Source organism: Piliocolobus tephrosceles, chromosome 11, assembly GCF_002776525.5.
Source record: "Piliocolobus tephrosceles isolate RC106 chromosome 11, ASM277652v3, whole genome shotgun sequence".
Classification (NCBI taxonomy): Eukaryota; Metazoa; Chordata; class Mammalia; order Primates; family Cercopithecidae; genus Piliocolobus; species Piliocolobus tephrosceles.
This window is the reverse complement of record NC_045444.1, coordinates 113,576,190-113,864,547: the sequence shown is the minus strand read 5'-3', so window position 1 is coordinate 113,864,547 and position 288,358 is coordinate 113,576,190. Positions and strand designations below refer to the sequence as shown.

The following is a 288,358-nucleotide window of genomic DNA, read 5'->3' as shown; positions in this document are numbered from 1 at the left end:
AATAATACATGGTCTCTCGCCTGGAGCTGTGAAGGGTGGAACCTGAGGAAGAGATAGAGGATGTTTGCCTTTGGAGTGGAAGCCTGCAAAGCAAACTCAAAACTGGACCTCAGGTCCTGTGACCCAATAGAGCAAGAGGCCGAGGTACAGGAGAGAGGACTGAGAAACAAAAAGTAGAACAAGCAAAATAGAAAGTGGGCTGGCACAATGCCACAGGCATAGGCGATGCCGTCTCTGGCTTCATGCAGGGGATGGACAGAGCCCGCTCCCTGGGGTCACCAAGACCTGGCCTAAAATCTCAGCTCTAAGTCACCGCTTGGGAAGCCTTGAGAAAAGCATTCAAACTCTTTGAGTCTCAGTATCTTCATTTTCAAGAAGGAATACCGGAAGTCTTCATTATCCAGGGATCATTGGTACAGGTTTGAAAAAAAAAGAAAAACTTGAAGTGACTCTGAAGAGGAACTACAGTTTGAGATCAAATAATTTAGGAGTGTTTGGTTACAATCCTAGCTTTAAAAATGAAACTCACAATTATAAATAAAAATTATTTTGTTTCATAGTTGAGAAAAACATAGGTTATAATTACAGCAATGTGCTGATTTTTAGAACGAAGAATGGCTCAGATTTATTTGCAGAGCACTGGCATATTTTTCCTGACAGCGTTCTCATGCTGGAGGGCGTCTTCCATTTTCCTAAGCGTCTCTCCTAATGCTTTCACATGCAAAGAATTCTCTTTCCGTGATGTGACATCCTGGTGTCAATACATTTCATACAAGAACAGACAGGGAATGAACCAATATAATTGTTTTCCATTTTAATTTACTTTTAACTTTACATAGGTTTTTAAAAATTACAGAAATCATTTTTATTCCTGGCAATATGGTAGACTAGATATCTTAAAAAGCCTTCCCTCTCCACAAAACATTTAGGAATTCGAGATAAAATAGAACAAACACCCCTTTAAGTGCAGAGCTGGCTCAGAATAAAGGCGGCTCCCAGAAGAAATGGATAAGGGCCATAAACTAGATGCTGCAGCTGCCTTGGGCCGGGCAAGGGCAGAGCTGCAGCAGAGACATCTGCAGAAAGTGCCAAGCTGCAAAAGCCCCTGAGCTTCAAGGAGGGCTTGGAAAAAAATCCACCATGACAAAATGAGATATTCAGTATCTGCTGCAGCTTGTGGTGGTGGGGATATGGTAAATAAGTGCGAGATTTGCAGAAGAATGGTTTGGTGTGTATCTTTTCAGACACACACACACACACAGTCATATATGTTTATATGGTTCTACAACATTTCTCCTCTTCCTTTGTCTTTGAGATCTTTTGCACTGTATGCATTTGTCTCATTTTTTAAAAATTTGTATAACAACATATATTATGGACATGATTTCATTTGAAATTACAGAAAAAAAATGCTTTATACTTTCAATTTTCCTTACTTTGCTGACATTTATGGGTGATTTTCTGTTTCCTGCAGTGAGCGTGGAAGCTTCAAGGGGGAGAGATTTGTGTTGAGTTTTTTCACTGAGCTATTCCATATGCTTAGAAAAGTGTTATCATCTGGGCACGGTGGCTCATGCCTGTGATCCCAGCACTTTGGGAGGCCGAGGTGGGTGGATCATTTGAGGTCAGTAGTTCAAGAGCAGCCTGGTCAACATGGTGAAACCCCGTCTCTACTACAAATACAAAAATTAGCCAGGCATGGTGGCATGTGCCTGGAGTCCCAGCTACTCTCCTCGGGAGGCTGAGGCAGGAGAACTGCTTGAACCTGGGAAGCAGAGGTTGCAGTAAGCCGAGATCACACCACTGCACTCCAGCATGGGCAACAGAGTGAGACTGTCTCCAAAAAAAGAAAGGAAAGTGCTTATCACATAGTAGACTCTCAGTGAATATTTGCTGAATGAATTGAATGAATAAGCTATACTTGAACCCATCCCCCCAATGACTTGTAAGTTTGTATGACTCTAAACAACACGGCAAACATTGTCAGGCACTGCCACATGCACAAAACTGCAGTCAAACATCCAAGTCTACACAATGGTGGCCACTAGATGAAAAGCTGTATGGAAAATAACTTCTGCTAAGAAACAAGCAAGACAATTTGCTACACCGCTCATGGTGATTTATTGCAGATACGTAATACGTGACTATTGGAATTGCTACTCAGATGTCTTCCGGGAAGTTTTAATATTGCTCTGCTGCCGAGAGGGCCTGGGACTCCAAAACAGCCCCACATTCCCTGTTCTTTTGCTGTCGCCCTAATTCATGTTCTTCCCACAGAAGCATATTCCTTTTTCCTGTGGGATAAAGAAGGTAGAGAGGCCAGGAGCAGTGGCTCACACCTGTAATCCCAGAACTTTGGGAGGCAGAGGCAGGTGGATCACTTGAGGTCAGGAGTTTGAGACCAGCTTGGCCAACAGGGTGAAACCCCGTCTCTACTAAAAATTCAAAAATTAGCTGGGCCTGGTGGCGGGTGCCTGTAGTCCCACCTGCTCGGGAGGCTGAGGCAGGAGACTCGCTTGAACACAGGAGGTGGAGGTTGCAGTGAGCCGAGATCGTGCCACTGCATTCTAACCTGGGCACAGAGAGGCTCCGTCTCAAAAAAAAAAAAAAAAGAGAGAAAGTAAGCTCTTGGCTACTTCCCTTTTACTGCTTGAAGTTGAGCCTATGGGCAGAGCTGAGCATTTTGAAGAGATGGGAAATAATAAATGCCAAGATTCATGTGAAATTCAGATGGAAGTCAGCATCCCATAAATTTAAATAAATGTTTATTTTCAGTCAGGCAATGAAATGTGGAGTGTGGCATCAGATCAAAAGAATGACCACATAACGGAGACACAAGACCTGAAGGAGCTTTCGTTTGTTTGTTTTTTGTAAGCCATGAAGTGAGAGGGACCTGCAGAAGCCAAATACCTGGAGGGACTGCTTTGCACCTGCTGTGCATTTTCCTAATTCACCATGACTCTCCTTCCAATTTCACATTCAAGAACATTTCCCCAACAGTGTCCTACCTATAGCATCCCACGAACAATAAGAAGGAATGACCAGATATCTCATTTTACAGAATGTGCTCTCTTTTATCTTAATATTGTTCTTCCTCAGGTGATTTGGGGAAGGAAAATAATCAGTTCCCCACACCACACAATCCCCCTCTTTTTTTGGGGGGGGGGACAGTCTTGCTCTGTCACCCAGACTGGAGTGCAGTGGCATCATCATCCCGGCTCACTGGAACCCCCGGCTCACTGGAACCCCCGCCTCCCGAGTTCAAGCGATTCTCATGCCTCAGCCTCCCAAGTAGCTGGGATTACAGGCGCCGCCATCACGCCCGGCTAAGTTTTGTATTTTTAGTGGAAACGGGGTTTCACCATGTTGGCCAGCCTGGTCTCGAACTCCTGGCCTCAAGAGATCCACTCCGCTCGGCCTCCCAAAGTTCTGAGATTGTAGGCTTGAAACACCACCCCTGGCCTGTTTCCTTTTTCTAAGTGCAGTGGCACCTCCTTACAAAAGTTAGATTTGAAATGGTCCTACCGCCTATCCAATGACTGAAGGGAAATAGCATCTCGGGGTTTCCCTCCTAGAAGGTGTGGTTTTTGAGCATCGTAACTGACTTCCCTGCAGAAAGAACAGTTCACCTGCTCCTTGGGCTGTTGGGATTTCCTGTCCCCTGCCTAAGCCTTCAGTGATGCCAGTCCCCCAACACAAACATCTGAGAGCAGCTTTTGAGCCGCCTTCCTAACCGGCTTCATCTATCACAGGGCTCCTCCCTCCCCACTGTGTCCGATGCCCTCCATTTTTGTTAGAACGTAAGCACAGCCCTGTCATTTGCAGGACTGAGGTTTGAGTACAAAGGGAAGCCTACAGACGATATGTTCAAATATTTAAAGGTGATACATCATGTTAACGACTTTTAAATAAAATGTACTCTATCCTTGTGCCTTGTCAAATACAACTTTATAACAACTAAATGAAAAACAATGTGTAGGCCGGGCATGGTGGGTCATGCCTGTAATCCTGTCACAGACACTCGAACCAGAGCGACTCCATTTTGAGTGAGGGCTGGAGAATGAGGCTGGGACTTGCTGGGCTGCGTTCCCAGATATTTAAGCATTCTGGGCCTCTAGATGTTTACGGTTAAGGGAACAAATTAGTAACGTTTACTCAACAGACTCAGACTTAGGAATGTCCAGATATTCCAATATCTGGAGAACAAAGGCATTCCTAATTTTGCTTTAAAGATAATATTATAGATTCTTGCAAAATGTAGTAATTAAGAAAATTAGTTCTTTATCACAAACCCTTAGAGCAGAGCACATCTCCCCATATACATGAGTATTGTACCTAGGGTGGACGCATTCCTCCTCTTACTTTCAGGAAGGTCCTACTCTGTCTATGGGAGTAGCTGTTCTTTCACCACTTTACTCTCCTAATACACTTGTTTTTACATTGCATTGCGGACTCGTCCTGAATTCTTTCTTGCAGAAGATCCAAGAACCTTCTCTTAGGGTCTGGATCGGGACCCCTTTCCTGCAACAATCCCAGCACTTTGGGGGGCCAAGGCAGGTGGATCACTTGAGGTCAGGAGCTAGAGACCAGCCTGGCCAACGTGGCAAAAAACCGTCTCTACTAAAAATACGAAAGTTAGCCAGGCGTGGTGGTGGGCGCCTGTAATCCCAGCTACTCAGGAGGCTGAGACAAGAGAATCGTTTGAACTCGGAAGGTGGAGGTTGCAGTGAGCTGAGATGGCGCTATTGCACTCCAACCTGGGTGACAGAGCAAGACTCTGTCTCAAAAAAAAAAAAAAAAAAAAAAAAAAATGGAATGAAAAGAAAAAGAAAAGCAGTGTGTAAATCTGTGATTTTGGGCAAAATATCAAAGACAGCTGAATTTAATCACTATTGTATTATGGCTAGATGTTCTGCTAATGGAGCAGGATGTTCAGACGAGTAATAAAATAGAAATATCCGTAATTCATAAATTGTTTGTTTCAGAATATTTTTCTTATCTTCATTTCAGCAAAATTCTTAAATATTTATAAAGAATTTAAAATAATCTGTATTCTATTGACATTATTTAAAAGATTAAAAACAAAATGTAACAGTGTTCTAACTATAAAATTTAAATGTATTCCATCCCTGTTTGAGACATCAGCGTATACAGATAACGTTCACTGAATGTTTAGCATGTGGTAGGCACATGCTAAAGTGTTTTCCTTGCATTAGTGTATCTAATCTTCATAGTTATGAAACGGGTGCCATTGTTATCTCCATCTTATAGATGAGGCAACTGAGGTTCAGGGATAAAGTCATAAAATTGCCTGTGGTCACCTCCCAAAAAATCTGACTATATTTTTATTAAGAGAACAAAATAAAGGAAGTTAAAAGTAACAAAATTAAAAGTATTTTTCACATCCTTAAGAGTTAACTTTCTTTAAAAAGTCTTCAAAATTTTTAAAAATTCTTGAAATGTAAAGACATAATTAAAAAGCAAAATTCAAATTATAAAAAGTGAACATCCAAATTTTAAATAAAGTTATTTAAAGGGAACTGCAATATTTATTGACTCTTTAAACACGTAAGTGCATTTAAGAAAGTATATTATGAAAGTAAAATTATTCACAAGCCTAGTGTTTCATGTCCATTTATTGCCAACGTAAAGAATCAGCCTATTTCATGCATGCTATATTTAGACCTAGATGTAAACAAACCTAAGAAAAATACAAATTGTTTCATGGTGCAAACATTGCTGAGTGACGGCGTTCAATTTTTGTAAACATCATACTAGCACGTCAGTACCTCCAACAATGGGCAGAACACCATGAGCAAGAAACTGGATTCTCGCCACTACTTACTGGAAATATTTTATTACACAAGAATATTGTTTAGTCATGCCGAGAAGAAGGATTTGACAAGTTAACCCATCTTTTCTCTTAGGTGTTTTCCAACAAACTCTCGTCACACTTTGAAGGAATCAATCCACAAACCTCTATGGCCTGGAGAAGCTGGCAGCCCTGTTTTGAGGACATGGGGCAAGAGACATGAAAAAGCAGGTCCCTGAGTGGCACGAGTCCCAGCTGCACATATTTAGGCTTCTGGGCTAAGCTCTGGGTCCTAAGTGGTGGGGCTGGGTCAGGGCTTGCATTTTTTTACATAGATTTATTTTTTGGTACTCTTATGATATGTGGGATCCTAAAGTGCAGGGCCCAGGGCTGGGCCTAGATCTTCCTTAGATCTGAGGTTGGTACTGGGAACATGGAAAACTCCTGTGATGATGATGATTATTATATTTGAGACAAAGTCTCACTCTGTCGCCTAGGCTGGAGTGCAGTGGTGTGATCTCGGCTCACTGCAGCCTCCGCCTCCTGGGTTCAAGCGATTCTCCTGCCTCAGCCTCCTGAGTAGCTGGGACTACAAGCACACGCCACTACACCCAGCTAATTTTTTGTATTTTTAGTAGAGACAGGGTTTCACCATGTTAGCCAGGATGGTCTCGATCTCCTGACCTCATGATCCACCCACCTCGGTGTCCCAAAGTGTTGGGATTACAGGCGTGAGCCACCGTGTCTGGCCACTCCTGTGACTGTTGAAGTATCACCGCCTGTGGAGACCTCCTCTGTGAAGGAGGGCTGACAGCTCTAAGATAGGGCTCAACGCATGACATTGAAACTACTTGTTCCTCCTACTTGGTTTTACTTGATGACCCTATCTGAAATTCCTGATGCTTTTACTCAAATGCAGTCTCCTTAAGGACCTCCAGCTTACAAACAAGATTTACCTGTATCTCATTCTCTGTCATATTTCAAAGGTAATACATGCTTAATTCAAAAGCGTGATGTTGAATAGGTTTTTCTGACTCCTCCTGCCATCCTGTTTATGTGCCGCAATGGAAAGCCACTATGCTACAGGGAGGGGCGGTGGTTCACATGACTGTGGGATGCACAGGCCCAAGGGCAGGCCCGTCTCGGCACACTCATTTATGCGTGGAGATTCTCACAGGGCTTGTAGTGCACTGACTGCTTCAGGTCTCACCCCTGTGACCCAAAGTCTTCAATTCTGAAGATCCTTTGCCAATTTTTAAGCTGACTCTCACTCTACCTATTCTTTGCAAAATCTGAGGATTAACCAGGGACAACAGGGAGCCTAAAGCAGGAAGGGAAAGGCCCCACAGACCCTTCTCCTTGAATCTGGCAAATGGGGGATTTTGGAAATGTTGTTTTGGGGCCTCTAATGGGTAGAGACGTCTGCTTCCGAAGGTATTTCTTTGCACCATCGCTTAAAGGATAAGCAATGACATTGAATAAACATGGGAAGGGGTAGAGGTTGCAATTCCGATAATGATTACAATTCATGTCAAGGCTTCAGAGCTGGACTTTTATTAGTTGTGCAGGAAGTAAATATGATAGAGCAAAGTATCTCATATTCTTATAGGTCCATTGTAAATGTCTTTAAAGCAAATGAAATCAGAACAAAAATAAGCTATTTATGAGGTCAAAAGTTCCTCAGAAAGAAGTAAAGCACAGGTGTTATAAAATTCTCCCGAGGGAACTGAGATAAACAGCAAGGAAATAGCCATGTGCTTGGGTCAAGTCCAAGCCAGAGATGGTATATAAAGGCTTCCCCGGCAGAAGGAGGCATCAGACTCCCCTCAAGTCTCCTGAATCCTCCCTCCTCACTTCACTGGAGTCCTCTCTACTGACAACATGGGTTGCTGTGGTTGTGGTGGCTGCGGTGGTTGCTGCGGTGGTGGCTGTGGTGGCTGTGGCAGCTGCACCACCTGCAGGTGCTACCGGGTGGGCTGCTGCCCCTGCTGCCGTGGCTGCTGTGGGGGCTGCTGTAGCACACCTGTGATCTGCTGCTGCCGCCGCACCTGCAGCTCGTGTGGCTGTGGCTATGGCTGTGGGAAGGGCTGTTGCCAGCAGAAGGGCTGTTGCCAGAAGCAATGCTGCTGCTAGGCGGGCCCCTGGCCTCTAGGCAGGTGCTCATTCCTGTGCTTGGATTTGTAGACTTTGTGTGCTTTCACCTCCTCTGGTTCACCTAAATATTGAGTTGTGTTGGCCGGGCGCGGTGGCTCACACCTGTAATCCCAGCACTTTGAGAGGCCGAAGCGGGTGGATCACTTGAGGTCAGAAGTTCAAGACTAGCCTGGCCAAAATGGTGAAACCCCATCTCTACTAAAAGTACTAAAATTGGCCGGGCATGATGGTGAGTGCCTGTAGTCCCAGCTACTTGGGAGGCTGAGGCAGGAGAATCGCTTGAACCCGGGAAGCGGAGGTTGCAATGAGCTGAGATCTTGCCATTGCACTCCATCCTGGGCAACAAGAGTGAAACTCCATCTCAAAGAAAAAAAAAAAAAAGAAAAAAAAATATATATCACATGGCTCTCTCTAGAGAGAGCGAGAGAGTGAGAATGAGACAACCATGTGATTTAACATAAATACACCTGATTAGGAGTCAGAAGCCCAAATTCAAGTCCATGCTCTGCCACAGCGGTCAGCCACACACAAGTCGGTCAGCCACACACAAGTCAGTCAGCCTCCCAGAGTCTTGCTTATTCACCTATAAAATAGTAAGTTTGAACTAAGAATGAGTAAGGAACTTTTCAGTTTTAACAACATGTGAATCTACTGAGATCTATTGAGTTCACAGAACTAAACTCACAGGCTCTCCAGCCCCACACTCTGAAGATTTCTCTTATATATCTTATGCTTTTAAATATATATACCTTTGCTATAGTGGGCATTAAAATTTGTTAACACAAAAAACAATCACCTTTAATCTAATATGATTCATCAGTTATAATCCACACTGCAACAAAAACAGGCCATAGCTTACCTGATGACAGTTCAACAGTTTACATTAATGAGCTCAGCGGAATGAAATAATGATTACTAATATATTCCATTCTTTTGAAACATTTACTATCTGTGGAAATTCTGTACTTATATACCTGCTTATATTCGTTGTATACTATACATTGGTTACAGCTTCTAGTGTTCCCTTATCTTCCTAAATACAATTTAATGAAACACTAGAAAAATCTTGTATTTCACTGTGTTTGTTTTGATTTGTTTTTGTCGTTTTTGAAGGAGGGGTGAGTGTGATGAAGCTGATGTTTGGTAACACATGTTGCAAACTTTCGAAGGCTGTAAGATGAAAGAGAAGGGATACTCTGAATTTATTGGGGGTAATGTTAGCTACAGCAAAGCTTTTCTTATTGATGTTAACTGATCCTGAGCAGTTTTAGGTGGGCAGGAGGGGATGAGGATTCGGGAAGCTATTCTTCACTCAGTCATTTAGGGATCTAGGTTAAAGAAAGCACTGACATTTTCAAGATATGGCTTCTAAGATGGCTTAGTGGTCCTCAGTTTATAGTTAGAAAAGAATAGATAGCCCATTGCTTCTTAAGCGCTGTGGCTTGACAGTGACACAGCTTGTCATTGATGGGAAGTAACCACATGGTCCTGGCCAGGGTCGGTGGCTCGCGCCTGTAATCCCAGCACTTTGGGAGGCCGAGGCAGGTGGATCACCTGAAGTCAGCAGTTCGAGCCCAGCGTGGCCAACATGGAGAAACCCCATCTCTACTAAAAAATGAAAAGAAATTAGCTGGGCATGGTGGCACGTGCCTGCAACCCCAGCTACTCGGGAGGCTGAGGCAGGAGAACTGCTTGAACCTGGGAAGCAGAGGTTGAGATTGTGCAGTGAGTCGAGATTGTGCCACTGCACTCCAGCCTGGGCAACAGAGTGAGACTCTGTCTCAAAAAAAAAAGGAAGTAATCACATGGTCCTATCCAGTCCATAGCTAGACTGACATTTCCCAGCAACAACCTTGTCATATGAAAGGCAAAAGCATACATTTTTCCTGGACAGTTAGCTGTGTCTACCATATAAAGCTCATGTTCTAGTAAAACTCCTAGCTGTTGACTGCAGTGTGTTTAAAAGGGGATACCCTGAGGTAACTGGTGGGTGTTTAATTCCCATTTGTATCACATGAATTTCCCCTGGAGTAGTGAAACTGGTCCCTGCAGCAGATCATTCTTCAAAGAAAAGTTTTTCTCTTTTTTTTTTCCTTTTTGAGATGGCGTCTCACTCTGTCACCCAGCTTGGAGTGCAGTAGTGTGATTACGGCTCACTGCAACCTCCGCTTCCCAGGCTTAAGCAATTCTTCCACCTCAGCCTCTTGAGTAGCTGGGACCACAGGTGTGTGCTACCATGCTTGGCTAATTTTTTGTATTTTTTTTTGTAGAAACAGGGTCTCACCACATTGCCCAGGCTGGTCTCAAATTCCTGGGCTCAAGCGATTCACCTGCGTGGGCCTCCCAAAGTGCTGGGATTACAGGCGTGAGCCACTGTGCCAAGCACAAGTTTTTCTAATACTGTTAACACTGTTCTCATTTGAATTAATCAGATAGTTTTAATTTGTTTTTTAAAATGTTACATGTCATTCTAGAGTTATAAGCACAAACATCGTTCAGATTATTTAAAAAGGATCTAGAGTTATAAGCACAAACATCGTTCAGATTATTTAAAAAGGATCTAGATATTCTAGAGAAAGTTTTCTCCATACCATTTAAATGAGATCATAGTGATGGCTATGGTGAGCTCTCTTGGTCAACAGCCATTTCTATGTCCCTTTAGTATTTGCTGTTTTTCTGTACAGCAGAGGCTGAGATGATTAGAAATTACATTGCACAGAATCCTCTGCATCTGGGATCTGGATATTGCAAGAATTAGATCAACCTCTGAGGGGTATAAAAGGCAGAAATGAGGTGAAGGTCATTTTCCTCCACCTTCTATCTGTTGCTGCTGATAAGGAAGATTGGGGTGGAGGAGTTGAGTTTTCTGCACCGCAGCAATGTTTCTGGGTCCAGATAGTGTCATACAAGTTAATAACCAGTTACAGAGGCAGCTGTAGTCAGCTGGGCACCCACCACTCCTCCCGGCTAATTTTTGTATTAGCTGGGCGTGGTGGTGGGTACCTGTAATCCCAGCTACTCGGGAGGCTGAGGCAGGAGAATCACTTGAGCCCAGGAGGTGGAGGTAAATTCAGTGTTGCAGCATTCAATCACTAACCCGGGGTGTGCAGAGTGGTGATGACAACAGAGGCAATGGTTCCTTGGTTCCTCGACTACAGCCATAGTGGGGTGTTCTTGAACTTAATCGTTCCAGAGGTGGCTTCTTGATATCCCTGCTTTTTTTTTTTTTTTTTTTTTAACAGAGTCTCACTCTTATTGCCCAGACTGGAGTGCAGTGGCATGATCTCGGCTCACTGCAACCTCCGCCTCCCAGGTTCAAGTGACTCTCCTGCCTCAGCCTCCCAAGTAGCTGAGATTACAGGCGTCTGCCACCACACCTGGCCAATTGTTGTATTTTTAGTAGAGATGGGGTTTCACCATGTTGGCCAGGCTGGTCTCAAACTCCTAACCTCATGATCCACCCACCTCAGCCTCCCAAAAATGCTGGGATTACAGGCGTGAGCTGCCGTGCCCAGCCTTCCCTGACTTTTTGGCTACTGCAGAGACAGTGGCATCTCCCAGGGCCAGTTCAGCAGTCATGACCCAGGAAGCATTTCTGCAGATAAGTCTAGAGCCTGCTTTTCTAGCCCTTCCAGCAATTTTGTACACATGATTCTCCCACGACATCTCTTCCCAATTCCATAGCTAGAATTTCAGTTTTCTGCAACTAACTGACACTAGTCTATGAAACGCCCTTCTATCTTTTTCTACCAAATTCTAGCCACGCTCCAAAGCTGTGTGGAATCCTGGCTCACAGCCCTTCTTGATGGAATCTTCCTTTTTCTGAACTCCGAGGCTTTTGCTGTTTTGGCATGCCATGTGACAAGTTATTTGCATACTTTTCTATCCTTGGTTTTAGCAACTTTTAGTTTTAGCTCTTTTGGTTGCAAAAAAATAGAAACCCACTAAAAACAATATAAAAGGATAATAATATAGGAGCATCTCACAGAAAACAGAGTCTGCAGTCAGTTTTCATAGGGTAGAAATTAAGATGTAAAATACCATTGAGAAACCAAACAGTTACCCTTTCTCTGCCACACTCTAAAGCTGTTTGGTCTCCTACCTCCTCTTCCTGCATATTTCTCCTCTCTGTCTCTCCTCCTCCTTCTTTTTGTACAGATTGGTTTCTCTGTCTCTCCCAGCAGAGTTCATGAATTCATTGTATTGTATTGTATTTGTATTATTTTTATTTATTTTTCTTTGTCTAGAGAAGGGTCTCAGTCTGTTGTTCAGGCTGGAGTGCAGTGACATGATCATAGCTCACTACAACCTCCAACTTCTGGGCTCAAGCGATCCTTCCGCCTCAGCCTCTTGAGTAGGTGGGAATTTTAGGTGCATGCCACTATACCTGGCTAAATATTTTTGTGGACATGGGGTCTCCAGGCTGGTCTCAAATTCCTCACCTCAGATGATTCTCTCACCTCAGCCTCCCAAATCACTGCCATTACAGGCATAAGCCACCGTGCCTGGCCGTTATTTTTATTTTTTGTTGGGATGGGGTCTTGCTATGTTGCCCCAGCTGGTCTTGAACTCCTGGCCTCAAGCACTCCTCCCACCTCAGCCTCCCAAGTAGCTGGGATTATAGGTGTGAGCCACCATGCCTGGTTAAGCTCATGAATTTAAATATGGTAGAGACTTCTAGTTGCCTACCCAATACCCTTGGTCTCGTTCTTCTCCCCAGTTTTAACTGGGCACAGATCACTTGGAATAAATACTACCTTTCCCATGCTGCTACATGGCTATATTCTAGGCAACGAGATGGCTCTTTAAAAGAAAGAGGGTGAGCCTTTCTCCTCCTTTATCCTCCTTGTTATTTTGTCTTTTCTTCCTTTATCCTTCTGAGTGGAGAGCAGATATAATCGTTGGAGCTATGGTTGCCACATTTTGAACATGAGAATAAAGAGATCAAAGAGACGGTGGATCCATGCACTGAAAGGATCTCTGAGGAAGTGGAGCTGCCACTCCAACTCTTGAGTGCTGTGTTAGTCTGTTCCCATGCTGCTAATAAAGACATACCTGAGATTGGGTAATTTGTAAAGGAAAGAGGTTTAATCAACTCACAGTTCAGCATGGCTGGGGAGGCCTCAGGAAACTTTCAATCATGGTGGAAGAGGAAGCAAACACATTCTTCTTCACATGGCAGCAGCAAGGAGAAGAATGAGCAAAAGGGGGAAAGCCCCTTAAAAAAACCATCAGATCTCGTGAGAACTCACTCACTACCAGGAGAACAGCAGCATGAGGGTAACCAGCCCCAATCAATTACCTGCCACCAGGTCCCTCCCATGACACTTAGGGATCATGGGAACTAAAATTCAAGATGAAATTTGGGTGGGGACACGGCCAGACCACATCAAGTATTTACCTCTCGACTTTGTGAATAACTTTCTATCTTAAGTCATTTTTATTTTAAATTTCTTTTTGTGTGCAACTAAGCTTAATTTTAACGGATACATGTGCCCTTCCATTTCATTCATACTAGGGAATAAGTTGTTTCTCTTGGTTTCAATTCCAAGCTCCGAGAGGGATTGGAAGAGCTTAGCTTCTGTATCTACTGGTATTCCAATCAACAATGACCAGGGGAGCAAAATTCCATAACACAAATGGGATACAGAGGATCTATGCATGTAAGTTATGGGGGGGGGGGTTGTTTTTACAGAAACAGGTATGTGTGTTGGGCAGATACTAAAATGTTGTCATCATTCTCCTCTTCAGTTATCAGCTAATTCTCTTTTCAGCTTTATGCTGAAATATCTTCCCCTTCATAACATATGGATTAAATTTCTACATTTTTTACAGAATTCTTCAGATACTTCCTTTTAGCCACAAATGTAAGGAGTTCCAAACCCAAGTGGAAATGTTATGCCCACTAGCAAAAGCATGCAACTTACTCAGTTTTGGTCAAATGGCAAAGACTCTGGATGTCAGACACTTGATTCTCATAGTCAGGTGGAGTCCAACCGATCCAGTTCCCTACATATAAAATGATTACCGAAACAGTTCTTCAATTCAACATCTAATGAAGACAGCAAAAAGATTTGAAATGGCACAACCCACATTCTAAGATAAGTAACTACCACCTCCCACTCATTCAAGTCAGTAATAAATATATAATTTGTTTATTATAATATATAGTTATAGAATGATATAATTTATGTGACTTAGTGGAAGGGTACATTTTAGTTGTTAATTTTTATAAAATAAAAAATATATATTTTTAGATTATATAATTGTAGTAGAAATCTCAACCATGCAGGACTACATAAACCATACAATGGAAGTGTCTTCTGTTTCTAACCCAGTTGTATTCTTTCAGTTATTCTCGGTGTTTTGCGTGTTGTGTTGATAGGTGGGTGTTTTTTGTTTTTGTTTTGAGATGGAGCCTCACTCTGTTGCCCAGGCTGGAGTTCAGTGGTGCAATCTCCGCTCACTGCAACCATTGCCTTCTGGGTTCAAGTGATTCTCCTGCCTCAGTCTCCCGAGTAGCTGGGATTACAGGCACCTGCCACCAAACCCAGCTAATTTTTTTGTATTTTTAGTAGAGACAGGGTTTCACCATATTGGCCAGGCTGGTCTCGAACTCCTGGGCTCAAGTGATCCTCCCACCTCGCCCTCCCAAAGTGCTGGGATTACAGGGGTGAGCCACCATGCCCGGCCCATAGGTGAGTTACTCTTAATCCTTTCATACAAATCCTTTCATACAAAGGATTTCACATTTCACTGGGGTCCAGTAACTGGATCCCAGTCTGGAGCTAATGTTTTGGTGTCCATTACCAGGCATGCCCCTTGTACCAGGCTGTGTGCCCCCTGCTGCTGCAGAGTGGAGTGCTGCTCCGTAAGCCTACTACGCCTGAGCTTTTGGCCCACACTGACTGCACCACTGCATGCACTGTCTCACCATTCCCAACAGCACTCACTGAATCTATGCTCTGGGCTGAGCGGGGGATTACACAGAAGCAGAAGGAAGGCATTGTGGAGATTAGAACTGCCTAACATCCCAATCTTTTCTCCTAGACATATTGGCTTGTATTTCCACCAACTTGAACTCATGCATAACTGAGTGACTTTTTTGGCCAATGAAATGTGAACAGAAGTGATGTGGGTCGCTTCTGGGCAGAAACATATAGATCCAGTATGCAGCTCACCACATTTTTGTACCCTGCCCCGTAACTGTGGAAGCCTGGATCAAGATGCTGACTCTGCCAGTCTAGGTCTTTCAGGAACTACCATGAGCACGGACCCCATTTAGATCAGGATGGTCAGTTAACATAAGCAAGAACTTTTGTATTGTTTTTGTTTTTTGAGACGGAGTCTCACTCTGTCGCCCAGGCTGGAGTGTAGCGGTGCAATCTTGGCTCGTGGCAACCTCCACCTCCCAGATTCAAGTGATTCTCCTGCCTCAGCCTCCCAAGTAGCTGGGATCACAGGTGTGTGCCACCACACTTGGCTACTTTTTGTTTTTTTAGTACAGATGGGGGTTTTGCCATGTTGGCCAGACTGGTCTCCAACTCTTGACCTCAGGTGAACCTCTCGTCTTGGTCTCCCGAAGTGCTGGGATTACAGGTGTGAGCCACTGCAGCTGGCCAGAAATTTTGTATTTTAAAGCCTATTCCAACTGATAGTCTTTTCTCAAGGAGCTCGTAAGCTAGTAGAGAGGCAATGTGGAACCACAGTCTGGAGATGTAGTACTGTACATGGCCAAGTAAGTGTTCAAAGGCTTAAATAAAATACGATAACCTCCTCATCCAATATCTCTCCTATTGCTATCTTTCAGTCTGGTAGCATTAGCCAAAACTCTCACATGTCTTAGGTGGGCTATCTCCAAATGGATTAGTCTGCAACACTAGAATAATATGACATAAACATTTTATTTTGTGTATGTGAGCATACAGCTTGAAATAAACTCTAATATTTGCAGCAGAAAAAATACTTTTCTCCGCATCTCATATGTGTTCATTTTCTTGTTGAACAATTTCAAAGAAAGAAACTTCCATAGCTGGTAATATCAATAGAACAAGAAAATATAGTTTAGCTGGATATTTCTGTTTTTACTTTTTACAAGCCATACTAATAAAGGAGTATATTAAAGGAGCTTATCGTAAGCCTATCTTCTTGCATAAATTTATCTCATAGATTTTCTTTTTCTGCTTTCCTTCCTTCACCCCATCATAATATAGAATTATTTTCTCATTTCCCATCATAGTCGTCATAATAATGTCCTACCCTATTGGACTCTGAACTACTTTCCACTATTCATTTTTTATTAGCGTTAAATTTTAACCAGAATATCGGGATAAAAGGCAACACAGTACCATGCAAGCATAGCCACTTTGACAACGTTTCTAACTCAGCCGGGGTGACTATGACCTGCTGCGAGGGATGGACATCCTGCAACGGATTCAGCCTGCTGGTTCTACTGCTGTTAGGAGTAGTTCTCAATGCGATACCTCTAATTGTCAGCTTAATTGATGAAGACCAATCTTCTCAAAACCCCATCTCTTGCTTTGAGTGGTGGTTCCCAGGAATTATAGGAGCAGGTCTGATGGTGAGTAATAGTCATATGAGTTGATGTGAAAAAGCGCCTGCCTATTTCACCACAATCCTAAAAGCTATCTTTCAGTCTTGCAGTTAACTATGTCTTGGCTTACGATACAATTTGGAGCAGTGGTATGGCATTAACTTATATTGGTCATCAGTGAAGAATGGTAATTTAAATAAAGTACACTATGTGGTATAGGATAGAGAGCTGGGCAAAAAAATAAATAAATTGATAGAAGTTGGCTGGGTTATTATCTCTCACATTTCTGCACAGGTAGGGCTGCTCTTCCAAGCTTTATGGTTAGAATTAGGGACTTTCTGAATTAGTTCCTTCAACTTTCCATTGCTCCATACCAGTCTCTAATTATTTACAGAAAATGCAATAGGAGCGAGAGGTTGCTTAATAGGAATGAGTAGAAACATTCCCATGTATGATGACTGGCCTGGGTGATGGTAATTACGAGCCATGAATGTTGCATTGCCTGTACCTGAAGGGAGTTGGGCTAAGAGACAAGGACTTAAAATCCTGGGTCTCTGGTCTCAAGGACTTTTTGACTCAGCTATTACATAGATCCTAGGACATCGAGCTTGTTGAATAGTTTGATGATTGTTACTAGGTCTACCTTTGTTGAAATCTGCAGCAGAGCAGTGCAGTATGGAACTCCTGAATGTAACTGACATGAGTCACCTGAGGCACTTGCAATAGTTAGATTTACGGATTTTCTCCTGAGAATTCTGGTGCAGTAGGCCTGGGTAGGACCCATTTGTTTAGGGAAAACTGCTTTCAAATCTGGCAGAATACCTCAGCTATGCTTCTGCCTCCAATATATCACTGCAAGCAAATCATTTATCCTATGGTTTTGTTTCTATATGTGTAAAATGGGGATGTGGATGTTGAAGTTGATAATTCGGCATCCAAGAGGCGTGTTTTTGTTTGTTATGCCACTATGGGGTTTAGTTAGTGCCAGATAAATGAGTGTATGTGTGTGTGTGTAAGACAGACAGAGAGAGAGAGAGAGAGAGAGCAAGCTGTAAGGACTGACATTATCAGTGTTTTAGAGATAATAAAACACGGAGGTGACTTTAGTTTAACTTTTTTTTAACTTTTAAGTTCAGAGGTACATGTGCAGGTTTGTTACACAGGTAAACGTGTGTCTTGGGGGGTTGTTGTACAGGTTATTTCATCACCCAGGTATTAAGCCTAGTACCCATTGTTTATTTTGCCTGATCCTCTCCCTCCCTCCACCCTCCACCCTTCAACAGGCCCCAGTGTGTGTTGTTCCCTTTTATGTGCTCATGTGTTCTCATCATTTACCTCCCACTTATGAGTGAGAACATGCGGTTTTTGGTTTTCTGCTCATGCATTAGCTTGTTAAGGATAATGGCCTCCAGCTCCATCCACGTCCCTGCAAAGGACATGATCTCATTCCTTTTTTGTGGCTGTGGTGGTGATTTTTTAAAAAATTCAGAACGTAGTTTTCTACTTGAATCACTGATTCTTAATTATGATCAGTTACTGCTGCTGGTCTTATCCCCAGATTTACAAAAACCCTCTTCCTTTACCATCACAAGGAATCTGTTCCTCTGCTTTAGGTAGAAAGATCTAATTAAAGCAAAAGCTTTTGGAAAGTTTTGGGCTATTTCTTCACACTGCCACGGATGCTCTCTTCCAGGCTGAGAGACAGAAAACACGTTGCAACTCAACAGCGTGAAGCAACCAGACATCCGTGTGTCTGTTTTCTCCCCTGTAGAAGGCGTCTCTCTATTTGAGTAGTAGAAGCCTCTTTTGCATTTGCTTACACCAGAAGCCAGGAGCAGCTGGCTGAGCATAACTTAACGATAGCGATTTCCATGAAGCTCCTAAAAGTTCCCGAGTTAAGACAATCCACTTAGAATAACTCATGCAGCATTAGATATAAATTGGCTCTGCCACAAATCCCATGAGATAAAAAAAAAAAAAAAAAGTATTAGCATTAAAGGAGTCTGAGGTGGTGATGACACATACCTACATCTCCTGTATTCTTCATTTTAGGATGGTGGCGGGTGTGGCAGGGAGAGAAGAGACAGAGAAAAACAGAGAGAAGGACATAAGTCTTCATTTATTGGCCATCTGCCAAGGGCCATCTACTGGGTTCATTCATTACCTTGTTATCTCATTTAGTCTCTATAATAATGCGTGTATTTATTATCACTTGTATTTTACAGGCCAGCACACAGAAAGTTAGGAATGTTAACAAGGTCACCTAATGGATGTGAAACCCAGTTCCAGATACATCTGACGTCAAAACTCTGTTTTTCCACTAGTGCTAGTACCATAGTCCTCAACACCTGTCTCAGGGTTGCCAGAGGTGAAAGACATAATCTATAAATTAATCCATAAAGTTAAGTGACCAGGAAACTGAATCACAGAAAGATTACAGAAACTTGTGGAACAGTTTCAGAGAATCTGAACTTCCTTGTTCTACAGCTAACTTTACTTTATCACCTTCAGCAAGTATTATCGAAGATATCCACATCAGACTATCTCTATTATTCAGTGTTATAGAATGTCATTAAAGCATCAGACAAGTCTTTGAAAAGTCCATATGAACTTTAGACAGAGGCTAAGCCCACAGGCGAACAGGTGGGTGGTAAAAAGGGTTCGGACTACAGGTCTATTTTCATGATCCTCAGATAGATACAGAATGCGGAAGAAAGTCTTTTTCAAAGGGACTTATTAATATGTCCTTTACAACATCCATGAAAATACCCACTGGTTCAAAATATTGAGCTTTCAATATACTTGTAACCACACAAAAAATTATTAGAGAAGAAATCACAGCCCGTGATAAGCACTTGGGTCATAGTTCTTGAAATCTTTCCAAGATTACTGTAGTGTTTCAAATTAGTATTGTTACCAAAAATGGGATTTTGCAGGAAGTAGATAATTATACAAACTATGGAATTCATTATTGATTACATCATGAAATCTATTCATTTTATGGCTTCATTACTTACTTAAAACAGAGGTGAACTTTTCATCTTCTAAAACCATGACTAAGTAAAAATGTGATGTACTTAACTTTAAATGGAAAAACTGATACAAATGTTATTTGTCTGAGTATTTTTAAAAAGACCTCAAAATGTTTTCTTGAAAACCTATAAACAGAAAGGCCATTTTATTTTATATAAGGTTAATTGTGAGCCTGATCTTAATCATGCTTATTCATTGAGTTCACTTATTTGATATGAGCAACTCATCAAAGTCAGTTATTAAAGTCTTAATAGAGAACAAATTGTTGAAAGTTGGCTGGGCGCAGCGGCTCATGTCTGTAATCCCAGCACTTTGGGAGGCTGAGGCGGGCAGATCATGAGGTCAGCAGACCAAGATCATCCTGGCTAACATGGTGAAACCCCATCTCTTCTAAAAATACAAAAAATTAGCCACGTGTGGTGGCAGGCACCTGTAGTCCCAGCTACTTGGGAGGCTGAGGCAGGGGAATGGCTTGAACCCGGGAGGTGGAGCGTGCAGTGAGCTGAGATCACGCCACTGCACTCCAGCCCGGGCAACAGAGCGAGACTCTATCTCAAAAAAAAAAAAGTTGTTGAAAGTTAAACAGATGAGAAGATTTTACGCATGACAAACATTTGTAAAATATACTTTTGTGAGTTTTTTTTTTTTTTTTGGTCATTGTTTTTGAGACAAGGTCATGCTCTGTCACCCAGGCTAGAATGCAGTGCTGTGAGCACAGCTCACTGCAGCCTCAACCTCCTGGGATCAAGTGATCCTCCCCCTTCAGCCTCCTAAGTAGCTGGGACTATAGGCATGCACCACGATGCCCAGCTTATCTTAAAAACCTTTTTTGGCCAGGTGTGGTGGCTTATGCCTGTAATCCCAGCACCTTGAGACGCTGAGGTGGATCACCTGAGGTCAGGAGTTCGAGACCAGCCTGGCCAACATAGAGAAACCCATTTCTACCAAAAAATACAAAAATTAGCCGGGCATGGTGGTGCATGCCTCTAATCCCAGCTACTCAGGAAGCTGAGGCAGGAGAATCACTTGAACCCGGAGGTGGAAGTTGCAGAGAGCCAAGATTGTGCCACTGCATTCCAGTCTAGGTGACAGAGTGAGACTGTGTCTCAATTTTTTTTTTTTTTTTTGTAGATAGGGTCTCACTATATTGCCCAGGTTGGGGTCACACTCCTGGGTTCACGCAATCCTTCTGTCTTGGCCTCCCAAAGTGCCAGAATTACAGGCATGAGCCACCAAGACTGGCTGCAAAATATAGTTTTGATATTTGTAATGAGCTATGACTTTGTGTGTTACTCTCATGTTCAATTTCTTAGAGGACTCCCAAAAGTCTGAATTTCATCACAGAATTTTTAATAGTCTAAAGTTTTTTTGTACTTCATTTGTAAAATCATACAACTTCTAAAACTAAATACAACTATGGGTTTCTGTAAGAAAAAATGAACAATATTACTTTTCTTTTTAAAAACAAAAGACTAGCAAGACATTTAATTTTACAAAAACTCAGGCATTCAAAATATGCTTAGGAAATGAAAAAGCGTGTTCTCATAATTATTCATTTTGGCAGGAGATTATCTGGTAAATTTATATATAATTCAGACATACACACACACCATTCACAGTTTTAGCGTCTGTCCTCTAAAGAACCCCTCCAATTTCCACAGCTCTGAATGGGAAAGCGGTTGAAACCACAGTGAGTTGTCAAATTACCAGTAACAGCATTACAAAGATGTGTTAACAAGCCTTGAAGTCAGTGGGGTGGTGACTAATGCACTGTAAGTAATTGTCCCTTTACAAAACCCCTCTGTAAGCGAATCATGAAAGTAAATATTTAGCAACTCTGAAATAAACTTATCTTCATGAAAGTTAGCAGAGTTCAGTTTGCATCAACAAGGAAAACAGAACAATTTATTCATTTAAGTTGCAATGTCAATCCACATTTTTTTTTTTTTTTTAAGACAGGGTCTCGCTTTGTCATCCTAGGCTGGAGTACACTGGCACTTTCTTTTGAAAGAATCATTATTTTTCTAAATCTGTGGCTGGCAAACTGTAAATATTCATTGAATATTTTAGGTTTACAAACCAGCCTCTTCCACACAATTTTTTTTTTTTTTTTTTTTTTTTTTTTGAGACGGAGTCTTGCTCTGTCACCAGGCTGGAGTGCAGTGGTGCAATCTTGGCTCACTGCAACCTCTGTCTCCCGGGTTGAAGTGATTCCTCTGCCTCAGGCTTCCCGGTAGCTGGGACTACAGGCACGCACCACCAAGCCCGGCTAATTTTTTGTATTTTAGTAGAGACAGGGTTTCATCATGTTGGCCAGGATGGTCTCGATCTCCCAACCTCGTGATACGCCTACCTTGGCCTCCCAAAGTGCTCGGATTACAGGCATGAGCCACTGCGCCCAGCCTCTTCCACACAATTTAACTCTACTGTTGGTGCACAAAAGTAGCCATAGACAGTATGTAAATAAATGGATGTGACTGTGTTCCAATAAAAAACTTTATTTACAAGAAAGAGGTGGTGGGCCATAGTTTACCAATTCCTGTTATAAATGATTTGTCCTGTAAGCTCAAAAGGCAGTATAGCTTATGTGTACAATAAAAGATGTTTAGTGCATGAATACTGACACCTATTTGGGAGCTAGAATTTCTTTTCCCTTTTCTTCTGGGCTTTCAGCTATGCTCCAAGGTGGCTGGGCAGCCATATACACATGTGGCCTCTAAATAAGAAGTGTGGTGGTGTTCAAAGCAATGTGTAAGCAAGCTTGATAACAATACAAAGTGACATGGAGGCAATACATCATCAGATGGAGAGTGTTTTGTTAGGAAAGCTGCCTTGTAAAGAGGCATAAACTTTAAACCTGTGCTGAAAGAAGAAAGGCAGATGTGGCCTTGAATAAATGAATCAGAGAGGGAGTAACTGGAAGGACAATGAGATGGGCAAGGGTGAAGGCAGCAGGGAAGATGAGAATGAACAAACTCTAGGTAGGAATAGGGGAGAATGGTAAGACTTGAGTCAGTGTGGAATAGGGATTAAGAGTCCTGGCTGAGTACAGAGGCTCACCTGTAATCTCAACACTTTAGGAGGCCGAGGCAATCACTTGAGCCCAGGAGTTCGAGACCAGCCTGGGCAACCCCCATCTCTACAAAAAATGCCCCTCAAAATAAATTAAAAATAAGGCATGATGGCATGCACCTGTAGTCCCAACAACTCGGGAGGCTGAGGTAGGAGGATCTCTTGAGCCCCGGATGCTAAGGCTGCAGTGAACCATGATCATGCCATTGCACTTCAGCCTGGGTGACAGAGTGAGACCCTGTCTCAAAAAAACAAAACAAAAAACCATCTGGGTTCTGCACCCCAAATGACTAGGTTTTTTTTGTTGTTGTTTTGAGACGGAGTCTCGCTCTGTCGCCAGGTTGGAGTGCAATGGCGTGATCTCAGCTAACTGCAACCTCTGTCTCCCAGGTTCAAGTGATTGTCCTGCCTCAGCCTCCTAAGTAGCTGGGGCTACAGGTATGCACCACCAGGCCCAGCTAATTTTTGTATTTTTAGTAGAGACGGGGTTTTCTCATGTTGGCCAGGATAGTCTCGTTCTCCTGACCTCGTGATCCACCCACCTTGGCCTCCCGAAGTGCTGGGATTACAGACATGAGCCACTGCGCCCAGCCAAATGACTAGTTTTGAATCCCAACCCTTCTACTAAGAAAGTAGAAGGACAATTTGAGTCGTTTGTCTAAGAAAGACAAATTACTCAAACTTTCTATGCCGCAGTCTTCTCATTGGTAAAATGGGAATAATAATAGCACCTACCTCATAGGATTATGATGAAGATGGAATAAACTAAGGCATGTAAAGCGCCTGCAACAGTGCCTGGCATGTAGTCAGAGCTCGGGAAAATGTCAGAGAACAGGAGTAGAAGGAGAGAGAAAAACCACTCAAGGGCAGCTGTGCTGAGATGGCAAAAAACCGAGGCCTAAAATTTCTCAAGTGGAAGGAAATAACTTACATTCTACCCTTCAATGATACAAAACTCCTTCCAGTAAGAATTTCTAGTCATAGCTGCTGCCTAGATATGACTAAAAATTGCAACCCAAGTCCTGAGAATATGGTGTTCTTTCTTAAAGCTTTCCTTGGCAACATGTATTTCCCTGAAGACAGAATGTGATCTATAGATTTCTGAGCATCAATGTATAAAGTGAGATCATTACATATCATGGATATAGGAAGAGAAAGGAGAACGTGGAACCAAAAATAATTCTCAAATATAAGGTTGGGGAAACCAGCAAGATAGCTGGGATCTTGGGAAAAGAAAGGCTAGTGGGAGTGGGTGGTGACAGAATGATTCGTTCCCAACTGCCAGGCAAACAAAACCTCAACTTCTTTTCTGCAGGTTTGCCAGAATAATTCATACAATTTCTTGAAAATTGGGTCAGGTGTGATAGCTCACATCTTTAGTCCAAGCACTTTAGGGGCACAAGGCAGGAGGTTTTCTTGAGGCCAGGAGTTCAGGACCAATCTGGGCAACAGAGTGAGATCTTGCCTCTACAAAAATATTTTAAAAATTAGCCAGGTGTGGTGGCCTATACCTGTGGTTCTAGCTACTCAGTAGGCTAAGGCAGGAGGATTATTTGAGCTCAGAAGTTTAAGGCTACAGTGAGCTATGCTTGTATCACTGCACTCCAGCCTGGGTAACAGAATGAGGCCCCTATTCTTTAAACAAACAAACAAACAACTAACAGAGTTTGGATGATGCAGCCAATTCTTTCAGAAACATTTCTTCCAAAAATAATATATAAATAAGTCATCCTAATCTATTCAAAATCTAGTTCTCTGCAGATGACTCAGAGTGAACTAAGAATGTAGATAGAAGACTTCAAAACTGCTGTCTTGAATTCCCCCATTCCCGCCACCACTTTTAATCTTTCTGGTTGAAACTGGGATGACAAGGTTCACAAAACCACGGATATTGCCAAATTCCCTTTTTGTTCTTTGAGGCTTGATTTCCCACAACTGGTGGTAAACAGAAGGTGAAGATTACTATTTTTTCTTCCGATGAGAAGTAATAATACTCATCTTTTCTGTTGATGTCATTTCCAGGCCATTCCAGCAACAACAACGTCCTTGACAGCAAGAAAAAGAGCATGCTGCAACAACAGAACTGGAGTAAGTATGGAGCAGACGGCATGGAAGTAGAAGTGCATAAACAGTTACTGCTATCTAAGCAAAGCCACACTGAGTCGCTTACATCCACCGAATCACAGTGGGGCTCTGTTGACAGAACCACAGCCTTAGAAACATGCTATTTTTATTTATTTATTTAGAGACAGGGTCTCGTTCTGTTGCCGAGACTGGAGTGCAGTGGTGCAATCTCGGTTCACTGCAACCTCTGTCTCCCGGGATCAAGCAATTCTCCTGCCTCAACCTCCTGAATAGCTGGGACTATGGGTGCGCACCACCACACCCCAGCTAATTTTTGTATTTTTAGTAGAGATGGGGTTTCAACATGTTGGTCAGGCTAGTCTCAAACTCCTGACCTCAAGTGATCTGCCCACCTCAGCCTACCAAAGTGCTGGGATTACAGGTTTGAGCCACTGCGCCTGGCCTGAAACATGCTATTTAGGATGATGATATAGAAATAGAAAAAGTGAGAAGGGTTTTTTTGTCCCACAAACAGTTAGTCGGCCTTCTGCCCCTTCCTCAGTCTTCAGTGGATTGTCCTTTCCTCAATTTAAAGGTTTTCAAAGAAAGGATATTTATAAGTCATACCCACAGCTGCAATCAGTTTCATAATACTCAGGTGTGATATTTTTGTGGCGTATATAAAATACTCAGGGGAAATGTACTCAGTTCTCTCATGCAATGACAGACTGGTTTGCTGGGATTAGAATGACAACTGCCCTTATCCAGTTAAATCAAAGGAGCTGCCAGGTTTTCTTCCCCCAAAACATTTAATACCTACCCACTATGTATAAAGTCGTAATGAAGTTAAAAGTAAATTAAGATTCATTAACCTGAGTGTCACTCTGCTCAGAACACCTTCAGATATGCTCTCACAAAACCCTTAAGTAGGAAAAAGTAAGATGTATGTTTTATTCATGAAAGAACAGATGCTCAGAGAAAGTAAATAATTTGCCAGTGTAGCACACTAGTAAGTGGATTGTTATCCAAAACCACTGGAGCACCCCACAATTCACAATCTTTATGCCCTGAACATGGCTATTAAGCAACATAAGGGCTCTCATAGTTCCCTGTGGAAGAGGTAGATTGAAAGCAAGCAGTCACAGTAAATCTGCTTGGCTGAGCTTGAGCTTTCAAAGCAATGGTTCTCAGATGGATGGGAATATTAGGCCGGGCACGGTGGCTCACAGCACTTTGGGAGGCTGAGGTGGGGGGATCACTTGGGGTCAGGAATTTGAGACCAGCCTGGCCAACATGGTGAAACCCCGTCTCTACTATAAACACAAAAATTAGCTGGGTGTGGTGGCCCATGCCTGTAATCCCAGATACTCAGGAGGCTGACGCAAGAGAATCGCTTGAACCCAGGAGGCCAAGGTTGCAGTGAGCCAAGATTGCACCATTGCACTTCAGCCTGGGCAACAGATGAGTAAGACTCTGTAAAAAAAAAAAAAAAAAAAAAGACAGGGATGGGGATGTTAGAATCATCTAAAGAGATTTAAAAAATACCAATGCCTGGGTGGCCCCCAGAGATTCTGCATCAGTATTTTTCAAAAGCACTCAAGATAATTCGGCCAGGGGTTAGAATCACTGCTTAAAAAAAAAAGCCAGATATTTCTATCCATAATGGAAGACTCATATTTTTAAAAATTACCCTTTTTTCTGACATTTGATATTTATCTAGGATTACAATAATTATGCTAATTAGTTCTAGTCTATTTTTGTTCTGCATACATTTTAGGTATTCAATAAACACTAATTTTCAGTTTCCCTTCCCTGTCACTTTTCTTTGTAAATGATAACAATTTGGAATTTGACTTTGTATCTTTTCTATATGGTGCTCACAACATTCTCGACATCCTGAGACATTTCTGAATTCCTGAAATCAAAAATATCAAAACACTTGCATAGGCTTTTCCTATGGGTGTATCCTCTAAGAACTGGTGTTTAAGTCCTACCTGGTGTCTTTGAAGCCTAGATAAGACCAAAACATGAGACAAGTGGCAGAGGCTACATCTTGGGAGGAAGGGAAAGGGTTGACCAAGGCTTGTCCCCTGTTTTAACTGTTCCTTGCTTCTTCCCTTTTTCCAGTTCTTAATTTTGCTTCTGAATACAAAATGGTTTTGCTGAATCATTTCAGTGAATCCCCTTTAGGGGAAATACAGATGCCTGAAATCACTTTCTAAAGCCAGGCCTTTTGTCAAGTGATGAGAACTCAAAGATAACACGACCAGGCGCGGTGGCTCACGCCTGTAATCCCAGCACTTTGGGTGGCTGAGGAGGGCGGATCACTTGAGGTCAGGAGTTTGAAACCAGCCTGGCCAACATGGTGAAACCCTGTCTCTACTAAAAATACAAAAAAATAAAAATAAAAATTAGCCGGGTGTGGTGGCGCGCACCTGTAATCCCAGCTACTTGGGAGGCTGAGGCAGGAGAATTTCTTGAACCGGGAGGCAGAGGTTGCAGTGAGCCCAGAGAGTGCCATTGCAGTCTAGCCTGGGAAACAAAGAAAGGCTCCGTCTCAAAAAATATATATAATTATGTATATATAATATACATTATATATAAATATATAATTGTATATATAATGTATATACTTATATATATAATTGTATATATAATTATATATTATTTATCTTATATATTTATATAACATATATATTATCTTATATATTTATATAACATATAAATTATATATATTTATCTTATATATTTATATAACATATATATTATCTTATATATTTATATAACATATATAAATTATTAGATATATATAATAGATGGCTAAAAATAAACACCATGGCACTTCTCGATGAGTAAATTTAAGTAACTGCACAAGTCACAGTAGCATGGAAGAATCAGGATTTGAAGTAGACTCCAAATCCATCATTGTGAACTTTTGGCTGCAAGAAGTATAGTGATTAAAGTGCTTCCCAGCTGGGAGAGCCTGACAAATTTCGTCCATCTCCATGATACACAATTTTCTCATCCATAAAATGGAAATAATAATAGTATCTATCTCTTGGGGTTATGAAAAGAATTAAATAATATATGTAAAGTACAACATCCCTCAACACAACTCTATAGGTAGTCACCTTATTCTGCACTCATAAAAGGCAGGTCTCAAGAATACAACCCACAAATCCTGTGGGAGTTGCATTATTCCCGCAAAGGAAAAGAAAAAGCATTCCCGCACTTCATTTCTGCTGATTTTGAAATAATCATTAGTGACTAACAACTTCACTGAAACAATACAAAAGTTTCCTTTTTTTTTTTTCTTTTAGAGATGGGGTCTCAATATGTTGTCCAGGCTGGTCTTGAAGTCCTGGGCTCCAGCAATCTGCCCCGCTTGGCCTCCCAAAGTGCTGGGATTATAGGCACGAGCCACCGTGCTTGGCCTAAGAGCTTATTTTTTGAAAAACAAACACTAACTTTCATTCCATTTCCTATGCCAAATTCCATGCCTTCTTCTGTTCTCATGACTGACTCATGAAATAAAGATGTGTACGATCTTTGTAACACAGTGGTTCTCAACCGGCGGGTTATTTTACCCACCCACCTCCACCCCAAGAGGATATTTGGCAATGTCTGGAGACAATTTTGGTTGTCAGAACTGGGCTGGAGGTGGCAGGGGTGTGTTGGGGGGGTGATATTGGCATCTATGAGGTAGAAAGCAGGGATGCTGCTAAATATACTATACTGCACAGGAAAGGCCCCACAGCAAAGTGTGCAAATGTCCCTGGTGCTGAGGTTGGGAAGTCCTGTTCTAACTCTATGCTGATGACTGATCACTGCAGGATGCTGGCCACTGGCCACTTAAAGCATCAGGGTCAAATTCACTTAAAGCATCAGGGCCAAACACTTGGGAGCCAAGAGACCAGGCATGAAGATAAAGGTAGTTAAGATCCAGTCAAGGTCGGGCGCGGTGGCTCAAGCCTGTAATCCCAGCACTTTGGGAGGCTGAGACGGGCAGATCATGAGGTCAGCAGATCGAGAAATCTGCTCCGTCTCTACTAAAAAATACAAAAAACTAGCCGGGCAAGGTGGCGGGCACCTGTAGACCCAGCTACTCAGGAGGCTGAGGCAGGAGAATGGCGTGAACCCGGGAGGCGGAGCTTGCAGTGAGCTGAGATCCAGCCACTGCACTCTAGCCCGGGCGACAGAGCCAGACTCCGTCTCAAAAAAAAAAAAAGATCCAGTCAAGATTTTATGAAGTAGGAAGTACACAAAACAGGGAGGAACTAGATCTCAGTGATCAGAAGAAACAGATGAGGCTCGGGAACATGAAAGTTTAGATTTTTCAGAGACAGTGACAGGCCAAAGCATGTTTTTTTTTTTTTTTTTTTTTTTTTTTCCAGATTTTTTTTTTTCACCCACCCAGGCTGGAGTGGAATGGCGCAATCTCGGATCACTGCCTCCCGGGTTCAAGTGATTCTCCTGCCTCAGCCTCCCAAGCAGCTGGGCACCCGCCACTAAGCCTGGCTAATTTTTTTGTATTTTTAGTAGAGAGGGGGTTTTGCCATGTTGGCCAAGATGGTCTTGAACTCCTGACCTCAGGGGATCCACCCACTTTGGCCTCCCAAAATGTTGGGATTACAGGTATGAGCCACCACGCCCAGCCCTAACCATCTTTTAGTGAGTGTAATCAAATAGAAGAGACTTTGCCCTCTGCCTTCTTGTATCATTCACACCTAATCAAACTGTGATCTTAAGATCCAGGATTTTAGGGTAACTGGATTAAAAAAAGACTGCATATGCTCCTGAAACTTGAAACAGATCAGGAACATGTAATAATGTGTGCAAATGGCTCTATTTTATTTTTCAGATGTTTCTTTCATCACTTTTCAGTGTAATCACAGTCATTGGTGCTCTGTATTGCATGCTGATATCCATTCAGGCTCTCTTAAAAGGTCCTCTCATGTGTAATTCTCAAGGCGACAGTACTGCCAATTGTGAATTTTCATTGAAAAACATCAGGTAAGTAACTTGATTTTCACAGGCTTACTTTCTTACACAGTTGAACTAGTTTGATTAGACTAATGCAGTACTGAAACAATGCCATGTTTTTATTTGATGCAACTGCTGGGACAGATTCTTAGGAATTTAGTACATTAACGCCAGTTAGCATAACCCCACATAAAAATGGAGGAATCATTAGATTTACAATGCTGTAAAAGGACTTTTAGATATTGTCTAAAAGGACTGGCTGATCTCAAATGGCTTATGCTTCTCTTTCAAAAATCTACAGTTACATATGTGTATGTATATTAAAAAATTATGCAAATATACACCAGAAACTTAACTTTCATCCATGGAGAATGGAAATAGGGGACTCCCTCGGAGAGTAAAGAGAACATTTACTTTCTACACTTCTGAATTAAATTTGTAAACCATAAGCAAATATTACATTTACAATTTAAAAAACTTAATAAAAACACAATAAATAAAATGCAGAGCCTTGCCTGTAGGCCTAAATGGAACAGAGCAACCAATGGATTCATACAGACATGCTATAAATATACTGTATGCATGGGAATGAATCCAAAATTTAAGTCATGTAACAACAAATAATACTGGAGAGTTACATGTACTTAGTAAGTGGCTCATTTTAGTCTTTTGAGATCACTCTGTGACTGAATCTAGACACAATTTGTAAAAACTGGAAGAAAAAAACTAATCCATTAGCTATCTGTATAGGCTGCTCAGTTTAGCAAATAACCAGAATTTACTTTTGTAGTTACGTAAAAAAAATTGTTTTTTTTTTCTCCTTTTCCCTTACCTTGCTACATTACAAAATAAAAGCCCCTCAAATTTTGTGTAGCATATTTGTTTTGAATCAAAACCCAAGGAAGGCCAGGCACAGTGGCTCACGCCTATAATCCCAGCACTTTGGGAGGCCAAGGCGCGTGGATCGCTTGAGGTCAGGAGTTTGAGACCAGCCTGGCCAACATGGTGAAAAAATACATCACTACTAAAAATACAAAAATTAGCCAGGTGTGGTGGTGCATGCCTCTAGTCCCAGCTACTCAGGAGGCTGAGGCGGGAGAATTGCTGGAACCCAGGAGGCGGAGGTTGCAGTAAGCCGAGATCAAGCCACGGCACTCCAGTTTGGATGACAGAGGGAGACTCTGTCTCAAAAACAAACAAAGCCAAGGAAAGTCTCCTTACTCAAAGACTTGAAGTAAAGAGTTAAAGATTTCTACCACAGATGCTATGCACATTCAATCCCCAAGGAACGACAACAGCCCACAGTGTACCAGGCACCAGGCTGAGCTCTGCAGGTAGCAGCACTCAGATATTCCCAGCCTAGCTGGGGAGATGGGTTAGGCTAGCAAAGTGACAAGAGAGTGATCCTTGGCTTACTACACATTTCACAAAACACTCACATTTCATGTGCTGAAAATACTGTTGTTTTCCCAGGGTGAATGTCAGTTGCTGGTATCCAGCAATGCAAACTCCCTAAGAACATTCAATTTTACTCTACAATAGACAAAACAAAAAATTATCTTGGGATAGACGTGTTAAGGCTAAAAGTTTCTCATTTTCCATAGCCCTGTTAAGAACAGGCACATATCACTTTAATCAGACATATTTACTCAGTAAAAACTGCACATCTGGTTGAAGAGCGGACGCCAGGTGCAGTTCTGCACTAAGAACTGAGCTCATTTAAAGGGTGGCAGGGGAGGCTCCTTAGTTTTTATATCTAGCAAGTAGAAGAGTACCTGAATAAATAAAATAAATAGGTTGAACCGTGAAAAACTGTTGACATTCAACTATTTCTGACATCCCAAAACAGCAATTTCATTCTGTTCAACCTAAGAGATGTACTGTAGAGATGCTTGTTAAATGATGGGCTATATAATAGAAGTTTTGTAACTAGTAGAGTATATGGACACATGGTCAGACATCCTGATCTGTTATTTCTGGGCACAGTATTTCAAAAGTACATTCTGTTTCACTAGTTCTTTTACAGGCACAATGCTACATTCCTTTGGTCAGTGATTTTCTGAATACCTGATTTGTATCTTTTGCTTTTCAGTGACATTCATCTAGAAGCCTTCAACTTGCAGTGGTTTTTCAATGACTCTTGTGCACCTCCTACTGGTTTCAAAAACCCCACCAGCAACGACGTCATGGCCAGTGACTGGAGAGCATCTAGTTTGCACTTCAATTCTGAAGAAAACAAACACAGGCTTATCCACTTCTCAGTATTTTTAGGTCTACTGCTTGTTGGAATTCTGGAGCTCCTGTTTGGGATCAGTCAGATAGTCATTGGTTTCCTTGGCTGTCTGTGTGGAGTCTCTAAGCGAAGAAGTCAAATTGTGTAGTTTAATGGGAATAAAATGTAAGTATCAGTAGTTTGAATAATTTGAGAAGTACACTTGTTTTCCAAGTCATCTTTGAGATGATTTAAAAAATCAACCTTTCACATAGAAAGCATGTTGTGAAATTATAGAAAGCATAGAAATGCATAACACTCTCATACCGTGGTTGATTTGGGAAAGGTGGAGAGAATTTTCCATTAGTTTTGTATCATGCTATTCAAATTTTTTACCTCTTCATTGTGTGTAGAGAAAGGAGAAGGGAAGGAGGATGAGAAGGAACAAAAGTCATCCTGAAAATAAAAGTACAGGACCTTTTTTTTTTTGAGGGTCTCAAAAAAGGCCAGAGTACAGTGGTGCTGTCTCAGCTTACTGCAGCCTCAACTTCCTGGGCTCAGGTGATTCTCCCGCCTCAGCCTCCCTAGTAGCTGGGACTACAGGCACGTGCCACTATGCCAAGCTAAATTTTTGTATTTTTAGTAGAGATGGGGTGTTGCCATGTTGCCCAGGCTGGTCTCGAACTCCTGGACTCAAGTGATCTGCCTGCCTCAGCCTCCTGAAGTGCTGCGATTACAGGCGTGAGCCATCGCACCCGAAGTACAGGACCTTTTTATTGTATTTCTTTAAAGAATAAATATATAACCTGAATGTAATCAAATCTTTAGATCTAATTCTCAGCTTGCAGGGAACACAAGGACAAATCAATCCAAAAAGTGGGTCAGTAGGCAGAGAATGGCCCCTTTCCAACAAGAAAACGTTATAAAGTATTTTTGAGGAAACTGTTCTAGATTAAGAGAATAGAGGCCTATTTCAGCTAAACACATGTAAACTTTGTCACAGATAATTGGGGGGAATATGTAGAAGAATTGGATCAGATGATATTAAGGAATTATTGTTAATTTTGGTAGGTCTGATAATGGTTTTATAGTATAAAGGCTGAGTATCCCTTATCCAAAATGATTAAGATCAGAAGTCTTTTGGCTTTCACATTTTTTTGGAGTTTGGAATTTTGCCTATAATAATGAGACATCTTGGGGATGGGATGCAAGTCTAACCACAAAATTCATTTATGTCTCATACATACTTTATACACCTGGCCTGAAGGTAATTTCACACAATATTTTAAATAACTTTGTGCATGAAACAAAATTTTGACTGCATTCTTACTGCAACTCATCACATGAGGTCAGGTGTGGAATTTTCCACTTGTGGTGTTATGTTAGTGGCTCAAAAGTTTTAGATCTTGGAGCATTTTGGATTTTGAATTTTTGGATTAGTGATTCTCAACCTGTATACAGAAATGTCCTCATTTTAAAAAAAAGAAATGTATATTTATATGTTTGGTGAGAAAATATGTTTTAAAAATACTTCAATGAAAAGCAATGGGAAGATGTTTACTGTCATATTTAGGTGATAGGTATATGGCAGTTCATTATACTCTTCTATTTTCCTATGTTTACATTTTTCATTAAAAAAACCATACCTAGAAAAGCCCAAGTCTTTCAAAAGCTATTTTCTATATGTGCCAATCTTTAAAAAACAGGGTAACAAGTGTATTTATCACATTAAAATGTTGTCAAACAAAGCTAAAAATCTAAAATTTTCTGAATGTTATTTCTATATTTTATTTCAATTGTTTATGTTCATTGGGCTTATGGTTCTATAAATAATTTGCAGTACCTATATTATAGCTGCCTAGATTTAGTAACATCGAGAGCTTATAAGCCTATTTTTCTGAACATTTACTATATAAAAACATTTTCCCTACACCCCTACAAATACTTACTTGTCCTTAAGGCCTAGTTTAAATACCTCCTACTTGAGGAAGCCTTCCCAGTGCTCATGATCCAATAAACCAAGTTAGCACTTACCCAAGGCTCTATTATCATTCCTGTCATAATGTAACATACATGTGCTTGTACGTCCATCACTAAAGCATTTAGGAGCACAGGAACCACGTTCATCAGCCCTCTCCTCTTCAAGTCCTTAGCAAGGCTCCTTGTTTCCTCACCCCCAAACCCATTCCTACCCCCACCTGCCTGATCTCTGGCAGCACTCTTTATCCTTGACTTCAGCACAGATACCACTTTTTTTCTGAGAGGCTATTTCTAACCGTCTAACGAAAACTAGGCTTCCCTTTCCTCTTTTACCATGCTTTCATTTACAGCACCTATCACAATGATGACTGCATTTTCATTTGAGCTTGCTTCTTAAATTACACTGTCCCCCGTTAGACTATAAGCTCCAGGGGTACAGGAACATGTTTATTCCTTCCTGGTATAAACAGTACTTAGTACAGTGCCTGGTACAAAGCAGAAACATTGTATTTAGTTGAATGAATTAATGAATCCTATCTTCAGTACCCAGCTTTTAGTGAAGACTCGATACTTATTCAATGAATTGTCAAACTGCTAATAGTCATGAAATTAAAACAAATATAAGACAGCTCACTGTACTCTACTGAACAAGGATCAGCAATGGTGCTTACAAATTTTCTCATCACCCCCCCAAAATACTTATGCCATGTACTTTCCCCCCGAATGTGACTTCATTAATTCAGCTAGTGAACAAGGTATCCTCAGATCAATGAGTAGATATAAGAACTTTATTGGAACAGCATGTTAGCAGCAGTGAACAGAGGCATGGCTGCGGAAGGTTTCCAAAACAAGTTGAACGTGAAGGATGCCATATGCTGTTGCCAACGCCTAGAACACAGTGACTAAAGACACGGGTGTAAATGCCCAGCACACCCTCTGGCCTGCAACTATGTTCAGTGATGATGATAAACAAGGTGGTGACTTGGAAGGAATCCCTATGTCAAGTGAGAAAAAAAATGATGTCTGACCTCCTTGTATATGCAAAATATATACCTTTAGAGTCTGTCAGTAAGCTGGAAGAAGTGGATGTTGAAGTTTTTCACATCGATAATGGGTCTCCAGTTGCTGATCAACCCATGGTGAAATAGCTGAACGGTTCTGAATCAAAGGTGATCATAATAGTGACATTAACATTGCAGAAAAAGTGCCTACTAATGACATGGTGAAAATATGTGACGGGTTTCTTGAAGGACTAGAGCAGTGTGTATTCAAAACAGAACAAGAAATCACGTCAGTTCATAAAATCAAAGAGAGGTTTCTCAGACAAAAACATTGTTCATGAGGTAGATGACTCTGGAAGAAATATTTTAAAAAGCCACCTAGGAGAATGCCTCGTCTCTACAGGATCCACTTCGTAGCCTCTCAACTGCTTCTCATGTTTCTTCTCACTGAAAAAAATAGTGTCCAGTAATCTTTACTCCAACAGCACCGCCGGTGGGGACAAGAAACCTCCCGTGGCTGTTGCTGGCTGTAGCTGTTGTCTAACAGCTGGTGCAGGTAAAAATTTTTTTTTTTTTTTTTTGAGATGGAGTTTGGCTCTGTCGCTCAGGCTGGAGTGCAGTGGCGCGATCTCAGCTTACTGCAACCTCTGCCTTCCAGGTTCAAGTGATTCTCCTGCCTCAGCCTCCCAAGTAGCTGGGACAGCTATTGCCACGATGTCTGCCACCACACCTGGCTAATTTTTGTATTTTTGGTAGAGACGGGGTTTCACTGTATTGGCCAGCCTGGGCTCGAACTCCTGACTTCAAGTGATCCGCCCGCCTAGGCCTCCCAAAGTGTTGGGATTACAGGCGTGAGCCACCACACCCAGTCTTGAGATTTAAATTCACCAGTATATATATATATATAATTAGCAAATAAATACCACAATGAAAAAAGTATATACAACTCTGGCTGGGCATGGTGGCTGTAATCTCCGCTCTTTGGGAGGCTGAGGCAGGCGGATCACCTGAGGTCAGGAGTTCGAGATCAGCCTGGCCAACATGGCAAAACCCCGTATCTACTAAAAATACAAAAATTAGTTGGGTGTGGTGGCCAGCGCCTGTAATCCCAGCTACTCGGGAGGCTGAGGCAGGAGAATCACTTGAACCTGGGAGGTGGAGGTTCTAGTGAGCCAAGATCACACCATTGGACTCCAGCATCAGCAACAGAGCAAGACTCCATCTCAAAAAAAAAAAGTATACACAACTCAAGGTATTTAAACCTGAACCACTTTATAGATATTATAAATTAGAAAACCACCTACAATGCAACCAACAGCCACTAATACCAGGATGAAGGTCTGAAAGGAAGCATAGTAGGTTCTTGCGACCTACCATGTCATTAATTGTATTACTTGCTCCTGAGACAGGAAGACTCATACAAGGTAATACGATACAAAATGTAGCTGATCGCACAAATGATGAAATAAAATCCTCCAATAGACAAATACTGCTTTGCTTGACAGTTTATTAAATACACTACATTTGTACCTTATTCTGTAGTTTTTTAAATTGTTCACACATGAACTGAGTAAAAACGTACTTTATAGAAAACCAAGTGCAAAACTAAAATGAAAGAATGCACATATTGCACACATATTAAACTGCTGAAATGTCAGAACTTAATCTGTACAAGTACCTAATGAAGAAGGTTATGAAATATTAGGTGGTTCGAGTTTCTCAAATCTGGCACCAGACCATGACTTTGAAAGTGTTAATGTTGAAGTGTTGATGCAAAAATGTCTATTAACAAAACTGCTTAACAGTGTTTGAGAAACAGGACAAAAAAATTGTTTTTCTTTCACAGACACTTATCTAAATCAATTCTCTACAGACTCTCTGCCATTCAGAATCACTTGTGTGGACTGATGAGGCAAAAAATAAATTCCTTTTAAAAAACAAAACTGGAGCCTATTTACAAAACATGCAAAGGGAGAATTTTAAGCAGGTGTTACTGCAGAACTGCTCAAACGTGAATACAGCTAAGTGACAGAATATACCTTTACTTCTACAAATCTAGGTCCTTCCTCCAGACTTTCTGGAAGAAATACATTTTCAGGGTGTGGACTATAAAATGGCATATAACACAGAGACAGAAACAAAGAAGTTTGCAAATCTTTTATATTTCCAGTTGTTGAGACAATATTTTTGAGAGCTGATGTTACCTCTAGCGGCGAAACCACAGCCAGCTATTAAGCAGCCAGAAAGCTACAGTAATTGAATACATGATCATTTCTCTTTTAGCACGTTCTTTGTTCTCCTCTTCCAGAAGTTGTAGACGTCTATTTAGTTTGATTATCTAAGTGAAAAACAAACACACAAAAAATACAATATAGAGGATTTAATGAATAGAGCAATCAGATTCTTATAAAGTAGTATAATACTTTGTCAACAAAAGTATTATTACAAACATGGAAAGTTTCATCTGGAGCAAAATAAACACAACTACATATAGAAAAACATGTCATTCATGACAGCTCAAATTCACTTAAACATCCTTTCCCTTTCCCTTCTTCAGATTTCTGAGTTAGGAAGGGTGTATTTCCTTCCTAACTTGATTACAAAGTGAGGTGAGGAAGCTGTTAGCTACTGTTATTGTGGCAGGAAAGACTCAGTATGCATTTTGGCAGGCTTACCACAGCACAGAGAACACGGGCTCCTTTCCCTTCCTATGTCTCTCCTATGAACTTCTTGTCACTCAGCCTCAGTTGTTCATCTTTAACCTGGCATAACTGCCTTCTCTGTCCACCTCTGAATTACTGACACAATCCAATGAAATAACCTACTGTAGTGGGCCTTGGGATATGACATCCAAACCCTTCGGGCCTGAAGGCTGATTCCCCAGCTGCTGGAAATGCTGCTGGCTGACAGTACAGTACCACCCTTGCTGTTAGCCCTTACTGTGAAAAGCCCGGGGCTGAATAACCAACCGCCTGCTTAAGCTCATGTTCTCCTACTGATCTTCACCTAAAAACATCTTATTTAATTCAATGTCCCTCTACATCTATTTGGCATAGACACAATGAGAAAACCAACTATGCCTTCTTCACATGTGTGTATGTCTGTGTGATACTCGAGGCTGTGGGAGTACATATTAAAAAATACGCATGTGCAACTGCAGTTCTAAGAAAGGATTTATTCCAGCATACAAGACATACATATGCAGAGACGCTGTGCAAGCTGCAAGGAGCAGTGTCCAAAATGGAGTTATTAAACACAGTAACAAAGGTTCCAAAGTGATTGTTCCACATTTCAAAAGCCAAACAAGCAACTTATGGCTGTAATGGTTTGCTAAAGACTCTCTGTTATCGGCCAGAATTACATTCATCTATCTTGGTAATACCGTTTCATGGTGACCACAACATGTAAATGGTAGTTTAATATATCTTTAATCAAAATGAGACAATCAATTATGGCTTACTAGCTTGACAGATAAAATAGTTCAATTCATGGGTCCCACAGAAGAGAAAATGATAAAATGTTGAGAACTATCACTTTAAAATACTGTATGAATTTAACTGAGAAATCTATCTTATTTGGTACACTAAATACCTGCCGTCTTAGTGAAGCTGCATCTACAACAGTCAGGTCATCTGATGTTCCTTCAATTGTTGTATCTATATTTGAAATGCCATACCTGCAGATAAGAGACAGAAAGACAAATGAATATTAAAGTAGAACTCAGAGTAACTGGCACGCCATGCCATGCTTTGTGTAATGCTCAAAGTAGTATTCAGAAAACTGGTACTAATAACATGAATTACTAAAATATTTTACCACCTGAATTTGTACTAATAAAGGAAAGGAAAAAGCTTAAAACGACAACTGTCTACAATATTGAATAGGGGCACTAAAAATTGGAGAATGAGAAAAAAATCCTGACTAAAGATACAAATAGAAAATTCTCAAGCCAGAAGGATTGGCGATGCTAAAAAGGGTCCCTGGCTGAAAAGGTCCGAGAGCTGCCACTTAGGATAGAACAAAATATAATTCTTACACAAACTTATATCCATATATAAGCCCATAGGCACAGACTCACGGGCAGGGAACACAAAGTAGACTAACTCTAACTAAAAAAAGAAAGACTCATCACCTCTTCTCTTACCATTTTTATTCTTTACTTCTTCTTCTTTTTTTTTTTTTTTTTTTGAGACAGAGTTTCACTTTTCTTGCCCAGGCTGGAGTGCAATGGCGCAATCTTGGCTCATTGCAACCTCCACCTCCAGGGTTCAAGTGATTCTCCTGCCTCAGTCTCCCAAGTAGCTGGGATTACAGGCACCCACCACCATGCCTGGCTAATTTTTGTACTTTTAGTAGAGACGGGGTTTCACCATTTTGGCCAGGCTGGTCTCAAACTCACAACCTCAGGTGATCCACCCGTCTCAGCCTCCCAAAGTGCTGGGATTACAGGTCCGAGCAACCACGCCCAGCCTATTCTTTTCTTCTTATTTCTAATTACTTAGGCTCTACTGTGTTCTCCCGCAGAAACAATTATGAAATCTCCTGAACACATCTTGCCACTACATTTAGCTCCAGAATTGGCCCAATAATGAATAAGAGGCTGTGTACAAAATAATACTGAAAAACCACTAAGACAAAATCCAGAGAAAGCATAATAAAAAAGTACTTTTTGTTCCAATGCAGTTACTTCTAAAGGGGAACTACTTTTTAGGTGAATGACACTAAACTTCTGAAAAATAAAGACAAATGCCATTCCCCTCCTTTGCCTGGATTTCCACATTTTAAAATTTAATGAATAGCTTCATTAAGCTACAACTTACACAACCACACAATTCACCTCCCATATATTTTATATCCTAACTGGTTATTTTAGTAAAATGGCACAGTACTTTTTTTTGTTTTTTTGAGACGGAGTCTCGCTCTGTCGTCCAGGCTGGAGTGCAGTGGCCGGATCTCAGCTCACTGCAAGCTCCACCTCCTGGGTTCACGCCATTCTCCTGCCTCAGCCTCCCGAGTAGCTGGGACTACAGGCGCCCGCCACCTCGCCCGGCTAGTTTGTTTTTTTTAAGTAGAGACGGGGTTTCACCTGGTTAGCCAGGATGGTCTCCATCTCCTGACCTCGTGATCCACCCGTCTCGGCCTCCCAAAGTGCTGGGATTACAGGCTTGAGCCACCGCGCCCGGCCTTGCACAGTACATTTTCTAAATGAGCAGAACATAAACAAACTGAATTAAAAGTTACTCCTGTGTAGTACACAGAATCAGCACATGGATCATGGAAGGCACTTACTTAGAAAGGAAATTGAGTTTTAAGCATTTTTATCATCTGTTGATTTAAGGCCTTCTCTCTTATTTTTGCCCCTTTCACACTTTCAGACATGTGTAGACTGTGTTCCTTTCTTCCTGATATGCACAGGGGCTGGCAGAATGGCACATACAAACACATACAATTCTCAAGTGCCAAAATCCCCATTTAGTTTTCCCATAGTCTGGAAAAACAAAAGCTCATTGGTATCCACAGACGCTACTACTGTATAACTTTTTCAGTCGGTTTTATTCAAGCAGAAATGTATTATCTGTAGCAGTAGGTTTAAAACTGGCAGCATCATTTCTGTGCTTAGAAGAAGCTGGTGCATTCATCGAAGCAAGAGAAAAGGGAAACATTAGCTGCTCATTAAAACTGAACTCATGTTGGAGGAATATCTAGCTCAGCAAGTCCCCATACAAAAAGCACATACCCACAACAAAGGATATGAAGTGGAATCACACGTTTCATCCAGATATGTTAAAGACAAGTCTATTCAGAAAATCCTTTTGTTTTAAATATTGTTAAAAGTAATAATTTAACAAAGTATGCAAAAAACCTTAAACAATAGATGGCGTGTACTGACCCTAGATAATCTACAACCATCTCCAAATGTTCCTTCTATGGCTAAATTGTCTTGTTTTCTCAGTAACTGTCCCCTTGTTTCCTGAGAACACAGTAAACAACCTGGGGCACTGAGGGAAATTTTACCAGTTAGAGAAGTAAACTTCTAAGTTAGCAGATGCTGGAACTATGGGTTTACAAATTATTAGTGGAAAAAATAAAGGTTGAAGGTTCCCTTTTCCTTCACTTAATCCTCAAAATAAAACTCTTCTCTTTCTCTGAGGCCACATAACAGATGAATAATTAGAAAAAAAAAAATCCAACAGAAGCAATTGTTAAAGGGATCTGAACTGAACATAGAGAATGAAGTACAAATGAAAGCGATTACTCACAATGTATATCCTGAATTAACTAAGGTTTAGATATCTGAAAAGGAAATCTCCATTTGCAAAGAAATATAAGGATATGACCAAAGATTTTACCTATATAATTCAATTTAAAACAAAAATATGTTACTTTACATTGTGTTTTAAACAAAAACCTGCATTTATTAGAACTAAAAAACTCTAATGCTAAGTTAGACCACTGGCTGAAAATACTCTGACAGGAAGATAAAAGGATCACAAACTTAGAGAAAAATATAAGGGAAAACAACAATGAACTGAACGAAGATTGTAAAAAGAACAAGTCAGCAGAGTGGTGAGGGATTACCACAGTCACGCTTTCCAATTCCTCCAACATGAGTTCAGTTTTAATGAGCAGCTAATGTTTCCCTTTTCTCTTGCTTCGATGAATGCACCAGCTTCTTCTAAGCACAGAAATGATGCTGCCAGTTTTAAACCTACTGCTACAGATAATACATTTCTGCTTGAATAAAACCGACTGAAAAAGTTATACAGTAGTAGCGTCTGTGGATACCAATGAGCTTTTGTTTTTCCAGACTATGGGAAAACTAAATGGGGATTTTGGCACTTGAGAATTGTATGTGTTTGTATGTGCCATTCTGCCAGCCCCTGTGCATATCAGGAAGAAAGGAACACAGTCTACACATGTCTGAAAGTGTGAAAGGGGCAAAAATAAGAGAGAAGGCCTTAAATCAACAGATGATAAAAATGCTTAAAACTCAATTTCCTTTCTAAGTAAGTGCCTTCCCAAACTGTGGAGCCGTTAATACTGATTCCTCCCAGTTTAAGATGATGCCTTACAAACAAAGAGGTTTGTTTACACACCAGAAATGACATTCCAGATAATTAACAACTTAAAAGGAAATGCTGGGCACAATTCAGGCAACCATTAAAATGATGTACATAAGATAAGATTTAAGATGTTTTTTCTGTTTTAGCATGTCAATTATTACAAACCACCTATAAACTATTAACACTACACTTAAATAAAATAGCTGTTTACATCGTACCATAATTATTAAACATTTTCCCTCATACTAATTGGCCAAATGTCATGACTGACTATTCATTGTTCTTAGAGAGAAGCAAGATGTACTCATCGAGGAAAGCTGTAGAAAGAAGTTCAGCTACAAACACAGGCGTGGCTACGACATGCATCATGCCCTGCAACACACAAATTCCGCCAACCATTTACCCTGGTAATTACAAAGTCTCAAAATTTACCTGACGTTGTCATGATGAGGATTAGAAGTGGCGGCAGCAGACCCACCACGCAACACAGGTCTAAGGCAGGTGTTTGCGGGAGAAGGCACAAGACAGAATCAGGAAACAGAGAAGTAATAAAATAAAAGCAAAAACAAGACAAATAAATGTCAAATAGGATTATATTGTATATTTCAATACAATATAATATCTCTCAACCACTTTAAAAAATCCTTGTCTCATGTGTCCTCCATTTTATCATTTTCATAAACTCAACATTACTATCGATCAAAGAAACAAAGGGAATCTATATTTACATGACAAAATAGCACCAACATATAAAATAATTTTCTTGGTGCTTTACATTATGAAATTTAAGACAGAAGACAACTCTGTTTAAAAAGTATAATTCCTTTCTTCTAGTTGAAAAAAAAAAATCTCTAGCACCTTTAAAAGCATATCAGGACCTGGTTAGCTGCACCGGTATGACCACGGTTGCTCATCTGACATCAACAGCTCCATCTCAAAAACTGTATTCATAAATTTCAAGAAACTCCATTTCCCACAGTTCCTTCCCTCCCACCTTATTAATTCTGAGTAGTGCCTGATGTCTCATTGCGGCTGTGTGTCATTCAAACTCTCAGTTCTCCAGAGTGAAAATGCAAGCCTCCACTCTGAAGCTGAGAAGATCAGGAGATGTGCTGGAGCACATTACAGGAAGCACAATCCACAATTTGAATCCGATCTTGAGACAACCAGGAGTGACATACAGGGCCGCTGGCAATGAAGACTAAGGTGCGCTGGGAAACCTGGTGGGCATTTCCACCCATTCTCAGTATACACTTTGGCGCTAGAGGAGTTAGCTTTCTACCTTGATAAGCAGTAAGCTTTCCAGTGAGTTTTATATTTTAAAATCAGAAAACAAAAGCTTCTACCTGTTCACTGGTCAATTCCCCCTAAAACAGTCAGCAATATTTACTAAGCAGAGAAAGGAGACTGGAGTATTGGATCCATAAAAAGATTCGAAGAATTATTAAATCCTATTTTGGATATCTAATTCTCTAAGTAATTGATCTGGTTTTGCTTGAATTTAAGTATCAAGACAACACTGAATTATATAATGGTAAATGTTTAATACCAAATGCACTAATTTTTTCTGTAAGTTGGCACAGCTGTGGAATTTCGACTATAATACAAATCATTATTTTCTGATAATTCAATTTATGTAAGAAAATTCTAATGTTTAACTTCTACATGTCTTAAAGGTACTAGCAGTGCTTAAATTTCTGGAGCCTAGATGACAAGGGATTCAAAGAATTTTTGGGGAAACACGTTTGACTTTTATTTTACTGGCTAAAAAACATGGAGAAATCATATACGCTTGAGACAAGTCTTTAACTCATCTCATCTTACTAACATATTTACTCTGTGGTATTAGGAAACCTGTTATTTAACTACAATCTTAAATTACACTAACATGAAAATGGTTAATTAGATGAAGCCATCGCTGTGTGCTTCTTAAAGCTTTTTAAACTGCACACAGCATGTTCAAATGGATCTGTCATATTCAACATATTCCACCACAGAGATTTCCCTTTTATAATGCAGAGCCAGAAAATAATACAGTTACCTTTCACAACGTATTTCATTTTGTCTTCTCACACTGGCAATTGACACATATAATATAAAAGTAAATTAGACAGGTATTTGGCAAAATTAGAAACTTCATTCAAGTACCATTTTCTATGATAAGTATGATTTAATACATAAAATCTTTTCAACAGTATGTTTTGTAGAGTGGTAAAAGGAAAGAAATCCAAGGCTACCACCAAGCTCCACCATTAACTTGTGTACTGACGTTCTTTGAGTAAATATGCTCTGACGTAACAGAATATGTGTTTCTTTGCTATAAAAATGTAATCTGCTACAGAAAATAAACAGCTTAATTGGGAATCAGGAATTATACTTTTTTTTAAAAGAGAAAAATTATAAATAACAAACATTGTATCCACTGCAACTCTGGATTTCCAGGTCTTCCAAGCTGTATATTTATAGGGATACTTGCCAAAAATATAAATTATTCACACATTGGTTTCTTATTCTATTCACTCAAAGCTGGTACAGTCTGTTACGGAAAAAGTGTACAAAAATAATCAAGCCCCTCCTAAAAATAAGAGCTAAGCATGACTCATCTATCAATATTCAAATAATGTTCTTACACAGGAACTAAGTTTCTTTTTTAAGATGTTAATATTTGACATTGTAAAATGAGGCACATAGCTCTAACAGATGTAGGGAGAGACGGGCATTTTCTAACCAGGTAAGGACCAAATCATAACAGTATTTTAATTTCTGCTGCACCTGAGCAAATAACACACCTGGTGTTTTGGTAAATTTTCAAGATATCGGTTTTCCAAATGCGTAACACTGACCTGTGTAAATAAAGTTTTCTAACATGTACCTAGGATTTAACTTGGTTTTCATGTTGAGCTTGGTTTAGATCATCTACATGCTTGTAAGAAAAAAATATATAGCACATAAACCTTTTGACAGCGTCCTTTAAAATGTAAACTGAAAATAGTTCTTAAGTCAAGGAATTGTGAATCTGCATTATTTCACAGTGATAAAGCAAGCAGAAAGCGTTTTTCTTTTTCTGCCAAATAGTTCTAGCTTAAATTAACCATACCTAATGTGATGGCATATGACGAAAGATAAAGTATTGCATTAGCATAATAGCCAAGAGTAATAAAATAGAAAGGAAAAAATGATGTACAGAGCAAGGAACACAGAAGCACTTAAAATTTTATAAGCAGTATTATTTTATAATCATGCAAGTAGAACATTATCCAAATTTCACATTCTTATTTCTTGTATCTGAAAAGTCATGCCGGATACTTCTCACAGAGGAAACAAAAACTGATTTGGCACTTAAAATTCTGACCAAATCTTGCTCAACACTGAGATCCTAAGTGAATACAACTTAAAAAAATCCTTTCAATACTGAAAGCATCAATTAGACTGATGAGAATCTACCCCTCCAGGCTCCGAGGTAACAACTACTGCTACAGACCTAGCAGCAAAGCATTATTAATATAACTCCTTCATGAACTTTTAAAAACTTATTGAAATGAATGAGAAAAGAGAACTCCTTCCCAGAAAAGGGATTTTAGAGTTATCAATTCATCACAATGTAAAAAAGTGAAATAAAATTTCACTTAAAGTCCAAAATATTTTTCATTATTAAAAAAAATACAAAGTTTATACTAACACAATTTTTGATTTTATACATTTGACTCTGAGGCACAATGTTTTTCCATTATGGAGGAAAAAATCCATTCTTTTTATAAGTTCCACATGACTGCAATGAACTGTGTATATGCTGACTGTGGGGGTTGAGACGAATCATTTTTTTTTTCTTTTTTTATTTTTTTTGGGACATATAATTTTAATGTACTGTGACTTTGCCATCTAGCTATTATTACTTTTTATACAAGATTTGGAAATATCTCTCTCATTCAGATATTTTAAATATAATAGCATTTGATATGACATATTCGCACCTAATAATCTGGTCTCCACTAAGGACTTACTGTAATTAAAAAGTTAAACAAGTTAGCTGATGGACAATAAATGTGTTTTAAGGAGGGAAGAGAAAACAGACTCTTGTAAACATTAGTTCTTAAGTGCCAGCTACTTTATATTCAATATCATTTGAAAGATCTCCTACCACACTAAATAAAGAATTGGAGGCCATTATCCCATTATAATTAAGGGTGGGGGAGGGGAGAAGATCCTCACAAGAATTCAGAAAGGTAGATATTGTTATACTTCCTCTCTAGTTTTCAACAGATGACAAAAATGAGGCCAAAAGAAGCTAAGCAATTTGTTCAAGGCCATTATGCAGTTATGCACTGGGGTGGATCTGGGTTAATTCTGACTGACTCCCTGAATCCATGCTTTTTGTTCTGAACCTTGCTGCTTCTTATAGCTTCCCAATAGTCCAAGAACGTCTTTGAAGCTTCAAAAAGCACAAAAGGGAGTCTAAACCCTTGGGGAAAAACAAACAAACAAAACACATCTATACATATACATGTAGATATAATTCCCCTCCCCACACCCTCATGCCATGAGCTTTCTTTTTAAGCTCTTTTCAGTGCAGCTTTCAGTCCTTGGGCCCAAATGCATAGCACTAGGTCAACTCTGGGAAGGCCCTGAAGGCCCTGGATTCAACAAGGAAAAGTAGCATGGACAAGTGCTTGTGAAGTATGGTGACATACCCAGGGCCTGTGTGAGGACTACAAGCACTCAACAAGAAAGAGTTTGTTCAGTGCAAGCCAGAAGTCACATTCGTTCCTAAGGTAAGAAACAGGATTTATTAGAAGGGCCAGCTTAATTTATTGTGAAACCTTCAAAATGTAAAAAGTAACAAGTAAATAATCATGAAAATTCAAACCCTGACTACCAGAAGCCACCAGATAAATGTTCAGAGTAGAAATGAAATTGACTCTATCTTTCCCACAGTATGCCAAAAAAGCTCCCTGAATTTCCTTTAAAACATTATGTAGTAATAAAGCGAGGACAAAAAGTACTTGAAATAACTGCAAAAAAATTATTTCTATGAATAAGTCTAAGTTTACTACTGATGATTTTACCTGGAGATGTTCAAAAGTAACATAAATTATCAACACTGAAAAATATCAGTATTATCAAAAAGATGGTAGCACCTGGAATTTTCAAAACAAGCCTAGAAATCCATAGTTGGGAGGAAAGGAAAAAAGTGTCCTGGCAGCTGCACTGACATTACCTCCTCAGATGTGCTTTATTAATCCAATCATATAAGTAGCATAAATGATTACATCAAGATTAATTAAAGAGGACTAGTAAGGTTCAGTGCAACACTCAATCCAACGGGACCCCTTGGCATATCCCCAAGTGGAAACAAGTACTTAGAACAGGCTAGAAAAGCCTTTGAAAAAAATCACTACACTTTCTACGTATACTCTCCCTGACAGAAGGAAAGGTAATGTAATCTTATGAAATGTGAATTTTGGACAATAATTTCAAATTAAAAGAAAGTAAAGCAAGCTGTTTCAAATCATTGCATCTTAGAAAGAGGCTAGAAGGTAAAAACAGAAAAGAAAGACACCACAGTCCACTAAACAAGAGGCCAAAAACTATGCAACAAAGCTGGCAAGAGTCACGGATGGCCAATCACCTGCGATTTTCATCCAGCACATCCAAGATCTGCTGGTATGCCCTACGGGTAGAAGACTGGATAAGCGACAAAATGCCACGAGCAGAGGAAAGATTAGCTCCATCTTCAGGTAACATATGGGGAGGACAGACCCGAGCCTGTTGTGGCGATGGTGTCACACTGTTTACACAAGCACAGCAAATGAAGAGAAAAACACTCAAGTCAGATTTTTATAAAACTTCTGCTGAGCAGTCTTTATCTTAATTTTCTTAGTGTTCTTGCCCCGCTTTCCCACCCTTCACTCTCCCCCAAAAAAAACAGTCAAAGAATAAACATTTTGAATTGTTTTCAAAAACGAGCTATAAGGGAACAATTATAACTTTGTAACCCTAAACATCAAAATAAATAAATTGAATATGAAAGAACTGTAGAGAGGGAAGAGAACTACAGCAATGAATGTGTTCAACTCCTCCCATTGGAGAAGCAGCATTCTCTACTTCGTGTTTATATTCCAATTCAATAAACCAAACTTCTAAGAAACAACACTGCTGTCAACTTATGGATGATTAGAAGAGTAGGACAGGGAATTCTCACATGCAGATGTCAAAGTTTAAACACATGAATCAAAAGTGATTCCATAAAAACACCATTTCAAATACTTCATAAAGCCAATGAAACAAGTTGAAGTTTATGACAAGTAAATGACACTGATTTAAGGATGAATTCGTCTTAGAAAATGGTAACAAAGCATTTTGATTGTTTAGTTATAGAAAGCATATGTTTTCTAGTTAAATGACTAAAGCATAAAAATATTGCCAAATCTGTGAATATAGTGAAAGAAGGCAAGGACACTTCTTAAATTATCAATGGCCGGTAACCATTTCTGGGTTTCTTAATGACAATAATCTTAATCGTTCTTTCATGTGTGGGCTGAGATTCATAATTTCATTTGGCTCCCCTGCCAGTGCTTTCTGAAAGCTGAATGAACCAGTTCTTGTGGTTCTAACCTAAACTCTTAAGATCTGTGTCAGTATTTTCAGGGAGCCATTTAATGTTACAGCATGATTATGTGAGGTATTTAACTTAACTGACATACGGACTTGGCAGATAATTTGTTACAATAAGAGGACTATGACAGTGGGATGAGGGTTCAACATTCTCAACGTCAAGGCAAAGCTAACATCAGGCTAAACGTCATCCAATGTGTATTACGTCTAAAAGAATAAAAACAAAGCAGATGGTAAACAATTGAAAAAAGAAAATCTCTTATTTTGACTATGTAATCTTTTCTAACAGCATGTATTTGTTTGAAAACTACAAAATAACTGGGATAATTTTTGACAGGATAGTTACAGTCATCTAATATTATTCCCAGAGTCCCAGAAAATTAAAAAACAAAATCTCCTCCACAATTTTATGAATAACTTTGAATGGCTTGGCGATCCAAAGAGAGAAGTACCATAATATGAAAACCATGTTTTTCAAAGACTGCTTAGAAGATCTAAGCCAAATCTTAACATACAAAGTAACTAATCTATCAAGCCTGATTCACCATAAGATTTAGGCCTAATGGTGTCAAGATAAACTCAAATTTTCTGATGCAATCTCATGACTAGTGACCTTAAATGTCCATCCAGAGACTGGTAATCTCTGGGAATACATATAAACCAATTATTATCTACTGATCCATGGTAATTGGCAAAGCCCATACCGGGCATTCCAGAAGGGTAAAAACAAACAAACAAAAAAACCCATCCTATCTGTGAAACAAAACTATACGTTAGTCTTACACTCAGAATTCTCTTTAGGCAGCACTGTGAAAACCTGAAGCTCTTACTGCTTGTGAGAATTAAAAATGGCCAGTTCTGCACCAACATAAACAAACAATTCATCTGACACTCTTCTTGATAGAGCAGTCAGCATAACTGCCTAAATTCACTTAAGCAAGTTTTAAAGGACTAATCAGTACTTTGCCTCTGCATTTGGGGGTTTAAATTGAACACTTTGTGTATCATTCTGTATTGATAAATAAACTAGCTACATACTAACATATTAAAGGCTCCAGTAATCAATATTTGGAATTATAATCTTGGGGCAACAGCAGGAATGAACGAAACTCAAATCCATGAAAAAAACTTAATGGATTTTGGTCCATTAAAAATTAGAAGTGTTACTTCTCTAAAAGAAATCCTTTTGCTGGAAACAAACAACAATGAATTGTTTACTTAAACTGCAAAAGTACAAGTATTTTCTGTCCATACATAGGAAATGAGGATGTCATCTTATAAAATAGTCAAACATAAACTTACTTCAGATTAACTGCGAAGAGTTCCTAAGATGGAATGCGGAAGGGTAGATTCTAAAACAATCTATAAGATCTCTCTCAATTCTACGATTTTACGATCACATGAAATTGGAATATAATGGGAAAAAACCTTACATGATCCTCAGTTGTAATTTAATATGAAAAATACTTATGTAGAAAGATAAAAGATGAAATTAAGTTTTTATCAATACTAGTAAAGATATTTATTTCATCAAAAACCAGCATCAAAAACATAACTTGAGGTTCTAGTTGTTTCTCAAAAGAAATGAACATTTCGAAGATTAGTAAAAAATTTAGCTTTTCATTCATGTGTATGGCAATCCTCCATAAACAGCAAAAACAAAATTGGGAGTATTCTTTTTTTAATTGATGACTACTTTTGCCAGTGTATGTATAGATTAAATGTCCTTGTTTGATAACACATAATTCCATCTACAGACGAAATGAATCACCATAAGATTGCCAAAACTACATCAGTAATTAGAGGCAATAAATAATTTAGCAATTCTCTTTCCTTTTTAAAACTTTAAGCAGTCTCGTTGGTCTTTTTTACAAATAAATGTAAAAACAAAAAAGAATAAGCTACATTTTAGCAATCAGTTTGACAGGAGCTAAAATGTACTACACAGGTATCAACTGTGGAGGGAAACAGTGCTTTCACCTCCGTCTACTCTTGGACCCAACCAAGGTTTAGTGACTTTCTGTTTCTGCTGTTTTGACAAGTGAACTATTGTGAAAAATAAAAAAGTAAACATACTGCAAAGGCTCTGAGAAGATCAAGTAAATGGCATTATATATATTAGTAATTTAATAAAAATGTTCTTTGATAAACTGATTCCAGTGAGATTATAAAACAGCAAAGTCCCAACATTACCTTTTTAAAAGAAAAGGTTAGAAAAATTTGAAGAAAGCACTGATGTTTACCATGCTTCATTAGTAATAGCTCTACCTCATGCTTACACGAAATCTTATTACATAAGAGTTAAGTAAACAACACCAGGGCTGGGCGCAGTGGCTCACGCCTATAATCCCAGCACTTTGGGAGGCCAAGGTGGGCAGATCACTTGAGGTCAGGAGTTCTAGACCAGCCTGGCCAATATGGTGAAACCCTGTCTCTACTAAAAATACAAAAATTAGTCAGGCATGGTGGTGTGTGCCTGTAGTCTCAGCTACTTGGGAGACTGGGGCAGGACAATCGCTTGAACCCAGGAGGCCGGAGGCTGCCGTGAGCCGAGATCATGCCACTGCACTCCAGTCTGGAAGTCACAGTGAGACTCCGTCTCAAAAAAACAAACAAAATAAAACAGCAAAAAAAAAAAAAAAATCAGCCAATGCCAGAACTAAAATTGAAATAAAAATTTACTTGGCATAACTACGTCATTATTAAAAGTAAGTTCAGAGTCAGGTACCTCTTTCTCTGAGTTTTCACAGGAATAATGTTTCTCAAACTGTGACTTTAACCTCTTCAGTGAGGTATCAGACTCTTCCAAAAAATAGGGTAAAATAATAAAGAGAAAAATTTTCATCAAAACACAAATATATTAATTTCTCTTGGAATTTTAAATAGAGAGGAAATTTTAATATATTGCCACTATCTACGGCAACTGAATAGTTCCGCGAAGCATAATAATAGAACCAGAGTAGAGGAAAACTGGTGGCTATCGGTGTGGTTTCTTCTGCTGCTTAAGAACGCTATTAGCTATTGATTCTTGTATTATATACCAAACTGTTCTGCTCTATGAGTGAGTCATTCCCATACCTTATTTTGTCACATGGAAAAACAGTGGGTTTAATAATAGCAAAAAATGCTTCCAAGCATCATTTTAATCTAGGGGATTATAAAATAAATGACAAACCACACTTATTCTCCATTCTCCTTCAGGGACAAGATAGGAGGAGGACAGTGTGCTGAAATTAAAAAAAAAAAAAAAAAGATTGGGATCACTGAACCAGGTGAAGTTGAATCTGTCGAGAACTATTATGCCAACCAAAGCAAAATAAACAAAAAAGGAGGCTTGGTCCTTATGTGCGTATCATATTCCATGTTCCTTTCACCAACACATGCAAAATCATATACAACTTCCTTTAGTTGGTCTAGTTATTTTTTTCCTTAATAAAGTATATAATGACAGTTTGAGAAATCGTGAAACAGAGGTACTAAAAAGCCAAACAGGAAGATAATTAGGATAGCATATGTCAATTACCTGGTCAATAGATTAGTATTAACATAATCCTTCAAAATCAAAACAACTACTTGTGAAAAGCAGAGCAGATAAAATCTTACGTGTACTCCGGTGCAGAAATCGGTGCCTGGAACCTTGAAATTTTATTTCTTGGGGCAGAATCTGATCTGTGCCACCTTAAATAATAATTATGCTTCTTTTACATATTCAGCTTTTATAACACAAAGAAAAAGCTACATCTGATTTTACTGTTCAGAATTCACTTTTGTGCTAATAGCTGACGATAATCTTATTGCCTCTTCAAAGTAATTAAGAAAACAAAGGCTCCTGCTCTCATACCCGTTCGCACTTTTATTCTTAAAGCCACGGAATAAAATAAAGTGGAGACAGGCAAAGTTTCATGCACTCTGATGCATAACAATTTCATGTTACAAAGAAAACACTAAAGTAGGTAAAGATAATAAGAGTTTAATAATTATTTTAATAGAGGTATTATATCAATTGTTTTTTCCTTACTACATTAATGACACTGAATAATATGTTCGTTACACACAATTCTAAAGTTAGTATATAAGATGGAGATTCTTAAAGATGAATTGTAAAGTATAAAATTAACAACAGTAGGGAAAGAAAGGACAAAGTTACATTATTAACAAATTACATCTATAACATGGTAACAAGCATAACGAAAAATATGGTTAAGCAATGTTAAGTGTTTCACTGTGAAAATGTATAAAGATTCATTACTTTTACTACCAAAAATGAGATTCTCAGTTTTATTAAAGACTGAAATGGCATTTTAGAAAATGTCATTAAAGCAACTTAAAAGAAAATCAAGTATTAGTTAACACTGTAAATCTTTTCTGTTACGAGGAACTGATGTTATCGGGTAAATGCAAAAATATCTATATCATCTACCCTAACTCATACTTCACTGGACTGGTTTTCATACATAATAAAGGGGTTTCCTTTCTCTTCAGTTGAATGCAGCTATCAATAATACATACTTCGGGAGAAAAAAAAGTGGTGCTACATTACAATAATCTTGTTTTTATTTTATTAAATAAAATGTCAAAGTAGCTAAGAACCTAAAGAGTAAGCCACATCTTTATAAAATGGAAAAGCTTACTAGAAATCTTTGTTGCCTTGGGATAATGTTACAAAAAGAAAATAATTAAAGCTCTTGAGTGTATGTTTAATCACTCTGTAAAGTAGATCAAGAAGCCACCTTAGCCATAAATGATATAGCCTCTTTACTGTTTGTGTAATACATTTGGAAATAGTCTAGAAAAAATGGAACTCGTGGACCTGCTGACATCACTGCCAACCGGATACCTCTAGGGAAACACAACCATAAAAAATGTTCTATTACTAATGGCTGAATCTTGCAGCAAGCATTCCCTGAAGGAGATATATATTCATTTTAACTCACTGTCTTCCTACACAGTCTTACAGAATAATTTTAACTACCTTAGAGATATTTCAATATTCTCCAAGAAATCAGAGCAGTTTTAGTTCTCTTTTCACCTAACACAAGAGAATGGAATTTCCATAAGGCAAGCAAATAATTTATATAGAAGTTAGAACTACTTTGCTCTTTCAAAGCAAGGATAAAAATATTTGAAAAAAGAATCCTCTCTCTATCTGGAATATCAATGACCCTACCCCATCAAAACTCCTTCTGTATCCCTATACTCTTTAGAGAGGTCCAAACTAGAGATTAATATGCTATAATATAAATCACTGTATTGTTCTCTAGTTATTTTGTAAATAAAATTAAATGTTTTGCTTCTACCTAGATTTGCAAGCTCTCAGAAGAGATGTATCATCTCCTGATTCTTTCAGTTTCTGCAGAAGCTAACATGATGCTTGCCATCACAGGTGGTTCATGAGTTCATGAAAATTGGCCAAAACATTAATGAGGAAGAAATGTTAATTTATATAATCTATTTAAAAAGCCACTACTGACAATGACTTTCTGATTAAAATTCTGACCAGTTTTCAAGGAACATTTTGTTTGTAAAAACTCATTAGTTTTAATAAAAAAGTAAAAAAGCACTAACATTAATAGACCTTGTGGTAGCTTTAAGATCAGAATTTGATAATACAACCAAATGAGAAAGAAAGGTTTAAACAACTAGTCTTTTAAACAACACACTTGTATTTTTTGAAAATGAAAAGGACCAAAAACTTCAATGAATCACAAAGGAGAAAGCTAAAAAATACTTTTGGAAAGAAAAAAATTCTACCTGTCTTGCTACACTGTTTGACACAGCTCATTAGAAACAAAGCTGGAAAGGACCAGTTCACCATCTTATGATAACTTAATTAGCAAATCACACGACACAGGAAAGGATAAGGTTACTGAAAAATTCTCAGGACCAACAAAATGGCCAGATTTTAAGACTACAAAAAGTATTACAAAAATGTAAACTTGATGTAAAACAAATTTTAAAAACTACAGGAAGTAATTATTTAGAAAAATACGGGTACACAAAATATCCTGAGAAAACTTACAAAGGAGATATAATGCTAGTGCTTCTACTCACAGAGAATCATTTCTGACCAGCTGTCCATTTTGGCGAACAGCATTCTCACTCATAGACCGCTCTCTTTTTAGTCTGCCAACTGCACGGATCTGTTAAGGCACAAAGAAAGGGAAGGAAATAGAAATATTCTTAGTAGCCTAGTAGCTGCTTAGCATCAAAAGAACCTCGATACAAGGCTACTCAAAAAATTTACAACGAACTAAGAAAAGGCAACCAAGAATTGCTGCCAGGCAGTGTATTACTGACAGACTTGCTTTTAAAAAAAACCACATACACCCTTACTATAATGCAGATAAACAGGAATGTCTATTTACTTTAAGAATGCTACTCTAGTTTCTTTTTAAGTATCAATATCACTTGGTACGATTATTATTATTTGTTTAATCTTATGCTGTATACTTATTCATAAGAATAATTTATAAAAGTGTTTACAAGCACATATAGGAAATGGAGAGTATCTGTATTATAAACAAACATTCCTGGCTTCTAGGGTTATAAAAAATTAAGATTTGGTTGAATATTTGAAAACTAGACTAAAAAAGTATGTAGCTTAATGGTTTTGGCATTGCAGAATGGCTGCAATCTCTAATCCCACATGCTCTTCTTACAAAATGTATCTTTGACCTTCTTTCATTAACAGACAGGATCTGTTTCTTTCCCTTGAAATTCAGAAGGCTGGTGACTCCTACAGAAATGATGCAAAGTGACTTCTGAGGATAGGTCATAACAGTACAGCTTCTGCCTTTCTTTCCCCAGGTTGTTCATATTTCGAAGAATGGCACCATGACACAAGGAAGGCCAAGTAGCCACACAGTGAGGCCACGTATAAGTGCACCTGCCAGCAACCCTAATGGATGTCCCAGACAACAGCTGGTACCAAGTGACATGTGAGTGAACAAACCTTCAGATAACTGCAGCTCCAGTTGTTGAGTTATCCTTAGCCTTTGAGACTTTCTAGCTTAGGCTCCAGACATTGAAGAACAGAAACAAGCTTTTCCCTTCATGGCAACTGCAAATTCCTAACCCACAGTATGCATGAGCAAAACATAGGCTTGTTTGTTTTAAGCCACTAAGTTTAAGATGATTTGTTACATAGAAATGGATAACTAGAACAGTGGTAATCATTAACTTTTCTGCTTATTTAAAAATCCTTTTTTTTTTTTTTTTTTGAGATAGGATCTTGCTCTGTCACCCAGGCTGGAGTGCAGTGGCACGCTCATGGCTCACTGCAGCCTCAGCCTCCTGGGCTCAAGTGATCCTTCCACTTCAGCCTCCCAAGTAGCTGGGACTACAGGCACACATCACCACACTTGGATAATTTTTGTATTTTGTAGAGATGGGGGTTTTGCCATGTTGCCCAGGCTGATCTTAAACTTCCGAGCTCAAGTGTTCTGCCCATCTTGGCCTCCCAAAGTGTTGGGATTACAGGTGTGAGCTACTGCGCCCAACAAAAATAATTAAAAAAACAAAACAAACAAAAACTCCCCAACTAAAATAGCCATGGCAACATTATGGCTTTATTTTGCGTTTTTTTTTTTTTTTTTGAGATAGGGTCTCACTCTGTCGCCCAGGCTGCAGTGCAGTGGCACAATCTCGGCTCACTGCAAACTCTGCCTTGCAGGATCAAGCAATTCTTCCTGCCTCGGCCTCCAGAGTAGCTGGGATTACAGGTGTGCGCCACCACGCCTGGCTCATTTTTGTATTTCCAGTAGAGACGGGGTTTCACCACGTTGGCCAGGCTCGTCTCAAACTCCTGATCTCATGATCCGCCTGCCTCAGTCTCCCAAAGTGCTGGGATTACAGGTGTGAGCCACTGCACTTGGCTGACATTATGGTTTTAAAACAATTAAACTTTATAGTAAAAAACAAATAGTATGTGAATTAAAGGACTTGAAAATTAAGATTTTCAAAATATTAATCAATATTTATTGATGTTTTTGGTCAGGCATGGTGGCTCACACCTGTAATCCCAGGTGGATGTTTTTCTTCTTCTTCTTTTTTTTTTTTTGAGACAATGTCACTCTTTCCCCAGGCTGGAGTGCAATGGTGCTATTTCAGCTCACTGCAACCTCCACCTCCCGGGTTCAAGCAATTCTCATGCCTCAGCCTCCCGAGTAGCTGGGATTGCAGGTGCATGCCATCTCGTCCAGATAATTTTTGCATTTTTAGTAGAAATGGGGTTTCACCACATTGGCCAGGCTGGTCTTAAACTCCTAACCTCACGTGATCCATCCACCTTGGCCTCCCAAAGTAGTGGGATTACAGGTGTGAGTCACCATGCCCGGTCTGGATGTTTGTTTTGTTTCAATCTGAGATTTTTTTTTTTTTTTTAGATAGGGTCTTACTGTGTTGCCCAGGATGGAGTGCAGTGGCATGATCTTGGCTTACTGCAACCTCTGCCTCCTGGGTTCAAGAGACTTTCATGCCTCAGCCTCCTGAGTAGCTGAGATTACAGGTACATACCACCATGACCAGCTAATTTTTGTATTTTTTGGTAGAGACGGGGTTTCACCATGTTGGCCAGGCTGGTCTTAAACTCTTGACCTCAAAAGATCCACCCACTTTGGCCTCCCAAAGTGCTGGGATTACAAGTGTGAGTCACTGTGCCTGGCCTCAATGGAAAATTTTAAAATGTCTTTCAGAATCATCCTTCATTGATTATGCACTTACTTTTATTCATCCCTGAGGCTGAGAAAGAGTTTCCTAGGTTCAAGCAGCTTCCTGGAAGTTGGGTCACAGGGTCTAATGCTACATAGTTATATAACATATAGCACTAGACACTCTGCATGCATGCATACAATTCTCCTTTAATATGCTTATACCCCAAGTTAAATTTGATTGTCCAAGTAAATGTCCTCTAGGTTTTTTGATGGCCGATTCTCTCAATCTGTTCAAAGCCCATCTCTTCTTCAGGAATCTACTCAGAGCCTTAGTGGTTTTCCTCTATACTCATCCCCATTTTCTGTGAGATTTTTATGCAGAAGGGGGAAAGGTACAAATGAACAATGTAGACTGAACAGTTGGGATAAATATCTTCCCTCCCCAACATGTTCAGTGTCCAAAATTTAACATCATGAATCACAGGGAGAACAGTTAGCCAGTGACTGCGGGTTATGGGAAGGACACATGGCCCAATTTGTCAGGAGTGACGAGACCATGCTTGTGGTAAGAGGGCCGTGAAACTGTATCTGTACAAAGACTGTGAGTGCACATCTCTGAATTTTCCATGCAGGAACGTGTATACATATATACAATTCAGCTTTTCCTTTTCTCTCCAGACTTTTGTTCCATTCTGCTCATTGCAGTCCCAGCTCCTCTTTCCAGAAGTAACGAGGAAGGAAAAAGAGCTCAAGAAACCATCACCAAACTGTGATCAGACCCATATTCATGAAGTTCTTGATTTTCCAAGCTCCCACAGGACCCTTTTAAAATATTTACTGAGTCCCTGGGAGCCCTTCTGCATTTGTTTCAGGATATGCCATTTAGCTATGGTTTTTTGCTTCACATCCTTAGTGTTGTCATACCAACTGAACCGGGCACCAATAACCATCTGCTACTTCTTTACAGTAGAATCACAGGTCTAGGGCCTTCTGCTAGACATTCATGGCTTTTGTGTTATCCTTCAGATTCTAAGATTGCTGCTTTCTAAGTATAATCTGTGTTAAGGGTGAATCTAGCTGGATATTTCTTCTACTCCTTGAGCTCTGGCTGTACATTTGGGACATAACTGCTGTAGAATTTGGCATCCTGTGGATGCCATTTGATGGCTTCTGTATAAACCTGGCATGGCTTGGAGATAGTTTCATTTCTGAAACCACTCAATGCCTTTACTCTTCCAAAATCAGGTCAGGGTTTATATATGCCAATTGACTTTGCTCCTTCCAGATTAATTCCTAACTATTGACAGTTCTTGTATATCTGCGGTTCAGTGCTCTTCCAAAGGTTTATTATAGAAATGAATAGTATTCTCATACTTCTCCTCTTTGAAGTAAGAGATGCCAACTTGGGCAAAAGCTTTTACTCTCTATCTTTAGTCCAGTCTGTTTTTTTCCTCCAACTTCAATGGACTTCTCACAAAGTTTTTAGGGTTTATTGTAGCTGATTTTTTCAAAGCACATCATGGCTTGATTGATAGGATGTAATGGCAGAGTGCACATCTTTGACTTGGTCACATTGTTCAAGGCTGCATCAAATCTTCTTACAGGCAGCATTTCCAACTCTTTCTGTATAGTTCTTCCTTCTTGTTCTCTGGAAGATCCTTCCCCACTGGCTCCCGTTTGGATTCCTTGATGAGAAGAGGTGGTAATGTCAGTGTCACAGCTTCTTTCTCCTCATTCACACGGCCCAGTCTCTTTGACACTAAAAACTGTCATGACTTGGGCATTTTGTATTTCACGCCCAGATCACGCACAGTTGCTTTGTTAGTTGATTTCCAAACATTGGTGGAGATCAGGCATATTGGAAGGGTTTGTCAACTTCCTCTCTTCCAGCCAAGCCTCCAGATTTTTATACCCTCTTTAAGCTAAGCGATTATTTATGTTATATTTTAAGCCCTCCTCAAGAGCTCACCCAGATTCTTTAAGCCAGTTTAAGAACTCAAGTAAAATTGCTTTCTACAAATTTACCCCTTACATCAATCAGGCTTTCAGCCAATTTTATAGGCTTCCTCATAAGCCTTCTTCTGGTAGTCTCCTTTCTTGAGATAGGTCAGTGGTTTTCAGCAGGGGGTGATCTTGCCCTGTAGAGAACATCTGGCAATGTCTGGAGGTATTTTCTTTTTTATTGTGGTAAAACACACATAAGATATACAATTTTAACCATTTTGAAGTATATAATTCAGTGGCATTTAGTACACTCACTATGTTGTGTAATCATTACCACTATCTAGTTCCAGAATATTTTCATCAGCCCAAAGGAAACCCCATACTGATTAAGCAGTCACTCTCAATTCCCCTTTCCTCTAACCCCCCAGCAACTACTGATCTGTATCCTGTCTTCATTCATTTGGCCACTCTGGATATTTCATGTAAGTAGAAAAATGCAATATATGGCCTTTGCTGTCTGGCTTCCTAAACTTTACATGTTTTCAAGGTTCATCCAAGTTGTGGCATGTATCAGTACCTTTTTTTTTTTTTTTTGGAGACAGAGTCTGGCTCTGTTGCCCAGGCTGGAGTGCAGTGGTGCAATCTCAGCTCACTGCTACCTCCGCCTCCCGGGTTCAAGTGATTTTCCTGCCTCTGCCTCCGGAGTAGCTGGGATTACAGGCGTCCACACCACCATGCTCGGCTAATTTCTATAGTTTTAGTAGGGTCTCACCATGTTGGCCAGGCTGGTCTTAAACTCCTGATCTCAAATGATCTGCCTGCCTCAGCCTCCCAAAGTGCTGGGATTGCAGGCATCGGCCACCGCACCCGGCCAGTACCTCATTTTTTTAATGGCTGAATAAGAGTTACTATATGGCTAGATCATGTTTTGCTTATCCATTCATCAGCTGATGGACATTTTAGTTGCTTCCACCTTTTCGCTATTACAAACATTTTTGGATATCATGACTTGGAAGATGGTAATGCCATCTTGTAGATAGATACCACAAATGTTGCAAACATTCTACAGTGCAAAAAGATGGCTCTCACCACAAGGAATTTTCCAGTCTAAAATGCCAATAGTGCTGAAGTAAAGAAACCCTTGCAACTACTGCAGAATGATTACTACAGAGCAAATGTTCTGGGGATCTCACTTTATAGACTCTGAGTAACACCCGAATGGATCATCAATGTTATCAGCACTCAGGGTCTTATTGCTTCTCTATTTCAGTCAATTTCTAGAAGCTACTAGAACCCTGGCTCCCTTACCCCTTCCTCCCTCGCTCACGGTAGTTGAATGCTTGTTGAAGGCTACTGGACCCTTCTATAAGCTTGTATAAACTTAAGTTCAAACCATCATCTTTGCTTTCAATAGGCAGACGGTATTAATCTCAAAAACTCGTCTTTCATTTCAGGATCTGGGTCCTGCCACAGGATTTTAACTCTTTCCTAACAATAACATTTATACATATTGAGCTTTTAACATGAATTAGAACATGTCCTTACACGCATTATTACATTTAATTCTCACAATAATCTTAAGCACTTGGCATTATTCTTATCTTTATTTCAGAGATAAGCCCTAGAACTGTTAAATAACTTGCCAAAAGTTATGTGGTTAGTAAATGGCCAAGTAGGTCTTCCAAGTTAGGTCTAATTCTCACACAAACTTTTTTACCCCAGTGTTATAGACTCTGGGCATCTATCACATTTGACTAAGTATCACAATTAATGCAGGAATGAACCCTGTAGAGTCTTTTTGTTTGTTTGTTTGTTTTGAGACGGAGTCTCGCTCTATCGCCCAGGCTGGAGTGCAGTGGCCGGATCTCAGCTCACTGCAAGCTCCGCCTCCCGGGTTTACGCCATTCTCCTGCCTCAGCCTCCCGAGTAGCTGGGACTAAAGCCTGGGTCTACTGAGGGAAATCCCGGCAAACTTTCTTCACTCACTCTTAAAATAATCACTCAGGGAATTGCTTGGGTTGCTTTCAATCAGTTAGGAGCAGCAGAAAGATCAAAAGAAAAACCCAAAGAATACAATAAAGAACATTTCTTTCCTGGCAAAAACCTCACTGGAAGACAATTATTTTCACAGGTATAATTCCCAAGGAACTCTGGGGAGTTAGAAAGCTGGGCCTCAAAGTGAGAGCACACTGGATACTTTTGTTTTATGTAACCATCTTGGTAACTTTCATTATTTTCTGCTATTAAAGAATTTTGTATCTTCTGTGTGTGTTGATGTCTTTTCCTCACTCATATTATCGTCCTGCTGAAACCAGACAGACAGCAAACTTTTTGAATGCAGGAACTACGTCTCATTAATTCTTATACTGCATATAGTATCTCAGAGATAAAAGTTAAAAAATGTTTGTTAAATAATACAATTCTCCAAGCGTCTTAGCGCCTTTCTGTCATGTAAAGTCTCAGATTATTGCTTTTCACCAAATACCTACAATATCCAAACTGTGCGCATATTACCTCAATTATCTCAGCAGAAACTTATAATCTAAGAACGTAGTCCTAGCAAATTGCATTGCCCTAGACAGTATGCGGGCTTTACCCTCTTTGGAAAGGACTACATGCAAAATGAAACCAGACACAAGCAATCCCATCATTAATAAAAACATATGTTTGTACATTGTCTTGTACTAGCTTCATGACAACATGTTAGCAGTTCAGAAGGTATATGAAAAAGATGCAACTCCAGAAATCATCACAGCAAAGAAGCTTCAAAGCTTAGCTGTAAGTCAATGGCAAAGGCAGGATTTGAACTCTGCTACTAACACCTTGTTAGTCTACACTGCTACATTTAGGTCAACTGGCATATTAATGTAATGCAGTATAGGAGCTAACTCAGCAGAAACTTTTAATCAAGAAGCGAGAATGGGTAGTGTCAAGGGAAAAAGGGCTTTCTTTGCCATGTTTGCTAGACTGATTTTATAACAAAGTGATACATTTACTTTTTATTGCTAAACTCCCAACTTTTTCTTATTATTTAACAAGTAACACCTACCCATAAAGGCTCTTTCTTCAAACCACAGGAACTTAATAATACCTTCCACAAAATTTACATTTTCCTAAAACATAACATTCAAATTTTAAAAATAGCATAATAACTTATCTGGCACATTTGCAAATTAGAATTATTAGTAATGTTCCATATGGAAAGCTTTCACGACATATTGCTAAGAATATGATAAAGCCTCTTCACTCTTCTCTTTTACCTTTGTTTACATTATTTCAAATTCTGGTGATATTAAAGTTCTACTTACTTCTTCATTTTGAGGGGTTGTAGGAGGTCTTTCTAAATCCAGAAAATCTAGTGGTCTTTCACTTAGCGTAAGTACACGAGGTGGTGTTTTTAGTGCCAGGGGTTTAAAGGGAGTTGACTGAATAAGGTCAAGATCTGCTGGTCTTGAAAATGAAACATCTTCATTATTTCCTAGGAGTTAAGAAAATAGACAAAGAAGAGAAAAGCGGGAGGTTTTTTAAAAAGACAGTGTTTTTTGTTAAAATGTATTTACCTTCTTCTGCTTTTGAATTATACCTCCCAATGAGCATTAGTTTCTTTCAAAATATGCTTCCAGCATACTGACATTTCACTAATATTTATCACTGTGGTACAGAAATAAGAAATTATGCAATGCATGATATATAACCAAAAAAACTGGTATTTAGAATATATAAAACTCTTACAACACCCAATTTTTTAAACTGACAAAACATTTGAATAAACACTTCACAACGAATATATATAAATGGCCAAAAAGCACGAGCAGATGTTCAAAATTATTAATAATCAGGGAAATAGAATTAAAATCACGAGATGGCACTGCACACCCACTCAAACAGCTAAAATTAAAAAGACTGACAATACAAAATGTTGGCAAGGACGTGGAGCAACTGAAACTCATACATCACTGATGGAATGCAACACCGTACTAGAATTTGGAAAATAGTTTAGCAGTCTTTCAAAGTTTAAAATAACTTGTAGTACATAAACCAGCAATTTCACTCCTAAAGATACGAAAACATATGTCCTCACAAAGACTTGAACCTGAATATTCACAGTGGCTTTAATCCTAACAGCTTCAAACAAAAAGCAATCAATGAATGAAGATGAATGGAGAAACAAAGTATGGTGTATCCAAACTGAAATATTACTCAGTAATAAAATGGAATGAACAACTGATATATGCAACAACAGAAAGAATCTCAAAAACATTACACTTAACAAAAGAAGCCAGATAAGAGTATATACTCTATGATTCTATTTACATGAAACTCTGGGAAAGACAAATCTAGTCTCTGGCTATAGAAAGGAGACTATGGTTGCCGAGAGTTGAGGGGAAGGGACTGAGTGAGAAAGAGACAAAAGGGAACCCTGTAGAGTAACAAAAATGGTCTCTATTTGGACTGTGGTGGTGGTTATATGGGTGTTTACTTTTGTCAAAACTCATCAAGTACACATTTAGAAATGTATACATTTTATGTGTGTAAAACCTCAATAATTAGTTGAATTACTAAAAAATACTGTGTGAAATTCAGACTATAATAATGAATGGAAATTTCAAAAGCATAAAGTTGCATTTTCCAACTCCTTTTCTAAATAACATTTAGAAAAACTCAGGTTTTCATAGAAACATACAAAACAAAGATTTAACAGGCAACCTTCTAAGTAAAGGTGAAATACCTGCCACAACAATCCTCTCCGGAACTTGCATTATCACACTAGCATTTGGAACTCCTTCTTGGAATCCTTGTTCCAGGTCAGCGTTTGGTGGTGCTACTTTTAACTTTTCTGGGACCCTCATTCGCTGACTAATGCCTTCAGTATATTCCATTTCGTACTGAATTCGACTAATTTCTGCCATCTCAGCAGCAGTAGGAGAAGGAAATGTTGCCCCACTCACCCTGTGGGAGAAAAATTTAAAAGACAGGGCTGACTGTTAAAATGTCAGTCTCCTCTAAGTAGAGCAGCGAAGTTAGAAGACAATACCTTATAGAAAGAGAGAAAGGAAACTTCTCATTTGCAAGTACTGAACACACGCAAAGCAAAAATAAAAGATGAAAGAAAATGATTTCCTCAACAAAATGCCTTCTTACTTATCAGCTGAAACTGTACCTTGAGGAAAGGAAGCTTCTCATTTGCAAGTACTGAACACATACAAAGCAAAAATAAAGGATGAAAGAAAATGATTTCCTCAACAAAGTGCCTTCTTACTTATCAGCTGAAATTGTACCTTGATATTGCTTAGGAACAAATTTTTAACATTATTATAGAATTACAACACAAATGTGTACATACAGATACATACACACACTCTCTCTGCATAAATAAATACGCATGCTGCTTGTAACTAAAAAAAATGCCTGCGATAAAATTTAAACTTAAATTTCCTCATCAATTTGAGGGAAAGCTGCTTGGACTTTAAAAATATAAAATTAAAAATTACTGTCATGCATGAAAACATAAAACCTTTAAATGACAAATGCATCGGTTATTCAAAACCTTTAAATGACAGATGCATAAAATTAACTCTGAATTTACTAAAAAAGAAGATGCAACTCCCTGAAAATCATATCATACAAATTAAAACTTCTCTTAATGACTGAGATGCAATGAATACCAAATTTAGAATTTGTAATAATAAATCCTCATGTTTGTATTCATTTTTGGAGGAATTGAAAGTTTTACACTATTAATTTGTATTTAATATCATATTTACATGTGTATTTTTTTTAATGCAGTAGAAAGAACGTGTCCGCCAATACAAATGCTGATAAATATGTAGAAGAGCATGGTTAGCCTACGGCAGTAAGCTTTGAAGCCATTGTCTCTCAAACCTGTAACACCAGCTCAACTGAATAAAATTTCACTGACCTTCCTAGTGGTGTGTCACTGCTTGTTCTTTTAATCATTTTAATACCGTAAATACATGTCTATAATAGCTATTAAAATACTGCTACCCTGTAGTTCAGTTTACACAACAATTCCCCTACACATCTAAACTTTTTTTGGAGGTGTACATAACATGGACACTGTTTTTCCAGCTGTAAAAAAGAAAGAATAAAAATCAGTATTTCAACAATTCATTTCGTAGGAAAACTATGAAAAAAGTAAATATCTACTTAAAATGACTTTTGGATTTGAACATGGCTTAAGGCTTGATTTGAGAAACCAATTTTCAAATCTATCCTAAGAAGAGTTTTTCTATACCTCAAAAATCATAAGACAGTTTTAAGCGCAGTCACTGTCTTACGATTCTGCAAACAGGATACAGAGAAAGTGTATCCAATATATATACAAATGTGAAGTCAGACTAGAAAAAAAAATACTGCCATAAAACTCCTCTAATCATCATACACCAAACGGGAAAAATCCTTTTTTAAGACTAAACTCAAATGAAGAAATCATGAAGGGAATACAAAGGGTAAAAAGTAAATGTAACTGAGGTAGCCTACAAATGTGACGTCTAATGGTTTCTTTAAATAGAAATAAACTTCAAAATTTAGGGTAAACTTCAAATGGAAATTACACTCAATTTTTCGCAAAGACATTATATATAAATAAAGGGCATAAAAAGTTAAATACAGTATACACGACTTTACCATGGCTAAGGTACTTCCTAAACTCCATGCTGGAGATGTAGCCCCACCCTAAGCCCTCGCCTCACTGAGATGCCTAGGAGAGTTCTTACAGGTTCTCAGGACACTCAGCCCCAGCAACTGGTTTAACTCTGACTGCTAACTCACATCTTTTATTCTTTAACAAAAAATCTCTGGGGACATAGATCTTTAAGGATTTGGCATGCAGACCATTTAAAGACTAAGAAAGTAAGCCAAAAGGGACAAATTTTACTCACAAATGTGTACCAACTACTGCTTGCTATTTGGCACTATCTGCTTCTGTGCTTCATATTAAATCCTTTAACTTGCTTCAATGTGCATGTGCTGGATTGAGAGCCACTTTTGTCCCTGGGGAAGAAAAACAGGGGCTAATTGAGAAACTAGATGATACCACTACTAGGGATTCATTATTGGAAATTCTCCAAATGGTAACAGTCACAGAGATGTACAACCTGACATCAAGAGACCAGTAAGAGAAGAAAGAAAGAAAAAAAAATGAAGCTTACCACCAATCTTAGTTCCACAGATGGGGTCCTATGACTATTCATTAGTTAACGCAACATAGAAGACTAGCTCTGGCATTATTTCTGATTTGTGTTTAGAAATGCGGCAGATGAAAAATATGTAAGTTTAAATGAAGCTAATACTTACGTGTATATATGCACATAGGTACACATATATGTTAAAGAGGAACAAATGCATTGTAAATTTTTTTTTTTTTTGTCACCCAGGCCAGATTGCAATGGAGCAATCACTGCTCACTGAAGCCTTGATCTCAGGGGCTCACGTGATCTTCCTACCTCAGCCTCCTGAATAGCTGGGACTAGAGGCGTATGCCACCACACCCAGCCAATTTTTGTATTTTTTATAGAGGCACAGTCTTACTACGTTGCTCAGGCTGATCTCAAACTTCTAGGCTCAAGAAATCCTCCTGTCTTGGTCTCCCAAAGTGCTGGGATTACAGGTGTGAGCCACCATGCCCGACCCGTTTAAATTTTCATTCACTTACAATGTTAAAATTTTAAACCAGTAACTCATGTACTCGGTACAAAGTACACAAGCTATACAGAGAAAAGGAAGTGTCCCACTTCCAATCCTATCTTTAACCACCCAGGTTCCCACAGGCAACCTTTATAATCAATTTTTGTACATCATTCTAGATGAGATGCTCTTCTAATACTTGTGTGTATCTCAAGCATAGCAAAAGCTCATATTCAGAATTAACACTGAAAAGAGCTACCTCAAAAAGATTATAGCCTTTGGTCATTATAAACTGAAGTTTTATAATAATAAACGAGAAGCAAGTAGCTAGAACCTCAGTATCTCCTTGAAAGGTACTTTCTCTGCAGTCCATTCATTGCATTTCAGTCTTATGAACTTTCTGGTAGTATGTCTCATAGGTCTCACTAGTATATTTCGTTCTGTACCAGCATCTTTTCTTACGACAATCTCCAAGTTTGTGAAAAACTATTGACTTAGAAAAAAAAGGTGGATACTGAAATGCCAACTTCTGGAAAAAGCCAAATTCTCCTGTAGCTGAACTACTTAAATGTAAAAAGTAACTGGAACTTTTCTACTAAAATTTAACACTGTACTATCCTAATTATTGGGTTTTCTGCTTAAAAACCAATCAAAATCTAATTTTTTCTCCCTCGTTAGACTGTGGCATTTCTGATAATATCTTTTGGCAATAAATAAACTTCTCATCATTTGGTGTTGATATGTTAATTCCAGAAGTTTTGTAACTTAGAATCCAGTAGGCAACCAGTACGTGATTCTGTTATATAACAAAGACGGCAAAATCTCTCTTAGAATCACAGATGATTTCAGATTTCTACTTTCTAAGCCCAGTGGTTCCCAAACACCAATAACTAACTAGACAAATTTCATGGTTTTTTTCTTTTTCCCATATTCACAGAGTACATTAACTTTTTGCTACAGTTAATTTTTTAACTCGACTTTTTAAAATCAAAAAAGTATTGTAAAAGAAAATTTTGTATCACTACCTTAAACCATGGCTGTACATGTATAAATACAGATTGCAAAGACATCCTATTACAAAAAAATCCTCATCCACATACCACCTAGAGTCAAGTCATGTCACTAGTGGAAAGTGTACCAATTTTGGGGCACAATGAGTCTAGCCCAACTTTCTCATTTTCTGTATTAGAACACTGGAACCCAGAAAGCCTAGGAAGTAACTGCAACAACTTGAGGCAAACTGACTGTGGTTGCAAATGTTTATATACTTCTCAGAGATAAACATACAAACAAACTAAAACAAAAACAAAAAAACCCCTCCAGTTCTTCACCACCTACTGTGTGGCCCTAGTTCACATAGATGGGCCACTCTGCACACCGTGTTTCAGTTCTCTTTCAAAGAAACTATATTTAAAAAGTCACTGCAAACTTTGAAAACTATATATTAATGAACTTTAAAATAAGGTTATGAATCCACAGAAAAGTTTCAACACCAGAAGAGAGGCGAGCGAGGACCAAACTTTGTAATTCTGAAAGGAGGCAGCTCTATCACACAGGAAGGGACAGAACACAATTTCCTTTTGGAAAGAACAGCAAAACCAATATACAAGCCTTTGAAACCAAAAGATAGCAGGTCCCCCAAGCAATTTAATTGCATGGGAAGACTACTAAGTATAACTAAATCGTCCTAATTTTCCTAAGGGTTTTTCTTTTGGGAATCTCATTAGCCAACGGAATTGAGGCAGAAAAAATGTTTTTCACGCAGAGAGAGAAAACATTCGTGATCATTCTAAGTCTCTCGGTGGATGAGAGGCCTGAATACAAATGGTTCTATATTTGGGCAGAAGGGCCAGAAAGCTTTTTTTTTTTTTTCCCCTTTAATCTTCTCCAATGAAAACATGTCACTTTTGAAAGGGTGCTCTTCCCTCGAGAATGCCCTTTGCTTCTAACTCTGTGGGACGTAGACAGGGGTGTTCTTTTACGGTAATAATAATAATAATAGCACACGTCCTGCAGAGGAAGGTCAGAAGCCCGGCGGAACAGGAACCGCAGCTTTCCTCCGGCTTCCCAGCTCCTGGAAGGAAACCTGAGAGCTACAGCCTGCAGCCACATCTGCGAGCAAGGATGCTCAGAGCCGGGCAGGGTGGCCCGCAGCCACCCGCGATGCCACAACCTGGGCTTCCAACAAGGCCCTTCTTTTCCAACATGTACTTGCCACAAAACACCACAAAAACCTCCTTTTAAACAGGGCAGATTTAAGGTCATCCTGTAAGGTGTCAGGGACTTGGCAGGGAAGGATGAGTGAAGATTTACAAAGCCCGGCGTTCACGCTCACGGGACTCCCGCTGCTTCCCAAAACCCCATTTTCTAGTCGGAAAAGTCCGATTCATCCACAAAAGGAGACGCCGAACCACACAGGGTGAAGAGGTTCGCCCAAAAACACCTGCAGAAGGCGCTTCTCTCCCTCGCTCTCCTCGGGGACTCGAGGTCCCGGGGAGGAGGAAAGATCAAGGTTGAAGGCAAGAGGCCTGGGGACGGGACTCGGGTCAGAGAGACACTACCGGGGGGGCCGGGCCACCGCGGATCCCTCTGTTGGCCAGAGGGTCTCGGCGGCGGCGCTAGGCCTGGCAGCCAGCTCGGGCGGCGGGTCGCGAAGAGGTCAGCACTCACCCCTGGGCCCACAGGAGGGTCCCGGCGAGGACCGCCGCCCTCCGGCTCCCGGGACGCTCGAGTGGGCGCTCTCAGAGGCGGTTGGCCGAGAGCACGGAGGCGCCCAGGAACAGCACCGGCGGAGCGGCCCGCAGAGGGCCAGGGCAGAAGCGCGAAAAGCCCTGGCTGGCCCCTTCAGGGAGCCGTAGCGGAAGAGTGTTCGTGGTCATGTGACGCGGAAAGGGCGGACGTGCGGCCCACGCACTGGAACGGGTCCACGGTAAGCGATGCGCAGACATCTTTTTTGTGGGCTGACAGCAGGTGACGCCTCTTGCGGTTAAGTTTAATTCACACTTCGGCTTTATTAGATTTTGTAATCTTTAAGAACCTGGTGTTTGCAAGGTAAACTTTCGGTAGCCAATTAAAATAACTATTTCAGGACCATCAGCATCAAAATTTCTGTGCTGTGAGGCTTAGGAATCCTCATATGTAAATCAGCTCCGCGGGTGATTCCATGCATTCCAATTTGATGCTTCTTAAGCCCTCAGATGATCAGACCTGGTCTTCCATGAGAATTCCGGGAGAGGGAAAGTTAGGTTTCACAGTAGTTGGCAGCGCGGTTTAGCTTTGGGAGAGCGCTCTCTGCTTCTGAACACCCAACAACGGACTCTCACCCCAGGAAACCCTTGCTTAGAGCGGGGAAGAATGGTACCATGCTTGTCAGCATGGGAACGCACTGAAGCCAAATAATGGAATATTTTATATGCCTTAGTTTTCACAAACACCTAAAGGTGTGCGCATGACTTATGTACTCCTCTGCGATCTAATTGATACTTTAGAGATGTACCGTTCTTCAAAATGATTTGGGAAGCCCTCTGATTTGCGTTCTTGGGCTACTTAACACTGGTGTGGGGAAAGTGAAATATTTCCTCTTCCCTCTTGGGGTCTTGACTGGGCCTAAGAATTAAACTGATGAGGAAAAGAGTCAAACTCTGTAAAATATTTGAAGAGATTTATTCTGAACCAAATGTGCGTGACCATGGCCCGTGACAGAGCCCTCAGGAGGTCCTGAGAACATATGCCCAAGGTGGTTGGGGAACAGCTTGGTTTTATATATCTTAGGGAGGCATGAGACATCAATCAAATAAATTTAAGAAATACGTTGGTTTGGTTCAGAAAAGCGGGACAACTCAAAGCTGGGGCTTCCAGGCTGTAGGTAAATTTAAACATTTTCTAGTTGGCATTTGAAGACCTGGGATCCATAGAAAGGAAATGTTGAGGTTAAAATAAAAGATTGTGGAGACGAAGGTACTTTTGAAGTCTTATAGTGGCTGCCCTTAGAGACAATGGATGACAAATTTTCCTCTTCAGATCTTTAAAAGGTGCTAGACTCTTACATAATCTCTTTAGGATTGGGAGAACCTGGAAGAAAATGATCTACCTATGTTAATAGAAATTCTATGTAGATGCAGATTTTTCCCCCAACAAAGGACAGCTTTGCAGAGCCATTTCAAGATATGTTAAAAACTAAAAAAAAATGTTTTGGGATAAAATATTTTGATTTTGTTTCTTGTCTCGTTATGCCAGTGTCAGATTGGAAAGTAAGTCACAATATATAGGGTTAAATAAAAGCCATCTGATGAGAATTTATGGATTGTAGGGCATGACTTCCTAGACCCCTTAGACAGGAATTTGAGCAAGATAAAAAAAAAACAAAATCAGAGCTTAGTCTCCACTGACATAAAATAGAGACATAAAACAACAGGACGAAAGCATACAACTTTTATTTAGTAATTTTTATGTTTACATTGGAGCCTTCTCTAGAAAAATGGAGAGCCAAATTAACAGTTGGACCCTAAGTGCATTTTGGGTCTCCGTTTTTCTGGGGAAAGCTAAAAAGAGTAGTAAATTGTGAAAATGTGAGAAAATAAGCAAATTTGGGTTAGTGCAGTTAATGCAGAAATGACTAAGAAGATAAAGGTTGTTGTAACAAAGTGAAAATAAAAATCCGTAAATTTGTGCACATACAGCTCAGCTTTGACTCCCTGTCTCTGGTATTGAGAACATCTCCCTTCCTGGTACAGGGAGGGCCCCTTTCATGCAGAATTTTTATCTCCTGCTTTCAGGAAGGAAAAAGGAAAGCCACAATGCTCTTTTTGCATTTGCTTTTTTTTTTTTTTTTAAGTGCCTTTGACTTGAAAATAATCTTTATGACAAAGTGCCGTATTTTGAGTTAACATATCCTACTATTGACAGAGCAGAAGCACTGCCATTTTAAAGTGTCACTTGATCAAAAACCACCTAAATCCAACCCAAAGGGCATCAGCCTAATGGCTAATGTCAGCATGATCATAAACCACAAACGACACCTCTAACCAGAAACATTCCAACCCTAAGATAAACCCCTCTCCCACCAGACACATGCCCGCCCCAAGAGAACCTTCCCTCTGACCCGAGCGATGTCAGCCCCAAGATAACCCTTCCCCTCTGACCAGAGACATTCCAACGCCATAATAAACTTCTCCTCCACGCAGAAACAATCCAAGCCTATGATAAGCTCTCTCACTCTAAACCCTTGAATGCTCTTTGTAAGAGAGAATGTTCTTGACTGAAATCGGCCAGAAGCCCCTCTCAGTTTTATTCTCCAAAATAAACCTATCTTTGACTGTTGAGCCACGTTTTGTGTTTCTGTCTTCTTTCTTTAACTCTTACAACTACTCTACAGAGACAAATAAGCCTTTAAGAATAGATTGATTTTAGGAATAATCAGTCATTCTGAGTTAATCTTTTGTGGGAAGATAGAGATCAAGTTGGGAGATCACGTATTAGGTTGGTTCTGAGGACTAAGCTCCAAGTTTTTATCTTGCCCAAATTCCTGTCTAAGGGCCATTGAGGAGTCATGCCCTCCAAACCATAAATTCACGTCAGATGGGTTTTATTTAACCCTGTATATCGTGACTTACTTTCCAATCTGACTCTGGCATAACACGGAAGAAAATAAAAATATTTTACCCCAAAATATATTTCCTTGCCATACCTTGAAATTGTCTTGCAAAGTCTCTTGTGGGAAAAATCCACATTCTGTAGAGACTCCCCCTTCCCCTTTGTTTTCCTTCCTTCCTTTCCAGATCTAGGAGATAATCAGCTAAGAGCCAGGTACCCTTTTAGTTCTGATAAGAAATATTTTACAACCTACTCTCTCTCTAAAGTCTACTGAGAGCTTTCTCTGCACAATAAAACTGGGTCTCCACAGTCCTTTATCTTAACCTGAACATTTTCTTTCTGTGGATCCCAGGTCTTCAGATAAACTCAACCAACTGTCAACCAGAAAATGTTTAAATTTACCTATAGCCTGGAAGCCCCCACTTTGAGTTGTCCCGCCTTTCTGAACCAAACCAATGTATTTCTTAAATGTATTTGATTGATGTCTCATGCCTCCCTAAAATATGTAAAGCCAAACTGCACCCTGACCACCTTGGGCACATGTTCTCAGGACCTCCTGAAGGCTGTGTCATGGGCCATGGTCACTCATATTTGGCTCAGAATAAATCTCTAAAAGTATTTTATAGAGTTTGACTTTTTTCATCAACAGTGCAAAGGTAATTGCAGTTTGCCATTACTGTCAATGGCAAAAACCACAATTACTTTTGCACCAACCTATGAAATCATAACCTTTAAAAACTTTAGAAATGATGTTCCTCCTGCTTCCACTAACCTTTTCACTTCTTAATTACTTACAATTTGGCTTTTAATCCTGTACTCCCCTCAAAGAAAAACATTTTGAAGTAACTTTCAAATGAAGATTGTGATCCAATTACCAAACCCGATGTCTTCTCCCATAAACCTCATTGGCCTTTATCTCCCTGCATCGTTTGGTTTTTGTTAAAATAAATTAGACAGTGTTGTGCTCAAAGTACCTAACACTGTCTAGTAGACGATTCCCAGAGAAAAGACATTTTCTCTTCCTTATATGGGAACTCTACTCCCTCATTTTATGTAATATATATTTATATTTAGTATATATGTTAGTATATTTTTATATATATATATAAAATATGTATTCCTTTTTTTCACCATTAATGTGGACATTCTTGTCTTATGTTTTAATCCATCATTGACTATTTTTGCAACCATGGTTTCCTCAAATGTTTTGTGGGAAAGGGTGGTATATAAGTTATCTCATCCATCTAGTCTTTCCCTGTTGTAGTGGTTCTAGCTAATTCTACTTAAGTGTGCCATTTGGAGCTTTGATCCCAGCAGGGTTTCCAACTCACATTTTTTCCATTCTTCTCACTCCAGATCCCATCTTCTGAATTCCTTTTTTTTCAGTTAATGGCCAGGTTATTTTTCCAGTCATCAGGGTTCAAAGTACTGAAGTTATCTTTCACTGTCACCCAAGTCCCATGTGATGGTTAATTTTAGGTGTCAACTTGACTGTATTAAAGGATACCCAGATAGCTGGTAAAGCTTTATTTCCGGGTATGTCTGTGAGAGTGTTGCTGGAAGAGATTGACATTTTAGTGAGGGGATTCAGTAAGGAAGATCTGCTCTTACCAATGTGGGTAGGCACCATTCAATCAGCTGAGGGCCCATATAGAACAAAAAGGCAGAGGCAAGACAAATTTGCCTCTCTCTTCTGGAGTTGGGACACTTCTCTTGCCCTTGAACATGAGATCTACAGATTCTCCAGTCTTTGAACTCCAGGACTTGCACAAGTGGTGCCCACATTCTCAGGCCTTCAAACTTGAACTCAGCCATGCTACCAGTTTTCCTGGTTCTCCAGCTTGTGAATAGCATATTGTGGGATTTTTCAGCCTCCAGAACTGCATGAGCCAGTTTTTACAATAAATCCTTTCTCATAGATCTATCTTTCTTTCCAAATATGCCTTTTTTTTTTTTTTTTTTTTTTTTTTTTGAGACAGGGTTTCACTTTTGTCGCCCAGGCTGGAGTGCAACAGAGGGATCTCGGCTCACTGCAACCTCTGCCTCTGGGTTCAAGCAATTCTCCTGCCTCAGCCTCCTGAGTAGCTGGGATTACAGACACCCACCACCACACCCAGCTAATTTTGTGTGTGTGTGTATTTTCAGTAGAGACGGGGTTTCACCATGTTGGCCAGGCCGGTCTCAGACTCCTGACCTCAGGCGATCCACCCGCATCGGCCTCCCAAAGTGCAGGGATCACAGGCATGAGCCACCGCGCCTGGCCACACCATCCTTTTTTTTTTTTTTTTTTTTTTAATTCAACTTCTATTTTAGATTCAAGGGGTAAATGTGCAGGTTTGTTACATGGGTATATTGTGTGATGCTGAGGTTTAGGGTATAAATGTTCTTGTCACTCAAATAGTGAGCATAGTACCCACTAGGTAATTTCTCATCCCTTGCCCCCATCCCTCTCGCCCACGTCTAGTAGTTCCTAATGTCTGTTGTTGCCATCTTTATGTCCATGTGTACCCAATGCTTAGCTCCCACTTCTAAGTGAGCACATGTGGTGTTTGGTTTTCTGCATCTGTGTTAATTCACTTAGGATAATGGTCCACCTGCATCCATGTTGCTGCAAAGGACATCATTTCTTCCTTTTTTATGGCTGTGTAGTATTCCATGGTGTGTATGTACCACAATTTCTTTAATCCACCGTGGATAGGCACCTTGGTTGATTCCCTGTCTTTGCCATTGTGAATAGTGCTGTGGTGAACATATGTCTTTTTGGTAAAATGGTTTATTTTCCCTAGTATCCTTCATCCTTTAGATTCTCCCTTTTCAATGCTAACTTTCTGCTTTATCTGTTCTGTTCCTAATCCTAGATGATCACCCATCATCTGGGCTGTTATCCTTTTAACTGGCCTCCTCATACCCAATATTTTTCTTTCTCCAATTCTTGTTAGACGTTGGGTCTACGTAGGACCTATGTTTACAAATTGTGGCATCTCAAATATGAAGCCCCAGTTTCAAAGGAAATTGATGATTTATAGCTATCTTCCAATTCAAAAGTTCATCACAGCAATCCAGTAATTTTTAAAAAACATTTGAAACTATGAAATAGCCTAGCAAGTTCCATATATTAAATATTGGATCTGCCAGGTTATTGTTTATATGGTAATTCCACTCTTTTGCTCAAAATCTTCACTGAATCTCTAGTAGCAATCAATGAAGTACAAGTTCAGCCTGGTATTCTAAACCCTGCCCAACATGGTCTTCTGCCGTGCCGCTTTATTTACCACTGTGTATGTATATAAATATATATCATATATTCTTGACCATTAATTGTTCCCTGAGATTGCCTCATCTCTTCCTAACTACTTAGCTTCATTCATGCTGTTTCTGCCACATGGAATGCCACCGTGCTTCTGACCATCTTCTGCTTCTTGAAATCCTAACTGCCCTTAAAGGACCACTGAAAATATCCCCTCCTTTTATGAATTCTTTCCTGAGGCCTCCAACTTTTGGACCAGTATTTGTTGTCCCTTAGAGCACTTAATCATGTTCCATCTAGTACTAAAGTTATCCATGTATTTGTCTTTTTTTCGCCTACCAGATTGTAAACTCTACGCTCGAGACCAAGGTCTGTGTCTCACTCATCTAAGTGTATGCTGTGGAGCCAAACGTATTAAGCATGTTGTAGGTCTTGGATATAAAATAATGAGACCCAGCTCCTTGTTTGGCTCAAAAGTTGGAATTGAAGATACTACAATTCCAAAGCAATCATTCTAAAAAGGTTTTGAGCAGTCAGCATTTTAGAAAAAACATGGAGCCTGCAAAATCCTAGGAAGGATCATATTTATCTAAATATTTAAGTTTAGCCTGGTTATTAAAAACCAATTTACATTTTCCTCTGTGTTTGCTTATCTGTTAATTTCTAATAGGTAGAACTGGGATTAGGGTGAGATGAGTTAGATGCCAATGGCACCAATTGAAGGAGGCAATCACTTTTTCTTCAGTCTCCTGCCAATAGATTACTAAGAATCAATTAGGGCATAATCAAAATTTTTCTTTCCAAACGAGCTTATAAATAGAGAATGTGCTCAAACACAGCATTCCTTTTTGACTTACTCGAAGTAAAGGTAAGTTCATTGAAATGGATTAGTACTTTTTTACTCGAAGTGTTTTCAAATTAGATATTTTTGGCCCACCTATGACAATAGGTGATAGTGTTTCTGAAGTATTTATGTGAGCAACAATTTTCTTGATCTTCTTAGAATTATTACCCAGGATCACTATTCATTCCATTTCTTCCCTTGATTATATCATTATTGCCATTTAATGCAGCCTGAAAGTTCTCTATGATATTTCATATTTTGCATGTATATGTATTTTAAGACAGAGTCTGTCTCTGTTGTCCAGGCTGGAGTGCAGTGGCGCGACCTCGGCTCACTGCAACCTTTGCCTCCCAGGTTCAAGCGATTCCTCTGCCTCAGCCTCCCAAGTAGCTGGGATTACGATATCTGCCACCACGCCCAGCTAATTTTTGTAATTTTAGTAGAGAAGGGGTTTCACCATGTTGGCCAGGCTGGTCTCGAACTCATGACCTCAAGTGATCCAACCACCTAGGCCTCCCAAAGTGCTGGGATTACAGCCATGAGCCACCATGCCTAGCCTATATTTTGCATATTAAAAACCTTTTTTTTCCACCAGCTCTCTACATTTGAAATTTTATGAATTGTTTTCCTTGAATAAGGAGTATTTGTACTATAAATGGGAAACAAGTATCAAAATATATGACCCATGATTTCTGTAATCTGTATGCTTTTCTTACTGATTTGTAAAGACTCCTTAAATACCTCAATAGAAAAATGAGCAAAGATGTGATTAGGCCCTTCACAGGAAAACAGGCGATCATCAAAATACTTCTTTAATTAAAAAAAAAAAAACCACTAATTAAAAGTGACAAATATTCTGCCTCACTGCAATGAGACAGGCAAAGATGTAAAAGAACAGCAATATTCAATATTGGTAAATTAATAGGGAAATGAGTGTTTTCATTATATGGTTGATGGAGCTGAAAATTCTAGCAGCCTTTCTGGAGAGCATTTTTGTATATATTTCAAAAGCCTAAGATTGTGTGAGACCTTTGACTCTACAGTGTTCCTTCTAGAGATTTATCTTGAAGAAATAATTGGACAAACTTGTGGTGACATAGGTACAATATGTCTATAATATACCTAAATTAAATGTCTGTCAATTGGGGATTGATTGTCTTAGGTTATAAACCCATACAATGAACTGTGGTGCAAGTGATGATTAGTTCTCGTCTCTTGGTGTGAAAATGTGCCCACTATGTATTAAGTTTTTAAAAACCTGGTGACAAAAAAGACCGGGAGCAGTGGCTCACGCCTGTAATCAGCACTTTGGGAGGCCGAGGCAGGTGGATCACGAGGTCAGGAGATCGGGAAGTCAGCGACCCCGAATGGAGGGACTGGCTGGAGCCATGTTTTACATCTTTGCCTATCTCATTGCAGTGAGGCAGAATATTTGTCACTTTTAATTAGTGTTTTGTTTTTTTTTTAATTAAAGAAGTATTTTGATGTTTACCTGTTTTCTTCTGAAGGGCCTAATCACATCTTTGCTCACTTTTCTATTGAGGTATTTTAAGAAAAGCATATAGATTACAGAAATCATGGGTCATATATATTGATACTTGTGTCCTATTTATAATACAAATACTCCTTATTCAAGGAAAACAATTCATAAAATTTCAAATGTAGAGAGCTGGTGAAAAAAAGTTTTTTAATATGCAAAATATAGGCATATTAATATAGGCATAATATGCAAAATATTATGCATAATATGGGCATGGTGGCTTGTGGCTGTAATCCCAGCACTTTGGGAGGTCTAGGTGGGTGGATCACTTGAGGTCATGAGTTCGAGACCAGCCTGGCCAACACAGTGAAACCCCATCTCTACTAAAAATAAAAAAAGTTAGCCAGGCATAGTGGTGGGCGCCTGTAGTCCCAGCTACTCGGGAGGCTGAGGCAGGAGAATAGCGTGAACCCAGGAGGCGGAGCTTGCAGTGAGCTGAGATTGTGCCACTGCTCTCCAGCCTGGGCAACAGAGCGAGACTCTGTCTCAAAAAAAAAAAAAAAAATAGCATGCTTTTATCTCATTTCTGTTTAAAAATAGATTTATCATTTATCTGGGATGGGAGTGAGGATTAGATCATTGTTGTGGGAAGTCAGGGACCCTGAATGGAGGGACTGACTAAAGCCATGGCAGGAGAACATAAGTTGTGAAGAATTCATGAACATTTATTAGTTCCCCAAATTAATACTTTTATAATTTCTTACACCTGTCTTTACTGCAATCTCTGAACTCTAAATTGTGAAGATTTCATGGACACTTCTCACTTCGCCAATCAATACTCTTGTGATTTCCTATGCCTGTCTTTGCTTTAATCTCTTAATCCCATCATCTTCGTAAGCTGAGGATGAATGTCACCTCAGGACCTTGTGATGATTGCATTAACTGCACAAATTGTTTAAACAATGTGAAATCTGGGCACCTTTTAAAAAGAATAGGATAACAGCAATGTTCAGGGAACAAGGGAGATAACCTTAAAGTCTGGCTGCCTGTGGGCCGGGTGGAATAGAGCCATATTTCTCTTCTTTCAAAAGCAAATAGGAGAAATATTGCTGAATTCTTTTTCTCAGCAAGGAACATCCCTGAGAAAGAGAATGCGTTCCTAAGGGGAGGCCTCTGAAATGGCTGCTTTGGGAATGTCTGTCTTTTACGGTTGTAGATAAGGGATGAAATAAGCCCCGGTCTCCCGTAGCACTCCCAGGCTTATTAGGACGAGGAAATTCCCACCTAATAAATTCTAGTCAGACTGGTTCTCTGCTCTTGAACCTTGTTTATCAATGACAATGCGTGCACAGCGGGACATGGAAGTTTATTAGTGATTCTAGTTTCGCCCTGACCTTGTGATCTTGCCCTGACCTCGTGATCTTGCCCTGACCTCCTGCGTTGTGATCTTTTGTCGCCCTTGAAGCATGTAATCTCTGTGACCCACACCCTATTCATGCACTCCCTACCCTTTGAAAATTGCTAATAAAAACTTGCTGGTTTTATGGCTCGGGGGGCGTCACGGAACCTGCCGACACGTGATATCTCCTCTGGACACCCAGCTTTAAAATTTCTCTCTTTTGTACTCTTTCCCTTTATTTCTCAGACCAGCTGACACTTAGGGAAAATAGAAGAGGACCCACGTTGAATATCGGGGGTGGGTTTCCCCTGATAGATCATGGCCATTTTTGTATTCTTCTTCATAACTTTTGTATTGTCTATTCTTTTTACTGTGAAGATCTGTTATTCTTACAATCCAAAAAAAATTTATTTCCATTTTGTAAAAAAAGGACCAGCTTCAATTTAAAAAATGTTTATTCTTAGGCAATACAATAAAATAATATTTTAGATATAATTACAGAAATATTAGTACATTAAAATATTATAATCTTGTCAGGATATAACAATATAAAATATTCAATATATTTTAAATATATTTCATTTGGTTATAGAGTAAATATTAAATTAAGTTCAGTAGCAGTTTAGTAGCAGTAAGTTACATTTGATACATGAAAATCTTTGTAAGTTAGCCATCAAATTCAAATGTAAGCATTATTTTAATACTTTCATAAATAAGTTACTTAATAACATTTATCTTGCTGAAAGACTTCTGAGAAATCTGTTATTTTAGCACACTGTGAAATTCCAAAGTTGAAGCCCCAATTTTAAAGAAACAGTTTACATTTTATCTGTAATATTAAATCTTCATAATTGTATAAGCTACTCATAAGCTAAGTTATCTGGAAAATAATGCACATGAGCTATAACTTAGTGCTGAAGTACTTCTAAGTAAAGTCTTAGAAGTACGACTGAACAGCTGTTCATATGGCTTCACTGGAATTTCAGGTCTTAGCATCACTTGTCTTCCTCAGAAGTTAAATACTGATAAGAGGGCATGAGAAGATGGAGGCCTGAGTGGAGGCCAGTGGTTTGACATTAGCACCAGTCTAGGGCTTTTACTTATGAGTAAAAGTAGATGACCTTAGAGTCACCTGTGAGTTTGAACTTTAAATAGAGACATGGATGGAGCAGCTGTAGCCAGCCGTACTGGGTAACTGCCTGTAGAGTTGTTGCTTGGGTATTTGTCTAGAACAGTATTTCTAGAAATACTTGAAAACCTTGAAAAACAAGGTTTTCTCAGTCTTTAGAGTACATTAGAATCATGTGGTGGGCTTGGTAAAACATAGATATTTTGGGCCCTCCCCCAAGAGTTTCTGATTCTGTAGGTCTGGAGTGGTCCCTAGAATCTGCATCTGTGACAAGTTCCCAGATGATGCTGATGCTGCTCTTCCAGGGACCGCACTTTGAGAACTACTGGCCTATGGTGGGTTTGTAGAGATTAGCTAGCTCTATATGCCGCTATAGTACACTTGGGATAATGGGACATTTTTAAAGCAGAAAAATTTATTCGTTAAGTGAATCTAAATAAGTGAAATGCTGCACATCTTAGTTGAGATGTAAAAATGGCTTGACAGCAAACACGTGAGCAGTGAAGGATGTAAACCATGTGAGCCATGGCCATAGTCTGTGCTGTCCTCTGGGTCACGTTTTTCACTTACAAAGCAATTGAGATTGAAGCAGTAGCCTGAATTTAGATATCATCACCACCAACTCCACCTAGGTAGATCAAGAAGCATCTTCAAAGCTTTGTCTCTTGGTGTCTGGACTCTTAAGACTCACCAAATAGTGTTATCATCAGGTATAACACTAGTTTAATGTTTTGTAGATCTTGGTTTTTCTGCTATTATTCAGACCTTATCTTCTCTTGGCTTTTCTAAGAGAAACTAGAAGCCCTCAGTTTCCCTAGGCATAGACCTTATTTTTAACCTTACTTGGGCCTGCTGAATTATCATAATGAAGTATAACAGCAGTGAAAAGGAAGAAAAAACGAGAGGGGAGGGAAGCTACTTGTGTATGTGAGATTCTTAACAGAGCAATGAGTTACTTTTTCTGGGATATTAGATCAGAAACAAGTCTCTTTTTTTCTCTTAGCATCTCTGTAGGTTAGTATAGTGTCTGGGACATGCTTGGTGCTGAATAACATGATTGTTAAGTTGAATTAAGTAACCTTGGGAATGTATCAACACCTTGAAAAGCGGGTTTTAAGACATACAGCAGCCAAATTATACAGTTTGATACATTAAGATTTTTAAACAATGGACTCTTTCAATATGGTTTGTAAGAATATATAACATAAAAAGTGTTGCTTTTTTTTTTAAACAAAGGAAGAATTAGAGAAGTAACAAAGGAATAAATCTGTAAAACCTAGAGTGATGACATATTCAGAGCAATGAAAAAATAGATTCTGAGTCTGATAAACCAACAAATGGCTTAAGTTCGTTCGTGGATTATTGAACGGCTCCTTTACATAAGATATGCACCAACATTTATGGGATGAGGATAAAGTACACATTTCATAAGTAGTATTCTTATTATTTGTGTGGGTATGCTGGTAAAAGAGAAGTTAAAGTTATACATATTTCATAGTATGTATATAACAATATCCTTTTAAAACTAATTCACTAAGGGGGAAAATTGTATAGGCTTTGAATACAAGCAGATTTTAGAGCTACAGTGAAATGAATTTAATAAACAAAAAAAAATTTAAAAATCAGCAAAACAAAACCGCACAGTATTTCCAATGGTATTATGGTTCCATCAGGGAATCCCCCTTTTGCCCTTAGCAGTGGGCATGTTTGAAACATTCCTAGAAAATCCATGAACCTCAGTTCAGTTCTGTGTTCCATTAGGCCTTATGGTCCTCAGCAGGTCTGAAAGTCCAGTTCTATACACAATGCTCCGGGATACCATTGCCCCCTTCTCTTCCCATACCCAGGGTCTGAAGTTTCATGAAGGGGTGGTGGGGCAATCAAACACTGATTTAGCCTCCCTGAGTCTTAAAGACAGGAGGAGGACGAATGTGGGAATACAGTGGGCCAAATAAATTTCATAACTTGTAGCGTTCAAACTTCATACAGTCACCATAGTGACAGTGCCTTGGATGTAAGTGGAATAGATTTTTGGTGTTATTTTGCGAATAGTTGCTGCTTTGCCACAGGGAACTTTGAAATAGCACAGATTAGAGACCCAGATCACAGAACTGACTTGAAAGAACTGCTTTGTTCTGTGGGGAAACAAATTGAAACTTTGTACTGAGTCACCATGGAGCAATATTGTTTGGTTAAAGAAAAATACCTAAATAAAAGCATGCTCTGTCATTACTTTGTTCTTTAGGATGAAAAATTGCAGTTCTGCTGTCTTTTTTAGCTTTAGTGTCCTTTCTTCATGCACACCTGACAGCGACTTATTATTTTTTCTAAGTCTCCAGCTTTCACAGTTGATGGAATAGGCTTTCTGAAATAAAAACAAACCAAAAAAAAAAAAAAAAAAAAAAAACAACTCATTGATTTATGCATAAAAGGGAATTTTTGCTGAGTTTGAGTTTGAGTTTTATTAATGAATATTGTTGCTATTTTGAAATTTATTACAGGGTCGGCGTGGTGGCTCACACCTGTAATCCTAGCACTTTGGGAGGCTGAGGTGGGAGGATCACTTGAGGTCAGGAGTTTGAGACCAGCCTGGCTAACATGGTGAAACCCCATCTCTACTAAAAACAACAAAAATTAGACAGGCATCATGGCATATGCCTTCTGTAATCCCAGCTACTCAGGAGGCTGAGGCAGGAGAATCACTTAAACCTGGGAAATGGAGGTTCCAGTGGGCCCAGGTCGTCAGATTGTGCCACTGCACTCCAGCCTGGGCAACAGAGCAAGACTGTCTCAAAAAAAAAAAAAAAAAAAAGAGAGAGAAAGAAATTTATTATAGGACTATTTATCTTTATGGAAGAAGTATATTTCTGAAAAGGCATATATGGTGGCATTTTATAATTTTAGTCATATTTCAGCAGCATTAAAGAAACATAAGCCTTGATGAAAACTTACAGATCATCTTTTTTGTAATAAAAACTACTCCTACCCTTTAAATAATCCACATTATTCGCAAGTCTTTCAATACAGTAAATTCAGATGAGAGATCATTTAGTGTGATTGCATCAAGTAATTTACTATAAATATATATATATACAAATGTTAAATGTGTTTAGTAATGACAAAACACTGATTTTGTCTTTATTGGCACAGTAGTACAAAATCATGGCCACTCCTTGACCCGAGAATACAGGCAACTTTCAACAGTTCTGCAATTGAGTCATCAGATTCAGCTTGATGGTGAATAGTTACCTGAACATTCTTTCTGGGTTTAATGAAGCCAGCCAGAAACTGTAGGAATTTGAATAGTAGTTGCACGTTCCTCTTCCATGACATTCTAGAAATGGGCTGGCTCGGAATTCTTCCAGGCAGGAGCCAGGGGAGGCCAGTGCTTGCCCGGTGCCCTCAGAACCTGCACTTGTGAACTACCACAATTGAAAAAATCTGAGTAAACACTCTGTCCACTGGGGTTCGAATTTTCAATTCTCTACTTTTTTTTTTTTGAATGAATGGGCAACTGTGAGTAAAGAAGGGGGAGGAATGATCATAAGTGATGCCACAGATTAGAAATAACCACCTATGTGGCCAGGCGCAGTGACTCATGCCTGGAATCCCAGCTCTCATGCCTGGAATCCCAGCTTGCTCTTTGGGAGGCCTAGGTGGGCAGATCACTTGAGGTCAGGAGTTTAAGGCCAGCCTGGCTAACATAGTGAAACTATGTCTGTACTAAAAATACAAAAATTAGTTGGCATGGTGGTGTGTGCCTGTAGTCCAAGCTACTCAGGAGGCTGAGGCAAGAGAATTGCTTGAACCCTGGAGGCAGAAATTGCAGTGAGCCAGGAGGTGGAGATTGCAGTGAGCCAAGATTGCGCCACTGCACTCCAGCCTGGGCAACAGAGGGAGATTCTGTCTCAAGAAAAAAAGAAAAAGAAAAAAGAAAGAACCACGTGTGTGCAGCTGTGACAGTCATCACAGTCACACATGGCCATTCCAGAAACTTCTTCACTAGCATTGACATCTGACAGCTTTTTCTTTAAAAGACTTTCTTTGCTTTTATCTCTGTATGAATGTGAAAGGGGCACAGATTTTGCAGCAGACAGACCTGGGTTCAGATCCTAGCTTTTCCACTAGATAGATGTAAGACCTTGGGAAAGTACTTCATTCTTATTTGTAAAACTGTAGATGATAGAAATTACCTATCAGAGTTTTCATAAAAATTACAGAGAATGTATATAAAGCAGTTATCTTATAAAAAATAGGCATTCCAGGCTGGGTGCAGTGACTCATGCCTGTAATCCCAGCACTTTGGGAGGCTGAGTTGGGTAGATCACTGGAGGTCAGGAGTTTGAGACCAGCCTGGGCAATATGGTGAAACCCTGTCTCTACTAAAAAAACAAAACAAACAACCAAAAATACAAAAATCAGCTGGACGTGGTGGCACACACCTGTAATCTCAGCTACTCAGCAGGCCGAGGCAGGAGAATCACTTGAACCTGGGAGGCAGAGGTCACAGTGAGCCAAAATCACTCCACTGCACTCCAGCCTGGATGACAGAGTGAGACTCTGTCTCAAAAGAGAAAAATAATGAAAAAAGAGGGATTCCATTATCAATGAATGGCAGCTACTATTCACCTAAATTTCATAATAGAATTTGTAGGTAATCTCCTTCTGAGAAGTCTTTTTTTTAACACTCCATTATTTACCAGAAGTAAAAAAAAAAAAAGTGTGTTTATAGATTTTCAAGGAAATGTCTATGGCATGTTGCACCCACTGACATCAGACAGCATCGACCCTGGGAACCACGTTTTACCCAGCACAATGTGACATTCTACGGGTGGTCTTTACTATAAAACTCCTGTTCCTTTTCTCCTCACCATGATGAATGAAAATCCTTTCCAGAGAGAAACCCAGCCACGAGGACATGGAGGAATGTCAGTGGTTTGGCTGTGAACGGCTATGGCGATCGCAGGACCTTCACAAACAGTGCATCTGTAACATGAAACAAAAACACTGTGGCAGCATTGCCACTTTCTGCACTGTGACGTGCTGCCTTACATTCCATTACAAGGGAAGTGATTCACTTGGTCCCATTGTAAAACTAGGGGACTGGATTTTTACCTGCTTATATAAGGCTCAAGGGCCCTGCCAGTAATGGGAGCCATGTTCATTGGCATCAGAGCTGGTGTTGACAGCCAGTATGAATAATCATTTCGAGATGCGAAATTACATACATCATTGACATTGCAGAAGAGGAATGGCATTGTGGTAAATCGCTGCAGGCAGCTGCCCAAAGTTCCTAATGAAATATCAGACTGAGTATCACTTTCAGTAAGTTAAAGTTATTTTCGGCATCGCTACTAGAGAGAAGCTAATTAAAACGTAACCTGTAGCAAAAGCTGGACAAAGACAACAGAAAAGAGTTATCTGCAAAGTGTAGTATTGAAAAGTTTTCATACTGATAGAAATCAAAGATCCAACAGGCAAACAGATCTTCTTTCTCCCACCTTTAATACTTCCTGTGGCTCTTTCTTTTTTTTTTTGAGACGGAGTCTCACTCTGTCACCCAGGCTGGAGTGCAGTGGCCGGATCTCGGCTCACTGCAAGCTCCACCTTCCGGGTTTATGCCATTCTCCTGCCTCAGCCTCCCGAGTAGCTGGGACTACAGGTGCCCACCACCTCGCCCGGCTAGTTTTTTTGTATTTTTTTAGTAAAGACAGAGTTTCTACTAAACCAGGATGGTCTCGAACTCCTGACCTTGTGATCCGCCCATCTCGGCCTCCCAAAGTGCTGGGATTACAGGCTTGAGCCACTGTGCCCGGCCCCCTGTGGCTCTTTCTAATCGATCTAGAACATGGGGGCTAGCATAGGTCAGCTGGGATAGTGTTTTTGCTTCAAAGTATTCCCACTTATTCATATATACATAATAGCTAATTACCAGATAAAGGTTTAGAAAAGCTATTATTTGTGAAATTAAAAAGCAAACGGGTGGGCTGGGCATGGTGGCTCACACCTCTAATCCCAGCACTTTGGGAGGCTGTGGAGGGAGGATTCCTTGAGCTCAAGAGTTTGAGACAAACCTTGACAATATAGCCAGACCTCGTCTCTACTGAAAATCAAAAAAAATTAGCTGGATATAGCGGCATGTGCCTGTAGTCCCAGCCATTCAGGAGTCTGAGGTGGGAGAATTGCTTGAGCCTGGGATGTTGAGGCTGCAGTGAGCCGTGTTGCACCACTGCACTCCAGCCTGGGTGATGAAAGTGAGACCCTGTCTAAAAAAAAAAAAAAAAAAAAAAGAGAGAGAAAAAGAAAAAACACCAAAAAGATAAACGCAGACAGGTGGTTTAGGGGGTTTTAGGGGCAAATTGTTTGCACTGAATGGGAGGAGCTAGGCTGGCATTCCTGAGCTAGGCTCCTTCCAGCATTTTACATTCCAGAATGAAAATTAGGCCAATGTTGTTTTATTTGCTCTCTTTAAAATGTACCAGGAGATACTCAAGGTTGTTTACACTTAACTTCAGAGGGAAGCGTCCTAGGCTATAAAGATTTACAGTCTGCATGTGGAACACCACAACTGGCAAATGGGACTGGGACATTACCGAGGTCTTGTCCGTGGGCTCGTTCATTCCCTTGTACAAAAAGAAAAGAAAACCCACTGTAGAGTGGCGCTGTCCCCTCTGGACACGAAGGGATTGCTGTGGTTTGACTGTGTCGGGTGAAGACAAAGCCTCTCGTTGTCCAGGTTGCAGGTGATCCACTGTCTCCACGTTTTCCTTTCAAACCTGGCAATCCATCTGATCCAGGTGGTCCTTCAAAAAACATATTCTAAATGTTGCAACACACACAAAATCTTAAACTTGTTTTTTCAAAGTCCTAATTTAAATATATGTGTATATATATGTTGAGCCCCATATGTTGGAAGAAATCCTAGAGAAGAGTGGCTTATAAAAATGGCCAAACGGTATTATTAAATGTTAAGCAGTTTATCACACAGTGCCTCTTCTTATCAATCTTTGTGTGAAAATCTGATGAGTTTTTTGAGATCAGGTCTTTATCTTTGAATTCCTCTGTGAGGCCTGGCACAGTGGCCTGCCTGCATCTGGTAGGTCTTATGTACGTTTTTTATGAATAAATGAATGAATCCTCCTACAATGTGATGGGGGAAAAATCCAATATCTACAACTTAAAGTCTATTCAAGTAGATAATAATACATTACTTATGATTTTGATAAATTCACAAATTATTGCAACATTGTCTACAATAAACAATTGCAGAAAACACTGAAAGCTCTTTTTAAAGGTTCAAACTTCAAGAAAGTTTTGATCAATTTGTAAGGAAAGTAAGAAGAGAAGGGTTTTTTGTTTTGTTTTGTTTTTTACTGTAATAAGGGTTAATTTATTTTATTTATATGAGTTGAAAACAAAGTAAATGGTTTCTGTACATTTTTCTCCCTGTGGAGAAAGACTTTCTATACTTCGGAGTGCGGAGTTGGACAAGGCTAATCCACACTTGTCATGTTCTAGATGAGGACCAGTGAGCTGTCCTCTCTTGCATTCCTCTTGAACTTCCTTCTCCTTTCTTTCATTGAACAGCTATTATTTATGGTATTGGCATTGGCTTCCACCTCCTCACCCCCATCCATTTGTGCAGCCACTGTACCCTGACTCCCTCCCCAACCGGACTTGGGCCATGGTTCTTTAGGGTCCTAAGGAAGCACAGAGAAAACAGAGACGGTTAGACTTTGGGCCTACATCATCACAGGAATTAGTTTTGTTGTCCATAAACATCCATGCCCCTGGGAGTCAGGCATTGTCACAGTTTAGTCCTGACTCAGAAGTCAGGACTTCCCACAAAAATTTGTAAAAGCCCCAGTATTATATATTTTTTCAATTTTCTCTGAATTCTGCCCACTCTTGTCTCTTCCAGGGACCTTGAGTGGTTTTTTGAAATTAAAAATAGACCACATCCAAATTCTCCAGTCTGATGTCTTACTTGAAAAATCCAAGTTGCCATGGTTTTAATATATTGGGGAGATACATTTTTCTCTTTTCCTAACCCCTGCCCTCATTCAGAGGGGGTATAATTGACCCTAAACAAAAGGTGCCTCCTGATCTCTACACAGGAATTGGAAAGTGATTAGCTGAGCAGGGCAGGAACTGGAAGTGAGCTTTTATACAGATGTGTGATATCCAAGGCATTTCCGTATCTCCAAGAAGGGGGCCAGGGCTGTCAGTTTATGCCAGTACAGTTTGACTCTTAGATCCCTTTGTCATTCTCCAATGCTATGGAGATAGCATTCAGTTCAATGCTATGGAGATAGCATTGAACTGTCTACTTGCTAATTAATTCTCAACAAAATTTGTATTGCAGTGCCCTTGCTCTTGCTGTTGCCCCATTCTTAGGGCATTAAAGCCTTGGTCATTAAAATTTTTAAATTAATAGAATTATTAATAAAAGTGTTTTGTCACTTCAAAAACCACACTTTAAGGAAAGTTGAATGATTAATAGTACTCCACTGTGCACCCATGGCAATACTAAATCATATGTAATTATGCAATTAGTATTATAATATTAAAATCATATTTGAATTTTTAAAAATTTAAGTCTACATTCTTTACCATTTTAATATAGTAGATCTGAGCATAATATATGCCAGTAAATTCAGAAATCACATTTAGAATTTTTCTTGCTTTAACAAAGTCAGCAATCCTAAAAAATAGAAGATTTGGACATCAAGGTAGTTTCCAGAAGAGTGCTTTGAAACGTTTGCAGAAGGTAGATGTTGACCCAGGTGTCAAACTGACACAGCATATGTTCAGAATAAAACACTATATGTAAGAGGCCCCTTTTCATGACACACATGAATTGTTGAATTCTTTTCAAGAATGGCTTTTTTTTTTTTGAGACGGAGTCTCGCTGTGTCACCCAGGTTGGACTGCAGTGGTGTGATCTTGGCTCACTGCAACCTCCACTTCCCAGGTTCAAGCGATTCTCCTGCCTCAGCCTCCCAAGTAGCTGGGATTACAGGCGCCCGCCACCATGAAGAATGGCATTTTTAAAAGATGGCTTTCTTGGCCAGGCGCAGTGGCTCACACCTGTAATCCCAGCACTTTGGGAGGCTGAGGTGGGCAGATCACGAGGTCAGGAGATCGAGACCATCCTGGCTAACACGGTGAAACCCCCCTCTACTAAAAAAAAAAAAAAAAAAAATGCAAAAAATTAGCCGGGCGTGGTGGCAGGTGCCTGTAGTCCCAGCTACTTGGGAGGCTGAGGCAGGAGAATGGCATGAACCTGGGAGGCAGAACTTGCAGTGAGCTGAGATCTCACTGCTGCACTACAGCCTGGGCGACTGAGCGAGACTCCATCTCAAAAAAAAAAAAAAAAAAGATGGCTTTCTTAAAAAAGAATACTAAGTTGCTCTTCTACACATACCAAGGTAATATTTTTCTAGCTATGTACTTATGTACCACTCCTATAAATAATAATTATTAACTAATTACTCCTATAAGTTATTAAAAACAGGTATTGGCCTTTTTGAAAGAAGAACACCCATAGGACTTATTAGTTCTATTTGTCCTCAGGCTAAACTGTGCGTCAGTTTGGAGTCCATCTGACCAGCTAAGAGGTCGGAAAAATAGTATGTTCCAATAATTCTTGATTCTCATCTTCCAAATTAACATTTGATCCTTGGCCTTTGGTCTGATCTGAATAACATAAACTCAAAGGCCTAGATAACTCATATAGTCACCCACTCAAACAAGACCTCTTTATGTCTAAATAACACTTCTTCAGTGAGGAAACAAGCTGGGTGTTTACCTGGCTCTCCTTTAGAACCTTTGTTGCCTTTTTCTCCAGCTGGTCCAGGAGTTCCTGGTTTTCCATCCTTGCCTGGCTTACCTCTTGGCCCACAGGGTCCTAGGCAAAAACCAACATTGCATTGCATTTTATCATATAGGATGAAAGATAAGGTGACCAACCATCCCGTTAACCCAGGACTTTCTCAGTTTCAGGAATGAAAGTCCTGCATCCTGGGAAGGTCCTCGGTCCTGGGCAAGCTAGGATGATTAGTCACCTAACTTGTTAGCCTCACTTCCCAGAAAACAAGGCTCTCGAAAATGACCTATGAGGATACTTAATGCAGCAGTTTAAAATTGTGCTGCAATTTTGATTTATGTTCTTCCAGAATTCACTACGTCCCTGAATTGATCAAACTAATAAGTAATATCTTTATCTCCCAGGTGATTCAGACACACTTAAGGCGTAATCATTCCATTCAGAAGCCTATTACAATATGCTCTGCTTATGTGGAGGGGTTAGTTCAATTTCCAAACACTAGTATTTCGAAAAGATTCCTAAATCACTTTTTTCTAATACTTTGCTATACAAAGTGTTAGAAAAGTATAAATTCACAGAACTCAGGTATATTCAGACAATCATTTAGAAATAGAGCCCCAAGACTGACAGTTGTCAGAGGAGATAGACATACCTTTACCTTAATAAAAAATAAAAAAACAAAAATATGCTGCCCTAAAGTGTATTTGTTCAAGTTATACTATGTACAACAGCTTTCAATAGATTCCAAGGTCTTTTATTTGCTGGTCAAGGGTAAAATGAGCTCAATCCTAAGACTGTGAAAACCACTATCATGTTCAACACTTTCTGTGAAGTTGTATCAGCTGTTTCCAAAGCAGTTTACAGGTATTTTGGTTCAACCACTTCCTAGTGATCCAAGTCAATGCTGCCAGTCTCACACCTAGGTTTCCAGGTGGCCCTGGTGGCCCAGGTTCTCCCTGCATCCCTGGTTCTCCAGGCGTGCCAGGTGGCCCTGGGCTTCCTGGAAGGGAGATAATCTTCAGTGTGCCAGGGTCTCCACGTATACCTGTTGACATAAACATAAGAAGAAGATGATGGCTTCACAGATGCATTACCTTTCTTCATTGAGATCAATAGTACGGAAATTTATTTACCAGGTGGTCCTATTGGCCCAATTGGTCCTGGAGGTCCAATGGATCCTAGAAATCCAGGATTACCCTTTTCTCCTAAAAACAAACAAACAAACAAAAACACAGTGTGATTCCACTTAGATCAGTGGATCTCCTAGTTCTTCAGGTTGATGATTGACTCTAAGGACAAATACTAGAAGTGTGCCTGGAGGCTCTGTCCTGTGGGTTCTGTCACAAGGGCTACAATTTCATTTTTGTTCACATAGGTTTTGGCATGTCACTAGGACCCAGTAGTTCATGTTTAATGAGTCTGTAAAGAAATATATTCCAGAAGCAGGCATTAAGAACTTGTATTTTAACACTGAAGGGGAAGGGTCCTTAAGAGTCCAATTTTTGAGTTCAGAAACCAATTTGATATTTAAGGTAAGATACAAAGTCACATTAAAACCTGTTTTACCATCTGGTGAATTATATTGCTTGGTTGTCATAGTTATCTACTTTCTCAGCTTATTACTCTAGCTTTACTCATAGCCTAGAGTTAGTTACATCAGGAGTTCTCTTGAGCACATAGAGAATATTTGCTTTGTGCCATATTGTTGTTTTAGTGTTGGATTCAACTGGATATTCTGTGTCCTAAATGGAGTAGCCTGGTACTGCCAGCATGAACTAATAAAGTGGTAAGATTTCCCTTGCAAGCACAGTCTTTTACACAAATAAAAGAAGGTTAATGAGAGCCATTCGTCTGGAGAAATACTCTATTTTAAAGAATCTTGAAATAGTATAGTGGAGCCTTCGTACTTCACTCATATCGAGGTCCTATTTGTACTAACCCCAGCTGTCTGTACTTCAACAAACACTTGTGTGCCCCAAAATATAAACTGAAGTTATTGTATTTGCATATAAAGAGCAATGCACAAAAACAGTACCTTTCACGCCCGGAAACCCCTGGAATCCAGGATCACCTCTGAGTCCTGGAAGACCTGGAGTACCTGGTGCTCCCTATATTTCAAGAAAAGGGAGTAGAACCAAAACAAATCTTTTAAAATTACTAAATTCACAGCAGTTTTTAAAAAATGCAAATAGGGTATAATATTATGTTGGATGAGAATAAGCTGAAGTTAGCAGACATCATTTTTTCAATCAAGGCTATAACTCCTTTGGCCACTTAGAACCTTTCCTTAGGACTATCATTTTAAAAGTAGAATAAAAGCTTCCCTTAAGCCGAAGAGCAAACATACCTTCTAATGTTAGTGTATGTTGTTTTAGTATTGGATTCAACCGGATATTCTGTGTCCTAAATGGAGTAGCCCAGTACTGCCAGCATGATTTTTTACTTTTTTCATTTTTTTGAGACAGAGTCTCGTTTTGTCATCCAGACTGGAGTGCAGTGGCATGATCTTGGCTTGCTGCAACGTCTGCCTCCCACATTCAAGTAATTCTCATGCCTCAGCCTCCTGAGTAGCTGGGATTACAGGCATGCACCACCACACCTGGCTAATTTTTGTATTTTGAGTAGAAACAGGGTTTCACCATGTTGGCCAAGCTGGTCTCGAACTCCTGACCTCAAATGATCTGCCCACCTCAGCTTCCCAAAGTGCTGGGATTATAGTAGTGAGCTACCATGCCTGGCCCAGAATGAAAATTATAATCATCTGTATTTATAATTGTTGCAAAGACAACAAAACCATTGTTGAGTTATAGCACCCAAGCATCATTCTAACTAAGCTAGCAGAGCCATAAATTACTCTTGACCATGATGATAGGAGAAGTAATGTCCAGGGATGGGAGTGTATAGGAGTTGTGAAGAGAGAGTATTTGACAGGCATATTTGACAAGGGTGCAATAATCTAAGCGGGAAGGAGGTGCTCTCTTCTTGTGAGGCTCACATGAACTGGTCTTATAGCCAGAAGATGCTCAAGCAAAGCCATAGAAGGAGGGAGGAGGGAGCAGGGCTTCTGAAAAGAGCTGTTTGTCAAAATGTATGCTAAATCTACTTTCATACTGTCCATATGAATTGAGTTAATGCTATTACCTGAGAATAATGGGCTTTGAAGGTCGTGAAAAGTGCCAAGAATAAAACTGGCCTTGAACCAGCTATCTTTGGAGCAAGAAGACCAAAGAAGGAACCATCTGATTGATTGGATAAAGTGTTGTTAAAAAAAGAAGAGAGAGAAAACAGAACCATCTGGTCAAGGACTTGCTGGCTTCTCATTTCTGCCTGTTCCTCTTGAGGCTAAGGTAACTATGAAAAAGAGCATGTTGCCAGGGTTATCCCTGGCAGCAGGAGGGAGCTGTTAAAGGCTGCAAGCCAGTTGAGACATCCATCAATAATTGTCTTTCAACTGTACGTATAGAAGCCTATGAATGACCATGAAATCACCAGAGGAGTTAAGTAAGATCATGTTTCCAAACCAAGCTTTATACATCCCAGTGTCCTTGGAAGGTCTTTAGATGTAACTGTGGATCAAATTGGCAACTTTCAAAGAATCATGGAGAACACAAGAGACACTTACAGACTGAAGATGGGCAAATATGTCATTTTTCAAAAAAAAAAAAAAAAAAAAAAACATTTAAAAGTAGATTCTGGAAATCAAATACCAAGACAGCTTAAGAGTGATTCCTAACAATGAGCTATGGCAAAGTACCTCATTATGTATCACTGATGAGGTTAGTAGAGGACAAAATGAGTTATACCATAGATGTTCTATACATTGACCATTTACATGGTAGAGAGAGCTGTGCCACGTGCCATGGTAGCTCTCTCTACCATGTTTTTGTGGCCAAAATGGCTGCTGCATAGAGGAACAAAGATAGATTTAAAGCTTGGTGAATGGCCACGTCGAAAGGCAGTTCATTAAGGGATTAATTCCAGCTTGTAGAGAGAGAACTCTGGGCACAAAGAGCTGCTTTTTAAGTGTTTCTTGGATCAGCAAGTGATGTCCTCCCTCTTCTTAGTCTAGAAAACCAGACCTCCATTACCTGACTCCTGCTTAGCCCTCTAGACTCCTCTCAAGGTGTCCTCATTCCCACCTCAGCTCCAGTAATAGAGTTGTGTGTTTGTCACTCACACACACCCATTGTCATTTTGCTCAGAAAGCTCCCTTCCTCCACCCCACCCATACCCCTGCTTTTCTTATTTTCTTAGATAACTCCTATGCATCTGTCAAGACTCAGACCAGGCATCAGTCTCCTCGGGGAGGGATCTTTCCTGAGCGTCTTCCCTCTACAGTCTGGATTAAATACTCTTCCTCTGTGTCCCCATAGCCTCCTGCATTCTTCCTACCACACAGTGTGAAAATGGCCTGTCTCTGTGCCTATCACGCTCACTTTATTGTGGTCTGCTCTAGGGCAAAGGACTGTAGCTTTTTGTTTTTCTATCCATTGGTACAGAGTAGACACTCAGTTATGATCCCTGAGTCACATTCATCTATTCAACATCTGTCTCCAAGGATTTGATGTAGACAGAGGGATCAGCTCATCTAATATGCTGCTAAGAGAAAGCTAGGGATGACAGCTGTGGTGTTGAGAGAGAGAATATGAATTGAGAGATCACAGGCTGGGCGCACAGGCCTAAATGAATAAGACAATGTCTAAGATTGATACATGTAAAAATTCTACACTTAAGTCCCAAATAAACATCAATAACAACAAGGTAGGCAAGAAATAATGGAGAAAACTTAGTAGCAGTTCATGAGGAAAAGGCATGGCCTTTAGTTGATTACAAGCGCAATGTGGAGACAAGCAGGTCAGTCCAGTGGCCCAAGTGGAATTTTAGGTCTGATTCCTAAAATGACGACGTTCCAGACAGTAGACTCATCTGTCCTTTTGCCACTCACTGGGGTATTGACTTCTAACTTGTGGAGGGCATTCATTCCAGAGGCTATATTTTTTAGGGCAATAATGAGAAACTAGGGTGTATTCAGTACAGAGGCAAAGCTGATAAATGGTTAAACTGAATTTGAAAGAACCAAGTATTTATCCAGGAATAAAATAGTTGGAAAGAAATGGCAGTTAGCTAGAAACATTAGCAGGCATTTGGGGGGCAGAAAATAAATAGGCATTTACAGGAGAAAGCAGAAAACTTCAGAAGCATATAAGTAGAGGAAAAAGTGACAGTGTCATTTAGAAGGATTCTGAACTCCTAGCTGCTTTTTGAAGATTCCATCACTGGACTTGTTCAGGGTCTAAATAAGCAAGGGTCTAGAATGCTGTAGAGGGGAGTCCCTTACAGACCAAAGTTTTGGAGGCCTCTTAGAGGCCACATCATTCCACCTCTGAAGATTTTTTTATTTTCAGAAACTTTTGGACTGTGTTCCCTTAGGCATACTGCACAGATGCATCAAAAATTGTAAATTTTTGCTGCTTCCAGGCCCATCTGATCTGGCAATTAATTTATAAGAGTATAATAGTACTCTTGTACTAACAGTAAGTCAATGTTAATGATATGGTTTGGCTGTGTCCCCACCCAAATCTCATCTTGAATTGTAGTTCCTATAATCCCCACATGTCCTGGGAAGGATCCAGTGGGAGGTAATTGAATCATGGGGGTGGTTCCCCCATGCCATTCTCATGATAGTGAGTGAGTTCTCATTAGATCTGATGGTTTTATAAGGGGCTACCCCCTTCACTTGGCACTCATTCTGTCTCCTGTTGCGGTGTGAAGAGGTGCCTTCTGCCATGATTGTAAGTTTCTTGAGGTCTCCCCAGCCATGCAGAATTATGAGTCAATTAAACTTCTTTTCCTTATGAATTACCCAGTCTTGGGTATGTCTTTATTAGCAGCATGAGAATAGACTAATACAGTTAACAATATCGACAATATATGATATAATGTACAATATAAGAATAATTATAATAAGTGGATATTAAATTGATAATGAGTCAAAATAATTATCCATACTCACCAGATGACCTGGTGGTCCCATGTCTCCTACAGTTCCAGGTGGACCTTTTGGGCCAGGGTGGCCCATAGACCCTTTGTCTCCTTTTATGCCTATTACGTGACTCCCTGGAGGTCCAGGGGGACCAGGCTCACCTGAATTCATGAAAAGTCTGTCAGTATTGCCAGCCGGGGAGCTTCGAAGGTTCTACCTATCAGTGATTGTTTCTAATGAAGTATAAACCCTTCACTTAGCATTACCACAAACATTCTTTCCCCGGGGCATGTGATGGGATTGTGGTAAAGACAGGATGAGATGATGCCAGTGAAGCACTTGGCACCCACCAGCAGGATCTGCTTCTCCCCAGTGAGGGTCTGTTACAGCAGAGTCTGTGCCTGCTTCCCTAGAGCCTAGCCCAGCTCTAGGGATTCAACAAATAGAGTTGAATGAATGCATCACTGTCCTTTAGGCTAATTAATTATTATTATTTTTTGAGACAGTTTTGTTCTGTTGCCCAGGCTGGAGTGCAGTGGTGCAATCTCAGCTCACTGCAGCCTCTGCCTCCCAGGTTTAAGCGGTTCTCCCATCTCAGCCTCCTGAGTAGCAGAGATTACAGGCACGCACCACCAAGCAAGACTGGCTAATTTTTGTATTTTTTAGTAGAGACAGGGTTTCACCATGTTGGCCAGGCTAGTCTTGAACTCCTGACCTCAAGTGATCCACCCGCCTTGGCCTACCAAAGTGCTGGGATTATAGGCATGAGCCATTGCGTCCAGCCAGGCTCATTGATTTACTGACTACGCATCCCTCAAACAGGTTACCTTGCCTTGACAATTGCTGGGTGTGGGAACCATGGGTAGACGGGGAATGGAGATGACCACAGGGAAAGAAGAAGCAACAAGGTAACGTGAGGAGGAGGTTGAAAACTTTTGAGGTCAAACATGATTTTTGTTCTTTTATGCTATTTAAAAGTAAACCCTCTACCTGGGCTTCCTCTTAAGCCTGGTGGACCATGATTTCCTTTCTGGCCAGGGATAATTGCACCGGGCAGACCTGGTGGCCCTGGGAATCCTTCTATGCCTGTGGGCCCTCGAGGCCCAGCATCTCCCATGGCCCCTTTTCTGCCAGGGAGGCCAGGAAAACCTGGGGATCCCCTGTCTCCTTTAGCTCCTGCAAAGAAGAAGGCTTAATAAGTTTCTTTAATGGCCATATGGTTGGGTTAGAGTTCTTGGCTATCTTTAATAATGTAAGTACTTTGCTTAAAAGTGTTCAGATTCAGAATATATATTTCTAAAATATATATTTTATAATATATTGCTGGCAAATGCAATATAGAGCTACAAAAACTGAGTTGAGACTCAGTGTGTCTCCAACTAGCTGTCCGATCTTGGCAAATTCACTTCAGATTTACTTACTATTACAAATTTTGATTTTCTTATTTTAAAAATGGAGGTAATACCTGTTCTAGCTAATTATTGCAGATCAAGTGAGATAACATACAAACATAAAAGCATGTCATAAGCTCTAAAGTGTCATATAAATGTAAGCCGCAGTTACTATCAGCTGATGAACTTAATCATGTTGACATTGTTGAGTCACTGATAATCCGTTAGAGCATAAGAAGCTAAACGGCATAGCACTGATGTGTGCATCTGAAGTATTATCCAGCTAAACCCAGACAAAGGAGCAACAAAATTGTAGTCTTTATTCTGTCCTTTCGCTAACTTCCCCACACATCCCCCATAATAGGAATAGTAGTGGCAGGAGGTTTGGATTTACCAAAGACCCCCCAAAAAGGTCACAAGTTAATACTAACATTTTTCATCTTAGAAAACCTTCAAGAAATTGTGCTTTGACATTCATGAATGAAAAATATTGTAGGAAGTGAAAATAATGTCTCCCTCTTCTCTCCCATCTCTGTGTTATTCTAGAAGCAGTAAATGGCATGAAAACAGGAGATAGATGTACAGAAGGAGAGGGAGAAAGAAAGGGAGGCTAATAGCTCAGGGGAGGGCTTGGGGAGTTGTTATATAGTGAAGACTTACAATGAAAATAAAATTGATGAATATTGACTATCTAGCCCTATATCTATTCACATCCTTTAGCTTTTTAATACCTGTAATTTATGCTTTTAAAAGAAAGTGCTTAGATGACTTCAGTTCACTCCAAGCTTTGTAATACTGTATTTGCATGGCAGTGACCTGAAGCACCAAGATGGCTTGGATTATATATTTCATGTTCATTAGAATGATTACGTACTCTGCAATATGATTTCATTTTATGATTTTGGAGAATAAACTAATTAAAAGGATTCATACCTTCCAAGTCTCAATGAACTCTTCTCCATATTTAGTTATCCTAGAGGGACTGAGGTGCATAATCATTCACTTACATAATTAGGCTATTGGTTAGTTTTAAGGCTTTTAAACCTAAGGTATGATCGTTTTATACCAAATTTTATTTCCACTTAAAAGCTAGTGTTCTCATTCCAAATGGTTAAACTGTGAGTTAGCCTGGGAACATGAAGAGCAACTCTCCTTTTGACCACAATTCTAAAGCTACACTGTGGAACAGGAAAAGCCTTCGTGCTCATTGGGAAAGGAGAGGTCTGAGAGAGGTGGGAAGACTGAGCTCAACCAAAAGAACAATCAAACCAGTAAGAAACAAATGGGAGAGAACAGCTCTTGTCTACTTTTACACTTTAACTGTTTTGTCAAAGGTGGTTCCTGCCCAACTGAGTTTCTCATTGGCATCGAGCTATTCTTTGCTGGTTCGCAGGAGCATCAGTAACTAGGGCCCTTCAGTGTGCTAGGCCTCTTTGCTAATGAAATGCTCCCATTCATAGGACCCGTGGCTGAGACGGGTCAATGAAATGTGCAAACAATCTGATGTTACTCCTGGAAGGTTTGACTAGAAAATGGAAAAGAGTTGAAAGAAGCTGTTTATCTTGTAAAGCACTGATGTGAGAAATCCAGACTTGTGGCCTGCCAAACAAAAAACTTGTAAATACTCTGAATGACGTGTTCAGTAAACTGCCATGTCTGAGATGTTGAGAGAATCTCTGGGTAGCCTTTAATAAACAATAGCATGGACCGCAAGCTGGATCTGGGAGTTGGAATCAGACCTAAGCAGATATAGTTGGGAAAGGATTTGGATTACTCCTGTGCCTCAGAACAGCAGGGACAGATGCTCACTGAGAACCTATCATTTCCACCTTCACCTTTTAGGAGGTGGTACCTTTAAACCATGCTAACAACAGCAAGACATATACAGAAGAATCCTTTTTACTTTTCAAGACTTTCTTAGTAGGAAATTCCAAAATTGAATCAGAGTTACTAATTCATTCCATTTGTTGTGATGGTAATAAGTAAACATTTAAAATTGAAGACCAAGATGATAAATATCCTTCTATATTGCCATTGGAACATCTTTAATTTGCTAGGTTAAGCTTATTTATATTTCAAGCATGTTCAACTGCTTTCTCTCCTTGAAAATGTGTACCTTAGGACAGGGAAGAAGAACTGCTTACCTTGAGCACCCGGGTTCCCTCTTGGGCCTGGAGGGGCCCCCAATAAACCTGAAAGAGATAATCTTGGCATGTTAATATTTGGTCAATTTCATTATATTATATGTCTATGACAGAAGTTTAGTACACACCAAAAACATGTTAAAGATAATCAGTTCTATCGGAGAAAAATCTTTAGAGCAGCAAAGGATTACACTATTACTAATGATTCTATCCAAAATAAAACTAGTGGATCAAAGATAATGAGCAAGTTGTACCCGTTTCTCCCTTTTCTCCGGCTGGACCAGGAATTCCATCACGTCCTTGGTCACCTCTTACACCCATTGGTCCAGGAGACCCTGGGAATCCTGGAAGACCTGGAAAAAAAAAAAGCCTAAAACTATGATATACAAAAAGAGGATTTATTTCTTGCCAATGGCCTAATGGGAATACCAGGGAGATGTGTGGAATTGTGTTAAAGAGGCTGTTTTTCAGAACTGTAGCTATGTGAAGCTATGTTCCTAGGGAGAACCATGTACAGATTACTATTATCATGAGGAGTATCAGTTTGGAATAGGTTGCTAAATATTTGAATTAAATAGATAGAAATATCTAACCTCATTTTTTTTTTTTTGCATTTCTGTCTGGATACTGAGTCACTAGGAGCTACCTTCTATAGAGTAGTAGCTTTACAGAAATCCAAACCTCAGGAGAAAGTGTGCCTCCCACATGAAAAGGAAAGAGAGAAAGTACAAAAATGAAACCTGGAGGGCCTTTGATTCCTGGAGGGCCCGGGAAGCCTTTGATTCCTTTAAAACCCAAATCGCCATGAGGACCTGGCCTTCCTAGAAATGAAGAGAGGGGAAGGAAGAAAAAAGATCACCAAAAGCTAAATGATCACAACAGTGACCGAAACAGTCTGTTTTTATAGTCAACCATGCTCAGGCTGGCCTTAAGGAAGCTCTCTTGTTGCAAAGTCACCCCATGGTTTTGTCCAGGCTGCTATTTTCCCAGAGAACCACATGCAGAGATGTGTCAAATCACTTTCAAAGATGTGTGTACACCAACCACAAGCACCACTCAATATGCAATTTTATTTTAATTGTCAGTTAAATGCAAATTTATTGAAACTTTCTGTATTTGAACAGGTAGTTTATTGTATTTAAGTAAGACCTGAATCTGCAACCTAACAGTTTCACAGTTGTTTTTAATAAAACAAAACCCTAAACCTGAATTGTAAGCTAATAAGCAAGAAAGCCACAATTCAATCCAGAAATGGGTTCAAAAAAGAGTCACCGGCCGGGCGCGGTGGCTCAAGCCTGTAATCCCAGCACTTTGGGAGGCCGAGACGGGCGGATCACGAGGTCAGGAGATCGAGACCATCCTGGCTAATATGGTGAAACCCCGTCTCTAATAGAAAATACAAAAAACTAGCCGGGCGACGAGGCGGGCGCCTGTAGTCCCAGCTACTCGGGAGGCTGAGACAGGAGAATGGCGTGAACCCGGGAGGTGGAGCTTGCAGTGAGCTGAGATCCGGCCACTGCACTCCAGCCTGGGCGGCAGGGCAAGACTCCGTCTCAAAAAAAAAAAAAAAAAAAAAAAAAGAGTCACCGCACGGTGTTGTAGTTTGAATTGTGTTGTTCCCAGATTCATATGTTGAAGTCCTAACCTTCAGTACTTTGGAACGTGACTCTGTATTTGGGGATAGGGCTGGTAAAGAGGTAACTAAATTAAAATGAGGCCAGTAGGGTGGACCCTAATCCAATATCGTGTGGTGTCTTTATAAGAAAAGAAGATTAAGACACTTGGAAAACACAGGAAGAAGATAGCCATCTACAAGCCAAGAACAGGGGCCCTAGAAGAAACCAATGCTGCTGACAGCTTGATCACAGACTCGGAGCTGCTGGAACTGTAAGAAAATAAACGTCAGTAGTTTAAGCCACCTCATCACTTCTCAGCCTTCTGGCTAACATCAAGTGTAGTTTAAGCCACCTAGTCTGTGGTATTCACTATGGAAGACTGAACAAACTAATACAAATATCACGATTGTACAGCGGCTAACATTTTGTATCCTTGGGCTGAATTTGAGACAGTTCTCCAAAGTGTTGTTTATAGGAACATATTTTTATATTTCAGTCCACCAAATGGGCTGATTAGTAAAATTGGGCTCTCTTAATGAATTCCCTGTTTCTTAGTGTGTTAGAATTTGAAGTTCAAAGTTGAATAAAAGCAACTGCAGCATAAAAGTATAAATAGCTTTCTGTTTACCGCAGTGATTTCAGGAGGGCTATACGCTGAGTAATGCTTCCAGCTTTTAGAATTGTAAACCCAAACCTTACCTGGGAGGCCAGGACTTCCAGGACTTCCATGGGCTCCCTCAGGTCCAGCAGGCCCCGAATGTCCAGGTGGGCCAGGTTGCCCCATTTCTCCTTTCTTTCCCATTTCACCCGGCAGTCCTGGATCCCCCTTAAATGTAGTCAAATACCTTTAAAATTCTCATATAAGCAGGATATGTGGTTAGAATTCAGCGTAAACTTTATTCACTAATTCTTTCATTCATTCGTCAATTCATATTTAGTATCTGCTATCTGCCAGCACTGTGATAGGTGCTGGGAATAAGATGGCCACATGGTTTATGGAGCCCAGTGCAAAATGAAAATGCAGCTTCCCTTAAAACTTAAAGCGAATTTCAAGACAGCAACAGCATAGCATCAGACCAAGTGTGGAGGCCCTTCTTAGCACAGGACCTCTGTGACTGCACTGGTAGCAAACCCAGGAAGCTGGCTTTTACCAGGATATAATGGTAACCTATATAGCTTTATGGTTTACACAGCCCCTGCCTTCATGGAGCTTCAGAGACCAGTAAGTAGATAGATATTAAATAATCATACAAATATATAATTGCAAATTGTGATGAGTAGCTGGGAGTAAGAAAGAAATAGACTAAATAAAGATGTATCCTACAAATACTATGCATGCAAATATGTCAATCACATGTTTTAAAAACCTTCCAATGATTTAATGTTCATTAAATCTTCACTTCAGTTTTAAGACCAACCAGAACATACAGGTTTGGTAAAGATTTACAAAATTTCCATGGTAGCCACTTAAAATATACTACTCTGTTACTCTCATTTTGCTGACATGATAAAACCAGCTGATTTTGTGTTCAATGCACAGTTCTAAAAATTTATTCTGGTGGTTACCTGGTGAAAACTTTAAATCTAAATGATTTATCAGTTAACTGAGTGTGAAGTCAAATAGGATTTCTCGTTGAGCAAATATCTCAGTGGAAGCAATCTCAGGTTTTCTGAGGACTTAATCTAAATATAAAGAACAAAGACATTTGTCTGTGCTCCAAGTGAAAAAACAGTTGCTTTCTTGGGTCTGTGTAGTGTCTAAATTTTTTTCTTGTTTTAGCAATTACTGATGGAGACTATAGCTGGTGGAAATATTTAGGAAAGGTGATATTTTATTGTCTCCAAAAAGAGGGAGAAGGTTCCCTAAGTAATAATTTTTATATGTTGGAGTCATATACTGTTGAAAACCTAAAAATCTAAATCTGAAAAATAGACTCTCCCCTACAAAAACATTTTCAAACATTTCACATTTAGTTTCAAAAGGTTGCTGGGCTTCCTGGGATCTCGTAGATTTTCCCACTGGTCCATGGAATCCCATGTTAGTAACCTCTGCTTATAGGAACTTCTATTAATCATTCTCTTGTGGTCTATGTCTGGCTTTTAATGTGAGAGCTGTACTCAGAAAATTGGGAAGAGAATAAACCTAAGAAAGCCACTGAGCCCTATTGAAACATTTGGTTGCTGCTTTGTATAACACCGTAGTAAAAAAAGGGCTTTAACATCCAACCTCAATTTGACAGAGCACGAACACTGAAAACATTGAAACAAGATTGAGTATTTCCATTCCATTACACAGAAAAAGTTCTAAAACAAGAAAGATAAATGTATGTATCTTAGGATTTTGTTCGCTTTCTAATGATGCTGTAAAGTTATTTTATTTTGTATCTTTTGTTAGTCTTAGTAAGACAAGTGTTTTTTATTAGAAGGTTTGGAAATTTATTTTTCTAAGTCTGCATGAGATGAGTACAGCAGAAATGGGCCACTTTGTATCACAAGAAAAAAATTCACTGTCCCATCTGATTTTATGGGCCTGTAATCACTGCCGCCTTCTGGCAGCACACCTAAATTGCAGGGACAGTGTGGAAATTCCTTGGTGACTGAAAGAGGCTTTCAGAAGTTGACAGCTCTGTGACAGACAAGCATCCTCAGTTGTGGAGACAGGATTTTAAAAACCCAAATAACTGTCTGAAAGTATAGTAATAGTTTCAATTTTCTCTGCCTACACTGAATCTGGGTACTTGTTGGTATTTTTCAAGGCACTCACTCCACCACCAAAATGTAAATATTTCAGTGGCCTATATACCGTTGGTCCCGGTGGTCCTGGCCTTGTACCTTCTGAATAACCTGGCTCTCCCTTATCTCCCTGGAGACCGTGAATACCTGGGAGGCCTGGTCTTCCTGCTCGACCTGGGAATCCCAAAGTTCCCCTTTTTCCTTTAGAACCTGAAATTAGGGGGAAAACATCGAGTAAAATAGATAAACATGAGGATCTTGAAGTTTTCTACTTTTCAGTTTTGCATAAGTTTTCTCCCAAGAATGGCTTTTTCAGAATTGCAAATGCATCAGGTAGTTAACAATGGATGATTATTATATAACCTCAATATTTATTTTGTTCTCACCCATATTCTAATTGCACACTGTGCATTTGTCTAATAGCAAATCTAGTTTTGTTGTTGTCGTTGGTTTTTATTGAGATGGAGTCTCACTCTGTCGCCCATGCTGGAGTACAGTGGCATTACCTCAGCTCACTGCAACCTCCACCTCTTGGGTTCAAGCGATTCTCCTGCCTCAGCCTCCTGTGTAGCTGGGACTACAGGTGTGCACCACCACGCCCAGCTAATTTTTTTATATTTTTAGTAGAGATGGGGTTTCACCATGTTGGCCAGGCTGCTCTCAAACTCCTGACTTCAGGTGATCCGCCTGTCTCAGCCTCCCACAGTGCTGGGATTACAGGCATGAGCCACTGCACTTGGCTCCGCAAATCTAGTTTTTTAATATAAGTTTTCTACCAAGTGGAAAACCAAAACAGTACACAACACAGAAAATCTGGAATCCTCACCCATCATGAGCTTGTGGGCTCGTAACAGGACCTTATGCATTATTACCTGGCATGCCCATGTTCCCCATGCTTCCTGGTATACCACATAGTCCTGGTTCTCCGGGATTCCCAATGCTGCCCAAATCTCCTCTGGGGCCTTCAGAACAAATAAATAGTTATTGCCCTGAACAGTTTCTGGTCATAGTATGTGTTTAATAAATACTTGTTGCTTGCATGCATGAATGAATCCAGAACAGCCAGACCAGCTGGTTTAGGCATTGTCTAGCTGTCCTTTTTCCTTCAAATAAGGAGGGAACTAGGGACCCGGAACATGTAAAACTAAAGAAAGTTAGATTCTTGTCAGCAGGCCTCGGTTTCAAACACTAAAATCATCCCAGGACCAACACCAGCAGGAAAAAGTGGGCTCCTGCAACCATATGGTAATATATTTCCAACTGCATCCTGAAGTGTTATTGCCATATAATATATTTTGTTACTGAGGTGGTTATGGGAATGGTGGGATACTTCGAATTATTTAAAAATTATTTTGTAAACTCAGTTACTTGCTTTAAAAAGGAAAGATACAAACCTGAAAACTTCTAAGGCATTCTCTAATTTTCATCTCTGATATGTGATATGGTGATGAATTATAATTTATAATACATATCAGCAATTTCAGAATGAAATTTTGAGGACAAAATGGAACTATTTGTAGATTAATATAAGTTAACTACACAGCAACTATCAACACCTTCTTGTTCATTTAGTAGCAAATTTTGCTGGAACACTATCAGAATAGAACTGATACTTAAACCCAATAAGTCTAGAAACAACTTTTATTACTTTAGATGTAGGAAAGTGTAAAATGTGATATTTTTCTATTTGATAATCAGCTGTACCTGGTGGTCCTGCTGGTCCAGGTAGTCCTTTGAGGCCTTTTAAACCTGGCATCCCTGGAACGCCTCTGTTTCCTTTCTCACCTGGATTTCCTGCGAATCCTAAAGTTAGAAACCAGGTATTAACAAGAAAATTAGCCAGGTGTGGTGGCAGGTGCCTGTAATCCCAGTTAGGTGGGAGGCTGAGGCAGGAGAATCACTTGAACCTGGGAGACAGAGGTTGAAGTGAGGTGAGATCGTGCCACTGTGCTCCAGCCTGGGCGACAGAGCGTGACTCCATCTCAAAAATACCCCCCCAAAACAAAAAACCACGTATCAAAAATGCAGGTTAAAATTTTGTCAGACCCATCCACATCCTGATTTAAACCAATGGCATATTATTGTAGTACAGCGTAGCATATATGTTAAGAGCATGGGAAGATTTGGGCTTCTATCTTTTAGAGAAGAGGATTAAATGAAATAATATGTGTCAGGCATTAGCACAGTGCCTGGCATAAGGTATTCCTCAGTGAACACTAGCAATGATCTTAATATGTACTCTTTAAAACAACATTTTAAGAATTAGCAGCCTAAATACCTCTTCATTTTTTAATAGCAAAGTATTATGCACTACACTATTTTCATCTAGATGATTCTATTCTTAATCCATGTATTAAAATTATAATTTATTATTAGGTAAGTCAAAGGCCAGAATCACACTGTCAATCAGTTAATAACACTTGGATTTGAATCCAGTTCTGCACATGTGGAAAACTTGTCAACGTCCCAGGAAACCATTCTACTTTCCCTAAAACGTGACTTTGATCATACTCTTCTCCTTTTCATAAATAGTCATAGGGCTGGGTGCGGTGACTCATGTCTGTAATCCCAGCAGTTTGGGAGGCTGAGGTGGGTGGATCATTTGAGGTCAGAAGTTCGAGACCAGCCTGGCCAACATGGTGAAACCCCATCTCTGCTAAAAATATCAAAATTAGCTGGTTTGATGGCACACACCTGTAATCCCAGCTACTTGGGAAGCTGAGGCAAGAGAATCACTTGAACCTAGGAGGCGGAGTTTGCAGTGAGCCGAGATTGTGCCATCATACTCCAGCCGGGGTGACAGAGCGAGACTCCGTCTCAAAATAAATAAATAAATAGTCACTGGATCTATTACCTACAGAGTAAATTGCAAACTCCTTCGGCAGCATGAAGCATTCTACAATCTGTCTATGGCCTGCCTTTGTGCTTTTTCTCAAGCAGATTCACTTCCCTTGGCTCTTTTCCTGCATATGTACTTATTCATTCACATATGGATGGAGCATCTAATTAATAAATAGGTCTTGTGCTGAGCACCGGAGAGATAAATCATCATGTTCTCTTCCCCCAAGTTTTTAGTGTTTAACGGGAGACAGCCAAGTAAACAAATAATTATCATCCAGGCAGATAAACTCTGTACTAGAGTTGGGCACAATATGCTACAGGGAAGAATTTCTGGAAGAGGTAGTGTTTTTTAGCTCAGTCTTGAAGACCAAATGAAAACTAATTGGGTGAAGAAGGTCTGGAGTGAGACAGGATTCTCAGACAGTAAAATAGCATGTAGAAAAGAGTGATGAGTATCAGGGAGTTAGATTGTTTTGTTTTACAACCTTCGTTTTTTCCTTTTTTGTTGTTGATTGCAATCTGAAAAGATATATACTGTTTAGTCTGTTTGTTTACTTCAGTTTTTTAGGGGTTGGCAAAATACAGCTTTCAGGCTGAATCTGGCTTGGTTTTGTATGGCTTGCGAGTTAAGACAGGTTTTATTTATTTATTTATTTTTTTTGAGACGGAGTCTCGCTTTGTCGCCAGGCTGGAGTGCAGTGGCATAATCTCGGCTCACTGCAACCTCTGCCTCCCGGGTTCAAGTGATTCTCCTACCTCAGCCTCCTGAGTAGTTGGGATTACAGGTGTGTGCCACCATGCCTGGCTAATTTTTGTATTTTTATTAGAGTCGGGGTTTCACTATGTTGGCCAGGATGGTCTCAATCTCTTGACCTCATGATCTGCCCACCTCAGCCTCCCAAAGTGCTGGGATTTACAGGCGTGAGCCACCACGCCCAGCGGTTTTTACATTTTTAAAAGGTTGTTAAAAACAAAAGCAAAGAAGAAGATGCAACAGGGACCATATGTGATCCACAAAGCCTGAGATACTTACTCCCTGGCCTAAATGGAAAATGTTTATGGACCCATTATGTCTCTTCCCCCCACTAAACTGTAACTTTCATCATGACTAGGAAACTAAAGTCTGCTTTGTTCACCTCTGTATAATCAAGACATAGCAAAATGCCTAGTCCATAGGTATTACTAAGTAAGAAGTAATTATTGAGTACATAAATGTCATGCGGCTGGAGAGACAGGCCAAGTGCAAGTGGTGAATAAACTTGTATGTCAGTCTAAGAAGTTTCAATTCTCAAAGCACAGGGAGACTTGGAAAGATTTTAAGCTAAGAATTTTATTTGTTCATCTGAATCTTGTTTGACATTTAAATCCTCTTTCACGGAGGTTTCACTGACTATCCTAGTTGCTGTATTTTCTGCTTCCCTCTACTCCTGTGGAGCTCTGGCAGCACAGTAAAGAGGCCAAGTGTGAGGCCCGTCTCTGCCATTTCCTATCAGAGTGGCACTGGGCAAGTAACTTCACCTCCCTATTTCCCCATATGTAAAATGGGATGATTGCAATAGCAGTACCTACTCCTAGAGTTATGTATTTATTTATTTTTTGAGACAAGAGTCTTACTCTGTTGCCCAGACTGGAGTGCAGTGGCACAATCTCAGCTCATTGCAACCTTCACCTCCCAGGGTTCAAGCGATTCTCTTGCCTCAGCCTCCTGAGTAGCTGGGATTACAGGCGCTTGCCACCACACCCAGCTTATTTTTGTATTTTTAGTAGAGATGGGGTTTTGCCAGGTTGGCCAGGCTGGTCTTGAACGCCTGACCTCAGGTGATCCACCCGCCTTGGCCTCCCAAAATACTGGGATTACAGCTGTGAGCCACCATGCCCAGCCTACGCCTAGGGTTATTGTGAGGATTAAATGAGTCAATATTTGTAAAACTTGGGACAATACTTGCACATGGTAAATGTTCCTTAGGTCGTTGTTAAATCATATAGCATGCTAATTTGCCCCTTGTGTTCTTTATTATCTTTTTCTACATATGCCTAAGCCTCTCACGCAGACTCCTTGTGGAGAGGATAGTGACTTGTTATTGTGCTTCTCTATATATTCAATATCTCTTCCACATGTGAAGTGAATAGCTTTAAGTCAGAAATTCAGATTTAGGAAAAAAAAATGGATCATATTGAAATTAGGGAGGCCTAGATACAGGTTCTTTTTTTTTTTTTTTTTTTTTTTGTTATTCTTCAATCTGTGTCCCTTGGTTATGCATTTGAAAAGCCTGAAGAAAACATACAGAACAGCCTGGATGCATACTCTACTTTGAGTGAGTTTTGTTGGAAGCATAGAAATAGCCCCATAGCATGTGTCCTTCTGTACTTCACAAAAGGAATTCTTCAATTGCAAATTAGTACTCACAGCACATTTATACTGTGAGAGCCAAATTTCTGCTTATGTAGGCAGAGATATGCTATTCATATTTTTTCCAGAATGCTTCTAACACTACTTAAATAACCTAAAATAGTCTAGTGAAGTGGTGTCTATGCAGACAGTTTATAAGGACTGGAGATTGGTGCCAGTATTTTTTTTTTTTTTTCATATCTTGGCTTAGACTAGTCCTAGCAGAGTTTTATAAAAGTCACATTACTTTCTTTTCCAGTGCTAAAAATGAAATGCAATATTCTTTTTGTGCCAGAACTAAACTGTCTCTTCGACACCAGGTTAGATGGGGACTACCCAGAAGGCCTTTACTTCCTAACTTGCCAGTTAGTCAGCCTTTATATTGTGGTCTACAGCACCCTGTGCAGAATTTTTTTTTTTTTAGGTTTGGCAGTACATGTGAAGGTTTGTTACATCCTTATGTGCCACACATATAAATATTTGTTGAATACAGTCTCATTTCTCAAAAGTCATTTCAAATGTCTCAAAATTTAACATGGTTTTGCAACTGCAAACATATTTTTCTTTTATTGCGCTCTTGCTATGACACATTTTTCTTTTATTCCTTTCCTGCTATGAGAATCTGATCTGCAAATGTAGTATTTTGCCCAACAGTTCTCTGTCTTTCTAAAGTTGCTTGGGATTACATTTGGTCAAGAAGACCACAAGGGAAGGCTTCTGAAAGTTTAGTTTTATACTGGCTGCATTGATCATATCACAAAAACTACCAAAAAAGTGCCCAAATAACTTGAAATGATGTGAATGCATTTGAATTTTAGCTTAAGAACCACATCTAACAACAGTCTTTTAAAGGGTTACATTTTCATTGGAGCATTTCTTTTTAATAATTATTCTCCAAAGGATTTGGAACAGGAGAAGAAGTTTTTAGATGGAATCAGAAAATATTCTCCTGGTAGTCTACAGAATAAAGTTGAATTTGAGAAGGAGATTTCAACATCAGCCTGAAAAGTTTTATAATGTGGAATTTTTTTAAGGGTTTAATTTTCTCTATACTTGGCAAAGAGGGAGTTTTGAGGCTTATAATTTAAAAACTGACTGCTGATGATTTAAATATAGCAAATCAAAATGCAGAATTAACTTAGAAATAAAAATGTTACACATCGAGGAGGCAACATGTCATGGAAGGTGACTCAGTTCTAGTGCCTGCTCAGCCACCAACTGGCTGTGTGACAGGCAGGTAACTAAACACTGGTCCTCACTGTCCTTATTTGTCAATTAAAGGGATTTGCCTGGGTAATTTGTTAGCCCGAGAATCAGCTCTGATGTCCTGATTCCAAACAAGCAATTCTTTACCTTTGAGACCTGGTTCTCCTTTGTCCCCTATTACGTGGGATATCTGAGAAGGCCCGGGGTTTCCTTTATCTCCTTGTTCCCCCTTGGCTCCTGGGGTTCCTCTCTGGCCCTTTTCTCCTGGAATTCCAAGGCTCCCTAACAGACAGGAGTAACAACATCAGGTCCTTAATTCTTCAAGTAGTTCATAGGGATTAAAAAGTTGGCAGTGCTTACGATAAAACAGAAAAAAATCAAACAAAAAAGGCTAACAATGCTGAGAACTTGATAAATAGTTTCCCCATGCAGGCAGCCTCATAAGGGTAGTGGTATAAGCCTGCACGGAGAAAACAGGATTCCATTCACATGGAAAAAAGGAACACAGAAAACAGCAAAATCAAATACTGCTGCTCTCTCAAAACTATTTCTCCCTCCAAAGAAACATAACTTTTTTTGCTGCAAAATAAATGAACATTGTTTATGCTTCCTGCTATTTAGAAAGACATTCCATTACTTACCCCTCTGCCCTGGCATGCCTGGGTTCCCAGGGGGCCCCGGAGGGCCAGTGGCTCCAGGAAAGCCCATCATCCCAACCACTCCATCTTCACCTATGGAAACAAATTAGCACAAAGCAGCACATGTTGTACAGAGTGAGAAGAGCAAAATATTCCATATACTGAAATAAATTATACTTAGAAGTAGAGATTGGGAGTTGAAAAAAATGGCCTCTGTACATAGTAAAATTACTGTATTAGTCTAGGAGATGGGTCGGTAAATGGTCTTTTAAACTCATCTGTGTAGAAGTGATTGGTAGCAAATCATATGCATGGATAAGGATAGAATATGTGGAAGTTTTGGAGCATTCCATCCTCCCAGCCCCTGACCAGTCACTTTCTATTATATCCCTTCACTTTATTTTCTCCATAACACTTGTCTCAAATTGAACTTAGATTTTAAATATTTCTGTTATTGCTCCTCTACTATGAGAGGGGGAGACTTGTCTACCGACTGATGTGTCTCTAGGGCCTAGAAGAATGCTGGCATGTGATAGTAGCCCAATAACATGAATGAAAAGATAATGTGTCGATCAAGTTGTTTTAGCCTCTTTTCCGGAGGGGAGATCAGTGAAGTCCTTATGACATGAGGGAACAGAATATTCTCCCCAAACATATAAACAATAAACATAGCCATGAAATTAAAACAACTATACAGAAATATGATTAACAACTCTATGGCAACAAATAAGATAACTTAGAAAAAATGGACAAGTTTCTAGAGAAACAGAATACCAAAACTGATTCCAGAAGAAATAGAAAACCTGAATATACCTATAAGAAATGAAGAGACTGAATTAGTCATTTAGAGACTTCCCACAAAGAAATGCCCAGACCCAGATAACTTCACTGGTGAATTCTACCAAATGTTTAAAGAGCATCAATTCTTCACAAACTGTTCCAGAAAATACAAGAGGAGGAAACACTTCCCAGCTTGTTCTATCAGACCAGCATTACTCTGACACCAAAACCAAAGATATCACAAGAACATTACAGACCAATATCCCTTCTCAATATAAATGCAAAAATTCTCAACAAAATACTAGCAAACATATTATAGTAATGGTATATAAAAAGGATTACACAGCAAAAATAGCCACCTTCTGGGTAATTGTGAAATGTATTCATCTAGCCACCACCGTTTCCCTGCAACATGGCCCCTGGTTTCTTACAAATAATTTAGAAGGAAAACCTTGTATTAAGTAACATCGTAGCATCAAAAGCATATGTCTAGGTACAGTTGACAGAGCCACCTTAAGAGGAAGAGGAAATAAGAAGAAAAATAGAAACACAAAAAAGTATACCTGGTGGCCCTAAAATTCCTGGATTTCCTGGATATCCTTTTTGACCTGGTGGTCCCATCTCGCCTTGATGACCTGACATTCCTGGTGATCCAGTTTCTCCAGGAAATCCTGATCTATCCAAGCCTGGAATTCCTGGGTCTCCCTTTGGCCCCATTTTACCTCTTCTGCCTGTGTATGAATAAATGAATGAATGAATTTATTAACCCACAAATGCTTTCCCCTCCTAACTTCAGAAATACATACATATATATATTTTTAAGATGGAGTCTCCTTCTGTCTTCCAGACTGGATTGCAGTGGTGAGATCTCGGCTCACTGCAACCTCCGCCTCCCTAGTTCAAGTGATTCTCCTGCCTCAGCCTCCCAAGTAGCTGGGACTACAGGTATGCACCATAACGCGTGGCTAATTTTTGTCTTTTTAGTAGAGATGGGGTTTTGCCATGCAGGCCAGGCTGGTCTCGAACTCCTGACCTCAAGTGATCTGCCCGCCTCGGCCTCCCAAAGTGCTGGGATTACAGGCATGAGCCACAGAGCCCGGCCACTTTAGAAATATTTTATGGCTGTAAATATTTAGCTTTGTGATTTGGGGTAACTGCACACTTATGCCTGCACGCGTTTGTGTGTGTGTGTGTGTGTGTGTGTGTGTGTGTGTGTGTCTGTGTGTGTGCGCATGCGCGTGTATGTATTTAATGTCCCCTCTGTAAAATTTCTGAGCTCCCTTCTGGCTCTAACATTCTCTGCTCCAATTACTCATGCAGTAATACAAGTGTAGTCTTTATATCTATTTTCTAGTCCTGCAGACATATTCTGGGACTGCACCTTATGAATGCTGCTCACTCTGTATCCTGCAGAAGACATACAGAGCCATTCACGTAGAGGTAAGTCACTGGATGCCTCTGGAAACAATAATAATGCCACTGTAACAGTTAAGGTCTTGGTCAAAAATGTGTTTGTGAACATATAAGCAATATGATAGACCACAGACATTAAGTGATTCCTAAGTAAATTTTTCTAGGAATAGTTCATCAGATCTGATTGAGAGGATCCATAAACATACAGTAAGTTTTCCATCATCTGGAACATCTAGCCTGCATCATTTAGATTTATTTTCATGTTTTTTCTTTTATATTGTGTGTAAAACAATCAACTACATATTTTAGTTTATAAGTTTTTAAACTGGTATCATTGCATACATTTACCACATTTTAATAATAAGGATAAATTTACCACTTTAATATACTTATGAAAGTATTAAAAGTAAAATGTTTTCTGAGAATTTATATGTATCTAAATATATGTAAACACACACCAATCTCTCTCTGTCTTCAGCATTCATATTTTTCTTGCATAAAAGACACAAAGCAACTCACTATATTAACTTCAGGTTTCTTCCTTTATAGGTGGTACACACTACTGTGTGCAACAAACCCTGACAGCAAGGTTTACACTTCTGAAGTATTTCTCACTGAACAGTGGCCAGGACTTGTTGCTGGACAGTTCCCATGTTAAGCAGCAAAGCACAGAGCAGGAGTCTCATGTCTCCTGCCCATCTGGTGGCCAGTTTTGAGGCCCTCCTCCTACCTTGTTGCCCTTTCAATCCATTTAAGCCTGGAAGTCCTTGGGCTCCCCTAGGACCCTCTATGCACCTTCCTGGGGGTCCTTGTTCTCCAGGTGGTCCAGGCTGCCCTGGATCTCCTGCAAAAGAAAGCACACGTATATACCCAGGTGCTAGAACTTAAGGTCTTGGTATTGCTATAGCAATCATTCTTCTGTTAACTTTTTTCCCACCTATATCAGACCTATGTTTACTACCATTAATATACCTTTTGTAGAGGGCACTCATTTAAAAAGAAGGAAGGAAGAAGGAAAGAAGGAAGAAAGGTAGGGCAGGAACATTGGATGGGAAAATAATTAGGCTCTACAGATTCTATTTCTCGAACTAGAAATTTTATTTGAGAATTCTTCATTTCTAGAACACCTACACATTCAGTTTGCTGCCTTTTAGCAGAGCTCACAGCGGAGAAAAGTAATGACACTTGCTATTGTACCTCGTGGTCCATCAAGCCCTTCATTTCCTGGAGTTCCAGGGAGACCCGGAAGTCCAGGGAGTCCAATTTCTCCATGTTCCCCAGAATTGCCTCTTTCTCCTGGAAAACCTGGTGTTCCTGGTCCTCCAGGCATGGCTACTGCTGGTTCTCCCTATAGCACAGAAATTATGTTATTACTATATAGTGCCTCCAAATCCTCGCTGATACTGACTAGTCTCTGTTACGGAGGCTGTAAGTCCCTGTTGCACAGCAACCACCATGCCATCAACTTTCCTTTTTGAGCTCTAGTTGCTGACTTTTCTATAAGATTATATTTAATAACACTTCAGGATATGTAGCCTCCACTTTTTCAGAAGACTATGGGATTGTCTGTAAAGAGAAAAATCTAGATGTTTTTACTTTTGATAGTTTTTCTCATAGCTAACCACATTTCTTTCTAGTGTTGTCCCATTTTAAATACTTCGAGTGTTTATGAAATGGTTAAAGATGCTGTCAAGATGAAATCTGCATTCTGACACCTTATGTTTTCCTTTCTAAAATGGAAGACGATCCAGAGAAATGTTTAAAAAATTTAACATCTTCATCATTTACAAATATATTGATAATTTCTACATCTAGAGTGTTCTGCCAGGTAGGTGCATACAAACTGGCCAATTAATGGTCACCCGCCCTCTCTTCTGTGACAGTTTGAGTTTGAATTTTTGCATACCTTGGCTCCTGGGACGCCTGGCTTTCCAGGTAACCCAGGCTCTCCTATTTTTCCAGGACAACCCAGTGATCCTTTTGTACCTGGAAAACCTTGGTCTCCTACAGAGAAAAAACAATAAACGTTGTTGTAGGATTAGTCTTTTTTTTTTTTTGAGATGGAGTCTCGCTCTGTCACGCAGGCTGGAGTGCAGTGGCCCGATCTCAGCTCACTGCAAGCTCCGCCTCCCAGGTTTACGCCATTCTCCTGCCTCAGCCTCCGGAGTAACTGGGACCACAGGCGCCACCACCTCACCCGGCTAGATTTTTGTATTTTTTAGTAGAGACGGGGTTTCACCGTGTTAGCCAGGATGGTCTCGATCTCCTGACCTCGTGATCCGCCCGTCTTGGCCTCCCAAAGTGCTGGAATTACAGGCTTGAGCCACTGCGCTCGGTAGGATTAGTCTTATTGAAAGATTCTGAGCAGTAACTCTCTTATCTCTCAACCAGCCAGAGATGCTTTTATGAAAGTTTAAATGATAATAAAACCAACTGATAAATTAGCAATTTTTTTAAAGTTCCAAATCAAATTACATTGGTTCCCATTTAAAAAAATAACTTTCTCTATTTGGTTGTTTAGTATGGCTATGATTTTGATTCAGCAATTCTTCAAACCACTGATGCTGGTTGACCATTTGACTTTGTTTTTGAAGTATTTTTTACATACAGTGTACAGGTAAGTGGATTTTTATATACAGATATATTCATGTAAGCATGACCTAGATTAAGATACTGAGCTTTTGGCCGGGCACAATGGCTCACACCTGTAATCCCAGAACTTTGGGAGGCCAAGGTGGGTGGATCACCTGAGGTCAGGAGTTTGAGACCAACCTGACCAACATGGAAAAACCCCGTCTCTACTAAAAATACAAAAAAAAAAAAAAATTAGCCAGGCATGGTGACGCATGCCTGTAATCCCAGCTACTCAGGAGGTGAGGCAGGAGAATTGCTTGAACCCAGGAAGCGGAGGTTGCAGTGAGCCGAGATAGTGCCAGTCACACTCCAGCCTGGGCAACAAAAGCGAAACTCCATCTCAAACAAACAAACAAAAAAAAAGATATAGAGCTTTTTCAGCACCCCAGGTAGCCTTTCCCAACAGGGTTGCTTAAGAAAAGTAAGTCCTAATACCCTATAGCATCCATTGCACGTAAGGGATTAACTTCGTATGCCTTTATAGTAGGCGAATTGAGAAAGGGGTCAACACATTTTCTGTGTTCTCCTGTTCAGAAGAGGAAGCCACGGTGAAGCAAGGCTGCATTCAGAGTGTTCCTTCATACCCTCATTTGACCAATATTTAATTTGCAGTTAGTTCATGGGATTCGTTAGATTCAATTGTGAAACTGTAAATCTCCACTTTCTTTTTTTTTTTTTTTTTTGAGACAGAGTCTTGTCTGTAGCCCAGGCTGGAGTGCAGTGGCCGGATCTCAGCTCACTGCAAGCTCCGCCTCCCGGGTTCACGCCATTCTCCTGGCTCAGCCTCCTGTGGAGCTGGGACTACAGGCGCCCGCCACTGCGCCTGGCTAATTTTTTGTATTTTTAGTAGAGACGGGGTTTCACTGTGTTAGCCAGGATGGTCTCGATCTCCTGACCTCGTGATCCGCCCGTCTTAGCCTCCCAAAGTGCTGGGATTACAGGCGTGAGCCACCGCGCCCGGCGTAAAATCTCCACTTTCAAGGAGCTCTTGGGTTAGTTCTGTTTCCCATAGTCAACAGTCTTCTTCCAGAGAGTCAATACCTAGGGTTACAAAGTAGGGATGTAGTTTATTAATGCAGGGTCCAAGAAGAATGAAGTACAAATGTGAGCCAGGCTCCCTTACTTCACAGATCATTAGGAAGAAAACCAAGAAATTGGACTCAAAGCCATTCTTGAGACTCCATGAGAAATGTGATTATGTTTTCCATTTCAAATACTCATAAATCGAAATCAATATTCTCATATTTGGGCAAAATTAATGTATAATAAACACTGATGACATACTAATCCAAGAGCTGAAACACCAAAACATGGATGCTATTTTTGACAAACATTTTAAATAATATTGGAACAAACATGAAATTGTCATAAAATTTGCAGTTCTGTGTGAGAATCCACGGACTCAGGTTATTCATATGTCATCCTGGACAGGACTTTCATGTACTTGTCAGTGGGCAGGTTTATGTCATTGTGTGAGTTCTCAGCATCTAGATTTTTTTGGAGTGTTTCCTCTTAAACGGGAAACAGCATTGTTTTTCCTAAAGGAAAATAAATTCTGTAATTTATTTTGGAGTGTATGGGGAAATCAGCTATTTGTGATTTAATAGTTCCTTTCTTATTAAAAAAAAGAAATATATACATGTAAAAGATGCAGGCATTTATAGAGAAGTATCAAAAATGTTTTTGAAATCCAACAATCAAGGTTCACTATTACCATTTTGGTGAATTTCCTTCTAGTTGTTTTCTATGTGTTTTAAAAAATACAACTGAAATGAAATTGCATAAATCAATGTAAATTCTGCCTTTTCACCTAACATATTATTATAAGACTTTTTTCCATTTATGGCTCTTAGAAAACATTTTTTTTTTTTTTTTTTTGAGACAGAGTCTTGCACCTCAGCCTCCCAAGTAGCTGAGATTACAGGCACGTGGCACCACACCAGGCTAATGTTTGTATTTGTAATAGAGTCTGGGTTTCACCATGTTGGTCAGGCTGGTCTCGAACTCCTGACCTCAAGTGATCTGCCCACCTCAGTCTCCCAAGGTGTGGGATTACAGGTGTGAGCCATTGTGTCTGGCCAGAAAACATTTTATTTTATTTTATTTTATTTTATTTTATTTTATTTTATTTTTGAGACGGAGTCTGGCTCTGTCGCCCAGGCTGGAGTGCGGTGGCCGGATCTCAGCTCACTGCAGGCTCCGCCTCTCAGGTTTACGCCATTCTCCTGCCTCCGCCTCCCAAGTAGCTGGGACTACAGGCGCCCGCCTCGTCGCCCGGCTAGTTTTTTGTATTCTTTAGTAGAGACGGGGTTTCACCGTATTAGCCAGGATGGTCTCGATCTCCTGACCTTGTGATCCGCCCGTCTCAGCCTCCCAAAGTGCTGGGATTACAGGCTTGAGCCACCGCGCCCGGCCCAGAAAACATTTTAAAGAGTATTAGGATATTTCCTATTTTACTCATTTTTATGTCTTATATCCTCTATATCTTTATATTGTATTTTACTAATTTTACTTATACATATATACATCTTCTAAATATCCACAACGAACTTTATGTTTGAAAAAATTTTAAATTTACCCTTAGGTCCAGGACGCCCAGGAAATCCAATTCCCGGAATTCCTGGTTCACCATCAGGTCCTGGAAGACCAGGATCTCCACATTTCCCCGTAGATCCAGGCATACCTTAAAAACCAATATACATATGCATCTCCACATCAGCAACTTTCCTTCATCTTGTTATAAAAGAAAATGTCTAAGTTCTCTGTGTCATCCTATCCCTTTTGCACATTAAGTTTTTTTTTTTCTTTTTTTTGAGACAGAGTCTCACTCTGTCGCCCAGGCTGGAGTGCAGTGGCGTGATCTTGGCTCACTGCAAGTTCCGCCTCCCGGGTTCACGCCATTCTTCTGCCTCAGCCTCCCGAGTAGCTGGGACTACAGGTGCTCACTACCATGCCCAGCTAATTTTTGTTGTATTTTTAGTAGAGATGGGGTTTCACCATGTTAGCCAGGATGGTCTCGATCTCCTGACCTCATGATCTGCCTGCCTCGGCCTCCCAAAGTGCTGGGATTATAGGCGGGAGCCACCGCGCCCAGCCAAGAAAAATGTTTTAACACAACCCCAATCATATGCTCTCCTTCCCTCTCCCTATCCAATGGACTAATCTTTAGGAATTGCAAAGAATTTTGTCAATGTAATTTAATTCCTAATGGGAAATATTCTAGATGTCTTGAACTATGTAAGTCTCCCTCCATGCATGCAAAACTCAGTTTTACATCACGTTGGCAAAGAAATTCAGTTTTCAAATGAAGATGCTATGGAAAATATCCTAACGAATTACCAGTGGGCAAACATCACTTGCTCCCCCACCAAAACTCCATAAAGGTTTTTCTGCTCTAAAATCCCTCTTAAGTAGTTACATCGGTTCTCCTGTGGAACCTTTATATTAGAAGCACCAGTTAGTTAGAATAATTTGGATAACCTCAGAGAACTACAGTGAGTCCCCAGCCTGCTTGCTTATCAGATAAGACACTGCCCTGTGCTCTCTTTTGGAGCCAATGAATACATTTTTTCCTTATAATGGGGACAGTATTTTTCCAAGAGAGTCAGGGTGTTGTCTGATGCCATGCACCAGATTTGGCAGAGGGTACTTACCAGGTGGACCTTGGGGGCCAGGATGGCCAGGGGGCCCTGGAGGTCCTGGTGGGCCTGGAACTGGTGTTGAAACACTGACTTCTCCCCTAGGACCTTAAGGAAAGTTGTGGTCGTAAGATTGGGGTATATACTGAAGCTTGTCTTAGATGATAGGAGGAAATACGATTATAAAGGGTTTATAAACATATCCCAAAGAAAATAAAAAATAACCTCTGTTTTCACAGGCTTCAAAACTAGCTTAAGAACGACCAGCCCATAGAAACTTTCTTATTGAATCAACAAATATTTGTAAGTTTAGACAATTGTCTAATTGTTTTAACCCGTTTCCTGTTTACTCTGAGATAACTCACAGATGACAGTCCTAACTTTACCCCCTTATATTAGGATTAGCGACAAGTTCTGTTTAGAAATAACTCCAGGAACAGTTGTTGTATTTTATTTCACATTGAAAATCAGATTTGCTTCAGCCTCAAAGAACGCGTTTATGTAAAATTGAATGAGCGCTGGCAGCGAGCTGCACTTCTAATTTTTTTCTAAAAGGGAAATTAATAGCCTAACATGCTGGTCTGTTGAAAACAGCCTATTCCAAAAAATTGATAATATGGAATTAAGTTTAAACGTTGGTGAATACTGATAGGATACTTATTTATTGGGTGACTAGTTTCCACAGGAAGCCTATTGAATGAAACAGTAAGTTTTGATATGGGCAAGGCTGATGCGGGTTTATGAACTTGGACACTTTTCTTAACCTCTCTGATAAGTTCTCTGTCATAAGGGAAAGAATGCCTACTCAGCAGATAAGGACACGACATAACATTCTGACCACAGTGGCAAACATTAAAAACATGTTTAGTCATAAGCGTTGTCCACATAGTCATTTATTTATAGAAAAAATAGGTTTATAGTATGTGATGAGACAATTTTGATAATAATATATTTTATGACAATGGAGTCCTTTAGTAAAGATTCACACTTAGAAATAACAGAAGAGGCCGGGCGTGGTGGTTCACACCTGTAATCCCAGCACTTTGGGAGGCCTAGGTGGGTGGATCACTTGAGGTCAGGAGTTCAAGACCAGCCTGGCCAACGTAGTAAACCCTGTCTCTACTAAAAATACAAAAATTAACCAGGTGTGGTGGTGTGTGCCTGTAATCCCAACTACTTGGGAGGCTGAGGCACGAGAATCCCTTGAATCTAGGAGATGTAGGTTACAGTGAGCCGAGATCACACCACTGTACTCCAGCCTGCGTGGCAGAGCAAGACTCCATCTCAAAAAACAACAACAAAAACGGCAACAACAATAGAGCATTTGGTGATGGATTAGAACAGGGCTAAATAAACTTTTGCTGTAAAGGACCAGATAGTAAGAAATTTAGGCTTCATGATTCAAATCTACTCAACTACTCAATTCCGCCATTGTAGCATAAAAGCAGCCAGAGACAGTACATACAGGAGTGCAGCTGCGTTCCAAGAAACTTTATTTATGGATACTCTAATTTGAATTTCATATAATTTTCATGCATCACAAAATATCATTAAATATTTTTTCGATCATTTGAAAATGTGAAAACCATTCTTAGCTTGATACAAAATCTTAGCCTGATAGAAAATCAGGCAGTGGGCTGGACTTGGACAGTGGTCCACCACCATTTGCTAGTACCTGAATTAGAACAGCAGCCTCCTTCAGCCAGGCATGGTGGCTCATGCCTGTAATCCTAGCACTTTGGGAGGCCGAGGCAGGTAGATTACCTGAGGTCAGGAGTTCAAGACCAGCCTGGCCAACATGGTGAAACCCTATCTCCACTAAAAATACAAAAATTAGCCTGGCATCGTGGCAGGTGCCTGTAATCCCAGCTACTCGGGAGGATGACACAGGAGAATCTCTTGAACCCAGGAGGTGGAGGTTGCAGTGAGCCAAGACTGCAACATTGCACTCCAGCCTGGGCAACAGAGCAAGACTCCATCTCAGAAAAAAAAAAAAAAAAAAAAAAGAATAACAGCCTCCAAAGTAAGGTGCAGATAAACATAAATATTTATTTATTTATTTAATATGTAGAGAAAGTCGTAAGATAAGATTTAAGATTTACATGCATGTGTGGACAGAAATGATGCATACGTTTATAACACATAATGTAAGGTTGTGTACTCTAAAAGTTTTACCGATGAGGGAAGATACTATGAAATGATTTAGAGACCACAGGTTTACTGGGTCTCACCCTTTAAAGTGATTTTATTTTATTTTATCTATCTATCTACCTACCTACCTACCTACCTACCTACCTACCTACCTACCTATATATCTATCTATTTATTTTTGAGACATTGTCTCAGTCTATTGCCCAAGCTGGAATGCAGTAGCACGATCTCGGCTCACTGCAACCTCCACCTTCCAGGTTCAAGCGATTCTCCTACCTCAGCCTTCCAAGTAGCTGGAACTGTGGGTATGTGCCACCATGCTCAGCTGATTTTTGTATTTTTAGTAGAGATGGGGGTTTGCCATGTTGACCAGGCTGGTCTTGAACTCCTGACCTCAAGTGATCTGCCTGACTTGGCTTCCCAAAAGGCTGGGATTATAGGTGTGAGTCACTGTGCCCAGCCTAAAGTGATTTTAGAAGTAAAACTCGACCATGGTGGCATTATTTGCTTAAAACTGTCAGTAGCATGCTATTCTGACCTTCAGCCACACTCCTAAATCCAGAACTACGGCCAGTATATGTATATCTCAAAAGTTACCTGGACTTTTAAACTATTATCAGACCATTTCCTTCATTTGTCTTAGATATTTTAAAGTTTTATTTGTAATCTGCCTATTGAGTTACGGGTCAAAATCAACAAATTTGTGGCTGGGCACAGTGGCTCACACCTGTAATCCTAGCACTTTGGGAGGCTGAAGCAAGGATTATTTGGGGTTGGGAGATGGAGATCAGCCTGGACAACACAGCAAGATCCTGTCTCTACAAAAAATAAAAATAAAATGTAAGTTAGCTGGTCGTGGTGACACACGCCTATAGCCCCAGCTACTCAGGAGACCAGGTGGGAGGATCTATTAAGCCCAGAAGTTTGAGGATGCAGTAAACTATAATTATGCCGCTGCACTCCAGTCTGGCAACAGAGTGAGACCCTGTCTCTAAAAAAACACACACACAAAAAACAAATTTGCAATAACGCTTAGCATCTATTCATTTCATATATTTATATAAGTAATAGATATGGAATATCCTAGGAAATTTCAGTTGAATTGCCCAGTAATGGAGAAAAGATGAGTTTTCTCTAACATACCCTACATATTCTTTCCTGGCATCTGTGAGATGACATATTCTATTCATTAGAAGCAAGTTTCTATATGTTCCTTAGTCTTCGAGAAGCTTCGTTAGCTCTAGAAACCATCAACCCACTCCATCGGAAAACAGGACTGGAAAGAAAACTAACCAACCAGCTTCTCCGGGTGGTCCAGGGGCTCCAGGAACTCCTTGCATGCCCTGGGGACCAGGTTCTCCTTGGGGTCCGTAGCCAGGTGGTCCAGCTGGTCCTGCAGGTCCTGGGGACCCAGGGGAGCCAGGATCCCCTGGAGGACCTTGGTCCCCCTTCTCACCACTCAGAGCCTGTGACAACAGGAATGTGTTTGAATCGTGCTTCATTCCAGTATCTTCTTACAACAGGTTAATTGTCCTCCAGATATGAATACCAGTTAGGCTGTCATTGAGATCTTGAATTAAAAGCATTTGGCATTTGATGAGAATTATTACTAAAATAAGAGCACTGCAGGTGTCTGCCATTTTGTGTCCTTTGGAGTTTAGCAACATTTTTTGAACTTGGAACTGTCTTGAGTCCCACTTGAGGTATCTTACAATGACAGATCTCTCATATAATAATAGCCACTAGAACTAAGTTCAAATTGACAGTAGTTCAAATGACTTTAGCGGTGATTTTTATGATAGTGTTACATTTCTGAAATAAAATGAGTACAGCAAACCTTTATTTGTGTTTTCACCAGGTAAAATTTTCATGACAAAGGGGATTTCGCACTTCCATTTTCTCTCATAAACTGTCTAGTTTTTAAATCTTCATATGCTATAACCTTGAAAATCATTTGTAGATTTAAAAGAAGTTGAATTTGACAAAATAATTTAAGCCGTCTTCCTTCCCAACATGGCCCTCCGAAATAAAATTTGACTCAATTTTTCATTGTTCAATATCATCAGATGGCTAAGTGATCTGTCTCCTTTTTTAATGACAGGGTGTAAGCCTCCACAAATCACCACCTTGATTTTTCTCTCATTTACTTTATGGAATATCTTTACCAGAACTTATAAAGAAAGTGAGATGCAAGTAGGGACATCATACAAATTCTCTTAATACTAGACCAACAGAATTCTGGCACTGTCACTTTATAAGCATAACTACCACAAAGTGAACAGCCTGGGACTTGGCCAAGGCAGGGTCTGAGAACTGCTGGCCCTGTAGATGCTGCCAGCCAAAAAGGATTTTGTAGTCAGAAGCATTTAGGAAAGACCAGATAGCTTATCTTCACGTGGAAGACTCACAGGTCATGTTCTGACATTAAAGGGTCTGTAAATGAATCTTTAAATTTGTTTACCAAGTTTCTCCAAACCTGTTTGAGGTAAAATCTGTTTTATTGGATAACACAGGTTAGTCCCGGGAGAAACTGGTATTTCATAGAATAGTTTGGGCAGCATCCCTTGCAAACCTCTTGTAAATACGTTATGATGACAGGTGCTCACCCTCTCACTCTATGACATTTTAAAACAAATCTTAGGGCTGGGTGCGTTGACTTACACCTGTAATCCCAGCACTTTGGGAGGCCGAGGTGGGCAGATCACCTGAGGTCAGGAGTTCGAGACCACCCTGGCCAACATGGTAAAACCCCATCTTTACTAAAAATACAAAATTAGCTGGGTGTGGTGGCACATGCCTGTGATCCCAGCTACTCAGGAGGCTAAGCTGGGAGAATCGCTTGAACCTGGGAGATGGAGGTTGCAGTGAGCTGAGAGTGCACCATTGCACTCAGCCTGGGCAACAGGAGCAAAACTCCATCCCCTACTGCCTGCCCCACAAAAAAAAAAAAAAAGGAAAAGAAAAAAAAAAAGATCTTGATAGGTATTACCTCAATTAAACATGTGAGAAATTGTTTCATGAAAAGTGATTACATTTACATAAACTTAAATATCTTAAATGACAAAACAGTCTCTTTATTTGACTATGATAGCTCTGAATATGCTTTCTTCTAATGCATTTATTTTTACTTTAAAGTATGGACATAGCGCCCAAAATATTTATTAAACTTTCCACTATATATCATTTTCTGAACCTTTCCATGGACTCATTTGATACAAATATGGAACTGTAATTTGTGTATGAGATAGGGTTGTTATCAATATAGAATTTTGTTTGGTTGAAATCACTGAATGCTACCTATTTATTTTATCAAAATGCTATAACTATTTGCTTGGGTTATTCCTGCTAATTTGAAGATGCTTCATTCTGCAGTTAGAGCGACGAACTGTGCTGAGCGGCCATTTTTAGAAAAGAAATCACTTTTATCTCTAAACTTCAGAGTACTTCATTCATAGGGAGGGTAAAGTTGCTAAATACCAACCAGTTCGCCTTTAGGTCCTGGTAATCCTTTCACTCCCGGAGTTCCAGGATTTCCATCGAAGCCCTTTCTCCCAGGTTGACCTCTGACTCCCGGGTCCCCTGGGGCACCCACTTGCCCCTCAGGCTGAAGTGTTTCACCTTTTTCTCCTTTAAGTCCTCGGTCACCCTTGGCACCTGGGAAACCCTAGGGTAGTACAGAAATGAGTCTGCATTGTATTTCATTAGAATTCTTCTTGTGGCAATCTTAAAAACAGTGTGGACAAGAACTTTTCAATTTTAACATGAATTTCTTCAACACACTTTCTTTGGTCCACAAGTATTATTTCAAGCATTTTGTTTGTTTTGCTTTGTTGTTAACTTCCAAAACTGAAAAATAATTCAGTTAGATTGTGTAATTCAAAACAATACACACAATAATCTAATTTAATACCATAGAACAATCACCATAATTCAGGTTATGTTTCAATATTGGTAAATTTTAACAAGCCTCTCTGAATAATTTGATCTAAGTATATTTATCTATAACTTTTTGATTCACTGTGACAATCAAGATTCTATTTTTTTTTTTTTTTTTTTTTTTTGAGACGGAGTCTGGCTCTGTCGCCCAGGCTGGAGTGCAGTGGCGGGATCTCAGCTCACTGCAAGCTCCGCCTCCCGGGTTTACGCCATTCTCCTGCCTCAGCCTCCGGAGTAGCTGGGACTACAGGCGCCCGCCACCTCGCCTGGCTAGTTTTCTTTTTGTATTTTTTAGTAGAGACAGGGTTTCACCGTGTTAGCCAGGATGATCTCGATCTTCTGACCTCGTGATCCGCCCGTCTCGGCCTCCCAAAGTGCTGGGATTACAGGCTTGAGCCACCGCGCCCGGCCAAGATTCTAATTTTTAACAGACTTACTGAGGTATAATTTACATACCATAAAATTTCTCCTTTATAAGAGTACAATTCAGTGATTTTTAGTAAATTCATAGAATCATGCCACAATCACCACAATCGTGTTTAAATATCTCCATCACGCTCCCAAATTCCCTCAAACCCATTTGCAGTGAACCTCTGTTCCCACCCTCAGCCCTAGGCAACCACTAATCTGTTTTCTGTTGCTGATACCATTTCAAACTGTTTATAAATTAATTGACTCATTCACTTAATCAGTCACAGATTTATTCATTTAATCAACAGGTATCCATTAAGTGCCTACTGTTTGCAAGGCACCAAACTGATAACTGTGTTGCAACCGTATTTCTAGAGTGTGCACTTTTTCAAATCGAAGCTAAAGATTTAAAAACATGAAATCTTACTGGAATTCCTGGAAGACCTGTATTTCCTGGGGACCCTGGGCTTCCTTTCAAGCCAGCTGCACCTTGTCTTCCTGCAAATCAGCGAATTATTAGCAAACTCCTCATTGAACGCCAACTCTGACAGGGTAATACAATGTATGAAGAAAATAGAGTGTTTTCTTATGGGGAAAGAAAGACAGCTTCTGTCATAAAACATAAATGCAATAAGAGAATGAGAGTAAATAACGGAACAAGAGATCATGGAAAAAGTAACTCAGATCTTAGCTTCTTAAAATTTTATCTTCATAATTTTAAGATTATATCTTTATTTTTTCTGAGTGTATATTACTTTTAAAAGTAACATATGCTCATTATAAGAAAATTATGCAGAAAGAAGAGACTAAAAATCACCTATAAATCTACTACCAGAAGATAATATTTGCTAAAGTTTAACGTATATTAATGATAAATTTTTATATCCATAAGTGCATAGGACTCATATACACACTATTTTGGAATTATAGTATACACATGTCAGTAAGTATGAATTTATAGCTTCGTTTTAAATGGCTGCATGCTGCCTGTTGTGTTGGTGAGCCATCATTTATTTAGCTAAATGCTGTTTTTAGACATTTAGATGTTAGCTAGACATTTTTCAACTTTTAACTGTTGTAAACAATGCTTTGAAAAATGTCTCTGGGTATTTAGCTTTCCAGATTTATCCAATTATTTCCTTTATAATAAATTTTTAAAAGTATAACGGCAGAGGCAAATGGTCACAAACTTTTCTAAGGTTTTGAATGTCTCTTGACAAATTGTATTTTATTGTACAATTTTATATTTCCCATAGATATTTAAATATCTGTAAAGATGATCCCTTTAAATGACTTTCTGGGTGGGTCTTTGATCAGTTAATCAACACATATTTATTCAGATTCTATATTTTGCAAGATATTGAGCTGGGGTGTATATTTTTATAGGGATCCAAACCATTTTACTGCTTACATATCTTCTTTGAGCTGCACCTGGATAGGCCAAATGTAGAGAAACTATGAAAAATACAACAATGCAACGAGTGGACAGCATCAGTGAGCTGCTCACCTGCTCACCTTGAGCCAAAGAGGAGACTCGAGGAGAGTCTAGGAAAATAATGATTTTTTATCTTTTATTGTTTTTCCTCCTTATTTCCCTCCTTCATTTTCTTCCTTTTGGTTTTTGTTTTAATAGAACACTTCCCTTGGATATTTGGATACTGAACAGGAGTGACATGAGGAACAGCTCCTACCTCCCCACTCCTCCTTCCCACACAAGCCTGGGAGCCAGGGCAGGGGCAGCCATTGAAAGTAGCAGAGGCCTTCATAAAGGAGAAGTGAGTGGGACCTGAGGGGACAAAGGATCCCTGCCCAAGTGCATGTCATCCAGTGGCTGGCCACAGTGTCCACGGCTGCCGCCATTAGTCTTTCTTCTTTGGACTGAGATCCAGTCTCCCAGAAGACCCTATGCCAATGCAAATGGCTACTGGATGGAGATAACATATAATATTCCCTATCCAGGTTGCCAGGTAGACCTTTGGTTTAACTCCCCAAAAGCAGCCCCCTAGGAGACAGGCGACAGCACTGCGGTCAGGGGATGCAGGCGTGGAGGGCAAGAGCACACCTCTGGATTTAAGTTCAGTCTCTACCACATTATCAGCTGTGCCACCTGATGCCTCAGCTTCCTCATCTGTCAAATGGGGTTAATTACAGCACCAACCTCTAGGGTTGATGTGAGAAATAAAGGAATGGAGGCACATAAGACACTTAAAACAGTGCTCAACACACAGGCCAAGGGCTCTGTAACTTCAGCTCTTACTGGTTAATGATACGTAATTTGATGACACTGTCTGAAGACCAAGGTGCTGGTGGCAGAGTCAGGACTGTGGGTGGTAGCAAGGGAGAGGGAGGCCCTGTGTAGACAGGGGAGTGGCACAAGGGGCAGAGGAACCCAGTCAATAAACAGAGATGTTTTGTACTTCAAAGTTTTACCCATAGGCAGTTCTGTGACTGAAGACGGGGAGGTCAAAAGCAGAGGTGGTGACAGCCATGAGTAACCATGTGGGACAGAGAGTCCTGGCCTGGTACAGAGTTGTCAAGAGGAGACTTGTGAATCATCCTTTATTTAAGCCTCAAGACACTGGCTATAAAATGTTTTGTTTTTTTTTTTCCCCCTTTCAAAATTTGACTTAGTGGCTAATATTTTTTTAAAAAAACACCATGAGATTTAAATAAAAATTCCAATTCCTTTCTTCTGATGAAAACTTGGAAAATTTATTAATGCAGGGCCTAACATGTTGCACAGTAACAATGGGCTGGAACTGAGTGCCTGCTGGCCCGTTCAAATGTGCCCTCAGTTTGTTTACTGTAGTTCTGCAACTCTCTTGTCCCCGGCACTGAGGATGGTGCAATTTTTTAAAATAGCATTTGCATCCTTAAGAAGAAAGTGAAATACCGCACTTTCCTATGACTCTTAAAAGTAGGAACATGAAAAAATGGACTGAGTAGGGTTGTGTCTTTTGAGAAAAAAGGGAGAGAGCATGTTTCTTTATGGAAGAGAAAGAGGGTATGTGTTTCATGCAGCTGCTTCACTGCCTTCAGTTAACTGCTGTTCTCTTGTAGGACTCTGTGTTGACAATTCCTGCCTAACACGATACTTTGCTAGGGGTCAGCAACTAAAATGGAACAGGGAATAATACCAGCTTTTCTTGGATTTTGGCTGACTTTATGTTAATAAAATATATGTTTTTGAAACTCTCCCTCCAAGTTCACATAAACCACGTCATGACATACACCAATCAAATGCCTTTATTTTCTTCCAGTGTATTGACCCTTTAGTGCTTGCAAAAACACTTGCATGCAAATTGTTTGTACCTGGGATTCCTTTTACACCATGTAACCCTGGCAATCCTGGGAGACCAGGGGGCCCTGGGATATAAGGGCACTGTGTACACAGCAGGCCTGGTTCTCCTGCAACGAGGGTACACTAGCATTACTTATAAAGCTACACCACATCCTCAGAAAAAAACAAATATTTTCCAACCACACTATCATTTATTACATTTAAACATTTTTATGTAGTAAAAATTATCTAGGACATTATACATATTAATTTTAAAATTCATCTATTATAGATCTGCTTACTTTAATGTTCTGAGCTATACAGTTCTTCTGAAAGGGGAAATTCCAAGACTCTAATGTAAAACATCTATTTCAGTGATTCTTTCCTTGCATGCAGGCGAAAACTCACATTTTAGGGATATCCAACAATTTATTGCATAGGTGCCAAATAAATTATTGATTTACAGATAAACAAAATCATCACTGACTGGTAGCTATTTGGGATCATTGTTATCTCAGGGGGAAAATTGATTATAATAATGATGATGAAAAAGGCTTATCCCAATACAACATTATTGATTGAACCAACCTTTGGGCCCATCAACGCCTGGGATTCCTGAAGACCCTAGATAGCCTGGCAGTCCGCGATCTCCAGGTGGACCCTTGCGAAAAATGATGTCACCTGTAAAAATACAGCACCGAAGGCAATTTTTTATTTATGTTTTTTTTTTAAATTTAGTGAGCGTTGTAATATATGTATTATTTAAAGTGCATCTCTCTCATGTTTTTATTGGAAGCCTAGTCTTAAAAGTTTATCTGCAACTGAGAAGACATGGTGACCAGCTCTTCCCTTCATATTACATAGATGTGGCATTTTTAAGGTAGTTGATCTTCGAAAGCTTATTACATAATTTTTTTTTGTCACAGAATCAACCTATTTTATCTTACTTAGTTGTTTCCAGTTATTTCAAGTTGATATGGTTTGGCTGTATCCCCACCCAAATCTCATCTTGAATTGTAGTACTTCTATAATCCCCATGTGTCTTGAAACGAACCTGGTGGGAGGTAATTTAATCATGGGGGTGGTTACCCTCATGCTGTTCTTGTGATAATGAATGAGTGCTTATGAGATCTGATGGTTTTATAAGGGGCTTTTCCCCATTTTGCTCAGCACTTCTCCTTGTTGCCATCATGTGAAGAAGGACATGTTTGCTTCCCCTTCTGCCATGAGTGTAAGTTTACTGAGGCCTCCCCAGCCATGCTGAACTGTGAGTCAATTAAACCTCTTTCCTTTATAAATTACCCAGTCTTGGGTATGTTTTTATTAGCAGCCTGAGAACGGACTAATACACAGACAATCCCTTTAGCGTCTTGAGGCAAAGGATCAAATCTTATTCTGGATATTTTTTGATACATTGTATTTTCCTGATATACTGTAGATGCTTAATATATGTTGAGAAAAAGAAAAATAGATTCTGACTCAGGGTATCATCTGTTTTCTCTTTGTTGCTTGTCCACATCAATTGAGTTGTCATTCTTAAGGCAGGTCTCTAAGAAAGCTCTTTTCAGCTTCCACATTATCTGCTACTGTAATGTTACAATGAACAGCTAATTCTCTTAAATTGGTTAATTGTGTTCAGTAATCTAATTGTTGGCTCTGTCATTTCAATTACAGGTTGAAGGCAATGGTGATTAAAGTAAATATTTAAAAACAGTACCATAGCTGTCCCAAATTTCAGAAAAACAAGGTACCACTAGAAACATTTAATTTCATTGGAACACAGAAGAATGACCATTTTGTGATCAGTTTTCTGCATCTTTAAAATACTTGGAAGGTCATCTTTAAATGGTACAATCTGATAAAAGTTTAATACTTAGTGTAGACTTATATGAATACTACATTCATACATTTTTGTATACTTATACATTTTCATACTCAATTAATGCTTAATTAAAAAAATATTTGAGTACCTGCAGTGTTCCCCATGCTACATACTGGGCTTAAACAGTTAAAAAGATATAGTCTTTGACCTCAGAATACTTTGATTCTTGTAAGAAAAACTGACAAAGACAAAGATAAGGCAATGTGAAAACTTCTCCAGTTGGGATAACCTTGGCAGTTACAGGATGTGGACTCACTGAAAGCTTTCTGCTGGACTTGAACTTGAAGCTGCAGTCTGAAGGACAGACGGGTGTTGCTTAGTGAAGGGAAGGTAGGAAGTAAAGACCCCTGGACAGAGTGTAGCAGGCACTGAGGGAGCATGACACCTCCGGGAGGGAGCCACGAGCACCTGGGCCCAGATCCCAGCTTTAGCTTCATTAGCCCTGTGAACTCTGTATGTCAGCCTTGACATAGAAAAAAAGAGGATACTAAATCTCCATCTTAAAAGAGACTTGGAAGAAGCTGGGATTATAGGCACACCACCACACCTGGCCCCAGAAAAGCTATGTTAAAATATGTTCGTGAGGACCTCTTGTACCTATGAGCCAACACAGAATGCTAGGGGGCTCTGTAGAGGAATGCGAAGGAGAGGATGCCTGTGTCAGGACCTCTGAGCACCACTTCAAGTCCATTGGGCTACAGCTCTGTCATCTCTGACCCCTTCACCTCATAGCATGTTGCCTTACACCCATGCGGCACACCTCTGGCCTACTGTCCTGGGGCTTCCCTGCTGATGCCAAGGCATGGGACTTCCTGGGAACCATGCAGACACAGCCTGGAAGTGGGAGGATGGGAGGCGGGGCGCTGCTCCTCTCTTGGGGGGAAATCTTTGACGCATGGGAACTAGGAGCAAATGGATACATTCTTGCCTCTTTCTCCCTGACACAGGCTTCTTAGAAGATAGTCTCTGGGGCTGAACAGGTAGTTGCATTGGGTCAAGGCCAACTTGATAGCCACCCATGCTTCCCCGCATCACCCTCTTTGTCCCTGCCTCCTGCTCTGCTCTCTGGGAAACTCTGGCTAAGACTTTGCTTCATTTGTTAAGTAGTCATTGCATCAATTTCTTTCACAGAGAGTTAGTGAAATGAAGACCGTCGGAAAGATAACTCATAAAAACCACACAGACTGGTGGCTAAGCTGTGAGGAGGGTTTGTCACCCCTGGTTTGCACACAACTATCATTTGGTGCTGTACACAAAAGGGATCCCCTTCCACATCTTTACCTGGTGATCCTGGAGGTCCCGGCGATCCTGGAGGGCCTGGTGAACCAGGACAACCTGGGGACCCAGGAATCCCCATGGCATCCTTTCCTGGGCGGCCTCGTTCCCCTTTACTTCCTTTCAAGCCTGGCCATCCAGGGGCTCCTCTGAGGCCAGGCCTTGATGATCCTTGGAGAAAATAATCATTTCTTGTATTTTACATTTTTTTCTGATTAATACAAATTTATTTTTTAATTGCAAGAGTAATATAATTGTATTTATAAAAATTGCACAATGGAGAGGTACATAACACATTTAAATTAAAAAGTGAATATCCTCGCTTTTTTCATCTGTAGCCTTGTTAAATAACCACACTACAGCAAAGTGCAGAACATTCCATTCCCACGAGAAAATTTGTCTAATTTATTACAAGCAATTGAAGCAGAGTTTGGGATGCACTATATCTTTTTATTTAAAAGGAAGTGAGGAATATTTCCATATATGCTACTTTGTAAATTTTTTTTTATTAGAGACTAGAGGATGCCTCCAGTGTCCAAAATGAGAAAGAGAGAAAGTTGTGAAGTGGACTTTATTCCTGCCAGTGTCTTAGACATAAAAGGGGATGATGAGGCATGGTCACCTCCTGGGAAAGGAGCTGTGCCTGGTGGCACAAACCCCACCCTAATCTTAAAATGGTGAGAATGTGAGGAGCAGACAGTCTCAAATCTGTCCCACAAACATTTTAACTGCTAAGAAGAGAGATGCCACCAGCAAAGGGCTGAGAAACCAGCTGAGGTAATATCTGATTATGTCCTGTTATTTGAACATAAAGACAGAATCTTCTGATTGACATCTGTTTCAGAGTTTTGTATTTTTTTAATCATATTTTACTTTGGCATATATATTTGTACTAATTTATGGGGTACATGTAAGATTGTGTTACATGTATTGAATGTGTAGTGTAATGATCATGTTAGGGTATTTTTGAGTATCTGTGACCCAAGTATTTATCATTTCTGTGTTGAATACATTTTATGTCCTCTCTTCCAGTTAATTTGAAATATACATTGTTGTTAACTATAGTCACCCTACTCTGCTATCAAACATTACAATTTATTCCTTCTATCTAACTGTATGCTTGTACCCATTAACCAATCTCTCTTCACCCCCAACTCCATCAAAAAAAACTCTTAGAACTGATAAACAAATTCAGTAAAATTGCAGGACATGAAATCAACATATAAAAATCAGTAGCATCTTTTTTATGCACCAATAATGAAATAGCCAAAAAAGAAATCAAGAAGGCAATCCTATTTGCAGTAGCCACACACACAAAATAAAATACCTAGGAATACATTTAACCAACAAGGTGAAAAATCCCTGCAAGGAAAACTACAAAACACTGGTGAAAGAAATTGAAGAGGACACAAACAAATGGAAAGACATCCCATGCTCATGGATCAGAAGAACTAATATAGTTAAAATGACCATACTACCCAAAGCAACCTACAGATTCAATGCAATCCCTATCAAGATACCAATGCCATTTTTCACAGAAACAGAAAAAACAATCCTAAAATTCTTCTGGAATTAGAGCTTTGTAATTTTCCACTCATTGGCTTCTTAAAGGAGCCTTTTTTTTTTTTTTTTTTTTTTTTTTTTTTTTAACTTAGTGGCCTGGCAGGGGGAAGGAGGTCTTCTTTAATGTCAGAGCTCTAAAATATCTTTTTGCCCCATTCTAACTGTAAGAGATAGCTACTATTAACAGTGTGAGATATATCTTTCCATGCATATTCAGGTACATATAATATTTATCCATTTCTGTATCTATTTTTTTAATAGTGGAATTATAGTACACTTATAGTTCTGCAGTCTGCTTAATTTTGAGTAATTTTCAAAATTATGAAGTAGTATAATATACATTATACAGAGAAAAATATGATCAGTGGCAGGGCACCTGCCCAATAGTTTATCAAATTTTGCTCTTTTTTCTTAGTTTTGTTTTCATTAAAAAGAACACGCTACAGTTCTACTTGATGAGTCCCTGTGGACCATCCCTGATCCAACTCTTTTTCCGCTCTCAAAAGGTAAACACTCTAATCAGTCACAGACGAAAGTTTAGAACTTTACAGAAAAAGTGTAATGTAGGCATCCTGATGCAACTCGTGATATGTTATGAAAACTACCCTTTCCAACCAACCACATTACCAGGACATTGCTTTCTATTTCTGTACCTCCTCTGAGTTTCAAGGCCCCTGCTCATACCCCACAGTCACTGTAAAAATTCCTGACAATAAGGCGTTTACACTTAGTTAAAACTGCTGAGAAGTGAAAAAGAGCATTTCTATATCAGTTTGTATCAGCTCCACTCCTTCTTCCACCATAAATTGCAAAGATGACAATTTAAGAAGCTGGAAACACTATTTATTTTATTTTATTTTTTTATTTTATTTTTAACTTTATTTTATTTTATTTTATTTTATTTTATTTTATTTTATTTTATTTTATTTTATTTTATTTTATTTTATTTTATGTTGAGATGGAGTCTCACTCTCTTGCCCAGGCTGGAGTGCAGTGGCACCATCTCAGCTCACTGCAACCTCTGCTTCCCAAGTTCAAGCAATTCTCCTTCCTCAGCCTCCTGACTAGCTGGAATTACAGATTACAGGTGTGCGCTACCATGCCCAGCTGATTTTTTTTTTTTGTATTTTTAGTAGAGACAGGGTTTCGCCATGTTGGCCAGGCTGGTCTTGAACTCCTGACCTCAGGTGATCCACGCGCCTTAGCCTCCCAAAGTGCTGGGATTATAGGCATGAGCCATTGCGCCCAGCCTGGAAACACTTTTAGATCAGTTAGTGAAACATTTATCTTATGTAAATAATGCAAAATTAATAGAGGACAGTATATTTTCCTTTGTAATAGCATTTCTACTTGTACCCTAAGAAACATGGACATACCAGGACTTCCAGGAACTCCGGGGGGACCACTGGGACCTGGGAATATATAACATTAATTAATTGCTTAGAAAGATGTAAATGCTATCCCATCCACTTTTGAAATCTTGGGTGACAATATAATGACAGTTAATAATACAGAGTTTTCGTATTTGTTCCTACTCTCACCTAGACAAACATTAGAAATTTTCTCTTATTTAGACAAGAGAAAACTAATCTTAGAAGTTTAACACTCAAAAGTAAATCATGCCGCCATAATTCAACAGAGATTTACTAAGAGCCTGTTGTGTGTTCAGCATTTTGCTGGAAGTGCAGATGCCAGAAAATCAAACAGTGCTGGAACATCCAGGATCTGCAGTTTGTCTTGGTGTTCCATCTTAGATTGCTTCCACCTGTAATATCCTGGGGGTTATAAATCTTTTATATATACATGTGAGTGATTTATAGTAAGTGAACCAGATTTTTAGGAAAATCTATATCAATGTCTGTATTCATCTGTCCTTTTATTTAAAGACACTGGGAAATTGTATTCTTTAAAGTAAAATTTTCCTTTGAAATATTCTTTGTATCAATAATTTGATTAGATCAGTGGCTCCCAATCCTGGCTGCATGCTGGACTAGTCCAGGGAGTTTTTACCATCAACCAGTGTCCAGAGCCCTCCTCCAGACAATGAAATCAGAATGACAGGGTGGGACCTTGGCGAGGCCATTACAGAAGTTCCCAGGGATTCCAATATGTAGCCAGAGATGAGAGGGATTGGCCCAGAACTTTTAGATTTCTCCAAAGAGATACAGTATAAGTACATGTGACAATGATTCATGGCATCAAGGACAGATCATTGTTCCGAGAGTCAGGAAACTGGAGTTTCAGTTCCCCCTTGCAAATCTCTGTGAGTTTGTTCAGGGTCTCCATTTTTCCCTTCATAATCCCACTGAGATTGCCAATGCCTTGTACTCCCTCCTCCTGCCCTCCAGCAAGTGTTTCCATGACAGATTTGAACTTTATGCTTTGCTACATAAAGATAATCAAAGACATCAAAAAATAACAGCCCTATGAAAATGAAGAGATCTCCCTTCCCTTTCCTCACCCATGTCAACTCTATAAGCACATGCCATTTATTACCTTGAAAGAAAACCAGAAATATGTTCAGCAAATGCTCTGGGAAGAAATTTATTCTTACCTTGTGGGCCACGAACTCCTTTGGGCCCTGGTGGGCCTGGAATGCCTTCATCTCCCTTTTCCTGGTATGTGTCATAATATTCTGTCTTAGAGGAGAAAGAAATGAATACAGAGAAAGGATAGCTATTTATGGACAGCTCACCAAGCATAATTACTTCAGTTGCTTCATTTTGGCCCAAACATGGCTTCCTTCTTTTCCTGAATTCATAGGTTTACATGTTAGCAGGTATATGACAGTCATGTAAATGTAGGTGGAAACATTTAAATAAGTAGACCTTTGTGGTATCACAGTATCAGATATTCTATGGGCTTTCAATTAGAAATACATTTTATGATGTGACTCAGGTTACACACCCACATTTATATGTACACATTCATACATACCTATGTATGTGTGCATATGTATAGAAAAATGAAAGTTTCACAAAATAATGACTTATTCTTACAACATATGATCAACCCCGATACTTTTTATTCTATTCTATTTTACTTTTCAAAAATGCTGGTCCTGGTGGACTGAACTTATTTCCATTTTGGAAGTGTATGGAACCCACACATCAAAAAATACTGTATTTATTGTTTCTTTAAATTCCAGGGAACCCTTGGCCTGCAAGAATCGAAGAATATTGTTTCTGACATGCTCAGTGGACCTACTGCCAGTGTTCTTAACCGTTTCCTTCCTAAGTTGAACTTCTTTTGAGGTTAGTAGAAGCTGCAAACAGAGTTATATGGAATTGAATATAAGAAAATACACAGTGAGGAGTGCTAAGAATTCCTCTGAAATGTAATGAAAACATAGATTTCATTTAACATTCAGTACAGTTATCTTGAAGGAAGCAAGGTGGAAATATCAAAGGTTTTAAAAAAACTCTTTGTTTTTTTAATATGCTAGATGGATCAATCACTTTGTTGACTTATTTAAGATGAAGTAGCAAGAGACTTGTAGTTAAGCAGTATGTATAAAATCACAAAAGCATTATATTAATAATATAACAATAATGTCCACCATGAAATCTATAATGATATGCGTGCACCTACCAAGTGCTGGGCACAGTGCTAAGTGATTTCACAAAATAACTCATTTAATCTTCCTGGGAACTCTACCAAAGTATTTTGGGACTGTTATAGTTTGAGTGTGCCCCCTCCAATATTCAGGTGTTATCAATGTGATAGAAGTATGAGGTAGGGCCTTTAGGAGGTAATTAGGCCATGAGGGTTTCTCCCTCATTAATGGGATTAAGGCCCTATTAAAAGAGGCTTTGAGCAACCTCAGGCCAGCTTGCCCTTCTGCTTTCTGCCATGTGAGGATGCAGCCAAGAAAGCCCTCATCAGACCAAGGGCCAGCATCTTGATTTTGGACTTCCCAGCCTCTAGAACTGTGAAAGTAAATTTCTGTGATTTATAAATTACTCAGTCTCAGGTATTCTATTGTAGCAGCACAGAACAGACTAAGACAGGGGCTCTATGCATCCAAATCATTTGCTTTCAGTGTAAAGATGCAGATTTCCAGGCCCCACTCCAATTCCTGAGTTACATTACTGAACATGGGGGTCTGAGAACTGCATTTTTAACAGGACACTCTTTCCCCTCATGACCCTTTTGCCACAACGTGCCATTTTGTTTAACCTGCATGATCATTCATGGCAGCCTTGCTTGGCACACTGAATGTGAGAACCACTGTGTTTTGAGGTAGGAGATGAATGGACACCAGCACTCAGAGTCTGGGTCCCCTTTCTTCTCTTCTTCAGCTGCAGAGTCACGGAATATAGAATGTGGCTGTTCTGCAGTTAGGAGCTGACATCATATACATGTCTGCTGGGAAGGGGAGCACTGCCTGCTACACAGAGCTTGGGCTGGAATGATTGCTTTTCGCTGACCATGTATTAAACCCGTAGTTTAGCATCTGCTGCCTAAAAGCTCAGGACCCGGGCCCAGATGCAGGGGAGGAGAAGTTGACTTCTTCATCCCTTGTTGCCTCACTGTCCTCCTCTACCCTGAAAATGCAGGATCACCTTGGGCCTGGGCTGCTTAGACAAAGCTTTTCGTCTCTTCCATAGCCCAGCATGGGCATCACTAGTACCTTCCAGGGATCAAATAGAAATATTTATGCATGGTCAAAGGGACAAATAGAGACCAGCTATTTTCTGCCCTGGTTTGATAACGAGGTAAATATTACAATCTCTCTCACACAGTTAATGAGAGACACTGATTCAAAATTTCCTTGCTACTTTAAATAACTTGATCAAAGATAGCATTGATATTGTCTTTAATCACACTTACTGGACCACGAAATCCTGGAGGGCCAGTGTCCCCTTTCTGTCCCTACAGTGAAAGACAATTACAAATTGTGAATATGGTCACCCAAAGTATTTACATATAAAAAGCAAGATGTACAGTTAAAATGAACAATATATTGATGTTTAGATGTCATGTACAAACCAAATGAAAGTTAAAGGGACACCGACTTTAAACTGTTTTCCTGGAGAGCCCGTATCTGGGTAAGGAATCCTATCTACAAGGTTGTACAGAAGTTGCTATTGCCCTGGTGGCTCTCCAGGTTTCTTTCACAACACCATCTTCAGTGCTCGTTCATGTACATTTCTCATTCCTGTGTTCTCACCCTGGTTAGAGGCACAGGAATATCATACTGTGGGTTGTACGAATTTCCAAGTGTCTCAGCTGTAACCAACCCCCTTTCCTTCAAGAAGGCGTTTCAGAATTCTACTGGAAGTGATACGGTTAAAGGGTAAATCTTGAATCTGCACATACACCTACATATATAGCCATGTGCCACATAACAATGTTTGGGTCAATGATGGACTGTGTATATGATAGTGGTCTCATAAGATAATAATACCATATTTTTACTACTCAATTTCTATGTTTAGATACACAAATACCCACCACTGTGTTACAATTGCCTACGTTATTCAGTACACTAACATGATATGCAGGTTTGTAGCCTAGAGTAACAATCTCTGCCATCTAGGTTTGTGTGAGTACACTCTATGATGTTCACACAGTGACAACATCACCTAATGATGCATTTCTCAGGACATATCCCTATCTTTAAGTAACACATGACTACACATGACTTGAAAATGTTTGTAACATACTGTCAGAAGTGCAGAATACAGTTCACAACTAATTGACCACAAGCTTTCAATGTATCATGACTCAGATTGAGACTCATGAACTCTAGCCTATGCTTGATCTCAAATAACCACAAACTTCCTACAATTGTAGGTCTTTTTCTACCTCTTCCTCATGGGAAGCTGGAATCTCACTGGTCCTAAGTCAGACAACTTCAAGTACACAGCACAAGTTTAATATCTTTTCCTCAAGAACACCCTTCAAATGTTTAAGTTAAGTTGCCACATCTCTCTTTTCTTCTTAACAGACCTAGTAGCATATTTGAATGAAGCCTGTTATTGTAATCCCTTGTACTTAGGTCCAGGATGTAGGTAAAAGTAAAAGCATAGACAAAACCCAACCTATTAAAAATAGGGTATTAGGGAGAGGGTTACCTTAATGCCATCTTCACCTGCTAACCCAGGGAAACCCCTGTTGCCCTTGACTCCCTAAAGAAAAGAACAAAAGGAATGGGTCAGAAGACACAGGAGCCAACTGCTTCTGGGGGGAGCAGGTGCAATTTGAACTCCTCTGAAACAAAGGAACGTGCTCAGATGATCTCTCTTCACAGTGGAGATGTAAAACTATGATTCCCAAGTACAATGTTTAAAACCTGTACGCTTTTTGTTTGTTTATAACTATTTAGTGACTTGTAAAAATCCTTCTTCAGCTAGTAGGACTGACATTTTTACTACCTCCATGGACCAAATCAAGTCTATACCTCACTTCCAGGGAAGCCAGGAACGCCGTCTTTACCGGGTTTTCCCTACAGCAAAAACAAATAAAAAACATGAAGTTTAATAAATATGGCTAACTTTACAAATACGGAAATCTTAAGTGATATGATCATCTCCTCTTGACTTCAGGCACGAAAAGTCTGAGTAAAGATCCTCACCCAGGTGTTAGAAGGAAAAACTATTAACCACAGAATACACAACGGCCCTCTCTTTCCAGGGAAGGCAGAAGCCAGTCAGAATGGGAAACTAGAGAAAGTCAGAGAAGGAAGGAAGGACATTAACAGCCAAACTTAAATTAGAGCTGATGCTGTTCATCCTGAGCTTGGAAGGAAAATAAAAATCACACTGGGCAGAGAAGTAAATAAGGAAGCCTAGAAAAGGGAAGGTGTTCACAGTCCGTTTATTCATTTATTTGAAATATTGGTAATTCCTTGGACTCCAGGTGTGCCTGTATTTAAATACATGTATAAAAGGTATAGTGTGGTATCTCAACCAGCAGCGTGGATTGACTTATGGTATTTGCGTTTCCTGATAAAATTTAAAAATCATGTTCGTTGAATATTTTTTTCCTGAGGCAAAAAAATATGTTTTTTGCTTATGTATAATTTTTACAGATTTTACTTTTCCAAAAGTATAACTTTTAGAAATTTAACACAATATATGGATTTAAATCTTTCCAAAATGGATCTGGGTAGGGTAGTGGGCCCTGCTGCTTCCGTTTTTCCAGCCACCCACTTCTGGTCACAGATTGCCCTATATCCTTTGTGGGGGCTGCCCTTCCCTCACTCTGGGTGGTTCTGATGGCACTGTCAATCTGAGTAGTCCACTGCCCCACTGGCCTGGCCAATCATAGTACCCTTTTCTCTTAGTCACAGCCTTTTTTCCAGAGTGAGAACAGATATGACCAAGCTGGGCCAATGAGATGAATTCCCTGGGATTTTATAAATGGACACAGGGAGAGAGATGCTCTCTTTCTCCTCTAATGCCATCAGCCTGAAGTGGTCTGCTCCAGCGTAACTCTTTCTCCCCATCTCCCCTGACATGGAAGATCATCTGCCAGAGGAAAGAATGAGGCTGATATGCAGAGAGAAGCAGAAGTGAGATGGACAGGGAGTCATGCCCTTATTTTTCCAGGCTCTGAAGTCCTTGAACCCCGTTTTAGCCTTGAACATCTTAGATACTTGAGCAGGTAAATCCTGCCTCCCAAATCTTAAAGAACAAAAATTTTTAACTGGAGCGAATTTGAGTTGGGCATCTTGTTCCTGTAACCCAAAGAGTCCCAAGTCCTGACTAATCAAAACTGCACATGACACCGAATTTCCAAATTTACCTGCGGGCCGGGGTCTCCAGGAGCACCCTTTTCAGATCCATATGATTCTCCAGGCAGTCCCTGTATTAAGCAGAGCTATGTCAAGTTTTATGAATTACTGATTTTTTTACTTACATTGATTTTTATTAATTTGTCCCTTTTGGTTATTCTGCCATTTAAAAACATGTTTAAGTGCTGAGTCACCTAAAAGAGAAATCTTATTGATGAATAGTAATTAAAAAACAGATGCTAAAAAAGCTGATGCTGAAGATAAGTCATAAGATGGGCAGCATTGGATGCATGTACAACAGTGCAAGGATTTCAGCAAGGAGTGGCTGTAAAATAACTCTTGTGTATTCATGATCTCTGCAGTCAAATGTTATTGTATTTTAGCCAATATTAAGACTTTAAAATAATAGCTGCTCTGCCGGTGGAGTAGCCATTCTTTTATTCCTTTACTTTCTTGAAAAAAAAAAAAAAAAAAACTTAAGACAAAACACACATCAAACTAAATACTAGGGCTCTACGTTGTGTGTTATGGGGACAATATAACTTTAAATAACCTACTGAGGGTCCAGGAGGTCCAGGCTCGCCGATGGCTCCCTTGTCTCCCTTTTCCCCCTTGAGGTCCTGCCAAAGAAACAGTTCAACATTGTTACAAATGGATGAAATGAGATTTCACTGATTCAACAGTGAGACAAATCCTCTATCTGTTCAATAAATTGGGTTTACAAACTATGAATGTGCCTTATGTTAATACAACCCAATACACCTTCCATTTCTCACATTTCAAATTTTATACCTGTAAACTCACTGAAACTACCTGCAAACTTTTTTTTTAAGTATCTTTTTTTTTAAAAAAAAAATAAAGCCTCACTCTGTTGTCCAAGCTGGAGCCTCAGATCTTCCCCATGTAATATTTCCAAGATTTATGAGTAAAAGACAGGAAGGAATAAATCCTGGAGGTTCTGGCTGGCTGAGGAAGCTGGGCTGAACTGGGCTTAGATAACAAGAACTTGTAAAAGAGGTACAGGGTCACGAGGACTTCGTCCTAGACACGGGAAGGAAGGCACAACCCTAATCATAAAACTGAAGAATTACCGTTCTGTTATCTGGGCCAGTTAGGGTCACAATAACTGTTCCTGGTGGTCCCGGGGGTCCTGTTAACCCTTTCACACCCTAAAGACAAAAACACTTAGGAGTGAGAAAATAAACAACAGCATCACCATTTCAATGTTACTACATTTGAAAGGTCTACTTTTCCCCTTTAGTGCTTATACGAGAAGATAGAACAAATGAAGGCCCATCAATTTCTGCTTGGCCAGTAAGTAAACGGTATAGGCTGATATGCTCTGGGACATACAATATCTTGCCTGCTAATAAGACATAGTATTTAAATTACCCGCTCTCCTTTTTGTCCTATCACTCTTTCACCCATGTGACCCTGTAAGAAAACACAAAACCAAATTATTTTCTAAAAATAAATATGAATAAATAGTCTAAACCCATCAAAGTTCCAATATTTGTAACTGAGCATTTATATTTTAACTTTCATTTTAGAATGATAAATTCGTTTAGCTATTTCTTAAAGAAGAGCATTGATATGTTTCTTTTAGAGGAGGAGCTCTTGAGGTGCAGAAAGCTTAAGGGATTAAGCAGAAAGCTAACATGGCAAATGCTGACACGCAGTGGTGTGGGGGAGGGAAAGGAACCCAGTTCAGGGCATATTTTTCTGGCTCTGCAGTAGCTAGTTTTGATCCCACTGGCCGGCTACTTAACTTCCTGATGCCCTTGTTTTCTTGTTTTAAAAATAAGAATGGGTAGCTGCATTTCAGGATTCTGAAATTCAATACGTAATAGAGAATCTAAGAATAGAATTCCAGCTACCCGACTTCACTGGTAGTTTAGTGACTGAGTCTAATGCGAATAGTTTCTTCACTAATGATGGCTGATTCATCATTTCAACTAATACCTGCTTGCTTTTTCACCCGTGAGTACGCAGATCTTCCCCTTGTTAGACCAAAGCTGAGGGGAATCAAAACACTTTAAACCTCAGCTCTGCCATGTACTGTCTATTGGACAATTCACTTAACCAGAACCTATCCATCTCTCAGGGTGCGTGCATGCATGCGTGTGTGTGTGTGTGTGTGTGTGTGTGTGTGTATTTGTGTGTATCAATGAGTTAATAAATATGAAAGTATCGTAGAAAATACCTCATATAAAAGGCTACCCGAGCCAGGCGCAGTGGTTCACGCCTGTAATTCCAGCACTTTGGGGGGCTGAGGTGAGTGGATCACCTGAGGTCGGGAGTTCGAGACCAGCCTGGCCAACATGGTAAGACCCCGTCTCTACTAAAAATGCAAAAAAAATTAGCCAGTAGTGGTGCTGCACGCCTGTAATTCCACTTAGTTGGGAGGCTGAGGCAGGAGAATTGCTTGAACCCGGGAGATGGAGGTTGCAGTGAGCCAAGATCACACCACTGCACTCCAGCCTGGGCAACAGAGTGAGACTCCATCTCAAAAAAAAAGAAAAATAATAATGAAAGAAAAGGCTACCTGATAGTAGGAGACACTGTGCTTAGGACTAATTTCCTGTTGGGGCTCAGCCTCACTCAACATTTTTATAATTAAACTAACAATTGCACTTCTGTTTTTTGTTTGTTTGCTTTTGTTTGTTTGTTTTAGATGGAGCCTCTTTCTGTCACCCAAGCTGGAGTGCAGTGGTGCTATATTGGCTCACTGCAAACTCCAACTCCCGGGTTCAAGCTATTTTCCTGCCTCAGCCCCCTGAGTAGCTGGGATTACAGTCGTGTGTCACCATTCCTGGCTAATTTTTGTATTTTTAGTAGAGACAGGATTTCATCACGTTGGCCAGCCTGGCCTCGAACTCCTGACCTCAAGTGATCCACCCGCCTCTGCCTCCCAAAGTGCTGGGATTACAGGCGTGAGCCAATGCGCCTGGCCTTGTCTTAACAGAAACGCATGCAAGACCCTGTGTAATGAGCACACAAATAGTCATCTTTTACTTACTAGCATAAGACCCGGTTGGCTTTGTGAAGCAGCACACTACAAAAACTCAGAGGATAATGTGCTGTGTGAGATGATCAGAAATGGAAAACCTGTGGATTAAGAATCCTTGCATTTTTCCTGATAAGTAGCTTCTTATAAATTGAACTAAGACTCTTTGTATCAGGGATCAAGTTACTGAAATGCAAGGAGAAGAGAGGTGAGAGCAGCTAGCCATGCTCTTCCCTGCTAGGAATCCTTGTGAGTTCCAGAGAGGCACCTAACAGTGACCCACATGAAGAAGCAGGCCAGGTTTGACTTTGAGATTGAGTAGGGTGTGCTAGCTGTTACATCATATGAACGGTAGTCTACCTTAGGTCCTCTAGGTCCCATGGCTCCTGGAAAGCCCTAGAAAAATCCACAAATGAAAATCACAGCAGGAAATGCATCCAACCAGAAAAATTCTTTTAATAACTTGTTAATAATAAATAATGAATCTATTAGTTGACAGAGTCTGTAGCAAGGATGACTTGATACTCACAAAGAATCCCGGAGGACCAGGTGGGCCAACAGGCCCAGGAAAACCTGGAGGGCCTGGCAAACCCTTGAAATTGAGAGAAGAATAAGAGTGAGTTTAACTTTACTTCTCACTTAATAACAATGTCCATTAATTAAATGCATTAAAATAATAAAATCAGGAGAGCCTAACACCTCCCTTTTCAGTGGCTGCAGTCAATGACAACAAATATCAAAAAGTGTGTTGCCATGTGTAACAGGCTGGCAGGACCATCTGGACGATACCGTTTCTAAAATGACCAGAGTAGTTACTTTACTTCAGATGTTTCAAAATTTTGCTTTTGTCTTTCTTCCCACCTCTTTTCTCCTCCCTTTTCCTTTCTCTGTCTCTCGTTTTGGCCAAGCATGCTCCTACGTTAGGGCCTGCCACCTGCTCTCCCTCTGCCTAGAATCCCCTTTCCCCAGGTATCTGTATGACTCACTCCCTTTTCCTTTTCTTGTCTTTATGTAATTGTCATCCTTTCCGTAAAGCCTTCCTGCTTATCCAAAGTTGTAACCCACCTTCCAACCCAGACACTGCCTATCCTGCTTTCCTGTACTATTTTTATTTTTAGCATTTATTACTCACACACCATAGAGTTACTCATTTACACTTTTTTTGTTTCCCCCATGAGAATGTAAGCTCTATAAAGGCAATATATATACATTTTAAGAGACTGGGTCTCACTATGTTGCCCAGGCTGGTCTATAACTCCTAGGTCAAGAGACCTTCCCGTCTCAGCTTTCCCAAGTAGCTGGGACTACAGGAAAATGCCACCATGCCTGGTTCATCAAATTTTTAAATTATCTATCTATCTATCTATCTATCTATCTATCTATCTATCTATCTTTTTTTTTTTTTTGAGACAGAGTCTCATTCTGTCCTTGGGCTGGAGTGCAGTGGTATGATCTCTGCTGACTGCAGCCTCTGGTTCCCAGGTTCAAGTGATTCTCCTGCCTCAGCCTCCCAAGTAGCTGGGACTACAGGTGCATGTCACCACACCTGGCTAATTTTTGTATCTTTAGTAGAGATGGAGTTTGACCATTTTAGCCAGGCTGGTCTCAAACTCCTGACCTCAAGTGATCCTCCTGCCTCGGCCTCCCAAAGTGCTGGGATTACAGGTGTGAGCCACCGTGCCCAGCCTTAAATCTACATTTTGGCTGATTTGTGCCCTGCTGTATTCCTAGAGCCTAGAAATAGCCCCTTGTACATAGTTGGCAGGTAAAAAATATTTCTTGTATAATTGAATGTACCATCATTATATCTTCAACATCATCACAATGACTAATACATAGATGATAATCAATACACATTTAAAGAATGTGTCAATATCTTGGATTACTATTATCTCTTCTTCCTGGATCCCCTGCCTTCAGCATCTGGACTCTTAAATGTTTTCTAAGCAAAAAAAGCGAGAGCCACCATATCTTGCATCTCTTCTCAGAAGCCTATAATGGCTCCTAATTGCATCATTCTGCATTTTTTGCAGCTCCTAATCTAACTTCACATCCTCAGTTTGGATGGCTTACCACACAGGAGTTCAACAGCCTCAACTCAAACTCACTTAGGCAAATATCCCATCTCTACCCAGGAATTTCTACATATAATTCTGAACTAAGTTAAAAGAATTCCAGTTAATTGGCTGGGTGTGTTGGCTCACGCCTGTAATCCCAGCACTTTGGGAGGCTGAAGTTGGTGGATCACCTGAGGTCAGGAGATCCAGACCAGCCTGGCCAACATGGTGAAACCCTATCTCTACGAAAAATACAAAAATTAGCCAGGCATGGTGGCCCGCGCCTGCAATCTCAGCTACTCAGGAGGCTGAGGCAGGAGAATTGCTTGAATCTGGGAGGCGGAGGTTGCAGTGACCCAAGATTGCGCCACTGCACTCCAGCCTGGGTGATAGAGCCAGACTCCTTCTCAAAAAAAAAAAAAAAAAAAAAAAAAAAAAAAAAAATATATATATATATATATATAATATAACATATATGTAAATATATAACACACACATATATATAACTAGTTAGTTTTGGTTATATATAATTATAACCTGAAAGTTAGCACTTGTGGTTTAGGTCTATGAAAGGGTCGTTTTGAATCACAAAGTAAAGCACACACAGACCCAAAGGCAGTTGTGACTCTTTGTATCCCTTTTGGATCATACTCAGGCTACATACATATAAGTCAGAAAAGCAAACACTTCACCTGGAGAGCGTTGCATTTAAATAAAAAAACACTTTATTTTCTTTATCATCTCAACTTCAACTGGAGAGAGTTGCATTTAAATAAAAACCTTTTATCATTATGCAAATTTTAAAATAGGGCTGTTATTTAAAATTACAGTTTTAAATGATATTCAATGTGTGATACAAATCTATCCTTATTTTCAACAAATACAAATTAAGTGGAACATAACTATTCCTGTTAGATTCAGGCCAGCTTGGTGACTGAGAATGAAGAAGAGGATGAAAAACATACTCAAATCATCTTTGCATATCAGCATCATGTAGTTTTCTAGAATAGGGTGAAAGCTTTCAAATGAAATGAGGCCAGACATGTAAATAGAATAAATAGGAATTTCTATTTAAAATCTTCTTAAGAGAGTGAGAGGAACCTATGGGGAAAAAGAGAGATGGAGGAAAGAGAGGCGAAAAGAGAGAGTGAAGAACTGAGAATAATAGGGACCTTCTCTGAAGTGCTGTACCTGGGGTCCTGGAGCCCCTGGCAACCCGGGGTCACCTTTTGCATCAAGTTCTATATCTTCTCCTTTAGCAGGAGCACCCTTGAAAATGAAGAAGTTCATCAAACATCATCAATGTTATATTTTCAAAACCCCTCCAAGTGCTTATTCAAAGTTATATTTCTTCAAATATAAAAGTGCTTTTCAAGATAGATACTCAGAGAAATGATTTATGATTTTGTAATTATTCCATTATGAAGATTTCAAAGCAATTTCCTATTTCCTAAAATCAAAAATTTACAGTGGGCCAAGTACAGTGGCACATGCCTGTAATCCCAGCACTATGGGAGATCAAAACAGGCAGATCACATGAGGTCAGGAGTTCGAGACCAGCCTGGCCAACATAGCGAAACCCCATTTCTACTAAAAATACAAGAATTAGCTGGGCGTGGTGATGTGCACCTGTAATCCCAGTTACTTGGGAGGCTGAGACAGAAGAAACGCTTGAACTCAGGAGGTGGAGGTTGCAGTCAGCTGAGATATGCCACTGCACTCCAGCCTGGGCAACAGAGGAAGACGCTGTCTCAAAAAAAAAAAAAAAAAAAAAAAAAAAAAAAAAAAAAAATTACAGTGGAAAGAAGAAAGATGCAGGGGTAATAAGTCATTTCCCAAGACACCAAAAATAGCAATGTGGGGCCCTGAGCATGAGGTCAGTTTTCTTCTCCAAGACCCTATTTCCTTAAACAATGATACAAAACCTGTTAGACTCTTTATGACAAGAGCCAGAAGGAGCTTTTTAATAGGAATAAATATCATGTCCCAATTATTATTGTTTCTGAATGATTAAGGTCTGGATTATGAAATCTTATTTGTAATGACTTAAGTCTCATTATTTAATAGAAGTCTTTTTCATCTGTACAATTAGAGGTTTTCAGCGACAGCATTCCACCAATGACTTACCTTTTGTCCTTTCAAACCAGGAGCACCCTAGGAAAAAAGCAGCCTATGAACAACTAGAGGAAAATCAAACGCACACACTCCTACTCGGTCTGCTCTGCCCTCTCTCCTGTTTTGCATCCTCTCCCCACCATACACCTCCCACAGGCTTACAAAGCAAAGTCTTCCCTTAATCTTTTACCTCCCACCATATTGTCCTGTTTTTCCTTCATCTCACCTGGGAACTTCCCATTTCCTTCATTTCCCACCCTTTCCTCAGTTCCAAATCTGCCCCCTGCTCCATCCTGCCGTGGAATTGTCCCTTGCTAAGGTCAGACATGATATTGATGTTGCTAAAACCAATGCCAGCATGTCAGTCCTCCTCTGATTGGACTTTGCAGCAGCATCCAGCAGCTGTCTGCCACTCCCTTCTACTACAGTAGGTCTTTCCTGGATCTCCATAATACACCCCTGCTGGTTTTCTTTCTCCCACCAGGGCTGCTCCTCCTTTACAGGCTCATTCTCCTTGATCTCAACATCACCGCTGGAGCTAAGTCTCAGTTCTAAGCCCCTGTTCTCCTCACTGTGACTCCTTGAGTCACCAACAGCTGGAACCTCTTCTCTCAGTGAATCCACGTACCTCTCATGCATCTCCACTTGGATGTCTCAAAAGCAAAACAAAGTCTCAACTTCTAACCCTACATTCATAATGCATGTATTCATCCATTCCCTAACTATTAGTTGAATGTCTACTATGGCTACCCCAGACTTCCCTAAAGTCATGACGGATTTGTGTATATGGCCATATGGAGTAGACCACTTTTATTTATGCTTTATGTCTTTGATGGGGATTAGAAATGCAAACCTACCGGGATCCCTCGGTAGCCCAGTGTCCCTGGGAGTCCTGGAAACCCCTGCTCACCCTAAAAGACATACAAAATTTGTTATTATTCTTAGTTGTTCTAGAATAGCCTATTCAGATATTTTTCCTGTTTCTCGCTTCTAACTTTGCAATGGTAAATCTAGACAAAGTAACCCAAATTCCTTATGGCTACTGGGTCATGAGGCTGAAGACCAAAAAACCATTATCTTAATTAAAAACAGGATTAGAATACTGTTTCTCAAATTGTGCATAAATGGCAAAGTCTAATTGCGCCAAGAACTTTTTAATTGCTGTTTCCTTCAAACTTGAGTAATTAGTTCATTCATGGCCACCATTCTGGAGAAAAGGAGAGCTCAGTTCGAAAACAAAAGGAGGTGAGTGAACACTGAAAAGCTCAGTCATTCCTTCTCTAAAACTAATTCTGCACTCAAAGCTTTGATTTCTGATTTATATACACAGCCTCAGATGAAAACAACCAGTTGAGCTCCAAGTTTTCTTTCTGTGGGAGAACTTCCCTTAAAAGACAATTAGAAAGCAAGCAATGCGAAGAAAGAAAATAGGAAGTTTCCTGGCTCCAAATTGTACTGTTGGTTCTGGTCTAAAGGAATGTTTCAAGGGAAGCCTGTCTTCCTTTCATTGCCACTTCACCTTGATTTAGTCATTCAGCAAAACAATTATTAATCATCTTCTGTGTGAAAAGTACTTACCTTAGAACCATTGCATCCTGGTACACCAACAAGTCCATAAGGCCCAGTATTGCCTGGGGTGCCCTGGAAGAAGAACAAGTCTCAATGAGGAGGGTCATCCCAAGAAACAGCACTGAACTCAAGGGAAAAGAGGGACTGATTTAAATAACTCTTGAAATATAAATGATTATTTAAATGGTTAAGTAGGAAATGTACATTGTGGTTTTGTGTATAATTCCAGTAACAACAAACTAAACAGGCTGACTAAAATGAAGACTTATCAAGTTAGATGCAGGTATTTAAGATAAAGCAAAAGCCTTTTATCCATAAAATAAAAAAGTCCCTTAACACGCTGTTTTAAGCTGGGGAGAAAGGAAGGGAAAAAGAGGAGGAAAGTGTACACAGATGAAACTATTTTATTATTCTATGCTATTAAACACAATCATTTCATTCTATCCTATGCTATTCTATCAGCTTGTAACATATAGTTTCCTTCAGTACCTGTGGGGGTTTAGTTCTAGGACCTCCATGAATACAAAAATCCATAGATACTCAAGTCTCTTATATAAAATAGTATAGTATTTGCACATAACCTATACATATCCTCCTGTATACTTAAAGTCATCCCTAGATTACTTATAATACCTAATACGATGTGAATGCTATGTCAATAGTTGTTATACTGTAATGGTTTTTAAGTTTGTACAATTTTTATTATTAAAAATATTTTTGGTCTACAGTTGGTTGGCTGAATCCATGGATGTGGAATTGGAGGGCCGACTTACTATATAATTTACTAATTATCCTACCCTATCCTATCCTGTCCTGCTTGTATTTCAGGAAGTACAATTTGACTCATATGACATAAAAATCCACACACTAATATAATATACCATCCTAAGGTGCTATTTCTTCATGTAGGGAATGCATCAGAACACATTTTCTCACATGACCGTTTTAACATCTTTATTAAAATGAGCTTATTTTTAAATTTTCTAGCTATGGATTTTTCCCATTACTTACTGGAAGTCCAGGAGAACCAGAAAATCCTGGCAATCCAGTTACTCCCTGAAGACATAGAAAAAAGGAGGGGGTGACAAAAAAAAAAACTTTAAAAATGTTCAATATATAAACATAAATTTATTTGCCATTGCAATAATCTTTTTCTGCAACTATAACTGGGAATGGCTTGAAACGATTGGGAAAACAAACACCAAAGCTTTAACAAACTTTTGTAAATCTCACATTTATGTCACTCTTAAAAAGATATCATTAAGATTAGTTTTGGCTTTTTTGGATAGATTCCTAAGGTACAATTTGCATACAATTAAGTGCTCCAAGTCTTTTGAGAACAGCTTAACTGAACAGCTTGACGAATGTTGACCTGCGTGCAGTTTTATATACCATCATCCCATCAGACACAGAGCATCTCTATCACTCCAGAGGTTCCTTCATGGCCTTTCTTTGTTGGTTTAACACTTGCCTCTAATGTGGTAACCACTTCTTTGACATCTACCATTACAGATTAGTTTTACCTGTTCTTGAACTTCATCTATGGAACCATACGCAGTGTACTCCTTTCTGATATCTGTGTAAATCTTACAGTGAAAAGCTGATCTTTCAAAAAGAATGAGTTCATCAACGATCAGGATGGACTGGTTGGACTACTAACCCTTACACCTTTGGGACCCGTGAGTCCTGGAAGTCCTGGAGAGCCCTAGATTCAAGTAAAAAAAGAAAAAGTAAACACTCTGAAAATTATTTGGCGCTAAGAAACCCATACATGAAACCCAGTCTTAGTCACATGCCAAGCTGTTTTGCTCTTCTGATGATTTCATTGTTAATAAGATTCAATTGCTCACTTATTTCATTGGAGCTAAACTGTTTATCAGAAAAGACAAAAATTCGTCCAAACCCTTGCTACTCAAAGTGGGGTTTGGGGCCCGCAACTTTAGCATTACCTAGAAGCTTATTAGAAATGTAGAATCTTAGATCTGCCTCACCTCCCAGACTATTGACCCAGAATCTGCATTTTTAACATGATTCCTTAGTGATTCTTGGGCACTTTAAAATCTGTGAAGAGCTGCTGCAAAAGTCCTAATTAGCCTCACAGCTGCTGAGGTCTGATAAAAATGAATGACACAACTACACTGGTGGATGAGAATGGCAGCCAGTATTTCTGTACACAAGAAACACTCTATTAACAAAATGTGCCTGACATGCACAAGGAAATAAATAGCCAAGTAAGGACTGCCTGAACCAGAGAGAAACTTGCTTTGGGCATGTAATGCATTCAGTTTGACGTCCTGTTTCTTGGAGAATAACCTTAAATGGTGACTGTTTCAGCTAGGCCATGTAGTGTGAAAGTTTCATTGTCCAAAAGCCATTTTCATCATTCCAGAGAGTTTCAGTTTGTTTTGGTTTTTAATTTTATTGTTATTATTTGAGAAAAGGGTTGTTACAGAATCCTCTGAGATTGCCCTGTCCAGGCCAAAGTCAGTCTCTCCCATCTATGGTGGAATTCCGGGGTGCGTGGCTGTGTTCAAGGGCAAGGACATTCCTCTTCCCTACAGAATTCTATTCTTATGATACAGAAAGCAGAAGGTTTTACTTGCAGGTTTTACTTTCTCATTGTAAACTTTTTTCATGCAGAAAATATTTAAAATTAAGATAGAAATCTTGTAAATCTAAAACATCTTTTGGTCAGGTTTTCATATTCTCTAATTATCTGTCTTTGATTGTATTATCTTTTGTAGCTATTAATATATATCTGTAAGCCTTATATGCTTTAAAATATGAATCTGTGACAACACGGCACTCAGGTTTTCTGGATTAATTTTCTGGAATGCCTGCACTCATATAACCCATACTAAGTGCCATGTGTTTTTGACTATTTTAATGAATTTCAGCACCTCTAAAGAAATGCTGAAGAGAATGAAACAGAGTAGGCTATAGATAACAATTTTTTAAAAAAAAGGAATTGGCATTAGGCTGATCTAAGTCCAGGGTTGAAGTGGCCAACTCGTTCTACCAATAGAAATGGAAGAAAACCTGGGTCCATGCCCCAGAGGAAGTCAATGTTCAGTTTCTGCCCAGAATCCGAATGACTTTTTCAAAATTAGGATCAGAAGTAGAAATGGACAAAATGAAGCATACATGAATATGGTAGACAGGGAAATGGCAGAATTACTGGAAAACAGCAAGCTTTTGCGTTTTACATGTAAGCTGTGGGTGTGGTTTCAAGAGTTTGATTCTGGCATCATGTATATGACATAAGAAATACATATTTGTTCTATGCGTTTGGTTCCTGACACAGAGCTCCTAAAAATCCTTCTAATATTCTGAATGATAGGGGAGTAAAGATCATCTTTTGTTCTAATATTTGGTGTTTGACCTCACTTGGAATATCCTGGGTGATAGAAGTGTCTTTTGTTCTAAGGAGGCGACTCTTGGTGGGCTCCCAGGTGGGACCGGTCATCAGAAAGACCAAGCCATGATTAGAAGCTTGAAACTTTCAGCTCCAGCTGCACCCTTCAGTGAGGAAAGCAGAGCTAGAGATTGAGTTTATAATTGATCCTGCCCACATTATGACACCTCCATAAGAATCCCTGAAGCATGATGTTCAGAGAGCTTCTGGGTGGGTGAACATTCACCTTCCAGGAGGGTAATGCATCTCAACTCCATGGTGACAGAAACTCCTGCACTTGGGACCCTTCTGGGCCTCCTCCGATGTATCTCTTCATCTCTCATTCATATCCTTTATAATAAACTGGTAAATATTCCCATGAGTTCTATGAGGCTGTTTAGCAAATTATCAAACCGGAGGTGGGGGTCATGGGAACCCCTGATTTATTTGTAGCCAAGTTGGACGGAATTACGGGTAACTGAGGACCCACTACTTATGACTAGTCCTGAAGCAGGGACAGTCTTGTAGGACTGAGCCCTTACCCGATGGGGTCTGGACTAACCCCACGTATTTAATGTCATAACTGAATTGTTGGGTACCCAGTTGGCCTCCAGAGAGTTGGAGAATTGTTTGGTGTGAGGAAAACCCCCAACACAATGTCAAACCAGGTTTGAACTCTGATTTTGTTCCCTGTGATCTCCATGACCCAGGAAAAATTACTCGAGTGCTCTGTGTCCGTTTTCTCATCCATGAATTACCTCCACGTAGTGGAGGTAATTAAGTCACCACAGTCATGATTTGTGGGATCAATGTGAGGAGTAAATGAGATCCAGGGAGAAATAAATTGCCCAATGCCTGGCACAGAGTACATATGCAGTTGGATGGCTTTGATTTTGATTATCATTTACATATTCCATACATTATTCTAATACATATATATGTATGGTTTAAAAAAATTTTTTTTGACAGGGTCTCACTCTGTTACCCAGACTGGAGTGCTGTAGCCTCCGGGGCTCAAGCAATCCTCCCACCTCAGCCTCCTGAGTAGCTGAGACCACAGGCATATGCCACCACACCTGGCTAATTTTTGTAGTTTTGGTAGAAACTGGGTCTCCTTATGTTGCCCAGGTTGGCCTCAAACTTGTGGGCTCAAGTGATCCTCCTGCCTCAGCCTCCCAGAGCGATGGGATTACAGGCATGAGCCACTGCGTCCAGCCTGTACTACATATTCTAATATATTATGAAATTTTTAAAAGACCCTGTGCAGATCAACTGTAATTATTTTTCATAGCTCATTAGTTGGTTTATAGCCTGCTGGAGGTCAGTAGTCAGGGGAATGAATGGTGGGTGCGTGAGAAGCCAGGCTTAAGTCTAGCTAATGTCCACAGCAGGAAAGAGCACTCAGCAAATCCAGTGGTTATGCAGTTATTTAGTAAATCCTCTAGGGTATTTATTTAAACAAAGGCCTTTGCTGTATCACAGACTTTAGGATAAGAATGTGTGATGAGTGTGAAGGGTCGTAGACTCTGGATATTTAAGGGACCAGAAGGAAAAGAGAAACCCATGAAGGAAGGGAAAGATGGAGAGACAGGAGAAATACAGACAAGGAAGGGAAGGATGGAGAGACAGGGGAAATACAGAAACAAAGAGCAGGAAGAGAAGGATGGAGAGACAGGAGAAATACAGAAACAAAGATAGACAAGTGTTTCAAGGAGGGGAGAGCGATCCACATAATTTGAAACTAAGCAGAGGGGTTCAGGTCAGATAAAGACACAAAAGTATGTATTGGCATTGGCCACTTGAAGGCCATTGGTGATCTTTGCTGGAGTGTTTTCAGAGGAGAGGTGGTAGCAGGCAAATTATTACTAAGGATTGAATAGTAGATGAACTACAGGCAGCATGTTTGACTATTCTTTTAAGAAGTTTGACAGAGAAAGGAAAGTCAGGGAAAACACAGCAATCATTTGGGCAAAGACCTAAAAGATGGAGAGGAAGTTTTGTATTATGATGGGAAAACAGTTGCATGTGTAAGAACTGAAAGAGAAAAGCAAATAACAAAAGAAAAGCTGGAATGTCTGGAGAGAGGGGAGGCACCTCGTGGAACAAGGAATTCCAAGGATGGGGGCACAGGTGGTTGGACAGGTCTTGACTAGAAGGGAAAAGAGCTCTCATTTTTCACTGTAGGAGGAATAGAGGTGGGAACAGACGCAGATGTAGACACTGTGTAGATTAGGGAGGGAGATGGAGATGAATTTGAGCCACAGATTGAAGCTAATGATGATCATTTGCAATAGTCTTGGAACAGGTTGTGGTTCTATGTGGCCAGCTAATACTGGGGACCAGGAGTTCGCCATGCACCTAGCAGTTGGCTAAGATGTGGAATTCTCTCCAGGTTTGCAACAGCCCAGGGAGTAGGCATGAAGAGGGTTAGGTGGGTTGGGGATTTTCCAAGCTTGCAGGATGACATACCTTGGGTCCCTGTGGTCCAAGCAAGCCTTCAGGACCTGTGAATCCTTTCTGGCCAGGAGAACCAGGGGGTCCAGGAAAGCCTCTCTCCCCCTGTTAAAACCAAAGCAAGGTGAGAAACACAGAACAGCAACTGTCCAACAATAAACACACCAATAACCATTATGTTCTCTTGTTTATGACTTCATGATGACTCTGTGTATTTTTTCCTTGGATTAAAAAATGCATAATTAGCACTCAGGAGTGACTGTGTAGGTAACCAGAAAGCTACCAGTTGTCGGTATTTGTCTATAGGCTTGAAAGTGGTGGCTCTTGGTCTTGTAGAAACTTGACTTTCCCCCACGGTAGGGCTATGTAGAGCAGAGTTTAACTGAGAAGGCATAAAAAATGAAAGGGAAAGCCCAGGAAGAAGCTTCAAGGTTAGTGGAGTGTTTGTTGTGGGATGGAGAGACAGTGAGGGTCAGGTGCAAGAAGGTGTTTGGGGAGTGTGCATAATTACTATGTAGCTTGAAAGAATGCCACCAGGCAGGTTATGAGTCTCAGCCCTTTAATACACAGGAGTTAGTAATCTGCTATTTGTGTGGGAGATGCAGGAGAGGTAGCAAGGGTGGCATAACCAAAAAGGTGTGAGCTCAGTAATGTTTTAGGAAGAGTCGGATAATATTAGGGGAAAGTACCTAGTAAAAGTGAGTGAAAGTATTTGAAGCCCAAGGCTTGACAGGGTTCTACCAACAAATAATCTTCCCATGGATGTATATCTTGGAATTACATTTGTCCCTCAGTGTCGGTGGGGCATTGGTTCCACGACCTTCCCCCCACACGAAAACCTGTGGATCCTTAAGTCTCTTACACAAAATGGCATAGTATTTGCATATAACCTAGAACAGCCTTCCATATACTTTGAATCTCTAGGTGACTTATAATACCTAATACAATGCAGATGCTTTGCAAATAGTTGTTATACTGCATTTTTTCATTTGTATTATCTTTTATTGTTGTACTGTTATTTTTATTATCCCCCCCACAAGTATTGTCAATATGCCATTGGTTGAATTTGACGATTCAGAGCGCCTGGATAAGGAGGGCCGACTGTACTCTTCAAAAGTAAAGGCCACCGGCTGATTTGGTTAATTGGGTCAATTTAGTTACACAATTGGCAAATTAAAACAAAAAAGAACAAGTCAGCTATTTTACATTATGTGTGTGCACACACACTCAATAAGAAGAGAAATAAAAGAATGTACTAGACCCCTCTCGCTACTCGGTTACTTTTATACACCCTAGAATAGCATCTTGCAAATAGTAGAAACTCAATAAATGCTTCTTGAATGCAAGGAGAATCACAGAGAAAGTGCTTCTCAATGGGAACCTGAATTTTAACACATTCACATATTCAAGAAAAAACCTAAATCCAACTACATGTGAATTATGAAATAATTTAAAATAAGTATAATTATTATAATTAGCATACACATTATATAGAAATTAGTTTAGATAAAGAGCTTTAAATATGTTCTTAAAATATTTTAAAATAGTCATCCTTCAATATTGTTGAACAATTAATTAGTGTCTCTGAGGAAAGAGTTTGGTAAACAAAGAAAAAAACTTTAGTTCTGCCTCATCTTAATTATCACAAATTGCAAGTTAATGGAGCGAATTAATGAGATTTCACGGCATTCCTTTTTTTCTTGAATTCTGCAATGGAGCTACTTCCCTCTGCTGAAGTTTTGCCTCAACCACGCGCTGCTGTGGGATTTCTCCACCAGGGGGCGAACTTGAACCAATGCTGCAGGACAGAAATCTGTGGATTTCAATGTTTATTTTCTGTCAAAGTGAATGAATCAATTTGTTTTCAGTTCTTCTCTTGTGTTTAGCAACATTGTAAATAGTGTATACATATGGAGACTTGTCATAAATTTTGTTTTTCTCTCGCATTTGCTACTTATTCTTTACAGACCAAGAGAGTTGTAATTTAATTGCCGTTGTATATACAAGGTATCTGAAGCTTCCTAGATGACATTTTTTTTCTTTTCTTTTTTTTTAGGTTAATGTTTATATACAATTACTTTAACATTGGATTTGGGAAATGTAACAACATACTGCTGATCTTTCTGCTACAGATGAAAGAAGAAGGTGAGTTTTACCTTGTAGAGCTTTACAGTGTAAACAAGCAGTATTAGGTTTTGTTTTTACCTTCTCCCCTTTGACCCCGTCACAGAAGCACTGGCCTTTGTCTTTACAGACACAGCCCTAGGAAGAGGGAAAGAGAAAGTGTTTTGTTTAGAAACAGCTGAATAAATCCCAACGGGCAGGGTAAAAGCAAATGCATTTCTCTGTTCTTTGAGTATTGGACACTATCCGTTAGGAGCCAGGTGACCTTGTAGCAATATATCCATATATCAGAACACATCAATATATCAATAGAAATAAAGCAGAAAACTGAGAACATGTTGCATAAGGGAGAAATGTCAGATAAGAATACATCATTTGTATTGTACTTGGGAATTTTAAGTATTAAAGTAATGGCAGTTTTTGTCATCACTTTTAATTACCTTTGTACCAACCTAATAATTTATATATGGAAATGACAAAGTCAGCTATCCTTTTTTTTCAGGATACTATCTAATTGAATCATAAGAAATTGCAGCTGTCATAGGTAGAAAGTGGTCAGATACTGGCAAATTCTTAGGTTCTACATAATGTTCATATATGCATATGTGTATATGTGTCTAATGTATATATACCTCTTATGTAGAACACAGGGTATTTGGTTGGTTCCATTACTTGGACGATTTTTTTTTTTTGCCATTACTTTCAATGGCAAAAGCCACAATAACTTTTGCACCAACCTTACATATATTTGCGTAGATTAATATGCAATATATTCTATAGGTGATATTAAGGTTTTCTTTGACTTAAATAATGTTTAAGACTGAGAAGAGGATCAATACCCATTATGCATCTTTAAGGAGAACAACTAGTATCAGAATGTTCTTTCTTTTTTTTATTCTCAAATGTTTTGAACAACAGAATGTTCTTTCTTATAAAACCAAAACCAAAACAAAACATTCAGCCGTGAGTTAGACATACCTTATCCTACCTAAGTAGTCACTGTGACATACTTACCCCCCAGCCCTCACACCTATGCACGTACTAGCTACAGTGGACATCAAATTTGTAAAACTTTTATCTGCCAGCAGAGGAATAAATAAAGAAATAGTTTCAAATAATAGACTTAAAATGTGTTTTGGCTGGGCACAGTGGCTCATGCCTGTAATCCCAGCACTTTGGGAGGCCAAGACAGGCAGGTCATTTGAGGTCAGGAGTTTGAGGCCAACCTGGCCAACCTGGTGAAACCCCGTTTCTACTAAAAAATATAAAAATTAGCCTTGTGGTGGTGGGCTCCTGTAATTCCAGCTACTCCAGAGGCTGAGGCAGGAGAATGGCTTGAACCCAGGAGGTGGAGGTTGCAGTGAGCTGAGATCATTCCACTGCACTCCAGTCAGGGTGACAGAGTGAGACTCTGTTCCAAAAAAGAAAAAAAAATGTGTTTTGACATACATGCTACATATTTTATGGTTATACATTAATCCTTTGCTTTATTATTTTTTCTTCAGGTTAATATTAACTGAAAATTAATTTGCTTTCTCCAGAAAATATGTTGATAGCAGAGGCCAGGCACATCTAGGAGATATACTGGGTGGTTAGTAGGGAAAATAAAAAAGAAATGCTAGATATTCCTAAGGTGGAGAATTCTATTTATACAACCAAACCAAAACAAAACAAAACAAAAACCCACACAAACAAACAAGAGTATCTTTAACTGAGTATCTTTCCTTAGTCTTGGGCAGTAGGTCTTGCTGTCATTCCAGGAAGGGAGCACATAGTAATTTTGAGACATTCATCATTTGACACTCATCATGTTTATATACATTGTAATTTATAGGAATGGAAAGTACTGGGTATCTACCCAGAGGAAAGTAAGTCATTATACGAAAAAGACACTTGCACACTCATATTTATAACAGGACTATTCGCAATTGCAAACATCTGGAACCAGCCCAGATGCCCATCAATCAATGAGTGGATAAAGACAACGTGGTATATATACTATGGAATACTACTCAGCCATAAAAAGGAATGGAATAGTCTGGGCACAGTGGCTCATGCCTGCAATCCCAGCACTTTGGGAGGCCCAGGCGGGCAGATCACCTGAGGTCAGGAGTTCGAGACCAGCCTGGCCAACATGGCAAAACCCCCTTCTCTACTAAAAATACAAAAATTAGCCAGGCATGGTGGTGGGCATCTGTAATCCCAGCTACTTGGGAAGCTGAGGCAGGAGAATCGCTTGAACCTGGGAGGCAGAGATCACGCCATTGCACTCAAACCTGGGTGACAAGAGCGAAACTCCGTAAAGAAAAAAAAGAAAGAAAGAAAAGAATGAAATAATGGCATTTGCAGCAATCTGGATGGAATTGGAGACCATTATTCTAAGTGATGTAACTCAGGAATGGAAAACCAAACATCGCATATTCTCACTTAGAAGTGAGAGCTAAGCTAAGCTATGAGTACATAAAGGCATAAGAATGATACAATGGATTTAGGGAATTAGGGGAAGGGTAAAAGTGGGGTGAGGGATTTAAGACTACACATTGGGCACCGTGTACACTGATCGAGTGATGGGTGCATCAAAATCTCAGAAATCACCACTGAAGAACTTATCCATGTAACCAAACACCACCTGTTCCCCCGTAAGCTATTGAAATTAAAAAAGAGAAAGTAACTGACTGAGAAGGAAATTCTATAGTCTCCTCAAAGTTGCATATTTGGTATTTCTAGAAGACTAACTTATTGCAATTTTCCTCCCAAATATTTGGGGTCGTGAAGTCATGTCTTGACTAAATAATTTTAATCTTGTCTTTCTGGACTTTTAAACTTTAATGCTCCTTTTTTTTTTTATTATTATACTTTAAGTTCTAGGGTACATGCGCATAACATGCAGGTTTGTTACATATGTATACTTGTGCCATGTTGGTGTGCTGCACCCATCAACTCGTCAGCACCCATCAATTCATCATTTATATCAGGTATAACTCCCCAGTGCAATCCCTCCCCCCTCCCCCCTCCCCATGATAGGCCCCAGTGTGTGATGTTCCCCTTCCCGAGTCCAAGTGATCTCATTGTTCAGTTCCCACCTATGAGTGAGAACATGCGGTGTTTGGTTTTCTCTTCTTGTGATAGTTTGCTAAGCATGATGGTTTCCAGCTGCATCCATGTCCCTACAAAGGATGCAAACTCATCCTTTTTTATGGCTGCATAGTATTGCATGGTGTATATGTGCCACATTTTCTTAATCCAGTCTGTCACAGATGGACATTTGGGTTGATTCCAAGTCTTTGCTATTGTGAATAGTGCCGCAATAAACATACGTGTGCATGTGTCTTTGTAGTAGAATAATTTATAATCCTTTGGGTATATACCCAGTAGTGGGATGGCTGGGTCATATGGTACATCTAGTTCTAGATCCTTGAGGAATTGCCATACTGTTTTCCATAATGGTTGAACTAGTTTACAATCCCACCAACAGTGTAAAAGTGTTCCTATTTCTCCACAACCTCTCCAACACCTGTTGTTTCCTGATTTTTTAATGATTGCCATTCTAACTGGTGTGAGATGGTGTCTCATTGTGGTTTTGATTTGCATTTCTCTGATGGCGAGTGATGATGAGCATTTTTTCATGTGTCTGTTGGCTGTATGAATGTCTTCTTTTGAGAAATGTCTGTTCATATCCTTTCCCCACTTTTTGATGGGGTTGTTTGTGTTTTTCTTGTATATTTGTTTGAGTTCTTTGTAGATTCTGGATATTAGCCCTTTGTCAGATGAGTAGATTGCAAAATTTTTCTCCCATTCTGTAGGTTGCCTGTTCACTCTGATGGTAGTTTTAATGCTCATTTCAATCACATCTTTTAAATATACTCTACTAAAACTCAAAGTGTGGATTCCCAGACAGCAGCATCACCTGGAGACTTGTCAGAAATGCAAGTTCTCGGAAATGCAAGTCTTCAGAACCCCCTCCCACACCGCAGCATGCTACTCCCCCACAGCATCTGGAAGAGGCAGCAGGGCCTCCAAAAGGAAAGCCTGAGTCCTACACCCAAGGGTACCTGATACTGGGTAAGGAAGCTCAATCTGGGCATGGACCTTGGGCTCAAGTGTGCATGGAGGTAGCTGGCCACTGTTTTCAAATGGACAGTGATTACCTCTGATTCTTCTGCCTCCCAGATGCCACACATCTGGATTCTGAGCCTCTAGGACTAGAGGGAAGAAGAGCATATTGGCAATTCTCTAACCCGTGAGAAGGTGTAGGGGCCTTGAGACAGGCTTAATTTTACTTCTTGGAGTAGGAGTCACGTTCACCATATGCTACTAAAAATCTTTCAGTCTTGGCTTAAGCCAAGATCAACAATTGCTTGAAGTGTTGATCTTCTCCAGATTAGACTGGCCCCCTTTGCCTATACACTCCCATTGAACCTTTGCAGTTAGAAATTCAATGTCTATTTTTTCTGATGACTCTTTGTCCCAGGAGAGAAGGAATTGTGCAGTCATATTCACACTGGTATCTTTGGCATATAAGATGTCCTCAACAAATGTTTGTGGATTGACTAGATAAATCAATGAGTGGATGGACACCTGGTTTATTTGCATCCAATTTGAAGGCATATGAATCGCATTGCTATTTGATGGGGTGCCATGATGAAGATATTTTCTGTATGTATGAATTATGAACAACTATGATCAAAATGGCAAAAAAATGGAACCAGAGACTTTGGCTATTTTAACACATGTTAAAATTAACACAAGGCTAATTATTTGTTAGTTGCTTGGATTAAAAGAAATGCTTTTGGAAAAAGTACAAACCCAACCCTCAGAAGAGTTGACAAACAGTACCGTGAACACTGGTATCTCCTCCCATCGAGGTTCACCAACTGTTTTGTTGTCCCAACTACTCCATCTCTCTGTCTCTCCTTCTCTCTTTCTCTCTCTCCACACACACATACACCACTTTCCCCCCAAATCATTCAAAAGTAGACTGCTTGCAACATGACACTGTACCCCAAATACTTCTGTATGTCTCTCCCCCATCTAATTACAACCCTTATCCCCAAAACTAAGAAATCGATGTTGATACAATAACTTCAGGATACCAGTTTTTAAATTAGATCTTCAGCCTTATACAAGGTCCTCAATGACCATAGAAAATGAAAAACTGTTTAAGTTTTAGCAAATCCATTATTTTATGCCAGAGCTTTTGTCAGTGCTTTCACCCGCAATCAATGCCTGAGGCCGGATGTCAACAAGTGGCTCTCATGGTTGCAAGAATCCTTAGGACCCACCCGGGTGCTCAGCAGTCAGGTGTGGGGCTCTGATGTGAGCGTGCTGTTCCCATGAGTCCTCCCTGCCTGGCGTCTGCCTTCCCATCACCACCTGCCGCCACGAGGCGTCTCCTTTATTGTCATCAAAATCACAGTTCTTGATTTTTTTCTTTTTGTTATTGTCCCTCAGTTTGAGTCTTGAACTTTTAGTGGTAAAATATTTAGTTTTTGTTGTATTTGATTTGTTTGCACATTAAGGTAGAATTTCTATTTGATAGTTGAGTACCAGCTTGTTAGTTAATTGAAAAAGTAAAGTGAAGAGTCAAAAACAAAAAACAGAAACATGAACACTAGTCAACTTAAAATATATATATGCTCACAAATTCTGTAATCTTGTGAGATAGGGTCCAGGTTGTTCCTTTGGGAATGGGTCTGCTGTTCAGAGTTCAATGGCATCATTCTTGCTAAATCACACCCACAGTGCACCATCAACAAATTCCGGTTTTAGAATTTTAAAAAAAAATTTTTTACAGGCCAATTGCTTGTGGGGGCCGGGCATGGTGGCTCACTCCTGTAATCCCAGCACATTGGGAGGCAGTGGCTGGTGGATCACTGGAGGTCAGGAGTTTGAGCCCAGCCTGGCCAACAATGTGAAACCCCGTCTCTACTAAAAATACAAAAATTAGTAGGGTTTGGTGGTGCATGCCTGTAACCTCGACTACTCAGGAGGCTGAGGCATGAGAATTGCTTGAACCCAGGAGGCTGAGGTTGCAGTTAGCCGAGATTGTGCCACTGCACTCAAGCCTGGGTGACAGAGCTAGATTCTGTCTCAAAAAAATAAAAAGTAAATAAATAAAATAAAAAAGATGCTTGTGGAGCAATCTGACTGTAGAGTCCTTCTTGATATTAATCCATATTTTTCTCTAACTCTTTAAGTGCTAGCTCAGCCACATGTAATTGAATAATAGTTTTTCTCTCAATTTCATTTTATCAAATCTTTCAACCTTGTTTTTACATAAGCAAATGTCTTTTTATGTATTCATATTTAATCACTTATTTAATATTTAATTAAATTACTTCATTAAAATAGTAAATTCAACCATCAGGAATTGGAGTGAAATAGCTAATCTTAAAACCATCTGGTCAAAAAATGGGCAAAAGATTTGAATAGACGTTTCTCAAAAGAAGACATACAGAGAGCAAATAGGCATATGAAAAGGTGCTCAACATCATTGAACATCAGAGAAATGCAAATCAAAACTACACTGAGATATCATCTCACCCTAGTTAAAATGGCTTATATCCAAATGACAGTCAATAACAAATGCTAGAAAGGAAGTGGAGAAAAGGCAACCCTAGTACACTGCTTGTGGGAATGTAAATTAGTATAACCACCATGGAGAACAGTGTGGAGGTTCCTCAAAAAACTAAAAATTGCACTACCATATGATCCAGCAATCCCACTGTTGGGTATCTATCCCAAAGAAAGGAAATCAGTGTATCGAAGAGATATCTGCACTCCCACGTTTGTTGTAGCACTGTTTACAATAGCTAAGATTTGGTAAAAGGTGAAAGATTTATACGATCTGAAGAGAAACCAGAGGATACGATAGCTAAGATTTGGAAGCAATCTAAGTGTCCATCAACAGAAGAATGGATGAAGGAAATGTGGTACATATACACAGTGGAGTACTATGCAGCCATGAAAAGGAATGAGATCCAGTCATTTGCAACAACATGGATGGAACTGGGGATCACTGTGTTAAATGAAGTAAGCCAGACACAGAAAGACAAACATTGTATATTCTCACTGATGTGTGGGATCTAAAAATCAAATCAACTGAACTCATGGACATAGCGAGTAGAAGAATGGCTACCAGAGGCTAAGAGGGTAGTGAGGGGTTGGATGGGAAGTGGGATGATTAATGGATACAAAAAAAAAAAAATAGAATGAATAAGACTATTTGGTAGCAGAGTGGGGTGATTCTAGTCAATAATAACTTAATTGTATATTTTAAAATAAAGAATGCAGCCAGGCACGAGGGTTCATGCCTGTAATCCCAGCACACTGGGAGGCCAAGGCAAGCGGATTGCCTGAGATCAGGAGTTTGAGACCAGCCTGGGCAACATGGAGAAACCCCATCTCTACAAAGAAACAAAAACAAAAACAAAATTTAGCTGGACATGGTAGTGCACACCTGTAGTCTCAGCTACTCAGAGGGCTGAGATGGGAGGATTGCTTGAACCCAGGAAGCAGAGATTGCAGTGAGCCAAGATCAGGCCATTGCACCACAGCCTGGGCAACAGAGTGAGACCCTGTCTCAGAAACAAAAAAAAGTAATTGGATTCCTTGTAACTCAAGGGATAAATGCTTGAGGGGATGGATGCCCCATTCTCCATGATGTGTTTATTTCACATTGCATGCCAGTATCAAAACATCTTATATACCCCATAAATATATATATACCTACTATGTAGCCACAAAATATTTTAAATAATATAAAAAATAAAAGAAAACTGATTGGTGTAGCAGACATGTATACTAGGTATACTAGGGAGATGCCTCCAGCTCTGGGCTGCTATTGCACAGAGGTATGGAGAATTCTGGTCCATCCAGCAGTCGGTTAAATGAAGAACCATTGTGAGAGGGTTGACTGTACTCTCCAGTTATACGTGTCTGCCGTATCATCTATGTGCACGTGGTCTGCCCTGCAGATGAGGCTCCAGAGCCAGGTCTAGAGCTGTGTCTCTGTGCCCCAGTTAGTGGAACTGCTCCAAACTCATTCCAGCTTTAATTCTCAGTTAAATTGGCAAGGCGTGGCCTGCCCGTGCAGCTGCATAATTAAGCTGACTAGGACTTCAGAGTGTGTGACAATGTTGCTGACGTGTAGATGCTGTATCTGATTGTGTGAACTCAAAATTATAGTCAGCGCAGCTCTCTGGCTGCTGTTCAGCTGCTGCTCTAGAAACAAGCCCTGCCTGTGTGATGTTCCAGAGACCCCAGAACAGGGACGCTTGAATACTTTTGGATGGTGATGACAGTAACTCAAGAGTCAAGATATTGATTTCTCTCACTAATGCTGTTTTTTCTTAAATACATTTTCATATTGCAAATGTTTCAATAATTCAAAAATTCAAATGGATTATTTAATTTAAAAGATACAGAGTCCATATTTTTATTCTTATTGATTTTAATCCATCTACATTGTTGGACCCAGTTTTTTGAAACACTATGGTTACTTTAATAGTAATAACCCATTCATCACTATTCAACTGTTAAATCACTTAAAAAACCAGGATGGCCAAAGGCTAACTATTAAGGAAGCATAACTAATGGATATTTCTTAAGCAACATTTTTATGATTTTTCTCCTTCCAACAATAAATTACCCCATAGTTACCTCATATCTTAATGGAATACAAAATCATTTGTCATGAACAGAAAGCTCTTAATAATAATATTATGGCTATTAAACCCCTTCCCACCATCAGAAAATGACCCGAGATTACATGATGTTTTAGCACTTTTGAATATTAAGTAGTTAAACTTGTGGAAATCATTCTTTTTCACAGTTGCATTTATGTTTTACAGCCTTACCTAAAATGCAAAATAAACTTTCATTGTAAAGAATCAAAAAGGTTTGGAATTCCAGAAATCACAGGCCACGTATGTATGGACCTACTGAATATATATGGACACATCTATGTAGAGTCTACTCCCGGCATTGTAGCTACAAACTGGAGCTTTGGGAAATTTCTTCATCCTTCCAAGTTCCCCATCTGTCAAGGGAGATATTAGGATGTATCTTGCAGTGCTTTTGTGAGAAAGAATTGAGATGCTGCCACTAGCATGCCTGGTACCCTGTGCTCAATAAGGACTCAGTCACTGGGGGCCTCCCTTCTGTCCTTTTTGGCTACAAGATCCCAAGCCAAAGGACATCCACCACTATTGTTTGATCCTTTCTTCCATCAGTCTGCACTAACCACCTTCCTCCCTGACATTTCCTCTTGAAGTCCCTTGTCCAGTGCCAAAGAACTGGTGTTGAATCTAAGGGCAAGGGTGAGAGACTGCTGCTCTCTATCTCTAACAAACAAGTGAATTAACTTGTATTTGTTAATACTATTATTAGAGTACACTGATTATATTGGTTGATTAACCAAATATCATTTGCCTAGAAGCACAGACACATTACAATGTTTTATTTACAAAATATTGGTTAGAGACCCCGGTGGCATTTGATGCTTATCCAAGAAAGGTGCCAGATCAAATATATTATACAAAGGCAGCAAGCCTTCCAGCAGTGCGGATCAGTTGGGTCTCACACTCTTCTCTTGATCTCCATTCTCGCAGTGCCCGTGTGTCACCTATGTCTCCCCTGCACATCACTTTCTCTTACGAGGCAGAGTGGTACAGGCTGCAGGGCACCAGTTCTGGAGACAGACTTCCTGGGTCTAAATCCCAGCTCTGCCACCTCACCTCTGTGAGTCTAGGCAGTCTCAGGTGTCTCGGGGTTTCCACATCTGTGAAATGGGGTCAGACTGGTTAGCACAGGGAAGCCCTTAGAAGAGTTCATAGGATACACAGAGCTGTTACTGTAGGCTGTTACTGACTCATTGACTTGATACCGATCGTTAGGTGTTCCAGAGTTAAGGGTTTATCACTTTCCCGAAACTGCAGGTGGGAACTGTGTCTCCCAATTCCTTATATCCCCCACACACTGTAAACAATTATCTTTTTACCCTTAAAACTCATGAAGGATCTCATTAAACACATCCATTTTTATTGTTCATTAAATGCACATGCATTTTTATTAATAGACCAGAACATAATTTCCAAATAATCTTGACTATTTCCTCTTTCTACTGTCAACAGCCAGCATGCTCATTCCTGTGCATGCTGGTGAAACAGACGTGGCCTGCCCTGCCTTTCTCCAATCTCGCTCCCGGAGCCCAGCCCAGCCCAGCCCAGCCCAGCCTGGTTTAATAGCAGGGGGAGTTGGCACCGTTCACAGCTGGTTAACACCCTACTGAGCAGGTCTGTTGATTTTGCATTATGATTACTGACCCTGCCAGTCCCTCTGCCCAGCCAATAGCCTAAGGGGAAAGTTTTTGTATGAAAAGAAGAGCTGACCAAGTATAGCCAAACCGTGCCAGACAGACGCCACGAGCTGTCCTCTGCAGGGCCGCCTCTGACCGTGTCTGCCCTAAGCAACCAACCATGTGCCCTGGCACCATGCCCTCCAGTGAAGGAGAATGACACCCATGGACTGCTTTGCACGGTACCCCTGCCTGTCCCGTCCTGAAGCTGCTGTCACCACACTTGGACATCACAGAAATCTCACTGCAGCTGCCACTTCCTATCCCTCAACTCCTGTCCAGAGACACATCACTAGTCTAGACATCTAAACCAGCCACCCGTTTTTGATTTTCTGGATGACAGCAAGCATACAGATTACTAACTCTGACAAAGACGGTGCAATGAGAGCTCTCTGGTACATTTGAGAATAAACAATATGGTAAGGAAATTTTGCCCATCTTATGCAATGCAGAGAATGGTAGGTATACCTATAATCATTAACTCCAGGTTCCTTTTTTATGTTTCTTTTTCCCCCCTAAAAGGTTTTGAATGCAGAAAGACCGAGAAACCTTCGCCATTCGTGTAAGAAAAATAGACTGCACAGGATCCCTTGATCAGGATGGTGTAGAGGAAATGAACTTCCGTCAGCACTGTAATGATCTCAGTATGTTTTGAGCACTTTCAGTGCTGGCGGTCTCATATTATCTCATTATATCTTATAGCAATTCTGTAAGGGAGGTACTATTATAAGCTCCATCTGATCGATGAGAAAACTCGAATTTTGAGAGGCTAAGGATAGTAAGGAACACTGGGAGCGGGTATCTGAATTCAGGTGAGACAGTCTGACCCAGGGTCATATTCTCAGGTGCAGTGTTGCATTTCTTCTTCTCCTTATTTGGGGGGAGGGGGTGGGGGTGGGGGATGGAGTCTCGCTCTGTCGCCCAGGCTGGAGTGCAGTGGTGCAATCTAGGCTCACTGCAACCTCCACCTCCCAGGTTCAAGCGATTCTCCAGTAGAGATGGGGTTTCACCATGTTGACCAGGCCGGTCTTGAACTTTTGAACTCAGGTGATCCACCCGCCTCGGCCTCATAAACTGCTGGGATTACAGGCATGAGCCACCGCGCCCGGCCTGTATTTCATTATTGACGGGCGCTGCTGGCCACAAGGCACTGGGGGAGGAGGGGTACGTTTCTCTCCACCTCACCCTATCACTGTGGCCCTCATGATGGGATGTAAAATCCTAGTGATAAACACAACGCAGTAGCTTATGAAATTAGCTGTGTAATGCAGGAGTTGGCAGACAGCAGCTTGCAGGCCAAATCTGCCCTCTGCCTATTTCCAGCTGGCCTATGAGCTAAGACTGGTTTTCATATTTTTTCATGGTTGAAACAAAATCAAGAGAGAAATAACATTTTGTAATGTGAAAATTATATAAACTTCAAATCTCAGTGTCCATAAATTAAGTTTGCATTTCATCAATACAAATTTTGTGGATATTTATTTTCTCTCTTGTTATATAGGTATCTGCATAGTAGCCTTCATTTTGCCTCTTGGCTTGCAAAGCCTAAAATATTTACTACCTGGCTCTTTATGGGAAAAACTTGGTGATTCCTGGTGCAAATTATCTTCATTACATTTTTTCTGTGGCAATATAAAAATTGCATTAAAAAATTAAGATACAGGCCAGGCACAGTGGCTCATGCCTGTAATCTCAGCATTTTGGGAGGCCAAGGCGGGTAGATCACCTGAGGTCAGGAGTTCAAGACCAGCCTGGCCAACTGTGTGAAACTCTGTCTCTACTAAAAATACAAAAATTAGTTTGGCATGGTGTTGAGCGCCTGTAATCCCAGCTACTTGGGTGGCTGAGGCAGGAGAATTGCTTGAACCTGGGAGGCGAAGGTTACAGTAGGCAGAGACCACACCACTATACACCAGCCTGGGCAACAGAGCAAGAGTCCGTCTCAAAAAAAAAAAAAAGTTAAGGTAGAAACTTAAAGAAGAGATCAGCTGTGAGCTCCAGTGAGAGATGGGCTTCTACCTTGGAATGGCAGGCGGGGACCTCTCTCTTCCTTCTGTCCTCCTCATGTGCCTCCCCTTCTCCCACTGTGCTTCTGTCCAAGGCTTGGGGGACACAAGGAATATAATTTGGGGACTGGAAGAACCCAGCAGATCCTCTAGTCTGAAAGTTCTTCATGTTTTGAACTTCACAGGGTAGTAAAATAAATATGTCTTAAAAGGAAGACAAACAGAGGATTGTCTTAGTTATATTTTTCAATATAAGGGCAATGGCCACCTCCAAACAGAAACAAACCAACGCAATCTCCCAGCCCCCAACCCACAGCAGACCTCTCATCTACTGTCCTCATATTCCAGAGGAAAATTAAGATACCATAAAGCAAGTAAATGCCCACAGAATAAAAGACGTTCCCAGGCATGGCTCATGCCTATAATCCCAGTACTTTGGGAGGCCAAGGTGGGTGGATCACTTGAGCTCAAGAGTTCAAGACCAGTCTGGCCAACGTGGTAAAACCCCATCTCTACTAAAAATACAAAAGTTAGTCAGGCATGGTGGCCTGTGCCTGTAGTCCCGGCTACTCGGGAGGCTAAGGCAAAAAAATCGCTTGAACCTGGGAGGTGGAGGTTGAAGTGAGCCGAGATTACACCATTGCACTCCAGTCTGGGAGACAGGGCAAGATCTGTCTCAAACAACAACAACAACAACAACAACAAAAACCCATGATGTTCCCTTAAAATGGGAACTTGATTTAAAAAAAAGCTCCGATTTTACTTGATAAAAAAAAATTATCTGGTTCTTCTTTTCCTCATTTGCTTTGGGCTGGGGCAACCCTGCACTGGGAAGCACTAAATTAGCCACAACCACCTCCGCTCTCTCCTGTGGGTCACTCTTTGCTTTGTCACCTGCTGCTGCAGGGCCTTCTGTCTGAGAGGCCAAAGTAAGCTCATCTTATCGAGAGACATGATGCTAATGGTTAACTTTTAAAAATCCGCCTGGAAACTGTCACATTTTTTCAGAAAACATTACCTCTTCAAACAAACAAACAAACAAGACAGAAAGCTGCCACCAGTGCCGCAAGTGATGGAAAGTTTGAGCTGCAGGCTGGCAGGTGGAGACACACATTAGGGCGGATGGGACTTCCTGGGTCATGTGCCTGGTTTGTCGATTCGTAGGACCATTTAAAAAAAAAATCTTTGAAAATGTTATTTACAAAACCAAAGTTTAGGCCAGGTGGCTCACACCTATTATCCTAGCATTTTGGGAGGCCAAGATGGGAGGATTACTTGAGCCCAGGAGTTGGAGACCAGCTGGGGCAACATAGTGGGACGCTGTCTCTACAAAAAAATTAGCCGGTCATGGTGGTGCAAGCCTGTAGTTCCAGCTCTGCAGGACGCTGAGGTGGGAGGATCGCTTGAGCCCAGGAGGTTGAGGCCACAGAGAGCCATAATCACACCACAGCACTCCAGCCTGGGTGACAGAGTAAAACCCTGTCAAAAACAAAAACAAAAACAAAACAAAACAAAACTAGATTACTTTTTCTAAAAATTAACAACAAAAAAGAATTCATTCAGAGCAATAAAAAAGACAGTTCATCTCAAAAATAGAAATTTAAAGTCCTATAATTTATTAATTGTTTTCTCAAACTATAAGCATTCATCTTTTTTTTTTCCTTTGAGATGGAGTTTCACTCTTGTTACCCAGGCCGGAGTGCTGTGGTGTGATCTCGGCTGACTGCAACCTCCACCTCCCAGGTTCAAGCGATTCTCCTGCCTCAGCCTCCTGAGTAGCTGGGATTACAGGCACCTGCCACCACATCTGGCTACTTTTTTATATTTTTAGTAGAGACAGGGTTTCACCATGTTGGACAGGCTGGTCTTGAACTCCTGACCTTAGGTGATCCACCCGCCTCGGCCTCCCGAAGTGCTGGGATTACAGGCATGAGCCATCATGCCCAGCAGCATTCATTTTAAGTAATTTTTTTGTTTGTTTGTTTTTTCATTATGGAAAGCTACTAACTTAGGTTTTACTTCCTGGTAGAAAAAAATAAAGCCAGAATAAACATAGGAAAATTTTAAAGAACAATGGTTGAGACATTTGATGAAGAAAGCTTAGAGCTGACAGTTACCTGCAGACACAGTGAAACCCCAGAGGTCACCTGCGCTTCCACTGGCTGATGGTGGGTGAGCTACACTCTCCATTGTTACAAGTAATAGAATATTAAGATCGTAAAAGGCCTTAAAGTCGATGGTCTCATACTCTTTACTCCAAGGTCAGTCCAGATCTTATTTGGAATCTGGAAGTTCTGATTTTCCCTTGGGCAGATGAGCTGACTGCTTTCGGGTCGATTGTGTGCAAACTTCAAAGCACAGAGGCTCTGCTGCATGTTAACTTTTCTGCCCAGCAGTCTGGCCTGCTTGGAGTATCAGAGCCCACACCTAAGGGCTTTGTCTTGGAGGAGCTCACCATGGAGAAGAGTAACTCCTTAGGGCTGAATTCATTCCTGGCTTAGTTGCTCACTGCTATGCAAAACATCTTCTCCCTATAAGTGGAGGACAATAGACACTATCTAATTAATGCTTTGATTGGGGCTGGATATAAGTGAGATAAATCATGACTGTAACTCCTTGTAAAGGTTAAGGAGACAATCTGATACTGGAATTTGCTTTATTTATTTATTTGAGACAGAGTCTCATTCTGTCGCCCAGGTTGGAGTGCAGTGGCATGATCTCGGCTCACTGGAACCTCCATCTTCCAATTTCAAGAGATTCTTCTGCCACAGTTTCCCAAGTAGCTGGGATTACAACCACGCCCAGCTAATTTTTATTTTGTATTTTTAGTAGAGTCGGGGAGGGTCTCACCATGTTGGTCAGACTGGTCTTGAACTCCTGACCTCAGGTGATCTGCCTGCCTTGGCCTCCCAAAGTGCTGGGATTACAGGCGTGAGCCACCATGCCCGGCCTGAATTTGCCTTCTAAAATATATGATGTAAATGTCTGGGATATTTTTGCCCCATTTGTTATGAGTAACATACTTCCTTGATAGCATCAGCTCATATCAAATTGTGATTAGGAAAACTATCTCTGTATAGTTTCATGATATTCCAACAGAACCTTAGGACAGTGGTTCTCAACTTTTCATGTATATGAATTATTTGAAGTCTTTAGTAACCTTACTTTCTCCCTCGAGATCCCATCCTCAGTGAGCAGGTCTGAGGCCTGGAATCGGTGCTTAAAACAAGCAGCCTGGGGGGCTCAGTTTCAGGGGTTCCCCAGACCACACTCTAACTTCCTTAGCATATCAAGCATTAAAAAGGAACTAAGATTCATCTCCAAAACTTTTATACCAATCTCTTTGATATTTATGAAATAGAACAGCAGTTATTTGTTAAAATATAGGATAGTTGAGATTAATGATCAATTCTGAACAAATTCCCCAAATGAGATGATGTCACTTGGTTGATTAAAAGTATTTAGACCTGGCCATCAGTGCTGAGTTTGAACTCCTGAGCACAGTGTAGGAGGCTGTCTGTATTCCGTGTCCCCTATATCCCTAGCAGAGAGGCCACTGGCCCCCATGGGACTGCCGGTGTGAGTCCTGCCCACTGAGACCCTCTGCTTTCTTTCACATTTCCTGTGCTTTTCCACATGGTTTTTTGGCCTGGCATGCCCACTTCTCACTACCTCTGACCTTGCTTGGCTAAGTTTTGCTGATTGCAGAGCAGTTCAAAGGTTACCTCTTTTGGAAAACTACCTCCCTCAACCCTCAAGGTGGTTAGTTGCTCCCTCACTTGTTTTGTGCATAACTGACTGACAACACGTATCTAATTGCACTGTAATTATTTGTTTACATGCCTCTCTCCACCACCCCGCAAAGTTTCTCATAGGAAGCCACATCTTACTCATCTCTACATTCCTAGGAGGCAGGACTAGTTCACAGTGTCGGGGAGATGGGAGCCATGCTCCCAGAGAGGAAAGAGTCCTCTTAGCTGCCTCCCATGACTTCATGGGCCCGTTTGATGATAACAGGAGACCCTCTGGACAAAGCCTGCAGGTGGGTGTTGACCTGAGAACAGGCCAAGAAATGTATAACTTGCACCACATATAAAATGAACATGAATCATGCAGAACAGAAACAGTGCCAGAAAAGGAAAATGTACAAGGAAGCTTGAAAGATAGCAAGCTCAGGGGCAGAGGGCTGAAGGACTGCAGGAGCAAGATTGAGCACTGTGTGTCAAGGGTGCTTAAGGAGCCTTTTGTTGTTGTTATTATTAATATTATTTGAGACAGTGTCTCCCTATGTTGCCCAGGCTGGTCTCAAACTCCTGGGCTCAAACAGTCCTCCCACCTCAGCCTCCTAAGTAGGTGGGACTACAAGCTACTTAGGTGCACCACTATACCTGGCTTAAGGAGCCTTTTAAAGACAAGGATGCTGAGTTAAATGATCTACTGTGCTCAGTAGATCTCACCCTCAAAGCCATTTTCCCTCCATCACTTTTTTTTTTTCCTAATGTCCAACTTCAAATTTATATTCAAATCTAAAAGTGGTATCATCTATTCATTCATTCAAAAAACATTTATTATGTTCTGTGCACCAGGCACTATTCTAGATACAGGGGACACAGTAGCTTATGTTCTAACAGGGGGAAGAAAACAATAGATAACATAAATATATAACATATATATAATACACACATGTTAACACACATGTTATAATTGCCAAGAAAAAATAATGCAGGAAAGGAAGAAATGAAATGTCAGGGGTGGGTTGTAAATGTTTACATAATGTGGTCACGAAAGAGCCTACCTGAGAGGGTGACTTTTGGAATCAAGACTTGAAGGAAGGAGGGGAGGCAGCGACTGGGCTGCGTAGACACCATGGACTTCAGCAGATTTGGGTTTTTTCCAGATGGATTTTATCAAGCAAGAGAGCTGAGGAAAAGGTCATCAATGAGGGAAGACAGGAGACTTCAGGAGCACAGAGACAGTGACAAAGCAATGGATAAAGGAATTGTGGGTACCAGTGAGGTGGCAGGATTATGGGATTTGGAGTTCTAGGGACAAAGATGGAAAGACTGGAGGGTGCTTGGAGAGGAACTGTGCTTGGTAATGTCAAGATCAAGAGTATTGTCTTGCAGGGGAACCAGTGACAGAGGTCAGGAAGAAGATGAGACCACTGCAATGGTAATTTCATGATATGTACAGGTGTTGATAATTCCTTTGTGCTGGACAAGGTAAAAGAGGAGTGATGACTTTGAAATGTGCTTAAGAAAAAATTCCAGCAATAACATCTGTCTACAATTCATTGGACAAAAGCAACCAGTTCCTCAGAACATCTGATATCTTTTCTGATAATATGAAGATAAAATCATTATTCATTCTGAGTTATAGGACTCTCCACTGACACATAAAAATTTTAAACTATTCTCCACATATATGGAAAGGTATCAAGAATAATGTAACAAATACCCCTGCAGCTACCACCCAGCTCAGAAATAGCACATTATCAATGTAGTTGAAATTTCCTGTGTCATCTCTGAATCTTCAATACAGTTTGTCATATAAAAACTGCCTTATGGCCAGGCGTACTGGCTTATGCCTGTAATCCCAGCACTTTGGGAGGCTGAGGTAGGGATCACTTGAGGCCAGGAATTTGAGTCCAGTCTGTGCAACATAGTGAGACCCTGTCTCTACAAAAAAATTAAATAAAATAGACATGCATGGTGGTGAGTGCCTGTAGTTCCAGCTACTCCAGAGGCTGAGGTGGGAGGATTGCTGAAGTCCAGAAGTTGGAGGCTGCAGTTGGCTCCACCACTGCCCTCCAGCCTGGGCAATGGAGCAAGACTCTGTCTCTGGTTGGGCACGGTGGCTCATGCCTGTAATCCCAGCACTTTGGGAGGCCGAGGCGGGTGGATCACTTGAGGTCAGTAGTTTGAGACCAGCCTGGTCAACATGGAGAAACCCGGTCTCTAATAAAATTACAAAAATTAGCTGGGCATGGTGGCAGGCACCTGTAATCCCAGCTACTTGGGAGGTTGAGGCAGAAGAATCACGTGAACCTGGGAGGCAGAGGCTGAAGTGAGCCAAGATCACGCCACTGCACTCCAGCCTGGGTGACAGAGCGAGACTCCATCTCAAAAAACAAAGACTGTCTCTGAAACAAACAGACAAACACACACACACACACACACAAACACACACACACACACACACACAAAACTGCCTTATTAAACAAGAAGCTCTGGTCCACTAATGGAAGAATCGTTGTGGAAATTGAGATGTGGGTAAGATTCAATCTTCAGCAAGTACAGAAAATCAGATGGAGAAGCTACTAAGAAAATGCAGGCCCCAGGGAAGGTGAAGAAACCTTGGGGCAGAATTTGGACTTCCTACAAATCCAGATGGTATTGAAGGAATTTCATGTAGTTTTAAACCTCAAAGGACAGGATACCTCTAGACAGCACTGGGGTTACAATTGCAAACGGAAGATGCTCAATACATACTGACTATGTGACAAAGTAAATCCCAGAGTACTAAATACATAACACAGGTCATAGGTGTAAATTATTTAACTATATAAAATATATAACCATGGTAAAAACAAGAAAAGAAGATTAAAAATTAAACCGAGAAAATGTCAAGGATACAAGAGTGCTTCACAGCACTAAAAACAGACTACGGGGAGATAAGCATGTAAATATAATGACAGCTGGAGTGAGACGTCATACAAAAATAAATAAGAAAATGTAAGCTACATCTCTGGGAAAACAAATGTTTGGATATTTTAGACATTTTGATGATTGACTGAGTTTTTCTTCTCATCCAGATGACTAATACCAAGTAAATAAAATCTTAGAAGCAGATAGACAAGAAAGCCAAGGGGGAATTAACAAAAGTCCTTAGGATTGGCTCTGCAAAAATAACCTACCCCGCTGGCACAGTGTGTAGTGTTATAAGTGGGCAGAGCTCTAAGAGAAGGGTGAGTGCGGGAGCCAGGTAGCAGAGCAACTGGAAAAGGCAAAGATGGGATAGAAATAATGGGACTAAGCGGCCTGGCATGGTGGTTCATGCCTGTAATCCCGGCACTTTGGGAGGCCGAGGCTGGCATATCACCTGAATTCGGGAGTTCAAGACCAGCTTGACCAACATGGAAAAACCTCCGTCTCTACTTAAAAAAAAAAAAAAAAAAAAAAAAATTAGCTGGGCATGGTGGTACATGCCTGTAATCCCAGCTACTTGGGAGGCCGAGGCAGGAGAATTGCTTGAACCTGGGAGGTGGGGTTGCAGTGAGCTGTGATTGTGCCATTGCACTCCAGCCTGGGGGACAGAGCAAGACTCTGTCTTAAAAAAAAAAAAAAAAAAAGAAATAATGGGACTGAGGATAGAGACTTCATGTTAGGCTATTTTATTATAGATTGGAAGACAAATTCCACACAATGGCAACATCTGTTTTGTAGAAATACAAAAGGATATGAAAAAAAATTTTTTATTAATTCTGCTTTTTAGAACCAAAATACAAACAGACAAATATAAAATGATTTAGAATGCAAAGCAATTGAAATTCAGGTCACACGATTTCTAAACGTTAAGCATCAGATACCTTTTATATGTCTCCAAGATAATTCTATTTCCACCTTTCCTAATATGTGGTTTACTTTTCTTTTAATATTAAAAATATTGTTTTCTTGTTGCTAAAGTAGAGTTTGATTGTTCAAGTTGGATCAACAGAGCAGGCATCTTGATAGCTTGCTTCACTGTTAGTTTTGGAAGGAAGACTACAGAAACAACAACAAAGTGTATTTAAATTAGTTTTCCTAAGACAGAGATGGAATCATTATCATATCCTAATAAAAATGCAGTATTTTCACACATTTTTTCTTTTCTTTTCGTTTTTTTTTTTTTTTTTTTTTTTTTGAGACGGAGTCTCACTCTGTCGCCCAGGCTGGAGTTCAGTGGTGCAGTGGTGCAATCTCGGCTCACTGCAAGCTCCGTCTCCTGGGTTTACACCATTCTCCTGCCTCAGCCTCCTGAGTAGCTGGGACTACAGGTGCCCACCACCACACCTGGCTGATTTTTTTGTATTTTTAGTAGAGACGGGGTTTCACCGTGTTAGCCAGGATGGTTTCGATTTCCTGACGTCATGATCTGCCCACGTTGGCCTCCCAAAGTGCTGGGATGACAGGCGTGAGCCACCGCGACCAGCCCACATGACATTTTTTCAAATGAGCAGTTGCATTTGGAAAATCTTAAAAAGGGGTTTAGCTATTAAGGCAAATTAAAAATAACTATATATCTAACTATAGTTGTATATATAGAGAGAGTTATATATATATTTATTTTATATATAGTTATATATAGTGGTATAGTGTGTGTATATATATACATATATATGTGTGTGTGTATATGTGTGTGTATATATACAGATGCAGACTTTAAAATGGTGCAGCTGTCCTTCAACAAGACTTTGGCAGCCAGTGTCTATGAGACCCACAGTGTTGTGAACTGTGCTATCATCCTTATATGATGTTAATATGCAGGCATATTCCAGTATATCAAGTTATATTAACTCATGGAGTTTGTGTATTTTAATGGATGAATCTGACTCTTAAAGCAATGCTGAGAGTATCTTCTGCCCTTGAGCCAGCACTGTCTTGTTTGCAGAAGCATTTTGTACAACAGAACAAGCAAAACCAGTAATGTCCAGAATAATGTTTGACTGTAAGGCCTCCAAATTTCATTACTTTTTCTCCAAAGAAAAATATTTAGACCCCATCACAGATGATGGTAACCAATAATTCTGTATGAGCACATTTTTCTTGAACAGTTATCATTACTATTGAATTCAGTTGCTGAAACCACACATTTTACTTCCAAATTTTCACATGATAAATAAACTGCTAGATGGCATATTGATAATTTTGCAATTTACAGCTTCCCTGGAGAAAGGGAGAGAGATTTTAACAAACTAACTATCCTATAGTGATGGTACATCATACGTTATTTTGTTCTGTTCAATATCAGCTTTTTCTACAGCCCAAATCTACAAACTGTGGCTATTGGTACAAACACTCAAACAAAACAGGACTACAGTCAGGATAACATTGTGGCTAAAATAGGTCTTTGTTAACAAGCACATACTGCTCTTGGTGAAGAATGTGCTTACAAATTGCTTGCTTACAAAAGGAGCAAGGTGGTACAAGTCCGTGTAGATAGGTAAGGTCGCTGATATGGTTTGGCTGTGTCCCCACCCAAATCTCATCTTGAATTGTAGTTCCCATAATTCCCACATGTTGTGGGAGGGAGTCAGTGGGAGATAATTAAATCATGGGGCAGTTTCTCCCATACTGTTCTCATGGTAGTCAATAAGTCTCACGAGATCTGATGGTTATGTAAAGGGAAACCCCTTTCGGATGGTCCTCATTCTCTCTTGTCTGCCACCATGTAAGACATGCCTTTCACCATCTGCCATGATTGTGAGGCCTCCCCAACCATGTGGAACTGTGAGTCCGTAAAACTTCTGTTTCTTTATAAATTACCCAGTCTTGGGTGTATCTTTATCAGCAGTGTGAGAACAGACGAATACAGTCACTAAATCATATACAATTATTAAACAGGATATCATTTGGACACAGGATTTGGGGAAACATGAGAGTCTATAGAAGTACAATTTCTAGATAACTGAAGTTTACCATTAAAACCCAAACTCTGACCATCTGTGATTGTATTACAGGCTCTCCTGCCCTGTAAACAGACTGAAAGTGACGTAATCCTCCTTTCCTGAACAATATTGCTGTCACTGTGAACACTTTGGGGCCCTAATGGATTCCTGGTACATAACTGATACATAAGAAATATTTGTTGAGTGATGCGATTGCATACATAGAGATAATTGTTTGCATTTATATCATTTAATTGCTGGATGGTATATGGTTTTGATTGTTAAGTACGCTTTTTTTTGGAGGAAGATTCTTTTTGTGGTATTAGGCTTTCTGCCTTTCTTTCTTTCTACTGCTGTTTCCTTACCTATAGCTCTCTGATACCTCTTCTGTATTTCTAATTGTTTAATCTATGCTACTAATGAAGAAATCAGTAACTAAAGCTTGATTGAATTACTTATAAATTCAGAATGAAGAGATGTGGTAAGGTCTGAGGGCCTCAACTACAAACGAAGTGCAGAATCTTTGTAGTATTGTCCTGGATTTGTTTATCGTCTAGATGACTGAAATTGATAGGCAAGGGTGGTGTTTATATACCCAGTCAGTACATTTTACAATAAAATATATACAGTCATGTTTTAAACATCCTCTGATTTTAAAAATTTAATCGTGGTAGAATGCAACTTGCCAAATTTACCTTCTTAACCATTTTTTGAGTGTGCAGGTCATTGGTGTTAAGTACATTCACATTGGTGCATAATTAATCTCCAGAATTCTTTTTATCTTGGAAAACTGAAACTTGATACCTATTAAGCAACAATCTCTCATTCTCTCCTCCCTCCAGTCCCTGACAAACACGACTCTGTATTCTGTCTCTATGAATTTGACTACTGTAGGTACTAAATACAAATGGAATCATGCAGTATTTGTCTTTTTGTGACTTGCTTCTTTCACTTAGCATAAGGAACTCAAGGTTCATCTATGTTGTAGCATGTAAACACCCTCTTATTTGTTTTATCATAAGGAAATTTTTTAATATCAAAAGAGTAGTACAAACATCTATTAATGAAAGCTAAGGTTATAATACTCTGCCTGCACCTTTGATGCTAGGGAAAACCGAGGGAGGGTAAATTTGCACATAAAACAAGCACATAGGCCTGGAGCAGTGGCTCACACCTGTAATCCCAACACTATGGGAGGCCGAGGCAGGTAGATCACCTGAGGTCAGGAGTTCGAGACCAGCCTGGCCAACATGGTGAAACCCTACCTCTCCTAAAAATACAAAAATTAGTTTGGCATGGTGGTGGGCACCTGTAATCCCAGGTACTTGGGAGGCTGAGGCAAGAGAATTGCTTGAACCCAGGAGGCGGAGGTTGCAGTGAGCCAAATCATGCTACCAAACTCCAGCCTGGGTGACAGAGCGAGACTCCATCTCAAACAAAACAAAACAAAACCAAGCACATATGGAGGTGATTATACACATGGTGCCATATCGATGCAGTGGAATATTATGGCAACTCATAAAAACATGAGGCAAATTTATATGATCACGTTTTTGTAAGAAACCTATATATATATGCATAGAAATTCTGGAAGTAAATGCAGAGAATGATTAAACATGGTTACTCTGGGGATTATGGTGATTTTCCTATTTGACTTTATACTTTTTTGAATTGCTTAAAAATTTTGGTTGTACATTATTTCATGAGGGTAAAACAATAATGACTTTTCATTAAAAAAAAAAAAAAAAAAGAAGGAAATGATGAGACTGGTAGGCTCTTGACCTGTCCACAAAAATGAAAAATAAAAATGCATTGCTAGAAAGTCTACGTTTTAGGTTTAGTTGATGTTAATTTCTCATTTTAATCCCACATTCTAAGCCAAATAAACAAACCAAAAAATATCCAATATACGTTTCAGACATTCAAGAATGAGTCAGTCTGAAGACAAATATTTTCAGAAACACTTTTCATTTTTGTGGAGTTGGTAAGTAGCGCCCTTTGCAGCCCTTAGGTAATAATGAGATAAGAAAGTTCTTAAACCAGACACCCAGACTGTCAAGCCCCAGGAGTTTATGAGAAGGCTCTTCAAAACATGGGACACAAAATAAATGACAAGGAGGCTAACAATATCCAGCTGACCATATTTCAAAGGACTGGGTAGCAGTTCTCAAGTTCTCCACACACAAATCTTTGAAATTGTTTTTGTTTGACACAGCTAGTGCCTATAATTCACAATGGACAGGTATTTGAAGAATGGAAAGCCAGTAATATGTCCAGAGATAGCAATAGGACCTGTGAAGTGTTTTAATAGGCTCTGGCTTGATGAATAAAAACACGTAAAAAGATACATCTGTAGGGAACGCTCTGTAGTCATTTGGATTTAAAGCAAAAAATAGACAAAAGGTTATGATGCTAAGCTGTTATGAAAATGCAACTTCATTTGTGATGTTTAAGATACAAACAACATGCCTCAACCAGAGAATATACAAATGATAAAATTCACATCAAAGAAGGGTCTCTGTATAGAACACTGGAAAAATTAATGGCGTGTCTGATATACTCACAGTTATAATATACTTGGGTTTGAAGGTTCTCTAAGAATAACTCAACAATGACTTTTAATCTTTAAATGAAGAAAAAGTATAATATATATTAATAACTGTTTCCTCAGAATTTATATTTAGACTGTACACAGACATTGTATTTTATCAAATTACTGAGAATTTTCGTATCAATGATCATTCTTAAATGTTGTGATTTAGTACCAAGGAGTTCCTGAGGCATCATAGACTTTTCAATATGTGGAGGATAAAATGAAGTGGACTCCAATTTACTTAAGCTATCTTCAGAACCAATCCTCAAATGCATACCATATAACATTAGTTCATTCCTGGGAACACAATTTCACCTCTACTTTTTCCTAATATGCATTGTAATATCTGATCTGTAATTTTATTTATATGTATGGTGGGTGTTCTTTTTTTTTTTTTTTTTTTTGAGACAGAGTTTTGCTCTGTCGCCCAGGCTGGTGTGCAGTGGCGTGATCTCTGCTCACTGCAAGCTCCACCTTCTGGGTTCACACCATTCTCCTGCCTCAGCCTCCCAAGTAGCTGGGATTACAGGTGCTTGCCAACACGCCTGGCTAATTTTTCGTATTTTTAGTAGAGACGTGATTTCACCATGTTGACCAAGCTAGTGTTGATCTCCTGACCTCGTGATCTGCCCACCTAGGCCTCCCAAAGTGCTGGGATTACAGGCGTGAGCCACTGCGCCTGGCCATTTATATGTATGTTTTTAATCATCAAAGAAGCAGAAACAAGAATATATACCTCTTACGTATGGTTTAGAGCCTGGGTTGAAAACTACAGCCTACAGGGAAATCTAGTCCACTCCCCGTGTTTTTGCAGGACCCTTGAGCTAATGATGGCTTTACATTTTTACATATAAAAGGAATATTGGTCTTTCCAGGGGAACGGTTGCTGGAAGAATTGAGGACCTTGCCTCTTAGCCCACAAAACCTGAGATATTTACTCTTTTACTCTCCAAAGAAAGTCATCCAGCACCTAGTATAGAATAGAAAAAATTGGAACAGAGAGCAAAGAAACTTGAGTTTTTCAGACTGTGTGACCTTGGGCTGATTAAGTACCCTCTCTGAATCTCCACACTCTTATACATGTGGTCTCTTTTAATTTAATTCCAGTTTGTTTCAGCCTACGCTTCAGCTATTTAAGGCATCTTAAGAAACTTCATTTTCACTGTACCCTAAAATAGCACTGTGACCTTGATTTGCTTTGGAGGAAGCCAAGTTGGGTCAGGATGAAAGGAAGTAGTTATTATGTTTGCAAGGTTTTAAATGTCAAACCAAAAAGTTTGACCAAAACAGGTCTGTTTGTGACGGCAAAGGCTATTCTTACTGAGTCCAGAGCCATGTTTAGTGCAAGGGTCTTCAGTCTGACTTTAAGCAGGTTTATAGTCTCCGATTAGTCAAGGAAGGCAATGTTGTTGTCTTGACTTTGAAACCTTTTAACTGCTTTCATTAAATCATGGCTGTTCACCCTACATCAGGGCCTCAGAGTAAGAGCTAAGGATGTTCTTTTTGCTGTAAGACAAGAGCAATAATGTGCACTGGGGATGTCCAAGAGTCATAAAAACATGTAAAGCACCATTCTAAAATGTATATGGAAGTGCAATGGGAAGGGCCCAGGAGGGAGCTTGCCCTTCTAGATTCCAACACTTACAGTATAAAATTACAGTAATTAAGATACTGTGGTGTTGGTGTACAGATGGACGAAGTTACCAACGGAACAGCATAAAGAACCCAGAAATGGGTCTTCCATATATATAGAAACCTCATATATGGCAGACCTGGCACTACAGATTTCCTGGGGAAAGGACAGATAAAGAGGCTGAGTGCATTGGTCATTCATATAGAAAACAATGCAAAGTTTCTCTAGCTCATAAAAGTTCAATGTCAAATGGACTAAGGACTCAAATGGAAAAAGGCAAAATTTTAAAAGCTTTAGGGGGAAGCTTCAGAGGTTATCTTTATGATCCTTGGGGTAGGGAAAGATATCATTAAAAAGATGCAAAAACATAAACTATAAAGGAAAAGATGGATAAATTCTACTACATTAAAATTTAAGAATTTGTTTCTCAAAAGATATCATAAGTCACAAACTGTGATATATTTGCAACATCTATAACCAACAAAGAATTAGTGCCCAAGAATCAATAAGAAAAAGACAAAAAACCAGAAAAGATACATGCAGTCATTTTTCAGAAGATGATACACAATCTATAAACATATAAACACATGCTCAGTGTCACGAGTCATCAGAAAAACTGCACATTTAATCCAAACTCAGGCATGCCTTCACACACATCATTTTGGCAAAAGCTAAAAGTGAGATCCAGACTGGTAAAAATCAAGTCTGACTGGGCACAGTGGTCCATGCCTGTAATCCTAGCGTTTTGGGAGGCCGAGGCAGGCAGATCACCTGAGGTCAGGAGTTCAAGACCAGTCTGGTCAACGTGGTGAAACCCCGTCTTTACTAAAAATACAAAAATTAACTGGGTGTAGTATTGCACCCCTGTAGTCCCAGCAACTTGGGAGGCTGAGGCAGGAGAATTGCTTGAACCTGGGAGGTGGAGGTTGCAGTGAGCCAAGACCGCACCACTGTACTCCAGCCTGGGCAACAGAGCAAGACTCTGTCTCAAAAAATAAATAAATAAATAAATAAATAAAATTAAAAAATCAAGTCTGACAGCACCAAATGTTGATGAAGGCGAGGAGATACCAGAAGGCCTACGTCCTCCAGGTAAGATTGTAAATTGATTTCCAGCATGAACATAGGACTTCCTAATAAAGATAAACATGTATGCATCCCAACCCAACAGCAATTCCACCCTGGTGTATTTCCTGGAGAAACCCTGACATACTTGCACCAGGACAAACGTGCAAACGTGTTCACGGTGGCTTTGTGATAGTCAAAACTGAGAAACCCCATGCATGCCCCAGTGGTAGAATGGAAAAACAAATTTTGTTACATTCATAGGATGGGATGTTACACAGCAGTGAAAATAAATACACTACAGCTTTATGGAGCCGGGCGCAGTGGCACACACCTGTAATCCCTGCACTTTGGGAGGCCGAGATGGGCAGATCATGAGGTCAAGAGATCGAGACCATCTTAGCCAACATGATGAAACCCAGTCTCTACTAAAAGTACAAAAATTAGCAGGGCATGGTGGCGTGTGCCTGTAGTCCCAGCTACTTAGGAGGCTGAGGTAGGAGAAACGCTTGAACCTGGAAGGCAGAGGTTGCAGTGAGCCGAGATGGCACCGCTGTACTCCAGCCTGGCGACAGAGTGAGACTGTCTCAAACAAAAATGAAAACAAAAACAAAAAAACTACAGCTTTATAACTAACATAGAAAATGAAAACACACATACACTGAAAAAGTAAGCCACAACAAATGCGTGCAGTATGATTCCATTTATATAGAGTTCCCCCTGCAATAGGTGAAACTAATATATGTATATATATTCTTGTTTGTTTGGGAATAAGTATTTATGGGGAGACACTACAAAGAAAAATAAGAAAATAGATAACATAAAATTCTGGATTGCATTTGGTGGTGGGGCGGCTGTGAGAAGGCAATGCAGTTGTGGAGATTACACTGGAGTTTTACTGCTTCTCTATCTTAACACATATTTATGCACCTGCATGCATGTGTGCATGTGTACATGTATACTTGGGTGTTTATTTTGTTTTTTGTTTTTTGTTTTTTGTTTTCTGAGACAGAGTCTTGCTCTGTCGCCCAGGCTGGGGTGCAGTGGTTTGATCTTGGCTCTCTGCAACTTCTGCTTCCCGGGTTCAAACGATTTTCTTGTCTCAGCCTCCCGAGTAGCTGGGACTACAGGTGCATGCTACCGCACTGGCTAATGTTTTATTTTTAGTAGAGATGGGGTTTCACCATGTTGGCCAGGCTGGTCTTGAACTCCTGACCTCAGGTGATCTGCCTACATCGGCCTCCCAAAGTGCTGGGATTACAGGTGTGAGTCACCACACCCAGCCTATTCTGCATTCTCTACACTGTGCACAGATAGTATGTACATCATTTCATATGGATGTTGCACTTTATAATGTGGGATAGCTTTGCAATGCTTGTTAAAGAGACCTACAAAGATACTTTGGAGCCTCTGTCCTGTTTCTGCAACAGTATTTAACATCAGTTAAGGTTTGGTTCAGCAATGTCCCAAAGGTGGTTAGACTCATAAGTAACACAGATAGCTTTTACTACGTGCCTGGCACTGTATCAAGCACTTTACTTACAGGAACTCATTAGATCTTTACAATCTTGTAAGTATGTTGTATTATTATTCCCAATTTACAGACAAGAAAGCTAAGCAAAACAAACAAACAAACAAACAGAAAAACTCCATAACTTGCCTAACATCTCAATCACCCAGTTCACTCCATCATGCATTTGAGAGTTGGTCAGAACATATCCATATAAAAACAAACTGAACAGGACAGAGTAAAGGTCCCATCTTTTTTGTTTGTCTGTTTGTTTTTGAGACGGAGTTTTGCTCTTATTGCCCAGGCTGGAGTGCAATGGCATGATCTGGGCTCACTGCAACCTCTGCCTCCCAGGTGCAAGTGATTCTCCTGCATCAACCTCCAGAGTTGCTGGGATTACAGGCACCTACCACCACACGCGGCTAATTTTTTGTATTTTTAGTAGAGATGGGGTTTCACCATATTGGCCAGGCTGGTTTCGAACTGATTTCAGGTGATCTACTCACCTCAGCCTCCCAAAGTGCTGGGATTACAGGTGTGAGTCACCGCGCCCCGCCTGGGTCCCATCTTTTAGTGTTCTAACATGGAGGAGGTGGAGTTCCCAGAAGATTGGGACACAGAGGCTTCACAGAAGAGGTGGGGCTAGAACTGCGTCACAGAGATAGGAGGATTCAAAACAAGGAATCCATTGGGGAAGATATACCAGGCAGGGAGGATGACAAGCAAAGTCCAGAAGTAAAAGGTTCAGGCCTGCTGAGGACCTAAGGCCACTGGGCCATTCTGGCTGGAGTGAAGGGAGCAAGAACAGACATTCTAGATGGTCCACTGGAAAAGCAGATGCATCTGAATTGGACCATCTAGAGCCAGCTGGACGCAACACAGGCCACATACTCTTAGGGAATCCCCAAGATTATCCTGGCATGACCTTCCAAGTACCCCTGTTTTAACAGGGACTAGCATTGTGCTGGGTCACCATGCTACATATGACCATGACGTATGACCATGACGTATGAACATGATGTATGACCATGCTTGGCAGGGCCACTTTTTCTCAAGTCATGTTTTGTGTCATTCAAAAACATCTAGCTTAGGCAAACAATGAGGTTCCAAAAGTTTGCTTGTAATGCTTCCCTTTCCTTCTGTTTTCTCTTGGAATTCCTCAACTGGTATTCTCTTTCCTTCTTCCTTCCTTCTCTTGCCATTTAAGATAAAAATTCCATGAAAACTTTAGGAAATTTTTAATATATTTGAAATATTTGCACACAGCATTAAGTTCTTTTGTTTCTCTCCCTCTACTTTTTGTTTTTTGCTCCTCTTTCTAGAACTTTGTACTTATCTCCTTCTATACATGCGTGTGTGTGCGTGTGTGTATGTGTGTGTGTGTGTGTGTAACTGCCCAATGGGTTCACCTTGCTCGCTGCCTAGAGAGAACTGATTTATCCAGATAGGGGAATTTCAATGGAGAAAGAGTAATTCACTCAGAGCCAGCTGTGCGGGAGGCGGGAGATTTATTATTACTCAACTCAGTCTCCCCGAGCATGTGGGGATCAGAATTTTTAAAGATAGTTTGGCAGGTAGGGGCTTGGGAAGTGGGGGGAGCTGACTGGTCAGGTTGGAGATGGAATCATGGGGGGTCGGAGTTAGGTTTTCTTAATGTCTTCTGTTCGTGGGTGCATTAGCACAACTGGGTTGGGCCAGATTACAGGTCTGGGTGATGTTAGCTGATCCATTGAGTCCAGGCTCTGCAAAATATCTCAAGCACTGATCTCAGGTTTTACAATAATGATGTTACCCCCAGAACAATTTGGGGAGGTTCGGACTCTTGGAGCCAGAGGCTGCATGACCCTGAAACTGTAATTTCTAATCTTGTAGCTAATTTGTTAATCCTGCAAAGGAAGACTGGTCCCCAGGCAAGAAGGGGGTCTTTTTGGGAAAGGGTTGTTGTCAATTTTGTTTCAGAGTCAAACCATGAACTAAATTCCTTCCCAAAGTTATTTCGGCCTATGCCCAGGAATGAACAAGGACAGCTTAAGGGTTAGAAGAAAAATAGAGTTGGTTAGGTTTCATTTCTTTCACTGTCATAATTTCCTCAGTTATAATTTTGCAAAGGCGGTTTCATGTATGTGTGCATGAGGGGGAGAGACAGAGAGAGAGACCAATACTTCAATTTTTCTGAGAAGAGAATGCATTACTATTTTTAAATATTTTTTCTTCTCTTTTCTTCATTTCTCCCTATTCCCCACTTCCTACTTTGCCCCTTCAATTATAGCCCTTTACCTCCCCTTCACCAGACACTCCCTAGGTTTATCTGGCTTAGGCATAAAATGAGGTTCCAAAAGTTTGCTTGTAATGCTTCCCTTTCCTTCTGCTTTCTCTTGGAATTCCTCAACTGGTATTCTCTTTCCTTCTTCCTTCCTTCTCTTGCCATTTAAGATAAAAATTCACCAGACACTCCCTAGGTTTATCCAACTATGGGCTTAGAAGCTCCAGAGCAGAACTCTTCCCCACCAGCGGATGGCTTTGAGAGATAAAACTCAATTTACAACCCAGAGTATGCCTGCTGTGAAACTCTGTCTCACCTGGAGAGTTTTTGGCCACATTTGCAACCTGTTCCTGCCCATGGAGACAACAGCTCCAATGCCCATAGATAAGGCACCAAAGTGTGTATGTGAACCCCTAACTAGTCACTTCTGCCCCTGCAACCCCCCCTGCCCTTTAAAAGCACCTGCTTTCTGCTCCAAAAGCGAAGCAGTACCCTTAAGGCGGGAAGCCTGTACTGTACTCCTTCCTGTAAGCTAGGTTTGGAATAAAAAGTCACTTTAATTATATCAAAGCACACTCTTGTTAACTGGACTCTGCAAGCAGTGGGCCACTGAACCTGTGTGTTGGCTATGAGAGACAGAAGGGAGAATGTAGGGAAATAAGAAGTGAAGAAGAGAGAAGTATTTGGAAGATATATTTATTTTTATGTTATACTAAAATGCATTTTTTTTTAGCGTGTGTTTTATTTTTAGTTTGGTGACGAGGTATTCCATTTCTGTGGGGTTATTATCTTTCTTGGTTGTTTTCCTAGAACTCTTTTTCTTTTCTTTTTTTTTTCTCTGAGACGGAGTCTTGCTCAGTCGCCCAGGCTGGAGTACAGTGGTGCCATCTCGGCTCACTGCAAGCTCCGCCTCCCGGGTTCACGCTATTCTCCTGCCTCAGCCTCCCGAGTAGCTGGGACTACAGGTGCCCACCACCACACCCGGATAATTTTTTTGTATTTTTAGTGGAGACGGGGTTTCACCGTGTTAGCCAGGATGGTCTCGATCTCCTGACCTCATGATCCACCCGCCTCAGCCTCCCAAAGTGCTGGGATCTAGAACTCTTTTTCTAAAGCACCAAGAAGTTCTCTTAGTTTAGAAACCTGGAATGAAAGGCAAGAGATGATGAGTGGAAAGGGTTAGGGGTGCCTTTTCTGGGCTCTGGCTTGGAGGGTAGGATAGGGCCCCCTCCCCTGCCCTGCCCTATTCACAGGCCTACTCTTCCTGGCCCAGGACTCAGGATTTCCTCTGGAGTATGTATCAGAGCCCTCCTCTCCACTCCAGGGTGTCTCCTGGGCTTCCTCCTAACCACAAAAGTGGTGACATAGTACAAGAATGCAGTGCAAGTGCTTTGTCGTAGTTAGGGGTCTGAGTTTGAATCTCTGTTCCATTACTTTCTAGATGAGCAAACAAACCCGAGTTTCAGTGTCTTTATCTAGAAAATGGGGTGATGATAAAGAATACTTCCTTATGGGTTGGTATTAGGCTTAGCTAAGACATGTAAACCTGCATACGAGTGTGTAAGTGTCAGTGATTTTCGTCATTATTGTTACCCTGTGATCAAGGCCAAGCTTCTCAAACCTCCACGTGCACAGACATCATCCATGAGTCTTTTTAAAACACAGATTTGGACTCACTAGGTCTGGGGCAGGACCTGAGAGCCTGCATTTCTGACAAGTTGTCAGGTGATACATATCTCTTGGTGTGAGGTCATGGGCCACATTTGGAAGGATCCAGCCATTTCCTCCTACTCTTCGGTGTTCCCAGAGGAACTCACTTTTTTCTGCTCAGCTGGCTGTCTTCCTGCCGTCCTTCCTTCCCTCTCCTCAGTTCCCACCTGAGCCTATCAAAATCTCGTTCGATCTTCAGAACCAAAGTCTAAGATGATTTTTCAATTTTTCTGAGAACTTGCTTGCACATTAGAATCACCTGAGGGGGCAGGGCACAGTGGCTCAGGCCTGTAATCCCAGCACTATGGGAGACCAAGGCAGGTGGATCACTTGAGGTCAGGAGTTCGAGACCCGCCTGGCCAACATGGTGAAACCCTGTCTCTACCAAAAATACAAAAATTAGCCGGGTGTGGTGGCAGGTGCCTGTAACCCCAGCTACTCGGGAGGCTGAGGGAGGAGAGTCGCTTGAACCTGGTTGGTGGAGGCTGCAGTGAGCTGAGATCACACCACTGCACTTCAGCCTGGGCAACAGAGTGAGACTCCATCTCAAAAAAAAAATCACCTGGGGGAACTGTTAAAAACCCTAATGCCCAGGCTACACCCCAGACGTGTTGAATCAAAACCCCAGTCATCAGTATTTTTGCAAGTTTCCCAGATGATTTTCCTTGTAGAGTCCAGGGCAAGAACCATTGCACTAAAGCCTCAGCTAAGCTGCACTTGATCTCCCCAGATACGATGCATCAACTTGCCAGGACACTGCTCTTATGACATTTGGCATCATGCTGCTTTATTTAGTGGCATGGGTCCTTGTCTTTTCATACCTAAGAAAACAGAAGTTCCTTGAAAGTGGAGACTGTCTTAATATTTCAAGCTCATGAAATGTTTAAGAGAGTATTTTGAACTTAGTAGATTTCAAAAAAAATTTGTTGAATTAAGTTGTATAGTCCTATGGGTTTTAAACATTGTGAGAAGGAATGTAATACTATTATTGATAAATGTATGTAATAAATTATTATTGATTTTCAAATTCTATCCCCAGATTTGCCTCAGCCACACTTTAGATCTTAAGCCGTTCATGCGTAGCTTTCATATTTAGTCAGGGAGACCTAAAATGTTATATGTAATATATTATTATTGATAAATGAATGTAATGCTATTATTGAAGCTATTTCTTTGTTTCCATGTTATTTTAATTTAATTAATAATAATTTTAGCTATAAATAAGTATTATCAAGAAAATGTTTACATGTCTGGGATCATGTACAATGATAAAAATAATTTCTAATACAAAATATTCATTCTATAACTATGAGATATTATAAAAGCATTGTATGCCTCAAGGCACTGAAAGCAAATCCTCCTATGTTATGAACATACCATGTTTGTGCCTTGCAGAAATTGGCAATCTAGAACAATATACTCTTATTATTGATCTTTTTTCAAAAGTTAATTTATTTTTATTTGATAGAACATCGTATATACAGTATTTCATATATAATCTAATATTTTGAAATTTGTATACATTATGGGGTAGCCAAAATGAGCTGAATAACATATACATAACTTCATATTACCTCATAACTTTTTTTGTAGTATTTATTTTTAATGTACAGATAAGATTATTTTAAACTATGAAATAAAAGAATATATCAGCTCTTGGAATTTCAAGATTGCATATGGAAATATGCTAATTTTTTGTAAAGTAACCACATTTACATTTCTCTCTAAAGAAACTTCTGCTCCTTATTTGCAATATAATCAAATGTTTCCATAATTTTCACTTACTCATTGTAAAAGTTGAACCAAAAGTATATGTGAATCCTGTTTTTCATCACTGCTGTTGCACCTGCACATAATTTCATGTACTATATATGTGCCCATGCATATGACCAGTCGTTAGTCATGTACATTGGAAACATTAAACATTTGGAGGATTGTGATTATGTGTGTACACATATTCACAAACACACTTGACATTACAGGTTTTGTTCCGAGGATCCAGATACACAGTAAAGAAACATTTTAGGTCTCCCTGACTAAATATGGAGGCTACGCATGAACGGCTTAAGAGCTAAAGTGTGGCTGAGGCAAATCTGGGGATAGAATTTGAAAATCCTTGGCTACTTGGTACTTGTGTCCAGCTAGGCAATTGTCGGTTAATAGGATTAAGCTAAGACAGAGGCATTCAGAAGGAAAATGGCAACAAGCAATTCTGTTAGCCTGTCTTTAGAATCCCAGACAATCTGTCCTGCTTGAGCCATCATTTGCACCGGTCCCTTCGTATATGGTGGAGTCTAACCCCGAGCATCATTGGAAAGATTAAGCAGTGTTTGTGAGAGTCCCTGGCAGAAGTATAGTAAAGGAGAAGAATGAAGCCTAAAAAGAGAAGAAAAAATAGTGAGAACATAAGATGGAGAAAGAGAGAAAGATAGAAGGAAATGAAGAAAAGAGAGCAATAGAAGCAGTACCAGGAGGCAGCTAAAAGTAGTAGCTTAGATTTATTGAATACTCATGTGACAGACATTGTTCTAATTACATTATTTCTAATAACTCATTTAATTCTTATTGCATATTACAAATGAGAAAACTGAGGCACAGAAACACTAGGTAATTTTCTTAAAGTCACCCAGCTAGTAAATGCTGGATCTCGGATTCTTGGAGTTGAATCCAGGTAACTTAGGTCTACTGTGAATTATTAAGATGCCACTCAATGTTAGTGCTATTAATTGAATGTAAACTACGTACTGTAAACGTTCTTATCATTTTTTTCACTTCCACATCCCCAGATTCTCTCTAGGCTGAATGTCAGTCAATGAATATTTATTAAGCCCTGGTACTGGTCTGGGAGCTGGGAATCCAGCAATTAACATTAGACAAAATTCTCATGCTCAAGAGGCTTATATCTTAGGGGAATGGGTTTGATATGTGGTAAATATTTGTGGAATATTATTGCTGAAAATAAAACTAACTAGGAGATAATAAATGACTTGCTACTGTAGCATTAATACTTTTTTTTTTTTTTAAACCCAGTATACCAGCATTATCAGTTCACTATAGGTAGAAAACTTTGGATACCAAAATAAGATAGCCATGATTATTTAGGGCTTCAAGAAATACCTGTGGTTGGAAATGGTAACATTTGATAGGAAGAACAATGTAACATGAAAAAAAGCATGGGAACAGTCACAAGATAAATATAGACAAGTGTAAATTACACAGCTCTCTGAATACAGGTGAAATGCATACCACAGGCAAGCTAGAACTCTTATGCTCTAATATAGACACCCTACAGTGTTACAACACATTCAAAACATCAAGTTCTAATGAACCCATACTTAATAGCGTATAATAGCAAGAATATTTCTGGAAGGGAATTCTGCACCTGGATTTTTGTGTTGCTAACCAATCTTGAAATCAAACTGCTAAATAGGGCTTAGTGTACTGGAAAATCATTTGAAGTCCTTTTACCAGCATTCAGGTTAATGGTTAAAGGTTGGTATTCAAAGTGTACTATAGTTTCTATTTAATACTTTAGTTAATAATACATCATTCCATGGTGTTTGAAAAATACGTCAAAACAAGTAATAGCAAATTAGATCAATGCTTCATTTGGGATCAGGAGGTGCTTAGAACAAAATAAATCTGGCTATGCATTTCCAATAGACAAGAGTAATTAATTTCAATAGGAGAAACACATACAATTGAAATACTTGAGTCCCACAGATGGTTTTAAATCTCTCGTTCCATTCAGAATCCTTTCTGTTTTACAGTTGAATAGGATTTGGTAGTTTCTGATTGGTGTCTATAGTGACATTAGGTATTTCTCAGTTTTTAGAATGAACTACTTGTTTCTCTAAACACACGACCCCACACCTTGGATTTCACAGTCTATTGAAATCAAGGTCAACTGGAAACTAATACATTGCTACCATTCTTCTTTCTCTGCCTTCAGACTTTAATAAAAACCATTGACTGAGAGGACAGTGGCAAATATAATGTAAGCCTGGTATGTGACAAATTTGCCTTTTCTACCCAAAATGTGTTGGGCTTTTGCATTTTGCTTTTTGATTCTACCTAACTATGTCAACTCCTACTAAACTACTGTTAAAATTTTACCAACAGAGGAAATTTTTTTCCTCCTTAGTAGAAAAGTTTCGTGTCCTAAAACTATTCATGAACTTGTAAATAAGAGCGTTTTTCTCATAGAAAATCTCTTGCTTTTTACACAGATGCTAAGTAAATACTGTTCAGCTTTTACTATCTTGATTCTTCCTTCTTGAGCTGATTGGCTCTAAAAAGAGAGTCATTAAGGTAACACAATCTAATAAGAATAAATGTATTTGTTAAAACAAAACTTTTTAAAGATACTTAAGGCACTTCATTATTACATTAAAATTAAATGTGAATAATATAATTTCTAATCTAAACTTAAGAAGAACCCTTCTTCCCATTTTCCTGTTTAAACATTTTCATAATAACATTTTGGAATAAATGCAAAGCAAAACCAAACAAAACATAAGCAGAGTTGAGGAGATCTGACATTTGTAATTGAACATTTAATTGTAATTGAAGATTTAATTGTAATTGAACATGTAATTGTTCAATTGTAATTGTACATGTAATTGAACATGTAAATGAAACCGTAAACTCTAACATAAATTCATATCATGTTACTCATGACAGAAACAAGTTTACAAGTACAAATCACAGAGAACTAAGATGCTTGCTTTTGGAGTCTGTACATAAGTTTCTAGAATTTGCAACTGAGACCCAAAGCATTTTAGCCCTGCTTGTACTGCTGGAGAGTCAGCTATGAATGGCTTTGTGAGTCTGGGCAGATTTTTGAGTCCTGCCTCCAATGCACACTAGAAACATGCCCCAGCGCCGTCCTTGTTTTCTAAAATTGGGCAACTTTTAAATCTACATGTATCTTTAGGCATTGACTATGTACTAGAGCTGTGCTTAGGACAATGGGAAATTTGTGTGGACTGGACTTATGCAGAACAGAAGTGAGACGAGAGCCAATAATTGAACAATCAAGGGTTGAAACTCTGCATAGAACCAGCATGACTTGGGACGATGGGGAAGAGTGTGGTGCTTTGGGTTGCTGGCACCCAGGAAAGACTTTGTGAATGAAGTGGATGTTCAAGAATGTTCTAATGGAAAGTCAGTGTAGATTAAAGGAAAAAAAGCCCCTTTCTTGGAGCTGTATCTACATATACACCCCACGTAAAGATACAAACTTTGTTCTTGTTCTTTCTTTTCCATCTGCATCCAGATCACAAAAAGAAATATCATAAGATGGTGAGGTGACAGTCAGGCTCTGCCAGCATTCAGCTGTGTGCACCTGGGAAAAGCTTCAGTCTTTCTGGTCTTCAGCTTTCTTAGATTGGGCAAAGCTATCTCTATGTTTTTTTCTACTTCTAGCTTTCTGTGATGAGGTCAAACCATACATGTCTACAGAATGTGGTACCTTCTAGACTGTGAGTAAACATGCAATATAATTTATGAGTTAACATATATAAAGATAAGCTCTTGCTGCAGCCTTCCTATTAACATCGTGGGATGCATGATTCATCCTTCAGACTAGTTTTTTGTTTGTTTTTGTTTTTGTTTTTTACATTTTTATGTGCACAAGAACCATGCATGTTAGAAGCACAAACCCTTCTGAACTTGCCCTGCTCCCAACAACCTGTCTTCATTCTGATTCATTGAATTGGGGCTGGGGCCGCAGATATGAATGTTTAGTCTGGACTGGGCCCAAGAATCTCAACATTTAAGATCTCAGGTGATTCTGATGCCTATGGGTTGTGGACGACAATGCAGAAACACTGAAGTAAGGGATTAATCCTGACCTTGGGTCATTTCTCAAGCTGAAGCCTTTCAGGGACTTTAGGAAAATTTCAAATCAATCTCTTTGGAATGCTTCAGATTAGAGACAAATCCCTTATGTCTGTTTGATCCAGTCATAGTTGCAGACTGAACGAGCCAAAGTGAACTACAACAGGGCATTGATTACCTGGTTATATTTAAATCTCTGAAATACTCATTTTCTAGGACGATAGTATGCCAGGGGCAAGAATTTTCAGAGGTAAAGATTGCCAAGTAGTATCAAAGATAGAAACAACCCAGTCCTGGGGGAGGAATGGGAGTGAAATAGACAAGGAAATTCATAACTAACTCTGCTGTAAAACTACTGAGGTTGCAATTACACAGGTAAATCCTCCGGAAGAAAGTGGAATTTCTCTTGTAATAAACATCTTACTCAAACGCCCCTTGCCATGCTTACCAACCTTCACTTACTAGTAATATGTTCCTCTGAGCCTAACGTGAATTTTTTCATTCTTCAATTCAGTTTGCTCCTAATCTGTCCTTAGGAGTGAAAACAGCTGTTACTCTGCACTGGAAAATAAACCAACAAAAAGAAAAAAACATTTTATATACTTGGAAAATATTAAGATATAACCCTTCAGCAAGGCCATTTTATTATCAAGTGTTATATGCACTATTTTGAGTCTTCTGTGAACGTTCTTATATTTCTAGAGAGGGATATCCCCTGCTCAAGGTCATATCCTTACTCTCGACCAGTTTGGATGCAATGATGGGGTGATGGCAGGTAGGGTATTAAGTCTCACGTCCCCTGCCCTAATTCCTGTGACTCAGCAGGGCCATCTCAGTTGCTGCCATTTCTAATTCATTCACCTCCCTTTCCAGCCATCCTTCACTTCATCCTGCCTCTAATAGGAGCTTCTTAAGCACAAATCTCTGTTGATTCCCTGCTAAAAACCCTATACTGCTTCCCCATTGCCTTCAATACAAAATTGAAATGATTTTTAACTGTTAAAATTTAAATAAATAAAAGAGGGGCTTTCATAAACATGGAATATGTCTTCCTTTCTCTACAGGCTCTTCTCTGTCAACTTGTAAAAATGTATCTCACTGTAACAGATACACAATTGGCTTTGAAACTTTTAAAACATACCACCATGATGGGAATTCCTTGAGGTCATGGAATTTTTTTCCCACTCATTTTCATTTCTCCAGCAGTAGTACATGGTGTGGAGTGTTTGTTAAATGAATACATTTTTAAAAAAAGAATGGATGAATAAAGACATTTTTAACATGATTATCTAAAAACATGTCTAACCATGCTTCATTTGAATGATAACATAAATAAGGTATTTATAACAATATATTCAACTTAATTTTGTTCATTTGACACATAGCTTTATTGACAGAATGGTTTATGTTCTTCATAAACCACATAATGTATTTGCATTTTTAAATAAGTATTGCTACAATTTGGAAAATCAGCATTTGAGGTCAAGAACCTGGTTGTAATCAGACTCTGATGGCCATTCACAAATCCAAGCCTGATTAAATCTTGATACAGAAACAAATATCTTGGCTCCAGTCTTTGGTTTCAATGGCACGAGTGGTTACAATCATGAAGTTAGCTGCCTCCACTATCGCTTACAGAAGATGGCCCACATAGATAGCTGAGAACTGAATTAAGTCTATTCCAACCAAGAGAAAAATGCAACAGTCCTTAGAGCAACAAGCCGGCAAGAGAGGCCTCGCTAAGAGGGAAGAGTCAAACAGTGGCCACTTGCGAGGGATTTGGCACTTTGACTGTTCGTCACCTCTGCATAAACACGATTTCCACAACTTACAGAGAAGGCAGGAGAAGCAATATATTGGAGGGGTGACCCCAGAGTTCTAGAGCGAGACAGCCAGGCTGACTTCCCAGTTCTACCACTCACCAACCTTGAGACACACCTTGGATATTACTTCTCCTCTCTGCCATGTCCTCGTTAGTGAAATGAGATAATTGTTGTAACCTGCCTCATGGAGGTGTGGGGGAACCCTCACCACCATGCCTGGCACAGAATAGTGGGTTCAGAGAGTATTCACTACTATACTTATCCTCCTGTTTCCATTTCCACTTTTCCAAGATAGGTGTGTATGTGTTGTGAGAAATGACTGGAAGTTTTCCCAAATGCTTTCTGGTAATCTTAGGGATAAGGCTATGTCTTTCTCTTTTGACATAAACATGGTCAATTTTATAAATGCAAGTGTTAAACAACTTTGCATTTCTGGAATAGTGCTACTTGAGGTTAGTGATTTTTTTTCTTTTTAGTATACAGTTATGTGTTACTTAAAATGAGGATATGTTCTGAGAAATGTGTCATTAGACAATTTTGTCATTGTGCAAACATCATAGATTGTACTTATAGAAACCTAGATGTGTAGCCTGCTGTATTAGTCTGTTTTCAGGCTGCTGATAAAGACATACTCGGTATGGTATGGGATGGTATGGGATGGTATGGTATGTGTGAGGGTAAACACCTGTAATCCCAACTATTTCGGATGTCAAGGCAGGAGAATTGCTTAAACCCAGGGAGGTGGAGGTCGGGGTTGCAGCGAGGTGAGATGGTGCCACTGCACTCCAGCCTGGGCGACAGAGCGAGACTCCATCTCAAAAAAAAAAAAAAAAAAAGACATACCTGAGACTGAGTAATTTATAAAGCAAAAGAGGTTTAATGGACCAACAGTTCCAGGTGGCTGGGGAGGCCTCACAATCATGGCAGAGGGCAAAAGGCACAGTCTTATATGGCAGCAGGCAAAAGAAAGCTTGTGTAGGGAAACTCCCCTTTCTAAAACCATCAGATCTCATGAGACTCATTCACTACCATGAGAACACCACGACAAATACCCACCCCCCATGATTCAATCACCTCCCACCAGGTCCCTCTCACAACATGTGGGAATTATGGGAGCTAGAATTCAAGATGAGAGTTGGTGGGGACACATTCAAACCACATCACCTACTACACGCTTAGGCTATATAGTATACCTGCAGTCTGAAACACACACAGATAACTGTGTTTGATTTATTACCTAAAACCATATATAGGTTTATTGGTTCAGATCAAAAGTACATAACAGATGTGATTCCTGGGCTATCAACCTGTATATTGTAGGCAATTGTAACACAATGGTATTTGTATATCTCAACACAGAAAAGATACGATAAAAATACAATATAAAAGATAAAAACATGGTACACCTACACAGGGCATTTTCCATGCATGAAGCTTGCAGGACTGGAAGTTGCTCTGGGTGCGTCTGTGAGTGCGTGGTGAGTGAACGTGAAGGCCCAGGACACTACTGTACACTGCTATAGACTTTATACACACTATACACTTAGGCTACCCCACATTTATAAAAACTAATTTTCTTCCTTCAATAATAAATTAACCTGAGCTCACTATAACTTTTTTACTTTATACATTTTAATTTTTAAAACATTCTGATTCTTCTGTAATAACAGCCTAAACCACAAACACATGGTACAGCTGTACAGAAATATTTTCTTTACCTTTATCCTTATTCTATAAGCTTTTTTCTATTTTTAAATGATTTATTGTTTAACTTTTTAAGCTTTTTTTGTTAAGAACACAGACACAAACACACACATTAGCCTAGGCCTATACAGGGTCAAGATCATCAATGGTACTGTCTTCCACCTCTACCTCTTGTTCCACTGGAAGGTCTTTAGGGCAATAATGCATGGAGCTTTCATCTCCTATGATAAAAATGCCTTCTTCTGGATACCTCCTGAAGGACCTGCCTGAGGCTGTTCTACAGCATATACACACACACACATATATATATGGCATAGACTCTAATAATAAAAAGTATATCATGGTAAACAAACTAGTAGAGTATTTATTGTCATTATCAAGTATTATGTGCTATACCTAACTGCACATGCTAGACTTTTATACGACTGGCAGTACAGTAGCTTTGTTTACACTAGCATTACCATAAACAGGAGTAATGCCTTGCACTGTGGCATTGGGACTGGTATACATCACTAGTCTATAGGAGTTTTCAGCTTCATTATAATCTTATGGGCCACCATTGTACACGTGGGGTGTATCTTCTTTTGAAACATCATTGTTATTCAATGCATGATTACACTGAGTTTTTATTTTATTGCTTTATGTTATTTTGCTATTTTTTTTTCAAGACTTTCTTGTCAGGATACCTACATGATTTGGGATTATGATTTTATTTTTCTGCCTTATTTTGCTCAAGTTCAAAATCTATTTATAATGATTTGTAAAATAACAAAAATGGAAACAAAATGTTAGGACCCCATCATTTTTCTCTATGCACCAGAACTGTTGAATAGCCTAACAGTCATTTCTGGACATAATGAAAAAAATTCACTTATAACAACTTTAGGGTAGGAATTCCCTCAAAAGATAATTAATAGAAAATTTTCTTTTTCCCCCCAAGATTATTGGTTTATTTAGATTTTCTGTCTCTTAATTTTGGTAGTATATACTCTAACAGGAAATCATTTAAGTTCATTCATGTTTTCAAATTCATTAGCATGGCAGGTGCAAATTATTTTTACTTTTGCCTGTATGTGTCTCTTCCATATTCTCGTTTTGTGTATCACTGGTTTTTCTATTTTTCTTTGATTAGAAGAGCTAGTATTTTTCTATTTTCAAATATTTTCCAAACACTTAGCCACAATATTTATGAATTTACAGCATTTCTACTTCTTTTGTGCTCACTTTTTACTTTTATAATTTCCCCCTTTAATTTTTTTATATTTGAATTTAAGAAAACTTTTTGAGTTGATTGCATACTGCATTTACCTTCTTTATTTTATTAAGAATGTGCTCACAGCAGAACCAGATAACTTTCACTCCTCCTTCCAGGCCTGCTCCTTGTCTTAGGGGGCTGACCATGAGGACCACAGAGAGTGGCTCCCACAACAAGGGGGTCGTGAGCTCTCAGGCTTCTGGCAAAAGATCAGAGAGAGGGAAGGAGCAGAGTGAGGTCAGGGCCTCTACTTTCCTGGCTCCCTCCCTGCAGGGTTACCTCGAGCACCTGGTCACTCCCTTACAACCCCTCACCCTTCAGGACGGTGGCCAACTCAATACTACTCTCTTTCTTGGATTCAGGAAAGGGAACAGTGGTGGAAACAATTTGATTGTTGAACTATCTCTGATGGTTTACCCTCACCTCACCTTTCTAAACAGTGTCTCTATAAAAAAGTTCTTCTCAAATTATCCAATTGTGAGTGTGTCATGGGTTTCTTATTGGGATGCTGATGATACAACAGGTATGCATTTTCCTCAGAAGACTCTTTGGAACATAACCGATAGGATCCTCCCTCCCTCCCTCCCTCCCTCCCTCTTGTCTGTCTGTCTGTCTCTCTGTCGCCAGGCTGGAATGCACTGGCACGATCTTGGCTCACTGCAACTTCAGTCTCCCTGATTCAAGAGATTCTCCTGCCTCAGCCAACCAAGTAGCTGGAATTACAGGCACGCACAACCACGCCTGGCTAATTTTTGTATTTTTAGTAGAGACGAGGTCTCATCATGTTGTCCAGGATGGTCTCCATCTCCTGACCTTGTGATCCGCCTGCCTTGGCCTCCCAAAGTGCTGGAATTATAGGTGCGAGCTGCCGTGCCCAGCCAGGATTTTATTTCTAATCTTTGTATCCTCAATATTTATTTAAACATCCCGCCATTGTGACATTGAGTCCTTCCTTAAACTAAGAGTTATTTAGGAAAAAGATTTAAAATGCATAGATAGGCTTTTTGTTGTTGTTTTAAATTTTATTGCAATGTAAACAGATTTTGATTCTTCATCCAATTCCACAAGTTTATCTAATTTGTAGAATTCCTTCATTGTTTCTTTGTGGTCAAATTATGGTCCATTTTTATAAATAGAATATGAGCACTGGGAAAGAAGATGTATCGTTGTAGGGAGGAGATGCGCTTAGTCATATCAGGTGAAGCTTACTAATTGCATTATTCAGTTTCTCTAAACTAGTGCCTCAAAGCATGGGTCTCAGTTTCTTACCTATGACAAGGTAAATATAGAAATTGAAAGTAAGCATTTAGAAAGCTTAGAGTGATTTGATAGAGCAATTTTATGCTGATTAAAATAAAATATTTGGGTTTATATATCTTTTAATTTTATTTTCTTTTAATTTATTTATTCTTATATTTTAAGAAAGTATTGGCTCACAATATAATGGAAATGTAAAAACCAAAACAAAACTTCCTTCACTATAGAAAGTTTGAGAAACGCTGTTCCAAACTCTTATTTGGGTTGACTCGATTTGTCAAGGATTGTTCATGATTCACTCTCACTCCCAGGGGACAATGAAACCTCTTTCCCTGCCCTCTAGGCCACCCCTAACCTTTTCCCCACCCTTCACTACAACAACTACCACAAGCACACACTGAGCAAAGTCCCAAGGGAGACTTGCAGAGCTTGAGGACTTGGGGCACCTGAGAGCATCGAGTGATCTCCATACAACCACCATTGATTGTGGTGGGGTTTGAAGACTTTCAAAGTCCCAATACCAAGGGTGGGACAGGGGATCACATTTATTTATACAGCATCATTTGATTTCACGATTAGCTGAGATGAAAAGACGGTAGATGAGGAAACTGAGGCCTGGGGTTGGTTTTCATCTTGCCCTGGTCAGGTTCCGGGAAAATCAAATGAGCAAGTCAAATATGATAGTGTATGCTGAACCACATCTAATATTTCAAAGCATTATGTGCACATGAAGAAATTAAATATTTAATAAAATGGTAGGGGAGAAAGACAACAACCAGACGCAAACTTAGCCTTCTTCATAATTCTATAACTAGGTTTAGACAAGCTGTTCAAGGCAAAATAGGTAGTCAGCACCTGGAGTAATAATTGTTTGGGATTAATTTACCATCTGTTTTTCAATGACATTTTGCATCTGAATGGTATAATTACCATTTATACTCTGTGCCAAAAGCAAAAAGAGATAAAAATGAATACTTGAGCACAGAGAGATAAAAATGAATGCTTGAATTTAGAGCAAATTCTTCCTTTTAAAAGATTTGCTTTAGAAATGAAGAAAATCACTGTACACATTCACAGAGAAATTTAAGGAAAAATGAATTTCTTTCCTTCAATAATTTTTTTCCCTTTCCACAATTCTCAAGTGTCTGTTTTTGATAAGGGCACTGCTCTTGAAGAAATTGCCAAATTTATTCCAAGATCTTTGTGTTTTGTAAGAGAATCTGTAATATTCTAAGTTCTTCTTACTGTTAGTGTTCCAGAAACTAATTACGAAAAAAGTCTTTATTTTTAGCCTTAATAATTACCAAAATAAGAAAATGATTTCCATGTAGGGTAACCTGAGATATTCCCAGTAGTTGTAAACACAGTTGTCTTTTATTAGAATAAAGTTTCTTGCAGGCCATAATGTAAAATTTCAGCTACATCTGTCTCCAAGATGAGTTATTTGGCCAACTTTGAAATCTGATCATTCTGATTTGCTGAGTCACTGTAATCTTCCATTGCAGCCCCTTGGCACGTTCTTTGAATCCTTGAGGCGCAGCATGGCCAACAGGGGAGCTCCATAAATGCACTGTGGATGGAGCCATTCAACATTTGTGTGTGGCTGGTGAAGAGTGATTTTGTGAACTGCTTTTCAAAACACTTCTTAGCTTTCTTTATTGTACTTCCTGCCCCCCTCACCCACTTAAATTTTTTGTTTTTCCATAAAGTCTGAATTCAGAAAATAGGTCTTTTGTATATGCCAACAGTCTTAAACTTTTGCGTCCTTTAAAAAAAAAAAATCCATTTCTGAGAATGTGTACAAGGAATGTACTTCGAAATCAAGCAGAGTGTCATTGGCATGATCATAGCAGTATTACTTATAATAATAAAAATTTTGTTATTCCCCAAGTATCCAATAAGAGCAAAGTGGTTGAGAAAATTTGAATGTTAAAAATTGTTTCCATGGCCATATACATATTATTTATGTAGTCTATTTTTAAGCGAGAAAAGACATAAAATTTCATATATACCTTTACATCTATATTTTTAAAAATTCTATACATAATAGAAGTGCTAGAAGATACTAAAAACATTAATGATATTGTCCTTAAGTAGTGAGACTATGATTTGCTTTCTTCCTTTTAACTTTTCAGAATTTTGCACATTTTTATTAATTATGACATATTACTATCTTTTTTCAGACAGCATATTGTGCTGTTACCCAGTCTGGAGTGCAGTGGCATGGTCTTGGCTCACTGAAACCTCCACCTCTTGGTCTCAAGCGATCCTCCCACATCAGCCTTCTGAGTAGCTGGGACTACAGGCATGTGCCACCAGGCCTGACTAATTTTTTAATTTTTTGTAGACACGGAGTTTCACCATGTTGGGCAGGCTGCTCTCAAACTCCTGAGCTCAAGCAATCTGCCTGCCTTGGCCTCCCAAAGTGCTGGGATTAGAGTCACGATGCCCCGACTACCTATTACTTTTATAGTAGAAAATCATTAGTACAGTTTGTTTTAATTAGTGATACATTTCAACCTCAAAGAATACACAAAGTCCTTCTTCTGGTACATATTTTGATCTGAAATAATAAATTGATATGTATATGTTCCTAGATAATATATAAAACAGATATATCTATTTATGTGTTTGTTTTAGACTGTAAAAGTGTTTCCATTTTAGTTTCTTAGGAATGGGTACAGACTGTTGTGAGAAGCATCATGTATGTTCATATTTTAAAAGGGAGTCAGGATCTGCAAGAAATGGAATTCAAGGCATGTTTGCAAAGCCAGCAGAGGAAATAAAGTATTGTGGAGCAGGCAGGCCAAGATGGCAGTAAGGGAGAAGCATCACTCTCTTGAGTTACCTCCAGCTCTTGAGGGACCTGCATGTGCCTTGCATTTAAAAAAACGAAAATTTATCTCAATATATTCTTGTTTGATGAATTTTTCAACTCATTGATGAATAGTGACAGCAGCTAAGATGCACCAGGGAATGTAGTGAATGGAGGGGATGTTTGCTATTTCCTGTTCTTTTTTTTCCCACCTGACATTCTTCTTCCTTCCTCTTGGTAGAAGCACATCCATCTCCCTAGCCACTTTGATGGCTTTAGAGCATGCAGCTCCAAAGTTTTTCTCTGATGATTTCTGGGAAAGGAAACTTCCTGATTTGGGAGGAATAATTACTGGTAGAAATGGCTTGTCTTCGTAGTAGACATAACACAGAGAAGTATATGGCTGAGACCATGAGGGAAAGCAATCTTAGGACGAAGTAGACATCATATGAAGACAAGGGGCGGAAGGAAACTTGGTCTTTGATGATATCTTTGAAATGCTAGGTCCAGCCTCACCTGAAACCTCCATGACTTCTAAATTTTTAAATTATGGAAGCAAATAAATATATGTAAAATTGTTTACTCTGTTTTGAATGGAGAGTTTTAGGTTACTTACAATTTCAAGCATGCAAATTAGAACTCTGGGTTATTTAGGTCTTACATGATAAAAGAAACGCATACTAATATAGTGAAATGGACAGGCTTTTTACTGTTACCAACTTGTAATACGAATGTAGCACAAGTCTCTGGGTGAGAGCAGTTCTTTGATGCTAAATTTGGGAGCATGCAGAGTCATCTGTCAGTCATCACCACATCACGTTGATTAGACCAAAAAACTCACAGATCTGCTTGCTTCTTTCCACCCTCTTGGTCATTGTGTTCCTTTTGGCCACCTCCTTGTCTCACTGGGATCACCACCACACCTTGCCTGTGCTTCTCCGTGTTCTCCCCACCTCCTGTCTTGTTCACCTCTAGTCCATTTCCCACACCACAGCCAGGGTCCTCTTTCCAAACCACAAATCTGATGATGTTTCTGATCTGCTCAAGATTTTTCTGTGCTCCTCATTCCTCTAAGGATCAAGGTCAAACTCCTTCTGATGACCCTGCAGGATGGAGCCCTGCCTGCCTCCCCAGCTCCCTTTTCCTTCCTGCCCTGGCCTCTCTCCCTCCAGATGCTCACTTTCTCTCTGGTGCTCAAACAGAATCCCATGCCAACATGGCCTGTTTTCTGTATATGGAAGATTCTCTCCTCCCATCCTTCCTGGCTGGATTTCAGTCTCAGTGTGGACATCATTTTCTCCGGGAAGGGTTTTCTGACAGCCTTCTATATGCTCCTTTGGCAGGCATTCTCTGTCACTGCATTCCTGTCCTATCATGTAACATTACCATTGCCCATTTCTTGTTTCATAACTCTTACTAGACTGGAAGCTCTGTGAGGACAGGTCCTTCATGCTCACTCTCATGTCTTCAACCATAACACAGCACCTAGCACACAGTAAGTGCCTTATAAATATTTTTTGAATGAGTTAATGAATTAGGAAATGATATGGCAACACATACAACTATACACATATCAGTGCAAAAGTTATATTCTGCTCGCATATATGTGTGTCTAATTCAGAAAGTTATTTATTTGGTAGTGTAGCACATTTAAGTGAAAATGGTTCCAGTTTTAAACAAGTTAAAAACATTTCATTTGGGTTTTGATTCCATGAGTCACAGAACCTGAGCCAGTTTTCTAAGCAAACTGCTGTAACTCTGTTACGTGAGATGGAGTGGGGGAGAAGTGCTTTAAAAATAGCTGACCTGACCGGATATCCCTCTCGGTGGCCTCGGTTATGTAAAAGTATTTTGTGTTAAGCCAGTGACTCACAATGGCTCGCTGAGGTTTAAAAAGACTATTTGGGGTCCTTTTTCAGTGTTAAATACCTGCTTATAAACGGATCAGACTAAAACTCTCCTAGATAAAAGGATACAATGTCCAAATGTTACCACTTTCTAACTCCAGATACTTAAAAAGAATTCTGATGTTGATACTAAAAGTGATTTTATTTTTTTGTTTGTTTGTTTTGTTTTTTACAAAGTCCTTTAAAAATTTAGTGAAGAAGACAGGATTCCTCTAAAGAGGAGCTGTTAGATTTGGATTTAACATACTTTTCTATTGGAGTAGAACAATCAGATAATATCTAGAGTTACTAACATTTATTTTAAGTTTTTAAAAGTAGTAGTTTGGGGATTTTTTCTTCTAGCCCTCATAAAAACAAAACAGTGGGGGCTGCTGTTTGTCTATTATGAACTACATTCTTGGGTACAGCTGACTGGACCAAAGCAGGCGAGTCTACTGTGCTGTAACATGTCCTGACTCAACAGCTCTATGAAGACAAAGATGAAGTGATCAGCTGGACCAATCCTATTCTCTCTGGAGATACGGGGCATTAGATGCTTGGTGGTGGGAAGGGAAGCTGAGATAAACAGAGAGAAGGTAGAAGGCAGACACTCTGGAAGGAGAAGACATGAATGAATAGAAACCATGAAGTGGAAGGTGAGTAGGCAGAAACCATGAGATAGGACACACATGGGTTGGTTGTCTGACGCAGGAATGGTAGAACTTCTACTGCACTGCTTTAATTCCCACTGTTGAAGGGACAATGGGCTAATGAGGTCAATAAGCCTTCATATTCCTAAAATAACTTCCAATATCTATGAGATCTGCCTCAAGAACTAAATTCCTATTTATCCTATTGTTAAGGGTGTATACTTACAGAAAACTCAATTTCTTGGGTCTTTGCCCCAACCTTCCTCCCCTACAAGAAACCCCATCCAGATATATATATATGCAAACCAGCTTGCAGAGCCATTTGAATCATACACAGCTCACCCCTGCTGCTGTACTTCTCCCCTGCCATGACCAGGCCATCAAAGTCAATTTCTACTCAAAGGCATCCCTGGAGCAACCATTCTCCTCTTAGTTCGAAGTGGGTGATTATCAGCATCTCCCCACCCTCACCCTCCTCCTCCCTCCAATTTTCTGTTTGCAGAAGACCCAGTCCAGCAACTTGGTAAGTCAATATCCGAAAGGTTGCTGGAATCCAGATTCATGAAGGAGATGGAAAAATTACTCTATTATCCTGAGTAGGGTGCTTTAAACTCTTAAAGACAGTGTGTCTTCCTGCATACAAAGATAGAAGAAATGAATTACTGTTCATCATGTGTACTAAAAATACCTGGAAAATCTCTAATGAGTGAGAATACCGTCAAAAGGAGCTATTTCAACTAACTCTTTTCTAACTGAATGTTCCAGGAAGCAGATCAGTGTCCTTATTAAAGAGTCCCAAGGGAGCTTGCTCACTCCTTCCACCACGTGAGGACACAATGAGAAAGTGCTATCTATGAACCAGGAAACAGGCCCTCACCAGACACCAAATCTGCTGGTGCCTTGATATTGTACTTCCCAGCCTCCAGAATTGTGAGAAATAAATGTCTGTTATGTATAAGGCACCCAATTTATGATGTTTTACTAGAGCAGTTTGAACAGACTAAGATCTTTTCTATTCTTCACCTGTCCTGAAACAAGAACATTGAATGTGATAGAATCCCCCCTCAAAAACAGATGACCTACACTCTCCCTCATGCCATCCCAATCCTATTAACATCTACAGATGGTGGAACCTGCTTACCCCCTTAATAAAACCAAACTCAGGATCCTCCAAGGTTGGCCTAAGGGAAGAACTTCCTTGTGAAAAGGACACTGGCTAAACTTTGTAACTCTAATTTCAGGTCAACCAAATTCAAACTTTTGTGCTGCTCTCACTATTAGCTGCTCCCCACACTAGCCTGGCCTGGGGAGAACAGAGATGGTGATGCCACTGTCAACACTGGCCTTGTGCATCAAGGGTGACAGCAGAATCTCCCCTTAATTCCCAGTGGGACACCGAAGACAATGATGTCATCATAAGCCTCATTATTGGACAGTCATCATCAACCACACCATCACAACAGCTGTTTGATTTTTATTTTCTTGGTTTCTTTGACTTCCCATTATGTAACGCACCTTATCTCATTCAACAGTGCTGTGCTAGAGGGCATGATAGAAGCTTGAACGTATATGAAAAATCAAACCAAATCAAATGATCTCCTGTTCTCCAACCACCACGCCAAGGATGGGGGGCAAATCTTTAGAAACAGAAGGAGTGACTAACACACAACCAGATATTCTGGTTAACAAATTACAGTCCACTCCCATGCGTTGAGTTCTCCTTCCCTGTAGGAGATGCTGACTCCTTCATTATCTGGACACTTCCAGTAGTCCACGGGTCTGGAATTCCAGGTCCAAGAGGGACCTGGAGGTCAGTCGGAGGAGGTGTTTCCACATGAGAGTTCCAGGGGCCATTTGCATCAGAATGAACTGAGATGCTACAACTGCAGATTTCCAAGCCACACCAGACACTTACTGAGCCGGAATCCCTGGGGATTTTGCCAGGAAATCTGCATTTTCAAATAAGCTCCCTCTCATGCACACTAAAGTTTGAAAACCAGTAGTCTAAGGCTTTTCTTCTGAATTTCAGTCCTCTTTTTACTTCTTCCCTATTGACAAGGAATGTTTACTGTCTTCTGTAGGGATTACAATTACACCAAATAGCTACATGGTGACGGGAGTAGGGGAAAATCAGTGGACTATATAATAAGTTAAATAGATATGCTCTTTACATATGAAGATGAACACACTATCTTTAACCTACATTTGCCATTGCTTTTTTAGTAGTAATGACTAACTTACCTATATTCAAGAGCAAGAACAATGTGTACAATTGCCCTTCTTCTCCTACAGCTAAAAGGTAACTGGTCCATATAGAGATTTTATCTGATCTTGGCATGTTGTCTAGCAGCACTGTGCACTCACACTTGGAGTAACTGCCAAAAGCCCTGTGTCAAAGCACCTCAAACCACCCATCGTTTGTTTGATCAGACCTTGCACTTGGCCAGAAACTTTTTGCTTTTAACAATTTGGCTGACTGAATCCACTACTAAGAAAAGAATTGCAACCTAATGTCAAAAGTCCAGTGAGGCAGCCGTGCAAAGGAGGGGTCAAGAATGTGTACACAAGTTTAGAGAGAATTTTTCTAAAATGCACATAATGAAAAAAAGATGAGTCTTTCTATATACTTAAAATGCTCTATTTGGTTTATCTGGTTCGGGTATGAACTTTAAGGATAATCAAATTTTGTTGTTGTGTTTTATTAACTTGATACCTCACTATTTTATATTTTGGGTAATTTGAAACAGTAAAGTAACATTTTAAGTTATTGCTGGTGGAAAAGGAAACATGATCCCCAAAAAGTAAAAGGATATATTAATAAAGAAAGACTTGGAAATGAATACCAAAATGTAGTAGCATAGCAAATATATTGACCAGGACTTTCTTGGTAAAAAAAAAAAGTAAGAATTATCACTTTTTGAGGGGCATCAATGAGCAAGGCAGAAGCTGAAATCAAGCTGGCACTCAAGGTCACCTAAGAAGGACTGACATTTCAATAGTTACCATTTCTTTTAGAGACTGATTGAGTCAATCTTAATTTTACTAGGGCTGACACTCATATGTCTGCAAAAGTTGAAGTGCCTCGCAGTTTGCTGATAAGCAATAATTAACCAGCAACTTAGTCCTCACATTCCCTTGTCCATCTTGGGTAACTGCCAGATGAGCTTCCTAGCCAGGGTTCACCCAAGTGCACTTGCTGGTCTGCGTTTGTTGATCCTGAGGGTACTTCTCTCCTCACTTGTTCATATAAGAGGCTTCTTGGCTGAGGTAGAAGGTTGCTGACCCACCAGTTCTTCTGGCCAGACTATTGTCTGGATTCCTGATATCTTGCCAGGGTTTTGAGGTGGCAAGCAACAGAAATGATTTAGGCTAACACAGTGATCAAAAAGGAATTTGTTGGAATGACATGGGGGCAGCACATAGAAATTGAAGAAAAGTTAAATAAACACAATTCAGAAAAGAACAGCCCCAGGGCTATTGTGAGAATCAAGGTACAAGAACTGACAGAAAGTTTTTGCAAGGCACTGCTGTCAGGCTGTCAGGATGAATAACCTCCTTACACTCCCAGTTGAAAATTTAAATTCCTGGGAAAGGGCACTTGACTGGCTTGGCTTAGGTCCTGTGCCCGATCTGTTGACTAAAGGACTGACAAGCAAGGAGGAGAGGGTAGGTCTCTCAAGTGAAATTGACACGCTACCACTACAAGGAGGAAAGAATCATTGTCAGGGGAAAGTAGCAGACATCCATGTCACTCTGTTTTCTGGTGTCCATGGCTTCCATAGGCCTGCCTGTTGACTTTGGACATACGATCTCATCTTGGAGTCCTTTTGGCCAAGTTTGGTAACTCCACCAAGTTTGAGTCAATCTTCTACCTGTGCGCCCCCTAATGCCCAGTCTGACCTAAAGTCTTAAGTCAAATGTAATTCCAGTGAGCCCTCTGACTTATATTTTCCTCCTTTCCATCCACCACCTTGCTCTGGTCTCTGGTTCTGGTCTGCACTGTTCCTTGGGACTTTTACATATCCCTGAGCACCATTTCTTTTCTTTTTCTAATTTACTTTTCAAAATGGGAATGAATCATCCCTCAATTTTATTCTAACTCATAGCTTGTTCCTCCTTCTCCCAGAAGCCCTAGAGTGGGAGTGTGGGAGGTCATCTCTTATGGGACATGGTTTGCTACGGTGGCCATGAAGAACGTAATCATTTTCAATTTGCTTATAGAATGAGGAGCTACCATTCTGATTTTAGAAACAAAAAGTACTGTCCTTCTTGACTTTGAATAAACAGGAAAATTAGAGGTCAAAATGAGCTTATAACAACATAGAGCAGCCCACTCTATTTAGATCAATTCAATGATTTATCCAACTGAAAAAGCATAGCAGTTTCATATGTAAAAACAAGTCTGACTGTGGGGAAGCTTCTCTAACTGCTGAAGGTGAACTTTATTAGAGCAGACTCCTAAGTAAATCATTTACAGTATGTTAGTAGATGTTAGAGCAGTTGGTATTAGTCTTCTGGTTTCATATCAGAACATATTAAACACATTGCGAATGTTAATTTGTGTAAATAAATAATTCTTGAATTGGATATATGTGTGATAGCTCAAGAGGGGTTTTATTTATATTTTGTTTCAATAGAGGCAGATTAAAATTGTTAACACATTTTTCCCCAATACAAAATTGTGGGTGTTAAGGCTTTTATTGCAGGTCTGTTTTTTTTTTGTTTGTTTGTTTGTTTCCTTTGCATTATATTTGCTTCTGAGATAATAATATAGCTATTATATAATCTATTTCTGAGATTATAATGCACTATATTGTTTATCAAGCTACTGCTCAACTTGATATAAGGAAGTCAATTTCGTTTTAATTTTGATGCATGGTTTAAGCCAGATCAGCCTTTAAGAAACCTAGAAAAAAGTCTAATGGATTTTATACGCAAACATCCCCTGCTGGGAGATCATTAAAAACGAACGAGTGAATCAGGAGGGGATGGGATGAATAGAGTGGTCTAGAAAAAGAGGACAATATTCTTTGATGCACTGACTCAAAATTCTCTCCCAGTGAGTGAATGATCTAGAGCCAATTTGCGTGTTCTATGGTGTTCGCGAATGGGAGGTCTCTGAACCCACCTCATTCCAGATTCACAGCTGTCGTGAGTGGGTGGAGGGGCACAGAACGGGTGAGCTGATTGAGGCCAGAGTCTTTAAATCTGTCAAACATTTGGCTGACTCCTGAGCTATCACAAGGAAAATAACCAGTAAAGTCCATACTTATTTGTGGCCAAGATATTCCTTTGGTTCATTTTTGGTAAGAGCTGAGACAAGTCAATGGGGAATCAGTAGGTTATTGTAAAAGTAATGCTGAGAAAATTGGCTATTTGGGGGAAATTTTTAAAATTTAGATCTTCAATTTATGGGAAATCATATTTTAGATTAAATAAGATAGATATATATCAAAATGTTAATTCTAGTTATATTTACAAGATAGAATTTAGGGTGATTTTATTTATGTTTTTGATCATTAGTATTAAAACTGTGTCTGTTATTTCAAAAGGAGAACTTTCAGTATAAAAAAATTATACCCATTACTCTAATTAATGATTCTACTATATATCCGTTATTAAAAAATCAGATATGTAGGCAAAAATCATCATAGCCTTGTTAAATATATAAAAACTTTAGGTTAAATGATGGTATATAAACACCATAGGATATTATGCATTCATTTTTAAGGGATACTTACTGATGTGAGAAAATACAGTATAATGTCAAAAAAGCCAGATACATAATACCATATGATCTCCCTTTTATACAAATACATCAAAATATTCTCACTGGTTATCCCCAGGTTCTAATATGAAGAGTTATTTTTGTTTTATAGTTTTGTTTTTACTTTTATCTATGTATCTCAAATATTCACAAATGACATGCATTACACGAATAGTTAGGGGAAAAAAGATCCGTGTATAAAGAATAGTTATGTTTAATCTAATAATTAGTTGCAGTGGCTTCATTTTGAAACTTCACAAGGATTCATCCTCTGAAGGATATTTCAAGAGTTTCTGTAAAAGAGTGCATCCCACATAAGTGATCAGTAAATATGCACAAAATGAATTTACACTGCTGATCCCGATGCAGCCAAAAACACATTAATGGAATTTGAGGGAGGCTGTGTACCAAAGCTGGTTCCATGCCTTCTCTTTAAGATACATGTCAAAGAGTTCTATATTTTAAAGACAAGAAAGGCAGAAATTATTACTATTAAATGTTACCAGAAATATCTCTATACCAGGTATTTTATCTCTGTTAACAGGTATTTTCATGGGGGTATCTGGTAAAATCATCATAAAAGGGATGAAATCACTGGCTGAGTTTTAGCGTCAGTATTTACACAGGATGGTGTAAGGTAAATACTCTGTTCATTTTTTAATCGGGATAGTCCTAAGGGAGGATGCCATTTCTGCTGATGTTTCAAATAATGTTATTAGAAAATACCAGCAGCAAAGAATGCACTGAATAATATTTTCAAAAACAAGGAACTCCTTAATGCATTCCAGGAAGTTGATACTAGGTCACAAAATAAAAGGAGAATGAAATGAGTATAAAAAACATTTGGACTATTGCTTTTCTGATATTGAATCTCATTCCTGTCTCAGTAATACTTGGCATTTGTGGAATGCTTGACTGTGTGCAAAATGTGCGATTGTATTATTTCGGGAGATAGGAGGGGAGATTTTATGTGCCACATTTTGTGATTCAGGAAACAGAACCTGAATTTGAATTTGAGTGGCCTTGGAATTTTAGTGACTTGCCCAAAACTGTCACAACAGTGTCTTTCTTCTGGACCACGATGAAGGGTTCTTACTGCTGCCGGGCACTGCCTCTTTTAGATCCCAGGGTGCCTCAGAGGTCCTTGCCTGCATGACTGCCCTTGTAGGGTGTGGGGATGCCGCTCATTCAGGTCACATGGGCTCTGAATGTTCCGTCTCTGAAAGGCCTGAGCAGGTCACAGCGAGTAGAAGCTCTGAACGGTTTCATGGGCACAGTCCCAGGCACAGACAGTACTCAATAAATCCACATCTCAGTCTTCTGCCTTTCTGCAACAATTAGAGAGCACTGGCACCTGCGTGGGACACACAGTCTTGCTTCCAATCAGCTGGAACCTCATCTCATAAGATTTCAGAGGCTGCCCTGTTCTCAGTTTTTATTGCTTTTTGGAAAGGATTGCTGATCTGCTTTTGCGTAAGATGGCAAAATAAGAATCTAGTCCATGACTGTAAACCTTGAAGCACTGCTACTAATCGCTGACAAGGGCTTGATCTGGGGCATAAACTAGAAGACAGTAAAAGCACCGCCCAGTAACTCTACTTGTTGCTTTCTGAATTCATTACCAACATTTTTAAGCACTTTACTTTGATAAGAAACTATGTTTTCAAGCCACTGAAATCTTACTATAATACTTCCTGGCTCTGTTGCACTTACACATTTGCTTAATATAATGCCTGCAAGTTCATTGTTCAGTACATTTATCAATCTTATTCCTCCTCTCAACTCCAGTCAAAGTTTGCTTTTCCATAGTTACCTTGTTATAGCATGCATAATTTTATTATTATTCTTTGCATCTAAGCCCCTCACTTGGTTGCATACTCCATGAGGACAGAAGGGACCACATGAGTTTTATCTGCCTTTGTTCCCAGCGTGTAGCACTATAACCATCACATAGTAAGATATGCAAAAGTATTTCCTGCATTGTTGAATGAATGAAACATTCAATATTTTGTCCCAAAAATAACGTTTTATTCTTCTGTCAAAGGATTAAAGAACTACTAACTCTTTATTGACTTTTTAGTTTTGGTATCTAATAAAATACCAAGTGTGGTGTTAAGAGCTGGAACCACAAAGATGGATGAGACGTGAAAACTGTCTTCAAGGAGTTGAGTAAGGGAAGCAACGTGGAAATAGGTTAAACTATTTTTAGATGGCAGAGTCAAGTAATATTTCAGTAAATAAAAATAATTAATTGATGCTTTTTTCAAGTCTCATGAGGCATCCATCGTTGATAACCAAAGCATTTTAAAACTCAAATTTATCTCATATATTACTTAAGTACCTAAATGGTAAATACAGTGGCATCTGACAGTCATTTTTAATTATCTGGGAAGATTTTGGTTGGAAAGGGCTGTGACCAGGCATGATGTCTCATGCCTGTAAACCCAGCCCTTTGAGAGGCTGAGGCCAGCATATCACTTGAGCCCAGGAGTTCAAGACTAGCCTGGGAAAAATAGAGAAACCCCTAGTCTACAGAAAACACAAAAATTAGCCAGGTGTGGTGGCATGCATCTGTAGTCCCAGCTACCTGGAAGGCTGAGGAGGGAGGATTGCTTGAGCCTGGGAGGTCGAGGCTGCAGCGAGCCCAGATTGCACCACTGCACTCTAGCCTGGGCCTCAGAGTGAGGCCCTGTCTCAAAATAATAATAATAATACTAATGATAATTTTTTTAAAAAGGAAAAGGTTCTACCAAATATCCTTATAACCAGAAATCCCAATTATAAGCCCACTTTCTCCACTAACTTGATGAACATCATTGGATCAGTCTCTCACCTATAAATCAAGAATGACACCCGCACTTTGTGAGGCTGAGGTGGGCGGGTCACCTGAGGTTGGGAGTTCAACACTAGCCTGGCCAACATAGTGAAACCCCGTCTCTACTAAAAATACAAAAAAAAAGTAGCTGGGTGTGGTGATGTGTGCCTGTAATCCCAGCTACTCAGGAGGCTGAGGCATGAGGATTGCTTGTACCTGGGAGGCAGAAGTTGCAATGAGCCGAGATGGTACCACTGCACTCTAGCCTGGGTGATAGTGACTCTGCTTCAAAAAAAAAAAGAAAGAAAAAGACATTACCTCATCATCTAAATCAGACATTTGGTAAGAAAGCATCTGCATACATAATCATTTAAAATATGAGTTTAATAAACGTCAGATTGTATGGAACCCTATATATAGTATACACAAATTTCTTTTTTCTTTCTTGTTTTTTTGTTTTTGAGACAGGCTGTCACTCTGTTGCCCAGGCTGGAGCCTCCACTCTGCAGGGCTCAAGCGATCCTCCTATCTCAGCCTCCCGAGTAGCTGGGACTACAGGCACGTGCCACCATGCCCGGCTAATTTTTAAATTTTTGGTAGAGAGAGGTCTTATTATATTACTCAGGCTGATCTTGAACTCCTGGGCCGGGTAACAGAGTGAACTTTTTGCGCCGGCCTCCCAAAGTGCTGAGATTCCGGGTGTGAGTCAGCATGCCCAGCCTGATTTTTTTTCCCTTCTTCACAATTTTATGAATAGAAGATTTGTTCTTACTGTGTATCTCAGCAACCTCAGCATACAATTTTTTTCCTTTCCTTATTAAGTTAAGAACTTCCACTTTCTCAAGTAAAGGATGCACTTTACTGCTTTTCTTTGGCATATCCCAATGGTCAACATTACAAATCTTGTGTTCGGCACCATCGTTAAGTAAAATAAGAGCCATTTGAACACAAGCATTGTGATACTGTGACAGTCACCGTGATAACCCAGAGGGTACTCAGTGACTTGCGGGCAAGGAGCATAGACTGTGTATCTGCTGGAAAAAGGGATGATTCACGTCCTGGTGGGACACAGCAGAATGGTACGAGATTTCATCATGCTACTCAGAACGGCGTACAATTTAAAACCTGTGAATCGTTTATTTCTGAAATTTTCTACTGAATATTTTGGAACCCATCGACCACAGGTAACTAAAACCTCAAATAGCAAAATAGCAGATAAGGGAGGACTACTGTATTTCTAAATACATAATTGGAAATGACCAAAATGTTCAATAAGAGGGCATTACTTAAATAACTTATGGTACCAATTCTACAATAAAGTTCTCTATAGACATTTAAAAATTGTATTTAGAAAAATAGGCCGGGCGCGGTGGCTCAAGCCTGTCATCCCAGCACTTTGGGAGGCCGAGGTGGGCGGATCACGAGTTCAGGAGATCGAGACCATCCTGGCTAACACGGTGAAATCCCGTCTCTCCTAAAAATACAAAAAAACTAGCTGGGCGTAGTGGTGGGCGCCTGTAGTCCCAGCTACTCGGGAGGCTGAGGCAGGAGAATGGCGTGAACCCGAGAGGCGGAGCTTGCAGTGAGCTGAGATCCGGCCACAGCACTCCAGCCTGGGCAACAGAGCGAGACTCCGTCTCAAAAAATAAAATAAAATAAAATTTTCACCGGTCTGTGGTTAGGAGGAAAAAGCAGAGTGGGTAAAAAAAAAGTGTCTGGAAGGAAACAGATCAACATGTTAGTAATAATCCTCTTTGGGTAATATCATTATAAATAGTTTTAATTTTTATGTTTCTTTTCATACTTGCAGGCATTTTCCAAATTTTGTACAACACATTTAACTGTTTTTAAAAAGCCAGCATGCAAATTCTTTAGCTTTCCCAATATCAGCATAAACAAACAGCATAAAATTATCCTATCATCCTGGTTCAACAAAGAAAATAAATATCTGGCCTTGTTGCCTTCGGTCTCTCCAGACAAACTTCGTCATTTGATACAGAGAAAGAAGATTGCAGATTTTTCAACTTCCCACTTGTGGAACTTTTTCCTTGAGAAGTTCATGTAACAACAAAAATATCCTAGTGGGAAAAAAAAAAAAAAATCCAAGGACCTGACTGTTTTGTCTACGTAACGACAAATCTCTCAAAGTTTCTAAGTACACTTGAATTCATTTTTAAACACTGGGATCACTTCTCTAAGAAACCAGTTTGGAGAGATAATCTAATTAACAAGCATGGATCTTAAAGATTAAAAATGGAAAACTCTTAACTTACCCTAAAACTACTACTAGAAAAATAAGAGATTTTTATATGGCTGTGTTTCAAATAGCTCTGAAGGTTACAAGTTTTAAAGTCATGATGTCACTGCAATAATTAATACCAAAATACTGAGAATATAAAATATTCTTTAAATATACATGTGTGTGCAAATTTATATGTACACACTCATATCACACATATACAATACCAACCATGGTATATGGTAATATTTATTTTTATACCCTAGAAAAATTCAAGAAACATTTTTGATAGTCTGATATTGTATGTACTAAGCACTAGAAGTGGGGTGGATTTTTAACCTTTCATATGTACTTAAATGATTATCAAATTAATGGCACCAAATCAATTAACCGGGACAGACTGAGCAATTGCCATGTTGATGTAGACTGGTTCTCTTCCGCTCCTCTTCTTCTGAGGAGCTTCTCACTACTTCCAGGTCCTGAACTGGGTTTCATCTTTCTCTGTGCTAAAGTCCTCTCTGGCCTGGTCCTGTGTCAGCTGGGATAAGGGCTCTTGGGCCCAATTTGGCATTCTTGCTCTGGGCTAAGGTCCCCTCTGGCCTGGTCCTGTGTCGGGTGGAATAAGGGCTCTTTGGCTGAGCTTGCCATTCTTGCTCTGGGCTAGAGTCCTCTCTGGCCTGGTCCTGTGTCAGCTGGGATAAGGGCTCTTGGGCCTAGCATGGCATTCTTGCTCTGGGCTAAGGTCCTCTCTGGTCTGGTCCTGTGTCAGCTGGGATAAGGGCTCTTGGGCTTAGCTAGGCATTCTTCCTCTGGGCTGCACAGCCACATTTGGCAAATTCACACCCATCCCAATGAGACTGAGGAGAGACGGGTAGAGATATGTCAACAGGGATGAAAGAAGAATGTTTCCATCGCACCATTTTATATGTGGGCTCATTCCCAAACCACACTGTGATTTCATTACTAATGCAAATATCTTAGGAATAGCATAAAAACACTGCATTATATCTCCTTTGCTAAAATTTTGATTTGTTAAAGGTAAACATTACAATTATACCACAGACAGCCACGTAGAGGCCTGTGGACTTACTGCACCCTATTCATCCAGCAATGCTCAATCCTCAATTAGCATAACCATGACAGACCCACCTCCTTTGTTGTACCCTAACTCCCTGTGTCCCATCCCCCACCTCACCTGTAGCAAAATACTCAGCATATTCCTTCAGGGCCAGGAGTTCCCTTTGTGGTCAGTAAATACACTCAGCTTTTAAAATTTCATGTTATTTCTTTATTTCAAAAGCTCTATTGGTCTTGGTTTATTTTATTTTATTTTATATTTTATTTTATTTTTTGCGACAGAGTCTCGCTCTGTCGCCCAGGCCGGAGTGCGGTGGCGCAATCTTGGCTCACTGCAACTTCCGCCTCCCAGGTTCAAGTGATTCTTCTGCCTCAGCCTCCTAAGTAGCTGGGGTTACAGGCGCCCACCACCATGCCCGGCTAATTTTGTATTTTTAGTAGAGATGGGGTGTCACCATTTTGGCCCAGCTAGTTTCGAACTCCTGACCTCAGGTGATCCACCAACCTTGGCCTCCCAAAGTGCTGGGATTACAGGGGTGAGCCACTGTGCCTGGCCTGGTTTTATTCTTTGACAACACAGGAGTGGTAAAATTGGAAGTGTCTGGCCTCTCTCCACCTCTGAGAGGCCCTGTCCTGGACCACATCCCTCTGTGCTTCACAAGGTTGTCACCATGTCCAGCCTCAGTCTGCTTCCCTGACCACCTCTACCTAATGTTAAAAAGTCTCCTTCTCCATCACCACATCCCATCCTCTCCTACAGCACCACAATCTGATGTTACACATTTGTCTGTTCACTGGGCTGCTGCCTTCTGACTCCATCATGGCTGGGGATTCAGACTGGTTTGTTCACCAGTGAGTCCCAGCACCTAGCCCAGTGCCTGTGTCTTCTATCCTAGGGTCTGGCATTGAAGAGTAATGATAAGAATATAATAGTCGCTAGGCCAGGTTCAGGGGCTCATGCCTATAATCCCAACACTTCGGGAGGCCAAGGCAGGCAGATCACTTTGGGTCAGGAGTTCAAGACCAGCCTGGCCAACATGATGAGATCCCTTCTCTTCTAAAAATACAAAAATTAGCCAGGCGTAGTGGCAGGTGCCTGTAATCCCAGCTACTCGGGAGGCTGAGGCAGGAGGATCGCTTGAACCTGGGAGGTGGAGGTTGCAGTGAGCCGAGATTGTGCTACTGCACTCCAACCTGGGTGACAGAACAAGACTCCGTCTCAAAATAATAATAATAATCGCTGGACTAAAAACGCTGGATACACATTCTGTATCAGGCGCTATATGGAGCACTTTCGTCTGCTGTAACTACGTTGTCATCATTTTCAGATACGAGAAACAGAGACCTTTCCGGAATTTACTTGGCCAATGTAATACTAAACCTCTTACCCTGTCTGGATGCTGAAGATAATTTGATTTCTAGTTTAAAATGAAAGGCAAGGTGTGGTGTGTTGGTTTTCAATATGTTTCCCTTGCCCCATTCCTTTTTCCAATTGTTTTCCGTTTTGTGATGTGTTTTCAAGTTTTCCTGTACATAACTTACAAAATTACAATGCTCATCAAATTACAATGCTAATTTGTATAGCTTTAACCATTGCAGCCAAGGCCAACTATCTTAATTTTCTGGAGAAAAAGATGCACAGATATTTAGGCACAACTCAGCCTCATTTTTTGCCTTCAACTAAAGTGTTTCACTTTGACAAGTATTTCTTATGGGAAATAACCAGATAAAGTCTATTCTCTCCACAGAATGACATGATGGACTGTATCACCTCCTGTCCTCTGGATGCCACTTACATAGACCCATGCTGTCCAGGACAGTGGCTACATATGGCTATAGATGCTTGAAAATGTGGCTCATTTGAATTGAGATGTTCTGTGAGTAAGTACAAAATACACACCAGACCTTGAAGACTTTATAGGAAAAAAAAGTTTGTAAAATATCTCCTTAATGTTTACAATAGTGATTACATATTAAAATGATAATATGACAGATGTATTGGTATAAATAAAACATACTAAAATTAGTTTCACCCATCTCTATTTTTTAATGTGGCTAGTAGAAAATATTAAATTTAAAATGACATATCAGGCTTGTAGTCATGGCTCACATTATATATCTATTGTATAGCATGGACATAGATATTTACCTGAAGTTTTGTAGGTGTGTGGAAAACTGTTACACTAATATAATTTAATTTAGTCTCGGTTAGGAAACAGACCTGAAATCGGAGGCCCTAATTAGCATTTACATGAGGAACACCTGGAAGAATGGAACGGCTGACATGGCTACTTTGAGAAAACCACAGCCAGGGACTACATTTTGGGAAATCAAGGTGGAACCTGGAGTAAGGTGCTTTCTTACTAGATTTGTACTTATTTCGTCACCATAAAGTGAAGCTTCTGTCTAATCTTTTTTGCTAAGAAGAGCAAAGAGTTCTGTTGTATTGAAAGGTTTTTATTAATAGTTCCTAATTCCCACTGATGTCTAACACTGATAATTTTTATTATAGAAATGACATTAAAACTAACATTTTAAACTGTGATTGTCACAGGTTAAGTTTACCCACTGAGCTTCCTTTACTTCATTTAGTAGCTTTGCTTGAACTCATTTTTTTCAGTTAAAGAGCTTTAAGAGCTTCTTTATGTTTGTAATAAATCTTGAGACAACGGGCAGAATGTTACGGACTGAAAGTTTCTGTCCCTCTAAATTCCTAGGTTGAAGCTGAAGCCGAGGGTAATGGTCTTTGGAAGTGAGGCCTCTGAAGGTAATCAGGTTTAGATGAAGTCAGGAGGGTGAGGTCTTCATGATGGGATTTGTGCCCTTATCAGAAGAAACCAGGCCAGGTGCCGTGCCTCATGCCTGTAATCCCAGCCCTTTGGGAGGCAGAGGCAGGTGGATTACTTGAGGTCAGGAGTTTAAGACCAGCCTGGTCAACATGGTGAAACCCCATCTCTACTAAAAATACAAAACTTAGCTGGGTGTGGTGGCCTGTGCCTGAAGTCCCAGCTACTGGAAAGGCTGAGGCAGGAGAATGGCTTGAATCCAGGAGGCAGAGGTTGCAGTGAGCCAAGATAGTGCCACTGCACTTTAGCCTGGGCAACAGAGCAAGACTCCATCAACGAAGAGGAAGAAGGAAGAAGAAAAGAAGAAGAAAGAAGAAAAAAGAAGAAGAAAGAAGAAAGAAGAAGAAAAGAGAAGAAAGGAGAAGGAGAAGAAGAAAGAAAGAAGGAACCAGAGCAGTAGCTCGCTCGCTCTCTTTCTCCCTACCCACCCACCCACCCCAACTACCATGTGAGGATACAAGGAGAAGTCAGCAGTCCGCAAGCCAGAAAAAGGGCCCTTACCAGCACCCAGACATTTTGTTACTGTAGGTAGCCAGTCAGGCATGAGCAGAGCAGGAGAGGGCCCCTGCCTCATCAGGAATGTCAGGCAACTATCATATGATGGTGAGGCGGTTGTTGAACAGGCTTTGTAAAATAATAATTGGTTGCAGCCAGTGCCAGGGAAAGGAAGTCGCCCAAGAAATGAAAACACCTGAAGGTGGTGAGCAGCATCTTCCCGGTAAGATCTCAGGAACTGGGAAAGTGGGCTCAAGCATGCACATTAAGAGGCAAAGTGGCGGAGTTTAACTGGTATACAACCTTCCAGGGACATTCCACCGGTAAAGGAAGAACGCCTCAAGTGAACAGGCATACAACGCCAGTGAACACACTGCGCATGCTCCCCTCTGAAGCGCTGGCAGGTCACTGCGCATGCGGACAGCCCATCCCAAGGGAAGAATCACGAGCGAAGGGACCTTAGACCCCAGAAGTATGCCAATGTATAAAACCCTAAGTTAAAGGTGAAATAGGCCCTTGCCTTTCAAGTTGCCCGCTTGGCCCTCTTCCAAGTGTACTTTGCTTCCTTTCATTCCTGCTTTAAAGCTTTCTAATAAACTTTCACACCTGCTCTAAAACTTGCCCTGGTTTGTCGTGGGCTCCCAAGTGCCTAGGCCATGCATTACGACTGCTGCCCTTACCATTTGTCATATGATGACATTTGACTACATACGGCTTTAGAAATAAAATCACCCTCATAACTACCAAAAAAAAAAAAAAAAAAAAAGAAAAGAAAAGAAAGAAACTTGCCCTGGTCTCTCCTTCTGCCTTCTGCCCCTCAGTTGAATTCTTTCTTCTGAGGAGGCAAGAATTGAAGTTTCTGGAGACCCACACGGATTCACCACCAGTAACAATTTGGGACCCTGATCTTGGACTTTCCAGCCTCCAGAACTGTGAGAAATAAGTGCCTGTTTAAGCTACTCAGTCTACGGTATTTTGTGATGGCAGCCCAAGCCTACTAAGACAGATGCCAACAGCTTCATTCCAGAAAACAACGCACATGCGGATTTTGCTCCGTCATACACATCAGTTATTTAAGATCTCAACTTTCTCGTTTAGAGGTGTCAGTAAACATATGGCCATAGTGTACATGTCTTAGGTGGACTCTCACAGGCACGCACTCCTGTGTTAGCTACATTTATGCCCTGAGCATGGCATAGGAATTTACGTACGCTATCTCAAAGTGTGTGAATCTACATACATAAAGTTCAGAACAGGCAGAACCAAAAGATAGCACTTGGAATCAGTATTTAGATGATAAAGGCATTTTAAAAAGCAAGGAAATGATGATTAGAAGTCAGATTCTAGTTTCAGGGAAAAGAAAGAGGACTGTAGCTGAGACAGATGCAAGGGTGACTTCTGGGTGCTAGCAGTGTGCTGTTCCTTGACCCGAATGGTCTTTATGTGGGTATTCAGCTAAAAAGCCATTAAATGCTACATTTGTTAATTCACTGTTCCATATTTGTTCCATATTTAATAATAGTATACAATTTAAGAATAGCCATTTTGACTAGATTTTATCCCACAGCAATACAAGGATGGTTAAATATTTTTAAAATAAATTAATTTGCTCCCTTGAATGACTAAACAGTATATGATTTTTCTTAAAAATAGATACAGATGAAAGAAATAACATTAATATCCAGTCATTAAGTAGAACAATGGCAGTAATATTAGGGAGTGAAACTCCCTAAACTGATGAGAATTATTAAAACTCTATAGAAAAATTCTTAATACAAATATTAAAAATATTTCCTTTAACTTCAGTAATGAGACAAAAATATATAGTATTACTGCTTTTATTTAGCATTGCCCTGAAGTGCTGGTGATATGGCTTGGTTGTGTCCCCACCCAAATCTCATCTTGAATTGTAGCTCCCAAAATTCCCATGTGTTGTGGGAGGGACTTGGTGGGAGATAGTTGAATCATGGGAACGGTTTCTTGTGGTAGTGAATAAGGCTCATGAGATCTGATGTTTTTATAAGGGGTTTTCCCTTTCACTTGGCTCTCTTTCCCTCTTGCCTGCCACCATGTAAGATGTCCCTTGTTCTTTTGCCATGATTGTGAGACCTCCCCAGCCACGTGGAACTGTGAGTCCATTAAATCTCTTTTTCTTCATAAATTACCGAGTCTTGGGTATGTCATTATCAGCAGCATGAAAACAGACTAATACAGCTGGTCAGCACAGTAATACAAGGGGAAAAAGGCAGAAAGATTAGAAAGGAAGAAAAACTAATTATTCACTACAATGTGATTAGTTACATAAAAAAATTAAGAGTATCTACAAACTGTTAGAAATAATAAGAAAATTCAATAAGATTGCTTGATCCAACATCAAAAATTTAAAAAATCAGCATTTCTGTGCACCATCCATGTGTTTATACTTCAACAAGCAGTCATCCTACCTGTATGTTCAGTGCAATACCAATTAACATCCCACAGGAATCTTTGATGGATCTTTGATGTGCAGATGCTAAAACTCAGCCAGAAGAGCAAAGAGGAAAGAATATCTGTCATAAATTTAAAGAATAATAATAACAGGGATAGCGGTTCTATCTTCTACTTGTCCTACCAGATATAGATTTAATATAAACATAGTGATCAGAAACAGTGTGGTATTGGTGAAGGGCCAAAAAATATTGAACCAATGGAATAGAGAGTTTACAGATAGACCCACATATAAATGGTATGCATGTTTGCAGCTATGACACTGCAAAACTTTGAAGGAAAGAACATGCTATTTGATTTAAAATGCTGGGACAATTTGTCATCTACATGGAAAAAGATAAAAGTAGATCTCATAAGCAGAAAATAATTCCAGGATTAAGAGATCTAACTGGAAAAGAGTTAAACTATGAAACTTTTTTTTAAATGTAGGAGAACATTCCTATAATCCCAGGAAAAGAAAAAAAAATTTTGACAAGGTACAAAAGACAAAATGCCAAAAAAAAAAAAATCAGTTTGAGATTATAGTGAAAACAGTATTATATATGAAAGCACTAACTCAAAGATAAACCAAAGATTGGAATAAAATATTTGCTATATACTTTAATGACAAAAATTTTGTATCCAAATATATAAATAACTTCTAATTAATTAGCAACAAAAAGGTGAAGTTCACAATAGATAAACAGGCAGAAAGTTGTACTATGCAGTTCACACTGAGGGAAATATAAATGGCCAAGTAAAATACGAAAAACTTTACAAACTTACTAGTCAAAACAAGATCTCATTTCACACCATTAACATCTAAGCACACCAAGCTTTGCTGAACATACAGGGAAACAAGCTTTGCTGAAGATGTAGGGAAACAGGCACTCTGGTACATTGTTGGCACAACCCTTTTGCAGATGAATTTGTCAATTCCTAATATATTTAAATTTGTTTTCTCTATGAACCACTTAGGAATTCAAATTCTAGTTGTCACAATGGTGCATATACCAAAATATGCCTTGCAACTTTATAAAATGAAAATATAAAAACAAGCTTACTATGTTTAGGAAGATGGAAAAATAAACCATATTTTATATAGCTGGATACTAAATACTACAAATATATTGTATCTATATGTACCAACATGGATAAAAATCAAAAACATAATATGGAGTGATAAAAAATAAGCTCCAATAGATATGTATAATGTGATACTATTTATTACATCTGAAAGACCACAAAACAGTAATTATTTTTTACGGGACACACACACACACATACACACAAAATACAAAACTGTGCAGGGAAATTACATACATAAACTTTTTGGGATAAAAGAGGGAGTAAATCATGTGTGTATGACTTTCTGTATTCAGATTTTTTTTTTTCTTAAAGGTAGAGATCTGAGAACAAACAAGTCAAAGTATATTGATACTTGCTTAATCTCAGGGATAGATAAATTGGTGTCTGTTCCATTACTTTTTGTTTTCTAATTTAACTGAAAGTGCTTAAATTTGAAAATGAAGTCTGGCGAGAAAGCATCCTTCCCAAATGCAGGTGTTTTTCAACTTTTGGTATTTGCTTCTCATATTGCTGCCCTGTCTGGAATGCTAAGGCAAGAAGAAGGATAAACCATGATATCTTAATGTGTGAACATCACCTTATCCAGAAGTCAAAGACGGGGCTTTCTATACCTCCACTCCCAGGTCTGTTGCCTGAGACAACAACAAGGTGACTCCCTGTCTCAAGTGGGTGAGCTGGGTCCTGACAGCTATAAAACCTGGGGATGCGCTGGGCAGCCAGCCTGGAGCTGGATGCCTGTGCAAAGCAGCAGAGGTATTTCATTCTGGGCACATCAGTACAAATTGTGTGGGTGGACAGTTCCACCCCGTCTAAACAAACTTAGCATGTAGAGTCAACACCACTGCTATTTCCCTGTTTTAAGAAACGCTAAAGTAAAACTGAAGAAATTTAGAGTGAAACACATCCTTAACTAGAGTAGAACAAAAATAATAAAATATAATGGCTCCAAAGTTACATTTAGCTCTCACTTATACATTGTTTGGCCCATGCTATGTTTTTGTAAAGTTTTGGCTTATTGCTAATATTTAGAATTTGGGAAGTTTCTAATAAACACTGGATTCCCAACTTCTCTCTTGAAGTGATTCTGGCACAATTGGGCTTGACTTCTAGCATGCTAACAACTAGGCTCTGAAGATTGTCTCTTACCCCATTGCCTTGCTCTTTACTTCACCTGCTGGCCCCACTGGGATTTCAACTCTCTCATTTTACAGATGAGAAAACTGAGGCTCAGAGTGGTCAACAGCCTTGCCCAACAGCAGAGTTTCTCTGTGAAGGAAGCCATGTTGGTGCACATTGCCCGATTATCAGTGAATGCTGTGATTCCTTTTTCTACGAGATGAAGGCACATTTCATTATTTTACTGGCATATTTTCTCTCTAACCCAGCAGGTACACTGGAAATGATAATCCTGAAAACTTTTTAATGAAAGACTTACTTCAAGTGATGAGAAAAACAATACAAATGGATTAATTTCAGCAAGAAGTCACCAAGATGTGGCCAAACTCAAAACAGTAAAGTTTACGTGTAAAGATAATAAAGGAATGTAACAACAGAATTGAAAAATGGTGTAATTAGAGTTTGCATGGTCCCCAAGCATTACTTTTTCAGACTGATCCTTACACAAGTACAATTCTTCCACCCCTTCCCGATCTCATTCCTCTTCTTCTAAATTCAGAAACATGTACAAACCCTGCTCTGGATCTCTTCTCCAGGCTTCCCCACAACATACATTTCCTTTAGGATTTTGCTTTTTTGGATCTATTTGTCCTGGTTCAAGCTGGTAGATAATCTCCACTGACTTGAATGAGTTTTATCTATGGTGCCCAGCAGCATTTAAATACCTGGGCTGGGAATTCCTAATCTATGCAAAGTGCATTTTTGTTAGAACCAGCTACATAAAGAGATTACATGGATCACAAATATCCTTTAGAATGTGAAACAGTGAATACCCTAAATGTAAAATGATAGGGAAATGGTTCAATTAACTTTGGCATATTGTGAAAAACTATGCAACAAAGCAAAAAGAAAAACAAGAAGATCTTAAATACTGACATGGACTGGTCTACAGGTTGCAAAGGAATACAGCACAGTATCATTTGTGTTAAAAAGCCAACAAAACATATATAGTTTGTGGGTTCATATATGTGTGTGTAAATGCATGGAAAGTGTTTGGAAAACAACATGAAAGTGGTGAAAGTCGATACCTCTTGGAAGACAGGGAAACGGGGAGAGGCATGGGGGTGTCAGAGAGGGCTTTAGTTTCACCTGTGCTGTCTGCAATGTCTTCATTTAATTTAAACAGGAAAAACTTGGATTATATGTGACCACAGGTTCTAAAATTCTTTTCATGTAACGTATATAAATATTTCTGTGATCGTTAATTTCCAATCATAATCTCAATGATAACATTTGTAAAAACATCTGCTCATCCTTGGAAATGAAATTTCCTATGCCACGTTATCACCCAAATCAACTTTTTAAAGTGTAAAAATAACACAAAGCATCTGAAAAGTTAAAGTTTACTTTCACAAGGTAAAATCAAGTGCACACATGGATGGTGCACAGAAATGCTACTGATTTTTTAAATTTTTGATGTTGGATCAAGCAATCTTATTGAATTTTCTTATTATTTCTAACAGTTTGTAGATACTCTTAGTTTTTTTATGTACCTAATCACATCGTCAGTGAATAATTAGTTTTTCTTCCTTTCTAATCAAGTAAAGTTTACTTTCACAAGGTAAAATCACAGATCGTTTCCAGGACAATCAATTTCTCTTTAATGGCAAAGAATAAGTAATATGGGGCAGATTTAAATAAATCCGGTTTCACTCAAATTCCAAGTCAAAAATCAAATCAAAGTGAGAGATTGCTTAATTGATTCTAACCTGAGTTCGATTTCTAAGGTGCTCTTAATTTTTCAGTGATAGCGTTTGCTTTTCCCAACAATAGCAAAGGAAAACTGGAGGGCAAGTTTTGCAAGGAAGAAACTGAGCCTCAGAGAGGTCAGGGTTTAGTGCGAGGTCCCGGCTAGGAAGAGGCGGCTGGAACTCCCTGCAGGTGTCTCCTGCCAGCCCTCTGTGCGCTCGGCCAAGCTGCTTGATTTGATTCACCAGCGTGACACCGTGCATCTCCACATCCTGTGTTCTCACGTATCATCCCTGGCGATTACCTATGCGTCTATTTTTTAATTTACTGACCTCTGGAGGCCTGTCCCCGCCATCTCTGACTCCTAGGCGCTGGACAAACCGCCTCCTCGCTTCTTCCCCCAGCTCTGCGCATTCCACCTGTTCGGGGCATCCCCGCTTGCTTGCTCCCTTCCGCACGCTGCCTGTCCCGGGACCTGCGTGAAGCCCGCAGCCCCGCCACTAGTCCGGCAGCCGCTACACTACCGCGCCGCTGCGGGTGGGGCCAGCGTGTCCCCCGGACGCGGGGAGGGGGGATGAAAGTGAGGGGTGGGGGTCGCGCAGCCCCCACTCACCTTGCTGGCCGTGGGCGCCGCGGCCAGGAGCACCAGCAGGAGCTGCAGCAGGAGCACCTGCGATCTGGGCGCCGTCCGGGGGCTCATGGTGGGCGCGCGCTCAGAGCCCGGGCGAGTTCGGGGACTCGCAGGCTCTCAGGCCACCGCGTCTCCTGCGCAGCGCGGCTCGGGGAGCCCGGCTGGAAAGCTCGCCTCGCCACTCGGCCGGGGCGGGTTTTGTAGGGCTCGGTCGCACGGTTCGTCCCTCCCCACCCAGGCTTTTTGGTTGTGGCTCCAAGGGAGGGAAGAAGTGGCTCAGGTCCCGCCCTCGTACCCCCCTCCCTCCCAACTTACCAGGCAGTGTCCCTTCCACCCGGGCATCGTGCCCAGGAGGCGAGAAAGGGCTGGGCGCCTGCGGGGCAGGTGGGCGCGGATCCAGGGTAAGGGGTTAAGAAGGTGATGCTCCCAAAGTCCGGGGGCCCAGGCGGGGAAGTGGGGTGCGGGTCCGAGGTGGGGAGTTTGGGGGTGTGCGGTGGGGAGGTGGCTGCGCAGGGTGGCGGGAGTGGCCAGCGGCCCTGCCCAGATTAAGCGGGAGGCGCGCCCGGCGTCTGCACTAAAGAGGCCCTGCCTGCTCCCCGCTCCCCCAGCGGTCGGCGTTCCCCGCCTCCAGCCCGCCTCCAACTTGCAGCCGCCGGGCTTGGCTGCGAGAGTGCCGCGAAGAGGCAGCTGGGCGCGGGTGGATTGGGGCTGGAGGTGCGCGTCCCGTGGGCGGGCAAGGCGGCAGCTCCCGGCGCTACGGGCGTCCCCACAGGTAAGGCTCCCATAGTTGGGGCAACCGCTGTCCCGGGGCCCCTGAACCTGCCAGGGAGGGGCAGTGGAGGGAGCGTGGCATTCAAGGGGTGGTGGCGGGCCCGGCTGGAGAGTTGTGGCCCGGGGGTCACCAGAGGAGAGCTCCTCTGGCTCCTGGGCTTGTCTGCCTGGGCTTTAAACTGGGTGCTGTGTGTTTTGATTAATTTGGAGGCTCGAGTTACCGGCCTGGCAGTCGGGGCACTCCAAAATGCCAAGAGAAAGAGGCAGCTGAGGAGAAAGAGAAAGCCCATCTTATTCTCCGCTGAGTTGAACTGCTTTTCAGGCCAAATCTTATCTGCGGAAATGCAGGGCAAAACAAGACCCAGCTCTGGTCAGGGTGCGCTCTTCCTGGGGGTGGCCTGGGATGCAAATGTGCCAGGGCACTGTCCTCCAGCAGGCTCTCGCCGTTTCCTGTGCTAGGGACCACACTGGCTCTGATAAAGCAATTAGACTCCTTCTCTGAAGAATGCTGTGAAATGCATAAAATACAATTAAATCAGAATCAGTTTTATTGGAATACAATTATGGAAGCCCTCAAGTCGTGATATAGTAACTAACATAGGTGCATCATCATTATTGCATTAAATAGCTAGATTTAACAGCAGGCCAATTAAGCAACTGTAATATCAAAGTAGTGATGACCGCAAATGGTATTTTAAGATAATAGCCCAAACTGAAACGTGACATGAAAATACCAGTGGGTGCAAACTGTCAAGAACCGCCAATACTACTGTGGTCTGTTGCCTGTGCTCATAAGGGAGGACATGTTGAACTTCTGTGACATGTTACTAAAAATAAAGATGCAACTTATTTTCCTATGTAAGTTTCCTATACAGATCACCTGAATTCCATCCTCAGGTTAAGAATCTTTGCTTTGGAACACTGTTGCTGATATTTGCTGCAGCTGGTTTCAGACAGCAAGTATGATCTATGCAGTTGGTCACCGATTGTAGGGAACCAGTTTCTTGCAGTTGAACTTGGGGTCTATTGGTATCTGAGACGTTTGTAGCCATGCAAGTAGTCAAAACCTTAACAGTGAATGAAGACACTCCTCCCGTTCCTTTTATTTTGACTATAATGTGAATCTTACTGTCTTCTTTCTGTCTTTTATGCCAGTGATTCTCAACTGTGGTTGAGCATTAGAATCTTCGGGAGGATCAAAAAATGTTGATACCCAGACCATTCCAAGCCAATTTTAGCAGACTCTCTAGCTGTTTTAAAATTTCCTGTACATTGCCATGCACAATCAAGTGTGAGAGCTCCTGTTTTCACACACGTGTTGAATTAGGATATATTCTTAATAGAATAATAAAAAGCACATATATTAAACTCTTCATTACAACTTGGGAACACTGCGGAATTTATGACCATATCGCAGATGTTGCAGTGTGGTATGCAGTAGCTTCTTTCCATTGGTAGGGAAGGTTCTGGAAACTTCTGCCACTCTTGTGGAATGAAACAGCAGGTGTTCTGTTGATGAAGTGACAATGTCCAAGAGTTCTGAGAGTCACACGATTATCTTTCACAAACTGACAATATTTATTTTAAAAAGTACAAACAAAAACGTCTCAATGCTAATGTTAAATACTTCTTCTCTTTGCCAAATTCCAGAAGATTCCTCAATTTGAATTTTAATTGCCTTTTCCTGAAACCGGGTCTTTTTGTTGGAGGACTAGACTTGGTTTTATCAACTTTGGAACAGGAGGTAGCAGTCAACTGCAAGTCATTTCTGATGCAGATACAGAGCCGGAAAGAAACTTGTGATGTAAAAACAGCAAGAAAGAGGCAATGCTGGAGAGCTTGACCTCTGGAGTAGACTGGAGTTCTGAGTCTTTTCCATACTTACTAGTGTGACCTAACCTCTCTGGGCTGGAGTCTTCCCTTCTATAAAATAGACATACTCACCGTACCTACCTCAAGGAGTTGTTGGAGTCTAATAAGCTAGCAAAAACCCTTTGTGCAGGATCTTCACACAATAGTCACATAGTGAGATTTGATTTTTTTTTTTTTTTTTTGTACAAAGGAAAATAGGTGGCCCTGATGAGAAATGGTGGCACGTGGTAGAGATGCTCTTCTGAACTCAGTACTAAAACAGCAGGAGGCAAGCATAGCCCATGAACTCTCTTGAGGTTAATACACTTCCAAGGCCTCTAGAACCTTGCCTTGGCATCCCTTGGGGCCAGCAGCATTGGCATCCCTGTGAGCTTGTTGGATATGTAGAGTCTTAGGTCTCACTCTGGATCCACTGAATCAGATCCCACATTCACCAAGATCTGCAGGCAATTCATATGCACCTGGTACTTGAAACGCTGAGAAGCTGCTTATCTAAAAGCCATATTTAACCACTCATTCCCCACCTGCTACCTTTAGAACAATGTTTGACTGGCTCACCAGGTGGTGTTAATTAACTGGAAGTCTTGATTGTTAAGCAATTGTCTTTGGGTCAGGAGAGTTGATTTTTCAGTTGGTTCTTTAAATGTAAAACAGTAAGAGGAAAGGAGGATGGTTCTTTTTGTACATTCAAAGGACATAGAGGTCTCTATTTTTTACTTTGATGCCATGTAGGGGTTTTAAACAAAATGAGTGGTTATTGTCTTTGACAAGTCCTGTATAATTTGTAATCACAGTATCATGTCCATTTTCTGCACAATGTTTAAATAGTTGTGTCTGCTTCACTTCATTTCAATGTAAGTCCCATTAGGACGGGGGCCATTTTTGTATTCTTTACTGATGTTGATGAATGAGTGAGGCTGCTACTGTTTGCTGAATGAATTAATGAATGCACAAATGAAGTTGAATGACTTGTCAAATTCACCCAGCATTCACACTTAGCCTGTTTTCTTCCTAAGTTCATGATCTACCTCTAGCCTTCATTGTAGAGGGACGTGCCTCTGCTTTTGATGAGTTACAAGATACACCTCTTATGCTGCCCACAGCTGCTTTGTTAATCTTGTTTTACTTCATTTCCCCTCTTAGCCATCCTTTCTCTTTCAAGAACTTTCTCTTTTCAACACCTCTGAAACAATTAGGCTTTTAGGTGCTTTTAGAATCTGAGTGATTACGAACTCATGTCAGTTCTTGCCATTGCATCTCTGGACTCCTTTTCTGCTTCTCTAAGTTCATGGTTCCTGCCTTGCACTATCATCTGCGGATTATGGTAGCCATCTAGCTAGTTTTCTGTCCTGCACTCTTTCTACTCTGGAACTCATCTTCTATGTAATTATCAGAGTTACCAATTAAAGTTGCACATTATGCTAGCAAGGACAGGTGACTTTAGGGACAGTTACAAACAATTCCCCCAATCCAGAGGCTTATCATTATGGAAGTTTTCTCATTGTTTATACTACATATTCATCGCAGGACGTGGAGAAGTGGGAGTGGGGTGGGGGTGCTCTGTTTATTGCAGTCACTCAGGGACCTCCTGGAAATTCCCTCTCAACATCTTCTTCTCTAATCACCTCAGAAGGGGAAGAGAATGTGCTAAACTAAAACTACCCTACAAGCTTCCTCCTGGATGTGACACAGGCTACTTCTACTCACATTTCATTGACCAAATGGATCACGTGATCATGCTTTATTCTGTAAGGGGCAGAGAAATGAAGTCTACCACATATCTGGAAAGAGTGGGAAACAGGTGGCAAATGTCAGTAATACCCATCACACACATTGTGCCACTTGTTCGTTTAAAAGCTTCCAAAAGATCCCCTTTGCCTTCACAACTGATTTCACATTTCTTGGAATAGAATAGTGTGGTCTCAAGTCAGCTTTTTTGTTTTATCTCTTGTGTCATCCCAAGCTTTTTATGATTTCTCTGGTTCACTATACACACTTCCTTACCTCACATCCTTGTACTTACTATTCCCTCTGCTCGCAGGGACCTCCTCCTTGGTCTGTGTTCTACAACTACCTGTGCTTTAAGACCTAGGTCAAGGATTAAAGAGCATGGTTCCTGTGAACACCTTTGTCCAGAACTTTATTATATAGCACAGAAATAGTGTGTGGTGATTTATTGTTCTGCATTACGAAGCTTTTGAGGGCAGGTACAGAGATTATTTGTTAAGTGTATTCGTCTGTTCTCACATTGCTATGAAGAATTACCTGAGACTGGGTAATTTATAAAGAAAAGAGGCTTAATTAACTCACAATTCTGCATGGCTGGGGAGGCCTCAGGAAACTTACAATCATGGTGGAAGGCACCTCTTCACAGGGCAGCAGGAGAGAGAATGAATGCTGAGCGAAGAGGGAAGCCCCTTTTAAAACCATCAGATCTCATGAGAACTCACTCAGTATCATGAGAACAGTATGGGGGAAACCAGCCCCATGATTCAATTACCTCCCGCTGGGTCCCTCCCATGACACATGGGGACTATGAGATTACAATTCAAGATGAGATTTAGGTGGGGACACAAAGTCAAACCATGTCATTAGGGAATTTAAAAAGTACATTTCTTGAGGTATAATCTATGTTCAATAAATTTCATCCACTTAAAGCATGGAATTGAAGAAGTTTTGCTGATGCATTCACCCTGTGAAACCACCACCGCCCATCAAGCTGTAGTATTTTTCTGTCACTCCCAGAAGTTTCTTTCTGCCTCTTTGCTATCGATCCCTCTTTACACATCCCCTCCTCAGACCACTACTGATCTGCTTTCTGTCACTGGAGATTTCATTTTAGGTGGCATTTTCTAGAATTTTGTGTTGATGGAATTACACCATGTGTACTGTCCTGTATCTGGCTTCTCTGACTCTATATAGCAATATTCAGATTCATCCATGTTGTGTGGATTAGGAGTTTGTTCTTTTCTATTGCTGAGTAGTATCCCATTGTGTGGAGATGACACTTGGAAAAAAAATCCATTTACCTATTTTTGGGCATTTGGATTGTTTCTAGTATGGGGCTACTATAAATCTAGCTACTATGAATATTTTTCTACAAGCCTTTGTGTATTTTCACTTATTTTCACTTATCTCAAGTAAATACTTAGGAATGAAAGGTCTGGGTCATATGGTAGATGTACATTTAATTATAAAAGAAATGGTTTTCCAAAGTGATTTTATTCTATCTTCTCAGTGCAAGGTACAATACAATGCATAGGAGTTCCAGTTGCTCCATATATTTATTTTGCTGTTAATTTTTAAATTTTAGTCATCCTAATGTTTATACAGAGGTATCCCAGAGTGGTTTGTATTTCTCCAATAACTAATGATGTTGAACATCTTTTAATGTACTTATTGAACATTCTTAAAGCTTCTTTTGTGAAGTGCCTATTCAAATCTTTTTTCCACTTAAAATTTGCCTTTTTATCTTCTTATTGTTGAATTGTTATTTGTATATTGAGGATACAAGATCAATGTTAAATACAAGTATTGTGAGAGTTTTCTCCCATTCTGAGAATTGTCTTTTCATTTTCTTGTGATTTATTAAGAAGCAAAAGTTTTTATTTTGATGGAATATAATTTATAATTTTTTTCTTTTGTGATCTGTGCTTTTCTTGTTACCTGAGAACTCTATACCTATGCCAAAGTTGCAGAAATTTTCTCCTATGTTTTCTTCTTTGGTAGTATTGTTACTTTTACCTCAATGATCTCTTTCAAGTTAATTTCTGGGTATGGTAGGAAATAAGGATTCATTAAATTATTTTTTCCATGTGAATATCCAGTTGTTGTAACACCAGTTGTTGAAAAGACTTTTTCCCCCACTAAATTGCCATGGCACCTTTGTAAAAAATCAGCTGATCATCATGTGTGAGTCTTTTAATTCCATTTATCTACATGTCTATTTGTTTACCATCATTCTTACAACTGTAGTTTTTTAGCAAGACTAGTGTAAGTCCTTCAACTTTGTTGGTTTTTATAAAAATTGCTTAGGCTATTCTTGGTCATTTGCATTTACATATATGTGGATTTTATTTGTTAGTATTATGTTAAGGAGAGTCGTGTTTATATTCACAAGATATATTGATCTGTAGTTTTCCTGTAATATCTTTGTCAGTTTTGGTATTTAAATAATGCTAGCCTCCTAAAATAAGTTGGCCAGCATTCCCTTTTTTTCTATATTCAGAAAGAGTATATAAAAAAACTGTTATTATTTCTTCATTAAATGTTTGATAGAATTCACTAGTAAAGCCAATTAGCCCTGAAGTTTTCTTTGGGGAAGTTTTTTACTTACAAAATTCATTAATTATAAATTTAATTGCTATAGGCCATTGAAATTTTCTATTGTTTCTTGTGTCAGTTTTGATAATTGGTGTCTTTCCCAATATTATTTATTTCCTCTACATTGTTAAATTTATTGGCATATAATTATAAGAAGATTCTCCAATTATCTTTTTAATCTCCTTTGTCATTTGATACCGTCATATTATCATTTTTAACATTCCCAAGTTTTCAGGCTTATCAATTGTATACAGAACCAAACTACCAACGTTGGGTTTCATTGATTTTTCTCTACTGTTTGAATGCCTTCTCCTTTGTTAATTTCCTCTTCAATATTTATTATTTCTTTCATTTTCCTTCAGGTTTATTTTGTTATTTTCCTAGTTTTCTAAGAAAGAAGCTTAGGTAATTGATTTTTGATTTTTTTCTTTTTTAATAGAAACTTTTATACCTAGAAGATTCTTTTCTGCACTGGGTTAGTTGCATCCTGTAAATTTTGATATATTGGGTTTTTATTATCATACATCTCAAAATATTTTCTGATTTCTTCCTTGACTCATGGGTTATTTGGAAGTGTGCTGTTTAATTTCCAAATATTTGGGACTTTCCTAGATGGCTTACCATTGAATTCTACTGTAATTCTCTGCAGGATTTCAGTCTTTTGCAATGTGTTGAAACTTGTTTTATGATCCAACATATAATCTATCTTGGTGGACATGCCATGTCCACTTGAAAAGAATATATACCATGATTGCTTGGTATAATGAGCTAGTATGTATTAAATTAAGTAAAGATGGTTGATAGTGTTATTCAGATCTTCTGTGTCTTAACTGATATTGTACTTTGTTCTATCAATAACCAAGAGAAGATTATTAGTTCCCAACTATATTTTAGGATGTGTCTATTTTTTCCTTCAATTTTGCAGTTTTTCCTTCATCTCATTTGAAGTTCTGTTGCTAAGCACATATATTACTATTTATAGCTTCCTGCAATATTAATTTTAAATCATTATCAAGGGTCACTGCCTATCCTGAAGTCTATTTTATGTGCCGTTAATATATCCATTATAGGTTTCCTATGCTGACTGTTTGTGTGGTATATCTTTTTCCAGTCTTTTATTCTCAGAATGAATGTATGCTAACTGTGATTCTACCTAGAATTGTCCTTCTGTATATCTCCTTCTAACTAACTGAAAAATTTATCCCTTGTGACTTTTCTCTCCTGATGTTTAAAAGGTACTCTATAAGGTACTGTCATAGTTTGTTCCTTTTTCCTTTTTCATTTCCCCAGATCTTCCTTCCTTCCTAAATCAAGTCTTGCCTGCTTCCTGGGGTCTGCCCGGTGTTCCCTGGTTTTCACTTTTTTTTTTTTTTTATTTTTTAGACAGGGTTTCACTCTGTCACCTAGGTTGGCTGCAGGGGTGCAATCTCCACTCACAGCAACCTCCGCCTCCTGGGCTCAAGTGATTCTCCCACCTCAGCCTCCCATGCAGCTGAGACTACAGGCATGTGCAAGCCAGCTGGCTCATTTTTTTTTTTTTTTTTTTTTTTGTATTTTTTGTAGAGATGTGGTTTCACCATGTTGCCCAGGCTGGTCTCCAACTGCTGGCCTCAAGCGATCCATCCGCCTTGGCATCCCAAAGTGCTGGGATTGCAGGTGTGAGCTACCACGCCCAGCCAGGTTTTTATGTTTATGGCGTTTCCCCAATATATGGCGAGCTCTTTTTTTTTTTTTTCCTCCATGGCAGATTAGAAAGGAAAGAAAGAAACATTTATTGAGCTGCTCCTACATGCCAGGCATTGCAGTAGGCACCAAGTCCTACTCATTTAAGTCCGTTAGGTATTAATTTTACACACTGAGAAATCAAGCGCTCACAGGGGCTACAAACTTGCTAAGGATTACATGGCAAAGTATAATTTTTAGTTGCATAATTAATTACTTATATGATTGGAGTCATCAAGATCTGAACACAAATCTTAACTTCAAAGCTGTACTTTCATTCATTAACCATGAGCGCACAGACAGCAATGGAGGGAGGCAGATGGTTTCCATGGAGGGGAAGTGGCAGCAGAGGTGAGAAGTCATCAAAGGCAAATGCTAGCCTCACATTGTAGTTGCGAGTGGGCCTTGCCCAGTGGAATTGTTGAGTGTTATTGTTGGAGTTCACCCACAAGGCAATTCCGGGAGGTCTGAAAGGTCCAGAGAATTCAGATAGAGTCTCAGTCCTACTTAGGGGGAAAATCATACAGCAAGACATATGTGGGGGATTAGTGGTTTTGGCAAGAGACTTGACAATAGTCTGAATTAAGATGTCATTCCTCACTTGGAGGCAAAGGGCTCCTCTGATTTGGAAAGTCAGTTGTATATTTTTGGAACATGTATCACCTTCGTGTGCTTCCAAGAAGTGACATTATTATGGTTGCTGTCAAATTTTCTGTTGATATTGGGAGGAGACCTCAGGGGAAAATGATAATAAAAGCCTATATTGCCAGATGGTGGGTGAACTGAGATCTGGTCCAATTGCACTAGCAAACTCAACTCCAATGTCAACTGAGGACTCTGCAGCAGTCTCAAACAGTTCAGCTGAATCTGGAGGGAAGGAAAGGTGGGGGTGGGCTTGGCCATAGTCCAGCACATTCTGATCAAATTGGAACTCCAAGTCATTCTCAAGAATTTACTTGAGTAATTGTCCAGTTTTCCTTGTTGCTTCTCAGAGAACATGAGGCTCCATCCACATTCCAGTGGTCCATGGACCACACAGACTCATGACCCACTTTGAAAACCTTGGGATGTGGGATGAGAGTGACTGTTTTTGCTAAAGAACTCAAACCAACATGAATTCTTTGACGGTCTGAAGGTAGGGTCAACCCCCAAAAGTGGGATTTTAGAAAGAGCAAAACCAAGTAACCAGCTTGAATGTTGGAAAATGGTTAGGTTGACTCTGAACAGAAAAAAATGTAGCCCTCCAAAGGAGGTGTCCAGGTGGATGGAGGTGAATAGGGCATGTCATTCTTTTTCAGGGAACACTTTCGTGACCTCTGAGATCCTCTGCTTATTTCTCTACAAAACCTAAGTATTTGAGAATTCTAGTTTAGAAGAGAAATGTATATAGAAACAGGTGTTCAAGCAATCACAAAAATTATTTTGGAAAGAGAGTATTCAGATGGCTCAGTGTCAAAAGGCCAAAAAGGAAAGTATGTACAGTCATTAAGTTAGTAGTAAATCATTTTACTGAACCAATAAAAAATTATCATTAAACAGAAATCAAAGATTTAATGTTACTTTGGAAGAGGAGAAAACGTTTTTATGCTTCTGTTACCTTTCTGTGACTGGAAACATCCAATACTCAGTGTTCTGTTTATCTGATCCCCCAATCTTGGACATTTCTCCTCCCCCATTTGATGAGAACCCCAGCAGGGGGTATTTGTTTTCAAGATTGGGTTGCTGAGAAAATAAATTCCCTGTGGTAGAGATAATGATTTGGAAGATCTCAGATCTTGTTCCCAAACCTGTCATTTTGAAAGCATTGGGCAGAGACTCATAAGGAGTCCCAGGGGAATTGGAGTCCAGGAATTTTCATAATGGAGTGAAGGGGGCAAACAAAAGCTCATGGAGTTAGAGGAGGATAACAAAATGGCATTTGCTGAATATACATGCTGGAAATTACTGCTGCTGGGAAAGAGGTTGTGGATCTTACTTGGGTTGGTGAGCAAGGTGGATGTCAAAGGCCCAGGGTGCTTATGTTCCACTTCCCTCTTGGAAGAGAGGAGGAGGAGGAAGTGAGCTGTTTCTTGTGGTGGTGGAGCCTTAGACCCAGCTGCGAAGGGTGGGGCCGTGCCTTCTGTCCAACTGGGCTGCAGAGGTCACTTTGCTCAAGTCAATTGATTGTAAGACTTTACGTCAGGAATGAGGCATCTCTCAGGAGTAAGCTGATCATTTATCCTTTAACGAAACCATCTGTCCTTCTCTTTTTGCATTTTCCTCTTTTGAAGCAGGTTTTCATGCTTACTCAGTGTGTCCGTTTTCTCTGTATTTAGTTTTACCTTTCACTTTGGCCTGCCTCAGCCATCTGATGCCCGATTCTACATCAGGGTATCTCTTGATGCATCTTTTTTTCTGCATCTCTCTCTTTCTTGCTTCTCTCGGTTTCCTAATTTCAGCTCTCCTAGAGGAGTGATCCACATTCTGTCTATACCATCCTCATCCCAGAGTCAGTTCTGTGTCACTCAGTCAAGCTCTGGGTTGAGCTGCTTTGGGTCAGTGGCTTACCTCGAGGCTTTCCATGTGGCTGGGGAGACAAAATCAGATGATCGGAAACCTGGTCATGCCTCCACATAGCCGAGCTGAAGGTGGGGCTCTGACACAACTGTAGAGAATGTTCCCTCCTTGAGAATAACAGTTAGCAAAATCATGCCCTTTAAAAGGCACAGGACCTCTGCAGAAGCTTCCTGTAGATGCAATCTTCTAAAACTGTTGCCTGCAATGTTAGTGCTATAACACTTTGGCTTGTTGCAGTTATGATATGGTTTGGCTGTGTCTCCACCCAAATCTCATTTTGAATTGTAGCTCGCATAATTCCCAAGTCTCCTGAGAGGGATCCAGTGGGAGATAATTGAATCAATGGGGTGATTTCCCCCATACTGTTCTTGCAGTGGTGTATAAGTCTCATGAGATCTGGTGATTTTATAAGAGATTTCCCGCTTTCTGTTGGCTCTCATTCTGTCTTGCCTGCCACCATGTAAGATATGACTTTGCTCCTCATTCACCTTCCGTCATAATTGTGCGGCCTCCCCAGCCATGTGGAACTGTGAGTCAGTTAACCCCTTTCCTTTACAAAATACCCAGTCTTGGGTGTGTATTTATTAGCAGAGTGAGAACAGAGTAAATACAAGTTACGTTTTTTTTGTGATGGTGATAGACTCGAACAGAAACCCACTGCTTCATCTATTCCCACACGATGACACCTATTCATTCGTGAGAAGGCAGATGAATGGGATGCTCTGCTGAGTGATGGGGTATTTTTGTTTGGTGCAGTCAAAAGCTTGGTTGAAACAAAATATTTTGTGCTCTTAAGACAGATGGTTGCAACAAAGAAAACCCTCTTAGATGGTTGTGGATAACATGTGGCTGTACTTTGTGAACTGCAAAGCGTCAGGCACACTGCTGTTTACAGTGTCAGGTCAACAGCAAGATGGGGGCTCTGCTCAGCTGTGGCCTAGCAGTTGCATCTTAGGCAGGAGAACAGTCATAAAACTCTCTGCAACTCCTTTGTGGCTTGTTAGGTCCTCTGAGGCCTGCTTCTGGTGAAACAGTGAAAAGGGCAGTTTTTAACCTTAAGCAGCTCATTCAAGATAGAGATCTTCAAACTGAAGTACATGGACCCTTGGGAGACAAAACGATTCTCTGGAGTTATGCAAGCTACTTGGAACATTCACTAAAGGATTCCATTTCCAGATTCTCAATTGTCATGTATATACTTTTGTAGAATTGCTCTCTCCGAAAATGGGTGTTTCCTCAGTTTTCACTTCCTCTTTCACAGTTGCCCTGCTTTTCAAAAGAAAGGCAACCCCTCGACCACCATTTCCCCCAAATATTACTACCCTGCTTTGTCCCAGGGTGTAAGAACTGTCCGGGTGCTGAATGAGGGGCAGCGCATTTGCTGGTGTCAAGAGCAGGAACCTACCAGCTCCACACCTCCTGGTCAGGGTGCTTTCATCATAATGGAGGGAGGACTTGTCAGTCTGGAAATCATTCAAATTAATTCTAGATGATAAATTAGTATCTTGCTCTTGGTATATGTGTTAGTTCATTCAGGTTGCTACAACAAAATACCTAAGACTGGGTGATTTATGAACAACAGGTTTATTGCTCACAGTGCTGGAGGCTGGCAAGTGCAATGCCAAGGCACCAGCAGATTCAGTGTCTGGTGCGGGCTGCTTTCTGCTTTACAGGTGGTGCCTTCTTGCTGCATCCTCACATGGTGGAAGGAAGGGGCAAACAAGCTCTCTCAGGTGTCTTCTGTAAGGGCACTCGCCTCATTCTGGAGGGCTCAATCCTCATGACCTAATAGCGTCCCAGATGCCTCACCTCTTAATACCAACACATTGGGAGTTAAGTTGCAACATACAAATTGGGGGTGTGGGACACACACATTCAGACCATGGCAATTTACCACTCAAGAGAGGTTAAAAGAATTGAGTGACATTTGCGTAGCACATTTTTTTCATTCACAACTTCTTGTTTATGTTGAATAAATTTTATTAGAACCTACAGTTTTGGAAACTAAAATGGAAATAGGATTGTTGCTGAACCTATCTCATTTCAGTAGAAAGGATCACTGATCTTGAGCTAAATAAGCTAATAAGAAATAAAAAGGCCCAGTTCATTCACTAACAATTACATTTCCCACAAAATTTTACTTTTGATATTTGATAATTGTTTATCAAGATTAAAATTTGTGTTTTTGATGAATTATATACAACTAATAATTATAATGAAAGCCAATTTTGGAAAAATGTTAAGAATTAGAGATTATAATCATAAGTATTTTGTTGCAGAGAAACATAACAGGGTGATCAATATATTATTTTCAAGTATGGAAATACATTGCATTAGGATATATGTGGGGGAATGGAATAGAAATACGAATTTAAAAAATAGCAATGTAAAATTCCTGTTAAAGAGCTTGTGTGCCTATATTTTAAGCTGATGGTGGTAAAAATCAGACTGCTGTGACATTTTGATTTATTGGATGCATCTAAAATAATGCTGTAGTAGATTTATTTTAAAGGTCATCATTTATTATGCTCCAGGAATTATATTCTTTGTAGCTATTAAAAGAGAAGATTAAAGTTTTAAGACTTTTTTTTTTTTTTTTTTTTTTTTTAAAGGAGGGCTGATATGGTTTGGCTCTGTGTCCCCACCCAAATCTCACCTTAAATTGTAATAATCTCCGTGTGTCAAGGGAGGGACCAGGGACCAGGTGGAGATAATTGAATCATGGGAGTTGTTTCCCCTATGCCGTTTCTGACAGTGAATGAGTTCTCAGGAGATTTGATGGTGATATAAGGGGCTTCTGCCTTTGCTCAGTACTCATTCTGTCTCCCGCTGCCCTGTGAAGAGGTGCCTTCTGCTATGATTGTAAGTCTCCTGAGGCCTCCCCAACCATGCAGAAATGTGAATCAATTAATCTCCGCTTTTCTTTATAAATTACCCAGTCTCAGGTATTTCTTCATAGCAGCATGAGAATGAACTAATACAAAAGTGTATAGTTTAAAATTTTTTATTATAAGAGAATTCTTAGTAAAAGAGCAGAGAAGTCCAAAGGTAGCTAAGCTGGAGTGTCACTAGGGTGAAGTGACATATGCTGGAGTCAACAAATCTGGTTCTGCCACTTACTAGCCTTGTGACTTTGCACAATTACTTAAACGGATTCACTTTATTTTTCCTGCACAATGAAAATAATAATTTCCTCACTAAGTCATGGTGAGAATTAAGTGACTTGATATCCTACATGTGATCAAAGTGTCGGTTTCTCTCCACTTTTCCCAAGGCCAGTTATCCCTCTCTCATTCTTCCTTCCTCCACGCCCTCACTTATAGTCAAAGTTAGCCTCCTTTCTTACCCCCTATTAAATATACTTGATTTACATTCAAAAGGTCCCAAAGTATCTTCTATATGCTCATTTACCCAACCAATATATATGGAGAGCTTAATACATTCCAGGCACTATGATGGCACTGGGGATACATCTGTGAATAAAAAAAGACAAAACCACTATTATAGAGTTTATATGATAACCAAGGGCATGTGATGAGAATGCATTGACTACTCCCAGTGTCCTTTCATTGTTTTGGCTAGTGAGACAGCAGTTATGTTTCTGCAAATTGGCCCATCCATCCGTCGGTCTATCTGTGTGTCTGTCTGTCCATCCATCCATCCGTCCATCCATTCATCCATTCATCCGATGAAAATGTACTGAGAAACTCCCAGGTGTTAGAACCATAAACAGGCCTTCCTCCTCTGGAATGTGACCACAACACCACTCTATTTTAATAAAATTCTCCTCTGTACAACCTTTATCACAATACATGTGAATTTTATTTGTATCATATATTTTGGGATTAAAATGTAAATATCTTGGGTTTTTCTCTTATTTTTGACTGTATTTCCTATTTGTTAAAAAACAGCAAATGCAATTTGAGTAATTCAAACAATTTGTATTTTATTGAGATGTGCTTTAGACAGGCTTGTCCAACCTGCCTTATTTTGTTGTTGTTCTCTTTTGTTTTGTTTTAGGCTTTTAGCAGCCTGAAACCATGGTTTTTAGTTTCTGTCTCTAGTGATGAGTGGAAAAGAGAGATGAGGAAGGGGCTTTACTGGCCCAACCACAAACAGAAACTAGGAACCTATGACTGAATTCTCTCCCTTGGGCACCCCTGAGTTTATAACTAAAACAAATTTAAAATTATGGATTTAGGGATAGGAAAAGATCTGGGTATTCAAAGTGAATTGGTTTCTACTTGATATCGAAACTTTATTGTAGAATGTTGTTCTACCACTTACTTGGGAAACAAGTCTTCCATACATACAGCATTGAATTAATTTACTCAGATTTTACCTAGAAATTTAAAAATAGTTGGTAATGGCCAGGTGCGGTGGTTCACGCCTGTAATCTCAGCACTTTGGGAGGCTGAGGTGGGCAGATCACCTGAGGTCAGGAGTTCGAGACCAGCCTGGCCAACATGGCTTAACCCAGTCTCTAAAAAAAAAAAAAAAAAAGAAAAAAAAAATTAGCTGGGTGTGGTGGCACACCAGCTACTCGGGAGGCTGAGGCAGGAGAATCGCTTGAACCTGGGAGGCAGAGGCAGCAGTGAGCCAAGATCGCGCCATTGCACTCCAGCCTGGGCAATAAGAGCAAAACCCCATCTCAGAAAAAAAAAAAAAGTTGGTAACATTGAACACTCCTGGTTTCCTTCTCTCTACCTAATTTTCATAGAGACAGGTCTTTTAAAGGAACCAAAGTTTTTTAAATGATACATTTCAATTATTTGAGCCAAATATATCTTTTATCAAAGTGAAGAGTTCTTTGAGTCAAGTTTAAAAATAGTTTTCTATTTTATATTGATAAAATTAAATTTTATCTCAATAAAAGTATAATTCACAAGATAAAATTCACCATTTTAACTTTTCTGAAGTTCATAATTTAGTGGTTTTTAGTATATTCAAAATGTTGTACAGTCATAACCACTGCAATTACATCATCCCAAAAAGAAACTCTGTACCTCCCAATTCTTTCCTCTTCCAAACCCTGACAACTATCAATCAATTTTCTATGTGTGTGGATTTCCTGCTCTGGACTTTTTACATACATGGAATCATAAAACATGTAGCTTCCTTCACTTGGCATAATGTTTTCAAGATTCATTAATGCTGTAGCACATATCAGTACTTCATTCCTTTTTATGGCTGAATAATACTCCATTGTATGGATATACCACATTTTTCTTATTCATCACCCATTGATGGACATGTGGGTTGTGTTCACCTTCTGGGTGTTATGAATAATGCTTCCATGAATATTCATATACAAGTTTATGTGTGAACATGTGTTTTCAATTATTTAGGGCATATACCCAGGAGTAGAATTGCTAGATCATATAGTAACTCTATTTTTAACTTTTTGAGGAACTGCCAAAATATTTTTCACAGTAGTTGTATCATTTTACATAAAACACTTTTATATGTATTTGCTGTATGTGTACAAATATACAAAAATGTATATTTGTATACTAGAAGTTTCTTTTTCTAGTTTCATAAAGTAAAAGAAGCATTTGAGTGAATTTTAACTTGGATGTTCAAGGGAAAGAATTAAACAGAAGAAAATTCCACATAGCAAAATGAAACAATTATTTATACACATATAAAATATATATTTTTAAAATATAATATATATACCTAATTTTTTCATTTATCAAAAATATATTTATGATGTAGAAAGGGTTTGAAGATTTTTTATTTCTGAAGATAAAAACCGATATTCAGTTTCACCATCACTAAGGAAAGATTGTTATATCTAAAATTTATTGAAGTTACCCTTTAGAAAATAATTCCATAACTATAAAAAATGAAAGTAATTATTTTCAACATTATAATGCATGCTATGTTTTAAGTGATATATTTATATCTAACAGGAACAGACTTTGACCGAGAACACAGAACCTCACTTGTCAACAAGAACCTTCTGGAAGAGAAGACTGGCAGAATTTTTTTTTTTTTTTTTTGAGACGGAGTCTCGCTCTGTTGCCCAGGCTGGAGTGCAGTGGCCAGATCTCAGCTCACTGCAAGCTCCGCCTCCCGGGTTCACGCCATTCTTCTGTCTCAGCCTCCCGAGTAGCTGGGACTACAGGTGCCCACCACCTCGCCCAGCTGGTTTTTTGTATTTTTTAGTAGAGACGGGGTTTCACCATGTTAGCCAGGATGGTCTCGATCTCCTGACCTTGTGATCCACCCGTCTCGGCCTCCCAAAGTGCTGGGATTACAGGCTTCAGCCACCGCGCCCGGCCAGAATATTTTTTAAGTACTAAGACTTGCCTGTGATGTCGTCTCTGCATGTAGTACTAATGAGGTGCTCCTTCAGATTGACCAAGTCATTGGCCACAGGTCCCTGGTGAGTATCCTCAGTGTGATTGCCTGCTTTTATTTGTAGTTTCTACTCAATGTTTGTTCTATGGATATAAATCATCTGAATGCTTAATATGTCAAAAAATCAAATCATTCCAGAAAGCTAAGGGTATGTCTGCCATTTCATGACTCATTTTTATTATTGAACACCATCCCTCTTAATTTTCCCTGAAATGCACCTACATAATCATCAAATGGGAAGCTGCACAAGGAAAGGGCCCAGATTCTTGCTCTCTTACTCACCAGGTTTGAATAGCAAAAGACGTACATGCCCAAAGTGTCAGGGTCCCTATAACTAGTAGAGTTAGGACAGACCACTTCACAAGTACAGATTAATAACACCCCCAGCCCCCCACAGATGTCCACATCTTAATCTCTGGAATCTGTGAATATGTTATGTTACATGGCAAGATGACAAGGGGTATTTAAAGCTACAGATAGAATTATGGTTGCTGATCAGCTGACATTGAGATGGAGGAGTTCACCTGAGCCTGACTATCTGGATGGGCCCAATACAATGACAAGGATCCTTGGAAGTGAAGGGGAGAAGCAGGAGAACAGTCAGAGAAAGAGCTTTGACCACAAAAGCAGAGACCAGCGGGATGCAGCAGGAGAGACGCCACTGGCCACTGCTGGCTTTGAAGGTTGAAGGGGACCAGGAGCCAAGGAATGTGGTCAGCCTCTAGAATCTGCACAAGGCAAGGAATCAGATTCTCCCCGGGGACCTTCAGAAGTAATACAGCTCTGCCAACACCTTGGTTCTTGGCAGTGAGACCCATTTCAGACTTCTGACTTCCAGAACTGTAAGATAATATATATGCATTGTTTTAAGCGTCTGAGTGTGTGGTAATGTGTGACAGCAGCAATAGGAAAACAGGAAACCAACATGAGATTGTTCGACGAGACTCAAAAAGACATTGGGAGTTAACACGGGGAAATGTTAAATAGTGAAAAAACACAAAAAGTTCTGAGGATGATGAACAAGAAATTATGGGGAGTGAAAGAAGCGAAGGTGGTGGGAAGGAATATGGTCCAGTCTTAACTGATTTGGAGTGGATGTAGAAGAAATGGAAAGGAATCTTAATTGTGCATTTTTTTTTAAAGAAAAAAAAAGGAATGATCTTATTTTTTAATATCTGCAGTGGCAGAAAGAACAAGTCCAGTGCAGGATACAGGGACTATGAAGGAGCTTCAGACCTGACCCGAGCTGGCCCCCTCGGGGCCATTCTGTCTGCACTCTTTGGAGCATATTGTCCAACTTTTCTAAGTCTGTTTGCTCTTCTATAAAAGGTTTAAGAAACATGCTGTGCCTACAATCCTTAATGAGATTATAGAGAGAGAAGCTACAATTGCTATAAAATGCAACATATCCTGTTTAAAAATGTCCAGTGATAATAACTCATTTAAGAAGCAAGAGTTGTAAATACACATTCAACCTAATTTTTAAAGCAGTTGATTCCCAGTGTTTAACATCTCCTTCATATTTTTCTCTTTATTTACTTGGTTACTACAATGAAAAGCCAACCTGGCTTGTACTGGAATAATCATGAAAACAGCTGGAGAGAGAGGGAATTTCATGTGGGAGCCATTAAGTATGGACTGGACCTAGTTACTCATCTCCTAGTCAGGGTCTCATCTAGATCCAGAGCTCTGTAAACATCTGTAGTGTTTGTCGGCATCTCAGCGCAAGAGGAAGAAGTAGAGGGTGGAGAACAAAGGCTCACTTAGGACATGAGGTTTTAGAGAGGAGAAGGCTCTACAGAGAATGAAAGAACAAGGATGGCGAATAAATCACGGCCCAGGACTGAGCCCCAGTTCTCCTAGTATCCTTTGGAATGGTGTGATCCCCACAAGCTCTTTGAAGCATTAGATGAGATGATGGATCCAGAAGCTGTTTGACAAATATAAGGTCTAGAAAATATATGTAAATGTTTAATGGGTATTTTGTTTTGTTTTGAGACAGAGCCTCACTCTGTTGCCCAGGCTGGAGTGCAGTGGCACGATCTCAGCTCACTGCAATCTCTGCCTTTCAGGTTCAAGCGATTCTCCTGCCTCAGCCTCCGGAGTAGCTGGAATTACAGGCATGCGCCACCATGCCCAGCTAATTTTTGTATTTTAGTAGAGATGGGGTTTCGCCATGTTGGCCAGGCTGATCTCGAACTCCTGACCTCAGGTGATCCGCCCACCTTAGCCTCCCAAAGTTCTGGGATTACAGGTGTGAGCCACCGCGCTTGGCCTTTTAGTGGTCTTTTAAAATTGCATATTTCCTCTGTTAAAATTTGTTTGTAATAATGAAGTTACCCCAGTCAGATTTCGGCCTCACTTATAAACCCTGGACTACATAACTTTTCCCTAAATCTTCCATATTATTTCCCTTTTTCTCCAAACCATCATCCCAGTCCAGTTAGGTTTCCTTCCACATTCTCTCCTTCTAGTTGCTTCCACTAAATGGCATTTGGGATACACTGTCTCCGCAGTGTGTGTCTCCGAACAAAGCTGCCTCCTTCCCTCTCTCCTGCAGTTTTCATTCTGAGAATCATCTTCCTTCACTCGTGTATCCCTCCAGGTCTCACCTTCAGAGTGTCCTCACGGTCCCCAGCACAATGAGGACCACACAAGGGGTTCAACACATACTTCTTGGCTGATTAAAAAGAGGAAAGGCAATGATGGCAGCCAGAGAGAGGAAAGCAAGGATCTTGTCACTGATGATAAGTCGGCTAGTCGGAGCAGCCTGTTAGAAATAAAAAGTAGCTTTCTGGAATTAATTCCTTTCCTCTTTTTCTTTTTAATTTGTTTCACGTGAAAAGAAACTGTTTAAATTAATCTGCATTTTTGTTTTTCTGTAGGTCACTTATACTCATTCTCTTTTCTGTACAATGTGTATATGGGGTAAGTACATTCACTAGCTCTGGTTGTGTTGTGAAAATTCACTTTATCAAATGCATAATTTTTGTTGTACTTTCAAAGAAATCACCCTCTGGGACTCAGTTTTCTTACCTGTAAAATTGAGAATAGGATTAAGTAAACACTAAGATTTATTTTATATTTTATAGTCAAGACTGCTTACTGAATTGCCTAGGTATTGGGGATTTCTTTATTTTAATACGAACATAACCCTTTTTTTTAAGTTTTTTTTTTTTTTTTTTTGGAGACAGGCAGGAGGCGGCTGGGTCATTTCAAGATTAAATCAAGAAGTATAAGAATAATTTGAACATTTTAGCTCAGAAGAAAAATAAGTCCAGAACATTCTGTAATAAGCTATCTTTCTTCTGCCTCCTCACTGAAGAATCTCAGTCATTAAACTCACCCTCAGATGTGTCTGGGAAATCCCATTGTGGTCTGCCTGCAACTCAGGTTGATCTTGAGACACCTGACTTGGTTTAAATCACTCTAGTGAACACATCCTTATCTGTTCATACTCTCCATCTTGGATCCACCCAGTGAAACTTCAGTGAGTCAAGTTATTGTAGGTCTTTTTAAAGCAAATCAAAATGCAAAATTACCTTCTGTTCTCCTTTTCCCACAAGTTGGGAGCAGAAAACACCTGGGTTAAAGAATGAGGAGCCAGTGGTTCTTGACTCTGCCAATGATTCATTTCTTAACTTATATAAGACTCAGTTATCTCCTGTATTGAGTAGGGATGATAAGACTTGCCCAACTTTGTTGACATGCATTTGAGAGCATCACCTGAAATAACGAGTGGAAACAATACTGTGATATATACATGTGTACTTTTTATATTTCTCTTATCTGATTTTTAAAAGTTTGTGTTCTTTTATATGTTATAAAAGTCTGCAGAGTCCTAGATTTTGCTTTTTTTAAATATTGCATATGAGTAAATATAATTTCTGAACCAAAGATTTTTCTATCCCAGGCCTTCTACCAGCTTGTGGTGTGCAGAGATTCTAGAGATTTCACACAGGGAGGGGCCATACTATCGTTGGGTTTTAAAGGTAGCAATACAAATTGTTACGCAGTGTCTGTGGGAAGCAATTTGGTATTACCCATCCGGATTTCGAATGCATGTACCTATTGACACAGAATGTGTGTTTTTGGAATTTGTCATACTTGTTTATTCTGATTCATGCATACAGATAAATATGCCCAAGAATACTAATTTCAGGATAGTGTTCAGTATAGACAGAAAACAGCCCCCTAAATTTCCTTCAGCAACAACTGGTTAAATAAGGTATGGTACGTGGTCTGATGGATAGGCATATGTATTACTTTGGAATGATTTTGAAGACTTTCAGTTATGTGAAAACAGCAAAATGTAGAGCAATCCACCATTTGGATAAAAGTAAAACAAGTCAAAAATCACCAAAAGTGTGTTTTTACACATCTGTGCATGTGTGCCCATGTGCTCATCTGCCTGTGTGTGTGTGTGTGTGTGTGTGAATGAGGTCATTGTATGAATATGCTTATTAATGCCCAGACACCCATTTGAAAAAAAATTTTCCTATATAGGAGGGAACTTGGGGCCATTGTTGAAAGAGGACGTTTCTTTTCCTGTTATACTCTTTTGCACCATTTGAATTTTTAAAATTATGTGCCTATATTATTTGTTTTTCAAAAAAGAAGATGGAATTACAAGTATAAGACATTAATAACTTCTTTGTTTGAATTTTTTTTTGTTTTGTTTTTTTGGTCTCACTCTGTCGCCCAAGCTGGAGTACAGTGGCACGATCTCAGCTCACTGCCACCTCCACCTCCCAGTTCAAGCGATTCTTCCTCCTCAGCCTCCCGAGTAGCTGGGATTCCAGGCATGTGCCATCACACCTGGCTAATTTTTTTGTTATTTTTAGTAGAGATGGGGTTTCACCATGTTGGCCAGGCTGGTCTCGAACTCCTGGCTTCAAGTGATCTGCCAGCCTTGCCCTCCCAAAGTGCGGGGATTACAGGCATGAGCCGCCACAGCCAGCCTTTGAACTTTTCTATGTGACAAATATATGTTTAACAATATCTGAGATAAGACAGATAGTGACTTTTCCTTTTCTCTCTTTGAAGAAGAGTAACATTAGTTTCCGAGAGTATGAATGTATTCCCAGTGAATGTGGTTCATACTTTGAATGTTTAATTGTCTGAAATATTGTGTTTATCTTTTAAAATGAATTTATACAATCTATTTTTGAGGTGCAGACCTCTATAAATTTACCCTCCTCTTTGAAACATTTATTGGAGAATGCTTAGGTAGAAGAACTTTGCAGCGGATAAAATCACCTCTTGCTTTTTCCTTTTACTGATCCAAGTCAAAGCTTGATATGTGATTATTCCGTTGTTGTTGTTGTTGTTGTTGTTGTTGTTTTAGAATCTGCTAATTTTAAACTGATTCTTTCCTGAAACATAGTTTTGCTGCAAACATCTTAGTGATGTTTGGCAAAAATAAGCAAAGAAATAATAATAACAAACTTGCCCTTATTATCAAGCCATCTAATCAACTGACCTTATTTTTTTCCTCTAGTTGTTTTGATATTTCAGTGAACACATAGTAATGAAGCCCAACCTTAAATGAACCCAAGTATTCAGTCTAGTTACTTTAAGTGCTTTCATGCTGTCCTGACCTGGGCCCGGGCATTTAATTTTTTTTAACCTTATCAGGGTGTTGAACTTAATATTTCTGCATTTATAGATAACAATGTTACTCAAAACTCAAGAGGCATATATTTCTGAAACTTCAAATACATTTTTAAACTTAAATTATCTAATCACGTGGCTCTTGTCAAGCTTCAAATTCTTGTATGCTTGTAATGATCCATGAGAATATTGTTTACAAAGATGTCTTTTTAAAATTAATGCTTAAAGATATTTTCTTTTGGATTGTGTCTGAGCATATTTTTCTTCAAAAAATAAGCCTAAATTGTGTGATTGAAAAGAAAAATAATATATGCTGATTAGACTCTTTTCCCCCATATACATATACCTGTTCATATATGTGTATACATACATGTATATTCACATATACACATATATATTCATAGGCATTCACACATACATATGTATATATGTCTTCCATGGGAACTATAAATACTGGTTTTATTGTTTTATGTTTTCCCATCATACACTGGTCTAAAGGCTTGAGTTTACAGCCTTAAGTTTAAAAGGTTGATCAATCATAAAATTGTACGGGCAATGTATAAATGTTGCAATGACGGCTAGGTCAGATCATGAGCCAGGCAAAACTTACCGCCGATGCTTTCTTGATATTCCTCTCCATGCCCTCAAGTCCCAGCATCTAGAGGTACTTTGTCCACTACATAGGGGCCTAAACCACCACTCCCTCCTCACTGGCAGGCCCAGCCTGGGAATGTGCGCTCAGTGCTCATGTTCATTGCAGGGGCATCATGGTGATTGCTGTTAAGGGATCTGCTTATGGAAATAGTACTCTGGGACTATGCTTTTGTATGGAAGTGGATGATTACTCTGGATATAGGTGATTAGGATTCATGAGAACAAGGAGCTGATTCTTCCCAAAGGGTGTGTGTGTGTGTGTGTGTGTGTGTGTGTGTGTGTGTGTTGCTCTGAAGAGAGTGTTGGAAAGTTTGCTAAAAGTGGGGAAAAGGTCCAAATTATTCAAGTTCAGGAGTTTCTGTTTGAGAAACACATTAGAGAAACCATCTTGGAGTCTCAGCAAATTGTAGGAAGAACAATTTTAATTTTAAGCCCAAGGATGTGACAGGAGAAGTGTCCTATGAAGGACAGTTTGATGAGGGAGGAGACACACCACAGCTGATCTTGAAGATAAAGCAAAACGGGCCTGAAGAAAAGCCAAGCTTTTCATTTAAACTAGACTCCATTGTCTTCATATGGATTGCCTAACCACATAGTTTACACTCTAAGACTGTTTGCAACTTAATAAATTCTGTCTTACTGAAAGGGAGAAATTGCAGAAGATTCCAGTTAAAGCCAAATGACTTTAGAAGGAGACTTATTTTCCTTCAGCGTCCTCAGTTTTGGAAGCTTCTTGCTCATATACTCAACCCTCCTTAATATTAAGCTACTGTGTAAGTTCTTCATCTTTTTATATGTCATGATTAGTTTTTTCTTCTTATGGAGTCAAAGGTAAACCAAGAGTGCTTGTTATAATGTTGTGTTATGCACCCAGTTAAACAATGAGTACTGGTATACTAAATAAGATGCTTCGCTTTCCAGAGTGGAAAGAAATACGTTGGTCCTTGTGGAGGAAGAGATTGCTCTGTTTGCCACTGCGTTCCTGAAAAGGGGTCTCGGGTAAGTGATGTAAAAACCGACATGGGCAGCATTCCTGAATTTTGAAACCTTGTGCATATTTAATGTTAAGTAGTCTCAGAGTCTTGGCCAGTTTTAGTCCTTGATAACGTTTATGTATTTCACAGCCAACGTTTTTCACATTCTAATAGCAATCTCAATTATATTAGACAGTCTGGGCTTTGAAGACAGTCTAGGAAGCTGCGATTCACCCATTATTTTATATGAGTTGCCCTATGGAGGAAGGGTCCTGGTGTGACATGGTACCTACTGGGTCACCATCCTGAAGCATGGCATTTTAAAGGCTCTGAGAAGTACTGAAGTTGGTTGGAAAAAAATCCAAGTTTGTTTGGTCTTTCCAGACAGTTGACTATAGGACTCTTTCTTGGATTGTCCCTATTGAAACAAGTGGCACAGTGTTCTAATGAAGCGATAGCTGTATTTTTTGCATGCTTATGTGCCAGGCACTGTTCTATGAGTTCAAAATGCTTCTGCTCATTGACTTCTCCTAAGAATCTTCTTAGGATACCACATTTGCAGGGCAACAGACCGAAGCCCAGGAAAGTAGGTGTCTTGCTCAAGTCCACCCGGAATGGTGGCATTGATGACCATGCTAGATTCTGTGTTCTACAAAGCCAAGAACCTCTTTGGTTACTGTCTATCAGGTCTCTTGAACATTTATTAACATCTCCTCCATGTTCTGACAGCAGCCCATTAATTCATTTGTGATAAAGTATTAGATCAAACAATTCTTTAATTACAATTACTGCCACAATCTCACAAGAAAGGAGTGTGTTATAGAAGTTTGGGACAATTTTTGAGTCAGATCAACGATTCTTTTCAAATGTGTCCTCATCCATTCTCGCTGCTGTAACAGAATACCATAGACTGGGTGGCTTATGAGAAATTGATTTCTCACAGTCCAGGAGGGTGGGAACCCCAAGAGCAAGGTGCCAGCAGATCCAGCATCTTGCTGAAGGCCTGCTTTCTGGTGTGCAGATGGTGCCTTCTCATTGTATCCTCATATGGTGGAGAGAAAGCCCTCTGGGGTCCCATTTATAGGGGCATTCAATTCACGATGACTCCACTCTGATTAATTACCCCCCAGAGACCCCATCTCCTCCTACTATCACCTTGGGGGTTAGAATTTCAACATATGAATTTTGGGGGCTACAGATATTCAGTCTGTAACAGTGTTCAAGTCAATCGTAGGGGGCTGTGCATGACATTCAGAAAGCACAGTAGAGTAAGGAGGAGTCTACAAGGACACAAAACACTACCTTCCTGAGAGAAGGGACCACATATTTCTCTCATGGTATTGCTTCAACTTTACACAGCAGGTGTGCAATGGGTTCCTTTGTTGGCCTATTTTACTGGGAGCAGCTACCTTATTGAGCATAAGTTATGACAAATCCCCTGATGCTTAAACTGCTTGGTTCCTTCTTCAGTACATCAAAAATTTTGTTCATCAGAATTTATCTTGAGCCCGCCCTTCCTTCCTTCTTTCTTTTCTTTTCTTTTCTTTTCTTTTCTTTTCTTTTCTTTTCTTTTCTTTAGACAGAATCTCGCTGTGTCACCCAGGCTGGAGTGAGGTGGCGTGATCCCAGCTCACTGCAAGCTCCTCCTCCCGGGTTCATGCCATTCTCCTGCCTCAGCCTCCCGAGTAGCTGGGACTACAGGTGCCCGCCCCATGCCTGGCTCACTTTTTTGTATTTTTAGTAGAGACGGGGTTTCACCGTGTTAGCCAGGATGGTCTCCATCTCCTGACCTCGCCATCTGCCCGCCTCAGCCTCCCAAAGTGCTGGGATTACAGGCGTGAGCCACCGTGCCCGGCCAGAGCTTTTTCTTTTCTATTCTTTTCCTTTTTTAGACAGGGTCTCACTCTGTCACCCAGGCTGGAGTGCAGTGGCATGATCTTGGCTCACTGTAGCCTCAAACTCTTGGGCTCAAGTGAGCCTCCCACCTCCACCTCCTGAGTGGCTGGGCCTACAGGCACATGCCACTACACTAGGCTAATTATTTTATTATTAGTAGTAGTAGTATTAGTATTTTGTAGAGGTGGAGTCTTGCTACATTTCCCAGGCTGGTCTCAAACTCCTGGCCTCAAGTGATCCTCCCTCCTTGGCTTCCCAAAGTCCTGGGATTACAGGCATGATCCACTGTGTCCAGCCAGTCTTGAGCCACTTTCATAATATAATTTTAAGAGTGAAACTTCAGGAAAACAAAGTCCTTAGCTTTTTTTTGTGTAAATGTGCACATTATATAGGAAAAAAAGCCTGACTTTTTTTGTGAGGTTATTAATATAAATATATCAAGATGGTACAAATGTAAAAAGAAAAACAACCTCAGTACCTCTAAATTTTATGACTTTGAGTTTCAGGACCAAGATAAATAGATCTGATCCCAAGAAAGGGATGAGCAGACCACAAAATGAAGAGAACCATTTGCTTTGATAAAGGCACTTCAGTGGGCACCCAATGTGAAGGAGGCTGAGAATTGCTTTAGCAGAAAGGGAGATGCTACTGGTTTTCAGCCAGCAAAGGCCAGAGTGCTGTTCAGCATCTTCCAGTGCACAGGACAGTCCCCACACCAAAGAATTTTCCATCCCAAATGCCAACTGTGCCGAGACTGAGAAGCCCGGTTCTAACCTCGCCTCTGCTCTGTGATGCAAGTATTCTTATTTCCACTCTGTAGAGCAAGGAAACGAAATTCCCAACAGTTCTAAATAACCTGCTAGGCTGTGCAAGAGCCAGGAATCACATCCAGGTGTCTGGCTGCAGCCCCAGCACTTGCTCCACGATCGTGGCAAGATGATTACACGAAGGTGCCAACTGCTGGGTTGCAGCATCACTTGGTAAACTCAGGTTGCCACTTGATCTGACCAAGCCTGGGTTTCCTCGCATGTACCCCCATCGGTCCTCCTCTTCCGTGTCCTTGTGGTTTGGCATCTCCACTGAACTCCTTTGAGAAGAACAGGAAACACAGAGGCGGAGTGCAAATGGGAAGGAAGGCATTCAGAAACGGGCAGAGAAGTGGAAATATTCAGATTGTCTTCCAGAGTGAGTGAGTGGCTGTTCTGTTATTTAGAACTGTTATTTAGAACTGTTGGGAATTTAGTTTCCTTGCTCTAAAGAGTGGAAATAAGAATACTTGCATCACACAGCAGAGGTGAGATTACGACAGGGCATCTCAGTCTTGGCACAGTTGGCCTTTGGGATGGATAATTTGGTGTGGGGACTGTCCGTTCATTGGAAGATGTTGAACAGCACTCTGGCCTTTCCTTGCTGTTAACCTTGTGCTGTTAAACAAGCGTGCGTAGATGGTGCACTTTTCCTCTGAGCAGTCTCTGGATGGCGAAGGCTGCCGGTCCTGAGCAGCACTCTGCTGTGTGTGTCTCTGTGTCTGTGCGGTCCAGGAGAGCTGTGTGCGCCACACCAGGGAGCCTCCGGTCTTCCTGAGATGCATGGGTTTTCCGTGGGAAGGCTGCAAGTCGCTGCGACATCTCCAGCTGAGGATTTGGGGGTGTGGCTTGTGTATAACGGAAGGTGCTTTGGGAAAGCAACAGGCTCAAGCCCTCAGCAGCCGGCCAACCTTCTGAGCTGCAGTGGCGACTCAAGGGGGACTATCAGAATAGGAATACACCCAATTCCTGAGGCTTGAGGGATCTGCCTGAGGCTGCACAGCCCTCAAGTGGCGTAACAGGGTATTCCAAAGAAGGAAAGTGTTCCCGTCTCACAGGTTAATGCCCAGAGTAGTAGCAGGTAGTAGTTTCATCACACCCCACATCGAAACTGCTGTGTCTAAAGCGATCGTTGACAGACAAGGCTAGTTCTGTGCTGAGGAATGGCCATGGTTCGCAATTGAACTGGAGAGGAGAGCTAGAGTTAGAGGTGGAGATGGAACGATCTAAGGTGGAGAACTAAGGGGGGGCCTCCTTTGATGTCTGCAGAATAAAGTCCAGCCCGATCACTGTACCGCTGGAGGCCCACAGTCTAGCCTCAGCATGAGTTTTCATCTGTAATCCCCGTTACTGCTCCCCTTGACCCTTTCCAGCTGCAGCAGTTGGGCCACTCATTCACTCTTGAAGATAGTCTGAATATTTCCACTTCCCTGCCCGTTTCTGAATGCCTTCCCATTTGCACTCTGCCACTGTCTTTCCTGTTCTCCTCAAAGGAGCTCAGTGGAGATGCCAAACGACAAGGCCTTTCTGCTCATCACAGCCGGTGTCAGTGTCTGCCTGCCAGAGCCTCCCAGCAGCCTCCTACCTGCTTCTCTTTCGCTGTACTTGTCCTGCCCTGCCCTCTAGCTCTGGCTGGATTTGAGTGTGAATGTGCCTGACTTTATGGATTAGACGGCAAGCATACACTTCCTGAAGGTGGTCATGAGAACACATGTAAAACGTTGATCCCGACTCCTGAGCCACTGTGGACACCCTTGAAATAAGTTTACCTACCTTCACTTCTCCACTTTGTAAACTGGGGGTCATTTTTTTGTACTTTGAGATTATCACAGTAGATAGCACACAACAGGCAGTGAGTACATACAAATTAAGAAACTAAAATTCAGGGGCCGGGTGCAGTGGCTCACGCTTGTAATCCCAGCACCCTGGGAGGCTGAGGTGGGCGGATTACCTGAGGTCAGGAGTTCAAGACCAGCCTGGCCAACATGGTGAAACCCCATCTCTACTAAAAATACAACAAATTAGCCAGACATGGTGGTGGGTGCCTATAATCCCAGCTACCTGGAAGGCTGAGGCAGGAGAATTGCTTGAACCCATGAGGTGGAGGTTGCAGTGAGCTGAGATTTCGCCATGGCACTCCAGCCTGGGCGACAAGAGCAAAACTCTGTCTGAAAAGGAAAAAAAATTAGATTCCAGCCTGGACAGGATTTGGGAGCTGAGCTGGTGGTCAGGCCAGCATGCAGGGGCTCTGGAGGGGGATCTCCCATACCCAAGAGAAGAGGGGGACACAATTAGTGGGGAGTCTCTTCCCCAACCCTAGACTTTCTCCACACACACTGGCATTTAAGCCTGTTATGAAATGAATAATCTCACATCGTTCAAATTCCCTTGAGAATTTCAGGTAGGGTCAGAAATAAGCACTTTGAGCAGCAGCAACAAATAAGAGGGTTGCAGCTCTTGGACCTGTTAAGGTGCAGTGGCACCCTGGGAAGAGCTCTAGCCTGAGGGGAGGAGACCGGAGCTTACCTCCTTGATCTTTTTCAGGTTCAGAGCCCTCACCTGGGACATGAGAACTTGTCCTAGAGGGGGCTGGTTGGTCCCTCTCGGCTCTAGCAGCCCGTGGTTCTGTGATGTGGAACGTGGGTTTTCACATATGACAGCTGTTTACTTGGTTTCCCAAATGACTGTGATGAGGCCCTAACATTTCCCTGAACCTCATTATGGCCCGTCTTTAAGGGTGTGAATGAGGTGTATTATTCCTTATCAGTTTCAAGGGAGGAAGCTCTCTGTGTTTAATGGTGCGCTCCTTGCAGGGAAAATTACATGTCCTTACAAATTAGAATGGGGACCTTGTATAAGTTGTACTTTAGTAACAAGGATGATAATAGAGACACTGTCCAGTTTTTTCCCCATGTTTTCTGTTCAAGGGAGTATAACAACTGTGAAATTAACAAAATCTTACAATGTAGTGGGTTTACAAACACGGAGGTCAAATGGCTTAAAGGTCAAGAATTGTCTTAGTTGTTTTGGTTTGAAAACCAAAATCAAACATGAGTGAGTCATTCTTTCTTCTGAGAATTTCAATCGCTAAAAAAATGCAAGTATTTTCCCTGTGATCTCATTCACTCATCCCTTATACTCCTAAGAGCTTGCATTCCGTGATAAAAATGGAATTTACTTGGGAAATTTTAATTACCGTTAACATTTTTCATTTCATTGAATTACTTGCACTCGAAGTTCGAGAACTCAGTCTCATTACTCACACAGCTGTGTTTTAGGACATTTTCTACCTGTAGCCTGATACATCATTCAGAACAATAATTTTTATGTCCTCAAAGTTAACTTAAGTCAATTGTGTTCCATGTTGATGTAAACAAGTTCCAGTGACAATTGGAAGTTGGCAAAAGTGGTCTTTTTTTAAGCCCTGAGCTTGTTGGGTTTGCTTTTTTGTTCTTCTTGCTGTATCTTCCTCCTCCAAGAACTCTCTGGCTCATGTTGTCACTACTGGAGAATTCCCTGGTAAATGAAGTCCCAGTCAGAGGTGGCAGACTCAGATGCCCTTGGGGAACAGCTGGTGACCTGAATGTGGTAATGGGGAGAGGAGGTGCTCAGGACGGGGCTACTAGGAGCTGGACAGTGCATTTGTCATTTAAAGGCATCGGAATTCAGAATTTTTTAAAAGCCTAGAGACTAGCAATTGAACACACTCCCCAGTAAAATTCAGCCCACCAGCTTCCAGTTTATAACTTGGGCTTAGCTTGTTCAAGTGTTCCCCCACGTCAAGAACAGGAACCTTGATTTCTGAAGAATAGAAAACTTGCAAAAGTTAGAGGCTGAATCTTCAGCTATAGGATGATCTGTGTAGGTGCTTGAGTAAGGATTTCTTTTTTTTTTTGAGATGGAGTCTCTCTCATGCACGCTGGAGTGTTGTGGTGCTCTCTCAGCTCACTGCAAATTCCGCCTCCTGGGTTCCAGCAATTCTCCTGCCTCAGCCTCCAGAGTAGCTGGGATTACAGGCACCCCCACCACGCTTGGCTAATTTTTGTATTTTTAGTAGAGATGGGATTTTGCCATGTTGTCCAGGCTGGTCTCAAACTCCAGACCTCAGGTGATGTGCCTGCCTTAGCCTCCCAAAGTGCTGGGATTACAGGCGTGAGCCACCATGCCTGGCTTCAAGTAAGGATTTCTGAACAGGGTTTGGGAGGCCTAGAGAGTAAAGGAAGGATCCCTGCCTGTCATTGAATACTATTTGGCCTATTAATAAATTATAGTGGTAGAAATAGCGGCAGCAGCTGATGTCTACACGGGGAAATAACTCCAACTAACTAACAACATTTCAGTAGGCTGAGAAATATCTCTTTAAATCCAGCATCCATGCATGAGAAAAGAGAGAGAAGAAGCTTTTATCTGCCTACTACACTGTGGAATGTATTACCTGTTTTCCAAACAGACCAAGTCTACGTGTAGAGCTGACGGATCAAGACTCTCCCCTGGGAATCCTACTTGCGGTTTGGGTCTGAAGGCAGGTTTGGGCACATCTGCCCTGGTCAGTCACCTCATTAACTTGTCAGTGATTTGCAACAGGGCCTTTGGTCCTCATGTGGAGTTCAATTCCATAGCAACAACTGCCACACTGTGTGACCCAGCACGACCCGGGCCAGGCTGGGTGCAGAGCTCAGCAAATGCGGGACCGCGCTGAATTTGTTATTGGCAAGAAATAATGGCTAGCGATACAGGTGCACTCAAAAGCACGGCACAGTTTGGGGGAATATTCTATTACTTAGGAAAATAGCACTGAGTATAAGGATGCCTCTTTAGTGCAAATGTAACGTCTGACTAATTAGCTAAGATGAGGAATTATAAAGGTTTTAGGAAATAAAAGCAAATTTCTCCTTTCAAACAACCATATTCAATAATTTGCCAAGAAACCCACAAATAGCTGTCTCCAAGGTGCTTATTTCTCTATAACACAATCTTTTGTTTTTTTGGTTTTTTTTTTGGACAGAGTCTGGCTCTGTCGCCAGGCTGGAGTGCAGTGACGTGATCTCAGCTCACTGCAACCTCCACCTCCCAGGTTCAAGCAATTCTCCCGCCTCAGCCTCCCAAGTAGCTGGGACTACAGGCGCCAGCCACCATGCCCGGCTGATTTTTGTATTTTTAGTAGAGACGGGGTTTCACTATGTTGACGAGGCTTGTCTTGAATTCCTGGCCTCAAGAGATCTGCCTATCTCGGCCTTCCAAAGTGCTGGGATTACAGGCGTGAGCCGCTGCACTCGGCCTCTGTCACACAATCTTAACTGCAATGAATTATAATGCCAATAATAATACCTTTCCATTCATTTGGCAAGTAACCATTGAGCATTTACCACATGCCAGGCATTCACCCAGGCCATGAAGGCCTCAGTCATAAAGAAGAAAGTCCCTGCAGCCTGGAGCTCAGAGCCGAGCGACAGACAAGACTCCCCTCCGACCACTATTTCTGGCTGCCTGATGAGCACCAGGCACTGTTCGAGGTACTCTAGTCACATCAGGGAAAAGACAAGACAAAAATCCTTGCTCCCTCCCCAGGTGGACAATGTGGTGCCCTGGCTTGCTTTGCATGGGAGCATATGGGGGTCAGGGCACAGGGAGCTGTGGGTTAGCACCTGAGCTGGAACCGGGTGGAATTAGAACTCCCCTAGCCACAGCCCGGAGGAGGAGCCTTCCATCAGTTGCTATGGCTGTGTAACAAATGACCATATATATGGTGGCTTAATACAATAGAAATGTATTCTCTAGAGGCCTGAAGTCCAAAGCAAGCTGCTGGCACTGCCAGGCTTCCTCCACGGCTCTGGGGGAGAACCTGCTCCTCGCCTCCTTCCACTCCTTGTGGCATCAGCAGTCCTTGGTTCCCGGTGGCCTCACTCCAGTCTCTGCCTGTCTTCACGTCGCCTGCTCCTCTGTGTGTCTGCATCAATCTCCCTCTGCGTCCTCCTTATAAAGGTGCGTGTAGTAGCATTTAGAGCCCACCTAAATCACCCGGGAGAAGTTCTTCAGCTCAAGATCCTTCACTTCATCAGGTGTTTCGCCGTCTAAGGCAGTAGTCACAGGGATGGGCTTAAGACATGTCGTATCTTTTTTTGTGGCGCCAGTCAGCTTCCTACAAGTGTTCAGACAAGGGGAACAGCCGCTCGGGTCCTGAAGTGGGACGGAGACAGGCTCACATGTTTGAGGGACTGAAACGTGACTAGAGAGAGGTTTGACCGCAGTGGGTAAGGAAGCTGGCAGCAAGCAATGCTGCTTAAGAAGCAGACGGGGGCCAGGCACGGTGGCTCATGCCTGTAATCCCAGCACTCTGGGAGGCCAAGGTGGGTGGATCATGAGGTCAGGAGTTCAAGACCAGACTGGCCAACATGGCGAAACCCTGTCTCTACTAAAAAACATACAAAAATTAGCCAGGCATGGTGGCAGGTGCCTGTAATCCCAGCTATTCGGGAGGCTGAGGCAGAGAATGGCTTGAACCTGGGAGGCAAAGGTTGCAGGGAGCCGAGATCGCGCCACTTCACTCCAGCCTGGGTGACAGAGTGAGACTCCATCTTAAAAAAAAAAAAAAAGAAAAAGAAAAAAAAAGACAAGTTTTCCTGCGTAATAAGAAATTGTTGAAAGATTTTAAGAAGGGAAGAAGCAGATTGGATTTATGTTATAAGAAGATGATCTGGTGCTGTTTGAAGAATGTGGCTGCTGGCAGGTAACGTAATGTTAGGGAAAACCTGTTCCGAGGCTGCTATAGTCATACAGGTGGGAAGTCCTGGTGGCTTAGCGAGGGGGTGAGTGTGGAGGGTAGAGAAGTGGATGGGAGGTGGAGATATTTGGGAGGCAGACTGGATAGGAATGAGGAGACTCACCTGGGGCAGTTGAGTCAGGCAGTTAGAGGCATGTGGGACTCCCAGGAGAGGTGTAAGCTGCTGTGTGGACAGCGGTGCGTGCTCAGGAAGCACTTTTCAGGGGCAATCATGAGTCCAGGCTTGGACTTGCAGTGCTTGAGGTCAGTTGGGTATGTGACTGGCTCTCAGAAAGAAAGGGCTGGGCTAGTGAGGGACACGGAGGGATTGTCTGACTGTGGGTGAAGTTGACCCCTTGGAAATGGATGCTTTGGCTGGAGAGAAACTGACAAGAAGCCAGGGCAGCCCTGAAGAGCTCTCGGGGAGACACCAACCAGGAGGAAGAGGGGCCAGCACACAATACACAGGTGGGAGCAAATCAAGGCAAGGCCAAGGGGCAGGGACGCTGGAGAACAGGGCAGGCAAGAGGGAGGGAGAGTCAAATGGATTAGAGCTCATTAGGGAGCTTACCAGGAGCCCTTAGCCTTGTTTAGGCCCCACAGCAGATGCAGATGCCTTGTGTTAAAATGGGAAAACCCTTCTCCAGTGGCCTGGAGTAAGGGGTGACCTTGTTGTTCAGTGGCAAAGCCATGTCTCCTGGTTCTCCGTGCAGGGTTCTTCCCACTGCACCGTGCTGCCTCTTAAAATCTCGAATGAGTGTTACTCCAGGCTAAATCCCTCGGTTTACCCCTATTTCATTGTGAACAAGTGCGGTTACTTTAAGGTACAAGAAAACAGTCTGCCACTGCAGTCCAGTCTCTGGATTGTCTACTGTTGATGACACCTTTTGTTATTTATTTTGCTAACTCTTCCTGATAACCAAAGGGCCTTTTACCTGCAATAGGGGAGACCCAGGGAGGCACTGCCTCAGGATTTGTGAGTGATGTTGTAGTGTCACCCAGTGGCTGACTGCTTAAATTACAACCAAGCCTTAAAAAGGAGGGACGCATTAAAAAAGAAGGGAATGATAATAATGGATTAAGAATAATGAAACCCACAAAAGGATGAATATGTTTAAAAGAATATTTGTTAATTTTAATTGTGGAAGTTTTAATTGATCATGTAATCCATGAGTATATGTTTAGAATTTATACTGTGCAAGACAGAGGCCAAGATGTTGGGATGGAAATAAAAACGTACATGAATATCTGGCTACAAAAAGTGTACCAGAGGCCAGGCACAGTGGCTCACGCCTGTAACCCTAGCACTTTGGGAGGCTGAGGGGGGCGGATCACTTGAGGTCAGGAGTTTGAGACCAGCCCGGCCAACATGGCAAAACTCCATCTCTGCTAAAAATACAAAATTTAGCCAGGGGTGGTGGTAGGCGCCTGTAATCCCAGCAACTTGGGAGGCTGAGGCAGGAGAATTGCTTGAACCGGGAGACAGAGGTTGCAGTGAGCTGAGATTGAGCTACTGTACTCCAGCCTGGGTGACAGAGTGAGACTCCGTCTCAAAAAATATATACTGGAAGACATCACCCCAAGCAGATATTAAGCAAAGTAGCATGCACAAGGCAATCATGAAAAATAGGTGATGACGTTATTTAGTCATTAATTATTTGGGGGTAGATGTGGTAGTTTGGAGGGGAGTGAAATTGATGAGGACTGTGGTGAAATGGAAGCAGAAACCTTGAAGTGAGAACCGAACAGCCTCAGGTCCTTTGTCTCATGTCTTTGGGTCTCAGCTTCCTCCTTTGGGAATGAGGTCATAGGTATAGGGATGACTTTCTGCTTCACAGGGTGGCAAGGATTCCATGAGAAGAATGCATTAACACACTGTTGTGTTGAGGCTAGATTCATACATGGTGGCAGTTATTACTGCTACTGTTATGATTATGATATTGTTGGTGGAGGGATCGTAGAATTGGAGCTACGGTAAAGAAAGACTGCTCTGACCTCATGGAAGCAAGCGTGATTGGGACAGAGGGTATGGGTGTGGAAACTGCAGGGAATAAGGTTGGCCCGTGTATGGAAGGGAGATTGTCCCCATTGTAGGTGTTGGTGAAAGCAATGACACCAGGAAAGGGGAGACTGAAGAAGACTCATTGAAGGTTGCATGGGGCAGTGGGGAGAAGATCAGGGTTAAGGAGACGAGGGAGATTGGTGCTTGTGGAACCCATGCGAGAGATGACAAGACCATGGGCCAGGTGCTTGGCAGTGGGAGGAAGGTAAGACAGGAGCATGAGATTTGAGTTTTGGTCCAAAGCGAGATGTGATCGACTTGGTCATGAGAAGGACATGGAGAATGAGGGAAAGAGGGTGACAAGGCTGGCAGCTGGATGGTGAGCTTAGAATGATGCAAGAAACAGAGTCACTCTCTTTAGTGACAGGGAAGGAGGAGGCAGAGGGCTGAGCTCAGCTTTGACCCAATGTGTGAGATGAATTAACAGGGCAAGAGGATGCAAGAAAGTTTCTAGAAAACAGTTGGAGATATAGGATAAGACCAGAAAGTTAAATTTGGGAACCACAAAAAATAGAGGTCTTCGATTAATTCAATTAATAACATTGTGTCCTAAAGAAACTTTATCAAAGAACATCGGGTATATCTGGATAGATTGTTTTTAAGTGTAAAAATAAGAAGAGGCTTGAAGGGATTGAAATGCCACCCCAGGCATGGTGTGAGCACAGTTTATTGGGTGGACCCTCCGTTGTGCCAGACTCAGGTTCAGGTAGGGGTAAGAGGAGAGGTTTGGGAGAGAGACTGACTGGTCCAGGTGTGAATTTGAGCTTGCTAGATGTGAGGGCCTGAATAAGTTACACCTTCCTTCATCTATATGGGGATCATAGCCTCCATTTTTCAGTGTTGCTGGTTGCATTAAATAAGGTAAGGTATGCAGCATGGCAGCCACATAATCCATAACCAAGCCTAATAAATACATTCCTTCCCCTTCCTGTGACATTTTTGATGATCAGCGTCATGGTCTTGGAGTTCAAGGGTGATTTGGAAAATCTGTATAATTAGTATGACAAAAGCCTCTTTCTTGTTTGTTCAGTTATTCGTTTATTTACACTTTGCACTGATTTAACTTCTGGCTGAGAAGGAGTGGGAAGTCATGGCACAAAAAGTGTGGCTGTACATATATTTGTAGTTGTTTCTTTGTAGGTGCTTCTCCTAGTGCTCCTACTGATAAAATGACAAGCAATTTCTTAGATTTTTGTCATTTCCCATAGGTTTTGGTCCCTGGGGCAACTAGATCATTGCCAGCCAAAAAGGCTGATTTGAAGATTTTGGTTTTTGAAAAGCACAATACATGTCCTCTTATCTTTTGGTCTCTTTTACGAAGTTGTTATGAAATAAAAGTAATTTTATCTTAGCCCTGTTCAAGAGACATTCTAGACTTAGGCAGCCAACAAGGGACAAAATCCTAAAGGAATGCCCTGGCCTCAGAAGACAGGGAGGCCGGCGATTCTGTGTCCGCTTTCATCTCCTTCATCCTTTATTTGTACAGCTGGCCAGAGAGCCTCCTGCTGCTCTAGGGAGGCGCAAATAACAGGTTTGATGACACGGTGTCAATCTGGCCTTTGAACCAAAAGAGAGAAAGAAAGGAAGAGATGATCTAGTGGCTTCACATGGCATGCCCGAGTTTCCTCAGCTGTCAAGCTGATTGTCATTTCTGGATTCAGCGGCTCTGTCTTCTGACTTCACCGTCTCACACTGAAATTCAGAAGCTGCAGAGGCAGTTGCGTGCACACGGTAGCCAAAAAACCCAGGGGTGCTGTGCGTCTGAAAGATAGCCGTTCCACTGGGTGGTTTTTCTCTTTTTGCTCGACTGAATCTGGCACGGCAGCCTGTTTTATAGCAGGTTATCGTCGGTGGTGGAGAGTGCGGGGTTAGGACTGGGTGAAATATTTCTTTAAAGATTTTTTTTAAATGATGCAAAATTCCTGTGATTATTTAATGATTCTCTAGGTATAAAAATGTCTTTTATGGGCCTATTACTTAGGTCTATTTGTCCTGAAGTGAATTCTATTATAATCTTATGAAAAAGTAAGCCTATGTATTTACTCGTAAGCACAAGTTCTGTCACTGACCCGTTCTTTTACATGAAACAGTTTAAAGAAAATAGAATTATTCTCTGTGTGCTGTGAGTAAACTATTTACTCAAATTAGGTGAACTAACAAACGACTATTTCAAAGATTGGTGTTTGGGAAATTTTGGTGAGCAGCTTTCTGACAGATTTTGTGCTGTTATTCAAGGTTTAATGTATTTCATTTAAAAATTTATCATGTAGCAGAATACTTATTAATGAGAAAAAGCCACACTAAATACAAAATCACAAAGTCTTCATGGCTGTAAAAAAGGAGACATTTATGTGTGTTTTTCCACCTGCAAAGTAGGATTAGTATTTGCCGTTTCATATGGTTGAAATAAAGGCATAACAACACCTACATTATAGCTCAACAGCAAAAAGCACCAACATCCCTGTTATTCAGAGTCATTGCTCGTGGTGTGAAGTCGTACTCTGCACACTGCTGTGGAATCATTGCCATTTTGCATAGCTGCTTTTTTTTTTTTTTTTTTTTTTGAGAAGGAGTCTGGCTCTGTCACCCAGGCTGCAGTGCAGTGGCCGGATCTCAGCTCACTGCAAGCTCCGTCTCCCGGGTTTACGCCATTCTCCTGCCTCAGCCTCCCGAGTAGCTGGGACTACAGGCGCCCGCCACCTCACCCGGCTAGTTTTTTGTATTTTTTAGTAGAGATGGGGTTTCACCGGGTTAGCCAGGATGGTCTCGATCTCCTGACCTCATGATCCGCCCGACTCGGCCTCCCAAAGTGCTGGGATTACAGGCTTGAGCCACCGCGCCCGGCCTGCATAGCTGCTTTTAACCAATGTTCTAGGAATGACAATTTAGAGACATAAGAAAGCATTTACACTTATCCCTTTGCATCCTTGGGGAATTGGTTCCAGTTCCCCTGTAGATACCAAAGTCCATGGATACTCACGTCTCTAATACAAAATTGCATAGTATCTGCATATAACCTATGCACTTCCTCCCAAATACTATAAATCATTTCTAGGTTATTTAGAATTCTATGTAAACGCTATGTACAGTATATAGTTGTTTAATTTTTGTTGTATTGTTCTTTTCTGTTTGTTGATTTTTAAACATTTTCCATCTGGATCGATTGAGTCCTCAGACTGGGAGCCAGGGATATGGAGGGCCGCTCGTCTTGCCTTGTGCCTGCTCTGGCGGGGCGGTGGTAGAGGTGGGCTACCTTATGATACCTTGCCTTGTGGTAGAGGTGGGCTACCTTACTATTTTGTAAAGTGTTTGTTGTTCTCTGCCTTTCTTACCATCATGACCTTGGGCACTTAGACTCGGCCCTCCAGGAGCAGAGGTTGGGTGGCTGTGAGTTTGGGAGAGACAGACGAGAAAAGAGAGGATGATAGTCACGGGTGAGAGTGTTACTGCAGAGGCATCTCGGAGAGGCATCTCCTTCTCCAGAACAGGGACAGGAGATCAGGGGAATCTTTCCACTGGAGCCTTGAGAGATGAATCAGCCAGAGGCAGAGAGGGGGCGCTCCCGGGACAGGACAGCCTGCGCTAATGCTGTGAAAGAACTGAGCTTGTTTAGAAATCTGGTGCAGGGAGGTCAGGGTGGCGGGCTGGGAGGAGGGAGGAGATGGGGAGACAGAGAGAGGGGCTAGCATCCTTCAATAATGCAAATAACCATTCCCTGCCTTACTTTTCTTTTTTCCCCCAAAGTATTTTGTAGGGGCAGGGTGCAGTGGCGCACACCTGTAATCCCAGCACTTTGGGAGGCCAAGGCAGGAAGATTACTTGAGGTCAGGAGTTCCTTCCTTCCTTCCTTCCTTCCTTCCTTCCTTCCTTCCTTCCTTCCTTTTCTTTCTTCCCTCCCTCCCTCCTTCCTTCCTTCCTTCTTTCTCTCTCTCTTTTCTTTCTTCTTTCTCTCTCCTTTCTTTCTTTCTTTCTTTTCCTTTCTTTCTTTCTTTCTTTCTCTCTCTCTCTCTCTTTCTTTCTTTTCTTTCTTCTTTCTTCTTCTTCTTCTTCTTCTTTTTTTTTTTTTTTTTGAGACAGAGTCTCGCTCTGTAGCCCAGGCTGGAGTGCAGTGGCGTGATCTCGGCTCACTGCAACCTCTGCCTCCCTCCCGGGTTCCTGCCATTCTCCTGCCTCAGCCTCCCGAGTAGCTGGGACTACAGGCGCCCGCCACAACACCCGGCTAAGTTTTTGTGTTTTTTTTAGACACAGGGTTTCACCGTGTTAGCCAGGATGGTCTCCATCTCCTGACTTTGTGATCTGCCTGCCTCGGCCTCCCAAAGTGCTGAGATTACAGGCGTGAGCCCTGCACCCAGCTGAGGTGAGTGGCTTAAGTCCAGCCTGGCCAACATAGGGAAACCCCGTCTGTACTAAAAATACAAAAATTAGATGCGTGTAGTGGCACACGCCTGTGGTCGCAGCTACTGGGGAGGCTGCGGCAGTAGAATCACTTGAATCCGGTAGGTAGAGGTTGCAGTGAGCTGAGATCACACCACTGCATTCCAGCCTGGGAGAAGGAGTGAGACTCCGTCTCAAGAAAAAAAACCCAAAAAAACAAAGTATTTTATATGACATTTTCTCAAATCAGCACACATTTCTATACTAAATGAAGTTTTATTATTCTTGCCGTGGTGTTAAACATTTCCACTCCCTTTTTTCCCCTCTGCAAACTTCCCATTAGCTCACTGGATTCGGTATTACATGCCTAAAATGAAACACATTAAAGAGATTTATAGTCAGTTAATTGGCTGTCTCTTTGTCAGTTACCCTTTTATATTCAAGCATGCATTTTGGTATGTATCTAAATAATACATTACTGTAAAGTACTGCATTCACAAAAGATAATTTGGGGGAGTTTATGCATATAAATTGCATACAAGATGAAAAGATCTTTCCCAAACTTAATGAAAAAGCATTAATTTCCTGAATTTTATATTTAGAAAACATGGGAGCTTTTAAATTATGTTAATTAATCTTATTTCTAACACAGGTTAGACAGAAAGGTGCTCTGAAGTGGTTGTTTATTTTTACTTTTAGATTGTAGTTTAGAATTTGTGCAGTTATCTATTTTAAGTTGATAAGCCCTCACAATGTCCCAAATGGTTTGTGCTCGTGTAATTACACTTCATATTTTATTGTTGTCTTTTTCGTAATACATATTTATGTATCTAAGTTTCCTTTAAAATTCTAAGCTTTTAGCATTTATAGGGATACTCAATAAATAGTAGCTATTTAACAATGATGAATGAACATGAAGAAAAGGGAGAATACATATAAAATATAGTTTTGATTTGTAAAATTTAGGCAGATGTTAAAGGTTGTCGATCATGTTTGTTGAGTTAATGACTTAATGGTGAACAAGAAGTGGTAATTAATTTTTATTATAAAGTCACTTCTGATGGTAAGATGTACACAAAGTATGAGGTTGGTGAAAAAGTAATTGTGGTCTTTGCTGTTGCTTTTAAAAGGCAAAAACCACAATTACTTTTGCACCAACCTAATACAATGTAAAATTGCCCTGGCTTGTGTTTTCACTTCTGAGACATGCAGTTTCTTTTATGCCCTAGCAATGTTCATTTATAAATGTCTATTTAGGGAAAGTGTTTGTTCTTTTGTTTCTCTACTAGTGGGATTATATGACATACTATTCTGTGGCTTGTTTTTCTCCTTTAACAATTATCCGTTTATAACAATAATATATAATAACAATAGTTAGCATTTGTTATGCCAGGCACTATGCTAAACACCATTACATGCATTATTCTTTTTATGCTCATAAGCCATTGACAGATGAAGATGTGGAGGAACAGAGAGGTTGAGAAACATACCTAAGGTCACACAGCAAGTCAGTGTGGTCCTGGGCTTCAAACCCAGGAGGCTGACACATAACCTGGGTGCTCAGTCACTCTGTTTCTCCCTCATGAGCTTGGGGAGAATGTTCTATATTGGCCTGGCAGATGGACTTTGCTGGCGGCTTGCACGTGCTGTTGGGGTCCCACATGTCTTCCTCAGACCTGTTGTTTCTGTGCTCGGGCTCTGGGGGACTTCCGCTGCTGGCATCTGCGTCTCTCAGGGCTTTTTTCAAAGCCGCAGAGGCACAGTTGGCAGGCACTCCATGCCCATCACCGGGGCCCTCAGCCAAGGAGATAAATACCCCCACTGCCTTCCCCTAGGGCGGGATAACACTGAGATGTGGGCTCCCCTCAGAGTTAAGTCCCAGGTGTCCACAGTGTAACTGACCTGAAATTGCCCCTTTCTTGGCTGCCCTCACTTCCCTGGGTCTCGCTCTGTTCCTGACCTGCACCTCGTTCACTTCTCAAATGGAGAAGTTGGTCTCATTGACTTCTTGTCCTCTCTGTTGCTCCTGGAGCACCCAGATGAAGTCAGGCTGTGAGGGGTTTCGCTGTTTGAAGGCACCCTAATTTATTCACTGAGTCTCAGGTTGGTGCCTTTCCCCTGGATTTCCGGTTTCTCTTGCTGTTGCATATAACACTGTGGTGAATGTTCTTGCACTATTCTTATGGGGCTCCTGCCCATCTCCCTCCTGGTGTCTGGGCCTGGCCAAGGCCAGCAGCACTATCTAAAGTGACATCCCGGCCAGGCGCGGTGGCTTAGACCTGTAATTCCAGCACTTTGGGAAGCTGAGGCGAGCATATCACCTGAGGTCAGGAGTTCAAGACCAGTGTGGCCAACATGGTGAAACCCAGTCTCTACTAAAAATACAAAACTTAGCTGGGTATGGTGGCATGCAACTGTAATCCAGCTACTCGGGAGGCTGAGGTGGGAGGATCCCTGGAACTTGGGAGGCGGAGGCTGCAGTGAGTCAAGATCGCACCACTGCACTCCAGCCTGGGAAACAGAGTGAGATCCTGTCTCAGAAAATAATAATATTAAATAAAAGTTAAAAAGAGTGACACCCCAAATGTAGATCAGGACCAGGTGGGTCTTGGTTACTGTTTCCTCCCATCAGGGTGCTCTCTGACCTTCTACCCAATGTGGGGTTGACCACATCAGGAGCTCTGGCCTTCACGCAATGGGATTGTCTGGGGCCCTGTGGCTGAGCCCTGGTTTTGGAGGGTGGCTGCCTAGCAGAACACTTCCACTTGCCCATGAAGTATTTCTTTCATGGGATTGCACCACATTGGGTTGCCAGAGCAGGGCTGGCCTGCTGATTTCGGGTGACTCAAGTTTTTATGTAGATGGGACTCTGCGACAAATATTTTGCTCAGGGCCCTGCACTCTCAAGGGGCAACCCTGTATTAGCCCTGGAGACCTAAGACATCTGATCTGAGCAGATATCTCCTAAACCCTGCCAAGCTTTTCTGTCCATACATCAGGACTTACTTGCTTATTGAATGCAGTCATCCATGCTGTTTTGTGAAGCAAGAAGTTATAAAATATTTTTTCTTAAATCTTTGCAAACATTTTGAGAGGTCTGAAAAATTGCAGGTCGAACTCTTGACCTCAGGTGATCTGCCCGCCTTGGCCTCCCAAAGTGCTGGAATGACAGGTATGAGTCACCGCACCTGGTCGGGATGTCACTTTAGATGGTGCTGCTGGCCTTGGCCAGGCCCAGAACCCAGAAGGGAGATGGGGTAGGGCCCTGGGGCATGAGTTCTGAGGTAGGGGGCCCCGTAAAGCTTCTTCACTTAAAACAAGAGGTGGCCTTTTCATTCATGGAAAGTTGGATTACATAAATTTAATGTGACATGGAGACTAATTCCAAAATATGACTAAGAAATCAGATAAAAGCAGCGAAAAAAGAAATGTTGCCCTTCGAAAGGGCAGGCAAATCATTAGTTATTTGAAGTAAATAAAAGATCTGGCAGTTTCTCTTACTCTATTTGTGTCACGAACATAATTTAATTTTTTAGTTTCTTGCTTCGTTAAAAAGCCCAAGATCTCTAAATTTGATTGACAGAATGAAAATAGTAAGATAACTATAATCAGTTGATATACGTGTTTCTGTGTACACACATACTGCACACATACATACATACATGAATACATGTACAGTACTTGAAATTTATCATATAGCTTACTACAGATTGAACAGGGCAATGCCACTATTATGTTTTAATTAAACCAATCATTTTCTTTTCTTGTCTTGTCCTTCCTTTCATTTCCTTTTCCTTTTCTCTTTTCTTGTCTTTCTTTTCTTTTTTTTTGACACGGAGTCTGTCTCTGTCGCCCAGGCTGGAGTGCAGTGGTGCCATCAGCTCACTGTAACCTCTGCTTCCCAGGCTCAAGTGATTCTCCACTTCAGCCTCCCGAATAGCTGGGACTAGAGGTGCACGCCACCATGCCCAGCTAAGTTTTGTATTTTCTGTAGAGATGGGGGGGGGTCTCACTTTGTTGCCCAGGCTGGTCTTGAATTCCTGAGCTCAAGTGAACCTCGTGTCTCGGCCTTCCAAAGTGCTGGGATTATAGGCGTGAGCCACCATTTCCAGCCATTTGTTTCTATTATCAGAGTGTGTGCATATCTAATTTCCCAGTCTTCTGTAGGCCTGAATGACTATATGTTTGTGTTAGAAGACAGTAATTAAGAATTGCACCCCCATTTCTTTTTAATCTTTCTTCTCAGGGTCCACCAGGACCACCAGGGCCACAGGGTCCAATTGGGCCCCTGGGAGCCCCAGGACCCACTGGGCTTTCAGGAGAGAAAGGAATGAGAGGGGACCGTGGCCCTCCTGGAACAGCAGGGGACAGAGGAGATAAGGTAAGCCACATCTCATATGGAGATTCACATGAACCACTCACCAGCAGTACTGTACCGGTTTTTGTTTTTGTTTTTTTTAGACAGTTTTGCTCTGTTGCTCAGGCTAGAATGCAGTGGTGGAATCTCAGCTCGCTGCAGACTTTGCCTCCCAGGTTCAAGCAATCCTCCCACCTCAGCCTCCTAAGTAGCTGGGTTTACAGGCACATGCCACCATGTCCAGCTAATTTTTGTATTTTTAGTAGAGATGGGGTTTCACCATATTGGCCAAGCTGGTCTCGAACTCCTGACCTCCAGTGATCCGCCTGCCTCAGCCTCCCAAAGTGCTGTAATTACAGGCCTGAGCCACTGTGCCTGGCCAGCACTGGAGTTTTACGACCATGAGTAGTATATACTTGAACCTTACAATAAATGAAGTCCCTGAACTCCTCTGCAAGAATCCACCCTCATTCTTGGCCCCTTTCCAGAGGAGCATGCTTTTCTGGGCCTTTAAATACATGCGTGTACCCGTGAGAAGTTACATTGTTTCATGGCTTTTTATAAAACCTACACGACATTACCTGTATGCATCACACTGAGGCTTTCTCTTTTCACTCAACAAGATGTCTTAGAGATCATTCCTTATCAGGTTACGTAGATTGAACTTATTCCTGAAAAAACATTTTATAATATGCCATAGTATGAATAAAACTATAGTTTATTCCCTGTTGATGAGCACTTGAGATTCTACCCCAACTTTGGGTAGTGCACGTGTGCAAAAATAATCCTATAAATTGCCTGTGTTCACATTGAAGGGTTTGTTATTCCAGGATCGAGATTCTGAGCAGTTAGATTTCTGTTCACAGCATGTTGAATGATTTCTTTAAATCAATACAGCTAGGTTGTTTTCCCAAGTACAAAAAAAAAAGCACAAGAGTTGGTTCTTAAATGTTGGCTTTTAGACTCATCAATGTAAAAAATAGGTGGCAATGACTGCTCTGCATGTTTAAATCTGAGTAATTAATTGTTTTCAAGGAAATCAGCTTATTAATTTAGTAATTTTTATAACTTTGTTTTATTTTCTGGGATTTTAGGGTCCAACTGGTGTTCCTGGATTTTCAGGTTTAGATGGCATACCTGTAAGTATCCCTAAAATTTCTCCACTTTTTGAAAAAAGGCAGAAGTATTCATCAAAATCCTTAAAACCACATGTATATATGCATAAAATATATATTTATATAAACCACAAGATATCTATAGCAAATATTTGCTATATATACTACAAGCACAATAGTATATATATACATATATTCACCATAATATATATCTACATATATAAAAGATATATATTAAATAGACAAGATATAGAATGCATTAGGTTGGTGCAAAAGTAATTGTGGTTTTTGCTGTCACTTTCAATGGCAAAACCCCCTATTACTGTTGCACCAAATATATTATGTATATAAGATATATATAGTATGTACACTATACAATATATGTCTTATATTTTACATAGATAAACTATAGTATATAGTATATATCTTATATCTTACATATAGTTTATATATTATATATCATATCTTACATATAGTTTATGTATTATATCTGTTAATTATATATTACATAACATATAAAACATGGTGCAAGATATATTAATATAATATATATTATGGTGCATGGTATATATTATATATAGCAAACTCTTTTTATATTTTCTCATTTTAGTGCATGAAAGTGTATTTACATTTAAATTTGGTACAGTAACTCCCAGAGCAAAACACTTTACTGGGAAAGCAACATTTTCAAACAGGTTAGAGAAAAAATTCCAAAATATGAGCTAGGCATACTTGTTATGTCAAGTAGAATGTTCTTGAAATAAATACATACTCATAAGAAATGTTTTTATTTGCGGATGAGTCCTAATATTTGTAGTGAGCTTAATACTCTAATTTCTCATATGAAAATGAAATGGAAAAAAAAGAGGTAAGTGGGAGCTTTATAATTCTTATAGTATTTCTAAGGATTTTAAGGAAGGTCCCCTCCTCAATTTCCCAGAGTACCGCAAACTAAATTAGTTTAAATTTGTTATCTTAAAGATATTTTAGGTTTTATTTTCACATGCTACATAGCCTTTTGGGGTAGAGAGAAAGTTTCACAAAACTAAACAGTAAATGTGTGAATCACAACTGCCATAATTTGAGTATTCATATTCATAATCTTTGTGTTATGATATTTTTGCAAAAATGCTTCACTTATAATGTTGTTTTCTGCAGGGGCACCCAGGGTCTCCTGGACCCAGAGGCAAACCTGGTAAGTGTGGCTACAATGGCTCAAGAGGTGACCCAGGGTTTCCAGGAGGAAGAGGAGCTCTTGGTCCAGGAGGCCCCCCAGTAAGACACCCACAGCTCATCTTAACAGGAATCTTAAGTGAAAAGGCCCTATGGAGGCACAGGCTTGATGTATTCAAGAAGCAGAGTTAATACAAGTGTGCCTGGGGCATTGTCAACAAATGGGAGTGGCTGGGGGATAAGGACACAGAGAGATAGGCAGGACTTAGAACATGCAGCGCTTTGTGGATGATGGAAGGAGCCTAGATTTTCTCATCCATGTTAGGTAAAGGCACTGGATGGTTTTAAGGAAGGAAGCAACATGATCTGATTGATGTTTCATTAAGACGTCTCTGGCTGCTGTGAAGAGAATAGATAGAAGGGAAAACAGAACAGAGAGACCAGATAGCAAAATGTCAATTGTTTATCATTCAGGGTTAATTGCAGAAACATAAACCCCACTAGGTATTTTGAACAGAAAGGAATCTGATACAGGGAGTCTGGCACTTATTATAATAGTTGGAAGAGTAAAACTTAGGACCACACGAGACCACTGATGTAAAAGGTTCACAGCTAGCTGAGATCCAGAGTCGGGAAGCTGTAACTGCACTGTGACCATGGCCTCTCACCCCACGTCTAGACACTAGCAAACAGAACACTCAAGTTTTTGCTTTCCTGCTCGGCGGCAGCAACAGACCAGGAAGAGAATCTCTTCCAAACTTCTGCCTTCCACATCTCCTAGGTGGAACCTAATTCACATGCAGCTATAAAGGAGTCTGGGCAATGAAGTTTTTATCTTTCTAGTCCCTGTAATGCAAGAAAATCCATTCGAAAAGCTTTGGAATGGATGTCCAACAACAGTTGATAGTATCCAGCACTTGAGGGAAACCTTATGGCTCTTACCAATTTTTTCTTCAGAAATTTGGACTTTCATTTAAACACAACTAGAGCAAGAGCTAACGCCCATATTCCTTTTCTCGCTCTCCTTTTCTTCACTTAAAGATCAGAGATCATGTGACCTTTCAAAATTGTTTTTCTGTGATTTTCTTTAGAAGTATTTCTTCCTTCCTTAATCAAATATCATTTCACAAGTTTCTTTCTAGAAAGTTTTCTTAGTATGACCGCCATAATCATTCATTCTGCTGTCACTCATGAGTCTCCCTTTTGTTCTAGATCCTAGAGGAACTGATCTGAACACAAAACTTAGAAAGAATTTCCATACTCACATTTTTCTTCTGGTATCAAATAAGAACAACCACCACCTTTCGTTGTTAAGTTTTTCAACCATCCTTTACTTTCAAACTCAGCCATTTGAAAACTCAAGTGCAGTCTGGCGAATGCACATTTATTAAGCTCCTCAAATCAGGCCAAACCTCATTCTACAGATTCATGAGCATTCAAGAGAGCAAGGGTTCTCAGTTTTAACTTTAACATAGCATGCAGTACTGACCACAATCCTGAAGTTTGTCGTAATGGTCTCTGTGCAAAACAACCAACTTCCCCTTGACTCATTTACTGTACAGACACCCCTCACTTTGCACAGTAATGTAAGAATGACCTGCCAAACTAAAAATCACACAAAGAAACCTTATCAACTGATGAGAAAATTACTATTGTCCCATGACCTTTAAAATGTTTTGTTAAAACATTAGAAACTTTGTCAGTTATAAATATATAAGGAAATGAAAAAACTAAATATTTATTTAATATACTGTAATTTGAAACATTGCGAACCAAAGTGTTTTATGTCTTTGTAAAAACTTATCAAGAGTAGTTTCAACAGTACTTGCCTTTTTCTCATCATATAACTTGCAATACTAAAGGAATATGTCTTTTATGTTTTGATGAAGTATGGTACTCCTTTCTAAGTTTGGATCTGTTTCCAGTGTTGTGAAGTATCTCTAAGGGTTCCTTTAATGTGAAGTTTTCATCGGTGTCACTTTACTTAGGACTCTGTCATCCTTTTCATCACAACCACTTTCCTGGTTTATCTTTACTAAGTTCCTCTGGCTGCAAATACAGTCTCTCAAATGACAACAATATCATTATTCCCATGATGAGCTGTTTCTTCTATAACTCCACTTATGTTTTACTTGAATTTCATTTCCAGCATTACCGTTTTCATTTCTTTGCTTCATTTTCATCAGTATTGGCCAATTTCCTCTTCCAACTATCCATTTTTGTAAAATGTTATTTGGGTTTATTGCTGGGAGATAAGGAAGCAAGCCAGCTACAAGCTTTGCTGTCTGTGTCTGTGTGTCTGCTCTGAATAATACGTGTGCAGGGGCCAATAACAGACTTTGACAGAAATCATCGAAACTGACCCAATAGTCCTGTAGATGTTTTTTGGATCAATGTAGAAATGGATCCTTCTGATCTTAAAGTTTGAAACCTGTGTGTTTTATCTGAGTTCCTGCCTCAGGAAAGGACCCCTAGGCCTCTCAAAAAATATCAAAGAACTGAAACTCACCAGATCATGGCATCCAGACAATGAGATGCCAGACCCCTGACTGTGTTTCCTTACCTAGGTCCTGTTTCCCAACACATTGTTACATTTCTTCCCTGCTATGTGCACCCCTAATTTTAGTCAGTCTGGGAGATGGACTTGAGACTGATCTCCCATCTCCTGAGCTGCAGCACCCAATTAAAGCCTTCTTCCTTGGCAGTAGTTGTCCTCTCAGTCATTGGCTTTCTGTGCAACATGTTTTGCTAACATCATATGATCATGCAGTAATCACAATTCACATCTGTTCTTTATATAGTGATTTGTGGGCTGAGGAGCTAGCAATGAAGTTTGTACATTATGCAAGTACTAGTTAATATACAATGGTAACTGAAATTTGAACCATGTTGTTGGAGAACTGGTATTATTTAACTTAACTATGAAACTGAAATTCATTCAGACTGGAACTGTGCAAAACCAAAACTGCAGATACTAGCAAATCTGATTTCTCAAGTAAATTGTTGACATAATTTAACCTTAAACTGTTAAATATCTCTCATCAGAAGGCAAGTCAAGCACTCCTCTAAGAGAGATTAACCTTGTAATGTATACATCTTTCACATGAGCCTGATGTATGCAGATGGTAGGATTTTTATGTGGTAACCAAGAGAAGTTATATTAAGAATTGAAGTAGGATATTAAGATGTTAAGTAGGGAAACCATGGGGAGGGGGAAGGATACACTGAGGTATTTCATTAACTTTAAGAAACTATCCTAAGCAAACTAGCAACTATATTCAAAAACCTTCCACAAGGAACATGTTATGTTTCATTAAAAGAATATTTAGGTCTATTTTGAATACAAGTACTGAAATGGATAAAATCTCTCTCACTATATATATATATATTTTACTGTTTCTAAGTCATAAATTAACAATTGCAAAATTAGTTATTTGTAGGAACAATGCATGTGTTTTATATTGCAAGGAAATATGAAAATTTTCTGCTAAATAGCTATATATAAGTAGATATTCTGTCTTAGAATATTCCTTAACAGGTCTTAACTGAATATGGAGTAAATATATGGGAGAACCTTAGGGTGATAATAATATGGAAGACAATAAAGAAATGTCCGCTTTTTAATCATGTCAATAATTGACAATCATGTCAATAATTTTAACTGATGAGTAATATTTTATATAGAAAAGAAAATACTGAAATGGTAATACGCTATTTTCCTCTTAAGTGCATAAATATTTTATTTTCAGGGCCATCCTGGGGAAAAGGGAGAAAAAGGAAATTCAGTGTTCATTTTAGGTGCCATTAAAGGTATTCAGGTAAGTATTATGATCATGATGGATTAAAAGTTTTTTTTTTCCAAATAGGTAAGCCCATACAGGAAATAGACAGGATTTTTCTTCAAAACGTCCCTGAATACACCAATTTTTATTATTGCCCTGACCCTCAGGGATGGCACCATACTTTTGTGTGAAGGCATTGGCTTTAGTCATCAGTAAAATTCTAGCACTGCAAAATTCTGGTACCTCTGAACTAGTCAGAACTGCAAGGGATGTATTTATTTCAAGGTTTCTCAACTCCTGACATTTTGGGCCATATATTTATTTGGTGTGGGGCTGACTTGTGCATTATAGGATGTTGAGCAGCATCCCTGGTCTCTGGCCTGTACTCATTAGATGCCAGTAGCATCCCCCACCTCTGAACTCCCCAAAGCGTATATCCAGACATTACCAAATGTCCCCTGGGGGGAAGTCACCCCAGTGGAGGACCACTGACTTATTTGTAATTAAAACATTGTAATATTAGTACTTGCCATCCAGTACAGTAAAAGTCACAATTATTGAACTTGAAAATGATGTAAACTTTATGGCACTTTGCTTGATACATTTAATGGTGTTGTGTTTTTAGCAGGGAGTGACATACAGATGTTCAGAAATAAACTCTTGAGTGACCACCTCATCTCTCAGTTGAGAAGCCATGGATGAGTGATGGGGATCAGTGGAAATAATGCATTAACAGGAAAATACAGCCCGTTTTCAAGATGTGTGGTCATTTCTCTTAAGGAAGAACATTCTGCAGCAATTAGATAGCACTAGTCCTAGATTGCTTCTATGAGACCCTAGGTTCTGTGCCACCCAGAATGGACACACCTGAGCAGTGATCCCTTTAGTGAGCTCACCGTTTATGTGTGTAGCCTCTGTGCCTGTTTGTCCTTCTTAAACAACGAGAACGATGGATTTGTTTATAGCTTAAATGATATAGTAATAAAGTAAACGTCAATAGCAGGGTCAGAACCAGTATGGTGTATTGGAAGGAGAGAACTGAAGCTTACTCTCCACTGTGACTTTAAGCAACTCCCTTAGTCTCCTCAGCCTCATGTTCATTATTTGTGAAAGAAGATTCAAATAATATTTACCCTGCCTCTTTCTTAGTGTTGTTAAGACTGTTATAATAACTTATATTGCAGCACACTAAATGGTAAAGTCCCATATCATATTAGTTACAATGAGCATTTTTTGTAATTGTGGTAATAGAGGACATGTGATGTACAAATATAGAAGGGGGATGAATATAGGGAATTCCTTATCTTAAGGGGAAACAGAAGATCCCTAATAAAAATGATCTGTAGATCAATAACCCTTGAGAGACAATGCTCTTAAGAGTCTATATCCACTTTATACCCATTCTAATGGCTATGATAAAAAAAAATCTAGCAATTGTTGGCAACTACATGGAGAGTTGGAGCCTTATGCATTACTGATGGGAATGGACAATGGTGCAACCACTGTGGAAAATAATATGGTAATTCCTCAGTAAATTAAACATAGAATTACTATATGACCCAGCAATTCTACTTCTGGACATATACCCCAAAGAATTGAAAGCGAGGACTTGAATGGATATTTGTACCTGCATGTTCATAGGAACTTTATTCACAGTAGCCAAAAGGTGGAAGTAAAAGTGTCCATCAGCAGATGAATGGATAAACAAAATGTGGTTATTCATCCAATGGAAGATTGTAAAAGCTTTAAAAAGGAAAGATGTTCTGACACATACAACACCATGGATGAACCTTGAAGATATAATATTATGCTAAGTGAAATAAACCAGTCAGATATTGTATGATTTCACTTATATGAAGTTTTAAAAATAGTCAAATTCATAAAGATGGAAAATAGAATGGTGGTTGCCAGTGGCTGGGGGGAAGAGGGATGGGGAGTTAGTGTTTAATGGGAACAGAGTTTCCATTGGAGGAGACGTAAGAGTTTTGGAGACGGATGGTGGTCATGGGTGAATAACAATGTGAATGTACTTAATGCCACAGAACTATCTGTACACTGAAAAGGGCTGGGCGCAATGGCTCACACCTGTAATCCTAGCACTTTGGAAGGCTAAGGCAGGTGGATTACCTGAGGTCAGTAGTTCGAGACCAGCCTGGCCAACATGGTGAAACCCCATCTCTACTAAAAATACAAAAAAATTAGCCGGGCATGGCAGCACATGCCTGTAGTCCCAGCTATTTGGGAGGCTGAGGCAGGAGAATCACTTGAACCAGGGGGGCGTAGGTTGCAGTGAACCGAGATGGCACCATTACATTCCAGCCTGGGCAACAACAGCCAGACTCCATCTCAAAAAAAAAAAAAAAAAAAAAATTGAAATGTTAAATTTGAACTTCCATATATTTTACATTTTTTAAAAAGAGCCTTCATTCAAGAGAATATATAGGCTTTGATCTTTTAAAATAGGTTGAGTCTTAGCGCAGAGTCACAAAGCGAGAGAGGTAGACAGAGGCTGGTGTGAGGCAATTTCCACCTGAGTTTCTTTTCTGTCCTCTCTAGGGTAGTCAAGGGGGTCAAGCTGTTTAGAAAGCATAGCAGGGTGTGGAACCAGACCAGCAACAGGTAAACTGTGAGGAAATGGGACCACTGGATTGAGAATTTAGAACAATTTAAATAAAGACAAAAATCTCATTTTGATTCCCTGTCGTTACTCCAGCGATCTTTCTCTGTTGGGTAGAAGGAGAATTCAGAACTTAAGGAGAAAGAAAATCACCTCCGCATATCCCTTCCTCAATTTTAGTCAACACCAAAAAAGTTGAACAAACTGCACAATTAGATGAGTCCAAATAATTTTTGTATGTATTTCTGTTTTTACATGATCTGTGTTTTAGGAATTTTGTGTGGACTTACAAAGCAATGCATTCTTGTTTTTGCAGGGAGACAGAGGCGACCCAGGACTGCCTGGCTTACCAGTAAGTCTCCTGAGCAGGCTCTATGCTTCTATTTCCTCCTCAAATAGCCTATGATCCACGTTTTAATCCCAGCAAAGCCAGCGACATAATTTGTGTGGCTTACCTAGTGCAAAATGAAAATGTGGATTCCCCATTCAAAAAGTATTAAGAGTTTCAAGATGGCGACAGCAGAGCATTAACTCAAGCTTGGGGCCCTGTGTGACTGCACCAGTCTCATGCCCACGAAGCTGTACTTGAAGCTCAGCAGGCTCCCTCCTGCCTTCCTCTTCTGTCTTCTAATGATCTTTTGGCATTACTCAGGTATATGCAGCTACTTCATATTTAGGAAAGTGAGTCCACTTGGCAACTACATATAAAATATATACCAGGTAGAATAATCTTGCATTGCTTCTCGCTACCATTTTGCCTGGTGAATCAGTAGTTGTATATTATATTTAATATTTTGCCTATCTTCATCTCTCCGAAATCTGCAATTCAATGATTATATTAGTCTTTCCAGTTTTCGATATTTACAAGATTAAAATTGAGAGCAGTTTTGCCAACCAGGCGTGGTGGCTCATGCCTGTAATACCAGCACTTTGGGAGGCCGAGGTGGGTGGATCACCTGAGGTTAGGAGTTTGAGACCAGCCTGGCCAACATGGTGAAACCCTTTCTCTAATAACACAAAATTAGCCAGGCGTGGTGGCACGTGCCTATAATCCCAGCTACTCAGGAGGCTGAGGCAGGGGAATCACTTGAACCTGGGAGGCGGAGCTTGCAGTGAGCCCAGGTGGTGCCATTGCACTCCAGCCTGGGCAACAAGAGTGAAATTCCATCGACAAAAAAAGAGAAAAAAGGCCGGGTGAGGTGGCTCAAGCCTGTAATCCCAGCAGTTTGGGAGGCTGAGGCGGGTGGATCACAAGGTCAGGAGTTCAAGACCAACCTGGCCAAGATGGTGAAACCCCATCTCTACTGAAAATACAAAAATTAGCCAGATGTGGTGCTATGTGCCTGTAATCCCAGCTACTTGGGAGGCTGAGTCAGAAAACTGTTTAAACCCGGGAGGCAGAAGTTGCAGTGAGCTGAGATTGCACCACTGCACTCCAGCCTGGGTGACAGAACGAGACTCCATTTTGCATTCCAATAGTTAACCTATAATTTTGCCTTGTAACTTCTGGCTAGTGATGGAACTATTTTTCTGGATTGGTTTCCTTAGTATGATTGAAGCTCAGGTCCATGTAATAAATGTGATACCTCAATGTTGCTGTTAAAATAAGTATCAGTTCATCCTCCTAAACAGAGCAATTTCATTACACACTCCCCAGTCATTTGACTTGGGCAGAGTCAGCAGGAGCCTGGGGAACATCTCTCCATGCTTCCAGGATTGCTTGTACCTTTTCTTGACAATTTGTGTATAATTGTGTTACAACTTACATGTTGTAGAAAATTTTGTATGGCTGACTCATCTTGATCTCAAATTAGGAACTATATTTCCCCAATTTGAGATCTTGCAGACCATGTTTTAAAAATATGCTAAGAAGAATAAATACATTAATATGTAATGTTAATTAATAATAATACTTTAAAAGCATCCTGATGTGTATCAAAATTGTAACACAGAATTTAGGAGTAGGTGGTAATGCATTTTCTTTGTTCTCCACTTTTGTTATTACAGGAGGTATTTGTAAATAGGAAGATTGATCTCTGGGTCCTAAATTTGTAAATAGGAAGATTGATCTCTGGACCCTAAATGAAGGACTTACAACTACCAGAATGCTGCTACCTTTAGCTTGGTGCCTCTTTTTTTTTTTTTTTTTTTTTTTTTGTGACAGAGTCTTGCTCTATCACCAGCCTGGAGTGCAGTGGCGTGATCTCGGTTCACTGCAACCTCCAACTCCCTGGTTCAAGTGATTATCCTGTCTCAGCTGGGACAATCCCGAGTAGCTGGGACTACAGGCATCCGCCACCACGCCCAGCTAATTTTTGCATTTTTAGTAGAGACGGGGTTTCACCATGTAGGCCAGGATGGTCTCGATCTCTTGATCTTGTGATCCTCCCCACTTGGCCTTTCAAAGTGCTGGGATTACAGGCGTGAGCCACTGTGCCCGGCATGCTTGGGACCCTCTTAGGGCTGCATCAAACCTGCTGTTGAAAATGTCCTAGCAGGGCAGATGTGCTGGGGGCTGTGATTCCTTTAGAGGTTTTTATTCACATGGGATCACACGTAACTCTTTCTGTGAAAGATGATTACAATTTTGGTAACAGACACACTGATTTTTCTCATGTTTAGGGATCTTGGGGTGCAGGAGGACCGGCAGGCCCCACAGGATATCCTGGAGAGCCAGGGTTAGTGGTAAGTACAGCACTGCTGATGTGATCCCTTTGAAAACCAGATTCTGCATGAAAATAAAGAAGCAAAGTTGCCATTTTGGGTCAGACACAGGTGGGCCGTTTGAGAGATTATCATCGATGAATCAGTGAAAACCCACCATTATCAGTGGGATTCCATCTTGAAGCACAGGTCCCCTGGGGAGGAGCCACTGACATCATCCTCACCGAAAACAACAGCCCATCCATGATAGATACTCCATCATTGCATGTTTTAAAATTAAGGGTTTCCTAAATAGGATCTTGGTGCAACAAAAGAAGGCACATTCTGATTTCTACGTCTGAAGATTGATTTGTGTGTTTTTTGTTTTTTGTTTTTCCCTTGATTTAGGGACCTCCAGGCCAACCAGGGCTTCCAGGTTTGAAGGTAGGCAGTCATGAGCAAGATACATAAATAGAGCCCTGAACAATGAAATAATTGACCACTGTGTTTGTCAGAATTACGGCTTTCCTCTTACCAGATTTCCCAAAGTATTCAGTAAACGAAATTGTGTAGCCAGAAGTCTTAATAACTTTTAATTACTTTTTTAAAATGCAAAAGCAATTAGATTCTTTTTCTTTTCTTTCTCAGGGAAATCCCGGTGTGGGAGTAAAGGGGCAAATGGGAGACCCGGTAAGAATCCCCTCTTGTTCAGAGGAGCAGATGGCAAAGTGTGTGCTGCTCAGGGGTGGAGGCTGTTCTGATGATTTGGACTTGTATTCATTATCTAGTCACTGCCCAATTTTATGGCTGAGAACTTTTCTTTGCCGAATTATGATGGCACCATTACCCTTGACTGTAAAATGAAAGATCTGACAAAATTTAACACCACATTCAGGTTAATCTGTGTAACACATTTCACCCTAGCAAACAGAGGTCGAACGTTTTTGACA

The 288,358-nt window shown here is 40.2% G+C and overlaps 4 protein-coding genes across 22 annotated transcripts in view; 2 read left to right on the top strand and 2 right to left on the bottom strand.

The window, feature by feature from the left end:
* Nucleotides 1-16,329: 16,329 nt before the first annotated feature.
* On the top strand, nt 16,330-33,639 carry TM4SF20 (transmembrane 4 L six family member 20). The gene is made up of 4 exons (XM_023193941.1): nt 16,330-16,547; nt 24,648-24,713; nt 29,551-29,702; nt 31,765-33,639. The coding sequence occupies exons 1-4, from the start codon at nt 16,365-16,367 to the stop codon at nt 32,051-32,053; spliced, it is 690 nt and encodes a 229-aa protein (XP_023049709.1). The 5' UTR covers nt 16,330-16,364; the 3' UTR covers nt 32,054-33,639.
* Nucleotides 33,640-36,357: 2,718 nt separating this feature from the next.
* MFF (mitochondrial fission factor) lies at nt 36,358-69,729 on the bottom strand. 19 transcript variants are annotated; one of them, XM_023193809.1, is made up of 11 exons: nt 69,454-69,729; nt 66,039-66,150; nt 63,866-64,086; nt 62,445-62,614; nt 54,593-54,681; nt 52,145-52,219; nt 47,556-47,714; nt 43,971-44,003; nt 42,362-42,421; nt 38,457-38,541; nt 36,358-37,203 (listed from the first exon to the last, which is right to left on the bottom strand). In XM_023193809.1, the coding sequence occupies exons 3-11, from the start codon at nt 64,044-64,046 to the stop codon at nt 37,072-37,074; spliced, it is 984 nt and encodes a 327-aa protein (XP_023049577.1). In that variant the 5' UTR covers nt 64,047-64,086; nt 66,039-66,150; nt 69,454-69,729; the 3' UTR covers nt 36,358-37,071. The 19 variants fall into 19 exon arrangements, with proteins under 19 accessions (XP_023049577.1, XP_023049586.1, XP_023049580.1 ...); XM_023193818.1 differs by having other exon boundaries at nt 47,556-47,597; XM_023193812.1 differs by lacking the exon at nt 43,971-44,003.
* Nucleotides 69,730-81,902: 12,173 nt separating this feature from the next.
* COL4A3 (collagen type IV alpha 3 chain) lies at nt 81,903-231,203 on the bottom strand. Its single transcript, XM_023193878.1, has 52 exons — nt 230,955-231,203; nt 158,750-158,806; nt 156,560-156,649; nt 152,357-152,401; nt 151,708-151,752; nt 150,706-150,768; nt 149,985-150,038; nt 149,140-149,166; nt 148,204-148,281; nt 145,485-145,547; nt 145,316-145,351; nt 143,341-143,382; nt 143,040-143,117; nt 142,506-142,568; nt 141,960-142,019; nt 140,614-140,658; nt 140,288-140,341; nt 139,041-139,082; nt 136,762-136,846; nt 135,584-135,619; nt 132,651-132,815; nt 130,076-130,168; nt 129,520-129,615; nt 126,635-126,705; nt 125,342-125,524; nt 123,158-123,326; nt 119,725-119,817; nt 118,650-118,754; nt 115,344-115,441; nt 114,635-114,785; nt 114,168-114,281; nt 112,588-112,755; nt 111,248-111,337; nt 110,754-110,888; nt 105,875-105,973; nt 105,043-105,132; nt 104,241-104,380; nt 102,137-102,263; nt 100,562-100,642; nt 100,076-100,174; nt 99,822-99,869; nt 97,277-97,462; nt 96,317-96,447; nt 92,339-92,411; nt 91,437-91,508; nt 91,223-91,348; nt 90,286-90,384; nt 87,068-87,277; nt 85,590-85,767; nt 85,346-85,460; nt 83,724-83,896; nt 81,903-82,839 (listed from the first exon to the last, which is right to left on the bottom strand). Exons 1-52 carry the CDS (start codon nt 231,039-231,041, stop codon nt 82,755-82,757), a joined length of 5,013 nt encoding a protein of 1,670 aa, XP_023049646.1. The 5' UTR covers nt 231,042-231,203; the 3' UTR covers nt 81,903-82,754.
* Nucleotides 231,204-248,514: 17,311 nt separating this feature from the next.
* The window catches only part of COL4A4 (collagen type IV alpha 4 chain), a 138,992-nt gene continuing 99,148 nt past the window's right edge, over nt 248,515-288,358 (top strand). The window contains exons 1-11 of the mRNA XM_023193830.1: nt 248,515-248,607; nt 251,468-251,510; nt 255,771-255,848; nt 275,968-276,102; nt 277,173-277,217; nt 278,352-278,468; nt 282,116-282,184; nt 285,082-285,117; nt 287,388-287,450; nt 287,817-287,852; nt 288,057-288,098. Coding sequence (XP_023049598.1) covers nt 248,537-248,607; nt 251,468-251,510; nt 255,771-255,848; nt 275,968-276,102; nt 277,173-277,217; nt 278,352-278,468; nt 282,116-282,184; nt 285,082-285,117; nt 287,388-287,450; nt 287,817-287,852; nt 288,057-288,098 — 735 coding nt within the window. The 5' untranslated portion in view covers nt 248,515-248,536. The remainder of the gene's footprint in view (nt 248,608-251,467; nt 251,511-255,770; nt 255,849-275,967; nt 276,103-277,172; nt 277,218-278,351; nt 278,469-282,115; nt 282,185-285,081; nt 285,118-287,387; nt 287,451-287,816; nt 287,853-288,056; nt 288,099-288,358) is intronic.

Bases quoted from the DNA above. Each gene is read 5' to 3' on its own strand.
- MFF (XM_023193809.1), bottom strand. From the start codon at position 64,046: ATGGCAGAAATTAGTCGAATTCAGTACGAAATGGAATATACTGAAGGC. The intron at 62,615-63,865 runs GTATTTCACCTT...CTTAACTCCTAG, and splicing joins GGAGAGGATTGTTGTGGCAG to GAAATAATGAAGATGTTTCA. The intron at 38,542-42,361 runs GTAAATTTTGAG...TCTTATCTGCAG, and splicing joins CCTCATCATGACAACGTCAG to GTATGGCATTTCAAATATAG.
- TM4SF20 (XM_023193941.1), top strand. From the start codon at position 16,365: ATGACCTGCTGCGAGGGATGGACATCCTGCAACGGATTCAGCCTGCTG. The intron at 24,714-29,550 runs GTAAGTATGGAG...TTTATTTTTCAG, and splicing joins GCTGCAACAACAGAACTGGA to ATGTTTCTTTCATCACTTTT. The intron at 29,703-31,764 runs GTAAGTAACTTG...TTTGCTTTTCAG, and splicing joins TTTTCATTGAAAAACATCAG to TGACATTCATCTAGAAGCCT.
- COL4A3 (XM_023193878.1), bottom strand. From the start codon at position 231,041: ATGAGCCCCCGGACGGCGCCCAGATCGCAGGTGCTCCTGCTGCAGCTC. The intron at 151,753-152,356 runs GTTAGTAGTCCA...CTATGTCTTCAG, and splicing joins CGGGTCCCAAAGGTGTAAGG to GGAGTAACTGGATTGCCAGG. The intron at 97,463-99,821 runs GTAAGCAGTTCT...TCTTCTTTGCAG, and splicing joins AGGGAACCCGGGTGCTCAAG to GAGCTAAAGGAGACAGGGGA.